This window comes from Caretta caretta, chromosome 2 (assembly GCF_965140235.1).
Source record: "Caretta caretta isolate rCarCar2 chromosome 2, rCarCar1.hap1, whole genome shotgun sequence".
NCBI lineage: Eukaryota > Metazoa > Chordata > Testudines > Cheloniidae > Caretta > Caretta caretta.
The window spans coordinates 68,488,809-68,700,977 of NC_134207.1; the positions used below are offsets into that span (position 1 = coordinate 68,488,809).

At 42.3% G+C, this 212,169-nt stretch overlaps 4 protein-coding genes and 1 non-coding gene across 8 annotated transcripts; 4 read left to right on the forward strand and 1 right to left on the reverse strand.

Annotated features, from left to right (window-relative positions):
- The first annotated feature begins 10,992 nt into the window (after positions 1-10,992).
- Positions 10,993-12,042, forward strand: MOS (MOS proto-oncogene, serine/threonine kinase). The gene has a single exon (XM_048840708.2). It carries the CDS (start codon positions 10,993-10,995, stop codon positions 12,040-12,042), a length of 1,050 nt encoding a protein of 349 aa, XP_048696665.1.
- An 18,991-nt stretch (positions 12,043-31,033) lies between these two features.
- Positions 31,034-34,740, forward strand: RPS20 (ribosomal protein S20). The gene is made up of 4 exons (XM_048840707.1): positions 31,034-31,187; positions 33,279-33,378; positions 33,995-34,068; positions 34,517-34,740. Exons 1-4 carry the CDS (start codon positions 31,185-31,187, stop codon positions 34,697-34,699), a joined length of 360 nt encoding a protein of 119 aa, XP_048696664.1. The 5' UTR covers positions 31,034-31,184; the 3' UTR covers positions 34,700-34,740.
- LOC125633124 (small nucleolar RNA U54) lies at positions 33,861-33,925 on the forward strand. The gene has a single exon (XR_007355510.1). It is a non-coding gene; the product is annotated as a small nucleolar RNA U54 (small nucleolar RNA).
- Positions 34,741-40,699: 5,959 nt separating the features above from the next.
- On the forward strand, positions 40,700-113,254 carry LOC125632465 (kinesin-like protein KIF20A). 3 transcript variants are annotated; one of them, XM_048840704.2, is made up of 19 exons: positions 40,700-40,784; positions 41,240-41,386; positions 42,634-42,708; positions 44,406-44,525; positions 45,587-45,725; positions 45,815-45,999; positions 53,054-53,162; positions 53,740-53,931; positions 54,016-54,127; positions 55,956-56,027; positions 58,901-59,047; positions 62,888-63,053; positions 65,450-65,623; positions 68,583-68,722; positions 71,915-72,080; positions 79,788-79,905; positions 79,983-80,050; positions 84,890-85,009; positions 88,532-93,214. In XM_048840704.2, the coding sequence occupies exons 2-19, from the start codon at positions 41,249-41,251 to the stop codon at positions 88,805-88,807; spliced, it is 2,517 nt and encodes an 838-aa protein (XP_048696661.2). In that variant the 5' UTR covers positions 40,700-40,784; positions 41,240-41,248; the 3' UTR covers positions 88,808-93,214. The 3 variants fall into 3 exon arrangements, with proteins under 3 accessions (XP_048696661.2, XP_074981309.1, XP_074981310.1); XM_075125208.1 differs by lacking the exon at positions 40,700-40,784 and adding an exon at positions 40,817-41,132; XM_075125209.1 differs by lacking the exons at positions 40,700-40,784; positions 88,532-93,214 and adding an exon at positions 112,923-113,254 and having other exon boundaries at positions 40,817-41,386.
- On the reverse strand, positions 91,786-186,422 carry LYN (LYN proto-oncogene, Src family tyrosine kinase). Of its 2 annotated transcripts, none has more exons than XM_048840706.2 (13): positions 186,150-186,422; positions 150,853-150,926; positions 148,953-149,001; positions 148,756-148,861; positions 148,263-148,361; positions 148,053-148,156; positions 146,160-146,309; positions 144,219-144,371; positions 126,557-126,739; positions 125,170-125,246; positions 110,249-110,402; positions 108,658-108,789; positions 91,786-93,611 (listed from the first exon to the last, which is right to left on the reverse strand). In XM_048840706.2, the coding sequence occupies exons 2-13, from the start codon at positions 150,919-150,921 to the stop codon at positions 93,409-93,411; spliced, it is 1,479 nt and encodes a 492-aa protein (XP_048696663.1). In that variant the 5' UTR covers positions 150,922-150,926; positions 186,150-186,422; the 3' UTR covers positions 91,786-93,408. The 2 variants fall into 2 exon arrangements, with proteins under 2 accessions (XP_048696663.1, XP_048696662.1); XM_048840705.2 differs by having other exon boundaries at positions 150,790-150,926; positions 186,150-186,417.
- Positions 186,423-212,169: the final 25,747 nt, after the last annotated feature.

A 212,169-nucleotide genomic window follows, 5' to 3' on the forward strand; every position in this document is an offset into this window, starting at 1 on the left:
CAGAAGCACCCAAGCTCTGGAATACTGAACTGGCTCGTGTTCATCATCGGAATTTAATAACAATTATAATTGTTCAATTGCAAGACAACCTGTGTGTCTCCATTGTCCTCAAATTATGCCATCAGTTACACTTTTGCAATCCTACTGATGGCAAAAAAATTTCATGAATATAAATGAATGTACAATCTGAGAACCATGAGCTTGCATAGGTGTAACTGAAGGCAGTATTTGGACTGTAAAATCTTTATTAAGGATGATGATACATGAATCAGAAAGAACATGGCTTGACTTTCAAATGCCAGACTGAGGATGCAAGGACAGACAGAAAAAAAGTATTTTGAATTGTAAACTGAGCAAATTTGATATAGAAATAATTGAATCACAAATATAGAACCTTACAGACATTTTTACAAAATAATTTCACAGTAGAACTGCAATTCAAGTTAGGGTTGCCAAGTGTCTGGTTTTCGAGCAGAATGCCCGGTCAAAAAGGGACCCTGGCAGCTCCAGTCAGCACTGCTGACCGGCCTCTTAAAAGTCCAATTGTCGGCGCAGGCAGGCTTCCTACCCAGCTCCATGCAACTCCCAGGACGCTGCCAGCATCTCCCTCTGGCTCCTAGGTGGAGGGGCAGCCATGGGGGCTCCATGCTCTGCCCCAGCACCAGCTTAGCAGCTCCCATTGGCCAGGAACCGTGGCCAATGGGAGCTGAGGGGGCAGTGTCTGTAGGCATGGGCAGCACACAGAGCCACGTGGTCACACCTCCACGTAGGAGCTAGAGGGAGATGTTGCCGCTTCCTGGGAGCCACCTGAAGTAAGCAACACCTGGAGCCCGCACCCCACCCCCTCCCATGCCCAACCCCCTGCCCCAGCCTGGAGCCCTCTCCAGCACCCAACCCCCTAATCTCCAGCTTCACCCCAGAGCCTGCACCCCAGCCAGAGCCCTCATCCCCTCCTGCACCCCAACTCCCACCCCAGCCCTGAGCCTCCTCCTGCACCCCAAATTCCCCAGCCCCAACCCAGAGCCTGCACCCGCAGCAGGAGCCCTCACCCCCACGCACCCCAACCCCCTACCCCAGCTGGCTGAAAATGAGCAAGTGGGGGAGCGGGGGTGGATTGAGCAGGAGCAGGGGCAGGGCCTTGGAGAAGGGGTGGGGCCTCAGAGGAGGGGCAGGCAAGGGTGTTCAGTTTTCTACAAATACAAAGTTGGCAACCCTAATTCAAGTCGTAAGGAGATAAATCTGAATCATTTTGCATGATTTTAAAGCTTTTTAGTAGAAATCTCTCTTCATAAATCTCTTCTTGGAAGTTATACAGCAACTAGATACTATTGGGTTGCATGTATTAGAGAGAGTTCTTGGGGGTGGGGGTGGGGAAATACAACTAACTATACACAGTTACAGGTTTCGGAGTAGCAGCCATGTTAGTATTCGCAAAAAGAAAAGGAGGACTCGTGGCACCTTAGAGACTAACAACTTTATTTGAGCATAAGCTTTCGTGAGCTACTCTGATGAAGTGAGCTGTAGCTCACAAAAGCTTATGCTCGAATAAATTGGTTACTCTCTAAGGTGCCACAAGTCCTCCTTTTCTTTATACACAGTTAAATTCTCTGAGGTAAAATCAATTCTAAATGTCAGTTTTGTAATTGTTTTCACATTTGAGGCCTAAAATATTTCATACTCATCTAAAGCGCACACATCTCTACACCCACAAACACTCGTGCACATTAATCAAATTCCAACTCCACCTAAAGAAAGGGAACAATTGATCATTTTAAAAAAAAATGTTTGCTAATAACTCCCTATGGATTCCCTAGAGCGTCATGTCTTATATGGGTCTGCTGTTTAGACTGTAAGCCCTTTCAAGCAGGGACTGTGGTGATTTGTTTTTTCTCTTGTCCAGCACATTGTCAGAATTTAATTGTAATAACAAATATAAACATGTCCTTAGATATGATTGAGGGCAAACAGCAATGTTCGTGGGGGCTGATCCTGCATTCCTTTTGCACTGGAACTCCCCCCAACTCATAAGGGAGGCTTGGGTGTGCCCCAAACGCAGTATCATTTGTTACTTTTTTTAGAAATATTGCACTTAACTAAGGGTTGATCTTCCAGATGTAAATATTTTTTGCCATAGATGATTTCACCCATATTATATTGCAGCTTTCATAAAACAGGACATATATTGCAATATTGTCATTTTAAAGATAAACCATGAAACCCTGTTTTTAAAATCCCTTGTTATGTATTTGTTCCTAATGACACTTTAAGAGTTTAAAGCTGAATTGTGCCCACAATTTCCGCTGATGCTTTGCAGTTGATGAAGCTTCCTCTCTCTTTGCACGAGTCTAGAAAGAGAAGCCATGTTAGTGATCTGGTTGTGCTTCCTCTTCACGTGCACTAACGTGGTGACATAGGTTGCTATGAAAGGCTCCTTTGGAAGAATTGCATTGGATACAGTAGAACTGCTGTACTAGGAATTTTATTAAATAAAGGGTGTGCTCCCCCTTCTGGTCAATAAGGATCATGCCACCAGATATAGAAAATGGTTGAATAGATAGGCACATCATGTGGGTGTAATCTCTTTCTCTCTTCTGTACTTGGGTAACTGGGCCCAAACAATGGAAGGGTTTGGATGCTAAGTATAAAAAAGACACTCGTCAGTAATGTGCTGTGTAATGTATTGTGCAATGTTACTGTGTTATATGAAAATCAAAGCTATTAAAAGTCGGTTCTCTTTCTAAAAAATTCTGCTTTAATTACATTCAGACTGAAAGAGGCCAAGTATCCCTCCACATTCCCTGCCTCCTCTACCCCCCAGCAACTGCTGTCATGCATAGGATTTAGTTTCCTCAAGGGAAGATACATTTGGGGACCTAAAGAACTTTAGCGTATACCCTTTCATTACCAAAATCTAATGCAATGAACACCGAGAGAAGAATGCAGTTTGCTTTCTCTGTGTGTTCATGTTTTGGGGACGAACGGACATCATCACTGTGGAAATCATAATTGTCTAACACTGCTGTTACAAGTTACACTGAAGATGACCGCAAATCAAAGAAGTGAGTGGAGGGGAAAAGAACTTGAACCATCAACATCCAAGCAGAAAATCTCTTATAAAATTATTTTGAAAAGGACTTTTAAAAGAAAAAAATAGGGTGTACTATTTGAAAGGTGCTTAATCAGAAAGTGGAATGTGTTTAAATGAGTTGATTTAAAGAAATTCCAGTTGATGGTGCCCTTTAAGTTATTCCTCCTGTTCTTCAGTCTAATACTTTCCTGGCACAAAAACCAGAAGCTTGACTTTGTTTTTTTTTTTTACAGGTGCTGAGTGCCTGTAGTGACCTTTGAGGTCAACACGGTGTGGCTGCTCAGTACCTCTGAAAAACAGAAATGTGGGGGTGGGGGGAGAGGACAAAGAGGAGTGGAAGAACTCACAAGAGAGGGGAAATCCTCATTCTTGAGGAAGAAAATGTTCTTAATTTAAATATTCCTCGATATAACCCCCAAACCTCCCATCCAGCTATTCAAGAGCCTGTCTTAGTCTGCTGGAAAGCATCCGTAGCAAACAGGTTTCACCCACCTAAAAGATGCCAAAGTCCTAAAGAACCTAAAGCAGGGATTGTCTGTACAGGTAACAGCACAGTGGGACCGTGATACATTACTAGAGCCGGTAGGGGCTGCCATAAGAGAAAAATAGTAATTAATTAAAGTCTCCTGCCTACATTATAGACTCCTCTATTTACTGTGCCACATCTCTTCCACCTTATCTCCTCAGTTTGGCTAAAATCAGTACCTGCCCAGGAGGTGGCATTCACTACCTGGACACCCAGAAGGTAACTTAACATGCCTTACTGCCTAATTTATGAATTGCACCCAAAGTCTGCTACTTTACAGACAAATAAAATACAAGTTCCTACAGGGTTGCTGGAACAATTTTTATAGTGGGTTTGCTGAGAGCCATTGAACCATACTGTGAACCCTGTATATAATGGAAACCACTTCAAGCCAGGGGGTGTGGCAGCACTCCCCACATCCCTGGTTCTGGCACTTCTGTGTCCCTGCCCTGAAGCATTTACAGTGTAAATAAACACAGCATAAGATAAGTGAAAACAAACCTAAAGGAAGTGGGCTACGGGAAGAGGAGGAGAAGGGGTATACTTATAGGGTCTTGACTTTGCTTTAGGGGTCGAATAAATATTCCTGGGGGGGTTGCTTTGTTTGCTGTTGTTTATTTTATTTTGATTTAAACACAAATAAAAGCATAGAACCATTGCTATAAGGTGCCACTGATACTATTATCATTGTGGCACCTTAGAGACTAACCAATTTATCGATGAAGAGAGCTGTAGCTCATGAAAGTTTATGCTCAAATAAATTGGTTAGTCTCTAAGGTGCCACAAGTACTCCTTTTCTTTTTGCGAATACAGACTAACAGGGCTGTTACTCTGAAACCTATTATCATTGGTTTTCCCTAACAAAAAACACATTCCCGTTCCCCCCTCACACTCCACCCTCTCACCAGCAGGCCATAGCTTCAGGATATTTTGAATGAAAGTCCCAAGTTAAGGCAACTCCCCCCTGAGATCACTGTGCACCCAGCCTCCTATCTTTTATAATGAGCTCAAGTGACTTTGCTGACCACAAGTGTGGCAGCAGGGCATGGGGCGAGAGGTAATTTCACAAATAGGCAGACCATTTAGGCCATTATAGGTCATAACTAACACCTTGAAGTCTATTTAGAAGCTAATAGAGATCTGCAGAATGTGGCACACTGGTGTTATGTGCTGATCCATGATTCTCAACAAGTGAGCCACCAAGTTTTCACATCAGCTTCAGTGGCTGGCTGGATTTAATACATAGCTCCTCAGAGAGCCTCTTTCAAGATGGCAAAGGCATGGAAGACAATAGTGATCTCCATACCCAGAGGAAATGGGCATGTTTGTTGGGGTTTTACTATCAGTTTTATTTTATGAAAATAGGATTAAAAATAAGATATTGGGGGTGGGGGACTTGGTGGGATAGGAATAGAGGAAAGGGGGTGGACTATGCAAGCACCAAAAGGTAAGGAAGAAAAGGGGGGAGAGAGCCTGGGAGGACAGAAGGGAATAGAGTATTGATGGGGTGATAGAAAAGGGGGGGAGGGAAAGAAGGGAAGAAGATAAGCACAGAGGTGAGGGAGTGGGAGGAATCACAGTGAATAGAGTGGGAATCAGAGAGGGATGGAGCTGAACAACCAATAAGTCTGAAAGCCAGCAAGCATAAAATGATGATGACACCAGGATGCTGCCCCCTTTCTTGGGCCAAAACTTTGAAAGGTCTCAATTCTGCCTTCTTCCTGTTCTACTCCTCTCATGGTATTGCTCTGCTACCTACCCCAATAAAGGAGAACTAACAACTTAAAATGCCTTGTTCAAAAATTTTAAGTGACACTTAACTTTCAAACGCCTGAACAGCAAATGTAACTTTTCTTGTCTGCATAGTAAACACTGGCATTTTTATCTGTTTGAATAATCAAAGTGGTGCTTTCCGTGCCGCCTTGGCTGCAAAGATTTGAACTGCTTCCTGCTGAAAGTCCACAGTCTGGGCCAGCTCATGCTCTATTGAGATGATTGCAAAGCCGACCAGCCTCTCCTGTGTCATTGTGGAGCGTAGATGTGTTTTTATTAACTTCAGCTTGGAGAATCTGCATTCTCCACTGGCAAATGTTACAGGAAGTGTTAGAGGTATGCGCAGAGCAACAAAAGCATTTGGAAAGAGGGTGGCCATCTTATTTGTGCACATATATTCCAGAACAGCCTTTGGAGTTGATCCTGCTGAAATGTATCTTGAAAGGGCTTTCAATTCATCACCTAAATCACTCGCATCAATTGCGCATGTCATCAGGTGTCAACATTGTCTCTAGTGCCCTGCATTGCTGGTGTAGGACTTCTTCAGGTACAGTGAGGAGTTTGGGAATTTCATACAACATCCCAAATATACTGCTGTGTTTCCTGAGCTGCATGAAACGTTCTTCAACTGACTGTATTGCACAAGCTAGCACCTGGTTAAAGAATTCAACTTTGAATTGTTGTTTGGGGTCTCTTATGGGATTATCCTGTGCCTCGTAATCAAAATGTCTTCTTCTTGGGTGACTCTTGTATTCCTGAATGGATGGGAAAATAGCTTCAGTATGAAGTTCCTCTGCTAACTTCTGTGCACTCTTCAGAACGTTTTGAAATCCCTCATCTGACCGGTAAGACTGTAGGTATGACTTTGCTTTGTCCAGTTGTTCCATTGCTCCAGATTTATCAAGGTCAACACCTTAGAGTCTCTTGCTTACAATGTTTATTTCAAACAGTATGTCATGCCACAACACTAAGCCACACAGAAATTCGAAGTTACGTATGTTTCTGGTGATTCCATTTCCCACTGCCACTGTTCTCCCACGAACAGTTCCTGTCATAGCATTATCCTCCATAATGACAACTATGGCATCATCTATCTTCCCAGTTTGGTGTTTGATAGGCTTTATCGCCTCCACTCAACTTTCCCATCATGTGGCACTCAGTGGTTTCAGTGTCAGAGAGGATGTTTCCAGATGTTGCTTCAAAATTTGCCATCGATGAGTGGATGCAGAGAAAAGTATATAGATGCTTTGAATTACATTAAAAAATTCAGCAGCCTCACTAGAAGCTGATGCTGTATCACTGACCACCAAGTTGAATGAATGAGAACTGCATGGGACAAAAAAAGCTCGAGGGTTTAACTCTCGGATCCATGTCTGCACTTCTCTGTTCTTTCCTCTCATGTTGGCACCATTATCGTACCTCTGACCTCTCATGTCAGCTATCGCAATTCCCGTAACTTCCAGCTTTTTAAGAAGCACATTTGTCATACCGGCTCCTGTAGTATCATCAATGTCACTAAAGTCTAGAAAATGCTCTCTGACAGTCACCATTGCAGGGACATTTTTACTAGGTTCTATTGATGTTACAAAACGCACCATTAAAGTCATTTGTTCCGTATGGCTGATGTCAGGTATGCAGTCCAGAATAACAGAGTAATATCTTGCTGACTTCAGATCTGCCACAATCTTCTGTTTGACTTTTGTTGCCAGTAACTGCATGATCTCATTTTGAATTGTTTTTCCAAGGTAGTGGGGTGTGTACATTTCTTGGGTGGTGACTCTTCTTAGATGCTCCTGGAATACAGCATCAAACTCAGCCATCAGCTCCACAATTTTAAGGAAGTTTCCATTGTTTGGCACAGCTAATCTGAAGTGCCATGCAGTGCTAGGTTTTAGGTAGCAAGCATTCTCACAATGGCAATGAGCCTTTTCAGAACATTTTGCCAGTAAAGAGACTCTGATGCAATCTTCTCTTGATGCTGATCATCTCTGGTGGCCTTTAACCTTAGTCTCATCTCAAGCTCTTTCCACCTATGGAATGCTCTCTGGTGATTTGCTGCCTTCTCATGGCATGCCAGATTTCTAGCCAGATTTTTCCAGTCCTTTGTTCCTGTAGAACCCAATGTGGCTGGAACATTAGACTGGAAGAGTTTGCAACAAAAACAGTACGCAGCATTCTGGGTTTTTGAGTACATAAGCCATGGCCTCTCCACTTTGTCACCATTGGGGATTTCACACCAGTAATGTGTTGGATGGAAACTTCTATTTTCATTGTCTTTGGGGAACATGAAGTTTTTCACTTGCTGTGGCCCACGAAGTACAAGTCCCTCAGGCTACTGTTCAAGTGGGTCCACAGTCCTGGATCATCTAGACTTAAGGAACTAAACTCAGCAGCAGCTGTTTCTTGTGCCTCCACCACACTCTTCTCTGATCTACACTTTTTTCTTCAGGAATGTGCATGGTTACATCCCTTTGAGATGGAGATATGGATGGTGCAGTAGCTGGCAGGTCACCTGCACTCTGACTAACTGGAAGATCAGGCATCTCCTCACCACTCACATCCTCACTGGGGCCGGAACATTTGTGTTTATGTATCTCAGGAGAGCTCCTTCCTGCTTAGATAGAAAAGCTTCCTTTGCTTTCTTTCTTTTTCTGAATGCTGTCCCAGAGGGGCGTTTTCGTCTTTCACTCATGACTGCTGTTCTGTGCCAGCTATAGTGGCTCTCAACACTCAATTGAAGGGGACAAATAAGCAGGCTCGTAGCCAGTCCTGAGTGAGGGAAGATATCAGCGTCTTAAGGGCCTAACTGGCTCCTACTACTTCAGTTGACTGCCTGTTCTCCTCAAGTGGGTTCAGGGAAGCAGCAGGAAACAGGAAGCTCCCTGAGAAGCTGGTGTTAATCAGTCCAGGCGCCTGGGGGTGCTAGAGAGGTCCATAAGAGGCTCCTCCTCCTCTCTCTCCCTGCAGCTCCTGCTACTTTCTGTTATTCCCTCTCACCTTTCCTCCTGCCTGCCTGTTATGTCCCTTGTGCCCTCCTTCCTCCAGCACAGCACTCCACCATCTCTGTCCATCTAGAGCAGATGATGCACCAGCAGCACCAGCAGCAGACACAATTTTCTACACTCTGGGTCCTAGTGCCCGCCCCTCCCCCCCAGTCTGGCACCTGAGGCGTCCGCCTCAGTTCGCCTCATGGTAAGGCCTGCCCTGGTAGTGGGGGCCCCCTGGCAGGCCCTGGCTTACTGTCTGCATCCTGATTCTGGACTAGAAAGAGCACTGAGCACAGTAGCCTCAAGCCACCTCAAAGCTCCTTCTGCTGCTAGGCTCTCATCAGAAGAAGGTGGGAGAGTGTGGGGGAGGAAGCCACTGGGGTGCTTTGTCCCAGGCAAGTTCCATCTGGGACAAGAGATGCTGGAAGATCCTAATTCATCCCTGGCTCTTTTCTGTCTAACTAACATGATAAAAACCCATATTGTGCCATCCCAACCTGTTTGTCTAAATTCCTCCCAACTGACCTGTTCCCAGTGGGAATCTGCCGTTCCACAGAGCTGGGAGATAACAGCATTCTCATTCACCTCTGGTCCAGATTCCACAAGTTTGCTCGATACTTGAAACTAGGATGTTCCAAAATCAGATCTCTCTCCTGACAGACTAACGCTGATGCAGGCAGCACCCATGCAGTCTCAGCACTAAGCTGTGTCTCATTTGCGGGTTGCCAGAGACTGAAGTCTTTGAGACCTGCTTGGCTGGTTACTCCAGGGTTCAGAGAGGGTCAGAGGAGGCCAATAGGGATATCAAGCATTCCCTTCTGGACCCGACTGCTCACAGGGACATCTGTGAACACCGTCATGGTCCTTTCTCAGGGAGAGAATGCTGGTACTGGTGTACCTGTCTGAGAGGGACACAGTCTCACCACACTTGGAATGTCCCTGGAAGCCACGAGGCTGCTTCCTGTGCATCCTGAAAAGAAAAAAGGGTCACAGAACCACAACTGTCAGAGCAGGAACAGTCAACAGAGTTAGTGCAGGCCAAGGTCCAACTCGGAGGAAGCAGAAGCTAGCACTTCAAGGAAGTAGGTGCTAAGAACTAGGGGCTAGACTTTCACAGGTATTTACATACCTGAAGATGCAGATAGGAGCCTAGTGGGATTTCCAAAAACACCTAGTCGCCTAATTCCAATTTAAGCCAATGGGAGTTAGGCACCTAGTCACTTTTGAAAATCCCACTAGGTACCTAGCTGCAACTTTAGTCACCTAAATCCCGTTGGAAATCTGGCCCTAGAAGTCCCAATGCATCAATGAATATAGCTGGTGTCTGGAACAGAAACAGTTGGCACAAAATGCTCTGAAGAAATGAGAGCAAGAGACTCAAAGTACCAAGGCACTGCAGAATATTTGGCCCGGTTTGTCATAGCTACCCGTTGGAGCACCTTCACCCACTAAGGTCCCAAGGGAACTGTAGATGCTTTCATGCACTCCAGGGCATATAAGATGCCTTGTGCTAAAACCAGTGGTTCCAGAACTTTGAGCTTGAGGTGTTCCTGACTTTGTGCCCAAGGACACAGAGCGGGGAGCCAGCACAACTGTATCCTAAGAGAAATGATTTTTTCTTTCTTTTTCAATTATAGTTTTTTGTTCATTTTATTGCATTTATTAACTATAATTCTGGGTAGGTATTGTTGTTTTATTTTCCTGCTAGAGCAGCTACAGTAACTTCTCCAACTTATTTACTACAGAGGATCTAGAAATAAAACATTTATCATCCCACTGAGCTGACAGGATGGGGTGAAATGTTATGGGGGAACTAGAGGGAATTACTATTCATTTATTATTTACTACTTATAAATAGATGAAACATTACAACATTTTGCTTTTACCCAGATATTATCCTTGTCTCTCTCTGTACTGACTTGGGCATCCAAGTAATTTTGTTTTGTACCAGTTATATTTAGGTGGCAACTAATCATTCTCTTAACAAACTAATCAATGGTTTTAGAGTAGCAGCCATGTTAGTCTGTATCCGCAAAAAGAACAGGAGTACTTATAGCACCTTAGAGACTTTTGTTAGTCTCTAAGGTGCCACAAGTACTCCTGTTCTTTAAGCTAATCAATATTAGCTTTCTCAGTTTCAGCTGCTTCCGCCAGTAACAGCTGTGAGGTATTTAATGCACATGGTGACTATCATTCTTGCCTACAGTGAAATATTTTACTTGATCACTGTGGTCCATTTACTCTTGGAATATTTTCTAATGACATTCAGTTGGGGATTCTTTAAATAACATTTTATCCTGTGATGAGAAATGATACAAAAGGCAGTACCCCGTAAAGTGAGTTAACATATTTTAGCCTAAACCCCATTTGTATCAAGGAGCTTTCTTTAAAAGCCTAGATTTAAATGCAATTTGCTTTCAGTGTTGGAGAAAAATGTTTGCAGCTGAAACTGATTGGGGTTCAGCTACCTGGTGACAGATGCAGCTCATTTGGAGAGACAGAGAGAGCATAAAAGAGGCTCTGGAAAAAAACTACTTAGCTCCTCTTTTTCAGGAGGCTCTCAGCCTGTCTTTGTTTGTTATTATTAACGCAGCCCCTGTTCTTATTCTCAACTCACTATGCCATCCCCTATCCCTCTTAATCGTCTCCTGCCCCTGGAGTTTTCCCCCTCTGTGGACCTGCGGCCCTGCAGTAGTCCTTTGGCATTCCCTGGAAAAGGTGGAAAACTCTTCTTAGGGGGAACTCCTTCACCGAGGGCTCGTCGGCTGCCTCCACGCCTGGCCTGGTGCTCTATAGACTGGGATCAATTGTGCCTACTACAGCCCCTGGGCTCTGGGGGCTTTGGGTCCGTCTACAAGGCCACCTACCATGGGGAGACAGTGGCTGTGAAACAGGTGAAGAAGTGCAGCAAGAACCGGCTGGCATCACGGCAAAGTTTCTGGGCTGAGCTGAATGTGGCCCGCCTACACCATGACAATGTGGTACGTGTTGTAGCTGCCAGCACATGTGCTCCTGCCAGCCAAGACAGCCTGGGCAGCATAATAATGGAATATGCGGGCCGCACTACCCTGCACCATGTCATCTATGGCACTAGCTGCCTGCAGGGAAAGGGAGAGGATGATGGGGGTGGATGTGGCAGAGAACCCCTAAGCATAGCTGAGTCCCTGGGTTATTGCTCTGACATTGTGACTGGCTTAGCCTTCCTCCACTCACAGTGTATTGTGCACCTGGACCTGAAGCCTGCTAATGTGTTAATCACCGAGCAGGGTGTGTGTAAGATTGGAGACTTTGGGTGCTCCCAAAAGCTGGAAGATAGTGTGTCTCCAGGTCCCCAGCTTTACCAGCAGGGGGGCACATATACCCACCGTGCCCCTGAGCTCCTCAAAGGGGAGAAGGTCACCCCCAAAGCAGACATCTACTCTTTTGCTATCACCTTATGGCAAATGGTGTCCCGCGAGCAGCCTTATTTGGGTGAGCGCCAATATGTGCTCTATGCTGTGGTGGCCTATAACTTACGTCCATCTCTGGCTGCTGCAGTCTTCTCCGAGTCCGCCTTGGGCCGAAGACTTGAGACTGTCATTTGCAGCTGCTGGAGATCTGATGCAGAGGAGCGTCCCAGCGCAGACCTGCTTCTTCAAAGCCTCCACTCCCTGCAGGATAGACTGTAGCAATGTAGCAGATTCTGCAGTGTCTTTTTCTCCCCCCCCCCCTTTTATTGCTGACTTTTTTCCTTTTTTGTGTGTGTGGCTGCATTAATGTGTTGTGGATCTGACCCTTGTTTCTTCCAAAGGGTTTTAAAAAAAAAACTACCTGTTGTGAAATTTCTATAAATAAAGTGATTAAACCCAGCTTGGTCAGTGTTGAAGAAAAGAATGGAGGTAAGACTGTCTGAAATGAGTTTGCTGTCCTGAGACTGGGCTCTGTCCTGCCTTGCTCAGGAGAAACTAGAGAATGAAACTGGGCTTCTAGTCTGTTTCAAACTCTGGTTTTCGAGGGGTGAAGTATAAAGGTGTATGAAGTCCTCATTGTCATCTCTTTTTTTTAAAAGGAATTTTAAAAATGCCTCAAACTAGAGTGATGGGAGTCCTGTAATAATCTGGCTAACTATTCCCAAAATGTGCGATTGGGGCAGCATTTTAAATTGCCTCAAAGAAATTTCCTGTATTTGCATATTAGTAGTCTTCCTTTTCATTCCTAATTTCCCCAAACAGATATTGATCCTACATCCTATGAGCAGATGTACAGAGAACAAAGAAACATTGAGGATAATTGAAATCTCTCTTCCTCCACTTCCCCAAATGTTGCCTCATTTTATGTGAAAAGGATTAGGACTAAAGATATTGTGTAGCTTGTGTCCCTGTTTAGCAATCTCACAATGAAATAAGGTGGGTTTTTCATCAGTCTAAGCTTTTAAAGGTAAGAAACGGACTCTACAAATGCTGTATTAGCAAGTGTATTGGGTTAAGAAAAAGATGCAGCATTGCCAGCTGTTATGGTGAATCTATCTGTATTTTATGGTTTACTTAAAGCACCAGCCCCTGGAGTCATCGGAGCTTTCACACATTTAAAAAGAGTTAGTTTCTAGTCACCATGCTGCAGAGAGAACCTGGATAATGTAAACCCTAAAGCCTTAAAAAACTGAAAGGAAATAAGATTCCCAACATTTTAAAAGCCAAACTTATGACTTGGGGGCCTGACTCTCAGCTTTTGAATACTTAGGGTTGTTTTGGCACTAAGGAAGACATTTAGAACAGCTGGGGAAAAAGATGCCCTAACAACATTAACATTTTTAGTGATTGAGAAACTACTACCACTAGATTATCACACTTGTTTGCTTGCTTTACTGTTCTCTCCCCTTCATCTTATCTATCTGTTGTGTCTTGTTATAATCTACACTGTAAGCTCTCTGGGGCAGAGACTGTCTTTAACTGTGTCTGCAGAGTGCCTAGCATAATGGAGCCTTGATCGGTGTCACTGTAACTGGTGATTACTGCACTAGTTGTCCAAAATGTAATTCTTATTTAGAACTATGAAGACTAGACTGCTATAGTTTGTACTTTTTCAGCTCTTCCCTTTATGTCTCATTTTTGGAAGAAGGAAGTGGTGGTTCAGTCCAATTTTGTTTTTTCTCACTCATCTCCATTCCTTAAAGGATTAATGTATCACAAGTCAGAAAATGACTGATCTGTTCATGTCTCATGAAGTCTTGTAATTGTGAATTTTGAGATGAAAATTCTAGTCTTCAATATGAAAATGTCTGTAGTTTGTTGATCACAGAATGAACATATTTAAAAGGTACCCCTAAATCTTTTAAATGGTTTTTTAATTAAGGAGGGCTTTGAAAAGCATACTGAAGGAAAATCGTAAAGGTAAATTGGTTTTTCTTCATGCTTCTTGTTTCCTTCAAAACATGCTTTATGGAAGTTTTGTGTGGCAATTTACAGTGTACCATGATCACTGTGGCTTGCCCTATAATACTGTACAACTCGTATCTTATAAATTGGGATTGTCTTATGAATTTTAACATGGGTTTACCATATTGAGTCAATTGGCTGTCTTGAAAACGTGCCGACCAGAGTGCATTAATGTAAAACCTAATTTAGAATATAATCTCCACCAAACTATCCACATGTGGGACTAATGGTCTGCAGACATAAAATTTTAAGAAAGTGACACCTAGTGTTGTGAATGCAGAAGAACACCATTAGACTAATGGATCTCAACTTGTATTACAGTAGCTTCTGATTTGTTTATATCAGGAGTGGGGCTCTGTTGCACTAGGCACCGTACAAATGTTCACTATTTTTTTTTTTAAGACTTGTCTAAACAGAATGAAGTGTCCAGGGTGTATAGGAATCAAGTTGAAAAACAAAAACTATTCAGACCTTAAGCAGCCTATTCCAAGTCAGTGTGGGAAAAGAAATCAGAGACAAGACGATGAAGGGGCTGGACAAATTCTGTGGCTGCCTGAACAGAAAGAAAGATGGATCTGATAGATATTAGAAATCTTATGAATGAAGTGACAAGATTCAGACACGGTACGGATGCACGGGGAAAGGAGTCTGAGATAACTCTAGAATTATGGGCTTGGTCAACAGGGAGGATGGTGGTATTCTCAATTTGCCAGAGAGGTGAGGCCATATGGTAACTCAATCCAACCTTTCACTTCCTGAGGAGACTGCCACTGGTCACTTAAAAGGGCTTTACTAGCTTTTGTAGAAACTTGGGAGTGGTTTATAGCAGTTTGACTTTTGATCATTCAAGGGGATTTTCCTCTATTGCCGTCTCTATGTTGGTGTGAACAACTGTACTATGACCACAAAGTGGTGCAACTGCAACTTTGTCTCTGACATCCTCTGGCAGGATACACGTTTCAGTGGGCTGTGTTTGAGACTTCTATTGTTTGTTTGAACGTAAACAGCTAAAAGTTGTGTTAGATTCTTTTCATTTTTGGAAACCGTCCACTCCCACCCTACTTTACCAAATACACTTGGTCTCTGTGGGGCTCTATCTCCTTTGTCCACATCTTGCTATATCCATACAAGTGGATAGAAGATCATTTAAAACACTTTTGTTGCGATAATCCACTTCCTAAGCCATGCACCAGAATTATCAATACATAATTAACCATAAACTGGAGATATAACAATAGCCTTTCAATTAATTCTGGCATGCTAATGGCAATTAAATTTAGTCAAATGTCTTAATTACAATAAGAAAAGAAGTACTTGTGGCACCTTAGAGACTAACCAATTTATTTGAGCATAAGCTTTTGTGAGCTACAGCATCCGATGAAGTGAGCTGTAGCTCACGAAAGCTTATGCTCAAATAAATTGGTTAGTCTCTAAGGTGCCACAAGTCCTCCTTTTCTTTTTGCGAATACAGACTAACACGGCTGTTACTCTGAAACCTTAATTACAATAGACATTGTACACTTGTTTGGTAACCCTGGATTCCACAGGGGCCAAAATCTTAATACCACTTCACAGACTCTCTATGGAACTTGTTTCCAATTTTGTCCTGTAATTGGACAAACTCATGTGTCTTTAGCTGTAATATGTCCCTAATGTCAATGAATATCTCTATATATGAAGAAAATGGTCAATATGAGTGTGCTTTGTAGAATTTTCTGATCAAGTAATTTAAAGATCTGCAAAGCAGAGCTGCTCTGGGATAGACAGACTAAGCAGAACACTGGATTAATAGAAAATTTTCCACTGACTCTTTTTAGAAAGAGTCATGATGCAATTAAGAAACAGATTTTGTTTAAACCTGGTGCTGTCAAATTGAAGCCTCAACAACCATTATATGTGGAAAATGAGATCCAAGCATATGTGACCAAACCAGTCAGGAGTGCTCTGGAAGTGTGTTGGATCAAAATGAAAACTCTTCAGTCTTAAACATCTCTAATTTTCCTTTTTGAATCAGCCCTTTAGAGCTTGGAAATAGTCCAGATTTTGGCAGTTAACTTGATCAGTCAAGTGACCAGAAGGCAAAGATCGCTACTCCATGGGTTATCTTGAACTGCAGTGACAAAACATGTAAGGGGAATGAGAATGGAAGAAGAGATCAAATTGGAAATGGCGTGTCTCCAGTGAATTTGAGATACAAGTTGGGTAAGGTAATATCTTTTATTGGGCCAGCTTCTATTGGTGAGATATTGCTCCCCTTTCTACTGGGGATTGGACTGAGATCACTAACTTGCTACAGGTAAGTCACCTAACTGCCATCACATAGTAATAGCTTGTCTCTCTCACCAACAGAAATTGGTCCAATAAAATATATTCCCTCGCCCACCTTGTCTCTCTAATACCTTGGGGCCAACAGGGCTACAACAATACTGAATACAGCGAATTTTGTCACTTTGTATTACTTTGACTTGCTCTTCTTAGCTATTGCTGGAGCTTTTTTATGTTTACAAACAGAGTTTAGGCATCAACTCTTTAGGGTAGGCACCATGTTTTTGCTCTGTAAAGTTCCATATCATTTGAGAGTCCAGTTGGACTACTTGCATGCTTAAAGTTAAGCTTGTACAAAAATTTATGCAGGATCATGGTACTGGTTTCTCATTTTAACTCTTCCATTATAACTGGAAATATAATGGGGATAGTGTGGGGTAACAATGAATATTTATTTTATTTATAAAGTGTTCAAAGGCAAATTATTTCAGCTGTTTCTGCCATCAATATCCTATGTAATCTTGGACACATCTCAACACCTCTGTGCTTCTGTTATCCCCCCTCATGGTGAAATAGGGGTTGGTTTGTTTCAGTTCAGGCAAGAAGTGGGAATAAAAAGTCTACTGGCTCCTAACCCAGTGCTCCATCTAAGACCTGGAGTATTTTGATACGGAAAGCAACTGTAGATCCTACATTTCCCAGAACACATTCCTGAGTTGTTAAGCAGCCCAGCCTGACAAGGAGCAAAATGGACCAATGTTCTGCTAAGGAGTTAAATGGCTGCACTTGTTTGTGCAGTGAAGTGGTTCTCAACCAGGGGTACCTGTACCCCTCGGGGTTCACAGAGGTCTTCCAGGGGGTAAATCAGCTCATCTAAATATTTGCCTAGTTTTACAACAGGCTACATAGAAAGCACTAGTGAAGTCAGTACAAACTAAAATTTCATGCAATGACTTGTTTATACTGCTCTGTATACTATACACTGAAATGTAAGTACAATATTTATATTCCAATTGATTTATTTTATTATATGGTAAAAATGAGAGAGTAAGCAATTTTTCAGTAAGTGTGCTGTGACACTTTTGTATTTGTGCTGTCTGATTTTTGTAAGCAAGTAGTTTTTAAGTGAGGTGAAACTTGGAGGTATGCAAGACCAATCACACTCTTGAAAGGGGTACAGTAGTCTGGAGAGGTTGAGAGCCACTGGTGCAATACATGTGGTGCTAACAGCATATTTCATAACTTAACAGACTGTTCTATTGCACATGTGCTAGGGCCATGAAGAATGAAGTACATAAGTTGGAAATTTAAATGTTCAGCTGTTAAGAAGCTATTCCCCTGAGGAGGGGACTAAAGGATGTGAGAAATATTATATAATCTGACTTATTTACTTTAGATATTTTTCCCTCCTGCTTAGTTCAAAAACTTATGCTTAAACTTTCAACAACAACAAATACCTTCAGAGACAAACATGGAAAACTTCAGTTGAAAAGATGAGTTTAAAAATGGAGGCTTTATAAAATGGGAACTGCTTTCTTAACAGTAGCTGGTTTTGGTAGCAAAATATGTAATAAAATATAGTTAGGAATATTTGGGCATCTTGTTTAATTTCTTGTCCTTGCATGTTTTCTCTAGTGGTTTAATTTAAAGCACAGTGAAAATGAATGTTTTTTTTAAAAAAAACAAAACCACCTAGTTTGTGGGTTTGAATGTGTCACTGCAGAGAGATTCAGCTGACAGCCATCTGCTGGCATATCATTGAAGTATGTAACCAATATAAAGTAATAAAACTAATAGATTCCAAGGTTCCAATAGATTCTAGTCTGATCTGCTGTATAACACAAGCCATAGAACTTTCCCAAAATTACTCCTAAAGCATATCTTTAGGTTTGTGCAGTGTTTTTTTAATCTTGGATTTTCCATCTCTGGCAATTTTTAAACCACCACACCCTTGATAAATTCTTCTAACGGTTAATTATCCTCATCGTTAAAAAATGTACACCTTATTTCCTGTCTGAATATGTCTAGCTTCAATTTCCAGCCATTGGGTTGTGTTAAACCTTTCTCTGCTAGATTGAAGAGTCCATTATCAAATCTTTGTTCCTCGTGTAGGTACTTAGAGACTGTAATTGTTACCCGCAAAACCTTCTCTTTCTTAAACTCAAGGAGCTAAATCTATTTAGTTTATCATTATAAGGCATGTCTTCTAATCCTTTAATCATTCTTGTGGCTCTTCTCTGAACCCTCTCCAATTTATCAGCATCCTTCTGGAGAATTGTGGACATCAGAACTGAACAAAGGCTTCCAGCAGTGGTCACACCAGGGCCAAATACAGAGGTAAAATTATCTTTCTACTGTTATTTGAGATTCCCCTGTTTATGGATCCAAGATTGTGTTAACCTTTTTGGCCACAGCGTTGCACTGGGAGGTCCTGTTCAGCTAATTATCCACCACAACCCCCAAATCCTTTTCAGAGTCACTTCTTCCCAGAATAAAGTTTCCCATCCTGTGAGTATGGCCTACAGTCTTTGTTCCTAGATGTATATACTTGCATTTAACCCTGTTGAAATGTATGTTGTTTGCATCCAGTGTACACGGATCGGTCTACATCAGTGTCCTGTCTTCATTATTTATTTTTTGTCCTTTACAAGCTTTCAGTGATGAATTTTGTCTTCCAGGTCATTGATAACAATGTTAAATAGCATAGGTCCAAGAACCAGTCTCTGAGACCTCACCAGAAACACACCTGGTTATGTCACTTCTGCAAATAAAGTGAATGAAGTGAGAATTAAAGGATTTTCTTAATTTACTTAATCAAACCAGTCCTATTAACAAGGATTAAAACTTAGACATTCTTTTGTTGGAAAACACAGTCTTCAAGTTTTAATATGTCATGCTTGTACTGAACTTTGAAAAAGTAAAATGTTTAACTGCTACAGTTACAAGCAGCATTAAAAAAAAAAAAAAAATTGTCCAGGTCACACAGGGTGGCGCGAGCCAGCAACGCTCTTATTGGAAGTGTATGTTCAGAATGGTTCTTAACAGAAATTGCAATTTTAAAATTGCATTTATGTGGGTGGGGCAGGTACATTTCCATTGGGCAGAGTCAGGTATTCATGCAAACCTTCCAACAAGCTAGATTCCTTGGACTCATTTCTACTGGGGATTGGACTGAGATCACAGACTTGCTTCAGGCAGGTCACCTAACCGCCATCAGATAGTAATAGCTTTTAGTCACTACTGGGCAGAATGGTGGAAGGCTCTGTATTCCATTATGAATCCCTCGGAGATCTACCACTGTGTATTTTTTTTCTCTTCCTTTCCCCAGTCACGGCTGTGACTACTCTTTTGTGCTAATGGATCTTGTCATCTTAAGCTTAGACAAACACTTTAAACCTAAATGTATCTCTTCCTCTTAAGAGAAACACAATCTTTTAAAATAATTTACAACTTTTTATTGGTAAAGTGCTATAATTTACATAATGCCTTCTATCAATAATATCTTTCATGCCCCAAAAAGCTTGCAGTCTAAGATAAAACCAACAAACTGGCTTTGTTAGTACATGGTGACTAAGGAAAAATCATCATGTGCTATAGTTCCTTTGGGGGTATCCAATCATAAGTTACAGTTGCATGTTTTACAGACCCTAACTGCACCACATGTGGGTTTCACTTTAAGATGCTGTGCAGCTCACTACTTTAGGGGATGCATCTGCCTGTGTTCCTTCTGTGAAGCAGAAGTACAGTGGGTATGATTGGAACTAACAGTTGTGAATGCATCAATCAACTTTGTTTGGGGGAAAATATACCAAGTGGTGTATTTACATGGAAGTGTGAAAATTGGCACCTGCATTAGTGTTGTAACAAAGATCAGCTGGAATTGTATATAAAGAAAGACTTTAAGAGTTACAAAGTTCTACTTCCATCTGAAAAGGTGACTTAAGCTTTGTATCCTTACATGGCCTAGTAGGCATATTTGCCTTTAAGAACAAAACTAGAGAATTCTTCTCATAGTTGGAATCTTTTAACAGGAATATATTTAAAGCAGGCCTACATGTGAGCACCCAAGGGACTCCTCTTTTGAACAGGAAATATGCTTGCAGGAAGTTTTCAGAAAGAAGGTCAATGAAAAAATGAAGTACACTCTGGGTGGTCTCTGAGGAGAGCCTTAGATCAGTCACAACTAGTGGAAGGTTATTGTGGAACATGAATATTCCTTACCGCCTTTTATTTTTTTTAAAGAAAACGTGGGTTTACTAGGAAAAAGACAGACTAAAATAAGGAATCGTGAGATTTTTGTAAGATTAGACTTTTATTTTTTTTCTTTTGAATTTGTCTGGGGAGAGGGAAGCCTCCTTTTTAAAGGAGTCAGAACTGAGAAGACTCCAGGGGAAAAAAGTCCTATTTGAAAGCTCTAGGAGACCACAAAATAAATAAATATTGAGTATCTGTCTGTATCTCTAAAATTGCCTGCTCAGAAAAAAATATTTTTGTGGCCACGTTTATTAGGGTTATAATATGATGAAAATAAGAAGAGATACAAAAATCCTCTGATAATTGTCTCAGCAATGTAGTGATGAGACAAACATCCAGACTGAAAAATGCAGTTTCCAGGTATTGCTGGTGGCATACTAATAGATTATTCATCTCTCATATACTAAAGCCTTATTAAAATACTGCTTACTTTCCTGTATTGAGCAGACAGGAATATAGCAAAAAGAAATTACTAGAGAACTGCAAACTGTCCTGGTTATTCTATCTTGTACCCTGTTAAATAGAAACTTGGGTAACTTTAAGAATGGGTATTCCATAGAACTCTTATTAAACCAGCAGCAAACTTCTATTTACTCAAAAATTAAGCTTACCTAAAGTTTTGCTGCAGGTGGCATAGGGGTATGGCACTTGCTCCTAATGAAGGAGGTCATGGGCTCAAATCCTGAGGTGGCCATGGCAGGTGGAGTGAAAATGTTGTACCGTCATGAGCCCAGATAATGCACTGTGAACCTGGATAGCTAGGGTTTCATTCTTTCTTTCTCTGGCCCACATGACTATTCACTGCAATTCATAGTAATTCAGAATGTCAAGAACTAGTCATGTGAGCCAGGGAAAGAGAGTAAGAGTGTCTGGCTTTTGGAAGTGGGAGACCCTAGTTCTCATCCCTAGATCCATGACTGTGTACAGAAAGTGAAACAAGTGCACTGGGGAGATTGAAAAAGAACTCTACCAGACTAGCTCAGTGGCTAGGCCACTCCTGCAATTTTGGGACACTTAAGTTCAAATCTCTTTTCCTTATCAGATAGAGGGGGGGAATTCACAGAATCATAGAAATGTAGGGATAGAAGGGACATCAAGAAGTCATCAAATCTAGCTGCCTGTGCTGAGGCAGGATGGAATAAACCCAGTTGGCTCTGACAGGTGTTTCTCCAACCTGTTCTTAAAAACCTCAAATGATGGGGATCCCACAACCACCTCTAGAAGCCTATTCCAGTGCTTAACTATTGTTAAAGTTTTTCCTCATCTCTAACCTAAATCTCCCTTGCTGCAGATTAAACCCATTACTTCTTGTCCTACCTACAGTGGACAAGGAGAAAAGTTGATCAAATTCTTCTTTATAAGGTCCCTTAATATAGTTGAAGACTGTTATAAGGTTTCCCCCCTCGGTTATCTTGTCTCAAGACTAAACATGCCTAGCTTTTTTTAACCTTTCCTTATAGGTCAGGTTTCTAAACCTTTCACCATTTTTGCTACTCTCCTCTGGACTCCAGTTTTTCCACATCTTTTTCTAAAGGCGGGGTACCCATAACTGTATCCAGTATTCCAGCTGAGGCCTCACCACTGCTGAGTAGAAAGGACAATTACCTTTTGTCTTATATAGAAGACACTTCTGTTAATATACCCTGGAATATTAGCGCTGCCTTCTCCCCCCCCCTTTTTTTTTGGCAACTGCATCATATTGTTGACTTATATTTAAGTTGTGATCCACTATAACCCGCAGATCCTTTTCACCTAGCCAGTTATTCCTGTATGCTGTAGTTACGTGTTTTGATTGTTTTTTCTTCCTAAGTGAAGTTCTTTGCACTTATTTTATTGAATTTCATCTTGTTGATTTCAGACTAATTCTCCAATTTAAGGTCCTTTTGAATTCTAGTCCTGTCCTCCAAAGTGCTTGCAAACCCGCCCCCCCCCCTTGGTGTCATTTGCAAATTTTATAAGTATACCCTACACTGACTCCTGTAGGACCCCATTAAATATGTTCTCCCAGTTTGCTAATGAACTTTTGATAACTACTCTTTGACTGTGGTCTTCCAACCACTTGCGCACTCACCATATTTTCTCTAGTTTGCTTCTGAGACTGTCATGTGGGATTGTCAAAACCCTCACTAAAATCAAGATATCTGATCTACTGCTTCTCCCCTATCCACTAAGCCAGTAATCCTGACAAAGAAATTGAACCCAGGCCTCCCACAGAGATACCCTAACCACTGGGCTAAGTTATAAGGGGGGCACCCCTCCGCCTGCTGCATGTTGTAAACCTAGTTCTCCTTTACTTTTGTTAAAAAGCCCAAAATAAAAACTAAACGTTGAGTTCTTATTTTATTTGACCTCATTCAAAAAAAAGTTGACTTTTTTGATTTGATAAAAATTTTATTTTTTGTTTGACCAAAACAAAACTTTTTTCCCCCTGGAAGTGCCAGGGAATGAAAAAGTCCATTACCTGTCCTGCCCTACTGATTCAAGTAGGGGAAACCTACCCAAAGAATCACCCAGGCCCAGACAAATGACAGTGACTCAAGGGGATCCCTGATTCAAGGGGAATAAAGGTTGGACTTGAGGCACTAAGGGCTAACTTGAAATACCATAAGAGACTTAATAAATGGACCTCACAAAGAGTGTGGATGGGGAGGGGATTTTTTAGGTTTCTGGCCTGACAGTAAATTCTTATAAGAACCAACAGGGAGCTGAGAGCGCTGCACCCGCAGAGCCATGTAGTGCTACAAGGAGGTGCCCGGAAATGGTTGCCTGTCATAGTTTCATTTTTCTTTTAAGAAGTTAGAAGATTTCTCTGTGCAGAAAACAAAACTAAAACTTCAGAAATATAAGGAGGCTTCAGTAAGGTTCAGCTCCCCACAACCGCAGCCCGATAGATGCTGGAACTGGGGGTGCTGCTTCACCCTCTGGCTTGAAGTAGCTTCCATTATATACAGGGTTTACAGTTTGGTTCAGTGGCCAGTGACTTACAGCAGGGTGTTGAGGGACCACAGCTGGGAGACAGTGCCTCCTAAATTCCAGGAGGAGGAAAGGTGCGGGGAGGGGGAGTGTATGGGAGACCCCCCTCTTCCCTTGACAGGGAAACTGAATGGTTCACACAGCATATAAAGCCATCTCCAAACTGTTTCAAAATGGGAATGGCAATGAGAACAGGTTGCATCAACCCAAAGATCAATATAAACCCCACCCTATAACTGGAGGACACACCTTCACAGCAATTTCTTTTAAGAAAACATCAAAGAACTGAGCCTCAACTACACTCCACTAGAGCAGCACCGCAGCTGCAGTACTGCCTGAAGATCCAGATGGAAAAGTAGCCAGAGCAGAGCCTCTAGTCTGCAAAGACATACATGTGCTTCACTTTATGCACTATGAATAGGCTTTGTTTCGTTGGGACTACCTGTAGTATGTGAAGTTAAGTGTGTGCAAGTCTTTCCAGGAACTGGTCCTAGGATCTGCACCAGGCTGCTAAAGGTGGGGGAGTAAGTTTTATAACCTCCTATGCAGTTTCCTCATCTTACACGTGGAAACTGACTGTCCTGGTTCACAGTTAATGTAGCATTGCCATATGCAAGCATTCAAAGATCATGAGACTAATACTTTCAGTTTTTATTTTCTTAGTGGTTTTTGAGTCATCAGGTTCCAAATTTTTTCCCTGCAGCCATGGGGGTTAGAAATTTTTTAAAAATTAAAGCTTTTACAAAATTATGTAGTCACATAACTCCAAGAGCTAGCTCATCAAGACAAATAAATATCATTAGGCTTGCAAAAAATAAAAAAGAGGAGCAAGAGTGAGCAACGCTTTTTTTATATGGCAGTCAGTGGTTATCACGCCCCAAACTGCTTTCTACACGTACTTCAGGATCAGCTCTATTTGCATGACCACAGTCTTCCAAGCCCTTAAAACAACGATAACTTCTCTTTCAGTGATAAATGTGCAAACCCAACATTTCATCCTGTTTTGTGGATGGAACTCCTGTTGTCATCAGGTGGGGGCATGCATGTGTGGAATTGGAAGGCATAAGTGTTTCTTTTAGTTCTTGTTTGCAGGACAACTAAAATGGTAGTTTAAATGGTAAAGTAAAAGGGGGGAAATACATTGATATGTATCATCGGATGCTAAATAATCCATATTCTTTTATGTTGTAGAAACAGAACTATCTGTATGTTGTGTGCATGAGAATGTAGAAAATATGCTTTTATTAAGTATGCATTTTCTGAACTACTGTGGTAAGTCAAAGAAAACCTTTAGGAACTGTGCTATACAGATCCAGAAGCTCTTAACTGCACTGGTGTGTGAGACCACAGTACAGACTCTATAGTTGCTTTTTTTCCTAACCACAACCTCTTAATTTAAATGGTAGACTACAGCTGCTTCTTTGCTACATTAACTTTTCAGAGAGAAATGGGTAAGCCCTTTGAAACTCAAACTTCTTAATATTTGATGCCCCTTGGATCATTTTCATGCTACATTGTTGATCCGGCCAGCTGTTCCGGGTAATGATTTCTTCAATTTAGTTCCTGTTTCTGATCAGAGCTTGAACACCAACACATCTTGTTTTCTTCTGAGTCCTAAGCTTTACCTGACCTTTTACTAGTCCTGCTTCTGTCAAGCCCCAGTGTGAGTAATATAGGTCACAAAAGGTGGAGCATCATTGACCTGGCTTCAATTTTTCCTCTCAACCAGATTCCAAAGAGTTAGGAAAAGTACTTACTGTTCTTCCTCAAGGGTATGATATGTTGAAACTCGGAGTACAAACCTTTCCCCTTTCTTTTTATTAACATCTACATGGTAGGTAAGTGTGAGATGCCACCAATATGCTGCTCTAATGTTCCAGTAGCACCAATGTCCTCATGACACCTCATCTGAAATCTCCCTCTCCTCAGCCACAGACAGCACTTTCACACATGTCCCAGTCCCGAAAAAATGTTCAGGACCAGAAAAAAAAACTGGTTCAAGTAAGTGCAGGAAATAGGAAAGTGAAGTTGATAGGATGAGGGAAACAACTGAGAGAAGCTAGGTGAGACACTCGATTGAGGTACTCTGTTGAGAGCATTAGCCATCTAGTCCTTAAGATGCCTTGGGATACTTCTTGAGAGGTAGGCACTTTGGATATCAAGAAATACCTTCTTCCACGTCTGACGGGCCAGGGAATTATATTGCTTAGTATTAAAGACCAAACTACTGTGATTTGTCACTTCAACATGGGACTATAACTCTTTACCCAAAGCTTGCGATCGAGGTCACAAAAATGCCAGATGGTGAAAAAGGCAGCAGGCTGTCTTCTAAGGTCACTTACTGAAATTTAATGGGTTTGTTTGTCTGACCCTCATCGAATACCAAAAGAAAAGGGAAGGAGGAATTGTCATCAGGATCCTGATTCCAGGGCCAATGGAGAGATGCCAAAGCTCCAGGTCTGCCTGATTGACTGCGTAGGCATGCCAATGAGGGAGTGAGGAGCCTGGGGGCCTGTCCTCCATGTGAGCTGGGGCTGCCTGAGCCACAGTAGGGCATAGCTAAAGAGAGCAGCAGCCTGAGCTGAGCTGGAGGCACCAACCCATCTTGCCAGTGAGTATCTAAACCAAAGGGGTACCTTTTTCCATGTTACGCAAGTGCTAGTGGCTCAGTGTGGGCTGGTCAGGGAAGATGCATGATGCTTGCATCTGCAAGAACATAGGATTTTTCCAAAGGCTGCTAGCAGGGATATTTTTCCCTGACTCCCACATGCCCATAGTGATTCTGGGGGCCACCGTCTACTCCTTGCTCCTTTGTCTCTTGAAATTCTACATTGGCCACCTCAATAGACCCAAGGAAAGATTTAAATACAGCTCAGCAGGTGCAGGATGACTGTTGAACGTGCTTTCGGTATATTTAAAGCTCAGTGGGGATATTTAATGGCTAGATTTGATCTCAGTGAGGCAAACATTCCTATCATTATTGCTGCATGTTCTGTATTACATAATATTTCTGAGGCAAAGGGGAAAAGGCTTCCAGCAGGGGAGAGGTGGACTGGCTCTCTGCTGAATTTGAACAGGCAGACAGGGCTATTAAAAGAGCCAGTGATGGAGCTATATGGTTGAGGAGGCTGTTAAAATGTTATTTTATAGTTCGCCATAGCAGTGTTGTGTGATACTTTTCTGAACTAGTGTGCCTTTGGGCGCACAGACCTTGAATATGTTCATTGTACGGTCAAGGGTTATTGACTCCCCTTATTAATGTTGTAATGTGGCATTTATGCTTGGTACAAACAAATGTACTTTAAATTTCAAAAACAGAACTTTATTGGGTGAATGTAAACAGGAAATAAAGCTAAAGTGTAAATACAGAAGTACTGTAAGAGGCTGACCCAAACATATAAAAAATAAGTAAACAATTAACATAATTGCATATTAAAAACATATTACAATGTTTCTTTCATGTTACACTACAGTGTACTACTTGTTTTTAAGTCATAGTTGTCCTTATTTTCCCTTACCACAGAGTGATTAGAGGAAAGGGTTCATGTCATGCTGCAACCTGTGATGCTGTGGGTACAGGAAGCAGCAAATGGAGTTTTCCATGAGTCGGAAAGGCTGCTATGTACGAAGCCTTGGGGTAGTTAGCACAATAATTTTTGGCAACATCTGTGTGTGTTGCTTAAGTAAAGTTATGTCCTGGTGAAATTACTGAAGCACCTCTCTGTTCCTTTGTCGTTCCTTCAGTAACCACTCTGTCCATTCCTGGTTCTTCCCCCTGCTCTTGGCCATTCGGCCCCTCCAATCCCTGTGCTCGCGATCAGCAGCTGTACAGGACTGGAGGATCTCACAGAACATATCCTTCCTGATCTGCTTCTTTCTTCACCTGATCAAGGTCAAAAGTTCAGTAGGCGTAGAAGGGGCATCTCTTAAGGCCACCATGCCAGAGGCTGCTGATTAAAACAAACAGATACAGCATTAGATTTACAGTCACAACAGAAAGTAAAAGATGTCTTAAACTCCCTTACACTATTCCTAAAAAGACCTTTAATAAGAAATGATATTTTTCACTTTAGTTTCAGAGCCCCTTGTTACATAAATTTGCAGCTCAAGCAATGGTGAGTATGGACTACTGGGAGTCCTGGAGGACTGTTGCGTGGAAGGTTTAGACATTGGGTGCCCCTCCGTGTCAGTAAGGGGAAAATGGAGTGAATATTGAGAATATTTTTATAGGCAGTGGTGATTTTGGCTGATATCTCACTTCTGAGTTTGATAAAGGCCCAGAGGACACAGCTGCCACTGACATCGTGAAGCTGCCTCAGCTCGTATGCCGCTAGCCTGTTGAAATGGTGTGTGCAAAATTAATGGCAGAATGGTGTGATGGAATGGTTTCTTCCTCTATCACAGGGGAAGAAACAAGGCAGTCATCCTTCAGAATATTTGGGAGAGGGCTGCAAAGTATCTCCATGAAAGTTTCATTGAGTTCGTTCAAGAGGATACCAGGAGCACCCCTGTTGAGCTACGCAAAATACTTTGCCTGGCCCCCTGGCTAGCTTAACATGGAGAAGCGGATGCCACCTCTTGCCAACCACAGGACAGTGATCTAATGCAGGCTGTGTAACTTGGACTGCCATATTTTTTTAAACTTTTCTAACATTTTACAAGTTACCCAAATCATGGATAGGATGGGTGTCATTTTTAAAAAGAAGAAGAGTAGGTGGCGAGAAGGAGGGGAGGTTTTGGGCAACAAAAAGGTTAAAAATAATTGCTTATAAGGAACAGTACATCTATACATTTAGCTGAGCTCCCTTTCATGTTATCAGGCTCATCAGTGCTCACCCAGCAAGATGGCTTGACTCTTGCTGAGTTTCGAACACCTGGCTTGCTGAATGGCTTGTGTCGCTTTCTTGGTCCTCCCCCCTCCCTCCTCATTGTGCACTGCAGAGGTTTCTGCACCTGGATCTCTCAAAGTGTCCAAAATCACATTCTGGTGCTGGTGGGTCCTCACCAAGTATGACATCTAGGAACAAAGAATGTAAGTTGTGTTTACAGGAGCAGGGACTATCCTGGGAAGCAGACACTCTGAAAAAGATGTGTGGGTCATAGTGGATAATCAGGTGAACATAAGCACCCACTGCAACACTGTGGCTAAAGCACCAATGCAAGCCTGGGATGTATAAGCCGTGGAATTTGAAATAGGAAGGCTCGATTACCTCTGTGTTTGACAGGATTGTGACTGCTAATGGAATACTGTGTTCAGTTCTGTTATTAATTCAAGAAACCGTTGATACCTCCGAGAGGGTTCAGGGAAGAGCCAGGCGACTGGTTAAGGATTGGAAAGCAGGACTTGTAGTGATTTAAGGAGCTCAATTTATTTAGCTTATCAAAGAGAAGGCAAAGGCGTGATTTGATCAGTCTATAGGACCTACACGAGGAACAGAAATTTGACAATAGAGGGATCTGCAATCCAGTATAAAAAGGTATCACAAGATCCAACTTAATTGAAGCTCGACAAATTCATACCAAAATAAGGTGCAATTTTTTAAGGGAGGGTAATTAACCATTGGAATAAAATAGCAAATGTTGTTGATACTCTATCACTGGAAACTTTAAAATCAAGACTCAATGTTTCTTTAAACAATGTGCTCTAGTTCAGTGGTGCCCAACCTCATTACGTAGGAGGGCCACATAAACCTAAGCACAACCTTGTGTGAGCCAAACAATTTTAATAAGATTTAAAGTCACCTAGATTGATTTATATTTTAAGTTCAGTTTGTTTCATATGTATTTAAATTGTAAATAGAAACTGTATTGTCTTTTTACACACGTGTAAACTAAAATGATGTAAACGTGACAACACAATCCTAATGAATTGGTTGTTAGTATACTATGTTGAAGCAGGCTGTGGGCCTTAAGAAATGCTTTGGTGGGTCGTGTATAGTCTGCAGGTTAGGCAGCTCTGCTCTAGTTCAACCACAGCTGTTGATCTTGAAGCAGGAATTAATTAAAGGAAGTATGCTCTTATGAAGTCCTATGGTCTGTGTTATGCAGGTCAGAGTAGATGATCACAATGGTCTCTTCAGGCCTTAAAAATCCATGAATTTATGACTTGCAATGATTATACTTATCAAGGAGGATGAAACCGCCAAGGCCCATAGTGAGGTTTTCAGAAGCTTGAGTACTCTTAGTAGTAAGTAAGTGAGTAAGAGCCTGTGGAGCCTCAGCCTAACCAACTTCCAATCTTACCACAGAACTCTTGTTTTAGTAGAAATCTTCTTACAATATCAGACGCAAAAGGATACTAAAAGGGAAAGGTAACCCCCCCCCCAAAAAAAAATCAAGTATAAGTGGATAAATCCAAGACTAAAGGGAGCAGCGTCCAGGAGGGCTTTAACTCGATGCTAACTGAAGTTTCTTTTTTGCTCCTAGATACTATAGTAGTGGCTATAATATAAATACCTTGCAGGAATAGACAGGAACAAGTTCATCACCATTTAAAGCAAGTTAGTTCCTACAGCCAACTCTATTAATCAAGAATGGAATTTAAAATGATTGTAAGCGCTCTGGGGCAGGGTCTGCTTCTTTGCTGTGTGATTGAACAGTACTTAGGCCAAGGGCCTTGATCCACAACTTGGACATTAGGCATTACTGTCACACAAACAAATAATATTTGCCTAGTGTTCTTTCATTTAAAGAATGTTACTTTAAATTATGGAGACTTTTTAATGAATTATTTTTGGCTATAATTACTACTTTTAAAGTCCAGATCTTAACAATTTTAGACTGCCATCTTGCAAGGGCCTACACATTTAAAGCTAAAGGAACCACCGTGGTGCTGTATCTACCCTGTGAGGATTGGTACAAAGGCTGAGAGTGGGGTACTTGCTGCTCTTGTACTGTGTGTGTGTAGGGGGGGAAAGGATATCTCCTCCTCCCTCTGCGGCCACCCACAGCACAAAATTGAAATGCTGAGGCTGGACAAAGGGGGCAGGATTTGGCCTTTTAAAATTGAAAAGTTGACCAATTGTATTTAAAAACTGTCACTTTGAAGTAGCTCCTACCACAGACTTTTCGCTGGCAAACAAAGTCAGTGTGAGCGGCCGAGGTGTTTTTCAACCTTTTTATCTTTCCATCCTTGCTTTAAGTTAGCAGAAATCAATTGCTTGAGGCGATGCTGCAATAACAATCCTTTGAGAAGCCCGAGTGACAACGCTACTTACACATCACCCCAAACGTTCATGTGTTCAGTTAAATTCGGTAATTTTTCCTTTTGAAAACAGGCGCTGAGCCTCTCGGCACGTATCTCTTCGAGGCCTGACCACCCCCAGCCTTTACAGATTTTTGTCACAAACACAGCCCTGCCTGCGCAGGCTCGAGTCTGGCTGCGGCCACCACCACCGGCCCCAGCGCTAGGGCTGCCAGCTAAGAGTCGCCTCCATCCCCTCAGCCCGGGCGGAGAGGTGGCGAGCAGCGCAGGGGGCTCGGGGGGGGGCCGAGCTCAGGGGCCGGCAGCTGCGCTGGGTTGGGCTGGCACACGCGGTACAACTCCCGCCCAGGCTCAGACTTTATTATGCGCTGGCAGCCTTGCTGCTCCGTGCGGCAGGCGGGCTCCACAGCCCGAGGCTGCACCGCCGCCCCCCGACCCGCTCGCTGCTATAGCCTGCCTGACCCCAGCGCCGGGCAGGGGCGGGGCGGGGCGGGGCGGCGCGGCCCTGGCTGGCGTCAGCGGTCGCGCGATGCCCGTATGGAGCGCTGCGATATAAGCGCCGCGCGCCCGCCCCCCTGCCTCTGCCGTGAGTGACGCCGCCGCACCCGGTGCTGCTCGCCCCGCTCCTGACTCACCGCTGTTCGCTGGGCCGCGCCGCCCCCGCCCGGGAATAAGTCGGTCAGGAGGACTCTGTGCAGCCATGGTGAGCGGGCCGGGGAAGGGCGCGTGGCGCTTCCCCACTGCCGCGCGGCTGCTAGCGCTCTGCCAGGCCTCTACTCGCCGCGTGCTCCCTGCCTGGCGGCTCGCCCGAGCCCCGCGGGGCGGCGGCTCCCGGCCTCGCTGTCGTTTGTTACATCGGGGCCTTTCTCCTCTACCGGTGCTGATCCCGGCGGAAGCGGCGGGCTGGCAAGACCCCAGCGGCAGCGACCGCCTGCGCTAATGGGGAAGCGGGGGGAGACGCTGCCCGGCGGCGAGGGAGCGGCCGGGGCAGTTTGTAGCTGGGGGTTTCGGGGACGTTCCCTCACATGTCTCGCTCCTGCCCGCTTTGGCCAGTAGGCACCCCAGCGCTGGGGAAACGGCCTCCCTCAAACAGGCTGCGTCTGTGCTGCACGCTGAGCTTCGCCAGCTCTGCCCCTCCATGCAAAACGCGGCCAGCTCCGGGGGGGAGGGTTGGATTCTTGGGAAATCACGAAAACATCTTTCTGTGGCTGTATCTTGTTTCCCCTGTAGTTTTATCTACTCTAGAAAGCCAATGAGTCAAACCTAAATAGCTCTTACAAATTAAATTGGCGGGTCCTGTGTGGTGTACCTCTGCTGCCCTTGGACCCCTCTTTCATTAGCTGTTAACCTTTATATCATTAATGGGATTACAACACAGTGCTATTTGCAAAACAGATACAAGTACTTTAAAAAAAATCCTAGTATATATTACCATAAAAAGAAAGGGTGCCTGCCACATATATAAAAATACAATAGCAGCAATAAAATACTTATATACTGTTGACCTAAATCACTTAATACAGGGATTGTCTTTCTGATCTCTCTAAGTAGCACATTGCAGAAGTTATACATTAGATTGTTCTTTCTTTATTGTTACTTAATTATTCATTTTATGTGCTATTTCATAAGAAGTCAGAGCAAGTATACTAGTGTAGTTGTCATTTCCCAAATGAATTTAAATCAATCTCCTGATAGATGCACATCTGTGATTTGTTGATCACACACCTCTTTGTTGTTTATCGCCTACCTGCATTACGCCTATGATACTGGCATTTTTCTTTTTGAATTCTTGCTGTGAAACAAACACTGGTTAAACTGTATTACAGATTTGTATGTCTCTACATGCTTAACGAGACAAGGTGGGGGAGGTAATATCTTTATTGTACCAACCTCTATTGGCGAAAGAGACGAGCCCTCATGGTACACAGAGCTCTTCAGGTCTGGGAAAGGTACTTAGCTATCTGTTTGATCTTATATTTAGTTGTAACACTGAGTACCCTTCCCAGACCCAAGGAAGAGCTCTGTATAACTCAAAACCTTGTCTCTCACACCCTTTGTCTTTCTAATAAGACTGACACAACACTACATACTACAGACTAGACTCTGGTCTACGCTACAGAGTTAAGTAGATGTAAAGCAGCTTACTCTGTCTACACTAAAATAAAGCTCCCACCAATGTAACTTGCCCACTACATCCATTTAATAACTCCACCTCCATGAGAGGCATAGCCCTTAAGTTTATGTAGTTAGGTTGATGCAAGGTCAGTGTAGACACTACATAGACCTGCTACCTTTCAGAAACCATCCCACAATCCCCCACAGTAGCAGTTAAATCGGTGCAAGAGCTCCTGTGAGGACGTGCATGACTGACACAAGGAGCATAGTGTGTACTTGTAAAACCAATTCAATTACTGTGGTGGCTGTATGACAACATAACTTACATCAACTTAATTTTTTAGTGTAGACTTGCCCTATATGATTAAAGTAATTATTTTGGAGGTGGCTAGATGGCATGTTCCATAAAGACACAAGTCAGTGGAGTGTTTCTGATATTTTCCAAGATGTATAATTGTTAGAGTAACTGTACAAAATGCTGTTTCTGAAACTGGATTCTTACCCTTCCCCCCCATTCAGAATCCTTTTGATATGGACTCTAATAAAAGTTATAAAAACTGTAGTTACGGACATATCTAATGTTCTCAATTTTAGTGAAGGTAGAATGCTTTAAGCGGCATACATACAATATTGACCAGTTTGGCTCTAGTTTCTAATATTCATAATGTTAATGTTTCAGGCATTTAAAGATAGTGGCAAAGCACCTGTGGAACAGGAAGTAGCAATTCACCGAATTAGAATTACCTTGACGAGTCGCAATGTAAAGTCCCTTGAGAAGGGTAAGTAACACTTCTTTTCTTTTTTAGGGTTGCTTATGATTTGAAGTCTCAAATGTTTCAAAACACAACTTCAGCTGGCAGCTTCCCTAATTGACAGGTTATTAGTCTATAAGCTGTCAGTTGTGTTTAAAATTCTTTACCACAGCCATTGACCTACTCTGCCAGTGACATAAAGTAAACTATGGAATAAACTTGTTACTTTAACCTGCTTTAAATGCTTACTTTATCCATACTAGCCGAACTGTTTAACTGTGAACTCTCTTGAACAATGTTATAGCTATGTGTTGTAAACACTCTCCTAAAATAGCTATGCCTGGTCCATGCTCTCAAAGCAAAATGTGTTTAAACCACTTTAGTTTAAACTCTTAAGTCTTTATATAGTTAATCTAACACGGTCTAAATGCCATTATGGACAGGCCTAAAAAGTAAAATTACAAGTGACCTTACTAATTCTGGGATGAGCAGTTTATGCCATATGTAGTTGGCCATGAGGATAAATTGTAAACTGAATTACTATGATTATTATTTACGCTATTCTGAGCCAACGTTTTATGTGAAGTGGAATATCTAGTTCAATTACACAACTGTTTACAAAAGGTTTTTTATTCTTTTACAGTCTGTGCTGACTTGATCAGAGGTGCCAAAGAAAAGAATCTAAAAGTGAAGGGACCTGTTCGCATGCCTACTAAGGTACTTACGGCTTAGGTGGCAGGAAAACCATGATTAATTCTCCAAGATTTTATTTGTAAATTACAAATAGTAAAATTGAGAAGGGGTGCAGTCTGATTAAACTGGATTGAATATATTTAAACTCTAACCAGTTAATGGATTAGTTAACTGGCATAAACATATGACTCAATTGTTTAATACAAAACATGCTGAAGAGAAAGGCGGAAGAGGATTTTGACCTGCTTCCTACCTGCATTCCTCTCTTTTGACTTAAGACTCCTTGGCCAGCTATGAAAAGGAGGTGAATAATGGCCACTAAGATAAGTAGAGCTAATTTTTGACAACTATGTAAAAAATACTGCAAGCAATATTTTAATTACATTAGAGCTATAGAAAGTTTTGATTCTAGTCAAAACCTCTGCATAAATCTGTCTTCATTTATTGGTTACTACTCCACTTTCTGTTATAGACTCTGCGAATCACTACTAGAAAAACACCTTGTGGTGAAGGTTCTAAGACCTGGGATCGTTTCCAGATGCGTATCCACAAGCGTCTCATTGACTTACACAGTCCCTCTGAGATTGTTAAGCAGATCACTTCTATCAGTATTGAACCAGGTGTAGAAGTTGAAGTTACTATTGCTGATGCCTAAATGCCTGTCATCTACTTTAATAAAAGTTGATTTGTAATTTTTTTACTGTTGCTTTGTGTTTTGTGAAATAGAATCTTGACTAGAATCATGATTCTTTCATGAATAAAGAACTGAAACAAAGTGGCATAACAATCAAGAATCTAGGCCTTTAGAGGGGAATGGTTGGCCAAGACTTCAGTAGAGATGAATGTTATGTTATTTTCTTACCATTAATATAGAACTGCTTTAATGTATTTTGAAGAAGGGAGTGCAGTGTGATGTGATGTTTCAAATAACCATTAAACCCTAAAGGAACATTAAAATAAGGAAAAAAATAATTTTTCATAGTGAATTTTATTTGCCTGGAACTTCTTATAGGCCAGTGGTCCCCAGCCTTTCTGTGGCCAAGAGCACATTCATGCCTTCAGAAGAGTGTGGCGGCATGTTCTCCGGCGGATGTGCTCCTCTCCTTTGTTCCTTGGCGCCAGCCCTGGCAGTGGGCGCACATAAATGCCCCAGCGGGCGCCATGGCACCCACAGGCTCCACATTGGGGACCACTGTTATAGGCGGTAGTCGGTCACTTTTCTCAGATAAAGTCTGGTTTGAAAGTGAACTGCAAAGGCTCAAATCCCTTTTAGTTTGCTCCTTTATGATGTATAAAGAGAGGCTAAACTGTTTTTTAAAATCATGCTTGTTAAGGAAGACCAAGAGGTCCTGGGGATACTTATTGTGAGACTTTATTTGAAGCAGTGAGCATATTGAATATTTAACAGACACCTTTAATCTCAAATGTGAATTCAGCATTGAAGTTAAATAGCTGTTAATTTTTAAACAGGCTGACTAAAAAAAACCCCTCCCCTCCCAAGTGTAACTTTCTCTTGTATTTTACTAGTCTTGGGGCTTGTCTTCATGTGCAGCGGTGCAACTGCACCAGTGCAGCACTTCACTAAAGAAGCTACTATGCTGACGGTTTCAGAGTAGCAGCCATGTTAGTCTGTATCCACAAAAAGAAAAGGAGTACTTGTGGCACCTTGGAGACTAACAAATTTATTTAAGCATAAACTTTCGTTAGTTACAGCTCACTTCATTGGATGCATGTAGTGGAAAATAGAGTGGGGAGATTTATATACAGAGAGAACATGAAACAGTGGGTGTTATCATACACACTGTAACAAGAGTAATCAGGTAAGGTGAGCTATTACCAGCAGGAGAGCCGGCGGGGGGGGCGGACCTCTTGTAGTGATAATCAACCATTTCCAGCAGTTGACAAGAACATGTGAGGAACAGGGTGGAGAGGGGAAATAAACACAGGGAAATAGTTTTCCTTGTGTAATGACACATCCACTCCCAGTCTTTATTCAAGCTTAATGACATGCTCAAATAAATTGGTTAGTCTCTAAGGTGCCACAAGTACTCCTTTTCTTTATTCAAGCTTAAGTTAACTGTATCCAGTTTGCAAATTAATTCAATTTGAGAGAACTCCCATTTGTGTAGTTAATCTACCTCCCCAAGAGGCAGCAGCTATGTTAACAGCAGAAGCTCCCCCATGGATGTAGCACTGTCTGCGTAGGGGGGTTAGGTTGGTGTAATTATATCACTCGGGTGTGGATTTTTCACCCCCCCTGAGTAACCTAGTTACACTGATAAGTCTTTAGCATAGACCTGGCCTAAGTCTTCCAAGTTAGATGGAACCTGAATTCCTAGTGTAGTTGTGTATAAAGCAATGAAAGAAAACGGGTCCAATTTTTGGTTTGTATATCCTTTAAGGGCCTTTAAAGATCTTGCAGTAAATCTTCAAGAAAAGGAAGGACCTGATATTTCAATCCCCAGTATAATTCAGTTAAGGACTGAAAGAAATGCTTGACTATTTTATTCCTTGCAGATATGTTCACATCACCACTCTAGTGTACTCTTGAGGGCCTGTTGCTCTGTGAACTCAAATTCCTGCAGGAATAGGCATTTTTGATGCTTGGAGAATAGACTGGGCTTCACCGAGTGTCTTCAAACTTCAATTCCTTTCTGATACACAGTATTTCTGACTATGAAATATACTATATACCCAATCAGACTGTTAGAAAACATTTCTAAATATTTTTCCCTTCTTCCTGTAACTATTTAATACTGAACACTGAATGAAGTAGTCAAGCAACCTAGTAGTGAAGTGCCTTAGAGAGATGGGGGAACAACAATGTGCTTTGACCACCATAAACCAACTAAATGAGCTGTCACTGTAATTCATTACATGTTGTCCTCTAAGAACTAAAATTCTACAGAATCCAATTATGCCAATCAGTATATATTCAGAATACTTTATCCCTTACAGCTAATTCAGTCTTCTACAATGATTCTCCTAAATGACACCAATTTACAGGTTTCTGTGATGGATGAGAACAGTGAGCTATCTATTCCTAAACTAAGTGGTTGTGGAAATAGCTACTCATTATGTATACTTCAGTATTTTATAAAAGCCCAACTCCAGCTGCAAGATGTTAGACCATCCAATTTATGTTGTAAAACATTTCTAGATTGGCCGATGAATGGCTTTTTAATGATTATTTGCACTTTTATAGCACCTTTTTATGAGAAGTTTTCAAAGCATTTTACAAAAAGACAATAGTTTTGCTATGAGAAGCTCCTGTGAAATACAAGAATTAATCAACAAATTTTACAGAAGAATATGCTGATTGATATAGATAAGTTGACAGAGTTTAAGGCCACAGAAGACTGCTAGATGATTTAGTTGTGCTCCTATATCACAAGTCATTAAATTTCACCCAGTTATCCTTGTATTCAGCCCACTAACTACTGTTTGGTTATATCTTCCAGAAAGGTATCCAGGCTCAATATGAAGCCATCAAGAGATGGAGAATCCACTACTTACCTTTATTGTTAAAATATTTTCTTTGCTGTTAACATTTTGTGCTTAATTTCTAATTTGAATTTTCTCTGGTTTCAGCTTCCTGCCAGTGGTTCTTGTTATACTTTTCTCTGCTAGATTAAAGAGTCCTTTAGTGCCTGGTGTTTTCTGCCCTTGAAAGTACATGCTACACTGAAGTCCTCTCTCAGGTTTTTTGATAAGCCAAACATGTTGAGCTCTTTAAATCTCACAATAAAGCACTCTGTCCTCAAAAACTTTTTGTGCCTTTTATGCAGCTTCAGTTTTTTTCCATTTAAAAAATGGACACTAGAATTAAATACAGAGGTAAAATCACCTCTGGTGTTCCTACTCACCTGTTTATACAGCCCAGCATTGCATTAGTCCTTTTTGTGCACAGTATCACAGGGAGCGCTCATGCTGAGGTACCTGTCCACTGTGATTTTTAAATCCTTTTCAGAGTCATTGATTTCCAGGATACAATCCCCCATTCTGTAGGTATGGTCTGCATTCTTTAGAGATATATAACTGCATGTGGCTGTGTTAAAACACATTTTCTTTGAATGGGCCTGGCTTACCAAGCAATTAGAATGACCTATATGGCTATCCTGTCATCATTTACCACTTTACCAATCTTTGTCATTTGCAAATTCTATCAGCCATAATATATCACTGATGAAAATGTTGAACAGTATTGAAATTAAAGCTACCTGCTTGCTCTGAGGCTCTGCTTCCTATGTAATAGTTCTTTCAGTGTGGGTCAGGGCATGTCTACACTACAAAATTAAATTGACTAAAGTTAGGTTGAACTACAGCCACCACAATGCACATCCTCATCAGGAACACTTGCACCAACTTAAGTGGGGCATTATGGGGCACTGACAGCCAGAGCCCCACAGCCTAGGCTGACAGCTGGAGTCCCACTGCCCTAAGCCAACAGCCAGAGCCCCACCACCCAAGACTGACAGCTGGAGCCCTTTCACCCTCAGTTTGACAAGCTGAGCTGTCTGCTCCCAGCAGCAGGGCTCAGCCTGCCAAAGGCAGCAACAGGCAATGAAAGCAATGCAATGTCTACATGGACACTGCATTGACCTAACTACATCAGCCTAACCCTCTTGTGGAAGTGGGATGGCGTAGCGGGGGAGTTAAATTGGTGGGAAGAACACTGTAGCATAGGTCAAGGTAAACTGCCTTACATGTGAGGGTGATCTGGCTGCAATGTGTCACCCTACTGATCGCTAGGGTGTATTTGGCTGATCTGGCTGGCGAGGCTGGTGTCCCCTTCCCCCCTCACCGCTCCATGTGCATCCCTCCCAAAGCTGCAGGGTCGAAGAGGACAACCTCCCAGACAGAGGAGTACTGTTCTTCGTCAAGGGTATACAGTAACTGCCCTCCCCTGCTAGAACCTCCAAACAAGATCAACCTGACTGGGTAGGGTAGACCAGGCCACAGACTCAGTGACAGACCCAGGCACAAAGAGTAGTAGTCTCAATCAATAGTCCTGCATTTTAACAATGACTTCCCCAGCCTTCCTGCAACCACAGTATTGCTGCCACTAGCTTTAGACTATCTCATAATCAACCAGTCTGGATTTAATCTTAATTCTTTTTCTGGGTAAAAATGCAGGTTTAACCAGACTGTTTGAAAACAATGGCTGGGAAGCTCCAGGCTTCTCAACCTCACGTTTCCTTTACGAAGGGTTGGCTGGTATGCCAGTGCCCTCTGCCGGACACCCAGCCGGCTCTCTACGTGAGTGGGTGAGCGGCTTGACCCCAGCCCGCTTTGGCGCGGTCCGGCTGTCGCTTTGCAGGAGCGTTTGATGCTATCCCCGGTGAGCTGTGTGGCGGTCGCAGTTCAAGTCCCAGCTGCTGCTGCCCCTCGCTGGTAGCCGCGCTAGCGAGGCCCGCCGAGGCAGGGTGGAGACAAATGATAGTCCCGCCCGGAAGCGGTGCCCTGGCGGGGGTGACTCCACGGGTGGGGAAACGGCCGGGTGCTGCTGCCACCGCCCACGTGAACGGCGAGCTCAGCCCCCCAGGCCCGTCCGAGCCGCGGATCCATCAGTCCCAGGCAGGCCCTGGGGGGACATTCGGGGCGGGTACCTAATGCCCCCTTCCCCCCACTACACACACGTTACAGACGTTCCCCCCGAGCTCGGGCCGGTACAATTGCCCCCTCCCCCCGTCAGCCCTGAAAGAGGAACCGGTAACTGGAAGCCCAGCCCGGGGGCGCCCGGGTGCTTAGCGCCACCCCAGTCCCCAACCGTCACAACGGGGTTGCCGCCGGCAAGTGTAAAACGAGCCACCCCCCACAGGCGGCAGCGCCGGCGGGACTCCCCCCCCCGTCCCACACGCACCTCCTACTGCGCACCGGGCCGGGCCCGCGGCCAATCAGGGGAGGCGCTGGCACCGCGCGCGCTAAAAAGGGCGGCGGGTGGGGGCAGATGCAGGCAAGTGCTGGTTGGAGCGCGTGAGGGGTGGGCGGGGCTGGAGTGCAAGGCTGGAAAGCAGGCGAGCTGCGCGCGACGCTCAGCTGGCGCTAGCGGTCTCTCCTCAGGCGGTGCGTGGGAAGGGTTGGAACCGCCCCGACTCTGAGAGCGGGCGCACCTCCCCTTCCCCCGCGCGGCCCGACCCCCTCCCTTGCGTCGGGAGCCGGGCTCAGGAGGGGCCGCGGGGCTGCTGCTGCTGCCTGGTGCCCGCGGCTTTCCCGCGGGCCTTCCGCTCTCAGCCGACAGCCCCGCCGCTCTCCCGGGGGCGGCTGAGGGAGAAGCTAGTAGCTCCTCGCGCGCCTCCAGCCTGTGCCCGTGATGAGGCGGACCCCGGCCGTGGGCCGCTCCGTCCTCTCACCTAGACTCGGTGGACAGCTGCTCTCCCTCTGCCATAGGCAGCTGCTGGGCAGCGGGGCTCTGGGTGCAGTTCCGGGCTCTGCCCCTGCGTCACTGGGCCCCTGGGGAAGACACTGCCTCTGCTTCCCCTCTGTGAATGGGGACAGAGGGGGCTCTAATAGGGTGACCAGACAGCAAGTGCGGAAAAACCGGGACAGGGGGTGGGGGATAATAGGAGCCTGTCTAAGAAAAACCCCCAAATATCGGGACTACCTCTATAAAATCGGGACATCTGATCACCCTAGGTTCTATAGAGATTTATGCCTCTGTTCATTAGGGCCAAACTCTGCCCCTTGCATCCTAGTGCCATGTGTTCCTCAGCTGCAGTCAGTGGGAGCCCTGCATAGGGGTAAGAAGGGGGCAGAATTGAGCTTACTGTGAGTTTGATCTCGTTAGGGTGCTGAGCACCCTCACTTTGTGAGTCACAACACTTTGGATGCCTTTTGATAGCTACAAAGGAAAGGGAATGATAGAAGTGCTAACTATCCCTTTCAGATGTACCTATTTACAGGACTGCCCATGTCACTGGCCTGGTACTGTAGATAGTAAATGTTTTGGATTTCCTGCAGACTTTTTTCATGCTATCTGCAGTTTTAAAGATGTTTTTTACATTGCAGAGCATTTTTAAAGAGTAAATAACTACAAGTTTTTTGGGGGTCATGTCTTTAGATCTCCCTCCATCCCACCCCTTCAGGAGGTGTATATATATTTTTTTAACTTAAAAGCCTTGTTTCTTGCATACTCTCCACCATTTGCATGTGAGAGCATGTGTGTTTTGTTTCTTATTCCTCTATATGTGAACAGGACAAGAGAATGGACTATGAGGAGGGAAGCTATGCATCCTCAGCAGGATCTGGCGTGTTGGACTTCACCTGTTATGAGGACTTAATGGGTAAAACCTCACCCATGGAGTTGTCAGTCATACCTAATGCTGATGAACAGCAGCAGGAGGTGGGGGTTGTTTGTAATAATTTCTTCTAATGATGTCTTTGCATTTAAGTAGCAACAACTCAATAACAAGTTTCTCTGTATTGTGAACTCCCTCCCTTTTTCCAAGTCTGTTTCCTTTTCCCTTTACTTAAAAACAAATCATGTCCTGCAGCAAATTAACATTTTAACCAGTACTTACAATGTTTGTCTTAAGCATTTGAGGAACTAAAGGATTGCAGGGTAGTGCAGAAGTACACGTGGAAGTTTGCACAACACCCAGCTGGAGTATGCCCAGTTCAAACTAGTATTCTTATTACTAGCTTACTCTTACCATGAGAACCAAACTGTTTTACACTCTTGCACTTTGCCTGCAAGCCTTTTAACTTAGTAATATAACTATTGCATTATGCCAAGATCTGGCCTTGTAGGTTTTTTTTCTACTGGTCATGCTATCCTACAGCAACAGGTCTACTGCTTCTGTACCTCTTGGTCATCACTCTATCCATTCTGCCTTTTTGGCAGAGTGATGATGAAAGGAGTAGTCTGAAGAGTTGTGGTAATGAAAGGTACTAAATAGACAGGCTGGGTGGGAAGGGAAGGATTATAGGGATCCCTCTTTCTAATAGAGAACAGTGGGGAGACCCAGTTGGGTTATTTTTTCCTTTTAGTAGCTAGGAGGGGAGCTAGCAGCAGCAGCTAGGAAACATCCCTGACTTCAGCAACCAAGAAGGCTTCCTCCATGACCGTTTCTGAAGGGACGATAAAAGGGTTTGTGGCTTGGCGATAGGCACAAGGTGTTCTTTTTTTACTGAGCCTCAGTAATGTGCCTTGAACCATATAAAACTGGAGTATGGACTTTCCATTTATTATACAAGCAACACAACTTAGATACACTTTGCAGAGTGACTAGAAGGTGGAAGCAGTTCAGTTTTTTGTAAAATAAATAAATAAATAAATAAAAATAAAATGTGCTGTTGGTGGATTAACATTGGGCTTGTTGTGTGAAATAGACATTTTAAAGAATTTAAATGAAAAGGAGTGGATAGTTTAGCACAGTAAGAGTTCTAGGCATAAGGGACAGCTTGGAGAAGACATGAAGATAAATGGAAGGATACTAGTACAAAAGTCATAGTAATGTGGGTGGCATGAGATGGAATTGTGTGGTGTGGGGAAAAACATCAGAGATATAAGGTAAAAACAAAAACTCTGGAATCCTGAGTCTTTGGCCTACAGACTTAACTATAAATATTTTTTTTTCAAATGAGCAGATATATCAACCTTTGAAAGTCTACTTGAGAGTCAGACCCTTCTCTAAAGCAGAACTTGAAAGCAATGAATCTCAGGTTAGTTGTTGTCCATAAATGACTTATTTTTTGTCCTCTGTGGAAAACACTTGCATTTCATCTCAAGAATTCTAAAATAGAAAAAGCTTCTGTAAGTTTTCAGTTTCTAAATTTTGTAACCAATAGACAGCACTTTTCCTCACTATTAAAGTTGAGTGCCTCAGAAGTGATAATTCCATCTCCTAGAAATATGCTACTTATCAGCAGTCTTTACTGTCTCACTGATTCCTACAATACAGATTTGATAAATGTGGAAAGCCAAACCAGAACAAGATTAGCGTATTAAATTTTGTCCAATAAACTGTTCTGAATGTGGCATCTGTACAAAGTCTGACCCTTAATCCATCGTTTTTTTTCACATATTAAAGTAAAATATGTGACAGGTAACTTAAAGGCTGAACACAGAGAAAATAAATATCTGCTGTGCACCAGTAAAACTTGTCCAGGTTCTAGGAAAATAGATGGTAATATTGTATGGCTTGCGTGTTATGCAAGGTAATGACTTCGTGACTGATGGAGCAGAAGTAATTTGCTCTTGCCACTTGAGCTGGGTGAAATTCTCTGTACAAATATTTTATTTGCCAAAATATTTTATTTTGGGTTGTCTGAAACTATTTTGAGAAACTTGGAAAATAGTTTTGGACCCCCAAAAAAGTTCTGGTCTAGATTCATATGATTACTTAGGCCCTCCCACTGCTTTTGTACCAGTGGTTAGGGCATTTACCTGGGAGGTGGGAGATCCGTGGTCAAGTTTCTGCTCCAATGAATATTGAATTATTTATACAAAGTGGAACAGCTTCAACAGGAGAGAGTAAGAGCCAAACCAAAATAGCCAGTAGCCTGCTGGCTAGTGCCCTCAGCGGGGAGATTGACTTCAAGTCCCTGCTCCAGATTAGGGATTTGAATTTGGGACTCCCACATCCTAGCTGTGTGCTGTAACCACTAGACTACCATTTCCTCCTGTGAATTGAGTCCTTCATTTAATCTTTTAAAGTAAGTTAGGTTAGGTTGAACAAAACATTTATTCAACCTGAAAGGCAACTTTTTTTATTGACTTGCAATTTACCAAGAATTAAGAACAAAATTGGTTTCAATTTGGGTTGAACCTAAACTTTAAGAATTGCCAGTGAATCGAAAAATAATTTGCCCAGCTCTAACTACCACAGTTATCAAATGGATTATGTTATGGTTTTATAATACTTAAGAGGCAGAAGTTAAATCGTGTAAACTCTAGAAGTTTCTTTTCCTAGGTTACAGATAACACCATACATTCAAACTGAAACTCTTCAAATCCAGTTTACACTCCATTTAGGCAGTTCATAGTTTACATTTTGTCCAGAAACAAAATATGGAGAAAACTAGTCAGTTTCTAATGCATCTTATTTGCAGGCTCTCTTGCATGAGTATGATACTGCAAAGCTTGGGTTGCAAACTCAACAGGTGTTCGGAGTGTGTTGCAAATAGGAGTGGGAGGAGGGGATCCTGGCAACATTTTTAATGGTCTTGGGTATTGTAAAAGCGTACCTTTTACAAAGCCCATGTTTTGGTCCAAATCTTATATTAGTGTCCCATTAAAGTTTTAATGCACCTCTTAAATATTTTAACCTATTTTTTACAATGTTGAAGCTCTGGTAGACAAAGGTGTGCGCTTCTGGAAAGCTATTTTAGAAAGAAGAACTTCTATGTCTTTGCTTTAGGACTGTGTAATTATTGAAAATCCAGAAACCGTAACTCTACAGGCACCCAAAGAATCCTTTACGATGAAAAACAGTGAAAAGGGGATTGGACAGTCTGTACACCAGTTCACCTTCACTAAGGTAGGCTAACTTTCATGCCATGATCTTTACTAAGAAAGCAGTTTTACCCTATAGGAAACCAAAGTTGTGGCTTGTTCTTCCATTTTTAGTTATAGTGAAAGTTTCTGTTTGTATAACTTGTTAACTATGACCTTTCAAATTTGAATTACTTGTGGTATCTTCTCAACTTCCTTTGAAACAAAACACAATGTACAGGACTGATATTCACTGTTAATTCATCAGGAAGGGTATATTTTCACACAATGCTAATTAGACGAGAGAAGGAAATGTATGTAGTAATCGTATTGCTTTCTTTGATTAGATGGTGTTTACAAAAGCTTCTTGCAGGCAGTATTATATGAAACAACATAGCACAAGAAAATAATGTGACCACATAAATTTTTGTGGTTTCACTATCCCTCTCAATCACAATTGCGTATATAGGTATTGTAGGAGTGTGTTACTTAAAACTGGCATCTAGAAAGGTATATCTTCCAATTGAGAAGATGGAAGCTTTATGGCTTGTCCCTTTCAAACCTGATGCCTAGTTTTTCTTTTCTTGACACATGAATGCAAAATCCAGCAAGGACAACAGGAGTTTCTGTTCTCCCAGTATCAGGAGAGTGGTTTGCATAACCTGTTGAATAGCTTCATATTTAAGACTTGGTCTTTCTCTGAGTAATTTTTTGAATTGTAGATGCACATTTCTATATGGCTCCCTCCTATCCTGCAGTACAAGTATAGGTGATTCTTCTTCCAGGATACTTGGCATGTGATGAGGAGCTCAGGCTATTCTTGGTTCTTGCCAGTTGAACGGTGGTCAGAAATAAATGTGAGCCTGCATTTATCTCAGTCGCTGGAATTAAACATGCATGACATGAAGCCAAAACAGAAACTTGTGATCAGTTATAGGGGATCCAGACAATGAAGCTGATACAGTTTGTTCAACTTTCTCTGTACAACTAACTTACCTTATTACTCAACAGTGAATGGTATAAACAAAAGTTCTTTGTACCATTTAGTAATCCATTTTTCAGCTGCTCCAGATGTCATTTGAAAATTCTTGTTCTTTTTTTGGTTAGGTCTTTGGTCCAGAAACTACTCAAAGTGACTTTTTTGAAGGCACAATGAAAGAGATAATAAAAGCTTACATTGATGGAGCAAATGGACTAGTGTTTACCTATGGGGTTACTAATGCAGGCAAAACATATACTATTCAAGGTAACAAAAGCAAATGTTACTACTTTCATAAAATCCAGTTAACACTTTATGTGAAACTAACTACATATAATACTTACTTTTCTTCACAGGTTCTCCAAAAGATGGTGGTATTTTGCCTCGTTCTCTTGATATGATCTTTCACCACATAAGAGGAAGACAATATCTGAAAATGAACTTGAAACCATACTTAAGCAATGATGTAAAGAAGCTAGATGTGACCCAGGTTAAACAAGAGGGAACTATAAAAGCTGCTGTTCTTGCTTCTCTGAAAGAGGTCAGTGACCAAATATTTCCTTGTTACTTAAGTTAACATCTAAATCTTCCCCTTAATTTAAAAAAAAGAAAAAAGTGCTTAGTACTTTTTTACAAGGTTCTGCTGTAGTGAATTCCATTGTCAAATTTGTGTAGGCTCTGTAGTGGTCAATTAAGATATGGAGACTTTTAAGAATAAGAGCAGCAGGTCATACGTGCAGCATAGGTTAAACCTTTTTAATGAGAACTTTGTGGAAACTAAGTCCCCTACAGACAGGGGAAACAGAAGTGAAAAATATTATAACATTAGTTTGAAACCTGCTAATGTTATACTGTTGAGGGTCATTTCCAGTTTATTGTGTAATTCTTCCCAAGATAACATCTATAGAACCTTGATCTCCTTCTTCTCAGACGAGGTGTCTGGCTGTAATGTACCTTGAATAAAAAAAGTGTACAAATTTGGTCGCTGCTCTCAAAATCTGTGTGAAGCTGAAATCAGGCTACCAAAATGATTCCGTTCCAGCATGACTAAGGTTTTATGTAAGGAATAGAAATTTATTGTGGGTAAATAAATAAATTTTGAGAAGTATCCTAGTCCCAATGAAATTTCATTGGGGAGTCTAAGCTCCCAAATTGGTGCATTTCAAAATTTTCTCTTTGATACGTGTTAAGAATACTATCAGTCTGATAAACCCAAAATGTACACTCCTACTCTTCCATTTTAAAAGTCTATTATGTTCAGCCCAATGTGTCCTGTGCCGAAATATATCTGGATGACTATGGGATTAGTGAGGTGGTTGGGGGTTATCGTCCCTCCCAACTGTCCTTTCCGTTGTCTCCAATAGCCGTGACTGCTTTTGGAATAGTCCAGTTAACTATCAGAGACTCATTTCTCAACAAATGAGAACAGAAATTATTCTAGCAGCTCATTCAAACCCTGCAAATCTAAGTTTGATGGATCCAAATCTGATTTAATAAAATGTTAAATAGAGATCAGAGAACCTCAAATGAAAAAATGTGAAAGACCTTGAAGAAAAGGTCTGTGAAAGACAGGTGTCAAAAGAGTACTAAATCATTAGTGGGAGTCTTGTACTACTGAAAATTGATATAATCTGAACTTTTTCCAGGTAGGATTCGTAGAAAAAGTTTTTTTCCTGAGGGCATTCTGCACCTAAAATAAAATTCTGCACATAATATTTTAAAATTTTGAAAATTTTATTTGTCAAATGTGGAGGCTGCCAGCATGGCATTGTCGACCACTGGCTGCACAGAGGTGGGAGATCATTGCAGCTTCCCCCTCTTCCCCGGGACGTGGACTCAGCAGTGAGGCTGCACCCAACTCTGTCACGGTGCAAGAACTGGGCCTGCCCCAGAAACACCCCAGAGCTATGCCCCTCCATGCCAGGTGCACCAGGTGTGGGCAGGAAGGCTCAGCAATGCAGGATTCAAGTGTGGAGGGCCTTAGTGTTGGGGGGATCCAGGTGTGGATTGAGAGAGTGCTGTGCAGGGCAATCTGGGTGTGGGCAGCTCAGTGGAGGATCTGGGTGCAGAGGGAATCTGGATGCACCAGGGGCTTGTAGGAGTTTTTTGGGTGCAGTGGTAATGGGACTCTGCAGGGGGGTCCAGGTGAAGGCAGTTGGGGGTCAGCCGAGGGGAAGGGTCTGGATGTGGGGGGGAGGGGGTCCAGATGCTGGAGGAGTGGGACTCAGTGGGGTGAGGATCCAGGTGCAGCTGTTTGGGGATCTGGGTGTGGGTGGCTCATCGGGGTGGTCCAGGTGGAGGAGGAGTGGGGCTCATTGGGGGGATTCTGAGTGCGGTGGGAGCGGTGAGACTCAGCGGGAGGATCTGGGTATGAGCGGGTCTGGATGCATGGGGATTGGCAGATAGGGGAGCAGCTCCCTGTACAGGGATCCCTCCACCTGCAGCTGAGGGGTGTGTGTGTGTGTGTAGTTTTGCAGAGCTTCCTGCAGCCAGGGGGAAAAATCTGGGGGTAGGTCTGACCTGGACCTGGCTGCCATGTAGGGGAAGAAGTCCTGCCCTACCCAGCCCAGACTAGCAGCTGGTAGGAGCTTCCAGCCAGGTCTTCCCCAGTCCTGTCTCTTGCCCCACAGTGACTTACCTCTCTGGTGGCTGCCCTGGGCACCTGAAACTTACTGCTGGGGAGGGTCGCATGACTGCTGTTGTGGCTTTGCAATCAAAGTCATTTTTCTGTGGGGAACATAAATTCTGCACGTGCACAGTGGTGGAGAATTCCACCAGAAGTAAAAAATTAAATACGTAACCATTCCTTTTCTAGAGATTGTTATTTGAAAGGCTTCTGTTTTGTTCCTTAAACTTGACCAGCCTCCTGTACCTCATTCTGAAGATATTGTCTATACTACCCAAACTTTCCATCAGTTAAACTGTTGTCTGCTTCATTGATCTCTGCTTGAATGGCTGTAGTGATTTGGATGCTATGGGACTATGAACATCAGACTTCTTTTTATGGAAAAGGAAGGGTAAGAGATTAAAACTGTGTATTAGCAGGTACACTCAAATGTAGAACAAAACTATTGACCCAGGTTCAACTACCATCTCTATGCTGACAGTTCACAGATCTTCTACTCTACACCGGACCAGTCCAAACTAAAATGTAAGCATATCTGACATCTCCTCATGAACACCTAGCCATCTGCTGAAGCGTAGAATGGCTATAACAGAGTTCTTAATCTCTTCCCATCTTCCCTCCCCCCACCCCCAGCTCTTTCTGTGAGTCACTGGACAACACCACCATCCTACCTGTCACTCAGTCTTGTAATCTGGGTATCCTCTATGATTCAGATCTCTAGGTCCTCACATCCAGGATATATCTAAGTCTTTCAGATTCTTTCTGTATAACATCTCTAAGATACAGCCTTTCTTTTACATCTACCTAGCTAAAACTCTTGTCCAGGCTGTCCTCTCACATCTTAATTACAGCAACATCCTTTCCTCTACCTTTACAAATGCAATTTTGACCCACTCATTTGTTCAGAACGTTGCTGCAAAGAACCTTCTCCTAGCTTGTTGCTTTGATCATGTTTCCTCTTTATATCCTCAAATCTAAGTTGCTGTCTTCACTTTTGAGGCCATTTGTGGCCTATCCCCCACTGTGTCTATCAGTCCTTTGCTATCAAGATGTTGATTTGTGCCTCTGATTGGCCCATGCCAGCCATGATTGCCCGCCTGTTAAGTTTTCAAAGAAGCACTTTGTGCTTCCTCCCATGCTAGTCTTCATGGTTGGGAAGAGCTCCTCATAAACCTCTGCAAAACTACACTATCCTACAAACCCCTCCTTAAATCTCTTTGCCATGATGCCTGCAAAAAATTAACTGCAGTTAGGCCACTGGTACCACTTCCTGTCAGACAAGCAGTATTGCCTTACTGCTTCCTTGTGCTCCCCTCATAGGTGCTGACTCTGTGGATGCTCCAGGGCTAGAGCACCCATAGGGGAGGGGAAATGATGGGTGCTAAGCACCCATGAGCAGCCAAATCCCTCCCAGCATCTCCTGCCCACAGTGGATCAGCTATTCCATGGTGTGCTGGGGGAGAGGGGGAGGAGTGAGGGTGGGGTGCTCTTGGGGGAGGGCAGAGATGCGAGGGTGGGGTCGAGATCTCCCCCCCCCCCCCCCCCCCCCCCCCCGGCACATTAGAAAGTTTGTGCCTCTGGCTCCCATATCCATCTGTGGTCTCTTGTCTTATACTTGGACAGATTGTAAGATCTCTGGGGAAGGGGCTATCTTGTGTTTATACTGCTGCTATCACAGTGGAGTCCTAGTTGATGACTTGGGTTCCTAGGCACTATGGTAGTATGAACAATGACTCCACTCTGAATTCTTGTCAGAAGGCTTTCAAGCATTCTGGTGTTAGCAAAACTGAAACTTACAAAAGAATTAGGAAGGAAAACAAGCTATTATAATGTTACAGTTCCAAAGCTGCCATAACAGTCGAGAGCTCATAAATGAACTTGATGAGGATGTCTTTTATGAATAGCAGATAAATGGTAACCTGACTACTTGCATCTGTCTTATATTTTAGTGCATACAGCAAAACCTTCTGAACTTCTCTCTGAATTGCAAAGGCTTCATTCCTTCTGTTACTATGGAGTTTTAGTGGTCTATGGGAAGGTTGTTTTTCATGATTATAATGCAAACAAGTATGTGGAGGACAGAGGAAGAGAGATGTTTGGATATACTACTTTGGAAAAATCTGAACAAGCTGTGGGACTTTAATGACAGCAGAGCCAGCTTTTTGTTTTTTGAAGCCTAATTTTGGATCTAGCCAGATGAAATTTGGGGTAATTTTGAAATCTACATTTGACAGATCCCTTTTATATTGATCAGTGGTTTTCAAACTTCTTTTCTGGTGACCCAGTTGAAGAAAATTGGTGATGCCCGTGACCCAGCAGAGCTGGGGATGAGGGGGTTGGGGTGAGGGATGGGGCTGGGAATGAGGGGGTCTGGGGTTTGGGATGGGGGGTTGGGGTGCAGGAAGGGGCTCTGGGTTTGGGGGGCTCAAGGCTGGGGCAGGGGATTGAGGCACAGGGTTCGGGCATGGGCTTACCTCAGGCGGCTCCCGGTCAGCTGTGCAGTGGAGGTGCTAAGGCAGGCTTCCTGCCTATCCTTGCACTGCAGACCGCACTATGCCCCAGAAGCAGCTAGTAGCAGGTCCGGCTCCTAGGCAGAGGTACACAAGCAGCTCTGCACGGCTCTCACCCATAGCCACCGCTCCCCCCAGCCTGTGTGGAGCTGGTGCTTGGGGCGGGGTCAGCGCACAGAGCCCCGTGGGCCCCCTGCCCGTTCCGCCTAGGAGCTGACCTGCTACTGGCTGCTTCTGGGGCACAGTGTGGTGTCAGAACAGGTAGGGACTAGCCTACATTAACCTGGCAGCACTGCCGCCAGGACTTCTGACACCCCGTTGGCAGTGCTGAGCAGAGCCGCCGCAACCCAGTGCCTTACATTCTGCGGCCCAGTACTGGGTCATGACTCAGTTTGAAAACACTGAGATTGATCAAGTTCTGGTAACATAGCAATATTACAAATTTGAGATGTTCAAAGCAGGTATATTCAAGACACTTGTCCTGTTCATGTAGTTAAAGGCCAGAAGGGACCACTAGATTATCTAGTCTGTTATTGGTGAAGCTTTTGTTTCTGAAGTCCTTATAGTTCAGTCATAGGTTGACATGTATATCTAGATGACCCCGAACCATCCAATCTCTAACTACTTTATTAAGAGTATTGCTTCACTTTGTCTACAGTCTTATACTTAAATTCCATTCAGGTAGGTTTTTTTATATAACCTAACCCCCCTACCCTCCTTTGTTTAAACAAAGTGGACATCTTTACCTTTTTCAAGTAAATTTGCACTTCGCTTATTGGTTTACAATTGAAAGAGTTCACGGTTTACATTTTGTTAGATGAAACACCTCTGACTTTCCCAATAGTGACAAATTATACTATTCATGTGAGAAATCAGAATCTGAAGTTCTGTTCTGTTACTTAACTCTTGAACATGTAGAGGAAGCTTTCATATTTTAACAGCAATTAGTGTACATATACTTACCTGTGTACTCCCATCTATGTGAAATACTGACTGAAGAATGGTTAACGCAGGGTCAAAATAGGAGGAGGAGGAAATATAACTGTGGGAGGGGAAGTCTTATACTTATAAGAAGCGCACACCATTTTTTTAGGGGAAAAGGCAATATGCCGCATTTATTGAGAATACAGCAGTTAGCATATGACTTTCACTCACACTCACACACTCCTGCCAGTTGATGTTTATAGTTACCAGTCCAGAGTCTGGATCAATCTAGTGGCCAGTCAGATTTGTTGCAGAGGGGCTCTGTGGGTCACTATCCAACGCTTCTGGAGTTGTGGCAAGATGAACCCGAAGTCCCATGGCGAAGCACCCTGTTCTTATAGTCTTTTCTTTTTTTCTCTCGTTGAAGTCTGTGGATTTTGCCGTGTCAGTTTGTGACCAGTTACTCCTTAATTGGTGTTATCTTATTGTTAACATTCTAAAACACCTCCGAGAGGGTCATCCTGTCCTGGTTTCGATTTAATCAATTGTCTTGTCTTTAGGGGTGCCAGCCTCCACCTCGGGGTCGTCAATCTGCCCTTCCTCACTTATGGATGCACGTTGATGGTTCGCTGGTGTCCTTAAATTTCTTTACTCCTCCTTCCTTGACCATCTGACTTTAACAATGGCCTTCACACCTTGTCTTTTCCTGATGCATACATTCCTCATTCACACAAACAGTCTTTTACAGAGACCTTCAGACAAGATAACATTTTGGAAAGGATTATATGATTACTAAAGGGATTGCAAAAGAACCTTACACAACTTAATTTGCAATGCATACAAAAAGCAAGACCTTACAGTAAATACTATAGTGAAATCTTATCCTAAAACAAGAGTGACCATAATCAGTCATAAGGACTGTTCTGGTCTGTCCCTGCCTTAACATCAGTACAGACACTGGCAGTCTGTCAGATGCGTTTCTGCCAATGTCCCAGAGGGTCATTCCTTTCTGCTATTCAAAAAGGGTGGCTGGCAGGATGATCAAATCATACATTAATTCTTTATAGTACAAATATAAAATCCTGCTCCTACAGAAGGCGATGCCTGGAGCTCCATTCAGCATGACAAAGATCAAGTTGTTGGCGTGGGGGAGCAGGTGGGCACAATATTTAAGAAAAGAGGCTGTGGCAATCTGATTCTAGCCTCACTACTATTGCTACTGTTGCAAATGTAAAACTTCTAGTAAAAACAGTGGCTGCCAGCAAGGGGCCAAGAAATCATGACTTTGAATATAAATTTTAGCTTAACTCAAGAGTTCTACTCTGATTTTGCTTCATGGCTAGTTTTCTTCTTCTTGCAAAAACTACAGTTTATGATCTTTCTGAATTGTTTTTGTAGATTGTAATTAAATAACCTTTTTCAAAAACTAGTATTGGAGGTGAAGACAAGCCCAGCATAACATTGTCACTGTTGCACTATTTCTTCAACTATGATCATATGTTAACTTGGCTACAACAACTTTTTATTTTCTCAAGGACATAGAAGATACTTCAAAATCTATAATTCAGACTGCTTCATTATGTACCTTGGAATCTGTGTCTTCTAGCAGCTGTACTTCAACAAGTCTGCCTTCTGACCTGCTAGGTAAAATACACTTGAATTCATGGGGGAAAAATGAAGGTGTCTGCTGCAATTGTTTTAAGAATGGAGGGAGTGGAAGCAGAGAATCTTGTAATTGGCAGCCAGTAGAAAATTTTCTTTCAAAAGTCTAAGCTTTAGAGATTTAACTCGCTTTCAAAGTGTGAAAATGTAGAAGAGAAATAACAAATTTAAAATTCTCTTTGATATCTTTGCCACATTTAAGTAGTGGCTTAGTTTGCTAGGCAAAAAAAGGTTTGGTCAGAACTTGTGGCTAGAAACATCAAGTTGGTGGTTGGCGTAAGAGGAGAAAATAGGAAAACCAGGAAGTATTTGCAAGTCTGTGTTTGAGTTGTAGATTTGATGGGCAATGTTAAATATTTGGGACTAATCTGTCAAGTGTGCTCATGCATTTGTGTTAATTAGGTGTATGCAAAAAATTCGGAGAAGTAACAAAGCTTAAATTTTGTGCACAAAATTGTTTAATAGGGACTTTCTGCCATTTGAATTTCTGAGGCTACTGAACAATTTCAGACTCGCTGATAAGGCACTTGGGTAACTTTTTTTTAATCATCTTTAACAGTGGAGGACTCTGTTTTACTTGACACTGGTGGGACTAAGCATCAGAGAACACAGTCTTCAGTGTGGGTTTCCTTCTGTGAAATTTATAATGAGTATGTGTATGACCTTATGGATGTATTGGCTATATCAAAAAATCAAAAACGCAAAGTTCTAAGAATCTGTGAGGATCAAGGAGGAAACTCTTATATAAAAGGTAATGACATTACTTTTGTGACTTTGGTTGTCCTATACAAATATTAATGACTTGATGTATTTGTAAACAAGTCTCTTTCTGCAGACTTAAAGTGGATCAATGTTCAGAGTACGGAAGAGGCTTGCAAAATACTAAAAATAGGAAACAAGAACCGAAGCTTGGCTTGCACTAGAATGAACCAGCACTCAAGTAGAAGGTTTGCTGCCTGTAACTGTAGATATGTCCTTGTACTTTAGTTTTTTTTTTGTTAAACTGAAATAATTTAATTATACCACTTTGAAAGCACTTCTGAAAAGAACAATTATTAGTTGATTGCTTAAGACTCTGCTTGATTGTATACTTGCCAGTGTATCAAACCTGTCACTAATTTCCCTTTTTCAGGGGGAAAACTGAGAAGATTATGGCAAAAAAAATCTGCCAATAATTGGAGTCCTTGTTTTCTTTACCTCCTTCAGTCTCTTAAGCCTGGTTATGGTACAGAAATTGCACTGGTCTCATTAGTTTCTGTGAAATAGATCAATACAGTTGATTGAGATGATAGATCAGCAGATCTTGGTAAAGGATAAATGGAACAGGATTGGAATAGCTGTTTTCTCTTGGGTCTCAAAGATAGTACTGGGCAACTACTTGTCTCCAGCTGGGGTTTCTCAGGATTTCCTTGTCATCCCACTTGTTCCATATGTGTGCAGGGCCAGAGACCAAATTTAACCTGCAGTACAACCTTTATATGCTGCTGCTCAGCTGTCTACATTTTGCCAGACTAGAATATTGCAATTCAGCTTTCCATGCTGTCTCTATGGATAACAGCTAGCTGGTTATAATTCAGTCCAGAAAAGACTGAGATAATATTGGATTAAGCGGAAGTAAGGGGAAAAAGGCAGAGGATCTTGTATTGAAAAGGTATGCCCACTTGTTACTCAGTTTTGTAACTTGGGAGGGTTTTTTATCCTCTGCTGCCTGATGTCCATTTGTCTGTTTCCCAAGGATTTTTTTCAGTCTGTTTTCAACAAGAGATTGTGATCTTTCCTGTTGAACAGTGGCAGCCTGTAGCCACCTACAGAGGAAGGCTACACTTGAACACCCCTTAAACTAATGCAGAACAAAGCTATCTGCTTTCTTAGCAGAACTTCATACATGGAACAGTTACACTGGTGTTCCAGAGAATACTGACTTCAGTTAATTTCTGAGTGTAATTCATTGCCTGTACACACCAAAACTAATTCCTTCAGGAATTGTGATTTGACTATTGGAGTGCCTGTCTGCCAAACTACTTAGAGATTAACTGGAGTGCTCAGACTGTGCAGGAGAAATTGGGAGCAGAACATTCTTAACTCTCTGAAATTTTGCTTCCCTCTTTGGTCTGACAGCCCGAGTATAACTGCCAGAGCACTAAAGGCTGGTTCTTTCTGAGGGGGTTGACTTAAGATTTTCTTGTGATATTAAAATGTTAATGCACCAAGAAAACCTTACAGAATATTGGGTAAACTGAACAATAAATGATGCATATGCTAGAAACCAGGGTGAATTATCAGACTGACAAATTCCTCCTCTCCTCCTCCCTTCTAAATCCACTCCCCTTATTTTCAGGGAGTTGGTATTCCAAACACTAGTTTCTGTCTGAAGTTCTTGTGTTCAGGGATCCAAAAATGAACCTGTCATGGATCTGTAGATTTCTTTATGCTGCTTAAGCCAAACAGCCTTTGTGAATCATGAAAATCATTTCCCCCCCCCCCCCCCGAAGCAGCTAATTAAAATCCTGTCCTTAACTCCCGCACTTCAAGTAACCTCTATTTGCTTCTCTTTACCTTTTGGTTTTTTTTATGGTATTAAATACTGTATCAACTTTTATTGGCTGTTCAAATTAATGCATTACAAATATGCTCCTTAACTTTTATTTTGTCTGACCCTTAATTTTCTATTAACCCCACTCAACTTGTAAAAACCAAAATACTAGGTAAAGTTGAACATAATTCTAGATGGAAGTCAGATTGTTGATAATGAAAACTTGTTTGTCTCCCTACTAGTCACAGCATATTTTCTATCAGACTACTAAGACTAAGTGATGAGGCTGAGCCTCGTATTCTTGGAGTTTCAGAGTAAGTGTCTTACTTCCTAATTCTACAATAAAATTTATTATGGGTGTGCTAGTAATTAAACCTATGTCTAAGTTGCCTAACACTGAATTATAAATTGTTCTCTGACCTTTGAGTATTTCAGAGCCATGTTTGCAGCAGACCTTTAAAACTTGGTAAGGGGAAAAAGTCTTGAGTACAGAAAGCTGGCTTTATTGGTCCCATTACATTCCATTAAGATATGGTTGAGAGAAACTTATGAAAATTGCCACTTTCCATCTGTAGCCAGGAAACTTTTGGTAGCCTATTGAAATAACTGAACACGAATATTCTAATCTAATGGTGGGCCCAAGCCATTCCCAATGCAACAATAGAATGTACTGGTCAGGGAACCCCAGATGGCAATAGCCTCTCTGGGAGTGGGGAGAGCAAGACAGTCTTCCCCAGACAACCCCTTCCTTGGGGGCCTCGTGGGGAACAAGCTTCCCATCTTCTGTAGGGGGAGCTAGGCTTGGCTGTGTCCCCCAACTCTGTATGTGACCCCATCAAGCCTCCCCTAATGGTAACTGCCTTTTGCTGCTGTTTGTATAATATAGTGAGTCTCACACCTCAAACTGCGCTACACTGCAGAAGGTTCAGAGTCCAGACTCTACCAATGATGTATGATCTCGGGCAGATGGGTGTTATCTTTATGTATTTCCTTTTAAACCTAGGAAACTACATTGTTAAAAGAATGCTTAGGTGGCAGAGTCAAGCTCTTGGAAGTTGTGGAATGGTAGGTTGCTTGGTCAACCTTAATTCAGCCTGCTTGTGATCATATGTATTATACACATACTAACTTATTTTCCCCACAGGACTCCTCCTTCCTGCAGTGCACAGAATGGACAGTGCTCAGGGACTGAATCAGGGTTGTGTAGTGAAAGAAGATGTCTATAGGATCCCTTTCCCCCTTCCTCTAGAAGTTGGTAGGAGTGAAAAGAACAAAATAGAGGACTTCAGGAAGGTGAAAGAATGATCATGTGATTTAAGGCAGGAGAAGGCCAAAGGAGAGACCTGCTTCTGCCATAGTTCATGTGTTACTGAGGAAGTCCTTTAAGACAAAATTTTGGCAGGTGCCACTAATCATGTTCCTCTTTCTCTGGGCACCTCCTTTGAGCCACCAGGGGCCTGATAGGCAGAAGTTCTGAGCACTCAGACCTTCAGCTGAAGTTGTTAGCTGTGGGTTCCCAGGCAGTAAGGCAGCATGATCTGGAGGCATGAATATGAGTTGAGTCACGATGTTATGATTTGAAATCATGGCTCTGCCTGTGAGTCAGTTTCTTATTTTTCTAAGTGGGGAAGATAACAAATTCATCTCCAATGAGATAAGAGCACTAACATTTTGTGAGGCACTCTGATATTATGGTGAGAACTGCCCTATGAGGTGTTCTGTATTTGCCTGCACACTTTGGTTAGTCTACAGTAAATAAGGTAAGATCATCAACTGAATGATATTGAACTACTTCATTCCCTGAGCAGCACCAATCTTGTGTATTGAATGAGGTAGGGATCTTGTGGAGATAGTATGTGATCATGTAATTAAACATATACATGCAAAGGGCTAAAATCTGCATAGGCTTAGGTTGCATGGGCAGTCTGCATTTGGGCACATCACAACTTTTGAGTACTTGACTTTGCAACCTAAATGTCCTCATAATGCAGGTTTTTTTTTTTAATGTTTATCCTGGCACAAATATTTCTGAGTATTCTGGTGGGCCATGTGAAGGCAAACCAATGGCCTAATCCAAACTTTGATGACAAAAGTTTCATTATGTGCTAAGTGTTGACACTTGGCTGTAAAAGTCAACCTGTGGGGAACTCCTGTCCTCTAAACAGATGTTGGAAGCTGCAGAAACAAACAAACTACTCTGCATCCAAAAAGTATCCAGCTATAGCTATGTATTTTAAAATAAGGATTATGACATTGGCTTAACTATCTCTCCATGGAATATGGAAATACTAATGTCAGTATTTAAGCTGTTGCAATGTGTTTAACTATAGCTGTATTATGAGTAAGACTATATTTTAGTCATGGGTATTTTTAGTAAGTCGTGAGCGGGAAACAAAAAAATTCACAGCCCATGACTTGTACTATATATATTTGACTAAATCTTGGGTGTGGGGGTGGCCTGGGTGGGGGAGGGGCACACAGCATGCCCTGGTGGGGGGGGGAATGGCAGGGGTTGGCGGGGCTGGCAGGCTCCCTATGTGGCTCCCTAGAAGCAGCAACATCCCTCCCAGGCTCCCTCAGCTCCTAGTTCCGCATGCTGACCCCATCCCAACTGCCACCAATGGGACCTGCAGGAATGGTGCCTGAAGGCAGAGGCAGCATGCAGAGCTAGCAGTTGAGGGAGAGACATGTCGCCGCTTCACAAGCCTCCCAAGGTAAGCGCTGTCCAGAGTCCTCCCCTCAGCCCTGAGCTCCCTCCCACATGCACCCAAACTCCTGTTGCTGCTGGGGAGGGAGAAAGGGGGGTGGTGACCTGAGACTGCCCCGGCAGTGGCCGGTGCAGCTGGCCCAGGGCTTGCCTGAGCTCCTCAGGCGGCCCTCAGGCGAGCTGCACTGGCTGCTGCAGAAGTCACAGAGGTCATGGAATCCGTGACAAACTCACAGCCTTAATTATCTGATGCCCTAGTCTGGACTTTGTATTGAAGGGAAGGCTTTGTACAAAACCATGTTTCTTACCTTCTGTTTGCAAAAGCCACTGAAGAATCAAACAATAGAAAGAAGGTACTCTGTAGTTCACATCTTAGATGTGTGTCCAAAATGTCACACCAACATATCTGAAAATAAACAATATTAAAAATTGTACTTAATTTGTACAATATTTATATTGCTGATTAATTCTTTCATTTAGATTGTCTCTCTGTGACTTGGCTGGGTCTGAACGGTGCAATAAGACACAAGCTTTTGGAGACAGACTAAAAGAAGCAGGGAATATTAATAATTCTCTTTTTATTCTTGGGAAATGCATTGCAGCACTGAAGCAGAATCAGAATCCTACGTAAGTGAGAAGACCTATAATAATAACTTGAATTTTAGTTCAGCTAAAAGACTAACCATGCAGTGCACAGCTTTGGGTAGTGATTTTGCAAACTTGGACAATGGTTCACTTAACATGTACATTTAGCAATATGTTTATTGAAAACATCACTATAACTCATTTAATTCTTCTTCTTTTCCTGTGGGAAAAACTATTGTATGTGGGAGTATGGTAGAAAAGACATGAAATTGCAAAACCAGTGACTCTTTTTATTTTGTGAGCAACCAATATCTCTCATAAGTGCAGATTTTTTTCTCCATCTGTGCAAGTAAACTCACTTGAGAGTTCAGAAATAGACTCTCCTCCGCATGAGATTTCTTCAAGTATCTCCTTTTTGTGACTGGTATGAACTTGTCCAAAAATACAGATTTGTTGTCCATATTCTTTTTTTCTTGACTTTTTAAAATATCTCTTTCCTTGGACAGTATTTGGGAATACGTTCAGCTTTGTTGGATAGGGACATTACATTCAAATTTGGGTGTTCTTATGGAAAAGTGCGTATATTTCCTCAAAGAGAAAAGGAGTACTTGTGGCACCTTAGAGACTAACCAATTTATTTGAGCATAAGCTTTCGTGAGCTACAGCTCACTTCATCGGATGCGTACTGTGGAAAGTGTAGAAGATCTCTTTATACACACACAAAGCATGAAAAAATACCTTCTCCCCCCCCCCCCCCCTCCTGCTGGTAATAGCTTATCTAAAGTGATCACTCTCCTTACAATGTGTATGATAATCAAGTTGGGCCATTTCCAGCACAAATGGAGAGGAAATCTATCAACTGCATGAAAAAACTTGTACAGATACAGACAGACATCATCTTCCTTTCCAAATGCAAACAGATGGACATCGTACCAAAAGGACTGAAGGTAAAAAATCCATTACAATCTACATACCACACAGACTATGCTGACAGCTTGTGCCACACGCTCTCAAAGAAACTGCGGAACCACCTGATCAACATCCTCTACAGCAAACAGGGAAAGATAAAGAATGAGCTCTCAGAAATGGATACTCTCATAAAAAACCAACCTTCCACACAAACTTCCTCGTGGCTGGACTTTTCTAAAACTAGATAATCCATTTACAACACACACTTTGCTTCTCTACAAAAGAAAAAGGACACTAAACTTTCTAAACTACTACATGCCACAAGGGGCCACAGCAATGGTTCCCTCAACCCACCCAGCAATATTGTTAACCTATCCAACTATACTCTTAGCCCAGCAGAAGCAGCTTTCCTATCTTGGGGTCTCTCCTTCTGCCCCTCCACCCCTACGAACATGATACAGTTCTGTGGTGACCTAGAATCCTATTTTCGAAGTCTCCGACTCAAGGAATATTTCCAACATACCTCTGAACAACATACTAATCCACAGAGACCTCCCTACCAACACTACAAAAAGGATTCTAGGTGGACTCCTCCTGAAGGTCGAGACAGCAGACTGGACTTCTACATAGAGTGCTTCCGCCGACGTGCACAGGCTGATATTGTGGAAAAGCAGCATCACTTGCCCCATAACCTCAGCCGTGCGGAACACAATGCCATCCACAGCCTCAGAAACAACTCTGACACCATAATCAAAAAGGCTGACAAAGGAGGTGCTGTTGTTCATATTCTGACCTATTCATGATAAGAGGCTGCTCGGCAGCTCTCCAACACCACTTTCTACAAGCCATTACCCTCTGATCCCACTGAGGGTTACCAAAAGAAACTACAGCATTTGCTCAAACTCCCTGAAAAAGCACAAGATCAAATCTGCACAGACACACCCCTGGAACCCCGACCTGGGATATTCTGTCTACTACCCAAGATCCATAAACCTGGAAATCCTGGGTGTCCCATCATCTCAGGCATTGGCACCCTGACAGCAGGATTGTCTGGCTATGTAGACTCCCTCCTCAGGCCCTACGCTACCAGCACTCCCAGCTACCTTCGAGACACCACTGACTTCCTGAGGAAACTACAGTCCATCAGTGATCTTCCTGATAACACTATCCTGGCCACTATGGATGTAGAAGCCCTCTACATCAACATTCCACACAAAGATGAACTACAAGCCGTCAAGAACACTATCCCTGATAATGTCACGGCTAACCTAGTGGCTGAACTTTGACTTTGTCCTTACCCATAACTATTTTACATTTGGGGACAATGTATACCTTCAAATCAGCGGCACTGCTATGGGTACCCGCATGGCCCCACAGTATGCCAACATTTTTTACGGCTGACTTAGAACAACGCTTCCTCAGCTCTTGTCCCCCTAATGCCCCTCCTCTACTTGCGCTATATTGAGGACATCTTCATCATCTGGACCCATGAAAAAGAAGCCCTTGAGGAATTCCACCATGATTTCAACAATTTCCATCCCACCATCAACCTCAGCCTGGACCAGTCCACACAAGAGATCCACTTCCTGGACACTACGGTGCTAATAAACGATGGTCACATAAACGCCACCCTATACCGGAAACCTACTGACTGCTATTCCTACCTATGTGCCTCCAGCTTTCACCCTGACCAAACCACACGATCCATTGTCTACAGCCAAGCTCTGCGATACAACCGCATTTGCTCCAACCCCTCAGACAGAGACAAACACCTACAAGATCTCTATCCAGCATTTTTACAACTACAATACCCACCTGCGGAAGTGAAGAAACAGATTGATAGAGCCAGAAGACTTCCCAGAAGTCACCTACTACAGGACAGGCCTAACAAAGAAAATAACAGAACGCCACTAGCGGTCACCTTCAGCCCCCAACTAAAACCCCTCCATCGCATTATTAAGGATCTACAACCTATCCTGAAGGATGACCCAACACTCTCACAAATCCTGGGAGACAGGCCAGTCCTTGCCTACAGACAGCCCCCCAACCTGAAGCAAATACTCACCAGCAACCACATACCATACAACAGAACCACTAACCCAGGAACCTATCCTTGCAACAAAGCCCGTTGCCAGCTGTGCTCACATATCTATTCAGGGGCCTAATAACATCAGCCACACTATCAGAGGCTCGTTCACCTGCACATGCACCAATGTGATATATGCCATCATGTGTCAGCAATGGCCCTCTGCCATGTACATTGGTCAAACTGGACAGTCTCTACGTAAAAGAATAAATGGACACAAATCAGATGTCAAGAATTATAACATTCATAAACCAGTCGGAGAACACTTCAATCTCTCTGGTCATGTGATTACAGACATGAAAGTTGCGATATTACAACAAAAAAACTTCAAATCCAGACTCCAGCGAGAGACTGCTGAATTAGAATTCATTTGCAAATTGGATACAATTAACTTAGGTTACCTTGCATAATGACTTAGCCACTCCCAGTCTCTATTCAAGCCTATTTCCCCTTGTTTTTTCCTACACCCCCCCCCCCCCCCCCAGACGTTCTTGTTAAACCCTGGATTTGTGCTGGAAATGGCCCACCTTGATTATCATACACATTGTAAGGAGAGTGATCACTTTAGATAAGCTATTACCAGCAGGAGAGTGGGGTGGGGGGAGGTATTTTTTCATGCTTTGTGTGTATAAAAAGATCTTCTACATTTTCCACAGTATGCATCCTATGAAGTGAGCTATAGCTCATGAAAGCTTATGCTCAAATGAATTGGTTAGTCTTTAAGGTGCCACAAGTACTCCTTTTCTTTTTGCAAATACAGACTAACACGGCTGTTACTCTGAAACCTTTCCTCAAAGAGTGGATCTAGAAAAGTTATTGGTCAGCTATGTATGTGATATTTCAACTCACTGTTTCCTTCATGGAAATTGTACAATTTTCTCTTTAAGTGTGAAACACAGCTATATTCCATTCAGAGAGAGTAAACTCACTCGTCTGTTTCAACCATTCTTCTGTGGTAAAGGCAAAGCTTGTATGATTGTCAACATTAATCAGTGTGCCTCCGCTCACAGTGAGACATTGCACTTAATGAAATTTTCTGCTACAGCCAAACAGGTAAGTAGAAGTCTACTTCTTGAAGCATTCTTACACTTAACTTATAAATTGCCTAGATTGACTATATATTGAAACTCCTGATCACATAGTCTCTGTGTTTCTTGATTTGAAGCACAACTGCCTTGTCTCTTATGGGCTTATAAAATACCATACTACTTCCTACATATAAAGTGCTGTTGCTTGTTTTTAATAGTCTTAATCTTCTTGAAATAGTGGCTTTTCAGTCAGGTATGCAGAATTATATTAGTATGCACTAAACGAAGTACAGTTACCTAGCGTGACCAGACAGAGTGTTGGCCATGTTATGCTACCTGTGTACATGCAAATAATTAAATTGTAATCCCACATCGTGTGCATGCACAAGTTATGAATGTGTAAGTTTGTTGCACAAGCTGACCATTTGTCCCAAAGCTTTTTAACAGCAGCTTCAAGAGATGCAGTAAGAAGACGCAATCTCTAGTATCTTACAACCAATATCAGAAACAATCTTTACTTTCTTTGGGAGTGGCTGGCGCACATGCACGTGCTCTCTTGCTCTCACTCTTCCTCCCCACCCCCACCCCCCGACCAATTTCCACCCTGCATAGATGGTTGCTAGTTCCTATCCTCCCTGCCTCATCACTAATGCAGGATTTTGGATGGTATTTGATCTTACCCTGCTCTATTCGCTTTCCTATTTCTTCCTGACAGTTGCCCCGCAGAATCAATTGCTGGGCTGCCTCTTGCTGTCCATTTCCTGCTGCTCTCATGAGGTAGCTATTTATTTGATGGAAAGAGAATCTTCTTTCTAGTTTGGGGCTGTAAACCCACTTTTACATTTAAAACTCTATTACACTCAAGAAACTGTTAGAGCTCCTAAGTTAGGGTTTCTGACAGTGCTCTCAATGTAGAACTTTCCCTGTTTGAGTTCCCTCCATAGTACATGCTTCTTCCCTCTCTGGATGGATAGAGCTTGTCTGTCAGAATCCCCTGAGCTTCTCTGATCTAAGTCCCATGACTCAATCTTCATCTTGCACATCAGGGTGGATACCTGAACCTCTCAGCCTCATCCCACATGAGGCAATAACCATGCTAGGCAATTGCTCTTGGTCGTTCAGGGAAAAAGTGCCAAAAGCTAAAATTCTCAATTTTTTTCTGAATCTCTGCTTAGATAACTAACCATAGCAAGTCTGAAAATAAGGAAGATCTTGTTTTATTAAATAAAAACTGAGGGACAATGTTAGGATATAGATATTCAGGCCTGTCTGCAAAGGCCTGTACTCTAAGAATTTAGGTGTATTCTTATCACTTGGCTAGTGATAGAGGTATAAAAGAGAGAATCAAAATCACTGTCTGCTGGTGTAAGGGCCTTCTCTTCCTGTGACAGTCTGAGGCCCTGTTCTTAGGCTAAGGCCTTTGGCTAAGCAGCAGAGGCAGCCATAAACTGGGAAGCAAACAGTCACATCCTCACATTCCAAACTAGTCACACTGAAATAAGGTGCTATTCGACTGTTAGGAATACAATCCTGTCCTGATAGTTCCTATCACCTCCAGAGAAAGGGAAGTGCCTAGAAAATGTAAAAGGAAACTTAGTTTGATAGCATCCTGTCTGGCAAGAACTCACTTATCAATAGCTGGGATGTGAAATCCTCACTTCTGTGTTGTCTTGTCATTGTAGTTCCCACTTTGCTATTGTTTGTCTGTATAATCTCTGTCTGGTTCTGTGATTGTTCCTGTCTGCTGTATAATTAATTTTGCTGGGTGTAAACTAATTAAGGTGGTGGGATATAATTGGTTACATAATCATGTTACAATATGTTAGGATTGGTTAGTTAAATTTCAGGAAAATGATTGGTTAAGGTATAGCTAAGCAGAACTCAAGTTTTACTATATGATCTGTAGTCAATGAGGAAGTGACTGGGTGTGGGTGGGGGTGGGCATGGGCATGTGGGTGTGTGAGATGGGAATGGGGGTAAGAAAATTGGAATCATGTTTTGCTAAAGGGGGAGATGGGAACAGGGAATGGGGGTAAGGAAGTTGGAGTCATGTTTAGCTAAGGGTAGGAATGGGAACAGGGACACAGGTGTAAGGCTCTGTGGTGTCAGAGCTGGGAAGGAGGATACTAAGGAAGGAAACTGGAATCATGCTTGCTGGAAGTTCACCCCAATAAACATCGAATTGTTTGCACCTTTGGACTTCGGGTATTGTTGCTCTCTGTTCATGTGAGAAGGACCAGGGAAGTAAGCGGGTGAAGGAATAAGCCCTCTAACAGACAATCTTAAGTTTTGTCTTAAAAGTATATGTATTTTAACATTCTTTGCTAGATGGAAGGTTTGTTAACATAGCTCCTTTATATTAATATCAGAAAGAAATGCCATTTCCTCGACAGTACATAAAATTTTATGACTATTTTTCAGGTTATTCAGACAATCCACCCCCAAACCTTTGGATATTTTGCCCCAAAACTGGTTGGGAAGGATGGCAAGCCTATAGTACATTTTGATGCCAACATATCTGCTGAAGAATTTCCCGATGAAGATATTGATACCTCCTCTGAAGAGGAAGTGGACATCACCATCATGACCCATGAGGTAGTTAAAATCTAATCAGTCATGTATACCACAGTATATTTTAGTCAGTATATTCAAATAATAGGAGAAGGGACAAGTTGCCTAATCTGAAATGCTTGGGTTCCTGCTCAGTGTAATTTTAACATGCTGTGAGATGGTAGGATGGCCCAGCCTAGCTTTAAGATGACTAAGTAGAATAGAAATGAGGGTAAGCATTAGAAATTTCAGGTCAAAAGGAAAAGCTCAGAGGAAGTGAATATTTAGATTGGGATGCCTCTTTAAACCCTTCTCGGACTGTGATGTAAATCTGATGCAATATCTAAGCAGGAAAGTAAGGAAGCAGTAAGTTTTATTTTATTTTATTTTTTTTATTAAAAGACAGCGCCAATTATTTTTAAACAGTTACCCTTTTCCTCCTGGGGAACTTTACAAACATGTCTTTAAAACCTTTGCAGATCACTTTAACAAACTCATATGTGATGGGGAATAAGGTTAATGTCTGTAACTTGCTTTGTATATACAAATCATCATATAAATGCAGGAGCATGTATCCATCCTATATGATGTGGCTGGAATAGAAGGCTTGCTATCTTTAACAGGATCTGAGGTAACATCTGCTAAAATTAAACAGTGGGTCTGTTGATCTGAAAATAACTTACCTCCAAGAGTCTTAAAAGAACTAGCTGAGGAGCTCTCTCAACCATAATGTTAATTTTTAACAAATTTTGGAAAACTGGGGAAATTCCAAAGGTTTGAAGGTCTGCCAACATGATTCCAATTGTTAAAGAGTAAAAGGGATGACCCAGGGAACTCTAGACTGGTTAGCAAGACCTCAGTCTTGGGCAAAATAATAGAACAATTAATTTGAAACTATTAATAGAGGCTAAAAATATTATTCCAGTTCATATGGTTTCATGGAGAATAGGTCTTGTCAGACCTGTAACCTTTTTAAACAATTACAGGTCAGGTTGATTAAAAGCAACTTTGTTGATATGATATACCTAGATTTCTCCAATCCATTTTACTTAGTACTCCATGGCATCTTGATTAAAAATTGCATTATATGGAATTCACAGGGCCCACATTAGATGGATTTAAAAATTGGCTAACTGACAGATCTCAAAATGAAGGTGGTTAATGAGGAGAGGTCCTTGAACAGGGCCATTAGTTGCAGCATCCCCAAATGGTTGGTTATTGGTCCAACACTTGTCAATATATTTTTAGAATCTGTTTAGATGAGAGAAAATCTGTCCTATGCAAAAGTTAGTAGCAAAGATTAGTGGTGTAATAAATGAAACTAGATTAGTGTTAGTGATTTGAATTGTCTGGTTAAATGGTCACAAACCCAGAAAATACATTTTAATACAGCCAAATGCAAGGCACTACATCCTAGGAACAAAGAATGCAGGCTATACTGATGGGAGACTGTCTTGGAAAGCAGGGACTTATGCGGATTTAAGAATCATTGTAGCTAAGACTCCACGTGAGCTCTCAGAACAATGTTGTGGCTAAAAGGGCTATCGTAATCCTTGGTTGTTTTTTAAAAACAAACGGGGGTTGGGGGGGAGATATCAAGTAGAAATGAGGAAGTGATCTTGCCTCTGTGTACAGGGTTGGTAAGACAGTTGTTAGAATACTGTGCACAGTCCCAGTGTCCACACTTCAAGAAGGTTGTGGACCTATTGGAGAAAGGTTAAATGAGAGCTATAAAAATGAGCCGGGGCTGGAATACAAGCCTTATTGATGTGAGGCTGAAGGTGCTCAGTCTATTCATCTTACTGAAGAGAAGGTCACTGTGTATAGGTATGTAAACATTTAAAAAGATCTCTGATAGAGGAGGCTTGTCAGTCATGCTGATAAAGACATAAGATCAATGGCTGGAAGTTGAAATTAGACATACTCAACCTTGAAATAAGATGCAGTATTCCAGTAGTAATTTCAGTAGAAATTAAACATTGGGACACCTTATCTGAGGAAGTGGTAGACTTTCTATCTCCTTTTTAAAAATGAGATTAGATATCATTCTAAAAGGCAAACTAATTCAACTTCTGGGAATAATTGTATAGCCTGTAGTTTCAGTAGGTTGGACTAGGTCCGTGATTCTCAGACTGAAACTTGCAAGCTGCAAGTGGCTCTTTAATGTGTCGTCTACAGCTCTTTGTAGCACATGATTTAATTAACAACCAATCAGGATGCTTTTACTATGTTAACTAATTGTAATTGATAAAATAATCCTTGGTCAGTCACTTTGCTGTGAGAATAATATATAAACTAAATATTTCCCTGTCATACTATAGTACTATATACTCCTATTTAAACAGTAAATGAAACAACGAATTCACACTACTGTGGGTCTTTTGGGCAATGCTGATGGCTTATTTGGCTCCTGAACCACTGAGGTCTGAGTATCACTGAACTAGGTGATCATAGGGGTCCCTTCTGGCCTTATTGTCTGTGAATCTAGCATCTTTTAGCAATTAAATACCAAGGTGAAAACAAAAAATGCCAAACTGGGAAGAGGTTGTTTCTGCAGTAAATGTTTTCAAATTTGAGGTTTCTCTTCAACCTTTCCTTTTGAACACTAGAAACTGCTTAAACTAAAATGTGCAAGAAATGCAACCTCTTTCTATTGGCTCTGATTTTTACTATTCTGTAGCCAACATCCTGGTCATTCACAAACAGTCAACTTCTGTTAGTCTTGGTAGTAAAGCTTTTAATAATTTAGTATCATAAAGCAACCTTTAATCTATTTAAATTATCCAAGTGGAGAATTGTGTCCATTTCATTAAGCTATGACATGGCTAACAAACTCTCATCTACTGGTTTGAAAAAACATTCTGTTTCATAGTGGACAGGTAGAGATGGCTTTTATGAACACCATTGCCTGGTAAATAGCCCTTTTTTTTTTCTTTTTTTTATAATTTGAATTGCATGTTGTTACTCCTGAAGTGGTTTCTGAAGTGAAGTATTTTAAATGCAGGAGCTCTTGAAAACGACTGAGAACCTGAAGGAGACGCTAGTTGCAGAAAGGCAGAGTAAACTACTTCTTGAGGTGCAGATACGTAAAGAGATGGCAGAAGCCATGTTTCAACAACTGTTGGAAACGGAGGAAACCTGGAGGTAAGCGATGACACCATCAAAACTATATAACATGATATAGAATAGGAACATTTCATGCATACGCCATTTAGAGAGGAAGCTAATAATGACTGGCCAACTCTAAAGCTCTTCTATTGTTCCCAAGAGCAAAAGACTAGAAAATGTCTGTGATCAGACTACCGTTGCATGCTTCCCAAAAAAAAAAAAGGTGGTGGTAATGCCCTCTGCATGCAACACTGGATTTATTTTATGGTTAACCTGAAATTACTGGAGGATCTCATTCTGACTTTCCCATACATGAGAATCTACCAGATCAGGTAAGAATGATGGGTCGAATCACATACACTTAGTACCTCCCTGAGGATGCTCTGCTAGACTGCTGTAGAATACAAATGGCTACACAAATGGCAGAACACCTTTGTAAACACACTACATTGTCTATCTTTTATGTGGCTTTTTTGCCAGCTCCACGAACCATTACCGCCTTCTTGGTGGCTAAGATAATGTGACTGCACACACAACATAGAGCTGGTTCTGAGCAATGGTTGTGGTAACTCCAGGGATTGGTTCAATAATTTGGGGATCTGCAAAGTTGATGGGTATTTCAAATGCTATTGCATGTGACATAGGGCAGTGGTTCTCAAAGCCAGTCTGCCACTTGTGCCGGGAAAGCCCCGGCCGGGCTGGGCCAGTTTGTTTACCTGCTGTGTCCGCAGGTTTAGCCGATTGTGGCTCCCACTGGCCGCAGTTCGCCGCTCCCGGCCAATGGGGGCTGCGGGAGGCGGTGTGGGCCAAGGGATGTGCTGGCCGCCCTTCCTGCAGCCCCCATTGGCCGGGAGCGGCGAACCGCGGCCAGTGGGGAGCGGCGAACCGCGGCCAGTGGGGAGCGGCGAACCGCGGCCAGTGGGGAGCGGCGAACCGCGGCCAGTGGGGAGCGGCGAACCGCGGCCAGTGGGGAGCGGCGAACCGCGGCCAGTGGGGAGCGGCGAACCGCGGCCAGTGGGGAGCGGCGAACCGCGGCCAGTGGGGAGCGGCGAACCGCGGCCAGTGGGAGCACTTGTATGGCAAGACAAATCATCTGCTTAGTTCTCTCATCTTGTTTCTGCTATTCATTTTCATTCAGCTTCTGCTTCTGCTCCACTAAAGCACAGTTTTCTGACATTTTAAGAGGAGGCTAGTCATGATAGACCATGGCCTCTCTGGCAGGTGACTAAACACAGAGAAATCAAGCATGCACTGAGATGGTAGACGTCTGCACGCTACTAAAGAAACCTGAAATTACCTGTAGCATTTTTTTGCATCTTTTCTTGGGAGGCGTCCCCTGGAAAAACAAGGGAGTTCTAAAAAAAAAAATTGCAAAAATCACAATGGGATTGTGTCCCTCATCCCTGTATTTTACGTGATTGGCACCAAGGTGAGCCTAATAGGAATACCACAGAAATTTTATTATACTGTAGTGTAGTAAAATTGGAGACAATTGGTTAGACACGTCTTACAGTTGTGTTAATGTGTCAGGTCTGTCACTGTCTATTGATGGAAACTTGCTGTGTTTTTCCCCCCCACTCCCTCCAAAAAAAAATTAAGGCTGGGATAGCCCATCTAAGTCTTGGTTTAAACTTAAATCTATCAACGTAATTATGTTTGGAGCATGAGGGTGGTCGGTTAATCTACACAGTTAAACCAGCAAAACCTTCCTGATGTAGATACATTTTATACTGGCATAGAAGTGCTTATACCAGTATAGCTTATGCTGGTTCCTCAAACTGCAGTTATATGCCAAAATAAGACCTAAATTTTAGATGGGCTCAAGTTTAAAAGTGGATCAAATTCATAGGAGTTCAATCTCAAAGGGGCTTGAGCAGGGGCGGGTAAACTTGTTTGGCCTGAGGGCTACATCAGGCTTCCAAAATTGTATGGAGGACCGGTTAGGGGAGGCTGTCTCCCCAAACAGCCAGGCGTGGCCCAGTCCCTGCCTCCTATCCAACCCCCACTGCCTTGCTTCTCACCCCCTGTCCCCTGACCACCCTCAAATTACCCTGCCCTCTATGCAACCCCCCTTGTCCCCACTGCGCTGCCTGGAGCACCGGTGGCTGGCGGCACTACAGCCGTGCTGCCTGGAGCACCGGGTCAGGCCACAGCTCTGCAACTGCACTGCCCAGCCGCCCAGAGCGTTGCACTGGTGGTGTGGCATGCTGAGACTGCGGGGGAGGGGGAACAGCAGGGGAGGGGCCAGGGACTAGCCTCCTGGACCAGGAGCTCAGGGGCTGGGCGGGAGGGTCCCGTGGGCTGGATGTGGCCCGCAGGCTGCAGTTTGCCCACCTCTAGGCTTGAGCCTAGATATTAAGGAGAGGAGGGATGGTCAAGTATTTAGAGTGCTAGCTTGGGATTGGGAGCCCCAGGTTCAATTGCCTTCTCCTCCACTAGCTTTCTGTGTGACTTTAGGCTTGCTGTGCTTCAGTTCTGCCACTGTACAATGGGGGATAATAGTATTTCCCAATCTCTGTGGTGGTGTGAGTATAAATCCAGTAAAGATTGCAGTATTTGAGTTCCTCACTATAATGGGGACCATATAAATACCTCTGAGCCTTTTTCAGTCTTGCCAGTTGGTGTGTACTGTGACTGCATCAGCTGAATGAGAGATCCAAAGCAGTGACCTAGCATGCTTTTAGCTTTCCTGAACTAGCAAATATCTGTTGCCAAACCAAAGTACTATAGAAAACTAGACCAACCAAACTTGACTGACTTCCAGCATTAAATATACACATAACCCTTCCTGTTCCGTATACAGTTGTCCCACAGACTTGCATTATAGCACCATTGCAAGTAGCTCAGAAAGTCCTTGCTAGCGTTAATATCTAGACAGCACAGGAGTTAGAAACAACACTTTTTTTGGCATCTCTTGATTTCTCTATTACTTAATTTACAATGTTCTAGTACTATAGATTAACTTGAATGAATTATTTTTCTGATACTGAAAAATAGAATCTGACAAGACTGTCTCTCAAGGACTAAGTGAAATTACTGCAAGCTTAAAAAGTAGAACTTAAAGTAGTGTACATTTCTTCTGCTAGTCTCCCATTTAACCTCATGATTTTTATTTACTTTGAAACTTTGTCCAACTCTTTCTAGGTTTCACATGTAGTTTTGAAATATTAACGCTTTGACTCTTGTAAAATCCTGTAAACTCAAGCTAACTTGATTTATCATTCTCAGTAAACGCTTGGAAGATGTGAGAGAAAGTTATGAGGAAAAGTTGGAGAATACATTTGAAATGTATAAGGAAGCTATAAAGAAACATGCATATTTGTGTGCAATGGAACAAGTTGAAGACCACTATGTTCCAATAGAAGAGTTTGTAGCTGAACAAGAGAAAGTTGAGGTAGACTTCATTTGGTTTTTTAATTGCAGTGTATGTAGTGTCCTTAAATTGTCAGCCTATGTAACATTGCCTTTCCTTAAAGGTATCCTCCAGGAATTCTCCCTCTAACTGTAACATTGTAAACTAAGCCACCAAAATAACTTTTGAGGTAGCTCAGCTCATTGATGCTGTGAATACATGGTCATATTGTACTAGTAGGGTGTGTCAGGCTCTTTCTGATACTGTTTCTATGCTAATAGCTTCTCTGGGAATTCTGGCTGTGGGTATGTCTACACTGCAATAAAACACCTGTGGCTCGCCCATGTTGGCAGACTTGGACTGCAGGGCTATAAAATTGCAGTGTAGACATTACAGCTGGAGCTTGGGCTTTAGGACCCTCCAGCCTGAGCCTGAATGTCTGCACGAGAGTTTTCTAGCCCCATAGCCCAGGCCCCATAAGCCTGAGGGAGCTGGCACAAGCCAGCTGTGCGTGTATTATTGCAGCATAGACACTCTACATGGCTAACACCAATGAGCCCTGTTGTGTGCAGAAACACTACCTGCACACTCCACCCAGACATCAATTCTGTGGGTGTGTGAGGACTTCGTTATAACTGGAGGGAATGTGGATTTGATCAAGCTGCGTCAGGAGGAAAGACCTAGAATAACTGGAGGAGGAAGGTAGCAACACAAAGGATTGGGGGTATGAGTGATGGCATAGAAGCCAGGAGCTAATATGGGATCCCACAACTTGCAAGGAGGTAGAGGGTGGGAGCAAGACTTCAATCTTTGAGGGGGAGTTTGTGTGGAGGAAAAGCAGAAGGGAGACATGGTGAGTGAGAGGGATAGCCCTCATAGCAGCCCTTAATTCTGAAGGTCCAGAGGGAAGCAGTTGATGGTCAGGAGGTTGGTAGTTTTGTGGTGAGAAATCAAAATTTTGAATAAAACCCAAAAGGCTCTTGAGTCTATACTCAAGAGTCTAGACTCTTGAGTCTTTTAGTAGCTGTATCCCACACTAAATTACACATTCTTCAAGTAGATGCAGACATGTATTCCACACTAGGTGCGTACATGTCCAGCAAGCCAGAGCCTTTTGCCTAGCAATAGCTGTAGAAGGGTAGCACTCATGATCTGGCTCCTTCCCTGGCTATCTGAGATGGCACCTTGCCTATCCCAATGCAGTTCCTTCTCACCACCTGTGGTTGAAGTCTCACAATCTCATGCCTAGTTTAATGTTCCCTGCTGATGCCCTCACTGGGGTTTAAATGCTGTCCTTAGTGTGGAGGAGCGATCCTCAATAGCAATCCCCACAACGGTTGCTTGCTTTGTTTCGGTGAGGCATACCTTAAGAGCACTATTCAATCTGTATACTGTTTCAGAAGTGGACTTGGGTGGTGTGGGACCTTTGCCTCAAGCAGCACCTGCTTGAGTAGGCCATGTGGCCTGATCTGGTACCAAGGCCCCCCTCAGACTCAGAGCACTGCCATGCCTCATTCTGGGGTAGGCGCCCTGCCAAAAAGACAGAGAAGCTGTTCTGTCATTGGTGCTGAGGAAGAGGTCTTGAGGGGACTCCTTTGCCTCCCCTTGGAAAAGTTCAGACCAGCACAAGGTCAGTTCTGGCAGGAAGGATAGCACAAATACCTCTGACCCTTCCCTGGTACTAGGTGGGAAATGCAGAAACCAGATACCGTTGATTCTGGCTCCAGTCTTAAGACATCCGTTGCATCTGTACCAACAAGGGAGATGTCAGTACCAATTTTGTCCATGTTGTCGGTGTACCAGGCCTCCACACACCACCTCTGCCTTTTGGTCCTGCTCTCACTGTTGGTCCCAGGGTTGCGCCACCTCCACTGTAGCGAGCCACTGAACCTCCATGTCCCTGGCCACTGCATCTAGATGCTCCCCTTCCTGTGGTGGGGATGGAGCTGGTACTGGAATTGGTGTGGGGGTCCTCAGCACCAGCACTCTCGTCAGCCCTGCCGTGTTCAATGCTGCAAGTGCTCTCATGGCAGCTTTCACCACCTTTGGCGTTTTGTGCATTCAGATGCTCCAGTACGGCTGTTTTCATCGGAACCAATGTTCCCTGTGGCACTAGCATGCTCTGTACTGCCTTCATCAGGGGCCCAGATTCCCACCTTGTTCTGGGCGATGGATGAATCGGACCAATGTTTGGCTCCCTTGGGTCTCTCTCCGCCCATGTTGCCGAGAACCCGGTGCTCTGATTCAGTCAGTTGTCATCCTCCCGCTCTGTGTCAACCAGTGAACTCCAAGGGATGCCAATGGATCAGTATGGCTCCCAGGTTGTCAGGTACCTCGTGGCTGGGATGGAGGTTCCTGGCCACCAATACCCTATCAATGGCCTTGGACTCAGTAAGACACTCCTTATTTGCGGAGATCCCATTCTTCATCCCACTTCAAGACAAGTCACCCACCAGGTGACAGTGGTTGCTTGTGGTTGATCCAAAGCCGCCATCTTGTCTTTGGAGCAGATGGCATCCTTCTTCCTGGGAACAAGAGACAATTTTGGCTCACCCAAGATCTTCGTCCTCATTGCCAGACGATGCTGTGCTTCCTCGTTTGTCCTCTCCTATTCCAGAGGACTTTAAGGCGTACCAAGACCGTTACACCATGTAACCACAGCCCTGGGCATCCAGGTGGCATTCCTCCAAGAGAACATGAGCAAACTGGTGAATGTTTTATAGCCCACCATCCCCAGGAGAATGGTCCTCCTGACCAGTGATGTGCTCCTTAAGCTTGCAAGAGCCCTGTGGAGTATCCTGGCCTCAGTACTGCTGGTTGCAAAACTTGTGGAAAAGTGCTACTTTGTTCCCATTCAGGGATTTGAGGGGGTTCTTTTTCCATCTGGACCCCAATTCCCTTGTTGTAACAGTGATAAATGACAGGACCTGGCCAGGAAGTTTCAAGTCTACTCTCAAGGACAGACTTCTAGATCTTCCTGTCCAGAAGATCCAGCCACTCTACCTAATCGCCATTGCAGATGAGGATTGCAAATCAATGAACTTTGCTGGCCCAGTACGACTTCCTCAATTGGTCAGTCATGGCTAAAGTTGAGGACCGGTTGTCAGAGGCCTCACTTGAGGAGTTCCAGGTGTGTTTTGTGGAAGGCTGCTTGGTGGCCAAAACATTCCTGCAGCGCACCCTTGAAGTTGCAGGCACCCCGGCCAGGGTTATGGCCTTGGTGGTAACTAAGGAAGGTTTTCTGGCAGCAGAACTTTGGAATCAGTCTGGATAGCCACCAAACCATCAAGGACTTGCCCGTTGACTGAAGAGTCTTGTTCTTGGATAAGACTGATGCACTCAGTCTTTGCACTCCTTCAGGGCTACCTTGAGGTCCTTGGAAGTGAACAGGCAAAGATGCCATTATGGGGCTCCGCAGCAGCAACAATGTCACCTGCAGCATTCCCTTGCACAATCTTTTCTCCTGAAACAGGACTACCCTAGAAAGGAAGATAGATCCCACAGGAGGAAGCAGTTGGGCTTGAGCTTCGGGCAGTTCACATGCCCTCCCTCAGCTCAGACCAAGCACCCATTTTTGACTCCTTTGACCAAAGCACTGGTGCACTTTTAATAACGTTTGTGACTGTATTACCTCCGAAAGCTGTGTCCTAGATACTGTTGGATTGGGCTATGCAATCCTGTTTTTCTCAATGTCCCCCTCCAACTCTCCTTTCCTATCCCTGGTCAGGAACCCCTCTCACAAGACACTGCTCATCAAGTAGGTCAGCTCTCTGAAGTTGGGCGCGATGGAGGTTCCATAGGAACACTGGAGCTGTGTTTTTTTTTTTTACTCCTGATACCGAAATCCAAAGGCGGGATGAGACCCATTCTTGACCTTCGTAGCCACAACAAATTCATTAAGTACTTGAGATTCTGCATGGTCACTCTATTGGCTATCCTCCCACAGTTGGCTTTCCTCCTCTCAAAATGACTGGTTTGCTGCCCTGGACTTTGAAGACACTGTCCATTCTGCTGAGCCACAGGAAGTTTCTACGTTGTGGTAGGAAACCACCACTTTCAGTATATGGTCCTCCCATTCAGCCTCTCTTCTGCCTCCTGAGTTTTTACCAAATGCATGGCAGTGATCTTGGCATATCTCAGGAGGAAGAGAATCCACATCTTCCGATACCTTGATTGGTTACTGAAGGCTGGCTCCAGAGAGGAGGTTCTTACCCACATTGACATCACATTTAGTTTGCTCAACCGTCTGGGACTCATTTTAAACACTGCAAAGGCAACCTTGACTTCTACTTCCCAAATAGTTAATTGGGGCCTCTTAGATTACACAAGGTCGAAGGTATTCCTGCCAACCAACTGCTTCCAGGCATTTCATCAGGCCTGCCTCAGTTTGCCGTCTTGGCCATTTTTGACAGTCCGCCTGTGTCCGAGCCTGTCAGGCCACATGTCCACTTGAACAGTGTGCCAAGTTGTATCGTCGCCTTCTTCAGATGTGGCTCAGGATGGTTTACTGCCCTTCCCTGCATTCTCTGGACAGGTTGGTTTGTTTTCCTCCACTAGTCCTGGATTCCTTGTATTCGTGGGAGTCCCCACACAGTGTGTGCCCAGAAGTCCCCTTCACTTGGCCCTCTTCGACCAAGTCAGTGGCTACTGATGCTTCCCTTCTGGGTTGGAGGGTGCATCTGGATTCACTGAGGGTGGAGCCTCACTCCACATCAACATGTTAAACTTTGGGCCATCCACAATGCATGTCATGCCTTCTGGGACCACATCAAACACTTGATGGTTCACACAGTCACCAACAATACTGCAATGTGCTATGTGAACAAGCAAGAAGTGCATTCCAGGTTACTCTGTCTGAAAGCGATCAACCTGAGGCAATTGTGCATCAAAAGTCATCACTCCGGTAGCAATCCATTTGCTGGAGGTGCAAAATTGTCTATGGACTATCTCAGTAGGGTTTTTTCCCTGAGCCATGAGTGGTTGCTGAGGGAGAGTGTTCTCTGGGTCATTCCCATGATTGACCAGTTTGTGATGAGGGAAAACAAAGGTGTCACCTCTTGGTTTTTCTCCCAGGGGGGCCTCAGTCCAGGCTCAGTCTCCAATGTCTTGCATGGCAGCTGGTATTCGGCTCTTCTGTATACCTTCCCTCTCACCCCCCCAAATTCTGATAATTCTGCAGGCCATCCTCAAGCTGAAAGTGGATCGGGTCAAGTTCATCCTCTTTGCTCCAGTGTGGCAGATAAGATGCTGGGTCTCAGACCTCCTTGCTCTGTTGGCTCAGCCTCCCATCCTGTTTCTCTCCATCCTGACGTGCTCACTCAGGACCATGGCTGCACCCTCAATCCTGCAATCCGCTTCCTGCACCTTTATGGCCTGGCTACTACATGGTTGAATGAAGAGGAGCAGTGTTCCGCAGCTGTCCAGCAAGTCCTACTCAACAATTGGAAGTCCTCCACTAGGACAGCCTACTTAGCCAAGTGAAAAAGATTCTCAGTATGGTCCATGACCTTTGGGACCCAGCTGACTGGCTTCCATCGAGAAACATCTTGGAATACCTGCTACATTTTCAAAAATCAGGCCTTGTCCTCCGTTTTCTGAGAGTGCATTTGGCAGTGATATCAGGGTTCCATTCCCCTGATTTCAAGGGAAATGAGAAATCTCGTCAGAGTGGCATTGGAAATAACTGAAGAGGCTTTTCTGCTTACATCCTCTGGTTCCCTCTGAGAACTGGTTCCCTATTCGGACCTAAACATTGTTCTAGCAGTTCTGTTTGGCCCTCCGTTTGAACCCCTTGCATCTTGGCTGCTGCCCCTCCTGTCAGCCATTATTTCGATAAGAAGGGTGTCTGAGTTGCAGGCCCTCGTGGCTGAGCCCACTCACGCTGTTTTCCAAGGACAAGGTAATGTTGTGACCTCACCCAAAGTTTTTATCCAAGGTGGTGTCTGTTTGATCTAAATAAGACAGTGTATTTGCCTGACATCCAGAGTATGGAGGAGCTCTTCTGGGGAAGAGCATGCATTAGGGGAAAAACCCACAGGTAATGCCTACATAAAAGGCTAGATAGAACTAAAGAGTTTTGTATTTCCTCTCACCAGTTCATGTCATATGTGGACCACAAGGGGGCAAGTGGTCTCTTCATAGACTATCTCTAGAGCAGGGGTCTCAAACACTCAGCCCGTGGAGTTATTTGCTGCAACCCGCTGAGCTCCTCCCCCCCACCTCCGAGTTATTTCCTGTGGCTGCCAAGCTCCCCTCCCCTGTCACCTTTTCTCCTTGTGCCCTCCGCCCCCATGCGGGCCATGTCCCTGCTCCTCTGGCAGCGGGAAGCGCCTGGAGGTAGGCAAACAGCTGTTTGGTGGCGCTTAGCACTTTCTGGGAGGAGCAGGGAGCCGTGTGCTCAGGGGAGGAGGCAGAGAAGAGGTGGGGTGGGGACTTGGGGGAAGGGGTTGGAATGGGGGTGGGGGAGGGTGAGAAGAGGTGGGGCCTCGTAGAAGGGTTGGAGTGGGGGCGTGGCTGGGGGCAGAGGAGGGGAGTTAGTGATGCAGCTCTTGGGCCAATGTACTAGTCCTCATGTGGCCCTCGTGGTCAATTGAGTTTGAGATCCCTGCTCTAGATGAATAACCTCCTATATCAAGGCTACATATGAGAGAGCTTCAGCTACACCTCAGCAGATACAGGCTTACTCCACAAGAGCACAAGACACATAAATAGCATTTCTCAGTGGCATTTCCATACTGGTCATTTGCAGGGCGGTCATGTGGTTGTCTATACATATGTTTACAGACCATTATGCTATGACCACATCTTCCAGAGTGGATGCAGGCCTCAGAAGGGCGGTCCTGCAGTCCCAATTGCAGTAGACTCTGAGCCCGGCCTCTAGATAGGTGACTCGCAAGCAATACCCCTAAGTGGAATACACATCTGCACCTACTCAGAGAGGAAATTGTTACTTACTGTAATTGTGGTTCTTTGAGATGTGATGCAAACATGTTTTCCACGACCCACGCTCTGGCTCCTCTGCATCAGTCTCCTTTCAGCAGCTTTTGGTGCAAAGGAGATGAGGGGGGTCAGGATGGTGCCACCTCATATAGTGAGGGGAGGGGTTACAGGCAAGAAGCGTGAGCATGAGTCCTCTACAGCAGCAATTCTCAATCAGGGGTCGGGGGGCCATGAGCAGGTTTCATGGGGTCCACCAAAATAGACCAGAGAGCAGGGCCAGTGTTAGACTCACTGGGACCCATGGCAGAAAGCTGAAGCCGGAGCCCTGTTGCTTGGGGCTGAAGCCAAAGCCCAAGCAACTTAACTTCATGGGGTCCCGGGCAGTTGCCCTGCTTGCTACCCCATAATGACAGCCCTAGTTCTTAATCTACTGGATTTGCAGAAAAGCAGTTGTTGTGGCACAGGTGGGCTGTGGAGTTTCTATGGCATGTGGGAGGGGAGTGCTCAGAGAGAGACTGAGAACTCCTGCTCTACAAGTATTGCTAGGCAAGTCTCCAGCTCTGGCATGCTGAGCGTGCACATTCTTAAGTGGAATACACAACTGCCTTGGTAAGAGAGTGGCACAAATTTCTAGAGAAGACTCAGTAAGACTAACTTTAAAAGTAAACCTTCAGTTGGCAACTATTTCCAAAATTAAGGAATGTTCAATATGATCAACATTTTCAGTAGTAAACTTGGTTAAAGACCAATCTTTTAGTCAAAGGTGTATATTCTCTTTACATAAATATCAGTGTGCCTTTCTTTGTTCAGGACAGAGATAGGAAAATATTAGAGTTGCGACAAAAATTTGTAGAGCGGTCAGATGGATTGTTGGCTTTGGGAATCCCAAATTCAGATACGTTGACTGCAGAGGACAAAGTGAAATCAGGTAAGCATCTAATATTCTCCCAGTATGCTCTTGTTGTAGAGTATAAACCAGCTTAACTCTCTCTTTATCATCTACAGATCTTAAATATAAGGAGATGCAGAGCACTACAGATGTGTTGCAGAGACAGTGCAATGAGAAAGATGAGGTAAATTTCTTTATCTTGTCCTAGACTTTGGATGAGTGGGGGATTGTTTTGGTGATTGAGGGTCTACCCTGTAAGGGCCAGATCTTCAAGTGCTCAGCAATAGAATGCTCTCAACTGGGGAAAAGCTTTCAAAAGTGCTCCTAGCCAATATGCTGAGTTTTCTTTGGTGCCTAAACTGGGAATTGGGCGCTCTTACATTCTGGCTTGTCACTGGTTTGAATGTCCTCTTGTAGTGACAGTTACATGTGATCTCTAATGGGATGCAGTGAAACTAGAATCAGCAAAAAATCTGGCCTAGGATCAGGATGCCTCACAAACACTTTATTCAACAATCTTTTGAGGTAGGAAATAATTTATTACCCCACATTTTAGAGATGAGGAGCAGAGATGTAGATTAAGTAACTTGCCCAACGAAGCCAGGTAACAGCACAGATCCTGAATTTCAGATCAGTGCCTTTTAAAAAAGCAGTCCTTCATTTTCTTTTTGTATCAGAGGGGAGTCGTGTTAGTCTGTATCCACAAAAACGACAAGGAGTCCGGTGGCATCTTAAAGACTGACAGATTTATTTGTCTACAAAAGCTTATGCCCAAACAAATCTGTTAGTCTTTAAGGTGCAACTAATTCATTGCCAAAGCTGTTTTCTGGATGGAGTGCAGATCTGGAAGTCAGACATAAATGGTTCATTGCTGTAATATCCAGGGTGTGCATTAGGCTTACTGGTATGTGCCTCATATGTTTAAGCATGACCCCAAAGCAGAATTCCTTCAACTGTTCATAATGTGCACCAGTCGCTTACTAATTCACACCCTGGAGTAGGCCAGCTTTAATAAACATACTTATAGTTGAGAAATGTTTGTTAATTTCTGCTGAAAACAAGACATTTTTACTTTTGTGAGAAACTTACTATATTTTACTAGCTCTAATTTAGAGTATATAATTTAAAGTCCCTGGACTAGTAACTCATCTTATACCCAGTCTCCAGAATCTCAGCAGCGAGTTCTGGCTCTGAAGCCAATTTCAACTTTTTGGCCTGAAAATGAAACTTGCTTTCTAGTGTAAAAACTTAATTGTGAGTTGTTCAGCATTTCAAATTTAAAATGGCTAAAAGAGCAGAAAGCTATTGCTACAGTGGCAGCCTGGGACTTCAGGCAGTGGGGGCAGCCTAAAGGAATTACTCATTCTCCTGAAAATCCCACTCTTCTATCCTGCTTCACTTCTCTCATACATTCCTACTCAGTGGCTCAGCTCTTACCTTGCATAGTTTCCCCCTCCCACATTTGCCCATTTAACATAGTGAGCACAAGGATTTTTTTAATATAAGTATTTATAACTTCAAAGCCCTTTGGAGAACTAGCTTAATAGTGACAGGTTTCAGAGTAACAGCCGTGTTAGTCTGTATTCGCAAAAAGAAAAGGAGTACTTGTGGCACCTTAGAGACTAACCAATTTATTTGAGCATGAGCTTTCGTGAGCTACAGCTCACTTCATCAGATGCATACTGTGGAAACTGCAGCAGACTTTATATATACACAGAGAATATGAAACAATACCTCCTCCCACCCCACTGTCCTGCTGGTAATAGCTTATCTAAAGTGATCATCAGGTGGGCCATTTCCAGCACAAATCCAGGTTTTCTCACCCTCCACCCCCCCACACAAATTCACTCTCCTGCTGGTGCTAGCCCATCCAAAGTGACAACTCTTTACATAATCAAGTCGGGCTATTTCCTGCATAAATCCAGGTTTTCTCACATCCCCCCCACCCCCATACACACACAAACTCACTCTCCTGCTGGTAATAGCTCATCTAAACTGACCACTCTCCAAGTTTAAATCCAAGTTAAACCAGAACATCTGGGGGGGGGGGGGGGGTAGGAAAAAACAAGAGGAAACAGGCTACCTTGCATAATGACTTAGGTCTCCCTACCAACACTACAGAAAGAGGGATTCTAGATGGACTCCTCCTGAAGGTCGAAACAGCAGACTGGACTTCTACATAGAGTGCTTCCGCCGACGTGCACGGGCTGAAATTGTGGAAAAGCAGCATCACTTGCCCCATAACCTCAGCCATGCAGAACACAATGCCATCCACAGCCTCAGAAACAACTCTGACATCATAATCAAAAAGGCTGACAAAGGAGGTGCTGTTGTCATCATGAATAGGTCGGAATATGAACAAGAGGCTGCTCGGCAGCTCTCCAACACGAGTTTCTACAAGCCATTACCCTATGATCCCACTGAGAGTTACCAAAAGCAACTACAGCATTTGCTCAAGAAACTTCCTGAAAAAGCACAAGATCAAATCCGCACAGACACACCCCTGGAACCCCGACCTGGGATATTCTATCTACTACCCAAGATCCATAAACCTGGAAATCCTGGGCGCCCCATCATCTCAGGCATTGGCACCCTGACAGCAGGATTGTCTGGCTATGTAGACTCCCTCCTCAGGCCCTACGCTACCAGCACTCCCAACTACCTTCGAGACACCACTGACTTCCTGAGGAAACTTCAATCCATCGGTGATCTTCCTGATAACACCATCCTGGCCACTATGGATGTAAAAGCCCTCTACACCAACATTCCACACAAAGATGGACTACAAGCCGTCAAGAACACTATCCCCGATAATGTCACGGCTAACCTGGTGGCTGAACTTTGTGACTTTGTCCTTACCCATAACTATTTCACATTTGGGGACAATGTATACCTTCAGATCAGCGGCACTGCTATGGGTACCCGCATGGCCCCACAGTATGCCAACATTTTTATGGCTGATTTAGAACAACACTTCCTCAGCTCTCGTCCCCTAAAGCCCCTACTCTACTTGCGCTATATTGATGACATCTTCATCATCTGGACCCATGGAAAAGAAGCCCTTGAGGAATTCCACCATGATTTCAACAATTTCCATCCCACCACCAACCTCAGCCTGGTCCAGTCCACACAAGAGATCCACTTCCTGGACACTACAGTGCTAATAAACAATGGCCACATAAACACCACCCTATACCGGAAACCTACTGACCGCTATTCCTACCTGCATGCCTCCAGCTTTCACCCTGACCACACCACACGATCCATCGTCTACAGCCAAGCTCTGCGATACAACCGCATTTGCTCCAACCCCTCAGACAGAGACAAACACCTGCAAGATCTCTGTCAAGCTTTCTTACAACTACAATACCCACCTGCAGAAGTAAAGAAACAGATTGATAGAGCCAGAAGAGTTCCCAGAAGTTACCTACTACAGGACAGGCCTAACAAAGAAAATAACAGAACGCCACTAGCGGTCACCTTCAGCCCCCAACTAAAACCCCTCCAAAGCATTATTAAGGATCTACAACCTATCCTAAAGGATGACCCAACACTCTCACAAGTCTTGGGAGACAGGCCAGTCCTTGCCTACAGACAGCCCCGCAACCTGAAGCAAATACTCACCAACAACCACATACCACACAACAGAACCACTAACCCAGGAACTTATCCTTGCAACAAAGCCCGTTGCCAATTGTGCCCACATATCTATTCAGGGGACACCATCACAGGGCCTAATAACATCAGCCACACTATCAGAGGCTCGTTCACCTGCACATCCACCAATGTGGTATATGCCATCATGTGCCAGCAATGCCCCTCTGCCATGTACATTGGTCAAACTGGACAGTCTCTACGTAAAAGAATAAATGGACACAAATCAGATGTCAAGAATTATAACATTCATAAACCAGTCGGAGAACACTTCAATCTCTCTGGTCACGCAATCACAGACATGAAGGTCGCTATCTTAAAACAAAAAAACTTCAAATCCAGACTCCAGCGAGAAACTGCTGAATTGGAATTCATTTGCAAATTGGATACTATTAATTTAGGCTTAAATAGAGACTGGGAGTGGCTAAGTCATTATGCAAGGTAGCCTGTTTCCTCTTGTTTCCCCCCCCCCCCCCGATGTTCTGGTTTAACTTGGATTTAAACTTGGAGAGTGGTCAGTTTAGATGAGCTATTACCAGCAGGAGAGTGAGTTTGTGTGTGTATGGTGGTGGGGGGGATGTGAGAAAACCTGGATTTATGCAGGAAATAGCCCACCTGATGATCACTTTAGATAAGCTATTACCAGCAGGACAGTGGGGTGGGAGGAGGTATTGTTTCATATTCTCTGTGTATATATAAAGTCTGCTGCAGTTTCCACGGTATGCATCTGATGAAGTGAGCTGTAGCTCACGAAAGCTCATGCTCAAATAAATTGGTTAGTCTCTAAGGTGCCACAAGTATCCCTAGCTTAATAGTGGAGGTTTTTTGTTTTTTTTGTTTTTTTTGTAGTGGAATACATAGAGCTGGGGGCACTAATTCTCAAAACCTATTTTGATTAGCAGGTTGGGCCTCTATCTCAACTGTGCTCCTGCTCAGATAGTTCACAACTAGTCAAACACAATCAATAAAACACTGTTGGGGGCGGGGAGAGAAAGTAGGCTTTAAACTGCCTCTTGCTCAGCATGTGAGGTTATTCCAGGAGCAGTCTGTGGTCCTTCCTTCCATTCTTACTACTAGTGTAAGTGATCACAACTCTCCTGTCTTTAGTGGAATGGCAACTGCTTATTTCTGCGGTGCATCTGATCCAACAATTCTAATATGTGCTGGTTGTACTTTATTGTGGTTAAGATATATACTTGTAAAATTCCATTGTTCTACCATGGGACCACTTTTACATTCCGGGGTCTTAATGGCCTGTTACTGTGGAATACTAATAACGCTATCAAATGTTTAACTACCTCTCCATGAATTTAAGGGTATATACCTTAAAACTTTCAAGGATTTCTTACCTTAATATTGTTTTGTGCAGCTTATAAAATCTCTAAAGTTTAAAATACAAAAATTAAATGAAACCTTACAAGAAGCAAATCAAGTCTGCAGAAAAGCAACTGAGGAAAACAATCGACTGACACACGTGGTGATGCTCAAGGTTTGTCAAACAAGTATTGAAACTACCTTTAAATGAATTGTTAGTGCAGCTGATGGCTTTACAAGGCTATTTCTGAATAGGAGATATCAATTTTATTTTTGGTTCTTGTTCCTTTTAGTGCTAGCATAAAGCTTGTCCTTGAGTTGGCTGCTGGCTGAATCTCTTGTGTTCTTTAGGATATGAATTGACCATACAGGACACTTCTTGTACTATGAGTTTGTGTCAAACCCCTGTGCTTATATTCTTTAAACTGGTAATGTATAAAAAGAAGGTTTATTTTGTTTGACTTGTGTAGAGGGGAGTAGATATGGAAAACTAGAGGACTCTGTACTGTAAATCTGACTGCATTTGAAATGATTTTATAAAACATTATTAGTTAGAAACTAGCAACTTTCAAATATAAATAAAAGATGCAGTATTCAGAGAGCTCTTCTCGAATGCCCAAATATAACCTATTGTTGCTTGCTAGACTTCAGCAGAACACCTGTACACTGATGCTGATTACTGTGAAACATAAGAATATCAGCTTTAAGCAATGGTGTCTTTCCTATGGAAGGGACTAAATTATATCTAACTAGGGCCTCTGGGCTAGATCTTCAATTAAGGCCTTATTCTAGTTGAAGTGACTCTCCCACTAACAAGGAGGCTTAAACAAAGAATAGAATATGTTCTTTGTATAGCAACTAAATTAATATGGTTACCTTTGAATTTTGGCCTCTGGATTTGGAAGGGACAGATAAAAACAATGCAAGGTACGTCTAGGACTACTGAGCTTTTTGCTTTTAGCCCATGTGAACGTTAAATTACATAATTTGCATGCACTGGCCTTGAGTTTATAGCCCATTCATTTCACTGGGGTAGCTCAGTCCCTTCAGGTTCTTATTCTAGGATTTGGAGACATCAGTTCACATTTAAAAGGCTTTTGTTACAACCATAAGATCCAGAAATTGTTTGTTCTTACGACTTTGTGTTCTTCAGAATGTGAATCTGCTGTAGGGGCTCAGTCATCAGCATAAAGGGGCAGGATGTATGACTATTTCAAAGTTGAATTACTGAGCTCAAAGCTTGTCAGACACTGAGAGACTTGATCTTAAAGTTTGGTGTACACACAACAGAGGGTCCGCTTTCTACAGGATGATGTAGAGCACTTAAATGAAATATTGCAAGCTGCTCCACGCACACTTCATCGTTGACCAATTTTGATGCCATTGTGATTCTCTGTGGTCAAATATCTGCTATGTAGGAATTAGACTGGGCCCAGTAATGCGCTTCTTGACCATTCAATAGCCAATTTAAATAGTAATAACCTGGGTTGAACTTGAGGACTGGTTTATGCCACATGGAAAACACTTTGAAAACTACCTTCCCCTTTCTTACTATTTGAATACTTACATAAAAACAGGAACTTCTCCTTGATCGATTTCTTATTCCAGCCTAAAGTCAAACAGAATTATGTTGTAATTAGTTGCTGTGGAGAGAATTCTGACTCTAGGTTTGAAATTGAAACAGGAGCAGGTGAGTAGATAAGGAGTAAAGATCCTGTGACACTTACTTCCCCCAATATTTTGAGTTTCTTGTCTTAATGGGTCAACTATAGACCTAAATTGGAAACTGAAGTTAATTAGCATACCAGATGTGGTATTCAGGCATCTTGCTCTATTTAGTTTGAGGCGGTATTGCATGTGCTTGTGACCATGTAGTTTAATGTCTCAAAACTGCCAAAACTTTAAGTTAAACTTTGGCTAATGGCCTTTGCCCATTTTTCTTCAAATATAATTGTCTATATAGTAGAGCTAGGGAAAATTTTTCAGCCAAAACTTCTTTAGCAAAAATGCAGATTTGGCAATACTGAAACACTTTGTGAATTCATGGTGGTTTTTTTTCCAAATAATTTGTGGAGGGGGAAACACAACTTGAAAAATCATTCATTTTGACACTTTTTAATACGAAAAAAATCAGAATGTTTTCCTCGAGGAAAACAGAACTGTTTAAGACTTCCTTCCTTTTTTTTAAACCTTAAACGTACAGTGTTTTGGGTCAGACAAAATATTTTGTCTGATAGGCAAACTGGTTGAAACTATAGAGAAGAACCAAATTATCAGAAACCGAAGAACACGATTTGTAAAAGGAAGTCATGCCTCAGAAAGCTATTAGAATTTTGAGGGGGTCAGCAAACGTGGTTACAGTGTACTAAGACTTTCAGAAAGCCTTTGGCAAGGTCCCTCACTAAAGGCTCTTAAGTTCAGTAAGCTGTGTTGGGATAGGAGGGAAGGTCCCCTTATGGATCAGTAATTCGCTAAAAGACCAAAAATAAATAGTCCATTCTCAGAATGGAGAGAGGTAAATAGCATGATCCCCTAGGGATCTGTACTGGGACCAGTGCTGTTCAGCATATTCCTAAATGATCTGGAAAAAAAAAGTCTGCAAACTGTTTACCCCTATCTTGAGTGATTTTGTAAATTCAAAGCAGACTGCAAAGAGATTTCACTAGACTGGGTGAGTGGGCAACAAAATGGCAGATGAAATTCAGTGTTGATATGTGCATTACTTTGCATTTTGAAGAACACCATTTTGTATGGAGTTGTGATAACCGATAACTTAGATCCTCACTCAGGAAAGATCTGGAAGTCGTGAATAGTTCTCTGAAAACATCCACTCAATGTGCAGTGGCAATCAAAAAAGCTAACCATGTTAGGAACCATTAGCAAAGGGTTGTATAGATAAGGCAAATATCAATTAACTATATAAATCCATGGTACACTCAAACCTTTAATAGTGTGTGTAGTTTGGTACCCGCATCTCAAAAAAAGATATTAGAACTGGAAAAAGTACTGAGAAGAGCAACAAAAATTAAGGGTAAGGAACAGCTTCCGTAGAGGAGAGATTAAAAACACTGACTTCAGCTTGGAAAAGAGACAACTAAGCAGGGATACGATAGCGGTCTATAAAATTGTGAACCGTGTAGAAAAGTTGAGTAAAGAAGTTTCTTTCCCATAACAACCAGCAGTCACCCAATGACATTTATAGGCAGCAAGTTGAAAACCTAGAGAAGTACTTCTTTACATACCACAGTCAACCTGTGGAACTCGTTGCCAGGGGATGTTGTATAGGCCAAAACTATAAAGGGATTCAAAAAAGAATTAGATAAGTTCATGAGGGATAGGTCCTTCAATGGCCATTAGCCAAGCTGGTCAGGGATGCAACCTATGCTCTGGGCAGTCTGAGCCTCTGACTTCCAGAAGCTAGGAGTGGACAAGAGGGGATGAATCCCTCTATTGCATGTTCTGTTCATTCCTTCCGAAGCACCTGGCCAATCAGGGTACTGGGTTAGATGGACCATTGGTCTGACCTATTATGGCTGTTCTTAAGATTGCCAGCAAACCAAAAGAAATCCGTGTATTTGCACAGTTCTACTAATATAACACACTGATCTCCGTCTAAATTTCATTGGAAGAAAATGAACAAAATAATAGTACCATCCACTAGTTTTCATTTATCTAATGTGGTTTAACAATTCCATAGGAACAAGAGATGAGAGGTCTTCAGAACTGGGCTAAACGTGTCCTTGAGCTTGAAGCTACAGTGTCTCTTCTGCAAGAAGAACTAGATGAGAGGAAAAAGCACTTAAGCTCTTCTGAATACAAGGAGCAAAAACCCAAGAGAGGCTTGTTTGCTAATCTAAAGTCTACAGTAGCAGTCACTTCTAAAACACCTGTTGGCAAAACCTTGGGGAAATCTGAAGACTCTCCAACTATGTCAAGAAAACAAGCTATTTTTGCACGTAAAGTAAAAGAATAACTCTAATCCTTGCTGCATTAACATGTCTGTATTGACAAGGCCCGTCAGCTGTAATTTTGAACTGATGTTAACAGTTGGAATTTGGGTGGAGGAAAAAAGGCTAGTATAGATACAGCCTTACCATCAATGTAACTGGGAGGATAAGCTATTAATAGGAATGACAACTTTCCTTCTGTCAGTGTCTTCTTTAATAACTAAAGACGACATGTAAATGTAAACCTAAATTGGGATTCTTGTGTAACTGTTGGTGTGGAGATCTGCTGTGGAAATACAGCAGGTATGGATTTCCACATTGCAGGAGAATGGGTGCCTTGTGTCAAGGTTAGTGGTACGTTCCTGTCTTTTACTTTCCTTGTTTCTTTTTACACTTACTTCCAACACTCAAAATGGCATTTGCGCTCGACCAAACAGCTTGTTCACTTTCACTGTTTCATTAGCTAGTAGATATTGTTTGTAGAGAAGCTGGCTTCCTCACAGTTAATCTTATGCTTGATTTGAATTGAACTAGTAATCTTATACTTGATGTCAGTTTACTGTGGAATTAAAATGAGAGATTTGGTACTAAGATTTCATTTAATGATAGTCAGATGATGGAATGGTAAGGAGCCACTGTTCATTTTAAATGCTTCTGTCATAATCATGATTGCCTTGGTTTGCTTGGTGTCTATTTGAAAATCCCTCATTGAATTGTGTATGCAGTAGACTTCTTAAAATGTACTTCTAATAAAGCTTGTTTTTTTTTCAAGTCAGTTACATATTAGATCATTTTAAGATTTGACGTTAAACGGTAATTAGATCATCAGATAATTGATTTGTCCTGAGAGTCCCTGTGTCTTAACTTTTGTCTCTATTGAAGTATGATGCACTTGAAATCAAAGTTTAGGAGCAAGAGAGCCAGTACCTCATCTTAAAAGAAAACTTTGTCTAGAAATTTAATGGGGCTGGGACTGCATGGTGATTATAACCAGAAATAGTTGTTTGTTTTAGCCAGATAATAGAATAACTACTTCAGAAATGTGTGCCAGTCACAAGGTTGTAGGAGTTGAGCAATTGCCTTTGCATGGTTTAATGGTGGCTGATTTTGTTGTGCAATACTGTCAGCATTACACAGCTATGTATAGGAACCCTTGAGTCAGGTAAGAGGTTTTTTGGCAAGTTCTCAGCTTTCAAGCAGTGCCACACAGAAAACTAGCTATGATCAAAGTGATATTTTGGTGTCAGTGGGGATGGTGGTGGATGTAAAAGTGTTGATTTGGGATTTAGCCATACCCCCTAACTATGGATGTATTATCTGAGTTGCTAAATTATGCAGCAGGTTGATTATGTAGGAATTAAGCAATACGTTAGTTAAATCATGAAATGGGGTTTCAAGCAAAGGAAGTTGTATAGTTGGAGAGTTAGGTGAGTGGTGTGCATTCTTGTGGTCAGAGAAACCTGGGCTTGCAAAACCTAGCAGCCTGTATCTTTGGAGTACAAAGATTAGAGGTGTTGAAGTTTATACAGCTCAAAAAACCCACCTCCTGACTGAGGCCGTATTTACAGGGACTAGAGTGGCATAATCCTGTACTATAGAGGCTGCCTACAGTGAGTTTTTTTTATTTTTCGTTGCTGTAAGAACTCTGTTCTCATGTAGCAGTAGCTAGGTAGAGAGGCATTCTTTTCTCAGTGTAGCTGCATCTACACTGGGGCTAGGTTGGCATAGCTATAGTGGTCAGGGGGTGTGGATTTTTCACACCCCTGAATACTGTAATTGTTGACCTGTGTTTTAAAGCGTAGACCAGACCGGAGTTAGAGGTTGTCACTAACATTGTGAAACACTAGATGGAGCAGCATTACTATTGCAACACTCAGATGATCATGTTCCTGTAATTCAAAGCCCTGGTCTCGAAATTTCCTCTTCCCTTTGTCAGTACCAAATACTCCTAACTGGTTAAGTGAGTGTTTCAGTCTGTTAAAACTCACGCTAATGTGTACTCAGGGACTTCATATATTCACTAGGAATTGGGATTTTCTGATCTAGGAAGCACGAGTTACTCTCCCGAAAAGCAATATCCAATGGGGTTATTTGTCCTATCAAAACAGGTATCCACTGGTTTATAAATGGACTCATCACAACCATGGCAAATTCCAAAGAAACAGCCTTCTGGTAGCTTGAACGCCATCTGGATCAAGCTCTAGCTCAGTCCTTAAACTGAATATCCAGCCAGACCACCTTTATGTCCATCACTGGCACTCAAGAAAAGATCAGAAATGAGGATAATAAATGGAGGTTCTCATTTTAAATACTTTGGTTTATTACAGTAATCTGATAACATGAATAGGAACCTTGATAAACCCCAGTCATAGATTTCAGTTTAGATGTCCCCCCCTCCCCCAACATTACATAAAATATGGCTTAAGTTAAACCAAACATGCTTCCATCTTTCACCTACATTTGAACAAGTAACAGGGTACAGTTCATTACACCTGCATTTCTCAATGCTACACTAGCTCTGCAAACACATAATGAATTTGATCCAGTGTATGGCTCCTAGACTTTTTCTGCAACTAAGATGACTTAGCATTTCCCAATGCTAACTTACATTTTGAAAGTGTTCAGGCTTTCCTAAATGTTTCAGTACACAGTGGTGCCTAGTGGCACTGTAGAAGATTGAGGTTTTGGTAGCTATTTTGGAATTGACTACTGGTGGGTAGTTCAGAATTGTAGGATAAGAACCACTGAGCTGGATATTTCTGCTAAAATATTCAGCAGTGAAATGGCTGTCTTGAGATTTCTGAACTGCTCCTCCTGAGATGAATGGGTATAAGAGGCAAGATTAATTTAAGTGATGCTATACAAAACAAAAATAGTTCTTTTTGGTTAACATCTGAACACTGACACGATCTGATCCTGCATTCCTTGTACACAGAAAACTGTCAGCCTGGCCTATAAAGTGGCTACTTACTGTAATTTGCAGGACAAACTACTATGGTACAAGTTTAAATTTAAAAAGTTTGTTTATTAAAATAAAAAAATCACCATACAGTAAAAATATTTACAGTCTGTGGTAGTTAATCTGCACATTGACTGACTTCCTTCATTCAGAAGCCTGCTACGCTTTACTAAAAAAGAAAAGCAATGGATGTTTATACTGCTCCCTTTGTTTGGACTGCAGGTACACTCAAGCCTCACCAGTAGTTAGCCTCTTTCAAAGCTTCCATAAGTACCCTTTACCATAAATGGTTTTGGTTGTAAGAACAGCCCAGACTTTTTTTATACAAAGGAGGACAAACAGGCAGTCGCATTGTAACTGCACTGGTTATGCTTTTTGATAACTAAATCATACTCAACTTGATAATTCACTTCATGACTGAGAATTGGTTTAAATACAGTTTTGTTAATACACCTGGATCCTAACAGAATATGCATGAAGAACACCAACTATGTAATAAGTAAATCAGACATGTTTTTAACTGTTGGTTATGAATTAGTAGTAATTACGTACTGAAAAGCAGAACCAGGGTGCTAACACTCACTCCAGTGTAATTTCACTGATTACAGTTGCTTATAAGGTGTGGTGCATTTAAAAACATTCTTTTTGGCCAATCTTTAAAATGGCTTTCAGTTCAATTAATTGAAACATTAGGAATATATTACTGAATCACTCTAAAATTCCTATTAAGATACTTATAGAAAACATTCTCATGGGTAATAGATGGATCACAGTGTTTCCGAATACTGAGGGCCAGATCCTGCTCCCTTCAAAATACAGGGGAGATTTGCCACTGACTTAACCCGGGGGGGGGGAAATGAATTTTGAGCAGGCGGTTCCAGGCTTAAATTCAGTGCTCTATATGCAGAGCAAGAAAATATGCTGTCTTTTCTGACACATCTAGCACAATAATTACACCGTTTTATAATGCAATTTCACAATATCTCAGGTCTGATTCTTACCTTGATGCCTGTAAAAGACACTTTTTTCAAATCTTAACAGTGTAAATGCTTGAGCTGTGCATAAATGCCAAAGATAATTAAGTGTAAAAAAATTACCTTTAATCCTCTTTAAGAGGATGATTACATCCTAAATATTAATCTTGCAACAAGATACAGTTCTCCAGATACTGATCTAAAATAACCAGAGGCTATACAAATACAAAGCATGATTTTCATGATGTGCTATCTTGCAAAAAGCTAATTTGGGAGCAGAAATTCTTTAACTTTTCCTTCATAAGTTCATATTTATCTTCAGCCTTCTTACATTTTCTTGTAAGGCATGCTATCATTTAGGGATTTCCCCAACTTCTTCTGTTTGCAGCTGCAAATGCTTTGTAAGTTTGTATTGGTGAGACTGTACTCTTTGTTTTCAAAGCTTGTCTTGTTTGGATGTTTGTTTAGGCAAATAAAAAGATATCTAAAGAGAACTCTAACTGTAAGCAGAGTGATCATTCAAATTAAATTAACCATAGAGAAACGGTTTATTTCTAGGCAGAATGATTCTTCCTGTGGAATTTCAGCCTCCAGTTTCAGAAGCCACAATCTGTTAGGTTATCCAAAAACATGAAATAACTGGTCTGCCCAGTTTGTCCAACAATAGTCTCTGCCAACTAGAAAAGTTTTTGTTCTATGGCTGCTGTTGATACTGCCCTTCTGTTGCTGTATAGAAATCGTCTAGCACACTCTGTAAATAATCAAATGTTGGCCTCTCTTCCGCTTTATCTTTCCAGCATGTTTTCATAATATCATAAAGCTCCGCAGGACAGGTTTCCGTGCGTGGCATGCGGTACCCACGCTGAAGAGCAACCATCACATCAGCATTACTCATACCTAAAACAAAACAAATGATTTTTAGAAGCAGATTTTTGTGTCAATGATCAGAGTAGAGCACCTTCTTTTGCTGTTACTCCACACCCCAAAAACTCATACTAAATTAATTAATCTAAGTGGGGCAATGCAAGTTTTTTTTAATTAAAGCTAGCAAATAGATGCTGTGCATATACATAGTATGACAGTCTCTCCCTCAGAGCTTCAATATAAACTCACACGCAAAAACCCTTTAATGTAGGGTTAAGGTTGTAGATAGTGCTCTCTGTTCCTCATGCCTTGCCAGAACATGAGTTAAATTCCAAAAATCCAAAGGTTGGAAAACCAGGAAATAGAGGGTTCTGCCTCAAGGCCCTCTCTGTATTCACAACTTGTGCACTGTGGCATGTCCGGCTCTGTAACTATTTTGAAAAGCTGTGTCATGCAATCTCTTTTACAAGGGAGGTACAGTATTCTACATAAGGGATACACCCCTTGCCCCCCATGGCCATTGCTCCTTCCAGAAAGTGAAGGGAATACATATGTGTCCTCAGGCCTATATTTTCTCAAGCCTAGCTTTCGGCTTTGTAAATAGCTTAGAGTATCATAGTCTAGTTCAGTGTAAGCAGCCTTTCCACTGTCACAGGAGACTTTAGTCCCTTACCTGGATTATGTCCAGCCTGAAACCCCTAAGGCCTTCAAGAGGTACACCTCTTAATACTGGAGACAGAATCCCGTGTTTAGATCACTCAGTAATCTTCTGTACTGTTTTTGAGACGCCTTTACTCCCTGCACCTAAAGGGGGGAGAGGCTCCTCTGCCTACAGCCTGATCTTCTATTGGGCCCATTGATGATACCAACACCAGCCTCTGTGCAGAGCTTCTCTTACCAGACTGGTAAAGTATCTCTTGGGTCCTGTGTATCAGAGGACTAGCTGTTTGCCGCTTTTACAGATCCAGACTAAGAGTCCTGTGGCACCTTATAGACTAACAGACGTTTTGGCGCATAAGCTTTTGTGGGTGAATACCCACTTCATCAGATGCATGTAGTGGAAATTTCCAGAGTATAAATATGCAAGCAGTCTGGTCTTAGCACCACCTTTGACCATGGGCTCAGTGAGAATCTCTTTAGCCCTAATCTGCGAGACAGTCCCTCACCCTGCACAATCTGGTATTGGTTAAATCTAAAGCCACCTTGAAGAACAAACTGGCCTAAAGTTCAGAAGCCTTGGTGCCACAGGTAGTAACCAGAGTGCCTACTCCTCACCTAGTACTGACACACCAATTCTGAAGCTGCCTTTCTTAGTACCTCATCACCAGACTAGATGTCTAATTGTGTAATAAGAACACATTTCCCCAGAGGAGGTGTTTCTTCTGTTTTACATTCTTTCTCTTCTGTACACCCAGACCCATGGGGCCTCCCAAACAGCACCACTGTAATTTCATCTCTGTACTTCTTCAGAACTGGATGCTCAATGCTGACAAACTTGGTCTCACTGGTTTAGATCCTAATGACACCTTCAACTTGGGTAGATTTCCACCCCCTAGTCAGGCTGCTAGGCACCCTGCTACATACTTTTTCCACTGCCTGTACCTGCTCCTCTGGTTCCAGTTTGAAATCACTTCAGGGTACCTTCAACTTCTTTGTACTTGGAGGCTACCTCACTCTACCTCAGGACACCAGACCTCTTCTCACCTCAAACCCACAACTCATGGAAAGAGATGCATGGCCGCCTTCAGTTACTTATGTAGCCTTACATATAGCAATGCTTGAAAACCCTTTTTGAAAGCTGCAAGACCAGCAACGACCTCAGTGCTAGCATTGGGGCCCCCCTTTGGCACAGAGTGTCCCACTAGCCATCATGGGACCTCAGTCTTGCCCTAACAAAGTTACTGGACCCTTATGAGCCTCTGGCTTGAACTTTTCAAGCACATTAATCAAAATAACCTTCCTCCTAGCAATTACATCTGTTCTGAAGATGAGTGAATTTAGGGCTCGATGGCTACTGTACCTCTTTAGCATTATAAACCACCATACAAAAGTCTCTTCATGACTAAGGTAGTCTGATATCCACCTTTCTCAATCTGTTTTTTCTGGCAACCTTACTCAACTCCAGGGAACTTCATCTCCATGCCTTATAGGTGCTTGGTCTTTAGCTGCTTGGGATTCACAAGGAAGATTTAGGCTGCCAAGTAGGAGGGATTCTGTAGCCAAGTGTGGAGGGCACTTCCATGGGAAGCTCAAGTTCCAGGGCCCTTGTTTGTTTAAGTTATACACAGTGGCAAAGTATACCATAACCCACTGAATAGGGTACTCTTCAAATCCCTTCTCCACTTCAAGCAGAGCATGCAGTTGAAACTGGGATTCCCATAACCTGGATGAGTGCTTTCATCACTGGGTTAAAGATTATAAACAGGGCCCCCCTTCTTCTACTTTAAAGCATGCCTCCTAGATCATGGCCAAAGGCAAGAGACATGCTTAGCATGTGAATCCTGGAATTAACTTATGTCTAACTAAGCCTAAGTGAGCTGTTTGTTTGGTGTCAAGACTTAGGACACTCTATGTAGGTCTGGCTCCCCCAGTGACTTAACACTGGAAACTTAAGTGTGTACAGTGTTGCACAGCAGCTGGACAGAGTTTGTGAATGCCACTGGTGCCTAACTGGGGGACATAAGCCTCTAAGTTCCCCTTGTGACATCTGTCCGCTGCTCTTCTTAAATTATCATTTCTTCCCCTGTTTTACAAATAGTGAGACCCAACTGCCAAACAAACAACTAATTGGAATAGGAAATGTTGAACGCTGTTAAGTCTTACCTAGCAAACTACTAGTACCTGGTTTAAAGACTCAGGTTAGGAGAGCTGCTGTACCCTCCATAAGTCTCCCTAACCATTGTGGTTCAAGGCTCAGTATAGGAATCTGGTGCTACAAATTGGTATTTAGCTAAGAATTTCTTGCCTACTCTCCAGCTGCTCAAGTGGGAATGCAGAGAGGCTTTTAGAGCAGAAAAAGGTTACTAACTTGTAACTGTTCTTTGCATTCATGTAAGCTGCCCACCTTCCCCTGTGCTTCAGCATAACAGCAGGAGGCTCAAGAGTGGGAGAAGGAACTGAGGTGGGTAGGGGTGAACTCCCTTCTACCACACAGGACCATATCATCACAGGAGAACTCTGGTGGAGTTCTCTAATGGACATAGTTTTGGAATTTGATACCAGGGTATTATCCCACAAATATAAGTGACTCCTGCAGAGTAGTGAATGATAAAATCTTTTTAAGGTGACACTTTGATATAACCTTAACCTCTGTGCATGAGGGAGATCACAGTACCTTATTCTTTTCTCCTCAGTGTCTACTGAACAAAGGCCTGTACTGCACAGAGCAGTTCACAGATTCTAAGCTCTGCAGTGCTGCTGGTACTCATCCACTCCTTGTGCTGCATACCCCAGGCCACACAACTTCCCTGTTTGCTACACCAATGGTCATCTGAACTGGCTGAGTGGAAGTGCTGAGTCAGAATTTGTCTGGGCTATAGTAAATGGTAGGTTGAGTTAGGGAGGGTGAGATACTTTTAGTCTCAGTTGCTATGTGTAAAGGGGCAGAATTAAGGTCACCGCAAAGCCTTATCTCCCCCTGTGGTTGGATTGACATTTTATTTTGGGAATTAAGCTACCCCAATCTGGAAGACCACAGGGTATGGCTGAACCCCTGCACTCAGAGCTCTCCTGTTGTGGAATGTCTCAAAGACAATGCTCTAGACTTCGCAGAACCACCCTCCGCTCCCTTAGGCTGACAGGGCACAAGGCTTAACTAAGTCTTGCATGTGGATTTCCCTTGGAATTTGAGAAAATGGAATTACTGAGGGGAGCATGACTAAGAGGACTAGGTACTCCTCAGGGTCCCATAGTTAGCAACTGGAGGTACCAATAGATATGAAGGGGAGTCTGGCCATGCCTCTCCCTTACTGGCACAATCTTTTCTCCCACAAAGAGGTAGGGTAGGGGACAAGGGGAGCTCTGTACCCTTTCCCATCAGGGCACCAACCCTACTCACACTCAGATCCCCCATGTCTGTGTAGGGTGCAGCAGGTTTTGGGAAAGAGATTGCAGGGTTCTCTTTCTCCTCATATCTACTGCTCAGGAAGTGCAGAGATGTAATCTAAATGATCACATCAAGCACACCACTGGCTCCTAGGCATAGAGTGTCTCCAAAAAATATTCCCCTAGCTCTTTTAAGGGTCAGATCTGTGAATGCATGATTTCCCAAAATGATGGCATGCAGCATTTCCCTACTCTCAGCTCTCCTTTCTGGCTCAAGCTCCGCCTGCCTGCCAGGCACCTATTTTTTTTTTAAGGCTTTATGCATGGGGCATGGCACTACCTATGTCCCTCAAGAAGCTGCCATTTGGGGGTGAGGAAAGTGACTTGCAGAGCTCGCTTTCCCCTTCACTCTACAACTCAGGAGAGCCATAGATCCAACCTAGGGAACTATGTTACACAAACACAAAATGGCTCCCCCACCCTGCAGCCTCCCCAGACATCCCGCTATGGCTCTTCCTGCTACTTTTCCAACTGCAGACAACAGGGTGAGTGAGACTAAGGGCTCTCTCTAAGAGCCTCAAAAGTCTCAATGCTAAACTTGCCCAAATTGTCTCCTGAACTGTAAGCAACCTGCAGTAAGCTCAAGAGCCAAAACTGGGGCCTTGAGGAATCTTGGACAAAGTTGCACAAGACTAGAACCAAGGGCTGCTCAATTCCAAACTAATGGTTTAGCTAAAAAAACCCATCCTTCAGCCTACGCCTCTCAGCATTGAAGGTAGGGCTCTGAAAGTAGCCACCATCTAATTATATGGTTTTTGTGACTTGCCCACCATCACAGTGGAGGCTGGAACAGACCCTAGGTCTCACATCCTAGCCCATTCCTTTAATCACATGTCCAGCTCTTTCTATTGTCCCTGCCCCTTTCATTCCACACCGTTTCTATGCTAATAGTCTAGCATATGTGACTAGTTCATTTCACACATGTACTTCAAAAGGCAGTGCAATACAGAGGCTGAGGCTTGGGACTGTCATATAAAAGGACCTGGATTCAACTTCCAGCTCTGTTGTAAGTGCCTTTGTGTAACTCCTGCAGGTATGAAGAATGCCAGTAGCCTTCATCTCATGTAGAGGTAAGGAGAGTCCATAACAAAATCGGTGGTGGGTAGACAGCTCCAGCTGATAGGAACCAAAGCAGCGACTACATTGGCACACTACAGAACCAAGCAAAACAGCCAAGTTTTTTATTAATGGATTTTTAGAGTGGTATCCTGGTACCAGATACTTCATGTTCCCTCTCTCCTTTGCACTCAAGCTGTGGGCACGTAAGGGCAGTTTTATAACAGACTATGTTGGGAGGAGACCTGTATATTGGGAACCTCTTGGGCAAATGACCCCAAACTTGTGCCACACACTACTCCTACCCCTGCTGGGGCACAGTAAGTTTCAAGGCAATCTGCCTATGTATGGGGATTTTAGAGTACTTAGAAAAATCAGCTGTGAACAGAAAGTCTGCTGTGACCTGTAACTACTGAAGAGTTGCTAGATAACAGCTGAGAGAAAGGTAGTATTCTCATCAGAAGGGGAACTGAAGCAGAGTGCGATCAAATGCTTTGGCCAAAGTCACACACAAGCAATCTGTGATGAAACTGATAATTGAACCCAGATCTTCTGAGTGCCAATCTGGCATCTTAACTACAAGATCATTCACTCTCTTTCATTCAGAGCATAGGATAAAGAATAATTGCCTCTTCTTCTCCAAATACAAACAGACTCTGTCATTCTCTCCATTATACAGCCTAGAGGGAAGCAAAGCAAGGGGGAAGCTGGATAAATCCAGAGAAGCTGGGAGAAGAGCTTTCAGGGAATGCTTCCATCTTCCCCCAAACTTACAGCTGCCCCTCTTTCCCTAAAACCCACAAAATAATTACAGCTGCCCCTCTTTCCCTAAAACCCACAAAATAACCAAAGCCTGTTGTGAAAATTGTGACACCTGAGGAGGGCTTCCAGGAGCTGTAAACTAGTCCGATAGAGGAGAGAGAATAGCCACATGGAATGGGTACAAAATATATCGGAAGGACAGAACAGGTCGTGCGGTGGTGGGGGTTGGGGTAGGGGGGAGTGGCACTATATGTGAAAGAAAATGTAGAATCAAATGAAATAAAAATCTTAAATGAATCCACATGTTCCATAGAATCTCTGTGGATAGTAATTCCATGCTCTAATAAGAATATAACAGTAGGGATCTATTATCGACCACCTGACCAGGACAGTGATAGTGACTATGAAATGCTAAGGGAGATTAGAGAGGCTATCAAAATAAAAATTTCAATAATAGTGGGGGATTTCAATTTTCCCCATATTGACTGGGTACATGTCACCTCAGGACGAAATGCAGACACAAAATTTCTCGATACTTTAAATGACTGCTTCTTGGAGCAGCTGATACAGGAACCCACAAGGGAAGAGGCAACTCTCAATCTAGTCCTGAGTGGAGCGCAGGATCTGGTCCAAGAGGTAACTATAACAGGACCGCTTGGAAATAGTGACCATAATATAACAACATTTAACATTTCTGTGGTGGGAAGAACACTTAAGCAGGCCAACACTGTGGCATTTAATTTCAGAAAGGGGAACTATGCAAAAATGAGGAGGTTAGTTAAACAGAAATTAAGAAATACAGTGACTAGAGTGAAATCTCTGCAAGCTGCATGGACACTTTTCAAAGACACCATAATAGAGGTGAAACTTAAACGTATACCCCAAATTAAAAAAAACACAGTGAAAGAACTAAAAAAGAGCCACCGTGGCTTAACAACCATGTAAAAGAAGCAGTGAGAGATAAAAAGGCATCTTTTAAAAAGTGGAAGTCAAATCCTAGTGAGGTAAACAGAAAGGAGCATAAACACTGCCAAATAAAATGAAATAAGAAAAGCCAAAAAGGAGTTTGAAGAATAGCTAGACAAAAACTCAAAAGGTAATAACAAAATGTTTTTTAAGTACACCAGAAGCAGGAAGCCTGCTAAACAACCAGTGGGGCCCCTGGACAATCGAGATACAAAAGGAGCACTTAAAGACGATAAAGTAATCGCAGAGAAACTAAATGAATTCTTTGCTTCAGTCTTCATGGCTGAGGATGTTAGAGAGATTCCCAAACCTGAGCCATCTTTTGTAGGTAACAAATCTGAGGAATTGTCACAGATTGAAGGGTCACTAGAGGTGGTTTTGGAATCAATTGAGAAACTTCACAGTAACAAGTCACTGGGACCAGATGGCATTCACCCAAGAGTTCTGAAAGAACTCAAATGTGAAATTGAGGAACTATTAACTATGGTTTGTAACCTGTCCTTTAAATCAGCTACTGTACCCAATGACTGGAAGATAGCTAATGTAACGCCTCTAGAGGTGATCCTGGCAATTACAGACCGATAAGTCTAACGTCAGTACCAGGCAAATTAGTCGAAACAATAGTAAAGAATAAAGTTGTCAGACACATAGAAGAACATAAATTGTTGCGCAAAAGTCAACATGGTTTCTGTAGAGGGAGATCATGTCTGACTAATCTATTAGAGTTCTTTGAGGGGGGATCAACAAACGTGGACAAGGGGGATCCAGTGGACATAGTGTACTTAGATTTCCAGAAAGCCTTTGACAAGGTCCCTCACCAAAGGCTCTTATGTAAATTAAGTTGTCATGGGATAAGAGGGAAGATCCTTTCATGGATTGAGAACTGGTTTAAAAGACAAGGAACAAAGGGTAGGAATAACTGGTAAATTTTCAGAATGGAGAGGGGTAACTAGTGGCGTTCCCCAAGGGTCAGTCCTACTTTCTGAAGTAATTGCATTAGAACCAATTAAGTTATTCTGGTGTAGCCGATCAGAATGCAGCCAATAAAAAGTTCCTTTTTTCGATCACCAAGAGGGGGAGTAGTTAACAGTGTGTCGGCAAATCATACCGTCAAATGGCAGATCTGAATGTGAATGAAGTGGATCTTTCCGAGGTGAACAAAGCTAAGCACATTTCAGAGATTAACACATTCATTAGGTGGAAGGGATAGCGTTACATTGTATTCAACAGTACATTTTGCCAGCTTATTTACGGACAGTAGTATTAGAAATAAAGGAAACCACTTGTTTGGTCTCTAAACTACAGGAAGAGCACTGCAGCAAAGCTGCTGGGGGCAACCAGACAGAACAAAGGAAATATGCTCAAATGAGAATATGGAGGGGAGTTTGATGCTTTATTTTGCTCACGGAGGACCAAATTATGCCTAGTTCTCTGTGGATGCATGGAAAACAGGGTCTGCTCTCTCCATGTGTCTGTGGGGTCCCTACGGTCTCAAAAAGGGGCAGAGAGGAGGTAAATCCATTTATCTCCATAAAGTGAGTCAACATACACTGGGAAAGCAGGACGTAGTGTCCTAAAAGATAGTGGAAGCTGTGCAGGCACTCTACAACTGCATTGGCAACTTTGTTTTTTATATTCAAAATGTCTATATAAATGACAGTTATAATATCCAGTACCTTATTGGATGAATAAGCCAGTGCTTTTTCCTTTTAAAAGAAACAGTCGTGGTTGTCCTCTCTTACAGGCCTGTAAGGTGAGTTCTTATATTTTTTAACATTTATATTTTAATTCCCTGCAAATAATTTCTTAAATATTAACACTGGAAATGGGCCTGAGTCGGAAAATTCAGATCCAGATCCAAACATTTCCAAATTTCAGAGATGTTTGGATCCAGGGTTTTGGTTTCAGTCCAGCACAAAAATAGATCTCAGCTATGAAATCTGGATCTGGATCAGAACTCTTCATTTGGGCCCATGTTTAATATTTGCATTCAATTTTCCATATGGTGAAAAGCATTGAAATGGTCCAAGTTACAACAGTGCAAATGCACTTGCTTTTGAGACTATCAGTGAAATAGGATGTCGTCATAGGACAAGAGTCTCTTGCTGCTACACAAATGCAGAGCAAAGGTCAAGGCGCTTACGGAAAATACAAGTAGAGAGCAAGTCAATGAGACATTTATCTTCCCTGCAGAATGCTCCGATGCTCTATTACAATGACTTTATTTCTGTCAATTTAATAATGTTATCTGATGAGCGTCAGTGCACAAGAACAACAGTTGCTCACCAGGGGCTTCATCCTGCCGGGTGTTAAGCACTCTGGCTCTAATCCCAAAAAGCACGTAAGTGTGTTCCTATTTTTAAGCAGTGAATCGTGCCATTGAATGGGAATGTTCATGTACTTAAGTGCTTTGCTGGATCAGGGCTAGAATGCTCAGCATTTTGCCAGATCAAGCCCTGCACCTTTACTGTTCTGCTACATTCTGAATGCATGGGGCAAATACGCCCATTTTGTGCTTCAGCCAATTTGTGAAAAGCCCACCTGTAAACATGATTTCTAGTTTTCAAGAGAATAATGGGGAGTTCTTTCTTTTAATCAACGTTTATTAATGACACATTTTAAGTACACATGCCAAGACACAACATGATGAGCACGTATACAAATGTGTATACTGAATAAATAATATTTCCCAGCTATACAGCTTGATTGGTTGTCATAGATTCTGGTATAAGTTAAAGATACAAAGGAGTAGCAGTGTCTCTCTAATTTTCCAAGACACTGTTATGGGTAGACTATTTCTTAATGAACAGTTTCACCAGAACCATATATTATTTAATTGAAATTCATCCTGAATGCACATCTCTTACACGGTTCATAATCTTATACAGGATGCTAACTTATGAGTCTGAGGCAGTGCTAACAAACGTTAGCCGTTAAACTTGGCAGGATGCAGAACCAATTCCTTATGTTGAGCCCTCTTATTTTACTAACATCCAGTATTGGTGATTGTTAGGAGTAACTGATCACAGGTATGGAGGGAGAATCTAGATCTGAAAGGAGGTACGTGTAATAGAGAGCAGATGATGTCATTGAATGTATCCAATATTTGACATATTGTACGATCAGCTGGAAATTAGTTTCTCAACAACTGGTTCAAATTGTTTGCCTACAAAATCAGATATTTGCATTTTATATTTCAAAATAGTTTCTGTAACTATAAGTCCCACTAATCACTTCAAGATTATCAGGAAGAAAAATAGCCATTGAACTTAGAAACAGAGTTCACAAAAACTCAGTTTTCTTGACTGTAAATGCTTTCTGCCAAATTGTATGTTTATACTCCCTTCACACTGGTGTTAACCCCTTGTCAAATATAATTCAAACCATCTCACAGAGCTTTAAACTGACTGCATATAAGACCTTAGATTTAGTTAGCTAGTTTTCAACTATTAGTAAAAAAATGTTGTAAGGTATTCTTACTAGAGCTGATTATTTTTAGTTATTTATTTTATACTATTTATTATTTCTACTCTTGAGGGACTATCTTTGCCTGGCTACTAAATATTGGTAGGACAAAGTTAGGACGTACTTTTCTTCCTGGAGTGTTATAGCCTAGACTTGATCTAACCTGACTAATGTGCTAAGTTGTGTTTTCGCAGCTGTTTGCCGGTCCCACAGTTATTTTGGTTACATGCTGGCTCTTCATATCACATTTTCAATATAAACCAGGAGATTTAACTTTGTATTTTCAATTCTTCAAATGAAACAAAGATTATTATATATATATATACACACACACACACACACCAGTTTGTGCAGATTTGTGCTGGAGAAAGCTCTTGGGAGCCTTTTAAAACCTGCCAACAGTGTGATGTAAGGGTTGGAGTTCCCCTTCCAATCTCTGGCTACAATTAATTCATCCCTGACATATATGAATTATCTATGTAGCTCATAAAAATACCTGCAAAGAATTACTATTTTTCCAGTGGGATGCATCAGACTGCACTGGGTGTTAGGTATTTTTAAAAAAAATAAAACAAAACAAAAAAAGTCCTCGGGGGGGATATTGTCCACACGTTTCTCAAAGGACACCCTTTCTCTCACTAGTTTAAAATCAAACGGGTGGAACGCTGTACTGTACTGTCAATATACTCCACATATTTTCCTGGAACAAAGCATAAATGGCAGCATGGCACTGCTTTTATGGAGGTAAAGATGGAAAATAGAATTTGTTGCGAAACTTTAAAACAAACATTTTTTGTTAGGTTCTAGGTTTTTCTTTTAATCAGGGCTAGAAGCTTTTACATTTCACAATTATAATTCATCTTAATAGCAAACTTCACGATACCCACGGATAGGTAAATTGGGTGACCCTCAAAATGTTAAGCGTTTGGGTTCAGTTATGATAAGCATATGTATCAGACTACCTCAGCTTTAGGGAGGATACCACAAATCGTCCAACCACACACAACTTCCACCTGATACTTTCTTGAGGAAGTGGCACCTAATGGTTGATTAACTCACGCTAGTATGTTGAGTGGGTGTCTGCTGGGCCTGCTACCCATTCACATATTCAGGCCCTTATCTAACAAAGCGTTTAAACATGATTAACTTTAAACATGTGAACAGTCCCACTGACTTCAGTACTTCTTGACTTCAATGGGACCACTCATGTGCTTAAGTGGTTTGCTGGATCAGAGTCTTAAGGAGCACTGAACATACCTACATTCGCTCTATCTTTTCTGGAGGTGACCTGGTCAGTACATTTTCCCCCTGTTCTAATCTGATGGAGACACTCCCTTCCCCCTCTTTCTCATTAGAGGAGCAACTGGAAAGTCTGGCCCCACTAATGGAGTTGGGGATGGCAGGCCTGCTCCCACCATTCTAGCCCAGCGGGGCTTGAACTCCCTGTTCTAGCCCTTTGAAGCTTCATGCAGTCTGGGACGCAAAGCTCCGAAACGCTTGTACAGTGGTGCTTTGAGTGTTTTCAGAGTTTAAACAGCCAGACCTGTAGGACCTAGCAGAAGGCTGCTGGGAACTCCTATGCTTGAATGGGTATCTGCAGCTGTCAACTACCCTGGAATATATTAAGAAGGAAGATGGAAGGCCTCTAGGATTCTTCTTCCTCAAAACTATACCATCCAGTAAGCAGTAAGTGCAGATGGTGGGTACATAGGAGTGTGGTTAAACTTCCCAACTTTCCCTCAGGAAGATGGGTGATTCTTAAGTGAACTCTTCAGAACCTCAAAAGGTGAAGCTCAGTGTGTATTTACACAATGGCATTCTGCTTCCTGGAGTGCTTGTGGGAGTTGTTAAATGATGCATGAGCCAGGGGAAATAGATGAATAATTATATATTGTGGTGGAGCACCAGTTCAGCTATAGTTAAGGCTGAGAACCTCTTCCTGTTTAAAGGCTGACTTTTCTAAGTGTTCTAAACTCTGCTTGCTTACTTAGATTGGTTTGAAATTTCCTGTGCCTCATGGAGCTACAGGGTAGGGAAATGGTCCAAATGTGGGGTCATTTGAGCAAGGGGCTCCCTCGATACAGCCCTTTGGGGAAAAAAGCATTTCATAAAGTCTACAGATTCAGATTTTGTTGTTGTTTTTTTTTTTTTTGCACACACCTGGGGCTCAAACCATGGCTCTGGTCATCCCCGCAGCGGCTCTCACTCACTGAACAATTTATCTCAGCTAGTGCATGGCATCCACTTCCCCTTTGGGGAAGCAATATTGAAAACATTATTAAAGGAACAGTCTAGCTTTCTAGAATGGAACGACAAACACTCACAGGCCAAACAGACTGCAATGTACGTGTGCAGAAAAAGACTAGGCAAGAGAGTTTCCAGCCAGCCTGGTCTCACATGACCTTGATGGCTCGAGGAGACCTCCGGTGGACCTAGAACCTGAGCTAAACCCCAGCACTGTAACTTCAGACTGTACCCTTGGCAGAAGTCTGAGGAAGATCTGTAGGCATGTTGCTGCTATCTGCTTCTGCATAGTGACAGTTCTTGGTTTTTTGTTTTTAACTTCCGGGAAATATAATCGGACTACAGCAGATCATTCAGAAGTGGATCATACTATTTTCCAAAAGAAATGACACATACATTTGCTGCACAGTGCAGGGGATGTAGGGAGTGCAGGGAGATGAGAGGAGATTAAGGGGTAGAAGAGTAGAGTGGAATGAGGTAGGGGTGTTTAGGGCTGCAGCAAGGGGAGGGAGTGGGGCTTGCGGGCTCAGGTCAGGGTGGGGATGGACACTAGGATTTGGGACATGACGATAGGTGGCAGTGGGAGGATTAGGAGAAAGGGGGCTGTCAGCCTCACATTTTTCCCTGCTGTGTATGCCGGGATCCGGAGGGGCCCCTAGCGCCTCCCTCTGCCCCCGCCATCTGTGTGCCAGGACCGGAGGGGTCCTGCCACTCTCTCCCTGGCCCCTCCTGGGCTTGCCCTTCTGGGTGGTCTGAGACCTTTTCCCTGCCCTTGTGTGTGCACTGGGATTTGAGGGCCCTGCCTCTCCAGGGCATGGTCTGAACCCCTCTCCCTGCTCCCTGTCTGTGTACCAGAATCTAGAAACCCTGAAAATAACACCAATTTAAACCTTTGAAAACCAGGAAATACAGTCTGTGCTAATGCAACCTTAACTCTGCCCTCTTTGAGATCCTCCCCAATACACCCATACCATTTATACTTGCACTCTGCTTTTGTAGATAGTGCAGAACACTCAGGGGACAAGGCACGTCACCATGTGAGATAGAGCCTAACACCTTCTATTTGCTGAGGTGCGATGTACTGAAGAAGAGCTACCTACGCCTGCCCTTTACTCAAACACAGCCCACGCCACAACCCTTATAAACAACCCTACCTCTGCTAAATTGTACAGCCCCTTCACCCTTATACACAGGATGCCATCTCATACTATACTTCCATTTACCCACAGACCATGCTCGTACCCCACCTCACTGTCCCCAAGGCGAGAAGACACTTCTGCCCCACTATTGGCATAAGCTACATAGCCCATTGCTGAAATGAGGCATACTGGATCTCTCAAGGCACCTCTTTTCACACTGGGAAGAAGACAGGGAGCAAAGCTTAACTGCCCCCACACAAAAATAGCCGCCGTGTTCCCCCCCCGGTCTTCTCATATCACAATCACACATCCCACAAGTTGGTCCTGCCACCATGCCACACAGCTAGACCGACACCATGAACTGAGCTGCTGTGCATGCAAATAATTCCCAGTGGCTCCTGCCAGCTCCAGAGTGCAGAGTTAAGGTTGTGTTAGCATCACCATTACTTTCACCCTTTACTTCCTGGTTTTCAGCTGTTTTGAGTTTTGCTGTGCTTGACGTTCTGGAAAGGCATGAGGTGCCACAAGGCAACCTTAACTGTGCGTTAACGAAGGTTTTTGTTAGTCATATCTATCTATCTAACACCTTTATACAAGGTTTTTCTGTTTGCTTAACCCAGGGAAACTACGTAACTAATGCATTTTCCTGTAAAAATATCTTCAAACAAAAACAGATCAACATTAGGTTGCTTAATGAGGTCTGCCTAATGTAAGAAACCTCCAGCGTAGCCTTATGTCCCAGCTACCTTATCATCTAAGTGCCAATATTCCAATGGGAAATCAGCCCTTCTCTAGATTCTGCTTTCCTGTTCTTTTGTAGCGTCTAATGCTGACAAAATATTATGACTGTTTATGTAACAGCAGAATTGCTTAGTAGGTTTCATTTGAAATTCCACCTCTTCAAGAGCAACATTTCATTACTCACAAATAGCAGTGATACACAGCCCTAGAACGTGTAACATCACCCGTCTAGTCGATCATTAAACCATGTGAAGTGAGCTTTGGGAAATCAGGCTTAGTGACAGTTACTGGAAGTCAGCATTTACGACAATTTTAACATCATTGGAGTACATAAACCAGTGCAGGGTTTGTATTTTAGATTACACATAACTTGCTGATTTAAAGCTCCCAAAAAGTTGCATGCAGTGTTAGGTACATATAAAATGGCTGAGAGTTTTCAAAATTCTTTGATCTAGCCTGCAGTATGCACCCTTCAGGTCCACAATGCTGCCATTATTGTAAAATATTCACTTCCCCCCCCTCAGTTAACTATTTTCTGTGACTCTTCAAAAGAGCATCAAAATATGAATACCATGTAATGATATATAAACAAATGTCCATACCTGGATAAGGGATTTTTCCAAAGGTAACAATTTCATTCAGAAGAATTCCAAAGGACCACACGTCAGACTTAATAGTAAAGGAACCAAAGTTAATTGCTTCTGGTGCTGTCCATTTAATAGGGAATTTTGCACCTAAGAAACAATACATTCTCAATTAACCAAGTACATATGTTGCTTGAAAAATATAACTACTAACATATCTTATAGACTCACCTATTATTTCCATTAAGTATAGGGTATACAGTGAGCATTTAGTACAAAATCCTGTCTTTATCTTAGGGGACTCAGAAGGTACTAGCTCCTCTTCCTGTCCAAGAGTTATTGTACAGATGCAGTGCTTAATTTGTGCCAGGGCTGAGCCCTGGCACCTCTAGGCTTGGCAGTTCATAGCCACGGCACTTCTGGGCTTGCTGCATCAGTTATGAATGTAAAAAAATTGCTTGAGTCCTAGCACCTCTTTCATTACAAACTAAGCACTGTACAGATGGAGCCACCATGATGTACTCTCACACACCCTGTGTGTCTCCTGGAAGTCTCAGAGAAGTTAAGAATCGAATTTGGGATTTTCAAAGGAACCTAAGGGAGTCAGGAACTCAGTATCTAACTTCTTTAGTTTCCTTTTCCAATCCCACCCTGAATGGGCACGAGATTGAACTAATCTATTCTCTCACCCCAGAGGTTGTTTCAGACCAACCGGAATGATCGTGTGGGGAAAACTTTTCGCAGAAATGCTATTCCTGCATGAGTGAACGGAAGACTTCATTCTGTGGCGTTGTCAGCCCAACACCTTTCACAACTACTACATTTACTTACAAATTTAGAAGGAAAAAATAAAAATTACACATCACTTTTCAACCCACCAGTTTCTATGCTCTGTTGTCCCCTACATTTATCAGTTCAGAATAAAGATGAGAGTTTTCATGTAATGGTTGTGCCACTCAAATAGTTTGCATCGCTGTCATTACCTCTAACTAACTCCACTCCATATATAGAATCTTGATTTCCCTGGGAGTTTGCCTTTGTAAGAAATGCAGAATTAGGCAGGTCTACACCTCCAATATAATGTTTAATTGATTTAATCCTCTGTTTCATGTCCAACTATGTTACACAAGCAAGCTGGTGCAGAGCGAATCTAACCATATTTTAAAATCCTCTCACTTCTACTTACCACCTCTATTGTGGAAAGGATGTTCAAGCATGTCTCATTTATGCATTTGAGGATAAAACGAATACTAACATTTTCTCTTAGCAATTAAGAAAAACTCAGTTCACTGTCTAATTCAACAAGATGAAAAGCTTTGCTATGTTATGCCGAATAGTTTATTAGTTTGATTTGTAAAATTTATTGTGTTGCTTAAAGCAGATACAAACTGTACTTTTCATAAACTTTCTAGTTTGAACAATCTAGAATGAGGGGACAGAGTAATTTTTAAGAACAGCATTGTCATTAGAACACCGTATTTAACAAATTATTCTGGCATTTTTCACTCTGTGCTATGTGCTTCTCATTTTTATGTTAAACAAATGCCTAAATCTGTGGCTCTTAACAGAATGAGTTTTACAGAGCTGAAAAATATACATGAATACTTACCTTCCCGTGCTGTATATTCATTATCTTCAATTACTCTGGCTAGTCCAAAATCAGCAATTTTGCACATCAGTGACTCCGAAACCAGAACGTTAGCTGCTCTCAGATCTCTATGAATATAGTTTTTCCTTTCTATGTATGCCATTCCCTCTGCAATCTGTAAAAAGAGTAGTGCTTTTATTTTTGGTATTTTTGCAGCACACTGTACCATCCTAAGCAATTATGAGCTCTTCTCCTTTACCACATCAGTACCCCTTCGTTAATGATTATAGCATCAACTATGTGCTGAGCATTTTACATATATATGGGGGCAAAGTCCCTGCCCAGGAAAGCTTTTAGCATACGGGCCAATCTGCAAATCCTCATTCACAATAGACAGCTCAGTGATTCCAAAAGGACTGCTTGTGTGAATAAGTGTTTGCAGGATTGGAGCCTCCACAGCCACATCCAGTTACAGTCCCTGATTGGGCAGAGAATTTAAGCATATGCTAAGTCCCACTGAATTCAGTTAGGCATGTGTTTAGGAGCCTTCCTGAATCAGGGCCTTCATACTAATAAAGAAATATTAAAATTATGTTGTGAGATTTCTTCCCCAAAAATTCCCTATTGAAAAACTGGTGATAAATTAACATGTTCAAATAATAAAATGGAATAGGATTAATAAATAAATAAAAGCTTTGTATGGATTTCCTATTACAAAGTGTCCCTTTTAAATGGGAGATTAGGCAAGAAAGTAGACTTTGAAGTGTAAGCAAAACTGCAAATTATAAGAATATAAGAATGGCCATACTGGGTCAGACCAATGGTCCATCTAGTATCCTGTCTTCCAACAGTGGCCAATGCCAGGTGCTTCAGAGGGAATGAACAGAACAGGTAATCATCAAGTGATCCATCCCATGTCACCCATTCCCAGCTTCTGGCAAACAGAGGCTAGGGATACCATCCCTGCCCACCTTGGCTGATAGCCATTGATGGACCTATCCTCCATGAATTTATCTCGTTCTTTTTTGGACCCTATTATAGTCTTGGTCTTCACAACATCCTCTGGCAAAGAGTTCCACAGGTTGCTAATATAATATCTAATACAAATTTGAACATTTTCAAGAAAATTATCATACAGACCTCAACTAGCTTTGTGCTTATTCCCATTTACTGTATGCATCTGTTCATACACTAGGAATGTTTGGCAAAATCCTGCTCTTATGTACCCTAATTTCATAGGTAAACAAAGAAAAAAATAGTAAATTTGTTTCATAACTATCCAAACCAAATTAAAAGTGGTAAATATTTTGGCAATTATCAGAGATGATTTTTCAGAATTTGCCAAGATCATTACTTCATTTTTAAAATGGTGTGTGAAAACATAGGGTGAGATACTCATACACCACCAAAGTGTGTCCTAGTTGCTGTAGAGGACAATAAAACTTGCACACTTGGAAAGCCGCTGCCAAACAAGGAGCCCGGGTATACAGACTAATCTGCTCTGATACTGCTATTCCAAAATTCCTATGGATGGTATGTTAGAATGCCCTTCCTATTGTATGGGGAAAACACGGCTGTCTGTCTGTCTGTTCTGTGGGTATGCTGGGGTAGGAAGAGAACATAGGAAACTTTTTCCAACCCCAATCCACCCATGCATTAGCGGTCTCCTTGTCAGTGCTGGAAAGTTAGCACCAGTCTCCATGTTGTGTGGCTGCCCTTGAACTGCCACAGGTGTACAGGAGCTTGCTCCATTTTGTGCTAGACAGAGCATCTGACTCTAATTTAAAAAAAAAATTAGACACTTCTGCTAATCACATAAAAAAGTCCCTGACGGGCAAGCCAAGTGCATTGGCAAGCATTTATAACAGCAATTGCACACTCTTTGTTCCTCTTTTTTGGGGGCAGGCAATGGAAAAATAACAGCATTTCCACCCCCAGTGAGCATTTTCTTATAAACCAATGTACTGCTGCCGTGCTGCTTCTTTCATACAAGCGTGTGCAGTTTCAGTTGTAAAACAGAAATAAAGGTTCTCATGCTGAACCAAAAAAAAAGGATTTTTACCAATATTTTGCGATGAACAGAATGCATGTGTGAGAATTTTTCATATCCACAAATAACATGAAAGGAGTAGCTGATATAGCTTGCACTACTTGCTGCAAAGGATCTTTTTCGGAGACCTACAGGCTGGCCATAAGTTGGGATAGTGAATTCTGTGCCCCTAGCCCCATACAAAGTTGGATTAATTGGGTTTTGGGAGGAAGCAGAGAGCAAACTATAATTGGTACTGATGTCGGTTTTATCTGGTTTGACAGTAACTCAGCTGACAGGCAGCAAAGTGCACCAATGTCACTGAAGGAATTAACTTTCCTATCATTCCCCTGCACACATTAACAGGAATGGTCAATGTGGCATAGTGAACAGGACAACTCTGTGGGATACAGACTGTGATGGGGACTTTTAATTTTTATATGTACTTCCACAACCCTGCCTGCAATATCCCAGTAAAGCTGTAGGAAGGAACTTAAAAAAGAAAAGAAAAGAAAACACAATAAAATATTGGGGCCAGATCCTTTGACATCAATAGGGCTGATTTACACCAGTTGAGGATCTGGCCCTTTATTTAAAAAAAAAAATAATCCATTACATTTTGAACAATTTTGAACTCAAAATTACTCTTTTTCTATGACATTTCAGGACAATCTTTTGCCTGCACTGAATCACGTGGAAGTTCAAAAACCATGCACAAATCATGCATGCATCCAGACTCCTTCCTAGCAATTATTTCCCTCTCCATCAACTCCTCCATTACTCTGGACTTCCCCAAGCCTTAGAGCATTGCTTTTGAGAAGTGAGAGAAATACACTTCTGTATTGTAATTTAAATGAATTATTACTAAGAGTTCTGTATTAATATGCCTAGTAAGGAATCTATTTGTAAAAAAAAACATTTCCTGAATCTTTTTTGTTGTCTGTTGTTACAGACATAGTTGCTGACAGGTATTTTGAAATAAATTACCAAATTAATTGAAACTGGCATGATTATATTGTATTATTTTGACAAAAAAATATGCAGAGTTTTGCAGAATTTTAAAATATTGTGTGCAGAATTTTTAATTTTTTGGCGCAGAATTCCCCCAGGAGTAAAGAGAGGGCGAGAAGCAAAGTAACTGAAAAATGGTTTATACTTTTACACAAATAAACAATGCTCAGGTGTGGCATAATCCACTGTCCATCGGAGGCGGTGACACAGAGGTTCAACCACTAAACAGGAGATTCCACAAGCATTGTAAAAACTGTATATTCCAATAATAATAATAATAAATAATAATAATAATAAACTGAGTTTCATTGACAAACCATGGGAGTTATATGTAAAAATCAAGTAATGAGCATGAAAAGGGAAAATGAAGTCACTCTCGCCCACTCACGTAAAGATAGTTTACACACAAAAATCAGCAGCCAAACAGCTGTTGTTCAGCTACATGCAAACTCTAGATAGGACTATGAGGTTGGCTTTGGTTTTGATTTTATTGCCTATATGGTAGGTAGGGTTGCCAATTTTGGTTGGACATATTCCTGGAGGTTTCATCACATGACAATCTTTAATTCTGGGACAATCCTGGAGGGTTGGCAACCCTAGTTAGGATATGGAGTACTTCCACACTTTCCACATATACTGGATGACTATGATTATTAAACAAATAGTATTCCCCCCCCCTTTAAATAATTATTGCCAGGCTTTCAGGACAATATTTTTTTTAAAAATAAAATCCAATCTTCAAACAGTAAAACTATGTTCATAGCATCAGAATGTTGAACGATCCAGCATCCTGTGGCAGAAATAAACCATTCCATAAACCAGCCTCCCTACTGCAAAGCTACATAGAAAAGTACACAGTAAATCAGGCTCAACATTGCATAGGACTGGGAGCCAGCATTCTTTTCTCAGCTCTGCCACTGATTTGTTTTGTGATCTTAGACTAGCTTCATACTGTAATCTCTGTCTCAGTTCCCTCCTCTGTAAAACTGGGAAGATGCTTGAGTCAGCCACAGGGGTGTTGTGGAAAATTAATTAGTAAGTGTATGTAGAGCAGTTTCAAAATGAAAAGCACTATTACGAGTGCTAAATAAAATGACTGCTGAAAGATAATGGTAGATAAACCAGACAGTACTGAATGTTGCTGGAGCTAGTAGCATGAAAGAGCAGACAAGGCTGAAGAACCTCGGAGCCCTGATTGCACTGTGTTTCAATTCACACACAGTCCTCTTTCTGTTCTTATGGTTTCCATTCCAGAAAGGTGTATAATCTTTTTCGCAGTAGTGTTTTCTCTAACATGTGATTTCAGAATGGTTTGCAATGCTGTCTGTGGCATGTTAACTTACAGATAATGTGCATTTAATGGCATGTTAAACACATGCTCCTTTTTTGTTTCTAGGCTGTATGTAAAAATATGAATTCCTGGTGTTACCAAACTGTATTTGATTGGACTCAGTATTGTTGTTTCACTTCAAAATTCCCCCAAGTCAATGGGTCTTCAGGCTGACACTCTTAAGACATGTCAGTTTCATAGCCAAGGGTACACAAGGGAGGTACATAGGGCTTTTGACTGCCCTATGGATGAGGTACCCATTTGCAGCTGCATGAATGAACCTGAGCTGGCTTTTTAGTGTGAGATCAAGCAAGACTCAAACCCCTGACCTACAAGATTGTAGTCAAGCACCTTAATCAGCCACTGCACCTATGTGAACCTCATATTTCAGATGAGCCTTTAAATTCTCCCTCTTAGATTTAATAAATGGCTTTTTAAAAAAAGTTTAAAATTAAGGTTCTTATCCTCTGCTACTGTCAAACTGTATAGATTGCAAGTCAGGAATGTGTGTGTAAAGATGGCTTAACTGACTGCTGTACATTATCCTGATTCTGCAGAGACAGAGTAACCAAAGAGCTGCTCTGATTTGCCCTGGCTGCTCTGAGAGTCTGAAGACACAGCTGGGGATCAGTATTGAACTGGGGCATCCCAGTCATATTCCCTTATCCCTACTCTGTTGCAGCAGGGAGAAGAGTGGCGCTGTAGCTCACGAAAGCTTATGCTCAAATAAACTGGTTAGTCTCTAAGGTGCCACAAGTCCTCCTTTTCTTTTTACGAATACAGACTAACACGGCTGCTACTCTGAAACCTGTATAAAAGCCATTGTCAGTTGTATACTACCAGAGACACCCTTAAACTGGGGTCATACTCCTGGGCCAGATATACCAAACTTCAGGGTCTGAGTGAACTGACAGGGCAGTGCAAAGCAGCCACACTACACAGGGAGAATCTGGTGTGTCTAGGTTGTAAAAAAAGCCAATAGTGCAGCTGGATTTTGAGGTTTAAACTGTTGGTGGCATAACTCTGCAAGAGTTCTATTTTGGGCTGGGGGGTTGGGAGGAAGAGAATCATTATCTTGTTCTAAGAGCACCCTCCAGTCCTGAAGGGCCTTCAGTGAGGGGGCATGGTACTGATCACACTAAATGGGATTTTTATTAGCCTAGAATTAACCACAACCAGATTCCTTTAAGTAATGTTGTGATGCATGACCAGAAAGAGTTAAGCATCCTGCAGGATAAATGACTAAAATTCAACCCTTAAAAACATATGGGGAGATAATGTTTGTGTTTTTGTGTATTTATATTGGTATATATATTGGTAGAGGTCAACAATGTAATTCAGGCTACCAGTCTGAAAAATGAAAAGGAGTACTTGTGGCACCTTAGAGACTAACCAATTTATTTGAGCATGAGCTTTCGTGAGCTACAGCTCACTTCATCAGATGTTTACCGTGGAAACTGCAGCAGACTTTATATACACACAGAGAATATGAAACAATACCTCCTCCCACCCCACTGTCCTGCTGGTAATAGCTTATCTAAAGTGATCAACAGGTGGGCCATTTCCAGCACAAATCCAGGTTTTCTCACCCTCCACCCCCCACACAAATTCACTCTCCTGCTGGTGCTAGCCCATCCAAAGTGACAACTCTTTACATAATCAAGTCGGGCTATTTCCTGCATAGATCAAGGTTTTCTCACATCCCCACCCCCACCCCCATACACACACAAACTCACTCTCCTGCTGGTAATAGCTCATCTAAACTGACCACTCTCCAAGTTTAAATCCAAGTTAAACCAGAGCATCTGGGGGGCGGGGGGGGGGGGGTAGGAAAAAACAAGAGGAAACAGGCTACCTTGCATAATGACTTAGCCACTCCCAGTCTCTATTTAAGCCTAAATTAATAGTATCCAATTTGCAAATGAATTCCAATTCAGCAGTTTCTCGCTGGAGTCTGGATTTGAAGTTTTTTTGTTTTAAGATAGCGACCTTCATGTCTGTGATTGCGTGACCAGAGAGATTGAAGTGTTCTCCGACTGGTTTATGAATGTTATAATTCTTGACATCTGATTTGTGTCCATTTATTCTTTTACGTAGAGACTGTCCAGTTTGACCAATGTACATGGCAGAGGGGCATTGCTGGCACATGATGGCATATATCACATTGGTGGATGTGCAGGTGAACGAGCCTCTGATAGTGTGGCTGATGTTATTAGGCCCTGTGATGGTGTCCCCTGAATAGATATGTGGGCACAATTGGCAACGGGCTTTGTTGCAAGGATAAGTTCCTGGGTTAGTGGTTCTGTTGTGTGGTATGTGGTTGTTGGTGAGTATTTGCTTCAGGTTGCGGGGCTGTCTGTAGGCAAGGACTGGCCTGTCTCCCAAGACTTGTGAGAGTGTTGGGTCATCCTTTAGGATAGGTTGTAGATCCTTAATAATGCTTTGGAGGGGTTTTAGTTGGGGGCTGAAGGTGACCGCTAGTGGCGTTCTGTTATTTTCTTTGTTAGGCCTGTCCTGTAGTAGGTAACTTCTGGGAACTCTTCTGGCTCTATCAATCTGTTTCTTTACTTCTGCAGGTGGGTATTGTAGTTGTAAGAAAGCTTGACAGAGATCTTGTCGGTGTTTGTCTCTGTCTGAGGGGTTGGAGCAAATGCGGTTGTATCGCAGAGCTTGGCTGTAGACGATGGATCGTGTGGTGTGGTCAGGGTGAAAGCTGGAGGCATGCAGGTAGGAATAGCGGTCAGTAGGTTTCCGGTATAGGGTGGTGTTTATGTGGCCATTGTTTATTAGCACTGTAGTGTCCAGGAAGTGGATCTCTTGTGTGGACTGGACCAGGCTGAGGTTGGTGGTGGGATGGAAATTGTTGAAATCATGGTGGAATTCCTCAAGGGCTTCTTTTCCATGGGTCCAGATGATGAAGATGTCATCAATATAGCGCAAGTAGAGTAGGGGCCTTAGGGGACGAGAGCTGAGGAAGCGTTGTTCTAAATCAGCCATAAAAATGTTGGACAAACACCTACAAGATCTCTGTCAAACTTTCTTACAACTACAATACCCACCTGCAGAAGTAAAGAAACAGATTGATAGAGCCAGAAGAGTTCCCAGAAGTTACCTACTACAGGACAGGCCTAACAAAGAAAATAACAGAACGCCACTAGCGGTCACCTTCAGCCCCCAACTAAAACCCCTCCAACGCATTATTAAGGATCTACAACCTATCCTAAAGGATGACCCAACACTCTCACAAGTCTTGGGAGACAGGCCAGTCCTTGCCTACAGACAGCCCCGCAACCTGAAGCAAATACTCACCAACAACCACATACCACACAACAGAACCACTAACCCAGGAACTTATCCTTGCAACAAAGCCCGTTGCCAATTGTGCCCACATATCTATTCAGGGGACACCATCACAGGGCCTAATAACATCAGCCACACTATCAGAGGCTCGTTCACCTGCACATCCACCAATGTGATATATGCCATCATGTGCCAGCAATGCCCCTCTGCCATGTACATTGGTCAAACTGGACAGTCTCTACGTAAAAGAATAAATGGACACAAATCAGATGTCAAGAATTATAACATTCATAAACCAGTCGGAGAACACTTCAATCTCTCTGGTCACGCAATCACAGACATGAAGGTCGCTATCTTAAAACAAAAAAACTTCAAATCCAGACTCCAGCGAGAAACTGCTGAATTGGAATTCATTTGCAAATTGGATACTATTAATTTAGGCTTAAATAGAGACTGGGAGTGGCTAAGTCATTATGCAAGGTAGCCTGTTTCCTCTTGTTTTTTCCTACCCCCTCCCCCGCCCCCCAGATGCTCTGGTTTAACTTGGATTTAAACTTGGAGAGTGGTCAGTTTAGATGAGCTATTACCAGCAGGAGAGTGAGTTTGTGTGTGTATGGGGGTGGGGGTGGGGATGTGAGAAAACCTTGATCTATGCAGGAAATAGCCCGACTTGATTATGTAAAGAGTTGTCACTTTGGATGGGCTAGCACCAGCAGGAGAGTGAATTTGTGTGGGGGGGTGGAGGGTGAGAAAACCTGGATTTGTGCTGGAAATGGCCCACCTGTTGATCACTTTAGATAAGCTATTACCAACAGGACAGTGGGGTGGGAGGAGGTATTGTTTCATATTCTCTGTGTGTATATAAAGTCTGCTGCAGTTTCCACGGTAAACATCTGATGAAGTGAGCTGTAGCTCACGAAAGCTCATGCTCAAATAAATTGGTTAGTCTCTAAGGTGCCACAAGTACTCCTTTTCTTTTTGCGAATACAGACTAACACGGCTGTTCCTCTGAAGTCTGAAAAATGTAATCAAACACTCCATGTCTATGCTGTATTCTGTTAATTCAGAGATCAAAAGAACATTTTAACATTTAAATGAACTGTAAATATAGGATATCGCTGTATTCATCTCTCTTTGAAATGTACAGCAAATCATCTGCCAATGGTGGAAAAACAGGCAATTGCCTTATGTTGATCTGTGTGAATAATTACCAGCTATGCTTAGGAACTGGGTCCACTTCAAAGCCCACGAGTGCCTATTGTTCGACTAAGGACTCCGACCTGTCAAAGAAGGCCTGGAATTGTATAAAAGACCTTTGGGTCCCACTCCTTTTTATCTCAGATCTGCTTGAGATTTCACCCAGCAGAAGCCTAAGCCAAAGCCATAAAGACTGAGATCCCAGTTCTGACTGGACCGCCCTGAATACAAACATTGGACTATAACGTATAGACTATTTCTGAAAGAACTCTTTGCATCTACAAAGCTCTCCATCTCTGTTATGAATCTGAATCTCAAGACTGACTCATGTCTGTATGTATACTGTTCTTTTAACCAACTCTCTCTCCCTTTTCTTTTTAAATAAATTTTAGTTTAGTTAATAAGAATTGGCTGTAAGCGTGTATTTGGGAAAGGTCTGGAATATTCATTACCCTGGGAGGTAATGTATCCGATCCTTTGGGATTGGTAGAACCTTTTCTATATGATTAATAAGATTTTCCCCCTCATACCTGACTTGGGTGTCTAGGTGGAGGTCTGAGGCTCGGTTACTTTAAGGGAATTGTGTTGTTGACTTCTGAGAAACCAGTGTGGTACTATAGAAGCTGTTTTGTGCTGGCTTGGTAAATCTAAGGATTGGAATATATCCACCACTTTTGGGGATTGCCTGCCCCATTCTGTGCAGTTCACCCGAATTGAGTGACCTCAGCTGGCTGCCCTGGGATCTGGTCACAAATGTCTAGCCAATGGAAGAAATAGTGATCAAGTGGACTTAGTTTATGTAAAAAAAATAATTAAGATTTAATCCTGGTGTGACCAAGATGTTAATTGGTTAGCAGCATGGTGAACAATGATGGCAGTCTACAGCTCTTCAGAAACGTACTCCAGGTTTGGTTTTGGTTTTTACAACTTATTAAAGAGGACTTTTATAATATTTATTTTCATTTTGTATCAATGTTTATGTTAAAGAGGTGAGCAAAAACTTGGGCAGGGAAGGCTGCACTGTATTCTTCTAGCTTTGGTCAGCTGCTTTGTATTCTAAACAGAGCAAAACGCCCACACAAAACTAAGGAAGATGAAACCGAGTAGTTTGTTGGGCAATCATTTACCAGAATGTAATGTTACCCACCAAAAAAAAAGGAACAGGAAAAAAAAAACCTGAGACCTCTAATGCTGGATAGGAGTGATGACAAAATAATTGCTACATGTCTCTTCCGGTTTATTTTATTTTATTCCTACTGAAAAAGGGTTAGAACATTGACTCAAGATTTTGGGGATTTTTGGTTTGTGTCTCTCATGAACAGGAGTTGGTTCAATAAAAGACATCATCTCCTCACCATGTCTCTCTCAAATCCTGGGACCAACACAGCTACAATTACACTGCATAGAACAATGAATTTACAAACTCGGACTGGGTGGTTAAACAGGTCTGAATAAGATTATTTTTACAATAACGATGCTTTGAACATTTCAAAATGGAGGACCGAGCACATTCAGTAGGAATTCTGTTAAGAGTTATCTATGCAGTTAAAGATGGATGCTGTATGTGTATGCAGCTAGCTAACTGCAGTAAATGGTTAAAGGAATTTGGAAACTCAGCTCTTGAAGCCAAAGGAGATTATAAAGTACACTGGGTCACTAGCTTTGGAGCAAGAGGTTACGGAGCTTGTAAACACAAGCACATGTGAGCTCTGAAACTAGGGAAATGTCATCACCTGGCAACTTCAGGAGCCCATTAGCTTAGGATCAAGCATAAGATCCACTAATGAAGCAAATAGAGCTTGTTAGCTGTGCTAGTTAACATTGCTATGCAGGAAGCGGTTGTCAGCTGTGAATGGAGACAGGAGAGCATAAACATTCTGCATGCTGATTAGCTTCGGACTGTTATATTAACAAGGTTTGCTAGCATAGCTTGCAAAAGGAGGTGGTGGAATATGTACAGTTTCCAAACTGATGAATGGAGACTAAAGAATGTACGGCACCTTGGAATTGCTCAATAACATTGCTGACAAGCAGAAGAGTTTACAGGAGGTGGTACTTCTTGTAAATTGCATTAGCGACTGAGTTCCAGACTAAGGAAATTGTCAGCTGATGTGTTACTAGCTGTGCAAGACAAATAGTAGTATAACAAGAAGCTAGCAAGGGAATCTGTGAAAGACAATTCAGTTCTGATTTTTGCTTCTCCATTATTATTCCAAACATCCTTTCTGGCATACTCTACATCTTTGGTGCCCAGTTCTATACTGCTGAATTCAACAAAAGACTCTGTACCCTTTTTTTCCTCTCCTGCTGGTAATAGCTCACCATACTTGATTACTCTTGTTACAGTGTGTATGGTAACACCCATTGTTTCATGTTCTCTATGTATATAAATCTCCCCACTGTATTTTCCACTGAATGCATCCGATGAAGTGAGCTGTAGCTCACGAAAGCTTATGCTCAAATAAATCTGTTAGTCTCTAAGGTGCCACAAGTCCTCCTTTTCTTTGTACCCTGTTTTGATGTTGGTGCTTAGTAGCATCAGTTGTAGGTAAAATTGAAAAACAGATGCCTTTATAACAAAACACTCTGGTTTCACACACTCATGACACTCATCCTTAAAAGCCAAAAATCTCTGTGATTGGACTCTAGCAAAAGGTGATTTTCCCCACCTCCTCCCTCCATCCTCCTCAAACAACCCCATCACCCCCACAACCTGGAACATGGACAGCACCCTTCCAGAGGGTGAAGGTAAAATTTTCCCATTTTAAAAATTTCTAATAAATTTTCTTTAGGCAAAGCTAAAGCAAAAACGACTAAAGATTTGAACTTTGTATAGACTTAGTTCTCAGTGAAGAGTTGCAAAGTTGCTTGTTGTTTCTTTTTCATTTCATTTTTTTATTTGACAAAGATATGACTGTTTTAAATGTGTGTGCTAAGGATAGGCAGCAGAAAGTTTCCTGAAGTCTACAGGTGACCACTAAAACAAAGGTGCACTGGGCATGCGTGTACTATGAAATATGTGTTTAGCTATTATTATTTGGGGGTGGTTCAATGAACTTACATGCTCTGCTAACAAAGCAGCAGAATTATGGCTGTATTATTAGGCTCTAGGTTTAGAGATCAAAATAATTGTACATGTGAACCAAGCCAGAATTTCAGCTCAGGTCTCCTACAGCGAAAGCCCAAAGTTTCCATTTAAAACAACAAGCAAATCCAAGGGCAACAACCCAAACCAAGGTCTGCTGGCTAAACTAATCTTTGATGTGATTCCACTGGCTTCAGTACAATTACAGCAGGTGTGAATTTAACTGTTTGCTTGAAAGATGCCAGCTATTAAAGTTAGGCCTATTTTAATTAGATGTTTTGGTTTTGTTTTGTTCCGTTTTAAAAAGAATCTGAAACAACCAAAACACTATAACCTCTGTAGATCTAAATCATTCCTTTCAAAGATTGAAGATTTTTTCCCTGAACAACTGTGAATTAAACTTGCAGGGTTATAAAGCCCTGAAAGTGGGGCTTGTGATGGAAATGCCAACTCAATTTATACCAAATAATGCTAAACTAAGTGTTTGGTTTTAAGGACCATTAAGTGCTGTATCTATTTTTGTGCTGTCGGTCGGTCACAATGACCACATCCTCTCTCTTTCTTACACCCCACTATCTGACAGACCATTTCAGATCACCACGACCATTCCTCTGGATGCTTCCTGTTTACTCTCTTCCTGTTGCACCATAAACCCTTGGTTAATTTGTTATTCTGCAATGTGCGCTCGTTCTCTCAAATAGTTTGTGTACACACACACACATGCACAGCTATTTTAGGGTCTTCACAAAACAGTACCCTCCCAAGAGCTGTGCGTTTGTGACAAATGTCAACATGATGCAACAGCAAAGTGATTGTACAAGCACAGAGAAAACCTCATGTTATTGCTGCTTTTTTCTTTTTTGGGAAGCTGGAATAAGCTGGCACAGAACCTGCCAGAGTGGTGTGAATTTGACTGTCACACATAGTTCAAGTCTGTGTCAACCAAAGCAAATGTGCTGGTCTTGGCTTAAGCAGTTAAATGGGAATTTCCTTTTATTTATTTATGTTGAGACACAGCTTTCCAATTTCTTTTCGCTCAGGATAAGCATGGAGATATGAACCAATGCCGGAAGCATAAGCTAATGCACAAAACAGGCACATCCTGAAAAATTTATTAAACATGTTTTTCATACCCCTCCATTCTTAGTACAGTCTGTGTTCTTGAAACCTGAGTTTGTACCACTAGATTTACTGACAGGTTTGCTGTGAAGTTACCATTATTTAAAGCTGAATATCTTAGAAGGTGAACAACACAGTTTGAAAATAAAGTATGTCTGTCTTAGGCCCTAAAGAATGATGATTTTTATTAAAGGACTTTAATCAACAAGTTAGCGTTAGAAATAGTCCATCATCCTTTCCATATTCCAGGTACCGATCCCTATTGTACATTTCTTTAGGTCAGGGGTCCTCAAACTGCGGTTCGGGACCCCTCAGGGGGTCGCAAGGTTATTACATGGGGGGAGGTCACGAGCTGTCAAGCCTCCACCCCAAACCCCGCTTTGCCTTCAGCATTTATAATGGTGTTAAATACATAAAAAAGTAAGTTTAATTTATCGGGGGGCGGGGGGGGGGGGGTGCCCAGAACTGAATACAATATTCCAAATACACCAGAATTCTAATACACCAGAACCTATCCAGTCCATCATCCAATGCCTTTGCACATGCATTCCAAAACTGCATTGGTTTTTTTGGCAGATTATAAGTTCACGTGGGGTTTGATGTTTGCATTTGTGTCTCTGATAGCCTTACCAATTCACATATTTTTCCTCTCCCATACAGTATATGTATTTTATAGTACATTTTCCCATCTACATTATAGTTTTCCAGTTTTTCATTTTATTATTTTCTGCTCTCTGTACGTCCCTTTCTATCTATAAAGTCTAAGTATAAATATATAACTCATACCTGAATAGTTTTTCCTTGAAATTACCCAAAAGAGACTTCCACGGATAGTTCAGAGAAGCTAGCAAACCTGCAGCCACGTTGGACCAATGGTTGTGGAGTAAGGCAGTCCCAAACACGGGTCTGTTTTAAGCTTGGGGCCTACAACTTAATGGCTTCACTGCATTGGCTTGTACCAGTCTGTGTATCCATGATAAGCCCAAATCATATGTATTTATATACTGGCTACGTTAAACTTTTGATTGTCATTACCAATACTGTATTACATTATTTAATATTTCTACTGCCTTTCCTCATGCACTGTAACAAATCAGTACAGCAAGCTACAAAATAAAGAGTCTGTACCAGCCTAACACTCATAAAAAACAATACCCTACCAGAAGCAAACAACTATTGTAAGTTAGTAGCACATGTTAAAACATTCAAAACATGAAGGTGACTTAAGAGCATAAGCCTTATTGACTTTTCAGTGGGATTTTTGGCTCTTAAGTAATTTTGGTGCTTTTGAAAGTTTTACCCACAATGCACAAGGTATCCCATGTATCGTTTGTACCTGGGGGCTGCCAGTTGGTTTAGTAAATCAGGTGTTGGTATTCTGAACCATCCTTCATACATTTCAGTTATCCAACAAAATTACTCCAAAATCAGTTTGAAAGTGAAAGTGATCTATTACACTTAACAGAATTTCTTTACTAGCTGACTCAGCTCAAGGAAAGGTGAAAAAGAATGCATTAGCCCTACTTTAAAGATTTGCAAATGCATGTAATATATGGAACTAGTACTACCCCCTTACAGGTATCTGCTAGAACTGAAAACAATCCTCCCTTCTGCAAACAAAATAGACATATCACTGACAATAAAACTGACATACTAACGTTAACATGTAGCCTTAATCATACACACACTCTGTGAAATATCTATTCTTTTTCTATCTCCCACAAAAATCGCTCTGAACATTATTTCATTACACCAAAAAGCCTTGGAAGTCCACTGTTACAACAACAGATTTTTTCAGCAGTGCCTGATATGAGGTTCAGCCTCCAAGACACTAAATGCTTCTTAGTTTTCTTTATATTATAACCATTTACCTGAGCTGAGAAGTCAATTAGTTTTGGAAGCAGTAATTTACTTCCTTCATCACTCTTCAGAAAATCCAGCAGACTGCCTGTTTCAATGCAGAAAGAATAAATCAGTACAGTTCACAAGTAAAATAAAGTAATAAGTCTATAGCCAGCCTCACTACCTTCTGCATGCTTGAGCTTTAGCGGTCTATGTTTTGTTTTACCATATTTTTAAGTCTGCCACAATTAGTTATATGGTTCTTTACATGCTATAATAACAATGCTGATCCAATATCTGAGTTGATCAACTATGCAGCTTTCTGAGGTGCAAAACTAAAAAGTCAAGCTTCTCCTGAGTTCAACATTGTTTAAGTCTTTTTTTTTATTTGAGTGATTGATTTTTTCCCGTTCTAAGGAATATCAGCAAAGTTGCCCTCAGAGCATCACTCACAATAATCAAGGACAAAATTTTAAAAAGTCACAAAAAGCATGTCTAACTCAAAGGAAGCTGAGCCCTATGGTAGTAAAACACAACTAAAATATCTGTTTACCCAGGACTTGATTCTGCAGCCCTGACTAGCATTGTGTAGTAATTATTCATAAAAGCATGGTACAGTAGTCCTTCCTGTAGGGCCAGTCAACAGGACGTTTCATGAATTTAACTGCGGGATTGCAGCATATGGTTCAAAGCGTTCACCCACTTTGGCAGAAAACATGAGTATTGGATGCATAATGCAAAGTCATCAAGATATTATAAGTGATATGTTTATTATTTGTTAAAAGATTATATGTTTATTATTTGTTAAAAGATTTTTAGAGCTCTTCAGAGATTTCTAAAACGATGCACCTTAAAACACAACATAAGCATAAAATGAAAACTCTTGTCCTCTCTTAAGGTAAATAAAAACATAAGAATGGCCATCCCGGGTCACACCATAGGTCCATCCAGCCCAGTATCTTGTCTACCGACAGTGGCCAATGCCAGGTGCCCCAGAGGGAGTGAACCTAACAGGTAATGATCTAGTGATCTCTCTCCTGCCATCCATCTCCACCCTCTGACAAACAGAGGCTAGGGACACCATTCCTTACCCATCCTGGCTAATAGCCATTAATGGACTTAATCTCCATGAATTTATCCAGTTCTCTTTTAAACCCTGTTATAGTCCTAGCCTTCACAACCTCCTCAGGCAAGGAGTTCCACAGGTTGACTGTGCGCTGAGTGAAGAACTTCCTTTTATTTGTTTTAAACCTGCTACCCATTAATTTCATTTGGTAGCCCCTAGTTCTTATACCATGGGAACAAGTACTTGACCATTTAATATAAAATTAACACAATTATTTCTCCCCTTTTTTGTTATTAGGGATTGATTTGACACTTAATTAAGATGTGCTCACAGAGTCCAACAACTCTCACCTTTTGCCATGAATTCTGTTATAATATAGATAGGTTCCTCTTTGCTGACTACAGCATACAGCCTCACTAACTTGTCATGCTGAAGTGTTTTCATGAGGTTGGCTTCCTCCATGAATGCTTGCACAGACATAGTTCCAGGCTTCAGAGTCTTCACAGCCACTTTTGTACTATTATTATAGTAACCTAAAAAGGAAGGGATTATTATGGCACAGAACTCATTCAGCACAGCGTATTGACTGTGAGGAGAGCTCATAAACCAGGCTGGACTTCATGAATGGTAGAAACCTGGTGAGAAGTGTCCAGACACAGCACAATTAAATTACTTGTAGTATAATCATACCATGTTTTGTAACAAGACATATCAATGTATGGAGAGAGGGTCTGTTAATGATCTATTTTTGCAAGTCATTTACCTGAAAAATCAAATTAAAAATAAAATGATCACTCTCTATATTAAGGTTTCATTTATAAATAGTTCATAAAAGGTAAATAAATGATCAATAGATAGTTTAATTGCAGGGATCGGCAACCTTCGGCACGCGGCCCATCAGGGAAAGCTGCTGGCGGGCCAGGCCGGTTTGTTTACCTGCAGCGTCCTCAGGTTTGGCTGATCGCGGCTCCCACTGGCTGCGGTTCACCGTTCCCGGCCAATGGGGGCTGCGGGAAGCAGCGCGGGCCGAGGAACATGCTGGCCGCCGCTTCCTGCAGCCCCCATTGGCCTGACTGCTTGTCAGGTGATCTTTTGCCCGGGATATGGGGGGATTTTGCTTTCCTTAATTACTTTAAAAGTATGTTAACGCCCAAGAATAAAGGGAAAGTCCTAACAAGCCTCCCTGCAAACCTATATTAAGGCCAGACAGCGCTTTGCCTTAATTCAGTATCAGTGCTGCCCTTACGACTACTACTACATTAAAAATGTACAAACAGCATCAGCTGGAGAAATAATTTGGTATAAAATAAGTATATGATGTACTGAACTGAGATTTCATGAAATATGCTAATTACCCGTATATCAATGTACAAAGATTAGTACATGGATAAGGAAGATAAAGGAATATTTTTTGATGGAATCAATGTATAATATTCTTAATACATAAACTTTAGTGATAAAGTAATATTTTATTCAGGTGTAGCAATCTTTAAAAGCCTGTGTTATTTAATTTTTACTGAAGTGAGATAAATAAAGTCTCCTTCTAAACATGCCATTCTTAACACAAGTGCACTAATAAAACCAGACCACATCTCTTTGTGATGCAATCTATATATTTCAACACTGAAAAAACATGTACAGGAAGAGGTAAACTTTCATGACTCGGCACACCAGCTACATTTCTCTACCCAACAACAATCTGCACAATTTCAACACAGTTTGTGTGTCTACCTGAAAGTCAGCAACTCCTTAATCTCTACTTAAACTCCCTTACGCATTAGTAGAGTGACTGTAAATCAGAGCTTGTCTACATGGTCAGTTAGTTCATGGCAAGCCATTATGTAAATCTGCAGTGCACTAGCTTCCCATGTACTAACTCTGTGCTTTCCACACTAAGCCATACTCCAGGACTTTTAATGCACTGGTGTGGCGTTTATGTGGCAAATTAGTGTGCAGCAAAGTGGTGTGCTGTTGATTCACCCTGACCTGCAGCACACTAACTCACTGTGTATACAGGCCCTCAGTCTGTTTTGCACAGTGACGAGCCACAAGAAAGTGAACGTTAAAGAAGGTGGGGGCTACTTCACCTTACATCTTTAACTGGTTCCTTCTTGTATAAGTTAACACGCACTTAGACTCTCTACATGTGGGGAATGTGTAAGTAAAGTAAGTAAATCCAGGAGAATCTGAGTGTAAGAGGGGCAAAATTAATCTAAGGAGATCTGACACCATTTTATGTATCACTTCTCAATTGGATACTACAATATTTTTTTTTTAAGTTTTCATTTCATTTAACATTTTCAGTATGAGATAAAGCAGTAATTTCATTATATAGCATGTGTGGGTAGTAACATGAGACTTTCATTTGCTCTGAAAATACAAGTTATTAGTACACAGAATAATTAATATAAAAACCCTTAAGAAGCCAGATTTGTAAAGTTAGACATGAGCAACTATGTACTTACACTGAAGTGCATGCCTCACTTATGAGTGCAAACATCTAATATTTGTGCACAAATTGCAAAGCCATGGGCAGGCAAAGATATTCAATTAGTGTGCCTGCAAATCTGCCTGTCCAACTGTGTGTGCCTAAAGCTGAAATCCTACTCCAGAATATCCACTATTTGAAAGGGCAGGAGGAAAGAACAAAGCTTCAAAAATATCACTGAGAATTTGGATAAAATTTTCACCCAATTGAAATCAATGGCAGTTTCTTCATTTACTTTGAAGGAGCCAGAATATAACCCATTCTATTTTAAGGGGCCCAATATTTGTACTAAAATTAAAGGTCATTAATCTCCACTAGTTCTTTGTGTCACTCGAGTGCAGGGATTCAATAAAAATATTTAATTCTATGTATTGACGGTATGTGGCTTCATTAAAATCCCAAGTACTTCAGACTGTAAACTTAAAATCAGCACTGTAATATACACTAATAATGACTGTCCTCATGCTGTGTATTCATTTTACAACAGGCTCTGATTTCATATATATGACTGCAATCTTGTAAAATCAACTACTACATATGCAGTATTCAGAGTAGCGGCCGTGTTAGTCTGTAACTGTAAAAAGAAAAGAAGTACTAGTGGCACCTTAGAGACTAACCAATTTATTTGAGCATAAGCTTTCGTGAGCTACAGCTCACTTCATCGGATGCATTCAGTGGAAAATAGAGTGGGGAGATTTTATATACACAGAGAACATGAAACGTATGCAGTAGTTGCACATAGAAAAGACACTTTCTTAGAGCATGGCTACACTTGCAGATGTAGAGCACTTTGAGTTAAACCAGCCTTTGGAGAGTGCAGTAGGGAAAGCGCTGCAGTCTGTCCACACTGACAGCTGGCGTGGCCACATTTGCAGCACTTGCAGCAGGTTTGGGAGCAGTGCATTATGGGCAGCTAACCCAGCATGCAAGTGACTGCAACGTGCTTTTCAAATGGGGGGGTGGGGTGGGGTGGAGTGGAGTGGAGTGTGACAGGGAGTGTGTATGTGGGGGGAGAGAGAGTGGGTTTTTGGGGGGCTGAGAGCACGTCAGCATGCCGTCTTGTAAGTTCAGACGGCAGCAGGCCCCTCCACCCCCGCCTGTCTCTCTCTCTCTCTCACACACAGCATTCCACACTAATGGCTTGTTTTGTCTCGGAGCAGATAAGCAGCGGGCTGTCAGAAATGGAGCTTTGAAAGGGCATATCCGCATTCCTGCAGTGATTCAAAAACAATGAGAAGAGTGGCCACTTGACTTAAGGGGACTATGGGATGTTTCCGGAGGCTGATCACAGCGCAGTAATGCAACACCTCGTTCACACTGGTGCCGTGGCGCTCCAGCGGGGGCGCAGCAAATGTTATTCCACTCGCCGAGGTGGAGTACCAGCAGTGCTCTAGCCGTGGAGACAGAGCGCTCTACGTGCCTTACCAGTGTGGACGGGTAGTGAGCTAGTGCGCCCGGAGCTCCTTTATTGCATTGTAACTCGCAAGTGCAGCCAAGCCCTTATTCTGCTTCCATTGAAGTCAATGGGTATTTCCCTTCACACTCCCAGAGCCAAATCCTTGTTCCTGACAAACACCTGAACAATTTTTTGACTCTTCCACCACAAGGTATAAGCTTATTTTCATTAGGAGACTTGACGACAGGTAATCTATATTGAAAGATATTTTTTCCTATTTAGACTTTTGTTTAGTTTCTAACATGCAGTGTGTGAATCTAGGAAAGCCCTGCTTTTTCCAGGGTGTGTGTTTAGTCAGGGTTCCTTAGTCTATCTATCTATCTGAGGTCCTTACATTATGGTAGTGTTTGAGTACCTTACACTCGAATGTGTATTTGTCCTCACAGCACTCCTGTGAAGTATGATTATCTCTGTTTTACAGATGGGGAACTAAGGCACAGGGAGGCTAAGTTTACTTGCAATAGGGCACAAAGGAAGTTTGTGGCAGAGCAAGGAATTGAACCGACATCTCCGAAAGTCCTAAGCTAATGCCCTAACCACCACATCGTCTCTCCCCTCCGCTCCAGAGAACAAAAAAGGAACTCTGAAAGCAGGCTTAAGGCCTGTCACATTGTATAAAAAAGTTCACTTGAGATTATAGGAAAGACTGTCTTTTGAACAGCAGTCAAAAAACATGAAACAAGCACTTCAAGATGACCTGTTAATGTAATTAAGGGTCAAATTCTTCCATTAGATGTGCAGGCACATGGCTCCCATCTTTATGTAAGCGGGGGAATAGTCCCGCTATTGTGGGAAACTTTTCTGGCTTCTGCACTACCCTGGTGAAGTGGGCTAGCGAAAGGATCTGAGTCCTCACTCCCACTTACTTTACCCAGTGGCCTCCCTGCCCTTGAGGACTCCCCTTCCACTCTCCTCTCTGGCAGAGTCCTCGTAACCCCAACAAGGGTGGGCCCAGGATTCCTCGGTGGCTCGACCCCAAACCCTGCTGCGGTCGCCTAGGACAAGGGCTAGGGTATCCCCACTCCGGGGTACTCTCTCTGCACTGGGCACTTCTCTGACGCACTGACCATTACATACAAGTAAAAGCAAATGCAAGTTATTTAATCAACAATTAATTTTAAAAAGAATAAGGAAAAATGAGAAAGGTTAAAGGGAGCACATCAACCCGCTCTGTGGCAGGGAACATCACAAACAGTGTCTCTGGAACATCAGGGCAGTTCACAGTCTGTTCCTTGTAAGTCTCAGGCCCCCTTCTCAGGCCCTGGCTGTGCCGCAGGGATGTTGTGGGTTGGACACTTGCTCTGGTGGTGGCCTCACGCTCTCAGGCTCTAAGTGGTAGGACCCTTTTTCCCTTGGGTCATAACCCACCTGTCGGGGTTATGACCCAAGCCTGGCCTGCAGAGCCCCTTGGCTGAGGTGTCTCCCTGTGCTGGGCCCCCTGCCCAGGGTCCCCCTCGCTCTCCCCAGCTGCTCACCGCACCCAGCTCCGGACTGCTCCAGCCCCAGCTCCACCACTCTGTCTCTGCCTTGCTGCTGCTGCTCTGCCTCCAGCTGCCTGGGCTGCTTCTTTGGCCCCTCTGGCTCTGGTTGCTACAGCTCTGCTCCCAGGACAGGTCTGCTCTGCAGGCTGCTTCTGTGACTCTGCTCCCAGCACTGACCTGCTTCCTGGGCTGCTTTTCTGGCCCCTCTGGCTCTGGTTGCTGCAGCTTTCTTCCCAGGGCAAGTCTGCTCTCTCTGGGCTGTGCCTCTGGCTTTGGGGCTGCAGCTCTGCTCCCAGCACAGGGTCTGCTCTCTCTGGATCTGGCACAGCTCTGCTCCCCAGCTCAGCTCAGCCCCACTCTGTCTGACCCAGGCAAATCCAGATCACACGGAGGACGGGACCTCCCTGGCCTCCTGACTCCCTGATTAGCCTGCCTGCCCTGTCATTCAGGCTGACCTGAAGCATTGGCCTCTCCCCATTGTACCTGGGGGCTGTCAGTGTCAGGGTCCTGATTCCCCATCTACCCTTCCCCATTTTTAGTACTGGGAGCTAGCAACTAAAACACGCCCACTGAATGTTAGTAAGGGGGCAACAGTCCCCTTACATTTAGGAAAATTGGTCTGAAATATTCTTCTCAGCTAAAAGAGGATAATGCTGCATTTTAACAATTTCTGCTATATTGAAACAAACATGGCAATCACTTTGGATGATAGGATTAGGATTCAAAATAATTATCACAAAATGGAGAAGTGATCTGAAATCAACAAGATGAAATCCAATAAAAGTAAGTGCAAAGTACTACACTTAGAAAGAAAAAAAAATCAAATGCATGACTACAAAATGGGAAATAACCGGGTAGGCAGTAATACTGTTAAAAGGATCTGGGGGTTATAGTGGATCACAGATCAATTACGAGTCAACAATGTGATGCAGTTGCAAGAAAAAAGGCTAATATCTACAGGAGTGTCGTAGGTAAAACATAGTTGGTAATGTCCCACTCTACTCAGCTGTGGTGGAGTCCTCTACTGGCATACTCTGTCCAGTTCTGGGCACCACACTTTAGGAAAGATGTGGACAAATTGGAGGGAGTCCAGAAGAGAGCTAAAAAACCGACAAAGAGTTTAGAAAACCTGAACTATGAGGAAAGGTTTTAAAAAGTGGGCATTGTTTAGCCTTGAGAAAAGAAGACTGAGGGGGGATCTGATAGCCTTCAAATATGTTAAGGGCTGCTATAAATAGGGTGGTGATCAATTGCTCTCCATGTCTACCAAAGGCAGGACAAGAAGAAAGGTCTTAATCTGTAGCAAGGAAGATTTAGGAAAGATATTCTGAAAAGCTTTCTAACTATTAAGGGTAGTTAAACTCTGGAACAGGCTTTGAAAGGAGACTGGAGAATCCCCATCATTGGAGGATTTTAAGAACAGGTTAGAGAAACACCTGGCAGGGATGGTTTAGATACATTTGGTCCTGCCTCAGTGCCTCTAGAGATCCCTTCTGGCCCTACATTTCTATGCTTCTTTGACTTCAGTACCTCCCTGAATAAATAAAGTCCGTTTTAGCATAATCCTATTGTGGTGACAGAACAAACAAAAGCCTGACGAAAGCAATAAAAAGCAAGGCCAGTTATTTGTCCAGTAGGTCCTCTATAGCCCTGTATTAAATATGGAGAGAAAAATCACTTCTTTTGTCAAATAGAGCAGAGCAAACCAGATGAAAGAGCAGTGTGGCGATAACCAGACTTCATGTTCCTGACTATCTCAGAATGTGCTTGGGTCCAATTGTGCACTGCTTACTCAGGCAAAAAGCCTTTCAAATCCAGTGGGTGTATAATGCATGAAGCCGCCTCACTTCTGACAGGTTGAATTCTGAAGAGATTTTTACCTAAGTGCAATGACCATCAACTTGGTCATTGCTGAGGATTGAATTAGGTTCCCACAAGTTAAGAGCATAAGTCTTTAGGATTTGAGCTAAAGGACTATGTCACTAGCTGGCAGCTGCAGCAGGCCCATGCGAGGCTGGCAGACCAGATCCCAGCTCATGCCAAGATCCCCACGTCTCGACTGAACACTAACAGATACACAGCTGGAATCAGTCTGGCTCACCTGTGTGTTAGTATGTTAAATAGGTATTAGAATTATCAGACTGTGTTTAGACTATATTGAAAGCTGGTGAGTTGTTGCATGCAATAATCTCACTTATAGCAACTGTAGCCCATACTGTAAGGTAATATTGACATTTATGCACTTGATAATTGGTTGGTAAAATCTAAGTATAGAACTCACAACCAATTTGGGGTTGTGCCCTGCTTCCTAACAGTCTGCCCTGAGGCTGGTACTCAGGCTCTTGACTCACTGTAAGGCAGCTTACCAGCCCCCGTTATCTATGTAGCTGGCACAGAATGTGACACACACTGAATGGTGGATTACACAGGGACTTCAGGTTTGGGTCTGTACAAGTCAGTGACATCAAGTTGAGCAGGGACTGTCTATGTGTTCTGTGTTTGCACAATGCCTAGCGCAATGGAGTCCTGGTCCATGACTAGAGTTGCTAGGCACTACCGCAGTACAAATAATAAATAATAATAATAATTTCCTGGTTCTACTGTTTACATAATAGTTTTGGCTGCTCTGAAGCTGTGCTCTATCTGCACAGACAACCTAAATTTGCATAAACCTTTATGTGTATACAGTGAGGATGGACAGGTGGCATTTCTACTTTTCCCTTTCCTTAGGACCTGCCCCAGGTGACAGCAGATTTAATGTCCAGCAGAGGCTGCAAAGGAATTACTCTGGCAGAGGTTGTAATGGGAATTAGCTTAATCATGCCACTTCCTCCCCAGCCACAACCCGGGTTACTGGAAACGCCTCCTCTCCCCCACCCCCAGCAGACTTTCTGCTACCGTGGGCCCTCCTCCACTGTCTTCACTGACGGAAGTTCATCGGGCTCAAGGTCTACCAAACACCCCAGGGTGTCCTGCTATTGTGATAGGATATGAGTGATCACCCACTCTTTTTAGCTACCTTCAATAAGCAGATATAAAGGAGATGGATAAATGAAATTCCTGTTTTAACTCCAAACTTAATTCCTTTTTAAAGTTTAAGTCAGACCCTATGTGATAAAATTTCAGCATATGTATAAATTGTAAAAATGCCCCGTGATATTTGCAAACACATCCATTGGTGCCTGCAAAATCCCACATCTGTGCATGTAAAACGGGAAATTACATACTGCTTCATCAGTTGTGCCAACAAGTTTTGCTGGTACATTTTTAGAATCCTTCATTTTAGTGAAGGTATTTTTGTGGCTCAGCTTATTTTCTGCAGCCCAGCATTTCCCACAATTCTGGACACCTGGGCTGCTCTCCTCTCAGCAGCACATAGAGGTAGATCAGTGTTTTGATGTATAGCCATGCCCCCTCAGCTTCTGCTTGCGGCCAGATTCTCTGCTTTCACAGCAGCCCACAGCGTGGTTACTTTTGCTCCTGTCCTTACTCCTTCTGTTTTAAATTTTTTGCCCATTTTTTGGGCAGTGTGGAGAAGTGTTCTTCCTTCTCAGCCTTCCTCCTCCTCCCGGGGTCAGCTAACCCCTCAAGGATTTAACACTCCCTAAGCCTCCATTGCAGCATTTTCCTGCTGGTTCCTCTGCCCTTACAGGCATGGCGGAGTGGTCAAGAAAGCATTGAATCAAATTCAACCAATTCTCTCTACATGGGAGCCTTCCCAAGCTCAGCAGAGGGTGAATTATGCCAGCCTGCACCCAGTCGTCAGTGCCTAACTGTGGGAGTCCTGGGACTGCAAGTCGGACAGGCAGAGGTCTGGGACCCACTGAGGCGGCAACTCCCGCCGGGAAAAAAAGGACCAAGTACCCCAGTGTGGAGGAGGAAGAGGCTCCAAAAGCGAGGAGGACCCTGACCACTCGAGTCAGGTAAGTCCCAGGGAATCTCTGCAGAACAAAGAGGAGAGGCTTGCACAACCACCTGTCTCCCCCACCCTGCCACATCTTAAAGTTGGTCCTGTGCACCCTGAGGAAAGAAATAGGGCTTCTAATCAGCCTGCCTCTCTCCCTCCCAAGAACAAGGACGTCCTCTCCCCTGCAATCCTGGGGGGGAATGGGAGCAGTGGGAGGATTCTCTCGAGAGGGTTCCAGGCCTAAAGGAAGGCAAGCCACAAAAAGGTCTCACTAAAGCCACAGCAGAACTTCTATATTCCCAAAGTGTCCTATTAAAGGTTAAAAAATATTAAAATAGCTAAAAAGTAAAAAAAAAAAAAATCCAGAAATACTAGTCCTTTGATTCCGCCACATCCTCTTGCTCCCCCGCACTGAGGAAGGTGAACTGTCTGGCTGTGAAACCCGAGCAGGCTCCTGAGAGTAAGCCTCATATTTCTCTTCTCAAAATCCTTCCCTCAGGCTGCAATACCCCTTCTTCCTCCTTGAGGAGCCGATTAGGAATGAATGGACAAGCCTGATAAGGGCAAGCTATTAGCGAGTGTGACCTCAGGCTCTGTAACATTCAGCAGCCAAAGGGCTCCATTGCTGAGATACCAAAGTAGCCTCCCTCCCCAGCGACACGGTTATTCACTCAGAAGGAGAGTTGTACCCTAAAGACCCCACATACAGAAAAATGGAGGCCACTCTCAAAAAGGGCTTTGAAACCTCCTCCACCATCCTCTGAGCATCCCTGGCAGCTACCTGCTTTGCAAGAGCATCTCTTTCCTGGCTGGAAGATCTCACAGCCTCAAGGACAGAGATCACCCTCCCTAGCAATAACATTTGTAGCTGATGCCTCAATGGATGCAATGAGATTCTCAACCTGAGCCATGGCTTCCGACTCAGTAGCCAGGCGCCATCTATGGCTCTGACCCTGAAAGGTGGATACTCACTCTAAACACGTCCTGTGCTCAGCCAAATTCACAGGCTCCCTCCTTTTTTGGAGAAAAGTGGAGGCCGGCAGTGTTGCAAAACAGTCTCTCCCTTCCCCACTAAAGGCCCTCAGTAGAGAATATAGATCAGCCTTCACAGAGAGGTGCTGCTTTCTCTCCTCATCTTCACAGAGATACCAGCACAGAGGCAACAGATTCTCTGAGGGAATACAGTAGAGCTAAGGTCTGGGGGAAGTCTAGAGGGACCTCAGCCCCACCCCGCAAAATCCACTTTATGTTAAAGATCACATAGGCTTCTACCCTGAGTTGGAGTTAGTGGGCAGGATTTCCAATTTCCTCAAGGAAGGGTTTCCATTGACCACAGACAAGTAGGTCAGGGAAAAATGAGCCTGGGATACTTCCTTGAGCTGCGGGCTCCATCTGATCTGATTTGATCTTCTTCCAGTCACCCAGCTCCTACAATGCCAAAAACCACACAGCCTGATACAGAACAAAATATCTTCTGGATGTGGGAGTGACAGAGTGTGTTCCCTCAGAAGAGAGATTCTCTGGGTTCTACTCCATCTTCTTCATTGTACAGAAGCACACAGTGGGTATGAGAGTGTCATTCCCAACCTCAAAAGACTCAACAAGTGGATGAAGACAATTAAGTTTTGGTTGGAGATCCTGGCCTCTGTGGTGTCATCCTGGCTCCAGGGGGACCTCTTGACTTCAGTAGACCTAGCCGACGCAATCTCTACATTCCCATGCCACTGCAGACTTTTGAGGTTCATCTACAGCAGGAAACATTATCAATTCCCAACACTTCCATTCAGCCTACCCCTGTCCCCCCACCCAGGTTCTTACAAAGAGGTTGTAGGTGGTAATAGCCAAACTCAGATTGCAGGGGACTCATCTGCACCTTTTCCTCGGCAACATCCTGATCAGAGCCCCATCACAGTCAGCAGTGCACAGGGCCACTGATTCAGGTCAGGGTCAACAACTCTGAGTGGTACCTGAATCAGGAGGTTTTTGATTTCATCCTTCAGACATTTGGCCCCCCTTCAATCAACCTCTTTCCAAATTGTATGAATACAAAAAGGCGAAAATACTTCACAAGGAATGCAGACCCCAGATCCATGGAAACAGATGCCTTATTGCATAGTTGGCCACAGAGCCTACTTTACTGATAACTCCTCATTGGCCAAGGAGTCCTTGGTTCTCAGAGCTGACAGAGATGACCCGGGAGCCCCTACTCCAGTATCCATGAAGACCAGACATCCTCTCACAAGGTCATCTTTCACCCGTACCTAAAACGGCTTCAACTAACAGCCTGGCTGCCCAGAGGGAAACACTAGAAGGATTCAGTCTGTCCTCCATAGTTATTAAGATATTGTTTTAGTCTAAGAGAATCCTGATATTAAGAGCATACTCCTATTTCTGGTCCAGATTCAACTACTGGTGCCAAAGAGTACAATGGAAATCCCAGAAATCCAGGAATTTCAACCATTCTGGACTTTCTTCAAGAAAGCATAGACAGAGGCCTTCAGCCCAGCACTGATGTATGTCAAGTGTCTGCCCTTATTAGCATGCTATCTGCAGGATCCTTGGGCTCTCTGGCAGACAATCTACAGGTAATCCCATTCCTTTGAGCAGTACAATTAGCCAGACAAGTGGTAGGCCTCTCTTTCTGAAATGGGACCTTCCTCCAGCTTTGAGGGCCCTGACTAGTTATCCCTTTGAGCTTCTGACTTCAGGGTCAGTCTTTTATTTAACCATTAAGATTTGTTTCTTAGTAGCTGGCATGTCCCCCAGGCGAGTGTTGGAGCTGGCAGCCTCATCTATACAGGAGCCATACTGCATGTTTGAAGAGGACAAGGTGGCATTCAACACACCAGAATCCTTTCTTCCCAAGGTAAGTTTCTCCTCCCACACTTTGTAAGAGGTTGTGCATCCTTCATTCTGTCCAAAACCACAACATCCAACTGAAAAGGCGTGGGACATCTGAGACATCAAAAGAGTGTTGAAAATCTCTGAAGCATACAGAATCCATGAGAAGATCGGGCTCCCTATTTGTGTCCTTCCACACAAAATGCCAGGGACTCAGAGCAAGTCTTCCATCGCTAGGTGGAAGCCTAAAATCAGAGGTTCCTGTCCCATAAGGAATCAAGGAGCACCTGATGACATACTTAACCTCCAAAGCGGAAAGAGCAAGTGCGTCCACTTTGGAAAGTTGCAAAGCAGCCATTTGGTCTACAGCTAACACCTTCATTAGGCAAGCTCTACAAGGTGGATCTTCTATCTTCTGCAGAGGTCTTCTTTCGTGGGAACATGCTGCAGGTGATGGTCCAGAAATATTAGAGACTCTTGATCAAGCTCATAAAACTGGGGGGTACTGCTTTCTTACGAGGCTGCTTTCCTACAAGACTTTTGGTTCATAACCCTTTCTACATCTGTTCACTGCTCGCTATTTCCCAGATGTCCAGAAATGGTGGAGACACTGGATTGCAGAATGGTAACTTGCTTACTGATCCTTTCCTTTCTGCTAGCAGCATCTTCAACCCACTCTGGATGGCTTATAAAGGCAAGGGTCAGATGTAAGTGGAATCATTACCGTATGACCACCTTCCCTGGTCTAGTATACTTAGTTACTGCATCTGACGAAGTGGGTATTCGCCCACGGAAGCTTATGCTCCAATATGTCTGTTAGTCTAAAAGGTGCCACAGGACTCTTTGCAGCTTATACTTAGTTATTTCATTATCTCTGGAAATTCATTAATAATGATATACATATTTTACAACTTGGGAATAACTCATACAATAGCAAGCAGGAGCAAATGAGCATGGCCAGACTGTGCGGTGTCAAAACACTGATCTGCCTCGGTGAGCTTCAGAGAGAGGAGAGCAACCCAGATATCCAGAATTGCGGGAAATGCTACTAGCAGAAAGGAAATTATCAGTAAGAAATTTTCCATTCCCTTCTTTAATAGTTTTATAAAAAGATACTAAAAAGAGTGCAATATTACAGACAGACACTCTCATCCAGACTACCTCAAACCCAAGAAACCTTTACACCTGAGATGCAAGAACAATGTGTCTCATTAATAAAATAAACCATCAGGACTCCTTTTATGTTAACTTTTCTCTTAGCCTAACTGAGAACTTTCACTTAGTTATTAATGCCAGAGTATGTTATGACTCATGTCAGTAAATACCTGGGGACAATAATGCATAAAACATGGACACACTGCTCTATAGTGCTGTTTAGATCTATCATGTCAATGCAACTGTTGTACAAATGCACGAACGCAACACTCTAAAACACTTGGTCAGTTGTATGGTGGAAAGTAGTAACTCAGCATACAGTTAATGCTTTTTAAAATGAAACGTGGAGCTGGAAATGACATGTAGGAATGGGGAATTTGCCAATCCATTTACATGAGAGGGCTACACACTTTTCTACATGTGAGAATGCAATCCCACTGAAGTTAGTGGAATAGTACATATTTACTTCAGGACTAAATATGGCCCAGAGAATGATCATTTTGGCTGGAGCAAAGTCTTGGGCGGCCAAACTTCCACTACACTTTTGCACACATTCAATCATAGCAAATTGTAATATGGATTTGTGATGTCCATTATAAATAGAAGGGATTTTCAAAACAGATCTCCAAAACCAGAGATGAAAGATTAGTGAACTAACCGGTACAATATGCCCTTTCATTCCCTGCTCCAAAACAATAATTGCCTGCAAAATTGTATCTTAAGAGCCTACTCTGAGTTACAGAAGTAAAGGTTGTCTTGAAACCACAGAACATCTCAGGCTATATAGCGGCTGAAACAGGTAGAATACTTCTTGGGCACTGGCCGGGAGCACAGTGAGGAATGACTCCTCTGCTTCCTTTCAATGCCTATAGCATGCACTTCCCTCAACATCAGTCGACATCTCCTAACCACTGTGGTGGGGAAGTGGAACAGCAACTCCACCTCCACACCCAGCTCAGCCATGCAAACATTGGAGTGGTTAGCACTATTGGTGCACAAACAACAGAGTTCTACCTATTCCCCGCACAGGCATATAAAAAGAGCAAAGGGCACTGCTCCATGTACATATTCAAAAGGAGATATAGCCAGATCCCTGTGTGTTTTGAGTCGTCCTATGAGTCAAGCCAAGTTCTTTTAAACCCAAAAGAAATCACAGATGAAGCCTTTTACACCAAGTTTCAAACCCTCCAGGAATGTTTACGACTGAACTATAAACTCTTGAATAAAAATGAAACAAAGAGATGCTGACAGACCCATAACAACACTGCTGCTAGCAGATGTGATCTCCCTCTCTCTCTCTCTCTCTCTCACACACACACCCCTCTTCCCTCCCACCCTTTTGTAACTATAAAACTAGTTACATTCCTTCTACTAACAGAAAGTTCTTCAGAAATCAAACCATGATTGTGGTTTGTACCTGGTACATAATATTGCTTAAAAGAATCATCTTTGTCCCATAAAGGCAGAAGTAATTTATCATTCAGAGAATATAACCATCTTATTTCCAAACTAAGGGAAGCATTAAGGAGCTGACTATTAATAAATGAGGCTGTGGTGCTTACTCCAATCCTATCCTGGCATGGGCCTGGGCTAGATGACCTAATAGATCTTTTCTAGCTACAATGTCTTCACTTCTAAGATTAATCACACTTGTTCAGAAAGGATCCCCACCATGCAAATCAGCTTCTCTTGCTTCAGAAAAGATGCAGAGAGTGAGAGGAAACACGCTACTCAATTTCACAGTACAGTAATTTCCCACATAATGTAATAACAATCCACAGAGGAAAATGTTTAGCCCATGTCAAGATCATCACATAAACAAGAGGAAACATCTTGAACCAGAAACACCCCCTTTTAATTTTTGTGCATGTGTATGCAGAACTAGTAGCTTCCTGAAATTAGCTGCAATTTCAACAGATGACAACATACCACACTGACTTTTCTATAGCAGTTCACGGTCAGTCACAATATTTATTGACCTGGTGTATTACACAGGGAAAAAATGCACAATGGCTGACCCTTGTCTTAACTAGTGAGTAAGCATCACTCATGAGTCTCACAGCTAGAGGCCTTCTCAAGCTTCTTCTCATGAGGAAAGATAAAAGCTGCATTCAGTCATAACGTATAATTCAGTTATATAAGCAGAGCGCAAGTAGTATGTTTTATAGTCAAAGATTAAATGTATCACTGAATTAGACCTTTCTGTTTAATTATCAAGGATGCCACACCCATGGCAATATACAGATCTAGATCTTTACTTTTATATATACACATACCATTTCAAAACAACAGTATTCCAAATAGTGTGTTCCTATGAGACTGTTATGCTTTTTTGGGTGGCTAGAGTCACTCTTTGTACCTCCCGACTAGCTTTGATTGCTCAGAAATGCATTGCCTACTGTGTCTTATTATTTAAAAACGTGAAAATGTTTATTCTTTAAAGATGACCTATGAAAGTGAAGAGGAGATTCAGAGAAGGGTGAGGAGTAGCATTAGGGACATCAAGACTGAAAGACTGGATTGATTTTCCTCCAAAGGGAGATGAATAAGAAGGGACATAAGTATATAAAATAATGAATGGCATAGAGAAGGTAGATCAGGAACTTCTGTTCTCATAACACAAAAGCAAGGGAACATACAATGAAATTTAAAAGGTGGAAAATTCAGAATGGACAAAAGTAAATACTCTTCACATACGTGTAATTAGACGGTGGAACTCATTGCCACAGGAAGTCGTTGAAGCCAAGAACAAAAAAGAACTGTATATTTAGATGGATAACAATAACAACGAGGGTTATCATAATTAATGCTAAACATGTTTTCGAAGAAATAGTAAACTTCATGCTTTTGGGTCTTCAGGACATTCTAACTTTTGGAGACCAAGATGAAACAATACTGGAGCTGATTACTCTAAAATCTGCCTACTACAGAGTTTCTACACCTTCCTGAGCAGCAGACGGTACTTGCCAAAGCCAGAGACAGGATACTGGACTAAACAGATCACTGGTTCTGATCCAGTATGACAATTCCTATGTGCTACTTTCCAATCTTCTCTTTACCAAGAGATGCTGAAGCTTTGCACATTATTTACTAACACACATTTTGTTTCGTATTTCAAGTGTTCAAATAAACACCTTTACCCTGATTTTAAGAGAGTATTTTGTAAAGGTAGAGACATCTAGCAAAACGTGTTGGACCAAACCCGAGGTATCATGTAGTTTATAAAGCTAAAAGAGTCCCATTGGTGTCAATGGGAGGCCCTTATGAATATAGCCCTGTTGAAATGATGATTTCACGGAGGGTGCAGAAATCGTGAAAATGCTCCCCAACAGTGATTTTATATATATCATATAAATAAAAGGAAAATGTCTACAAGAAAGTCTAAAAAGCTACCTTAGCTTACAGTGCTGTGCACATGTGTGGAAGAATGGAGTGCTGTGTGCACTGACTTGAAATTGACTAACCTTACATGTGGCAAGGTGGGTGAGGTATTATCTTTTTATTGGACCAACTTCTATTGGTGAGAGAGACAAGCTTTTGAGCTTGGCCAACTTCTACTGGTGAGAGAGACAAGCTCGCCAATAGAAGTTGGTCCAATAAAAAGATAATACCGCACCCACCTTGTCTTTCTAATATCCTGGGACCAACACAGCTACAACACCACTGCATAGAATATTACTTTCCCTCCTTGAAACTGACAAAGCGCAAACTCTGTGACATCCAATACTTTCCTATTTACGCTGTAGTGAATTTTCAAAATTTAGAGGAAGAGGAAGAAAGAAGAACAAAGGGATAACACACATCAAGGACCTGAGGCTCAGGACAGGTCCATACTAGAAACTTTTGCCAGGAATGTTGGTTAGGAATGTGATTTTTTTTTTGGGGGGGGGGGGGGGGGCATTTCTATGCTGGCAGAAGCCAGAGTGTAGATGCAATTATACTGACATAAAAGTTACTCTGATGGTATAGCTTATTTCACTTGGGAAGCCGGTACAAGCTGTATCAGCAAAGTCACTCCCACCCCCGCCAGTATGAGCTGTTTCTTTACTAGGAGGGTTTGCCGTTAGAGCTATATTGGCAAACCTTTTCTCCTGTAGAACTGCCCTTATAGTGGAAAACTATTGCACCATGGCTTTAAAAAAAAAAAAAGAAAGCCTGACAGTGGGTACAACAAATAATCTGCATAGCCCTACAGCGTAAGGCTTTAGGGCAGAGTTCCAGGGATCTCTACCTGCAAGGGAAGCAATCAGCATAATTCCTACATGTGTGCTGACAGAGAACCAGGGGGAACCACTGTGGATCAAGAGGCAGTACAGAAGGGTCTGGCAGATCCTGTGAGACCCATGAATTCTGAGAGTCAAACCACAGTTTCTTCCATAGGGGAACTCACTCCCCACAAAAGCTATCAGAGAAAATTCTACAAGGAGCTTGACTGCCCACCTTACCTCTCCCACTGGTTTTCCCCATGAGAGGGCATTTTCTGGGACTTAATATGCTGATTGCAAATATATATATATTGGGCCAAATTCATCCCTGATGTTACTCCAATGAAATCTAAGTAACAACACCAGGGATGAATCTGGATCCTTGAAACTGCACTGTATATAGTTATATTTCAGTGACATTTTGAATATTTAAAGATCCTTTTCAAAGCGCTAAGCAAACCAAAGGCTTGTAAACTTACCCATCCAAACTTCTCCAAACTGACCAGCTCCAAGTTTCTTCAGTAATTTAATTGATTCCCTTGCAATCTCCCAGGCATCTTTATCCCAAGGTTTTTGGGGTTTTGGACTAACACATGCTTTTTCCAGCTTTCTGCATAAACCATCTGACTGTTCTATTTTTCAAAAGAAAAACCAAGTAGAAAATCCATTACATTTTGTAATTACATTACATTTACGTGTCTACAGTAAAGTATGTGCAACTGCCGACTGGCACCAACGTCACAATCACCTTCATGCTATTTTTAATTTTCCATACTGGGATTTAGGATTTCTTGAATTCTAGAGCCAATTTATAACATGTGCAATCTGCATTAGATGCCATAGATCTGCAGATGCAAAGAGATTGTTATTGCTCATATCGTCATTAGATTTGCTTTTCTCACTTCAACAGTGCACTAAGATAAATAGTGCCAAGGTAAATAAAACGTATGTTCTAACTCCTGAAAGTATGTTAATGAAGACAGAATTGGAAATACTGCTTAAGAAAAAGAAAATCTTATTAGTAAAGTATGTGATCCGAATCAGGAGAAGTTCTGAGTACGTGCCACTTCCATTGACTTCAGCATTTCTAAAGCACAGACTCACTTATTAAGGTGCCTAATTTTAGGCATTTGAGTTTGAAACTATGTAACTTGCACAATTTCACAGAAGAGGGTCAATAGCAGAGCTACGGCTAGAACTCAGGAATTTCTTGATTTGAGTCCTGTGCTCAGGCCACTAAACCGTGCTGCCTTCTAAGATGGGAGAGTTTTCGCTAGAGTAGCATCTCTCTGAGGACATTAAATGAACACAGTGTGTTGGCTCAGTCAGTTAAAAAAAGAGTGATTTATTTAGTCTGTGAGGTGTTTCATACCAAAAGGCATCGAGCCAAGCTGTAGACAAGTAATCTACACCCGTAGTATTTTGTAAGCTAAGTTCTGTTTGGTGAAGGATGCTGATGTTTTTTCTCTTTTCCCTTTAGAGGAAATATTGGTTCCAATCCTGTGAAATCTAGATAATGAAAAAGATGCCACTGGTCTTCAATAAATATCAGGATTGAGCCTAGTATTTTGTTACATTTCTACGCAGCTCTTAAATTATACAGTAGCCACCCACCCACACACACTAAATAGATAATAATTACTTCTCCGTCACTGCACACTTACAAAGAAAAAATAAATGTAATTAAGTAGGATTGAGATTTTCCAGTCAGTGCAGGGGATTTACAACACATCATAAATTAAAATTAATCGAAATTGTGTGGCTAAACCTCCAGTCTGGCTTTGAAAATCTCAACCTTGTATTTTTTTCAGCTACAAAATGGCCCCAAATCTCCTTTTCCTGACCCCAAGAAGGTATAGGCAATGGAAATTTTGTACTCAATGAGCAGCTGTAGACATTTTTATAAGAGGTTACTGTTTATAGACCCAATTCCTGCTCCCTTTGAAGTCAACGGGAATTTTGCATTCCCATCATAAAGTCACTCACAAAAAATGTCATTGTTGGCACAAGAAAATTACAGTGTTGATTTTTTTTTTCATATAAATCACCAGATACAATCCTGGAAGACATTTATGTATAAGAAATATTTAGAATTCCAGCATATCATAATGTCCACATATATCGGTTTACACTTACAAAAACAGCACTTATTCACAGTGGGCCTGATTATTCTCTAGTCCCAGTTTCACACTGGTGTAACATTGACATTGACTTGTATGGAGTTACTCTTGATTTACACAGGCATATCAGAGGTCAGAATCAAGGCTAATATTATATCTTGCTACAATTCTCAGTGCTTGGATTTTTTACAAAAAATGTGGAAAGACTTGAAATAGAACAAGAAAAGCATTTTGATTATTTGCTTTAATGAAAACAACGCCCAATATCCAATAAGCAAGCCACTGACTGATTTAACTTACTTTGGTAATGTTTGATCATATCGTTGATGGTGGAAAATGTAATCCTTGGAGAGATGTAATATCCTCCATTGTCTAGACTCCTTATTTTGTAGTGCTTAATAACATCACCATGCTGTGGATCATGGTCCCTGATGGAGAGAGAATAACTGCCTGTGGACAAACAGTGCAAAGATGTTGTTTAGTAGATAGGACACCTATATTGCACACATTGCTGTAGTTCAATATTAATATATGCAACAAACATGTAAATTTTCCCCCTGCTTCTCTTGTCCACTATTTACTTCAAAAAGCATTCTGCAATCATCCCAAACGATTGGCATGAAGAAGTTAGCAACTGCAGGCTCTGTTGCTGGTACCAAATTTACCCAGAAAGCTAATTTTCTGTCAGACTTTTCTGCTTCGATACCAATGGAGATACTCACACTAATTTTCTCTCTTTCTTTTTTGGTAATATTCTGACAAACTGAGGCTCAGTTGTGCAGACAGTTACATGGCTATTCCTATTCCTGGGCATAGCCCCATTGACTTCAGTGGGACCATGTGCAGAAGCAACTGCAGGATTAGCCCAACCTCACTAATTGATATACAGGCTGAAATTCACCCTGGCAGAGGGCGAGTACAAGGAATCAGTGTGCCTTAAGCCCCTGGATGCTGCGAATAGGCTAGCGAGGAGGGGGTTTTGGGCATGCAGAAAGGAAGAATCACGAGATCCACATGTATCCAGGAACTCAGCTTGACTCCAGACTTGTCACTGAGGTTTCTTTATTGGCATATGAACAACACTTGAATTGATCAGGCGTAAGCGTAGGGAGTGGGTATATGGCATACCACAAATCCAAATGACACAAACTCCCTGTCTTTATATACATTCAGAAATTGCACTACCTTCACTATATATTGCATTACATGTTTTGGGACTGGCTTGGTTACTTTGCAGGAACCAATCCCAGTGCAGAATGCTCTGTCCATGCGCTACCCATGTTCGACTTTACTCTTTACCTCATCTTTATGCTCCCAACTTCTCTTGTCCATTGTTATCCTGTTCTCAGCAAATGGTGCCCTGGGTGTTCCCCCTCTAATCTTAGCTAGCTCAGATGTTGTCTTTTAGCTTACTGACCCGTTTACTTATTTTAGCACAAGCATTCCATTTTCAGTCTGCTAATCTAGTTACCTCCCTAATCCTGTCTTCCAAAAAATGAAGCCGCCTCCACATTTAATTACTCAAATCAAGCCAGGCCTACTCCCTATTGGCAGGTTATTCATAACTGTCCATTGCAGGGATTCTTGCATCTTTCTCTGAAGGATCTGGTACTGTCACTGTTGGAGACAACATATTGGACTAGATGCATCAATGAGATGTTGGTGCCTAACTTTTTCAGGTTCCTTTGAAAATTCTAGTCTGGTGTCTCCATTAGTCTTCTCAGTATAAATAATGGCTTCTGTTATAAAAATATAGTTTGATTTTCTACCTACAGTGCAAACCCCCGGGTGCCACAAGTATACTATAAAACCTGTATTTGTAAGATTTGATATCTCAAGAGCTTTACAGAACAGGACAACTGTTATTCACATTTAAAGTTATCATCTAACCCATCCTAGGAGTCACAGTATCACAGATGTTCAGAAGGGAAAAGACCTCCTAGTTCATCCACTCTCTTTGCCTACATAGGATCATTTCTCACAGTACATTCTCTATTTCTATTCTATATTTTCTGGGTAGGTTTTAAGTGTTAAGCCATAGGACTCCTTCAATTCCTTTGGAGACTTTCCCACAGTCTAACTGAATTCACTGATATATGTAGCAAACAACATAACATATTGGGCCAACTTCAGCTCTTGATCATGAGTTCATTTTTATCTCTGGTATCAATCCCAAAGTAATCCATTGCCTACCTTTTAATGTTTCACTTTCTCTGATAAGGAATGCTCCAGGATTGTTTCCTGGTGCTAGAAGCTGTCTCTCTGCATCTTTCCTGGTTATATCTTTGAAGAACCACCTGAAAAGTATTTTGAAAGAGTTAGGGTTTTTTCTCTCTACCCCCAAGAATATGCAACAGGGTGGAAAAGAAAGTTTCAAATGTACTGAAATATAGAAGAACATACTCTTCTGTTTCCAAGGTGTTTACTTTTGCTACGTAGTTGCTTGGAATGAAGCCTTCTTTCTTTGTTGAGAGAGATTTAGCTCTCCACCATTCTCCAAGCCTGAAACACAAAACAACAACAGTAATCACAACATGCGAAGAAAAAATAATGAAAGGTTATTCAGCTACTTCTGTGGTGCTGCTGAGGACCCTGGCTGGGCTGGAGGGGAAAACACAGCATTTTTCTCTGAAATTCAGTTATCTCAGAAACTTTAGAGGGTCAGCTTCAGAGCAAACTGCTACAACCCTCACCCAATCAACTGCCCAAGTGTTACAGGGGCTGGGAGGAAGGACCCAGTTTCACTTTCACATGGAAAGGAGCTTTTTTCCTTTAGTTTGAGAGCATGTGTGTGTGTGAGAGAGAGAGAGATACAGAAAGAGAAAAACAACATCTATATACGGATGTAGTGATATCCACAGAATACGTACAGTACAGCCAACACTGCTCTACTTACTCCTCAAGAACTTTCATTTTTTCTCCTTTCTTGAAGGACAAGTCATCTTCATGAATTCCATCATAAGGATACAAGGCTACTACAATGTCCCCATGCTCCTCCGCGTCTATTAATGCAGAAAGCCAAGTGACATTCTTACTATCATATTTGTTTGTATACGGCTATCACAAGTTGTTAGCGTTCTTATGGAAACATACCTTCTTTACAGAATCTCTGCCCTGGTAAAAGGTGCATTTCTGTATTCCCCTACAACAAAATATTTGTTAATTAAGCAGTTGGAGATCACTATGATTATATATATTATATGCACAGTACATAATATATAAAAGATTCTTCAGCTCGTGTGGCGTCATCTTAAATATTTCTAAGACAATATCCACAAAACTTTAATTAAAAAGAAGCATGTGGCTATTTTTCCTGTGCAATTTTAAAGGCAAATGATAAAGTAAACATTGAAGAAGTCCCAACTAGACGTTGAACTTATCAGCTCACACCGCACCAAGCTGAAAAGCGAAGTGGAAAATTCACAGCTTTGCTGTTGCTGCACTGACCTTTGACAAAGCTACTTTAACAGGCCGACAGAGCAATAATTATCAGTGTGAGGAGCTGCCCTCAGAAAGCTAAAAATAATAATAGGGCTGTCAATTAATTACAGTTAACGCCTGCAATTAACTGAAAACAAAAATTATTGCATTACTTTTTTTAATGCCTTGATCGCATACTTAGCAGGGAGGCAGGCATTGTCGGCGGGGGGCAGAAGCCCCAGGACAGAGCCCCACACCTATATTTGAAATATAGAAAACCACCAAAAATTTATTGTTTAACAGTGTGATAAAAACTGTGATTAATCACAATTAATTTTTTTAATCGCTTGACAGCCCTATAAAAAATATTTACTTTTAGTTGATTCGGGGGGGGGGGGGGGGAATAAAAAAAATGTAATGATTAAAAAATTGCAGAATCTGATTTTCTTATGCCTGCAATTTTCCAGTGTTGCTGTCCATGAGATTTCATTCATAAAACACACCTGGTCAAGACCCCAGCTAGTATAAATCAGCATAGCTTTACTGAGAATTCTGCCAGTTGACACCAGCTGAGGATCTGGCCAACTGAGTGGAGATATGGGGAAACATGTTTACTGCTGACTAAGCAACTGAGAAAAAGGAATTATTTCATTTTTATCCAGACGGTAACAATCCTTATATTTTGCCAATTTAGGGTGGAAAATGCATATAGGTCCATATCTTCTCCTCTATACAAGATCGTCTTGTAAGGTTTTGCACAGGAGATTTCATGGCATCCTTCCCCCTCCTGGCTGCAGAAATACTTGGCAGACGATGCTGTGTTTCCCCCTACTCAGGAGCGGGGTTTCACTAGTGGACCTGCATGGTAGCAGACCCATGAGTTACACCAGTGGCCTGCCTTCACTACTGTGGATAGAGCACTGCTCCACAGCACACAGGGGTTTTCAATTGGCTTGCTCTGCCCTGTACAGCAGAATTGCATCCATTCTGCTGCCCTTCAGTCCACATATGCTTATGGAGAGAGGTGAGAAGTCAAGGTTTGCTGTACTAGAACAACATGCAACAGTACACTCCTTATCAGTGCAGAACTACACATTAAAAATAAAGAGGTGGTGCTTTTATAAAGAAATTCTGATGCTCTACAATTCTTATGAGCTTAAAAGTGCAAAACGCTTCTAAGATATTGTTGCTTTTAGAACTATTTCTAAACTATTTCAGACTTCCTCAGAGTCACTCAGCATTCCTTGAAAGCATCAAACATACCACATCAGGGAGTATTTGCTCTCTATAAAAAGAAGGCCGAGCCAATATTTACAAAGAAATAAACCGCCAAGGGCTTTTTAAAATATGGCATACCCTTTGACGGTAAAGTTGCACAGCACTACAAAGCAAAATTGTAGACAAAAATGATTAATTTTAGGTTCTACATGCGTTTTTTATTTAAATTTAAATCATGCCAGTCATGCTTTGATCTTGCTATTGGAATTCTCCCCTGAGACTATCTACTTACTGGCCTTTGCTGTTTATTGGACGTTGGATCCCTCACATAAATAGTTCGTTCAGTTTTACGTACTGGTTGGTTCTTCAAATCTAGCCCATCTCCATGCAGAGTCTCTTTTCTTTTTGATTTTATACATCCCATATTTCCTGTTGGAATAAAAAGGTATTAAACAAAAATGTGTTATTATATAACCAAGTAGCTTTTCATGCAATCATCTGACTATGTAACAAAAACTTTCTTTCCATTCACAATAGCTGAGCATCAATTACAAAAGCTTCAGGCATCAGTATAGATACATGTACCTGTGGTTGGGAACCACTGCTTTAGTAGTTCCCCCAATACGTTCTATACCAAGGTAGTCCTTATGTCAGTTCAAGATAGGACGGTCTGGGTACAGCTGCTAGTATCTACGTAACTGGAACCCAACTGCTAATCCACCCAAGTAATTATGCATTTCTTGAGAAAGCACCTGCAACAAATTATCTTCCTCCTTTGTAGGGCAGTAACTATATTTGTCACAGGACTTGCCTTGAAGACACCAAAAAGAAGTGTTTACATGTCAAACAGCCTTATGAAATGGGATTGGGGCACCGACAGATGCAAGTAAACCAGGGGTGGCCAAAGCACAGCCTGAGGAGCTGAAGCAGCCCATTGAATTCTACACCAGGTCTCGTGTCTGCCCACATCTTTAGTACAGAGGCCTTGTCCACACTAGAAAGTTGTGCCTCTTTAACAATACTGATATGGTTAAAGAGATACAACTCTCCTAGTGTGGATACAGTTATATCAGTGTAAAGGTGCCATAACTGTTCCATACCACAAGGGCACCATATCCTATAAGGCACTTTTACAGTGGTATAACTGCATCCACAATAGGGCTTATGTATTTTTATAATACAAATAATTTTATAATAAGAATCACATCCCTAACCAACATAGTTATACCAATACAGCTATCAAGTGTAGACCTGGCCTGAGAGGCAGCCCTCAAGGAATACAGCACAACAGGTTATGCTCCCACCAGTTGTAGCCTTCCACCCAGGTCAAGATGGAGCACTGCATGTTGGGCAGGGCCGGCTCTATAGTTTTTGCCGCCCCAAGCAGTGGAAAAAAGTGCCACTGCGGACGGCAAATGGGAGAAGCTGCCGCCGAATTGGCGCCATGGCCGGCGGGGCAGAGGAGCTGCCACCGAATTGCCGCCGCCGTGGAAACACTGCCACCCCTTTCTAACTGCCGCCCCAAGCACCTGCTTGGAACGCTGCTGCCTGGAGCCAGCCCTGACGTTGGGACCTATAGTCTCTGTGGGCTGCACCTCTTCCTCTACATTAAAGATGAGGGTAGCTGCAGTCTGCCCTGTTTTGCGGAAATTAGATGTGGCCCTTTGATATCAAAGTTTGGGTGTCCATGAATAAACTCACTGGTCATTGCACATTAAGTTCAGTGACCAATTGAGAGCTCATTGATCTCCAAACCACCTAGTCACTTGTGTTCTCTTAAATTAAAAACAAAAATGCCCAAGGGCCCTCATTCCACAAGAAAAGTGAGTGCAGTTTTCAGTTCAGGCATATCAATGATTGCAGCATTTCCACTCACCAGTGTAAGATGGAGAGACCGCATTTCTGTTGGAATCTTTTCTTACAATAGGAAACCTCTAATGCTTTCATTTTTGCTTTGTGAAAATTCCATTGGAAATCCCCCCAATCTCCAATTCCATATGGTGTATATATATACACACACATCGTCTTTCATTTGAGACACTAACAGAAGCTTTTAGGATTTCAACATTTAAGAACACCCTCCAAGTTTTCAGGCACAATTAATTGTGGGCATACAAAACTCACTTGCACTTTTGAACATGACAAACATGCAGATGGGTAGGCAAGCTGGGGTTTGTGTGTGCATATCTGATTATTAGATGTCTAACTACCTGATTGCACCCAGAATAAATCAGGTATTCAGTCATGTTAACTAACATCTGTGCCCACAATTTTGCACCTACAAAACCACAACCTGAAGTTGAAGACTCATAAAAAACTGGCATGAAAGTAGTCAAGCACATGCCCTAACTTTAAGCAGGTGAGTAGACCCACTGATTTAAAAAAGACTAATCAGTGGCAGAGCAGGGAAAAGAAACCCTGACTCCCAGTTCAGAGCCTTATATGCACTGGAGATGGAAAGGATTAATGTGATGCAGGGACCTTAAATATATGTTATGGTGGGAGGGGGAAAGAAGAGAGATTGAAGATCCATCCCCCCAAAAGTTAAAAAAGGATGTTAACATTAGTTGTAATTGTGTCATTCACAATGGTGACAGTAAAAGCATTTGATGAATATTTTGCACAAACAACTAAATTTCAGCCACCTAGTAACATATACTTCAGATGCATCATCCAAGATTAAACTCATAGCAACAATAAGATTCAGAGTGGTAGCCATGTTAGTCTGTATCAGTCAAAAGAACAAGGAGTACTTGTTTGTTATAGAGACTTACAAATTTATTTGGGCATAAGCTTTATTCTTTTTTTTTTTTTTAAATGGACACAAATCAGACATCAAGAATTATAACATTCAAAAATCAGTCAGAGAACACTTCAACCTCTCTGGTCACTCAATTACAGACCTAAAAGTCGCAATACTCCAACAAAAAAACTTCAAAAACGGACTCGAATGAGAAACTGCAGAATTGGAATTAATTTGCAAACTGGACACCATTAAATTAGGCTTGAATAAAGACTGGGAGTGGATGGGTCATTAAACAAAGTAAAAACTATTTCCCCATGCTAATTTTTCCCCAACTGTTACTCACACCTTCTTGTCAACTGTTGGAAATGGACCATCCTGCTGATCACTACAAAAGATTTTTTTCTCCTGCTGATAATAGCCCACCTTAATTGATTAGTCTTGTTATAGTTGCTATGGCAACACCCATTTTCTCATGTTCTCTGTGTATATCTATCTTCCTACTGTATTTTCCACTGCATGCATCCAATGAAGTGGGTTTTAGCCCACGAAAGCTTATGCCCAAATAAATTTGTTAGTCTCTAAGGTGCCAAAAGTACTCCTCATTCTTTTAGCAATGATAAACTAGAACACAAATGTGTTACAGATTGAGGGTCCAATTCTGCAAGATACTAATCGCCTCCAAAGAGGCGCTAAGCACTCTTCACTCCCATTGATTTCAGTGGGAGTTAGGGGTACCCTGGGCCAGATCCACAAAAGAATTCCAGTCCAATGGAAGTTAGGAGCCTATATACCTTTGTGGATCTGGATTTCAGTTCCTTATAGGATTGAGCCCTTTACCTGTCCTTTATTAATTAGTCTCTCAAATCTTTCTAAAGAAGCAGTTGAAAAAACTGCAATAGATTAAGGTAAATGAAGTGCTCGTTTAACTTTCAGGCAAATTAATTCACAGGATTTCTAATTAAGTGTATGAAGATTCTGAAAACCTCATTTCACATAAAGCAACTGAAAAATATTAAAGACATGTTAGGAATTTTGCCACTTATTGCATTTTATTCTGATACTATAACGGTGAAATTAGAGTTTCTATGAAATTAGAGTTTCTATGAATTCTCCCACGGCCTTGGGATCATGTATTTCCATGGGTATTCCCAGTTATGCATCACTGCGTATGGAGTTCAAGACATTTAAAATGGTCAAGATGCTGAGATAGGAATTTTAAACAAGATGTTATAGCTGATAAACATTATACATTGAAAGCAAACAGACTTCTTGCACCTGAGCAGGAAGGTCCTTAGAATGGCATGAGAATAAAAACTCCATAAAGCTAATCTTAACAGCAGACATTGTAAGATAAATTTTGACCAGCCATATGCTAAAAGTGATGAATTTTAAAATATTGATACTATGCAATTACCTTTTAACCCTTAAAATATAAACAGTCAACCCCAGTAAAAATACATTACTCAAAAAGTAGTGAAATATGTAATGAATGAAGCATATCTATTTCTTAAGTTATAGTATATTTCTGTAGAAAGTATGGGGAAAGTGGATTTATGCATGAATATTGCATTTAGTGTAAAATGTTTATTTGCATGACTTTTTTCCCCATTTACCTCAATGAACATCAGGTAAATTTAATCTTTTGTGAGAGGCAAGTGTTTTTTTCCTGGTATTAAAAGGAGAATTTGATAAGCTTTCAGCTGTTCAGAAGTACAACATTGTTACAGATTAGAGTATTTGTTCTTCTGAGATAAGAATCACTTGTACAACAAAGGAAATACTTTCAATCCCTTTACAGACGTTTCTCATTCCCATAATGTTTTACAATAGGTGAGATGTTACTGTTCATCAGTGCTTTTAATCAATTTTCCTGTCCACTTTTTTAGACATGAAAGATGCTCCACATGTAGATAAGAAGAAACTATATAAGAGAGGATAACTTCTATAAGCAGATACCTAATTAAGTAATTTGACTTAAATTATCATTGAATAAAAGCATCTGATTTTATTACGTGGCCTAAAAGGTAAAATGAAGTTAAAAGACATGACTGCTCTCTTTCAAACACACACCAAAGATAACTATGAGCTTCCTCTAACAATAGGTTGTTTCATAATCACCAACCTTTCTTTTGATGCCTGCAAAGATGTAGGATTCAAAAAGAATTCAAGACAATTATCATCATCTGCCAGCATATCATCTCACCCCAGTAATATTTTATCTCTTCTCTTTGCTTAGCTTTCTCTTTGATTTCAAGTAGATATCAGGGACCAGAAACTGCTTACAATGTGCTTGTTTGGATTTTAAAAGCTGCTGTCCTTCTGACAAACACAGCTGTTCTATCTGCCTTTTGCTTCAGTACCAGCAATGTAATTTAACTAAAACCACAAATATTTTAGCCTAATACGCATAGTGGAAGATCACATGACCATTACAGGTCCATCCACTACCGCATCTGTAGCCTGTGATATTTTGCTTCCTCTAAGTGCTTGTCTATCTTAGTCATCTATATCTTACACATTTTTCAATATTTTTATGGTTGCCTCTTCTAGTGATGTTTGTTATACATATTAATTATGCTGTGAGTTAACAACTGTTTCCTAAATCAACTTGAATGCCTGGGCTTTTCTTAACCAATCACGTTTTACTAAAATGCTTCTCAAATCCCAACACATTTTTCAATCACTTAGAGTGGTTTTAGTTTAATCTTTGTATAAACTGACTAAAATATTTTTAGAATAGCTTTTTAAAAGTTGTTATAAAATTAATATCCTCCAGTTAGTAAATGCACTAACATACAGTATGCAAACTGCCTAATAGTAACTATTCAAGGAGCTGACTAAACAATCCCAAAGCTGTGATAAGATATAGATAACTCTTAATAAATGTCTATTTATATGGATACTTACTGTACAAATAAGACGTTTATATGTCATTGGAAGCTTTATAGATGGTAGAATAACTCTTTATTGTTTAAAGTTATAATAATCTAAACAGTTATTTCTACTGCCTGCCTGTTGCAGGAGACTAAAATATTTGTTTTTGTGAATTATATTTCATATCTTAACTGTGCAATCTGCTGTGAAGGAACAATGTTGTTGTTTTTTTTAAATCCAAGATCCAAAAAGTCATCATTGGGCAATGCTTTGCATTTAGAACTCTGAATCTAGAATTGAAAACAACTTATTTTTCCCCTTGGACATTCCAAAAAGGTTAAATTAAAGTGACAGGTAAGTGCATCTTTTTATAATTTTAAATTGTATTATTATACCCTTAGAAAACTGAAAACAAAATCTCTCTATCTAGTCTTTTCCCACTTTCATCCCACTTTCTCTCAGTGTGGCTTTTTACACTGATTGTTCTGTTCTCTTTTCAGAGTTTATAAGGCCAGACATAGAGCTGGTTGGAAATTTCCTAACAAAACAAAATTTTCTTGGAAAATGCTGGTTCATTAAACCCAAAATGTCTCATGAAAGCAAATCAGGTTCAATGAATTTTAGTGAATCACGGGAAGGTTTCGGTCAGAAATCTGCCTGGTTCCCTGCCAGCCCACGTGGCGTGCTGCTTGAGAGTCCCACCATTTATACTGCACTGGAGCCAGGGTCCTCCAGGTTTCCAGGATCCATATTTCCAGGTAGCCTCACCATGCCAGGGCTTTCTGGCTCCCTGCAGTGCGTCCAGGTGCCTTGAAGTCCCAAAAGCCTAGGGAGAATTGGCTCTAGCCAGAACTGGGTTCTCGGAATGAAGGCTCCTTGTTCCGCAGCACAGAGCTTGGAACCCCTTTCTGCCACAGAGTTGGGAGCCTGGAAGTCCTGCAATGTGCTTCCAGGGTCTAGGGCTCTTGGGCATACAGACTGCCCCCAGGCCTGGGAGCCCAGGGCTTCAAGACTACTGGGCCAGTTGCCTCCCCAGGCTGCCTGCCTCTCCAGTCTGACCTCCTGTATAAAAACAGGCTAGAGGACTTCCCTGAATTAATTCAAGTTTGAACTAGAGTATGTCTTTCTGAAAAAAACCAATCACGATTTAAAATTTTCCAGTGATGACCCTTGTTTTCTTGGTGTCTCCATCATAACCATCTAAAAGAGATTTATTCAAATATTGAAGCCTCCTTTTCTAGGCAAAAGTAGCAATGGGAAAACCTTAAAAGGTTTGGAAATTCAGTTCATGTGACCTTTTTTCTCCTGTCCAGTCTAGCAAAGACCACTTCCTCTTACCAGAGTATTTCTAGGACCCTGTTTTTCAGTACTGCAGCTCTCTCCTGCCTGTGTTATAAAGACCAACTCCACAGTAAGGGCTCACTTCCATCTTTTAGGGCCCTAAAAGTATCACACTTCTGGTACACTGTCACTTGATGCAGTCTGTAGCATATCTGCCTCCAGAGAACACAACAGAAAAATTTAAATCAAGGCACTAGGGCTCAGCATAGATTTACTTGGGTCCGGCAGCGTACTTTTAAACCTGCTGCCTAACACAACGGTAAGAACGAATGTTAGTAGAGTGGAGGGGCTATAGGGAGGGAGTAAATTTGCGGGTTCATGAATTCAAATCTTAAAAAACATTTAGGTTTTTGTTTTATTCAAGCCAGTTCCCATAAAAGGTGCAAGAAGATGTTCTTTAAATATGTTATGAGCAAGAGAAAGATGAAGGAAAGTGTAGGTCCTCTACTTAGCACGGAAGGAAAGCTAATAATAGATTACATCAAGAAGACGGAGACATTTAATGCCTATTTTGCTTGCCTTCGCAAAAAAGGGTTAATGGTGACCAGATACTCAACACAATTAATATTAACAAGAAGGGGGAAGGAACACAAGCCAAAATAGGAAAAGAACAGGTTAAAGAATATTTAGATGTATTCAAATCGGCAGGGTGTGATGAAATTCATCCTAGGATACTTGAGGAGCTAGCTGAAGCAATCTCAAAAATGTTAGCAATGATCTTTGAGAACTCATGGAAAATGGGTGAGGTCCGTGAGGACAAGAGAAGAGCAAACAAACATAGTACCTATCTTTAAAAAGGGGAACAAAGATGACCCAGGAAATTATAGACCAATCAGCCTAACTTTGATCCCTGGAAAGATACTGGAACAAACTGTTAAACACACAGTTTGTAAACACCGAGAGGATAATAGAGTTATAAGGAATAGCCAGCATAGATTTGTCAAGAGCAAATGATGCCAAACCAACCTAATTTCCTTCTTTGACAGGGTTCCTGGCCTAATGAATGATGGGGGAAGCAGTAGTTGTGTTATCCTTGATTTTAGTAAAGATTTTCACACAATCCCACATGACATTCTCATAAGCAAACTAGGGAAATGCAGTCTAGATTAAGTTACTGTAAGGTGAGTACACAACTGGTTGAAAGACCACACTCAAAGAGTAGTTATGAATAGTTCTCTGTCAAACTGGGAGTCTCTCTCTAGTGGGGTCCCGCAGGTGTCAGTCCCGAGTCTGTTACTATTCAATATTTTCATTAATGACTTGGGTAATGAAGAGTATGCTTATAAAATATGCAGATGACACCAAGCTGAGAGGGCTTGCAAGAACTTTGGAGGAGGACAGGATTCGAATTCAAAAGGACCTTGACAAATTGGAGAATGTGTTTCAATTCAACAAGATGAAATTCAATAAAGACATTGCAAAGTACTCCACTGGGGCTGAGGGGAGGGGGAGGGAATAAAATGTACAACTACAAAATGGGGAATAACTGGCTATGTAGTAGTCCTTCTGGAAAAGCATCTGATGAATATGAGTCAACAATATGGTGCATTTGTGGAAAAGGCTAATATTCTGGGGTGTATTAACAGGAGTATCCTATGTAAGACACAGGAGGTAATTGTCCTGCTCCACTTGGCACTGGGGAGGCCTCAGCTGGAGTACTGTGTCCAATTCTTGGCACCACACTTTAGGAAAGATGTGGACAAACTGTAGGAAATCCAGAGGAGGACAACAAAAAATGATAAAAGGCTTAGAAAACCTGATGTATGAGGAAAGGTTAAAAAATGGCAAGTTTAGTCTTGAGAAGAGAAGACTGATGAGGGAGCTGACAACAGCCTTCATATATATTAAGGCAGAGATGGGCAAACTACAGCCAGAGGGCCACATCCGGCCCGTGGGACCATCATGCCTGGCTCTTGAGCTCCAGGCCAGGGATGCTAGCCCCCGGCCCCTCCCCTGTTGTCCCCTCTCCCTGCAGCCTCAGCTCGCCATGCCGCCAGCGCTCTAGGTGGCGGGGCTGCGAGCTCCTGCCAGGCAGTGCAGCTGCGAGAGCCGCCGGCCTGCCCTGGTGCTCTAGACTGTGCGGCGGCATGGCTGGCTCCAGCCAGGTGGCGTGGCTGCCAGTCCTGGTACTCTGAGCAGCATGGTAAGGGGGTGAGGAACGGGAGGGTTGGATAAGGGGCAGGAGGTTCCGGGGGGCAGTCAGGGGACAGAGAGTGGTTGGATAGGCGTGGGAGTCCTGGGAGGCCTGTCAGGGGGCAGGGGTGTGGATAGGGGTCAGGGCAATCAGGGGACAGGGAGCAGGGGGGGTTGGATAGGAGGTGGGATCCCAGGGGGGGCTGTTGGGGCAGTGGGTCCCGGGAGGGGGCGATCAGGGGGACAAAGAACAGGGGGGGTTGGATGGGTCAGGAGTTCTGAGGTGGGCAGTTAGGGGATAGGAAGTGGGAGGGGGCAGGGACCAGGCTGTTTGGGGAGGCACAGCCTTCCCTACCCGGTCCTCCATACAGTTTTGGAATCCTGATGTGGCCGTCAGGCCAAAAAGTTTGCCCACCCTGTATTAAGGGCTGTTATAAAGAGGACTGTGATCAATTCTTGTCCTACCTTCAGCAGACATGGAGAACAAGTAATAGGCAGGAAGGGAGATTTAGGCTGGATATTAGGAAAAACTTTCTGACTAAAAGGGTGGTTAAGTTCTGAAATAGGCTTCCAATAGAGATTGTGGAATCACTGGAAATAGACCATCCCTGACAGGTGTTTGCCCAGCCTAACTTGACTTGGTCCTGCCTCAGCGCGGGGGGCTGGACTAGATGATTTCTCAAGGTCCTTTCCAGCCCTTCATTTCTATGATTCTATATTCCACCACGGCTCATAAAAAGGATTTATGGCCTACTGCACGTTTCTGATTCCATTCTCATTAACTCAGGACGTTCCCTGGGCACCCAAGCCCAGAAATCTTTGAGTCAATCTTCACCCTAACCTTGTTTCCTTTCCTACATCTCCCTTTTACACTAGTTTCCAGAACATCGCCTCTGGAACATTGACTGACTTTCTGCTGAAATCCTTATGCATATATTATTCACTTCCAGTCTCATCTATTTTAACCCCCTCTTTATTTAATTCATTCTTATTCATTCCAGCCCACCACCCTCATATTCCCTCCTCATTTTAATCCAATCCCTTACCTGGCAGACACACATGCACCACAGAACATTACACTAAAGGGCACTGCATTTCCATATCATGCTTCTCCCCTCCTCCCCTCCCCACAAGCAGTCCATTCAACATGTGAAGTGTTAGTGAAGGCTGAACTCTACTCAGACTTTACCAGGCAGAGCCCCGTACTCAGACTTGGTGCAAATATGGGCTGCTCCCTTGAAATTAATGTATTTGCACCATTTTACATGAGATCTGAATTGGTCCCAAGAATCTTTTGCCTGTGACATCAGTCCCACTGACATGAGAAGTAGGGTTGCCAACTTTCTAGTGGCTGAAAACCAGACCCCCCGAGGCCCTGCCTTTCCACCCCGCCTCTTCATCCCAAGGCCCCGCCCTTGCTCTGCATCTTCCCCAGGCCCTGCCCCCCACCCACTCCTCTTCCCCCCTCCCCATCACTCGCTGCTTTCCCCCACCCCACTTGTCACTGGATCGTCTCCACCTTTTCCCTCTTCCCCACCCCCCAGCAGGACTCCATCTGCTCCAGGACTGGCACGGGAGCTGTGCCTGCCTGCAGGTAGGAGGTGGCGACGCCGGCTCAGCAGGAGTTGGTGCAGGTTAATGACCCGGTGCCTCCCTCTGCCCCATGGTGACCAGACACTGCCAGGTTCCCTTTTCAACTGGACTTTCCGGTCAACAACCAGACACTTGGCAACCTTCGTGAGAGTTAGCGTCTTTCTGAAGTCCATTACTGTACCTGGTCTCTCTTCTGATAACAACATTTCTAAAATTCTTGCACTTTTCCTAATCTTTATCTGGGAAAAATGAGATAAAGCCAAATTATATTTTAATACGTATATATTTGGAGCCAGCCAAAAACAATGGGACATATTAATTCCTAGTGTAACTCCATCAAAGTAAAGGATTATATAGGTTGAGAAATAAGTTATGAAGGTACCATGGGATTTTCTTAAACTTGCTTACACTCAAGTCAAAATCCAAAATTCCCATGTTATGCACCTTTAAAATTACAAATCTATTAGATCATATGATACTTGCATAAAACCCATCACTACAATATCTAAACACTTCACTTTTCCATGATGATCTCCCAATGATATATGCACAGATTGCAGACCAAATTTCTTCCTGTTTATTCGACAGTATCATTTCATTTATGGTTCAATCCTGTGCACATGGAAAATTCACACTGACTTCATTGGGAACAAGATAGGGCCTTTTTATTGTAAGCTGTCTGGGGCAGGGACCATAAGTTACTGTGCATCTGAACAAGTGGAGGTTTTTACCCACGAAAGCTTATGCCCAAATAAATCTGTTAGTCTTTAAAATGCCACTGGATTCCTCATTGTTTTTGTGGATACAGACTAACACGGCTACCCCTCTGATAATTTACTATGTATTTCCAGACAGCATGGAGCATATGGATAAAACTAAGTGTAGAAAACAAAGATTCAAGCTATAGTCTTATCATTCTTAACAAATCACTCATTTGCTCATAAAAAGCTTAATCAAATATTTACAGTGGAAGGTTGTCCTTCACTGTGTTACTAAGGTAAAAGGAGCCACTGGACTGCTAAATATTTTTTTAAAACTTGCATAACCTGGAGTTGAGCAATGTTGCACAGAGGAAGACAACTGAAGATTGCTGAAATTGGAGTTTTTAGCAGTTAAAAAGGAACAGAGCAAAGAACCGTTCATGGGAACATAGCATTGACAGGGAATTATTCATTAGTGAATCAGGAAGTGAAATATAATAAATGGTACCCTTTCTATTTATAAACCAGAAGACCTCTATCACACACAAAGCAGCAAAGATGTGCGCGCTATAGTGCTCACAATTCATTCAACACACAGTAAAATAAATGATTTTCATTTCAAAGACTGACTTAGTTTTCCAACTATGTCTTTACCATGCAACTGGGTGGTGTGATTGCAGCATTTGTAGGCATACCTGAGCAATCTTTGATCTAGCTAGATCAAAACTAGCTTGGGTAACAATAGCAGTGAAGTGGCTCTACACGCTAGCCCATCCACCCAGGACCCTCAGTATGTACACAAGTGACCTCTGCCCATGCTGCCACAACTTCGCTGCTATTGCTACTTGAACTAGTTTTGATCAAAGCAAGCTTGGGTATTTCTACTAGTTCTGCACTCACACCTCTTGACTGCAATTTACTCATACATGTACTTTATGTTTATATAGTACCAAGCAAAATCGGATCCCGATCTTGGTTAGGACACTAAGGCACTACTATAATAACAACAAGACCATCTCTACGTGGAAGTAACCCTTACAAGGACCTAAAGAAAACTCCTTCCCAGGCAAAACTCCTTTGGCTTTCCATAAATCCCTCTCACCTTTTGTCTAGACTCGTTAGAAACTTGGCCTGATATCATTCCTTACCCAGGCAAAACATAAACAAGGAGTATTAAATAGGACCTATAATCATGTCATTACTACAATTTGAAAGATGGAAAGATTATTTTGAAAAGAAATAAAAGTAGCTTTAATTAAAGGGAAGGACAACTGAATTTATATGAACCATAAATTCAGCTTTTCCTTGTTTCTTTTAATAAAATATTAAAATAACATCTCTCCACAGAGAGGTTGCCATGTTGTTAACATTATAGAAATTCGTAAAGAATTACATAATGGATTTTATGAATTATGGACTTAAAGAATTAGGAACATGTTCCAGCTTTATGTCGTCATTTCTGGCACCAATATTAAACTTGTGTTTTATGATAAGCCAACATCTGTTTTCTGATGTGGTAACACTTTATTTTATTGAAATTCTTTGCCTGAACTGCATCCTCCAGGATTTTGAATCAATACCACCAATGAATTAATCAATTTCACCAGTCCCTAGGCAATTACACTTTTTTTTACTTTTTTCCTTTGTATTTAATGTTCTTGAAGAAGAAGGAAGGGGAAATAAAGTATTAATTTGTCATAACAGAATTAACAACTTTAGCCAAATCTTCAAAAGGGATCAGATAAAATGGACCACTGGTAAAAACAAAATTGTATCATCATACTAACGACGTTTAGGAAGGATCCCAAAGCAATTTACAGATTTAAAGTGCCATAAAAACTATATTTTACACACATGGAATCACTTTCCCCACCACTAAAATGCATCCAACATTGAAGTGAAATAAAGCTGTATTTAGTGGCACACAACAACATTTCACAACTGATTAGGTTGAAAAATCCATTTCCAACTGAAATTGAAGAGTAAATTCCTGGCACTGGATTATCCAGATTGGAATCTAGTTGTATCAGTGGGTTAAAGTTTAGAGACAAATTGCAAATACCTTACTCCTATTGGTGAACACCTAAACATACAAGAAGTCACACTGAGATTTATGCATATAAATGCTCACCAATGGGAGTAAGGGGTTCACAAGATGGTCCTGAATTTTTATTTTTTTTTAATGTTTAAACAAATCATTGTGAGAAACTGGCAACAGAAATCACAATTTATGGGCCTTAAGACACTGTGGTATTCTGTAGAACTTGAGAGAACTTCATGAAATACCAGTAGCAATAAACTATTCTTCTATATCAGTGGTTCTCAATCTTTCCAGACCATGTACCCCTTTCAGGAGTCTGATTTGTCTTGCATACCCCGAGTTTCACCTCACTTAAAAACTTCTTGGTTACAAAAATCAGACATAAAAACACAAATGTGTCACAGCACACTATTACTGAAAAATTGCTTACTTTCCCATTCTGTCTGTATGAAATTTTAGTGTGTACTGACTTCACTAGTGCTTTTTATGTAGCCTGTTGTAAAACTAGGCATATATCTAACTGAGTTGATGTACCCCCTAGAAGACCTCTGCGTACCCCCCAGGGGTACGCATACTCCTGGTTGAAGAACCACTGCTCTATAGGAACATGGATGGACAGAGCTCCTTGCAGTTTCCATGGAAACTTAAGCACTTCCTGCTTAAAGTGAACTTGAGCTGCTTCCCTTTCACATAGTCTGTTCTGTATTCTGTCTGAATTACAGCGCAGAAACCCCTACCCCATCCCACCATGCACGCATGCATGCACACTCCCATGCACCCATACCCTCCCAGTGCAGGATGTAGTTTAACTTTGTGCATCTAGAATATTTATACCAAGGCAAAATGCCTAATTTATAAAGATGCAAAACATTGGTATTGATTCCAACAAATACAAAGCTTTCGTCTGGATTTATTTGAAACTTGGCCTCATTGTTACAAGAGGAATGGATGGAAGGGAGGATTAAGCAAGAAGTTTCTTCACTTATTTTACTCACCCCTCCTATGTAGACAAAGCTAGTAGAACCTGTGGCCTAGTCAATGCGCAGGGGAGCATCATCAGATTGCACCTTAAGTGATGATTAAAATGAACCCCCTCCTCCCTTCATGAGTGTGTATGTAAATTTGTATCTGTGGGTCCCAAAATTTTCAGTCTAACCAAATATGGCACCTGCACGTGTCTCAGGGAATGGTTTCTTTGACTAGTCATCAGGGTGGATCCTTAATGGACACAATCGCAAATCCACCATCTGTTCTTACTTCAGCGTACTATATCTCTGACAGTTCGGTTACCCACCCTGTCTTTCCTAGGGTAATTTCTATTTTCTTGGAATGAACTTGCTTCCTGCAAGGAGTGCTCCACAGCTATCTGAAAATGGATATGGGGCTCATGAAGCATCATCAAGCTACATCATGACATGCCAGTGATGACATGAAGGAGGAAAACTCCTTGAAGAACGTCCATGATGGAGTCTTTAATGGTGGACTTAATGAAAGAGATGCTGGGGTCAAGAAGGTTTTCTGCAGGCTTATTACTATTTTGTCAAACCTGTATTTATAAATATGTAAAGTACTTAGAGCTAAAAGTGACATTCATATTGATAGATCTAGCAAATGAAAAATTCTCAAACTCTTTCAGCCACTTCAATAAGCAAAAACAACCACACCTGAAAAAAAAAATCAACATATAATTCTATTATAGACAAGGGGAAGGAGCTTTCATTTTCTAGTGGACCTCTTTATATGGCTTCTCAATACAGCTATATTGAAGTCAATGCATGCTCAACACTTCTGAAGCTCAGGACATTGTATTTATGTGCCCAATCTGGATTTAGGACCCAAACAAGAGACACTCAGGTTTGAACATTTTGTCCCAAGTTGTCTAGTTTGAACTAAACTAACACCATTATTTTAGATTGCAGTTCCTCTTGGAACTCTGTTTTGATTTTGCAAATCAGAATTGTTTTAGGAGGAAACTGGAAAAGTCCTTGAAAATATGACAGTGCTGAATCTAGTGCCCGCAAGTTACACAACCACAGAGAAAAAATCTCATGCCATTTACATCTTGTTACTGATAATGTAAAAACATAGAGTATTGATTAACTGTGCAAGCTGTCAAGTTAGAGGCACCTGAACGCACCCCCATTGATGTCAATGGCAACCCCCCCCCTTGAATTCTGTTGGAGGAAGATTGAGCTCCATGGTATGACTTTTTGGGGGAGTTAATTTATAAACAACTCATTTTTTTGCACAACTTTAAACTGTGTTTATAATAATCCCTTGAAAGCATGAAACAGTAGTCTGCTTAGGTTGATAACTTGTTTATCTCAGCTAAGTAAGCTGTAGCAATCTTTTAGAAGTTGTCTCAGCCACCAGTACAAATGTAGCCAAATGAGACAAAGGACTACATGAATTGGAAGATGTAGACAAAATATTAAAACAAAACCCCTGAAATTCTTTAAGAGTTGGGATTTAAGAATGAATGTGCACACTGCCTGCATATCTCCCACCCATACCCAGCTCCACCCTCTCTGGCAAAGCAATGCCCAGGCAGGTGGTGGTGAGATGTGCTGACAGGCGGACAGCAATCCTCCCACACCATCTCCACTGCACAAGAGCCTTCCATGGTGGTGGTGAAGGAAGAAAGAGGCAGCTGGTTTTACTCCTAACTCTCACAGCCATCCTCGGGGAGTAAGTATTATTGCACCCTTTCCAGTCAGGCAAATGAAGGCACAAAAGGGTGAAGTACATGTTCACATATGGAGTCATTAGCAGAGCTAGAATAAAATCCAAGAGCTGTGACTCAGTCCAATGTTCCAATCACTAGACATAGTACCTCCAGTATTTTATGGTGATTAATATTTGCAAAACTATGTTAAGTGCCAAGTTTTATTATTACATAGCCACAAAGGTGGGTTAAGAGGACAGCAAATTGTTGATGCCTCAAGTCTGGCAGCCTAGCACAAAACTTGGTTTTTGCAAAAGGCTTAAACTACACACATGAAGTTTTGCTAGGTTAAAATAAAGGGTTCTGAAATATAGTTCTGAATTACATGGAACTCTCTCCAGCCAGATTCAGGATGCAATTTAATGGTCACACATGTGTTTCTCTCTTGCATTGGAAGATGCTAAATCTTTTCCCATTTGCAGAAACTTGAGCACTCATATGTCAGATGGATTTTATATGAATCAGCCTTAATATTCCACTGTTATGATTTTGAATGTGACTGGCCATTTCTTGTTTTCAGTCTTTGAATATTTTTATTTCCATTTTCACAAGCTATGATGATTGGTTTCAATGCAATTGTAATAGTTTGTACTGATTCTGATTCTTTTTCATGCTCAAGGGCCTATTCCTGCAATCACTTACTCCCACCAATGGTCCCATTGTCTTCGGCCCAGTCCTGCAATTCATTACAACTGGGCAGAATGACCCACGGACATGGAGCGCCGTTGACGGTGATGGGGCTTGATGTGGGAGTTGCAGTCTGCCTACCCACAACAAATTGCAGGAGCCTGGCCTTAAGTAGTAAAGTAGGCTGCGTGGTGTTTGCAGGCTTAATCCTCAAGTTTGCATTGCAAGGGTATATAAAGAGAGTGAATTTTATAGCTGTATCACAAGAATCAGAATTGGGGTTGCTGCTGGGAAGGAAATGTAGAAGAAAGAACAGATTAGATACATAACAAGACAGAGGGAGAGAAACAGATAAAGGAAGATGGGGAAGGTGGAGAAACAATGGGCAGAAATAGTGGTGACCTAAAGGGGAGCAGAATTTCTTACCGAGTGTGACAATAAGGTACCGAACAAATAATAAATAAAAGTTTAGTTACTATGTAAAGGCAGAAAGAAAAGGAGGACTTGTGGCACCTTAGAGACTAACCAATTTATTTGAGCATGAGCTTTCGTGAGCTACAGCTCACTTCATCAGAGACTTCATTGTTTCATGATTTCTGTGTGTATATAAAGTCTGCTGCAGTTTCCACGGTAAACATCTGATGAAGTGAGCTGTGGCTCACGAAAGCTCATGCTCAAATAAATTGGTTAGTCTCTAAGGTGCCACAAGTACTCCTTTTCTTTCTGCAGAAAGTGGGGAGTGGAGAGTGAAAAATACCTAACAGGGGAACAAAAGAGAGAGAGGTGACAATGCTGGTTTAAAAAGACACAGGAGGCTTTGGGCAGGGAAGAACAACAAAAGGTGCATGCTTTTGTAGCAGAGGGGTCATTTTTGATTGCAGGACCAAGGAAGAAAAAAGCTGGCTGCCCGGGGCAGGGGAGGGAGGAGGAGTGCGGAGAGACAGACACACATACTCCATGATTTGGAGAAGAGGCCATGTGCAGGAAAAGTGATCCTGGACACCCTAGAGCAGTGCTACTCAAAGTGGTGGTCTGCAGACCAGTGCCGGTCCACGAGCCATCGGTTGCCGGTCTGCGCGCACATTGGAAAAAAAAAATTGCCGGTCTGCCACATCAGATAGCTTGAGAAGCACTGCCATAGAGGACTCTGACCAAAGAACATGCAAGAGTAGTAAGGAAACTCAAACAAGGAAAGGCACATAGGTGTTTTACTGTTTTGTCTAGATCTGTATATCTCTTGGACTATCTATAGTAAAGAGTAATTGTATTAGAAATCTTTACAAAAGTCTGAGAGTTATGTGCTTCAACTATCACATGTCTCTGAAAAGGTAAGCCATAAACAAGAGCAGTCACAATTTTTGGCTTTAGGAAAGGGTGCGGTTGGCTGCAGTCGTCAGCTCCTAGAAGCGGCTGGCATGTCTCTCTGACTCGTAGGCACAGAGGTGACCAGAGGGCTCCTACACTGCCCCTGCCCATGGCGCAAGACCTTCCCCGAGCACGGCAGCCAATGGGAGCTGCGGGGGTGGCACGTGCACACAGGGGCAGCACGCAGAGCTCTTGGCCACCCCTTCGCCTAGGAGCCAGAGGGACATGTTGCCACTTCCTGGGAGCCGCCTGAGGTAAGCTCAGCCCAGAGCGAGCACCCCAACCTCCTGCCCCAGCTTTGAGTTCCCTACCACCCCAAACTCCCTCCCAGAGCCTACACCCCCACACACCTCAACCTCATGCCCCAGCCCAAAGCCCTCTCCCGCACACTGAACCCTTCCCCCACTGCCCAGACCCTGGCCCCACCCCGGAGCCTGCACCCCCTCCCGCACGCCACTCCCCAGCCCGGAACTCCCTCCTGCATCCCACACCAGAGCCTTCACCCCTCCCGCACCGAAAACCCCTGCCCCAGCCTGATGAAAATGAGCGAGTGAGCAAAGGTGGGAGAGAGGGAGCAACAGAGGGAGGTGGGATGGAGTGAGTGGGGTGGGGCCTCAGAGAAGGGGTGGGGCAGACGGTGGGGCCAGGGTGTTCAGTTTTCTGCAATCAGAAAGTTGGCAACCCTGCTAAGATTCTATATTAAAAAACTTCAAACTTCAGTGCTTTTGGGGACGTGGGCAGTTGGACTGTGAGATCCCACTTCCATGAACAGTTTACAGACAGTCAAAAAGAATCTGTGCTCAGGAAGATACCAGCAAGGCCAAAGAAAGAGAATGATGGATCCTATTTAAACCAGGGAAAGCTTAAGAGGGCACCATGTGGTGGGACCTAAACACAGTAGCCTAGTGAGTGTCCAGCCGGTGGAGCTTTACCAGGGCAGTGACAGAAATCCTGAGTTTATATTGCTGCCCACAGATAATTATTAAACATGGAATCTAACCCTCTCCTCCAAATGAATTTGACACGACTGGTCTTTTTCAGACATTCAGAGGGTTGGCATTGGCTGTGTTTGAAGGAGCAAAGGCCTGTCTGTACAATAGCACGGGAGGTACAGTACTTCACTACTACTTTTGCTTTGACAACTAAGTGCAAAAGAAAGGACTTTTTCTTTCCAGACATGCTAGAAAATGACTAAATATTTTGTAGGATTTTCATTAAAAGTTTTCTGATACAAATAGATTTAGTTTCTGAATCAACTTTGACACTTTCCCTATGCATTAAATACTTTGTAAATAGTAAGTTCTGAAATGGAAGGCCAGCTGAAAGCTGTTACTAATAGAGTTACTGGAAACTGTTTTGTTCTTCCACAAAAACAACTAATCAAAAGGTTAAGGAGTAAAACTTTAGGAAAAAATGCATGGGTTAAGTTTTTTGATTTTTTGGGGGGGTGATAAAAATATTTTGAGACTGTTAACATTTGTTTATATTATTTATTTTGTTTAAAGGTAGTTTTGTAGCATCTCCAATGAGCTAACTATTAAGAAGGCCAGGGACCTGCAAAGTAGGTTTGTGACCTGATCATGCCTCCAAGCAAGCCGAACATGCCTCTTTGAGAATATGGCTGTATCCAAATTACCGGCACTGCAGTGACATAGCTCTGGCACCAGGCTGCTCTGTAGCATAGATGCTTCCTAAAGCAATGGAAGGAGTTTTTCCATCCCTGTAGGTAACCTCTCTGAGCAGACAATGAAAGAATTCTTCTATTGGCTAACCATATGTACACTGGGAGTTAGGTCAGCGAAGCTATGGCGCTCAGAGATGTGATATTTAAATATCACTGAGCACCACAGTGAGGTCAACCTAACTTTTAAGTGTAGGCCAGGCCTATATCTACTGTTTCTTTAAATCTGTACCAAGAAGCTAGGCAGGACTGGGGAAGTTTCTAGGCAGAAGCAGAGAGACAGACTAGTGATAGGAATAATACCAATTTCATTATTATTAAAAACATTCCATATTCAATGTTAGAAGAAAGTGGCTCCTTCTAGGATTCTGTTATGAGACAGGTTTCAGAGTAGCAGCTGTGTTAGTCTGTATTCGCAAAAAGAAAAGGAGTACTTGTGGCACCTTAGTGACTAACAAATTTATTTGAGCATAAGCATCCGATGAAGTGAGCTGTCGCTCACGAAAGCTTATGCTCAAATAAATTTGTTAGTCTCTAAGGTGCCACAAGTACTCCTTTTCTTTTTGTTATGTGACAGAACTGCGGAGCGCTAGTAGGGGCATAACAAGGCTATGGTGAGCACTCACCTGAAAGCTTTCCCTGTTTATGTGCAGGTGCCATTGGGGCAGAAGAGACTCCTTCTGCCCATTTACTCCACTCAGTGCCCCTAGCAATTTAGAGCAAGATTTTAAGCAACACAGAGCAAGAGTTTGCCCTGCATGCTTTCCAGTAACTTATACATTATCACCGAGCAGTGAAGGGTCGGGTGGACTTCCATTAGAATAACTTTTATAATTCAGTCTGGTTTTAGAACATTAAAACTTGCATTCAAAAAAAATAATGTTTTTTAAAAAAATCAGGTCAATTTAAAGTGAAAATAAAGTTACACATTTCTCCAGTTTATTTGAAAACTCTGCTGTACATTGTCAAATACAGCCCACGTCATTATTGTCACAGAAAAGTCTAATGTTTATTTCAAATTTTATTGCTTAATTCAGTTATGCTTAGTTTTGCACCTATTTGTTCTGTGTTTGTACAGTGCCTAGCACAATGGGGTTCTGGCCCCCCACCACCATGTCTCCTAGGCATTCTGGTAATAAAAATAATGAATAATGCAGCCAGATATGCTAACCTCCCCCACTGAAGCAGAAACCTCTCATAGAAGACACCTTTCTCCAGCTCCCTCACATGTCAGTGCTTTTTCGGCTTGTTGCTGCTCTTCCTCTCTTTCCCCTTCCCAGTAACAGCTTCTCAGGGTGCTGGCTCTGTAAAACAGCAGCTGACTTCACAGTGCAATTACCAGCTTTGGTAAGTTTCACTTTGCCCAGAGGACAGAATCTACTGTGAACAAGTGAAGCAAAACTTACCAGAGCGACTCCTGAAGGGGGAAGCAATAGGAGGGAAATAGGAGAGGCATTGGACAAAGCCTTGTCTGTCTGCACACAGTTTTTAACAACTTATAAATAGTCCAGGCTACGGTTGGCTCCAAAGATAGCTTGTGCCTACACACAACATAGTTAATACCCTGTTGAAAGTGTTTTGCCCTTGCTAGTGGCTAGAATGGCACATAGCTACCTTTCTCTAACAGGTTCAGTGCACAGACTGCTTGCAGCGTCACTAGGACCTCTTTATCACGGCTGTGTCACTGGTTTGCTTGGTCCCCATTTCTCCTTGGGCTGTCTTAGAGTGCAGGGTTACACAAGATGAAACATCCTTCAGGCCCCCTAGCTCCTTCTGAGGCACTTTGGAATAGCTGCACAGGTGTGATACACATAGAATAAGGCAGTATGGTAGATACGTTAATCTACAAACATGGTCGATAAGGTTTTTTTGGGGGGGGGAAAGCTGAAGCGTGGGGTATAAATCAAGAGCTCTTGTAACTGTGTCAGATGAGTTACCTGTACTGTAGAAAGAAAAGGAGTACTTGTGGCACCTTAGAGACTAACCAATTTATTTGAGCATGAGCTTTCGTGAGCTACAGCTCACTTCATCGGATACATACCGTGGAAACTGCAGCAGACATTATATACACACAGAGATCATGAAACAATACCTCCTCCCACCCCACTGTCCTGCTGGTAATAGCTTATCTAAAGTGATCATCAAGTTGGGCCATTTCCAGCACAAATCCAGGTTTTCTCACCCTCCACCCCCCCACACACAAACTCACTCTCCTGCTGGTAATAGCCCATCCAAAGTGACAACTCTCTTCACAATGTGCATGATAATCAAGGTGGGCCATTTCCTGCACAAATCCAGGTTCTCTCACCCCCTCACCCCCCTCCAAAAACCACACACACAAACTCACTATCCTGCTGGTAATAGCTCATCCAAAGTGACCACTGTCCCTACAATGTGCATGATAATCAAAATGGCCCACCTTGATTATCATGCACATTGTAGGGAGAGTGGTCACTTTGGATGAGCTATTACCAGCAGGAGAGTGAGTTTGTGTGTGTGTGTGGGGGGGTGGAGGGTGAGAAAACCTGGATTTGTGCTGGAAATGGCCCAACTTGATGATCACTTTAGATAAGCTATTACCAGCAGGACAGTGGGGTGGGAGGAGGTATTGTTTCATGATCTCTGTGTGTATATAAAGTCTGCTGCAGTTTCCACGGTATGCATCCGATGAAGTGAGCTGTAACTCACGAAAGCTCATGCTCAAATAAATTGGTTAGTCTCTAAGGTGCCACAAGTCCTCCTTTTCTTTTTGCGAATACAGACTAACACGGCTGTTCCTCTGAAACCTGTACTGTAGACAGGCCCTAAGAGGATAAAGGATCAAGTCAGATGGGAAAGAAAAACAATAGACCCGGAATGGGGAAAGAGCTTAAAAATAAAAAACACCAAGAGAGACAGCAGAATGAGGTTACTGCTACAGCTGGGTAAAAGCAAAAGGGTGTTGTAGTTTTTCAAGAAAAAAAAATCAAATCAACTAATAAAAACTCAAAGCGGCACAGCATTAAGGATGCTCAGCAAGCAGTATTGGTAGGTACCATGGCAGAGAGGATAGAGAGTTCCACTACCGCACATCGCTTCTGTCACAAGTTCTACAGCAAGGCAAATGCATTTCATCAGCCTTAGTGAGAACACTGCTGATCGCTGCTTCCCCCGGCCCTGCCAGCAGCATGGGAATGCCGCACACTGCCAGTCCACCCCTCTCCTTCAGCCACTGTGCTGAAAACTAGTCAGAGTGGCCTGCCAAGCACCAAGAATAGATGGGATCCCCTTTCTGCTTAACGTATGCTAATGCTTCCCAGATCGGTGCTTGTCTCCCTGCTTCGATCGTATTTTTCAGGAAATGCGGGGGAACTGATATGACGGAGAGAAGAAGAGCTGCCACACTGCTTGCAAGGTCAGAATGAGGAAAAAGAAGATGGAGAGCACAGAATGACAACAAAAACAAAGCATAAAGAGCAGGGGATGCACTGAGAAGCAAAGGGGGCAATAAAATACCCCTCCAGCGCTATAAGAACGTCTGTCTAGCCTCTGCCTAGAGTTTAGAAGTTCCTTGGTATTTTGCAGTTTCAAAAGCCTATTTTGAATTTCATTTGCATGTGGTGTTACCATGCTGTCTGCAGATTCAAATCATTTTTGCAATTTGTATTGAAACAGCTGAGCCCCAAGCATCCAAATGACGAACTTCCTCTTTCTCCTCCCTCCCCTTCCTGAGTATTTACCAAAGGAATTTTCACTTCCTCAATGACAAAGACTCAGATCCCGGCAATCCTCTTAAACTATATTCTCCATCTCCTTTCCTCTCATACATGAATCTTTGTTACACAAAAGCACTCAACCTATTACCCAAAAGGGCTGGCCAGGCCACTCCCAGTCTGCTAAGCTGCAGGGGCTGCTCCAGCCTAGTACAGTCCCTTCCATTTGGACCTTAAGGGCATAATCTCCATGATTCTCCAGGTCCTGCAGATGGTATGGTTTGAGAATTTCCACATCAGATAAATGTGCTAGATATATTAGTTTTATTGTCATCTTTTCCCATTCAATTTTATACCACTGGAAGACTTATGCTTGAATATTTTCTTTACCAAGATCAATTGGTAAACAATTGGAGTCAAAAGCAGCAGTAATACAGATCTGCGGATTTACAAATTTCACCATTATAAATTAATGATACACATATCTATAGGAATGGCGCTTGTTGCTCCTTAGTATTTATTTTGTTGGAAGGCCATAATGCAGTCACATACGACAGTATATGGAGGGGAAAAGACTATATTTCTACATTATCTTCTGCAGAACCATATTGTTCCAGCATTTGTCTAATACAAAAGTCTTTAACATATGAAGCATGGTCAAAAGTCTATTGATCAAACAGGTCTACATGGGTGTGCCTGTACCAAACAATGAATAAGACGTAAAAAGCAATAAAAGTACACAATGAAAACCCCACACACCAGAACATATGAACAATAGGGTTGCTGTGCCAATATGTACATTTGCTGAAGGCCCTGAATTGCTTTCCACTACAATAAAGAATTGTTTGCTTTCCACAAACAATAAAGAAGATGGAAAACACATTTTCAAGATATAATCAGTCCCCTTTATACGTATATCAAGTCTGAATTGTAAATAAACTGATGTGAATAATGTAAACAAAAATTACAGAAAATGCCAAGCTCGGAGTGCAAATGTACCATGCACACTAATTCCTAGTATGTACTGTAGCATGGTTCAGCTCAATATTTCACATGTCTATATTGTAACTGGTGTTCTTCAGAAGAACTAAAAAATCCAATTGTTATTGTCACTGAGACAATAGGCTCAATCAAAAGAACGTATAAAAGAAAAATAGAACTTGAAGATGTAACTGAGCAAAGTAGGTGAGAGTTTTTTAGTATATCACCCACAGCTTAGACAGAAAGAGCAGTGTTGACCTTACATTATGTCCAGTGATGAGCTGCCAAAATCTCAAGAACCGGTTCCTTCACTCGCTCTGGGTCTTCAGCGGCACTGAGGGACCCGCCGCCAAAGTGCCGCCGAAGACCCGGAGCGAGTAAAGGACCCGCTGCCGAAGTGCCACCGGCTTAGTAAAAAGGGATTCTCAAGGGGAGCCTCCCCAAACGGGAGCTCAGGCGGGCTGGACAGGACGGTCCTGCGGGCCAGAGTTTGCCCAACCCTTTAACAATCGGTTCTAAACCGGCTTCTAAATTTAACAATTGGTTCGCGCAAACCGGTGCGAACTGGCTCCAGGTCACCACTGATTATGTGCACCAAAGGCCTCAGGGGCAGGACGACACGTTGCTTAGACTGGGAGTTATCATTGTGCCTGGAACAGTGTACGATGAGGTACTCAGTGCTGTACAAAGGAATACATTATAGTTACCCCAGGTGCTTGCAGTCTAAATAAGACAGACAATACAGTCCTAACATATAGGATACATAGGTTGAAGGTCTTCATTTCAAATAGTGCTGTTCTCCTCCTCCTCCCCCGAACATTGAATTTGGCTGTACTCTCATAACAACATCTCTCCCCACCAAGTGCTTCTGTCAAAATGTCATCTCTATCCTCCAGGGTAGAGGATATTTCCCACTGTAATGTATCTAGCATCCTGATCCCTATGAGTAGTTCTTTAGGCCTGGACATTAAATAGAGGTTCATTACGAATATCAGACCAAGCAGCTCTCATATCTATCATACAAACACCACACAAAACTGATTCTGCCTCTATATTTATGCCAGGATAGTAATCTTAAGGAAAGGTGCTGAGGATTGTTGAGACAGACTCCCTACAGGAAATTGCAGCTTTAGACATCAAATTTAACGGAAGCATATTTGAATGAGGCTAAAAAGATCACTGCATTTCCCATCCTTCTCTGAAGAACAATTTAACTAAGAGTGTTCAATGCCATCATTGGAATTTTGTTGATAGAAATTAAAACATTTTTGAAATAGTTAATAGGTTACTACATGGTGTATGGGTACTGACAGTTGTATCAGTGGGGTTGATCTAAAAACTTGTATGTTGTTAAAAATAATCTATATAGTTCACTGGGCCGTGGCCTGCTTCTGATCTTATCTTGTCTGGAAGGTGTTTGCCAGCTCTATTCATAAATACATAACTATGTTTTGGAGAAGGGTAGAAACTCTCGTGTGGGGAAAAACCTTGCAGTCACTGATGGCGTCAGGAGCATGATCAGCACACACACACAAAAACCACACACACACCCATCCGTACTATTTATGTGCTGAATCAGTCAGCACATAACACACACACACACACCCATCCGTACTATTTCACAAAAGGGCAGCTAGTTACTCAAAAGCCTAAAGGGCCAGTAGCAATTTCATACAGAGTGTTTTTTGGTTTCTTTTTAAGGTTGTGCTTAAATACATTTATACGACTTGATTCCTTGGCCTCAAGTGGAAGTCTAGCCCATTCCACATGAATCCTGTGAGATCTGCAGGATTTGTGGGGCCAGACCTTCCTTTCTCCTGACTGAAGAACACAGGAAAAAGCCCCATGAAGGAATTCTTGGGGAGCTTCCTTCCCACTCCATGTGGCTATCATCATCTAAAGGCACGACCTGACCTGGGGTTATGGGTAGCTGAAAGTCCTCAGAGGTGAAGAATAGATCTCTCTAGCATAATGTTTCAAACAAGTGCTCAGCACTTTTTCATGGAATCTACACTATGAGCACAAGTCATCAGCAGGAATTCTACAAAACACACCCTATGGATTTTCTTTTTATTCTACTTTATAGCAACACCATCTCACACGAAGTTGGGGCTCATTGATACCATCAAGGCACGGTCTCATGTTGGGGGCAGCGTAGAGCCATGCTACCTCAGGAGGGTCTGCTGCAAGAAATCCTGTCTCACCCTTGCATTAGGTGGAGTTTACACCCCCTCCTCCTTCCCACCATCACCCTTTGCCTGCCCACCAGCTGCACTGGCCCAGCTTCATAGGAACTCACATAGAAAAAAAAAAAAAAAAAAAAAGAGGGAGCAGACCCTGAGTTTCCCTGAGCAAAGGGGCTACAATTATGTCTGGCCCTTACACAGGCCACATAAAGAGGGGAAAGGTGCTTGCTGTCTTCCACATAGTACCTCACCAGAGGTGGGTATCTTGTTATACCAATAAAAACAAAAACCAGCAGGATCTTATTAAAGGGAAAAAGGCAAAATACCACATTTATTGTGAATACAGAAAGAATCATAGTAAGCAGTTAGTTATAGCTATAACATTCCATTCAATCTCATATTTATTCACACATTCATTCATATACACACACACACAGGTTCTGCAAGGTTGTTATCATAGTTACCAGCCTTAGAGTTGCTCATGCCAAGCCACTGGCCAGGTGGCCTGGACATGAGGAGGGAGCAGGACCTTGTCAGATGCTCATCTGATGCTCCTGGAAGTTGGTTTACAGAATCAGACCCCAAAGTTCTCACTTTCTAGAGTCCATTTTTATAGGAATTTCTTCCTATGCCAGTCTATGGGAATTGCTTCATCATGCTGTTGCTGAATCAGTCAGCACATAGCACATTCCTGACGGCTCCATGCTGCTAGATGTTATCTTGTTCTTTGGTTCTCCCATCCTTGAGGCTGTTGGGTGGATTCCAGTCTGCCCTCCGGGGGTCCTCTGGTTATTTCCACTTGACGCCTTCTTCAGCTGATGGACACTGGATTCTTCGGCTGGCACCTCCCTGATCATTCAGTTATTATCCACACCAAGCATCCATCCACATACATCCTCTATCTCTATTTTAATCACAATTGTTAACAAAGCAAGATGACTACAAAAAAAGGCGGGGGGGTCTCTGGGTGCTGTTTTTGTTGTTACAGAGTATTGTTTTGAGTCTCTCTCTGTGTGAGTAGTTGTTATTACAAAGAATTGCTTTGAGAACAGACTCTGTCTTAGAATGTACTAACACAATTAGCAGCTTGCAAGTTTAACACATAGAGGGAGAGAAACAGTACCAAAAACCAAGAGACCTCTTAATTAGTAATACCCTGGAATTTAAACTATGGGGAATCAAACTCATTTGTGATTTTAATACAGAACTTCTTTAATATGATCCAACATAATCCCCCTTTTGACACTAAGATTTATAATTGTCAGTGTCACTTTCTATGTGGCCTATTCAAAAGAAGGTACTGTGAGGCAATTGGAGTTTGTGATTCCAATTCATGCCACATACATGATCCTACTGATGTATCTTTACTACAAGGTTCTGGGGCAACAGGCAAGGTGAGGCACACCCACTTTTGAGGAGTCCATTCGGTACAACCGCTAGTGTCCAATAGCTTCCCTCCCTCACCAGCCCAATGGCTCGAGGTCCAGGGTAGCCAGAAGGATCCCATGTGTAATATGGGGAGTGGGCTAACCTTCAATACCTTTGCCTCCAAGGACTGTTGGTGTGCAATTTCTCCCATTAACAAGTCTGGTTTTACAATACTGGAAACGTATTGCATCCATTCATATTGATAAGTGTCAAACAATGATCTCTTTCTTTGTTTTAACAAATGCATCAAACCTTTAATATTTCCCAATATGACCAACATTTAGTGTTCCAAAGTAGCTAGGGCAAGTATCTGCATTTCAGTGCATCCCATAGCTATGGCTGTGTAGTTTCTTATTTCTAATTTTTTTTTTTATGCATAAGCCATGTGGTAGTATTAAGCCATTGCCAAAGATTCCATCGGGCTTTTAGGTTACCCAGACCAATTTGGACCAAGTCTACATTGGCATGTACTTGTTTCTGTATCAGGCTGTCCTGTAGCTGGGACAGAGAGCTTAATTTATTTTTAATGACCTGCAGGTCTTTAGTATTTTTTTTTTTTAAACACACAACTGTGCTAGCAACAAGACAAAACATAGAACTCAAAACACAATTTCTATTGTGACAGTAGATTCATGGTATTGGGTTGCTCTTCAGCTGGCATCAGCTTTTCCTGATTTTCTGAAAGACAAAAAGAACATGTTTCTACCCCTTTTGGGGTGGCAGATTATTGCTTAAAATATTTCTTTTACAAATACCCTTGCTGATTGCAGGCAAAACAGGAATTGCTCCCAAATTTTCCTGTTTTTGTTCTATAGGCAGGCCAGGTTTCAATGGCTTTTATCTTTTAAGGGTTATGGGGAAATTATCCCGCTGTTTAGTCATTAAATCCCTGAGGTGGGGTACCTCAGTTTTCCTTCTTATACAGCAGACCAAGTTTATAATGTTTTTCCTGCTGTGTTAAGCTTTAAGTTTATTTACAGGTAATAGCTGAGAAGCATCATTACCATATGACCTTAAAGGGTTTTTCCAAAAATCATACACACTATACGTTGTTACAGGGGTACTTATTATCATTAAATTTATTAAAATTAGCTTGTTATCCCATGCCTTTTATTTCGACAATTTGTTTGCTGACCAGGTATGTCCTTTATCTGCAGCTCCTTTGTGCTGCTAGTTCTTTCCTTCCTTTATCATTTAGATAATTTGCATTTTCACAGACACTTCCTGCTTTTGGATTTAAAGCCATCAGCAGCTCAGAGACTGTATCTTAAAAGGGACACAATCAACTTTCACCAGAGTTTTTATTACTTTTAACTTCTGCTTCCAAAACACACAGCAATCTGAAAAAGAAAACCCAACCTATTAGGGCTCCCTTTGGAGCCCTAATAGCATTTTAATTAAGTAGCATGGTATGTTTGCATTTCTTTTGCCCCTTCTACAATATACCCTGCACATGTTCTGGGGCAAATGCACATTCCTTCCATAGTTTAACTTTTATAACATTATCCATATCAATTTTTACATAAGGTGTAACTATTTCTTTTTTTGCTTAGAGTTTTCATGTACCTTTATCAAGTGACAGTCTGATTACTCAGAGCCATTTTAAGACTCAGTGTTTCTAACATTGCTTCTTTTTGTTTTGTGCACCTCACCCCTGCTCTTGCTTCAAAGGGGCACTGTCTTTTTTAATTTTTTTTTTTTTACTACAACTCTCATCTGCTATTTTGTTACAAAAAACAAACAAAAAAACCCAAACAAACAAAAAGAATCCAGATTTTTTTTTCTATTCTCTTGATTTTGACTGCCTTGCTGCAGCCACAACTTAAAAACATTTTAAATTTTGTAAAGCATTGAGTTACCTTTTAATGGTTAAATGCCAAATCCCAAAGCCAAACAACACTAATTACCTGTGCCTAGCAAAAAGGTCTGTCAGTTTTGCAACTTTGAATTAAAGAGTCAAATGGATTTTTAGTGGCATTATTTAAAACAAAAACAAAACCAATTGGTCCTTAGAACTTTACATATTTACACACACACAGATAGATACATACACATTTTCTTTTCCTTAACATCCCTTCCACACTGCTCTGTTTTTTACATCTTACATTCCCTTTATACATTTGAGGCAGTTAAGTTCCAATAGAACCCTCTTATGTTCTTTTAGCAAATTTACTAAATTGTCCAGTCAAATGATTTTAATCAGATAGTTTATTTTTGCCTGGCTAATTTACAGGTATTTCTTTGGAAAAGGGCCCATTTTTCCTTCAGAATGGTTGCAAAGAAACCAAGAATGCTCTAACACTTTTCCTTTTTAACATTTTCACGAAGTTTAGCTGCTTAATTCCCTCCAGCCTCTGCAGAGTTAACTTTTTTTTTTTTACTCTCTTTTCTCTTTGTAATTATGCCTGGGGGTGCCATACATAGGACCTTCTCCCCCTTTACCTGCGTCCCTCCAGCCTCTGCAGAGTTAACTTTTTCACTCTTTTTGTATTCCTGGAGTGCCTCTTTCACTATTTGCAGCGGACTTTGGGTATTTGTAGCCAGCATCTTCCAATTGTCTACTCCCTTTTCTGTTTGTGCCTTTTCCTCTTTACATGAAGACAAGCGGAGGTAAGAATCCTTACATGCCTTCCACAACAACCAAATTGCTGCTCTCTTTTGGCAGCTCTAGAAGGTTTGTATATGAGGATATACTGAGCCAATCTATCCTCTAGGTCCGAAATTGTGCAGGCATCAGATATGGCTTGTTTAGTCCAAGGACTGTGCCCAAATTTTTGAAGGATTTGTTTAAAAGGTGTAATTTCTTTAACAAAAGGTGAGGTTGGAGTTCCTTCTCACTCCATTCCTCCCTCTGGTACTGGCTTACCCTGTTTTCTTTTAAACATCTTAACATGGATATTTCAATCTCTTTGTCACTCCTGGTATTACTTAGCAAGTGACACAGCCTAGATTCTGAAATCATAGCTTAATCTATGCGCTTTTCCCCTGCTACCTTCCTGGAGGCCAGCAGGTCTGGTTAACCTAACAGAAATGCCTAGCTCAATAGAGCTGGCGGTGTGCACACCAATATTTACAATAACTGAGGTTTTTTACCAATATTCCCCCTTTCGCAATTCTCCACCAAAATGTTATACCAATAAAAACAAAAACCAGCAGGATCTTATTAAAGGGAAAAAGGCAAAATACCACATTTATTGTGAATACAGAAAGAATCATAGTAAGCAGTTAGTTATAGCTATAACATTCCATTCAATCTCATATTTATTCACACATTCATTCATATACACACACATACACAGGTTCTGCAAGGTTATTATCATAGTTACCAGCCTTAGAGTTGCTCATGCCAAGCCACTGGCCAGGTGGCCTGGACATGAGGAGGGAGCAGGACCTTGTCAGATGCTCATCTGATGCTCCTGGAAGTTGGTTTACAGAATCAGACCCCAAAGTTCTCACTTTCTAGAGTCCATTTTTATAGGAATTTCTTCCTATGCCAGTCTATGGGAATTGCTTCATCATGCTGTTGCTGAATCAGTCAGCACATAACACATTCCTGATGGCTCCATGCTGCTAGATGTTATCTTGTTCTTTGGTTCTCCCATCCTTGAGGCTGTTGGGTGGATTCCAGTCTGCCCTCCGGGGGTCCTCTGGTTATTTCCACTTGACGCCTTCTTCAGCCGATGGACACTGGATTCTTCGGCTGGCACCTCCCTGATCATTCAGTTATTATCCACACCAAGCATCCATCCACATACATCCTCTATCTCTATTTTAATCACAATTGTTAACAAAGCAAGATGACTACAAAAAAAAGGCGGGGGGGTCTCTGGGTGCTGTTTTTGTTGTTACAGAGTATTGTTTTGAGTCTCTCTCTGTGTGAGTAGTTGTTATTACAAAGAATTGCTTTGAGAACAGACTCTGTCTTAGAATGTACTAACACAATTAGCAGCTTGCAAGTTTAACACATAGAGGGAGAGAAACAGTACCAAAAACCAAGAGACCTCTTAATTAGTAATACCCTGGAATTTAAACTATGGGGAATCAAACTCATTTGTGATTTTAATACAGAACTTCTTTAATATGATCCAACAATCTGGCCCGAAGTGAGTACCGTCTCAGCCTAAAGATCAAAACACTTAAATACTCAAAATGAAGTACGGAAACACACACTTCTTTTCTACCAGAAAAACGCAATTACTTCTGGGATTAGCTGTTTAACTCCCCACAACCCTAGTGCAGCATTGCCATGTGAAAAGACATGAAGAGTACATTATCTAATAAAACTAAGGGTAACTTTACGTAGGATGCTACTACCCAAGTTGCACTTTAGCCAGGACACCAAGTGCAATGCCTCTTGTCTTGAGAATTGTGCTACGTAATCTTTAATGGCCACAGGTGGCCAGGAGGACCTTAGTTTTGTGTCATTCAAGAGATGGGACCTCCAGCATCCTCTAATTCAATCTTGGGTCATCAATTAAGTTCTGATTCAGGGACAAATCTCTCAACTGAAATATCCATATCGCTTTCTGAAGGACCTGGGTAGGCTATGAAGTTTCCCTTACAAAAACTGATCAAGCATGCTGCTGTTAAGCTTATGAGAGCTGATAGGGTCACAGAACACAGTGCCTCATTTCTAGAGAGAGAGAGAGAGAGTGGGGAGGCAATAAATTAATAAATGCAAAAAGATTTGTAGATGTGTAGAAAATCCATCCAATAGTTTAGACAAGGTGAAGCAGACCTGAAAACAGGAATGCTAATAGAGTATAAAATGCCTAGTATTAGCAGGTGATATATCATTGTAGTCAAAAGCGCTATCAACAGAAACAGTCATTGAATGATTTTACTGACCAAAATATTGTTAAAAAGGCCTTTCTGCAATTCTTTGGGCACCTTTACAACAAAAAGTCTTGCTTACCTAGAGGAATACACAGGAAAAGCAGAACCACTTCACATCTACCAAATTACAGTAGTTGCTAAAATGCTTGTTATACATCATCATTGCAGTAAGACATTATCTCAACAGTTTCTTGATGAAAGAAATCTTTATCCTATTAAATCAAGAAAACTTTCTAACTATTATGTAACTTACAAAGCTGGCACTGGATACAAGATATTAATCTTGAAATAGGTCAACAGAATGTGAAACCTATTGGCTGCAGAATCCATGAATTTTAATTGTCTCCTGTGATTCTGTACACTCATGTTAGATAGCATTATCAAGGAAAAGAACGAGGAGTACTTGTGGCACCTTAGAGACTAACAAATTTATCTGAGCATAAGCTTTTGTGGGCTAAAACCCACTCATCAGTGAGACTTTCATCCTGTTTCTACTTTTACTGAAAAAATTATTTGGCTCTTCCAATCTATTGTTGTAATGTTGTCACTATTTATTATAAAGACGTGAAGTCCTCACTTTATCAAAAACTTATAAAACCATCACATCTGCTCTGCATCCAGTACTAGAACAGGAAAGATTCACATTAAAGCAATTTGATTAACCCTTCTTGAAAACTAGGCTCCCCAACACAATTTAATCTTTATTTTGTTAAAACAGTTCTATATAGCAGATTTTTTTATAATCATTTGGCAAGTGTTCCACAATTTATCTACCACCAGATATTACATTGCAACCATTTGCAGCCAGCGTTCAGGCATTCCAGGGGTCGTGCAGGAATCATACTGTACAAGGGTAAAAAGTTCCCCCTCAATTTGTGGTGGGTGCGTGGGTGGGATGGTGGATTTGCAGGGAGTGTGGGAGAGAAGAGTGTTTGTTTAGATTTTTTTTTTCAGCCAAAAACTAAAGTGCTCTTCCATTGTGAAAAATGAAAGTAAATATGGCAACTTCTACTTCAACTTTTTTGTTCCCTGTGTGTATTCAGAGTTATATCTGCTTACTTTAATGACAAACTAATTTTGACTACTGAGCTGAATTTTATTCTTGCTTGAGAAAAAACAGGGACTGTCAACTAAATTCTAACGGCAGAATATTGAGGATGTTTGACCGAGAAGGAACCAACTGGACTTTCAGATTCTAGACAGAATTTGCAGGTATGGCAGTTTAAAAAAAAACAAAAAAACCCTTTTTTTACTTTAGAAACTGAGCAGACTTGGACTGGAAACCAGTGAGAGACACTAAACATGGAACATCACAATACCATTTTCATTTTTTTTCAAAGCAGGAGCACACTTTAATATCTAGCTAAGAGGAAGCAGTTTTAATTTGAAGATGCTCCAGAAATTACTATACACTTGTAGGTTTAAAATCCAGAGTTTAAACACAGAATATCCAGAGGCCATATTTTCTCTCTTAGTTAAATCAAGTCTATTGTCTTAGCTTGTGACAGTGACTAAGAAAAAATGCATTGTGTAATGCTACATTCTTTCTGGCATTCCGGCTTTTTTGTTTGTTTTTAATTAGGAATAATCAAGATTGGCTGAATAATCAATATAGCCTTGAAGATCATAACAAACCATCAAATGTAATCCCTTTCTAAAGTCTTCTCAAATAAATTGCTGTATTTCCTTAAAAGCTGAACCATACAGGAAAGCTTAGACTGCAGCTACACACCTTCCCTTGGGCTAAAGGAAAAGCTAACCAGGCTGAAAAGAACTCTCGCTTCCTTTTAACTAATGTACTATAAATTGTATCTGAGGTTCAAAGAACTGTTCAGTGAAGGGGCAGAAACACAAGCTGCCCATTAGTGTCACACTTCCTCTTTTGAACCGGCTATATCCTTAACACAAGGTTCATTTAATATTTCTTCAAAAAGAAAAGGAGGACTTGTGGCACCTTAGAGACTAACAAATTTATTTGAGCATAACCTTTCGTGAGTTTGGAGATACAGACTAACACCGCTGCTACTCTGAAACCTTAATATTTCTTGTTCACTTCAGTTAATTAGAGAGATCAGGTTCCATGACCGGACAAATCAATCACCCTTTAGCTAATTCACTAATAATTCCAGAATGCACTCAACCAGCCCCTTCTTTCTCCTGCCTGAAAACTTTGGCTTTTCTCTTTTCATTTTTAGGGGCAAGGGAGACCAGAGGAAGATGTCAACATGTATTTATAGACTAGCTTTCCTTAAAATGATTAGTATACCAGTAGGGGAGGTTAAATCTCAAAAATTCCAATGTAATTAAAGACAGCATGTTATAGGAGAGCTAACAACGTAACTAAAACCCAGCCTCCTGCGACAAGCTATTTATGCAACAGACAAATGTCTATTATGAACAAGTGTCTATTCCCTCTGACCCGCTAGGTAAATCCAGGTGGGAAAAAACTGTTACCAAAGCAACAGGGACAGCTGCCAAAAAGGTCCCAAGAATCACCAGAGAGAAGCACTGGTTCCCTCCGACAAACTCTAGGAATGTCGGAAACCCACGATTTGTATGAATTAAAGAGGAAGTCTTATTAATCCATACCCTGCCAGCGCAGGGCTGTTCCCTACATTTGCCACTGCTCTGAAAGGATCACAGAAATTACCGCTGGACACAGTAGCCACTTCCAAATTAGGAGACAAAAGAAAGACACTTACTTCCCTGAGCGTGAAACTTTGGAAGCAGCAAGTAAACTCCACAGTTACTTCAGCCACAGAGTTGGGGTAGGAGCCAGGGTGAAGTTCAGAATTAAATTAGCGGATTATCCTCGGGAAGAGGAAAAGCTACCCGTTGATTTTTTTGAAGACCACAGGATTTTGCAGCTGGGAGAGAAAGAGAGACTCCAGAGCAGCCAAGCCTATAGTCTGCCTGAGGCCACCCCTGTGCACTGCAGAAAAGGAACTTCGGTTGGTTTCAGTGGGTTGGCTGAGAGTTTTCAGTTTACTTCCTGGTATTAGGAGATTTGCATAAATATCAGTAAAGGATATGGGGGGGGGGGAGAGAAGGAAGAATTTTTAATAAAAATAAAAAGTATTGTTCAGCTTTTGATTAATAAATCAAAACAATTGGGGAGGGTTTCATAGGAGGGGCTGAAGTAGAGACACAAACAAGATCCCCAGAGAGATTTCCACCAGCAGATGAGATAGATGAGAATGGGATTTCAGGAGGAGGAAGATCATTACTGTTGGCTGGTTTCATTTTAACTAGAGCAGCCCTCAACCCTCCCTTCCTCTGGCTAATGGGAGGAGGAGGGTGTACTCTGCTCTTAGAGACCGTCACAACCATCTATTTTCCTCCCTCCCTCTTTCTACTATTAAATGAGGGGAGGCAGCACACACCTGGGGGAAGGGGGCAGTAAGGAAAGTCCAAGCAGTTTCTCCTATTCCCTTTCTCACCTGGTGGATAATAAACTATTTTCGCTCCCCCGGAGCACATAAGGAGTCTGGGAGAGTTTAGAAGGAATGCAAGTTAAATATTTTACTAAGTGTAATGACTGTCCCTCCTGAGCCAGGGAAACTTGTGAGGTATGACTGAGCAGAGTGTTACTGTTAACACTATTAAACAAGAATATTGCAGTAATAGCTAGAGACTAACCAGGAGAGGACCGCATTGTTCTAGGTGCTGTACAAACATATAGTAAATGGCAATCCCTGCTCCAACGTCTTATGAATCTGAAGGGGAAAATGTAAGCGGTGGCTATGGTGGGTAATAGTATGGAAACATTTCTGTTTTGACCATTTTTCTGCTTGTTATGTCCAATACTGGTCAGAAACCTAATCTGTTTTCTTCATCGGCATGAGGAGAAACTCCTGCTCCCATAATAGACTCTTATTTATTAATAAGAAATTAAAAATATATTGAAAGATCTGAGAGGGAGGTCACATGTCCCAGTAAGGTAGAGGACTCTGATGATGGGCACCAGAAATCCACCATCAACCCTGCCAAACATTTAAACATGGCAATTTCTAAAATGTACAGGAAACAGGCTTGGAAAGGAACCCAAAGGTACAATTACCAGTTTTTAATTAGGATTCACTAGAAGACTGCTCTGATGTGGAATCAGCCCCTAGAGACCATCAAGCCCCAAGCAGGGAGGTCTGGACAAGAAATCCAGAAGCTGCAACTCAAACTCTAAAAGTGGAGAAAGGCATAAGTCTACTTACTGAGCAAACAACTTCTGAGCACAAAAGATTAAATAATATTAAAAGTGGTCTGAAATTCTGACTTTGAATTCTCAAGCAGAGCACTAAATTGGGGTATTGACTACAGCAGGCCCAAATCTTGGGAGTAGCCGAGCAGTATTAGGTGCAGGACACAAGGTGAAGCAAAGGTACTTTTATGCCTTCTTTGCAGTTCTCCAATTTTAAAGCTAGCTAAGGGCCTGTTCATCCCTCAACTCTAGATAGAGTAGCCTCCAGGGGTACATCTATACTGCAATAAAAGACCTGCAGCACAGGGATGGCTGGCCTGGGTCAGCTGACTCAGGCTCACCAGGCTGGGGCTGCAGGGCTATAGAATAGCAGTATAGTTGTTTGGGCTCAGGTTGGAGGCTGAACACAGACCCCAGACAACTACACTATTGTTAGCTCCACAGCTTGAGCCTAGGGCCTACCTGCCGGTGTACACAGTTGGAGGAGCAAGTCCATGCCAGTCTATGACACAGTCCTTAGCCACAGGCTGTGTGTGCGTGTGTGTGTCAGGGTAGGGAATTGGAGGGAGGGGGTGTGACAGGATGTACCAGGCCCTTTGAGGCCTCCTCCTGGAGGCCCCATGGTCCTACCACACTGTGCCCCAAGAAAGGAGCAGCTAAGGTGGGTCTGTCAGGCCTGCCTAGAGAGGCTGTATAGAAGCAGCCATTCAGAGGCCAACAGGCTCAGATAAAAGGAGCTGCAGGGGCTGAGCATGTCAGTCTCTGGCTGGGACGAGAGGAGCAAGGAAGTGCTCACTGCTAGTCAGAGGTGCTTGACAGAGACCTGGAAGACAGGTTCTCATGGCACTTGCGTTCAGTGAGGAGGATCTGAGAGACACAGCCCTGAAGTAAGGGTGAAGAGAAAGGGGCTATGTGGGAAAAGGCCCAGGGAATAGCAGCAGTGAACTGGAGGCAGTGGTACATGGCTGTTGTTATAGGGTCCCTAGGTTGGGACCTGGAGTAGTGGGCAGGCCGGGGTTTCCTCACCAGCCGCTGGGTAAGTGGTCTAAACCCCAAGAAGGGGACAAATCTCCTTTAGAAGCCCAAGCACAGAGCTGGATTTAAAGGGTCCAGCAATGAGGCTGAAGACCCTGGTGAGGGCTGACAGTTTGTGGGACTTTTGCTACCCTGGAATGGTTAATCCATTTTAGACTGTGTGACTTGGCCAGAGGGCTGAAGCACTGAAGATCCATCTAGTGAGGTCAACAACCTATGGGAGATGCCTGGGGCTGGACAGCTTGCAGCATCACACCCAGCCAACAGGAAGCACCAACGAGAGGGCATGTATTTGGATCACATTGAGCGCCAGCTATTTTCTGTTGCTTGGTCCCTAGAAGGCTATAACAGTCTGAGCATAAAGTTAAAGCAGCTCCAAATCAGTCCCCAAATGATGCTGAAATACAGGTAGCTTAAAGCCACCTTTGTCTCCTCTCCTTCACTTAGCACAAGAATGCAGAAACTCAAAATTGGGGCCGATGTTTATCCCTGACATCTATACTGCCACTCAGGGTATGTCTACACTGCAGCAGCACAGCTAGGGCGCTCTAGGCGGCATCTATGCTACAGTGGCATCAACGGAAGGGTGGTTGTGGAATCCTTGTCATTTTAAAGAATAGGTTAGACAAACACCTATCAGGAATGATCTAGGGATATTTTATCCTGCCTCGGTGCAGGGGACTCGACTAGATGACCTCTTGAGGACCCTTCCAGCCCCTACGTTTCCATGATTCTATCAACAAGAAACATCTTTTCAAGAAGATTTGACTAACATGAAAAGGGGTTGAATTTGGGATATATATTCCGTGTTTTGTAAGAAAAGTAAACATATGTGTGGTTATCCTTAGCAGAAAAATCTTCCCAGGTCAAGTAATAGAGTTCCTATCTAATAAAGAAGGTAGTTGCATACCTATCTCAGGAACTATAGCTAGGCAAGAAACTGCATATACAAACATATTCATCACATGAAAACACATTATTAATGTTTTTGTTCAGGTCTGCTCTGCATCTCAGGGGCATTTTATCGGTGACGGTGGACTTTAATTGGGTCTCCCATCTAAAACTGGTCAAAAAGTCTAAATAATAGAACAACTTGTGTAGGTCGGAAAACATGAAAAGAGATACCCCAAATCTATCACTGAAATGCTGAAGAGAAAGACTGTCATATATGAGGAGTCGCTGTTCATTTTCCAGAATAGACTTTCTGTTTTGATGGCCTGAATCAAAGCCCATAGATGTCACTGGTAAGACTCCCATAGACTTTGGATTAAGCCCCCAGACTGTAAACATTTATATAAGGTAGGAAAAAAGGGGATAGTGATTTTATTATTGTCCACATTATGTTGCTTTATGGGCTAATGTACACACTGCCGGGAAAAAAAAGAAGGAACGTACTGGACAATATAGAACCTGAACACAGGCAAAAAAAATGAAAAGGTCTATCTAAGGTCTTATATGGCCTCTCTATCACCAGAATATCTGAGGGCCTTCTGCGGGTGTCCTTGAATATGGAAAACTGAATAACACATAGGATATCAGTGATAGTATCATATGTGGAATAGGCAAAGCAATAATTTGAGGGAGATCACTTAGACTGGCTCGTCCTTTAATTTAAAAAGGAGGGAAAATCATTGTATTGAACAAAAGTGCAAAGATTGAAAGGTCTTCGTAGGAGTACAGGCAGTCAGAAGCAATGCAGAGCACACGAAAATGTAAGGACGACAGTTAAAACATGCTATTAAATGAAAGGCAGAGTACTTGCATAGCTCAATGTGTGGATAGGGCTTCAATAAAAAGGTACATTAAAATGTATGGGTTTGGAGAGTGGGAGACTGAGCTAGGGGTTTGAAATCTGAGTCCAACAGTGCCAACAAGTGGGAACGTTTTTTCCTATAGAAATTCCACTATTTGCATGGTTAATGGTTGCATTATTTCTCTTAGTTTTATTTTTAATTGAAGAATTGTCAAGTAGTTTAGGTCCAGATTGTTAACCTGTTTTATACTCTATCAGTTTTCATAGTCTGGTAGAAAATGTCTTCTGGATTTCAATTTAAAAAAATCCAGTCTTTCCTCAAGATTTCTTTTTCTCCCCCCTCTTAAGACAAAAGATAAGAGGCAAGAGAAATGTATTTTGGCATTTTTTTCTTCCATGACAAACATTTTGGTGTGGATGTCTTAGAGGAGGCCATCCAGCTACCAAAAAGCACAAGACCATTTACAAATACTATTCCTAAATGTGCTGTTGATATGACAGGGGAGATTTTTGACAAGCAAGAAAACAGAAAAGGGAAAAATAATCTAGTAAAGAAATATTATTTTCAAGCTTGAACACTATGGGGATAACATATACATACACATACTTGCATGGGTATTCTGCAGTCACTATCAGAGAGATTTTTTTCTGGGTAAAAATTGGTAGTGGTGGGGAGGGAATCTATTTAACTGTTTTTAAAAGGTTAGGAGTACAAACACGTTAATTTTCCAGCTGTTAATTTGTACTCCCTTTATTCTAAAATATCTTTGATTATTTTTAATGGAAATTTGCAGCCTACTAGTTCATATTCTGGACCAATGCTCTAAGAAGTTAAAATGACTCCATTTTTAAATACTTCAGGGAGGAAAAAAAAATCTATATATTGACTCAATCTCTTTTTGAACATCAGACAGACTAAAATTATATACACTCTACACAGTTAAAGCAGGAAAAGTTGGCATCTTTCCCAAAGACAATGGTGGGACTAATCCAGAGCCTATTAGATCTCATTGTATTGAAATGTTCCTAATGCACATCCTAAATTTACCCTTCATTCTAGTTAATTCTAGTGACCCTTGTACCACTCCTCCCTAATGAAAAAATGCTTACCTGGAGAGTCCCTAGTTCTGAGGTTTGAGAAACAGCTAGCTTCTTGGTTAGATTGTGATTTTGTGGGTATGTTTAATATTGGATTCAACTTCCCCCATCTTTTTTGTTGGCCAGGAATTCTTCATTGTTTATTTCTTCCAGCTCCAAAGTGAGTGGACAGCCTGTTGGTTATCTGAAGCAAATCCTTCCAGCACTGGCAGCCAGCTTTAAAAGAGCTTGCCATGAGCTAGGCTTTGTTGGCATGGCACTAGTGAAATAGATCTAGAGAAAGAGGAAGCTGCCTGCACACACCCTACAGTACATATAACTAGCCTTTTTCTAGACATGTCAAATTAACTGAAGAGTCTTTGGTAGAACAGGAATACCATAAAAAAAAATAATAAAAGAAAATTGATGCCACACCTGGGATCCATTAGAAACTGAGAAGTGGATTCATGTGTTTCTTGGTTCACATGAATATAATTCTGTCTAAGAAACAGAGGAAACTAGCTGTATCCGAAGGGTATTCACATGTCACTCATGATGTGCATAATAAAGATGTAAGCAGGGTCTGAGTGAGCTCTCCCTGACATCTCTGAGCTGAGGTGGTGGTGGTGGTGTGTGAAAGGACTTTAGGAACAGACCATATTTGCATAAACACTCCTAAATAGCTTATGTATGCAGCAAAGAGAGCTGCTTTGCCAAATTGATCAGTTTTGGCTGGTATTGGGTTACAAGTCACTTTAGTGTTGAATGCAGGGGTAATGAAATATTATCCTTATTTTTATGAGTAAAGGACAGCAGAACTGTACTTAGCCTGTCCTGATTGCGGGATTCCCCCTAAAAGGAACCTCACTCGCTAAGCAAGGGCCGTAGGGAGGCCAAATCCCAGAGAGAGTTGGGACAGCTGTTCCTACCTGGTGGTATGGGCTCTGACACCATTTGACTGTTGCCTTTCCAGTGTTTAAAGACAGAGCTGATTAGACTCAACTGAGTCTCCTTGTTTTATTCAGCAATCACTAGAGTTGAAGTCACTGGCAACCAAGTGACAGTGAGTCTTAGACTTGCTGTGGGACAGTGTTAAAATGAAACAACCTGCACTAGCAGTGAGGTTCCCCACTACTTCTGAAATCACCCAGAGCTGGGTTAAGTGGTGGCATCTCAGAATATGATGTTGCAGCAGGAAGACAGCAGAAGCAGAGTGTGGTGGTAGAGTGAACGCCACAGCAGCTGAGGCAAGGCTCAACACTCTGCAGTGGGAAGGCAAGTGACTGCACCTCTGAACTCTGGGTCTTCACTGACCCAGGACAGCAACTGGGAGTGGGGTGCAGTGGAGGGAGAGGGGAGTAATATGTTAAAGGAACATTTGTTGTCAGAGTTTCACACGGCAAGGTGAGAAACAGAGGCAAAGGCACTGCCCAATGGACTCTGTGGTGAGTGATTTCACATGATCGTACACTTTCAAATCATGTTTGTGGTGTTTTCCCAAGTTAATGCTGGGTTCCTTTTTATTAAAAAAGTTCTCTTTACTAGACAGAGACTCAGTGCTTGCAACTGGGGGAGTACTGCCTCTTAGAGGTGCCTGTGTGTGTGTTTAGTTTTCCCAGAATACTAGGTGGGGGCTCAAACAGGTTCTGTTTTGTGGTTGTAAAGATGAACGCCTAGATACTCAAACTTGCCCTTGTTACTCCACCTGGCAGAAGGGTTACAAAGATAAAAATAACTCCTTATTTTCCAGTTTGAGGCCTTTGTCGAAGAAGTGTGACTTCTTCGTACTCCAAGAGATACTTGAGCAACTAAATTAATTTCTGCTATACAGAGATTTCTAACTGGCAAATATGCTGACTTGCTCTCTCTGTGGACCATATTTTAAAGTTAGATTCAATTCATTTCAGCTTTCCACAAAGAGGTCACACATTTCACACTACTGGGATGAAGCTATTGGCATAACCCATCAGCAGATTTCCTGCCCTCCTTTTGGTAAATCCTTTTACGCATTATAAAAAGAGTTAAACTCAAAGGATCAAATGTTCCAAAGTGTAACCAGGGTGTCCACAAATGCACTGTGCAAAACCCCACATATGCCAAGGGCAGATATGAAATTGTGGGGAGCACTGATACTGCTGTACATGCAGCTGTGGGGTTTCATGGCCAGACATTCATTTTTTTGAGCATGAAATGTTTGGGCCCATCTTTGAAAACTTGTACCAGAAAGTGTCATATGCATTATGTACATTTCAAATAAACTAAAACCTCTTGGCTAATCTAGTTTGCCTAAGTTTTTCCAATTCTACAGGTTCTGCTAAAAGTAAACAGATAATATTACTATGAGCCAGATTCTCTGCTGAACACAGGGATAGCATCAAGGGGCCATTCTTTGGCTCGGGAGCTGCTCTAATTTGTACCAGCAGGCAAAGGACCCTAAAGGACTATATTCCCACTTAGTATCGTCAGGGCACTGCTCCACCCACTACTCCTCCCTACCTCTCGACTTCCCATCAAAGCCATCTGGCAGAGGGCTTCAAGGAGGTTAGCATAGAAGCTGGCTAGCATGACTACACCCATGAGAGACTCCCCCAACATGCATGATATCCTCAGCAAATGAGCTAGGGCTAGACTCCATCCTTTTTGGGTCTCAGCAGGAACTTGAATGGGGTAAAGCGGGCCAGAGAATCTGGCCTCACCTGTTTTCATATTTCTTGGTTTCATAAACACTGCAGTCAGACCGTTAGTCTACCCTTCAACTGTGGTTTTAGCCTGGAAAGAATATTTTAAAAGTTATGAATATTTTTACTCTTCTCTTGGATTTATAAATGACTTCTATTAAATGTACCCTGATTTGGATGTAGATTATAGGACTGATCAAATATCTGACATTTTCTCCAGTTTATTATAATAAACACACTGATTAGTCAGAAAAATAACAGATGTCTTGTATCTTATAATCTGCAGCCTATTGTTCATGGTAAATATCTGCTTGGCTGAGTTATAAAGTAACAGAGGAAAACTGTTGAAGAATCCCAGAAATTCTGTCACTGGCTGGACTGGTGAATAGTTACACAAAAGTTGTTTGTTTTTTAAAAAATCAGAGGCCTTGGAAAATGATGTGCAGACTGCTCACACTGTCATACATGATGTCCCGTAGCTCAGTGATGTTGCACAAAGCGTCACTATACTTTCCCACCATCTTTGTATAAATGCAAAATGTTGTCAAGGATAGATGTAACCGGACCTCTGAAGTAGCTGCACGCCTTGAAGTGTCAAATCAGTATCTGTCAAGCATGCTGAGGGCGTCACTGAGCAACAACCAGTGGATCTGTCAAGCTCACGATCAGAGGAATAGTTCACAACGCTCCCACTGCAGTAGAAGAAATTTATTACTACTGTAGTAGTGACAGCTACTGTTAAACAGCGCTGACAACCAAGGAACTGCCAAGTGACAGTTGTGCCACTCAGTGGTAGGGCTGCCTTCTGCCCATCACATGTGGCTCACAATTCTTTAAAGTTTGCTAGTAAATAGCCAAGCAGCCACATAACCAGCTCATGACCATGTCTGCTGCAATACAGAAGGCTAAGGAATCAGATCTTGGGTGCTCCTCCATGCCACTACCACATCTGTTTGTCATTCATTATGGCATACATGTTAAGTTACTCAGAGTGTTACCTAATGTAACTATCTTCTGCCAGGCCGAGTTGATAGCAGCAAGGGCCGGGTTCAGTACACAGGGGTTCCCTCTCATCAAAGCAAATGCAAAACTGGCTCGAGCCCCCACCCAGTGACCTGGGAAAATCTTACACACACCCCTGGGCGCCTCAAAGAGGCAATACTTCCCCTCTCGCAAGCACAGAGTCTCGGTGTAGCAGAGAATCTTTAATAACATGAGGTAAACGACATCAGCATTAAATTGGGGAAACACCACAACTAGGGTTCATCAACCAAACCATGAGCAAAGACCCACCCCAGCAAATTGGGCCATGTCCTTTCCCTCGGGTTCTTGAGTCCCAGAACCCAAACGTCTCTTGAGTCCAGCAATCCAAAAATCACCCAAAGTCCAAAAAGTCCAACAACCCCAAAAGTCCATCTGCAGAGTGTTACTCCCCAGTCTGGGTAAAAATGTGCATATGTGAGGGGGGAAGAGGCAAGGGGCACCTTATGTGACCCGCAGCTCCACAGGGCTTCACTCTGATCCACTCCACAAGCCGCTCTGCTCTGCCAGCCGTCCCACGAACTGCTCTGCTCCGCGTCACACAAGCATCTCCCGCCATCCCATGAACTGCTCCACCAGCCCTTCCACAAATGGCTCCACTGCGCTCCAGATCTTCAGGCTCCCCACTACTTGACACAGTGCTCAGTGATTTCAGCTCTTAGCAATTTTAGCTCTTTAGTGATTTCAGCTTGTAGTAGTGGGAGCCTTAGTGCTGGTGCACCATAAAGCCAAAGTGAATTCAGCACAGTACCTGTGGCTAGACTCTTAATAGACCCAAAATTAGCTCTGACATTCCACAGTAGAGCAAGACAGAGGTGCAACTGATGTTTCAGGCCCTCACAAAGGGGCCCACACCACCAGGTACTAATGCCTGTCTCCAGACTCTCTCAATTCACAGAGTTTTGGAACCCATGTCCCTTGCCTAGCGAGTGCTACTTAGTTGATGGCGAGTCCCTCCATCATAACAAAAGGCCAAGTACAGTTCCACTATCCTTGATTCCCATAATCAGGGTCATAACAATTTATTCTTCCTGCCCCAATAACAAAGACACTGGGGATCCCACAGCAGCCAAAGTGACCATTTGGGCAGCTATGGCCTCATTCTAGGCGGGGTAGGTGTGCCTATGCAAATGAGATAGGCCCCTGAAGTTCTTTTCCACAACTTGCCACACCTCACCACCAGATGTCAGGGTGGAGCTCATCCTGACTCTGCTTACATCTGTAAGAGAGGAAAAAAGGCTGAATGAAAACATCTGTATCAGATCTTATGACTAGACTGTATAACCTCTCGTCATACACCCTGTAGGATTAGCCATTTTCAAGAAGATCCAGGTTGACACTATCCCTGCAAAATGACTCAGCAGGACACTTAGTGGGCCAAATTCTTCACTGGTTTAACTCATACATTATAGCAGAGTTATAACAGGGATGAAGCTGGCCTACTGTGGCTCCTTTATTTTGTTCTTTCCCCCACGCTTTCTTCTTCTGCACATGCCAACCTTGCTTCCTTAGGTTTCAGGGTCTGTTTTGCTTCAAATTAACTTTTCTTTCCCCTTGTCCCATCCTCCTCAACCTTTTACCTCTTTGTGACAATCAATTCCTTCTGTCTCCCCCCCGGTCCACTTCATCCTCACGCCATTTTTCTCCTGGGTGCCCTTTGTACTACATAATCTACTTTGGCCCTCCCCCAGGCCACTTCCTAAATAAGTTTTCCTTTCTCCCTTTCCATGTTCAACCCTCATTCATCCCTTTTGCCGCCAATTGCCATCAATCAGCAGCAGATATGCTCCGCTTAGCCCCAAGTTAGGATCAAAGTGGGTCCCATACAAGGCTTCTGATCAGGGTGTCACTAATGCACAATGTGCTGCAATTGCTCATTGGCTTCTTCTGATACCCACTAGTCACCCACTTTACAGTAGGAGAAGAAGTTCCATTGACTCCTAGCTGATCTGCAGTTAGTGATTGGACAAGTGGAGAAATCTATCACACAGCAACAGCACCCAATATGGTAAGAGCGACAAACAGGATGTTTGGTGTGAAGTCAAGCCTTTAATCAGGCCCTGCTGCTGTTGTCAGCCTGTGCACAGGACATGTCCTGCCATGTGCAAATTCCACCCAGCTCTTTAGGGTCTGAAAAATATTTTTGGAAACATGGCCTTGATGTCCAAAGTTGCCCTTTAGTAAATGATTAAATTCATTGTTCAAATAAGGAAATGTCTATTATGTTTTCATATAAGTGTACAATTAAGGTACAGCATACGAAAAGGGACACCATTAATTACAGGGGTTTAACATTTGCTGTGGTTGGTTCCTGCCAGAGCAAAATATCTGTGTTGCAGTTAAAGACTGAACGCCAAACAACTATACCCTTGCTTTACTCAACAAAGCATGAGTTCTTGAAAGGGAATTACTAATTGCAGTTTTGGCAAGAGTCCAGTATTGACTAATTCTAGTGATCACACAGCTATGGTAACTTAGAATCATATCCTGTAAGGCATGCAAACAAGGGTAACCCTATTTGTTTAAAGAAAGGTCAAGATGTACCTAATGAGAGCGTTTGCTATACTTGAATTCTTGGGTGATTTTTTTTTTTTTCAGAGTTTTTGCGATTTTAGAACTTGTGAATGAGAAAGTATGGGTAAGTGGTTAGTGGACAAGCCTAGGATTTTAGAGTCCCTGCTCTACCCCAGACTTCCTTTATGATGTTGGGCAAATCACTTAGCCTTCCTGGGCCTTAGTTCCCCACCTGTGCTATTATCCCCATTTCACTTCCCTACCTCACACAGGTGTGTAAGAATAATTACATTAAAGATTGTGAAGTGCTTTGAGAGCTACTGATAAAAGTGCTATATGGGAGCTAGGTATTTTATTATTAATGATGTTGGCCTGTTTAAATCTTAGGAGGTAGTGGTGGGAGGGCCCACAGGAATTAGGATGTGGAATGGAACAGGGTAGCTGGCCCATTACATGAAATCGGGTTCAGCACTCCTATTGCAATCCAGATGAACCCTAGTTTGGTGTAATGAGGAGGCACCCCTGGGAATTGTAAATGAGAGTTCAGAGTGCAGAGTCTAGCAAGGGAGAGAGTAAAGAGAGCTCAGAGGAAGAGAAAAGCTGGGCTAGGCTCAGAGCTTCAGGGAGGGGATGCCCCTGAAGGAGAGAGCAGTGAGTTCCCTGATTGACCAGTGGAGCCAGATCGGAATGGTGAAGACAGTCAAGAGGTCACCCACAAACTGCCCCAGGCCAGAGAGCCCTGGCCAGAAAGTGCTGAAAGCAGCAGAACGAAATACCTGCTGGCTGAAGGGCCAGAGAAGGCTGGGCAAACGATGGAGGGCTGATCCTGCTGATGTCTCCAGGCAGAAGCTAGAATCCTAAAACACAGCAAAGGAAACAGCGCAGAGCAAGACCTCAGCTAGAGGGACTGGCGTGAGGCTGGAAACTGGGAAGGTTGTACTGAGTTTATTTGAAGAATGAAGAGGGAAACGGAGGCACAGAGTCATTTTCAGGGCTTCCCTGGAGCCACAAGGGAGTGACCGGGAAGAGACCATGTGTTTACAGGGGACAATACATGAAACACACAGGTATGAGAATGCAGGTTGTAAATCCAAAATGAGGTTATTGGATGGAGATACCAAGCAGAGAACCCCAAACAGAACTCACTGCTCCATGAAGGAGTCCAACGAATCAGTGGACACTGCCCAGAGGAACTTTGCCTGGATACATAAGAGTTGCAGAGCTTCCTCCTCCTAAATGGATAGTGATATGTCCATCTTGGCGGCCAGTGCCAGGAGGAGGTTGCATGACTTTGTGGTACATAAATGAGGGTTGCTCAAATGAAGACATGGGGAAAAGTGCACCTAGAGCCTCAACAGGAGGTTCTAGAGGAGCCAGCAACATAGTGCACTGGTGACAAGCATATGTCAGGGTCTCCATCGTTCTGAAAAAAGGAGAGGTTTTGGGGACATTTGAACTGTGCCAGCCACATGAAGCATGTGCCTCACCCCATGCAGGAGCTGCTAACTAATATCCCTAGCTCATTGAGGTACCAGGGTGGAATAGGGGATGGCCCACCAGGGTTCCTCACCCTCACAGGTGGTAGAACATCCCACCACTTGATATCAGGGTGGGACATGAAGACAAGGAAATGCACTGCCTGGGGTCTGAGCACCTAGAGATAGTATCTAGGTATGGTGCAGACTATCATTAAGCTGGCTAGGGTGGTCAGGAGGGCTCATGGCACAGGACTGGCAGGAAGCACCTTCTTGCAGGACTCACTCGTGAAAAGCAGGAGAGGTAGGGCAGTTTTCACCTCTGGAGCAAACGATGTGGTACATGGGGTGGGTGGACAACCCCACGCACTGGGCAAGCACCATAGGGTCCACCCATTCCTGCCTGCCAGAGACCTGGGGGTCTCTCATTAAAGTAACATCAGCAAGGACCAACTTCTGGTGCACTAAGACAACCTCCACCACCTGTGCAGGAAGTTGGGTCTTCCTCCCAGTAGCAACCATGTGCTTGGTTGTTGAAATAAACTTTCAGGGTCTGGAATAAAGATAGACAGCTCAGAGGTTTGGTGGAGGAGCCCTGTAAATACATTGCAAGCCTCCACCTGATCCCAGTCTCCCTGCTCCTGGGCCACAGGGATCATGTCATTGGCCTACACGCTTACAGGGCCACTTGCAAGTCTGCTTTTCAGAGCACCAATCCCACCATCCTCTTGCAGAGGAAATGGATAAAGAGCTCAACGGTGATAGCATAGAGTTCTCTAGACAGGGGGCAGGCCTGATGCACTCCTACACCAATGCTAACAGGTTTGGTCAGGGACTAGTTGAGCTTGACCGGACACTCTGCAGAAGCGAACAGCATCTGGAAGAATTCCACAAAATGGAAGCCAAATCTGAATACCTGCTTATGAATGATGTTGGATTAACAGCCCTGGAGAGTGAAGCTCCAAGCTTCTCCACTGAGATGCCTCATGTTGGGGCCATCTCTCGGAACAAGAGTACAGTTCAGTCTCTATGCCGTTGGCCTCTCTGTTTAGACTGTTAACAAAGCTGCCAGTCACGATGGTGGTTTGCATTGACATCTGGGACCTGAGCAGTGACAGCTTATTTCACATAAGCTAACCAACCATCAAGTGGTAATAACTGTTTGTGAATACTGAACTGGACTAAGCAGTAGCCCAAGCAATGTATATATTAGCATATATGTTACACAAAAACAATCCATAAAATTATGAAGGAATAAACACCTGAAGTTCTGTGCATACTGCATGCATGATGTGCTTCTGTATATTCTAGGTGCAATGAAGAATGGTGTCTTTCTAGAAGAAATGTAACCGCTGTGAGAAGCCTATCACAGCATACACTTTAAAAAAAAAAACAAAAAAACCTGCATTGTGTGTGACATGCATGACAATTTTTAAAAGCTTTTTTACTTAAGGAACAAGGAAACATGCTTATTTTTTGTGAGCCAATTAGATTACTGTCAGGTCATCACTGCATACAATCTGAATCTTTTGTTCATAAACACATTCCTAAACTAGTTTTGTTAGGTGCTCTCTGATGTATAAAGAGAATGAATGATTTGTGTGATTAGACCTATTAAATGATGAAACCATTATAAAAGTGCTATTACAGTAACCAATAAAACATTTACAGTCAGCTACATAAGTAGTCTTATGAAAAAATACCATCTGAAATATGGTACAAGTTTTTCCTTTAGTGTCTTTCACAAGACTTTACAGAACAAACACAGAGGGTTAAGAATAGTGTGAGGAAAAATTAAGAGGGAATAGAAAGGTAAATTTTAAGATGAGATTTGAAGAGAGGTAGAGACAATGAAGCTGATACAAGGCTATCCCAGATAGAAGACTATGACCCAACAGTATGAGGGGACTGGATGGAGGTTGGTGGTAGATGAACAAAGGGAATGAGAAGAAAAGCAGAGAGGGGCAAAGTCTCTGAGGGAGGCTGTAGTATGGCCAGAAGGAAATTCCTCAGTGGATCCTCTCTTGTTAGTGAGAAGTTAGGAAACCAGTAACACTCACTCAAGATAATCTGTTTAAAACTCCTTTTCCACACATCTTTTATTACTGCGGTAGAACCTTGAGGTCTCAGTCAGGGCCCCATTGTACTCGACACTGTACAAACAGTAAAAACAAAGAATCCCTGCCCCAGAGAACTCCTGGTCTAGGAATATGACAATTCAATAGATGGCAAGAGAGAGCTCATTCAGACCACTGGCTTACAAGTGGCCTAACCAGGGCCCATGAGTGACTTGTAGGCATCATGGCAGAGACAAGCGGTGGCTTGGCAAACTGTTAACAAATCAACAGCTATTGATATGATGGTATTTTTGGATGAATCCTGCCCTCTCCTCTGCCCAAGATTCAAGATAAAACAGCCACTTATCAATAAAGCCCAACAGACAAGAACACATGTTACACACAACATCTCTCCCTGAACGTACTGGGAAACAATCATTCCCACCTATGGATAGTCTTTTCTGTAACTGAAAGGTGGACACATGACCACTTCAGAGAGGAGGCATTTAAACTGCATATTAAGATGACAGATTCCGGGTGTTCTTTGACAGTAACATTCACAGCAGTGATACAAGTAGATGGCATGGAGGAAAAGTCTTTATAGTTAGACTCTCGTCTGTAATTGCCCCTCTTAAGTCACCATTTTATTTATGAGACAGATTTTCTAATTTTTTGACATTGTGTTATACATAAATGAAAGCTACTTGTGCCTCAAATCTATTATAAAAATCTCTGACTAGATCATCATATGCCATCTTATCAGGGTGTTTTGATATTTTTCTCCTTCCTCTGTTATGTCTACATAAACCAGGTATGTGGATGAAATTCTTAGAGTTTGCCCTTCCCCCCTCCTCCATTAAGTGCATGAGACAATATCTTGTTTCATTCATTTTTACTGGTGGTCTGGTTGGCTTTATCCCTATATCAGCATCAAGAGAAAGGGCTAGGTAGATGGAAAACTCTGACATCCCCTTCACAGAATCTCCTGCAGAATCTCCTACAGGGATAGGGACTCTCTCTTCCTTATACAGAACAAACAAGGAGCTTAGCCTCTAAAGGGACCTTGAGAGGTCTTTTTCAAGTCCTACATTTCTATGATTCTATAAATCCATGGATTCCCCCCACCTCACTTGACAAGATCTGCCAGGGGACTGAACCATTAGCAGAGATATCTTATACTTCCACATGTCCTCAGGGGCCCTCTGACCTCTTATTGGTTCCTTGCCGGCAGAACTCCAGGAAAGAAATACAGCTGCGGACTCCCTTCCCTTTGGTTGTCTCTGAAATCTCTTCCACAGTTCAGCAGCAGGGGGAGGGCACAGAAAAGTGAACACAGCTTCTCTCATATCCCTCCGGCTGCATTTGTCTTTGGATTCTCTGTTGCTTCCCAGGGAGACACCACATATAAATGTCCCTGTCCCCACTAGGGTGACCAGATGTCCCGATTTTATAGGGACAGTCCCGATTTTTGGGTCTTTTTCTTATATAGGCTCCTATTACCTACCCCGGTCCTGATTTTTCACACTTGCTGTCTGGTCACCCTAGTTCCCACACGACACACATGCAGATTCCTGGAATGCGCTGCATGGGTGCAGGGACCGGGGTGGTACAGCCACAACACAGGGTTGACTGACCTCCTCCTCTCCGGAGGAGATTCAAGTGGAGAAGTGTGCACAATCCTGGTGTGGGGGGTGTAATTCCATTGCCCTCATCTCTGCCTTGATTCACTATTTGTGTTGTGTGTGTGGGTTTTTTTTCTTTGTTTGGTTTTTTTTTTTTAAGTGTTAGAAGTTAAAGAAAAACTGTACAACAGCTACAGGATGTCCTGTGCATTTATCTAGATAGGCAGGCGCATGACTCACCCAAAAAACCTGATGATCGGAAACTACTGTGTGTGTTTCCTTTTAAAATTTCTTCCTGAAAATATGAAATATTCAAGTTTTAAAATACAAAACTTCACTAACTGGAGAAGTCCTAAAGCTAGTGCAGTATGAGGAAAGAATAAGGGAATTGGTTATGCCTTGAACAACATACTTTATGATAACCCAGAATAATATCATGACATACATCTGTGTCTTCCAAAGCCCCAGTTACATGCATCCTCTGAAAGCAAACTATGATGTCCAGATTGGGAAAAAGAACATTGGCAAATTATGTACTCTTTATCTGTAACTTACTAAAGCAGAGGTGGGCAAACTACGACCTTCGGGCCACATACGGCCTCCGGGACTGTCCTGCTCGGCCCTTGAGTTCCCAGCCACAGAGGCTAGCCCCATCCCCGCCCCTGCTGTCCCCCCTCCCCCCGCAGCCTCAGCTCGCTGTGCTGCCAGCGCTGTGGGCAGCGGGGCTGCGAGCTCCTGCCAGGCAGCGCAGCTGCGAGAGCTGCCAGCCTGCCCCAGTGCTCTAGACTGCATGGCGGCGTGCCTACCAGTCCTGGTGCTCTGAGCAGCATGGTAAGGGGGCAGGGAGTGGGGGGGGGTGGATAAGGATTAGGGGGGTCCGAGGGACAGTCAGGGGACAGGGGGCGGTTGGAAAGGCATGGTAGTCCCCAGAGGCCTGTTAGGGGACAGGGGTGTGGATAGGGGTCGGGGCACTCAGGGGACAGGGAGCAGGGGGGGTTCAATAGGGGGCAGGGGGTGGTCAGGGCCAATGAGCAGAAGGGGTTGGATGGGTCGGGGGTTCTGAGGGGGGGCAGTCAGGGGGCAGGAAGTGAGGGGGGTGGGGGCCAGGCTGTTTAGGGAGGCACAGCCTTCCCTATTCGGCCCTCCACACAGTTTCAGAACCCCGACGTGGCCCTCAGGCCAAAAAGTTTGCCCACCCCTGTACTAAAGGATTAGCCTGGTCTTTGTTTTAATAGAGAGACTTTATTTTTTAAAGAAGAAAATGAATACAGCAGTGAGTAATACCCACATGAATAGACCTGTAAGCACCTCTAAACTCCTTTGCAGTTGCATTCAGAGGGAAACTAATGGAAGGGCACCTCGTAGTCAGCAACAAAGCTGAAGAGTGCTAGCCAGAGGTTTGAGGGAGATTGTACATGACCGTAGAAAGACTGGGATTTTGTTTCTTCTCTCCCTCCCTCCTTCCTCCACCTTCTTCTGCATCCCCCTGTTATTCGCTCCCCTCCCAACTTGCTGCTGTTGGGGAAATGCTACACACACGTGATTGGGATGCCTCACACCCCCATTCTTCTCTGTGGGCTGGGCTCCCCAGCTGGATTACATCTCCCGTGATGCACTGTGCTCATCTCACTCCCACGATGAACCAAAGCAGCTCAGCAAGAGAGGAGACCTTGGTTCATCATGGCACATGAGACACCCAAACTACAACTTCCATGAGGCGCTACAGCAGCATTTCTGAATTTTTGAAAATTTCAGAACCATTTCTGAAAAATTGGTTGGTTGTCAGCCACAATTTTTTGCTGCAAAGTCAAATTTGTCTGTAGAACTACCCACATGCTGACCAGCTCTATTTGTAAGGGTAGGATCGGTGCCCCAGTATGTTTAGCCCAAGTCTTTTCCCTAGTGTTGGGCAGGATGGTGTGCGCTAGTTGGTTGCACCCCTTCCCCACGGTAGTGTTGAACATGCACAAACAGTAAAACACTTAAGGACCTTTTGAATGAAAGGCATTATGTACTTGTAAGTTATTGTTCAGGGAGGAGTAATTCCTGTGAGTAGAGCAGGCTGGACGTGTTCTGGGTTACTAATGGGAGCATGTCTCTTTTACCTGTGGGTCACCAGTTCAAATCCTGCTCGGGTCAATAGCAATCAGAAGTAGTTGCAGTTTCATGGCTGTTTAGCAGCATATATGGAAGCAACTGATGATCTCAGCGTAGTTCAATACAAAGGTCCATATCATAAAACCATCACCACAACTGCCACCCTTCTTGACAGAGATGACAAGGATTGAATGGACCTAGAATGGACTTCATTCCCTACTAGTGTTTCCTATGCAAACCATAGTTCAGGCACGTATGACGCTTACACTGCCCCATCCATGCTTTAAGTGTAGATCAGTTTTCAGGGCTGTCATCCCACCTCCTTTCATAAACTCACTCAACTCAGTCTTAGGTGACTGACTGACCACGTATAGGGGGCTGCAGAACACATGAGGATGGAAAGTCACACGGTTTCTTTTCCAACCTGCCATAAAGCCTGCCCATCACTGCATGGAAGACTAGCATCCATGGCTTTCCTGCACAAGTCAATAAACCATGAATAATATCTGCTGGACAGGATGAATTATTTTAGCACTCAATGCTGCATATTATTACTGGATGGCAGAATTTCTTCAGAATAGTAGCATTTGACACTGGAGAGAGTAACCAGAAATACAGCTGGCAGTAATTAATTTTCGGGTTTCTGTCACAGGGGTCTTTATCCTCCCCTCAGATATAGTGCTCAATGCATATCCTTGAATATCACTGTGGCTAACATCTGCTTAAACTGAGCCAGCATTTCTCATACACCCAAAACTTTCATTGAAGTTAATGGGAGTTTTAAGTGAGCAAGGAATGAGTGAGCAAGTGAGCAAGGCCCATTACTTCTTTCATTTAAATGATATAACCTGCATTCACCTCAGGTTCTGAAAGCATTATATCAGGACAACAAAGATTTTGATGAGGAGATGGAATAGAGGGGAAACTTTGCTGAAATAGTCATCAGTTACTCCTGTCCTCTTCTTCCAGAGTGAGTTTCACAACCCTAATAACAAGCATGAAGCACTTGTAAATGAACTTTGGCTAAGAAACTAATGGCTCAGAATCTACTCCCTTAGTCTGTGCGGAGGGCTACGGGGTTTCACTGTAACTCCTGTGTGGCTGCTAATCCATCCCGTGAGCCGGAATAGTGGCTGCTGCCTCTGCATAACCAATATGCAGGAGCTGCTATCCACTGAATCCACATACATATCTTCCATGCTAGCATATTTGCTGACAAGGTGCTGCCCACTTCCCCTGTAATTTTTAGTTACAATTTGAACATAGTCTATTTTTTCCCTGGCTATGCCCTTGTATTACTGATATCACCCCTCCTATGGACTTGGGCATACACAAATGATGACTTACTCTTAAAATAATCAAATTATCGGAGACATCTTACATAGTAATCACTATGTTAACATTTGTCATTGTGGTCAACGTAATTTTGTGTGTTATAGCATGTTATTAGTTGTATTATAATAAACCCTAACCCTGATCATTATGCTAGGCATTGGACAAAACAGTATGAGACAATGAGATTTCAGTCTAAATAGACAAAAGGCGGGAGGACAAAGAGGTGCACAGAGAGGTGAAGTGACTTGTCTGAGGTCACATGCAGGTCAGTGGCAGAACCAAGACTAGAAACCCATTCTCCTGACTGCTCGTCCAGTGCCCTGGACACTAGATCTTGCTGCCACTCTCATACGATATTGGGTTTTTTTTTTAAAAAAAAGCCATTCTTATACAAAAAGTACTCTGCAATGTAACAGTACTACAGTTAAGACTCAGTCAGTCTTCCTCTTTTCAGGCCCTTTCCAGACAATTTATCTCATGGGCTGAAACGTCTCATACCCAGACTATAGGTTTGTTTTGTGTACATGAAAAGTTTGATGATTCCCCATTAGCCTGTTTTTCAGAAATCACAATGGGCACAAGCACTTACAAATGATACAGCAACCCAGCAAGGGATTATTGCTGCCGGTCAGAAGATATGGAGTGTTTCACAGCAGGGCAAAATTCAGCGCTTCTTACTCCACAGAGTAATAAAACCAGCAGGCGTTGCCTATTGACTCACTGCTAGGAAAAACAGTACGTACTGTATAAGTTTCCACTCAAAACTTTCAAAGTAGAATTGCAAAACACTGAGCTATATATAATAGTGAAAGAAATCCTCCTCAGTGATACAGAAACATTTTAATTAAACCTTTTCCCCTCCCCCCCGCATCATATTGTTCATTAGATCGATACGGATAACAACTGAAATTGTAGCTGGGTAACCGCCTGGTAGTGTTTTCGGGAAATATAACTTGGGTAACAAGTGTGGCTCCTGCTGGAAGAGAGTTAAAAGGCTTCTGTTGACTCACTGAGGCATGTGCCACCTGCTTATAAGTGAGGGATGGGAGCAATTTGCTGGGCTCAGGGGATCTAAGGTGTGGGTTGAGCAGCCCTGAGGGAGGACTCCTAAGAACAGCCAAACATGGGAAGAAGTGTTGAGCTTATCCTTAGAGAGACTGGGTGGGTGAGGTAATATCTTTTATTGGACCAACTTCTGTTGGTGAGAGAGACAAGTTTTGAGCTTACACAGAGCTCTTCTTCTGGGCTTCCTGGAATGCCATAGCGGTTACGTATTATTTACTATTACTTCACATTTTTAAAAAATAAGCATCCACCTAGTGCTTTGGGTACCTGTCCCATAAATTAACACACCACATAAACAAAAGCCCCTAAGTATATCTAGCTCTAGCCACACCCTTCTCAGCAGAGATAACCTTCCGGGCACACTGCAAAACTTAACTAACCTGGGCTCTAGCAAACCAAGGGTGGGGAGCAAGTTCGAAACTTCAGGACACCTTACAGAGAATATCTTGCCAGCAGCTCTCTCCTATTTACTGAGGGACCTCCAGCTCTGTTCAGTATATCATGGGGAGACAGGCAATCTGGCAGGATACCACATCACAATCATTTATGACTTTGGAGGTCAAAACCAAGCCCTTGAATTCTATAGGAAGCTTACTGGAAAGCAGTGCTGGTCAAGGAGCACTGGTCTAACATGCTCTGCAAATGGAACTCTACTTAAGAGGAGGCTGCATCATTCTGCATTAGTTTCAGCTTGTGAACAGTCTCAAGGTATAGCCCTGTACAAAGTGCATTACCCCAATCTAATTAAATAGGGCAGGACTACATCATAATTTAGAGGCCCTATAGAAATGTATCCCCTATGCACATATAGGAGATGGTAATAAAATGCACATACAGCCTCCCCTGGAGACTGTTTAAAACAAAACAAAACACACCACACAGTCCATCTCTCCAGGACCAAAGCAGGAATGTTCCCTACCAAACATTTGCTAGCTTGGTTTAGTCTATTTTTTGGATTCCCCAAGTGATAGGACATCTTCCCTTTGGAAGCCATTCCCCAGCACAATACAATACATTTTTCCTGCTGGTCAGATACATTTTTATTTTCCTAGTTCCATTCTTCTACTACTACACTGCACACTGAATAAATCCTCTCCATCCTTGGTGTTTATACCCAAATGTGTGTTGACTAGTACAATGTTTCCCCAGCCATCTCACACTGTATCTTGCCTACTCTTATGTTTGCCAAATACAGTCTTTTCAAGCAACTGTATCAGTTAAGAGTTCAGACATGCTAGCCCAGGGCTCACCATTTCCATTCCATTTATTTAAGTGCTAATTAAGGGTACATTTTAGATTGCTTAGCACCAGTCTGACAATTAGCTGAAGTCTCTCATACTTACCCTACTGGGATTTGGAGTAGGCTAAGATGCATTGTGTAATGCATTCACATCTGACTAGAAAATGGAATATTATTGCATGAGGGCCCAGCACAGGAGCTTCTCGTTAAAGCAGGTTAGAGTAAGCTCAGCACCACCTCACAAGAAGTTGAATTGGCACAATGGCTGGTAACCACTTCTTCACTGAAATGAAAGTGTTATTTCAAATACACAGAAAAATAGTGTAAAAATGTGTTAATGGATGAAAGATAAAATAGTAAACGAATCACCAAGACTATTGTCAACAATAAGTAGCAGAAGAGACAAGATAGAAATGGATCTCTATGGGATGCAATGAATTAAAAATTGGGACTATAGACTATTTAGGGAAGAGATCTAAAAGCTTTACACATGTGGTAACAAGCCCCAACTGCTTATACAGGCAACTGAATGGATCTCAAGCTGCAGAAGTAAACTCAGAATACCAATTATTTACACTATCTGATCCAAACCAAATTTTAATAAAAACAAAAACCACTCACTAGAAGACTGAGCTCCTTCACTGCACTAATCTGTACATAAAACCTTTCCACTAATCTAGAACCCTGACAAACTTCCACACCCAAGCGTCATTTAAAGAGCTCCGTTACAGAAGGCATTAAAAAACATGACAAACTCCTACCGTAGGTGATTCTTCACTGCACAACAGGCATCTGCTCACCATAATATGAATCACTGGTCAAAACACTATAAACCAAACCCAGACCTGGTGAGACGGGCTGCAACTCTATGATGATGATATTCTAATTAGCTCATTCTACCATCCACAACTAAATCAGAACTTTTTATGTTGCTGGATTAAGATATCACACAAAGAACAGATCACCAGTTGTCTTGAATGGTATATACGTAGGTTTACCCTCTGAGTTGCATGTTAGCCTTGAATGTGATTCATGCTGCTATTTTAGGCTAATTAGGGTTGCCGAGTCTCCAGGAATTAAAGATTAATATTCCATTAAATATTATGTAATGAGATTAAACCTCCAGGAATTTGTCCAACCAGAATTGGCAACCCTAGAACCCGTCAGGGCAGGGGCAGTGTTTGTACACATGGGACCATGGACCACTAATTCTGATGGGAGATTCTAGATGTTACATCAATACAAATACAAAGTAAGCATATTTGATAGTTTCACTCTGAACTGAGAGAGACTACAGGTCTCTTCAGATATCAGTCAGTAGTCTGGTCTGACACTAATGAATCTATTTTCTCCTTACCGCATACATAAATCTTAGGTACTATTGGGAATTAAAACATGAGCATAGCAAGGTTAGTGTCTACATGCAACATACTCATGTCACACACACATTTAAAGTAAATTTAGATTAGGGAGGGAAAACCTAATCCCACATGGGTGTGCCTCGACTAGGAAAAGCAGTCAAGGTTAGGTCAGGGCTAGCTAAGAGGTATGGAGTGAAGCAAGTAAAATGAAGAGACTATCCAGACTGTTTCCTGTTTGAAGTAAAAATGTGAAACTTGTTCTTGTTCCAAGTAATTATAATCTATAAACTGTCCAGAATCTGCCTTTATGAGCACATGACACTAACTCGATGTCCCATTAAGATGCTTGTAGGGGCTCTCAGGCTTCTCCCATCTCCTCTGGGCACAGATGAGAGAACAATAAATCCTGCTTAGGACACAAGAAGCTCCGAACCTGGCCCTATCAGTTTCTGTAGATGGATTCTGATCTCCACTGCACCGATGAAACTCTAGAGTAATTTACCGGCAATGCAAAGCAGCCAGGAAGTCAGCTTGAACAGCTACGTGGGAGTCCCCCTTTCCCCAAGAGTAATCTGTAGGTAGAGTAGAACAGTTCTGTACCACCCATCCTCTCAGCTTTCCTTTCCCTGTGGTCATAGGGCTTACAAAGGTGCTCCAGCCGCATCCACTGTATTCCAGTATTTCCAACTCTTGGAATAGCCCCAGGCAGAGCCATCATTGGGTGCTGGAACTTAATGCATGGACTGAACCTGCCTCCAACCAACCCCCAGAAAACTAGAAGCTGCCAGGATGATGTTGTCAATCCATGTGCTGTATGGAATCTGGGGGACACTTTAGAATATTAGCAAAAAGAAAAGGAGTACTTGTGGCACCTTAGAGACTAACCAATTTATTTGAGCAAAAGCTTTCGTGAGCTACAGCTCACTTCATCGGATGCATCCGATGAAGTGAGCTGTAGCTCACGAAAGCTTATGCTCAAATAAATTGGTTAGTCTGTAAGGTGCCACAAGTACTCCTTTTCTTTTTGCGAATACAGACTAACATGGCTGTTACTCTGAAACCTTTAGAATATTAGGAATACCAATATTGTAAAATTGCAAGGAATCTGACCAGGTATGCCATGTAAGATATCTATGGAAATGTTATGATTTGCCAAATATGATGATCTTGTTTATATGTTTGTACCACCTTTGTATTATGAGTTATAGATATATACAGTATATCTGTATTTCCAAATTTATGCTGTGTTTCTGGGTGACACCCCCAGACAGATTGGCATCAGCACTAGGCCTACTTGATGGGTCATGAAGAGACATCAACTGTACAATGAAACCTACTGTTATGTAGGGGCATGCATCTGGACAGAACTCTTAGGTTTTTCCATGCCATGTGCTGGACAGCTTGTGTTTGGAGCAAAGGAAGTACAAGCCACATAGCAAAAGGAATATAAAAGGCAACTGCATCATCTCCATTTTGTCTTCAGCCCTGCTTCTTACTTCTGGAGTAATCCTTCTACAAACGAAGCTCTGAACGACCCATCCAAGCTGTGGATGTGTTCCAGAGGGACTTTCTTCAAGCCAACAAATTCACCAATATTGCTAAGAACCTGATACATGGACTTCGAATCGTTGTTTATATGTGATTGCTTTACCATTTAACTTCTCTCTTCTTGTTCTTTCTTTATAATAAACTTTTAGTTGTAGGCACTAAAGAATTGGCTGGCAGCCTGGTATTTTGGGTAAGATCCAAACCTATACTGATCTGGTAACATGGATGACCCTTTGGGGTCAGAAGAACATTTTGTATACGTAAGCAAAGTTTTTTAAGTAACTTCTCACTTTACTGGACCTAGGTGCTGATTGGGTGCTAGAGAACAAGAATGTAATAAAGGGGACTGTGTGATTTCTTTTTTTGGCTTCTTGATAACCAGTGTGCGGAATCAGAAGCACAGTTTGTGACTGGTTGAGGAGATTAACATCAGTGTTATCCACAAGCCTTGGGAGTATCTCCTTTTCCTTTTGCAGCCTGCCTGACCTTGGCATTTCTAAATGAGTGCAGCCCTAGGTACCCGGGCTCATAGGTATAAAGCCAGTTTTGCCCTCCTCCAACTTTTTCTGTCGGTCCTGCATTAAGTGCAGTTTGGTAAGACTCAAAAATCAGGCCCAGTGAGTTACTCT

Coding starts and splice junctions, on each gene's coding strand:
- MOS (XM_048840708.2), top strand. CDS start 10,993: ATGCCATCCCCTATCCCTCTTAATCGTCTCCTGCCCCTGGAGTTTTCC.
- RPS20 (XM_048840707.1), top strand. Junction 33,379..33,994: donor TGTAAAGTCCCTTGAGAAGG/GTAAGTAACACT, acceptor ATTCTTTTACAG/TCTGTGCTGACTTGATCAGA. Junction 34,069..34,516: donor CTGTTCGCATGCCTACTAAG/GTACTTACGGCT, acceptor TTTCTGTTATAG/ACTCTGCGAATCACTACTAG.
- LOC125632465 (XM_048840704.2), top strand. CDS start 41,249: ATGGACTATGAGGAGGGAAGCTATGCATCCTCAGCAGGATCTGGCGTG. Junction 53,163..53,739: donor TCTGCCTTCTGACCTGCTAG/GTAAAATACACT, acceptor CATCTTTAACAG/TGGAGGACTCTGTTTTACTT. Junction 85,010..88,531: donor CACACGTGGTGATGCTCAAG/GTTTGTCAAACA, acceptor ACAATTCCATAG/GAACAAGAGATGAGAGGTCT.
- LYN (XM_048840705.2), bottom strand. CDS start 150,921: ATGGGATGTATAAAATCAAAAAGAAAAGAGACTCTGCATGGAGATGGG. Junction 126,740..144,218: donor GTTTGGAGAAGTTTGGATGG/GTAAGTTTACAA, acceptor CTTCCTTTTTAG/GTTACTATAATAATAGTACA. Junction 93,612..108,657: donor TGGAAAAATCCCTTATCCAG/GTATGGACATTT, acceptor GTTTTGTTTTAG/GTATGAGTAATGCTGATGTG.